Here is a 288,358-nt window from a genome sequence, read left to right as displayed (position 1 = left end):
CTGTTCGAGGGCCAGAATGAGGAACATGATATATTAGTTTATGGTGACAAGTGGGGAACATAATTTCTTTAGGGTCCAATTAGGGACATTATTACTACTCTAATATAATTTACTTTTTAGGAAATGGTTTTCCATGTAGAGAACAAAAGGGATGCCCTGTTACTGTGAAGGGCGGTACTATGTCGCTTTTCTTCTTCATCTGACCTAGTGTAGAAGTCAGGGAAAAGTGGGGAACGTGCTCTGGAAGTAATCAGCTATTGATGACTGTGTTATTTTTTGCAGAGACGAGTCCTGGCTGGAAGAAGTGATGGCGGTCTGTGCTGGTTGAAGAAGAAAAGCGAAGATGAAGGATTTTAACTACAGACGTCACTGGTGAGTCAATGTATTACATGTACACGCACACTATACACTGTGTGCAGAGCTCCTGTGTATAATGTCACTGGTAATCACTCTACTACCTGTACACTGACACTATATACAGAGCTCCTGTGTATAATGTCACTAGTGATCACTGTATTATCTTGTACACTGACACTATATACAGAGCTCTTGTGTTTAGTCACCTGTGATCACTGTATTACCTGTACACTGACACTATATACAAAGATCCTGTGTATAATGTCACTGGTGATCACTGTATTACCTGTGCATTTACATTATATACAGAGCTCCTGTGTATAATGTCACTGGTGATAATAACAGTGTTGTTAGTATTGTGGTTTGTATTCATAATCAGTATTGTAGTATTCGGTCAGTATGTGGTGGTAATTTGTGTTCAGGTCACGGTGTGGCAGTATTTCTCCTTGTTTGTGGTATTACTTGGTCCCTATATGCTAGTAATATGTCATATTATTCGGTCACTATGTGGTGGTAATATGTGGTCTGGTGATGGTGTGGCAGTATTTTTCCTTGTAAGTAGTATTATTCGGTCACTATGTGGTCTGGTCATGGTGTGGCGGTATATGTCCCTTGTGTGTAGTATTATTCGGTCACTATGTGGTCTGGTCATGGTGTGGCAGTATTTGTACCTTGTGTGTAGTATTATTCGGTCACTATGTGGTCTGGTCATGGTGTGGTGGTATTTATCCCCTGTATGTGGTGGTATTGGTCTTGGTATAGGGGATTGTGTTGTGTATGGCAGTGTTCGCTCTGATATCAATTAGGAGAAGATTCTTTATTTCCATTAGACATTAAATACTTTGTACACAGCAGCAGAGATGCAATTACAGGGGGTTTCCTGTGGAAAAAAGTAATCACCTCTCTACAGGATAAGTGATAACGTATTGTTAGGCGTCGGGTTCCTGTTGATGCACAGCAGGAATCCCGAGTCTTGCATTTGGCAGTCTCCCATTCCTCTCTGGCTGCTCAGCAGACTCGTTGATCCCGGCGCTCTGCTCAGACCAGCTCTGTGGGTTTGGTTGCTGCTGCCACCTCTGGTCCAGCTATAGCAAGGCATGTTGGTCAGCAGTGAGCTACTCCAGGGACTAAGTCCTCCTTTCGGTCCACTGAGGATGCCCGTGGGATGATCTCTCATTGGAGATTGGAGGTCACATGCTCAGGTCCTTCTCCAGCTCGGATTGGACCATCAGGAAGGTCCCAGAAGGACGCTGTAATAAAAGGTTTGCATGGCCGCTCGGCCATGCGCTAGTATAGACTGCATTACCAGACTATGAGGAGTGAGTGTTGTATGCATGTATGAATGTCTCTGGTGAATGACTCATTAAGAAACCCCTACCCTTGGTACACATATGTTGTGCAGCCTAGCCTGTTAAGCGCCTAGGCTTAGGTGTAGGTAGAGGCGGAGTCTGAGACTGGCATCAGTGTCCACCGGTGGCTCCGCACGCCACGGTGCACGTGCTCGACACTCCACCATAGTCAGCGTCTATAGTGGCGTCCGCAGGTGCGATGCCGCGTGCTCAGAAGGTCTAGAGGGACTCTGACCCCGTGTGCTTGGGGCAGAGTTCTGTGACTGCATTCTGTGTGCTCCATTGCTGAGCTCTGTGAGCTAAACAGGCTCCGGCATTTATGTTCTGCGGTAGTGTGGCTCTGTGAGATAACAGAGTTCGCCCTGTTCACACTGGGTGACGTTAACCCACGTGTGACCTTTTGTATACCGCTTTATACTTCCGTCATTACTAAGCAGCAGTTTACCACCCCTGCACGGTGGACCCCGGGCTACGAACGCACCTTACTATTATTTTATTATTTGGTGCATTCCGCCAGCCCTAACATTATACTAGCACCAGGGTCTGGCTAGTAATGGCTAGTCTCAGCTGTGGATGCTACCGCAGTCGCTGTTCAGGCAGCCACAGAGGCTGTCTTCCGTGTGTCCTCTGCCATCCCTGCCCCGACTTTGTCCCGCCTCATATTGCCCGAGAAGTTCTCGGGCGATTGTGCTTTTTGTAGGGGTTTCATGAGCCAGTGTACCATACAGCTGGAGCTGCTGGCTGCACGATTCCCCTCTGAGCAGGCTAAAATGGGACTTGTCGGGCAGGGCTCTGGAGTGGGCCACACCGCTGTGGGAGCGTGGTGATCATGTGGTGCAGAGTGCCTCGCGATTCTTGGGCACTCTGAAGCAGGTCTTTTTGGGACCGTGAGTCACCCATGATACCGCGCTCCAGCTGCTGGCATTATCGCAGGGCTCGTCTCTGGTCAGCCATTATGCCATCCAGTTCCGGACGCTGGCTTCAGACCTAGAGTGGTCAGATAAGACCCTCATTCCAGTGTTCTGGAGAGATCTGGCTGGCCATATAAAGGACGCCCTGGCCACCAGGGAGATTCCAGCCACACTGGAGGAGCTCATCACCATCTCCACCCGCATAGACCTTCGTTTTTCGGAGCGAAGGTTGAAGCGGTCCCAGTGTAGGGAGAGGTTTAGGTTGGCACCCAGTTTTACTAAAACTCCGGAACCTCCCAATCGGGCGTCTGAGCTCCAAGAGGCCATGGGGAATTCTTGCGCGAGACCCAGGTCCTGGTCCGCGCGAGCACCTGTAGTCTGTCATATTTGCCGGCAGTCTGGTCACCCAGCCAACAGGTGCCCACAGCGGCCATGAAAACGCTCGCATCTAGTGGCTGTTGGAGGATGCCTACTAGATAATGCAATGTTTTCCTCCAAGCTGTCCTTTGAGGGGACGCTTGAGTTTGGCTCTTCTACTCTGACGGTGGAGGTTTGCGTGGATTCCGGGGCGGAAGGCAATTTCATGTCGTCTGCCTTCGCCCAACGGCACGCAATTCCTCTGGTTTTACTACCTCAGCCATTCACCATCAGAGAGGTGAATCGAGCGTCACTACCCTCTCAGATCACCCACCAGACCACCCCGCTGATACTCTCGCTGTCTCCTTCCCATCAGGAGATGCTATCTCTCCTTGTCATGCCCGAGGGTATCGACCAGGCCCTCTTACGGGTCCCCTGGTTGCATCATCACTCTCCCCATATAGAGTGCTCCTCAGGGAGAATTCTCGGGTGGAGTAAATCCTGTGAGGGTAGATGTTAGAGGGAGTGCATTCAGGTTGCCTCCACTGAAGTTCCCGCAGATCTTAACTCTCTCCCCAAATGCTATTGACAGTATGCAGACGTATTCCCCAAGAAGGTGGCGGAGACTCTTCCGCCTCACCGCCCCTACGACTGTCCTATTGACCTCTTGCCTGGTGCTGAGCCTCCCCGGGGTCGAGTCTATCCCCTATCTCTCCCGGAGACAGAGGCCATGTCTCAGTATACCAGGAAGAATCTGGCAAGAGGATTCATTAGGAAGTCGGTGTCACCAGCGGGGGCGGGATTTTTCTTCGTCCAGAAGAAGAATGGAGAATTACGTCCCTGCATCGATTACAGGGGTCTTAACGCCATCACCGTTAAGAATAAGTATCCTCTTCCCCTGATATTGGAACTGTTCCATAGGATACGGGGAGCAAGAGTGTTTACTAAGCTTGATCTGCAGGGGGCTTACAACCTGATTCGCAACCGTGAGGGGGACAAATGGAAGACAGCTTTTAACACCAGGGATGGGCACTATGAATACCTGGTGATGCCCTTCGGGCTCTGTAATGCTCCAGCTGTCTCCCAAGACTTTGTAAACAACATCTTCCAGGGTATGCTCACCACCTCAGTTGTAGTCTATCTGGATGATATCCTCATCTACTCTCCAGATATTGACTCTCACCGGAGAGATGTTTGCAAAGTTTTTGACCTCCTACGGGAAAATTCCCTCTACGCCAAGTTGGAGAAGTGTGTGTTTGAGCAGGAGTCATTGCCTTTCCTGAGCTATATCATCTCCGCCCAGGGATTGGCCATGGATCCTGCCAAGCTACAGGCGGTGATGGATTGGCAGGAGCCCCATTCTCTCAAAGCGGTGCAGCGCTTTATGGGGTTCATAAATTATTACCGTCAATTTCATTCCTCACTTTTCGACGTTGGTAGCCCCCTTGGTGGCCCTCATTAAGAAGGGTGCAAATCCTAAGTTGTGGTTGGAACCTGTCTCCAAGGCCTTCTCCTCCATTAAGTCCCATTTCGCTAGCGCTCCCATTCTACATCGCCCTGATGTAGATAAACCCTTCATTCTGGAGGTGGATGCCTCTTCCATCGGTGCTGGAGCGGTCCTGTTTCAGAAGGACACACAAGGTCGGAAGCACCTATACTTCTTTTTCTCCAAGACCTTCACACTGGCGGAGAGGAATTATTCCATCGGGAACAGGGAGTTGCTAGCGATGAAGTTGGCCTTGTCGGAGTGGAGACACCTCCTGGAGGGGGCTCGCCACCCTTTCCAGGTGTTCACCGACCATGAGAACTTGGTGTATTTGCAAACAGCCCAGCGGCTAAATTCTCACCAGGCCAGATGGTCCTTGTTCTTCTCCCGGTTCCACTTCACCCTCTATTTTCTCTCCGGGGAGAAGAACGTCCGGGCCAATGCTCTCTCTCGCTCCGTGGTGTCATCGGAGGAAGAGGAGGAGGAGCCTCGGCTGATCGTCCCATCCGAGAGCCTGAGGACTGTGGCTCTGGTCGCCCTTGAGTCAGTACCTCCGGGCAAAACATTTGTCCCTGCCCGTCTGCGACCGGAGGTCCTCTCTTGGGCTCATTCGTCCCGGGTGGGTGGACATTTCGGGACAAAACGGACATCTGAGCTTCTGGCGAGGAAGTACTGGTGGCCGCATATGGCCCATGATGTCAGGCACTATATTCAGGCGTGCGTCTCTTGCGCCCAGAATAGGTCCTCTCGGCAGCGGCCCGCTGGGTTACTTTACCCCCTGCCGGTAGCGGACAGGCCCTGGGAGATGGTCGGTATGGACTTTTTGGTGGGGCTGCCCAAGTCCAGTGGCAGCACGGTCATTTGGGTTGTCACCGACCATTTCTCAAAGATGGTGCACCTGGTACCTATCTCCCGGTTACCTTCTGCACGGGGCCTGGCAGCGCTGTTTATTAACCACGTTTTCCGCCTGCACGGCATGCCGGACAAGATTGTCAGCGACTGGGGTCCCCAGTTTGCATCTCAGTTCTGGAGAGAGTTCTGTAGCCTGCTCAGCATTGAGCTAAATCTCTCCTCAGCCTATCATCCCGAGACGAACGGATTGGTAGAGAGAGCCAACCAGACCCTGGTCACATATCTACATTTTGTCTCGGCCAGGCAGGATCACTGGGCATCCTTGCTGCCGTGGGCAGAGTTCATTTGAACAACTCTGTGGCTGACTCCACCGGCCAGACCCCATTCCTCCTAAATTACGGCCAGCATCCGCGCGTCCCTGTGCCCATGCCCATGTCGTCCACAGATTCCAGGGTGGCAGACTGGGCGGTGGAGGCACGTGACATTTGGGATCATACTCAGGATGCTATCCGGGCCTCCAAGGAGAGAATGAGGGCCACCGCCGACACGCACCGGAGCCCCACTCCGACCTTTGCTCCTGGTGACTTGGTGTGGTTCTCCGCCCGTAACATCAGGCTGCAAGTCAAGTCCACAAAATTCACACCTCGCTACATTGGCCCCTTCAAGGTCCTTGAGCAGATCAACCCTGTGGTCTACAGTCTGGCCCTTCCACCACATTTGGCTATCTCTGACACCTTCCACGTGTCCCTCCTTAAACCTGTCCTCATGTCCCGGTTCTCCGAGTCATCTGCCGGGACATCAGACCTGTCCTCGGACGAGTTTGAGGTTAATGTGATCGTGGGATGCAGGGTGGTGCGTGGTAAAAAGTTTTATTTGGTGGACTGGAAGGGTCATGGTTCAGAGGCTCGGACCTGGGAGCCAGTGGAGAACATCCGCGCTCCACTTCTCATTGCGGCATTTGAGTGTAGAGGGGAGGGGGCCCTAGGAGGGGGTGTAATGTTCGGTGTCGGGTTCCTGTCGCTGCACAGCAGGAATCCCAAGCCTTGCAGTCGGCAGTCTCCCATTCCTCTCCGGCCGCAGAGGAGGCTGCTCAGCAAACTCGTCGATTCTGGCGCATTGCTCGAACCAGCTCTGTGGGTTTGGTTGCTGCTGCCACCTCTGGTCCAGCTATAGCAAGGCATGCTGGTCAGCAGCGAAATACTCCAGCGATTAAGTCCTCCTTTCAGTCCAATGAGCATGCCTGTGGGACGATCTCTCATTGGAGATCGGAGGTCACATGCTCAGGTCCTTCTCCAGCTCGGATTGGACCATCAGGAAGGTCCCAGAAGGACACCTGCTATAAAAGGTTCGCATGGCCGCTCGGCCATGCGCTAGTATAGACTGCATTACCAGACTATGAGGAGTGAGTGTTGTATGCTTGTATGAATGTCTCTGGTGAATGACTCATTAAGAAACCCCTACCCTTGGTACGCATGTGTTGTGCAGCCTAGCCTGTTAAGCGCCCAGGCTTAGGTGTAGGTAGAGGCAGAGTCTGAGACTGGCATCAGTGTCCACCGGCGGCTCTGCATGCCACGGTGCACGTGCTTGACACTCCACCATAGTCAACGTCTATAGTGGCGTCTGCAGGTGCGACGCCGTGTGCTCAGAGGGTCTAGAGGGACTCTGACCCCGTGTCCTTGGGGCAGAGTTCTGTGACCGCATTCTGTGTGCTCTGTTGCTGAGCTCTGTGAGCTAAACAGGCTCCGGCATTTATGTTCTGCAGTAGTGCGGCTCTGTGAGGTAACAGAGTTCGGCCTGTTCACACTGGGTGACGATAACCCACGTGTGACCTTTTGTATACCGCTTTATACTTCCGTCATTACTAAGCAGCAGTTTACCACCCCTGCACCGTGGACCCCGGGCTGCGAACGTACCTTACTATTATTTTATTATTTGGTGCGTTCCGCCAGCCCTAACACGTATTGATTGGTGGGGGTCTGACTGCTGGGACCCATTCAGCAAAATGTGGAACTTTTTATCCACATTAGACTGGAGTGGCATGTCTGACTTGACCACTGATCCATTCTTTCGCTCAGTGGCTGCACTTGCTTTTTTCTAGAAGTCCCAAAGAGAATGAATGGAGCTACGGTCAGACATCCCACCTGCCGCTCCATCTTAAAATGGGGATAAGTGTCCTATCAACAATAAAACTTCGCCATTCTTCCAGTCGGTGCAGTTTCTAATGGTCAGACCTATGCGATCACCTATCCTGTGGATCCCAAGGATCAGTGATAACTTGTTTCAACCAAAGAACCCCATTAATGTAAACTACCATAATTATACATCTCAGCTATGGGGGCATACAGTAGATGTGCAGGAGTCGCCTGTGTTTTACAGCCGATGCTTCTCTATAATGGGGATAACGACTGACAGATATTTGCATATAGCTGTAGGGTGGGCCCCTTGAGTCCATTACCCTGGTGGGCTCCAGACACCCCAGTCCGACCCTGCTTGTATATACACTGGAAGCTGCTACTGCGAAGTCACAGTAACCCCTTCACCCAGAAGCCTGTTTTCACCTTCCTGACTAGGCCAATTTTTACAATTCTGACCACTGTCACTTTATGAGGTCATAACTTTGTAACTCTGTTTTCTCATGACATATTGTACTTCATGATAGTGGTAAAATTTCTCTGATATGACTTGCGTTTATTTAAAAAAAAGCAAAACGGAAATTTGGCGAAAATTTTGAAGATGTTGCAATTTTCAAACTTTTAATTTTTATGCCCTTAAATCAGAGAGTCATATCGCACAAAATAGTTAATAAATAACATTACCCACATGTCTACTTTACGTCAGCATAATTTTGAAAACTTTTTTTTTGTTAGGACGTTATAAGGGTTAAAAGTTGACCAGCGATTTCTCATTTTTACAACAAAATTTGGAAAACCATTTTTTTTAGGGACCACATCACATTTAAAGTGACTTTGAGGGACAGAAAATATCCAAAAATGACACCATTCTAAAAATTGCAACCTTCAAGGTGCGCAAAACCACATTCAAGAAGTTTATTAACCATTCAGGTGCTTCACTCGAATTTTTGGAATGTGGAAGGAAAAAAAATAGGCACTAGACCTACCAGTAAATATGTTTCCAAGAGTCCATCCTGAAAGCACCAGGGAGGACGTCCTTCGCCTCCTTGCAGGGACAGGAAGAGCACACAAGAGGTTAAAAGTTTTCCCCACCCACATTCCCTCAGTGGTTTTCCAAGTTGCTGTGGATGATGCAGCTTAACACATTTATTTACAGTATCATATTACAACATATGACATAACAATCGAGGAGGGAACTATCCGTGCTGTCAGGATGGACTCCTGGAAACATAATTACCGGTAGATCTAATGCCTATATTCCAGGACGTTCCTCTTGACAGCACCAGGGAGAATACCAAAGTACTTCCATCTATCGGGTGGGATGACTGCCTGGAGAACCATTCTCCCAAAAGCAGTCTGTTGGCTGGACAATACATCCAGTTTGTAGTGTTTACAGAATGTGTCCAACGTGGACCACGTTGCGGCCCTACAGATCTGGTTTACCAATGTCCCTGCCCTTTCTGCCCAAGAAGTTGATAATGCTCCAGTTGAGTGGGCTTTTAAACCTTCGGGGGGGGGGTGACACCCTGAGGGATATAGGCTAAATTGATTAGGAGGATTTTGAAGCCTTCTTCCCTGTATGTTTTCCCCCGAATAGGATAAATAGGTTATGGTCGTGCCTCCAATTGTGAGCGGCTTTGATGTAATCAATGATGGCCTGTCGTACGTCTATCTCATGCAGGGCCCGTTCCTTATCATTTGAGGGTGTGATAAAACACTCCGGGATCGCCTTTGCTGGGGTCAAAGGTCACGTGCATTCAGCATGAAACTCAGGCGCAGAGCTGGGATTCGGGTGTAACTGACCCTGGGTCAGGTTTATTAACGGTGAAAGCAATGCAAAAGGAAATAAAACATAAAACAAATCCTTGCCTGTCCGGCACTAACTAAACAATGGACAACCTAACTACCAACTGGCGGGCTTCTCCCGTCCAGCCAAACCAGAGTTGCAGTGGGCACTGCTTCCACTCACGTGTGTCTCTCACACAGACAGGCTCTCTGTGTTCACAGGCTGAGACACTCACACAACCACCTTGCATCCTTTTATATCCACCTCCCATTATCCATTAGTAAGCAGGTGCGATACTGACCAGACTAGGCCACATAGGAAAGGAATCTGGGCGAGATATACCTGCCCTCATCCACTATTCCCACATGATTCTCACATATCCCCCCCTTCTGCTCAGACCACTCCGGTCGAGCAATGACACCCGCCAAACAGTGCACTCGGGACAGGGCATCTGCATTTCCCATCTGTACCCCTGGGCGGTGCTCCACCGTAAAAGTGTAGGCCTGCAGGGCAAGGAACCACGGGGTCACCCGGCTATTCCGTTCCTTGTTCAAGTGCATCCACTTGAGAGGGGCATGGTCAGTGATCAGCCTGAACTTTCGGCCCACCAGGTAATATTTGAGGGCCTCTAGAGCCCACTTAATGGCGAGGCACTCTTTTTCTACGACTGCATACCTTTGCTCGTGTTTATTCAGCTTCCTGCTGAGATAGAGGACTGGGTGTTCCACTCCGTCCCTCACTTGTGAGAGTACAGCCCCGATACCGGTATCAGAGGCATTCGCTTGTACCACAAACTCACTGCGGAAGTCCGGAGTCACCAGTACGGGCTGAGAGCAAAGTGCCCGTTTTAGGCTATGGAAGGCTTCTTCAGCTGCTAAGCTCCATTTAATCATGACGGAGTCTTTCCCTTTTGTAAGATCCGTCAGGGGGGTAGCGATGGCTGCAAAATTGGGTATGAACCGGCGATAATAACCAGCGATCCCCAGGAAGGCTTGCACCTGCTTCTTGTTGACAGGTTGTGGCCAGTCCTGAACCGCCTGAATCTTATCAACCTGGGGTTTAACAACACCCCTCCCAATTACATACCCCAAATACCGGGCTTCTTCTAGCCCGATGTGACATTTCTTGGGGTTCGCGGTTAGACCTGCCTCCCACAGGTCGTCAATCACAGCTTGTACTTTCTGGAGATGAGTCTCCCAGTCCAAGCTGTAAATGACAATGTCATCCAAATAGGCCGAAGCATACCGCCTATGTGGCCTCAAGACTCGATCCATCAGTCTCTGGAAGGTCGCCGGTGCCCCGTGCAGTCCAAACGGCATATACACATACTGAAATAAACCTTCCGGCGTAGCAAATGCCGTCTTTTCTCTGGCAGCCTCCACCAGAGGGATCTGCCAATACCCCTTTGTTAGGTCTAGGGTCGTAATATACCGGGCTTTTCCTAACCGATCTATTAACTCGTCGACCCGGGGCATGGGGTAGGCATCAAATTTTGAGACCGCATTCAGTTTCCTGAAGTCATTGCAGAACCGGATGGTGCCGTCCGGTTTAGGAATTAGCACAATCGGGCTGGACCACGCACTGTGCGATTCCTCAATGACTCCTAACTCTAACATTGCCTTCACTTCTCGGGAAACGGCTTCACGGCGCGCTTCCGGGATTCGGTAGGGCTTTACGTGAACTGTGACACCAGGTTCCGTTACGATGTCATGTTTCATTAGCATAGTCTGCCCGGGTTTTTCTGAGAAAAACTTTTGGTTGTGAAGTAGAAACTGCCTGACTTCCGTCTTTTGCCGCTCCGAGAGAGTCTCTGCAACCCGTACCTCCGGTACGGTATGCGAGCAGACAGGACGGGCCAGCTCCGCTGACAAGGCAGACCGATCCTTCCAGGGCTTTATCAGATTTACATGATAAATCTGTTCAGGTTTCCGTTTACCTGCCTGGTATACTTTGTAGTTTACTTCACCAACTCTTTCCTTGATCTCAAAGGGGCCCTGCCACTTTGCCAGGAACTTACTGTCCACCGTGGGTACCAGGATCAACACCCTATCTCCGGGTGCAAACGTACGGATCTTGGCGCCCCTATCATAGATTCTTTTTTGGGCTCCTTGAGCCTGTATCATGTGTTGACGATAGGCATAACAGCCGCAATACGGTCCTGCATTTGTGTGACGTGATCTGTCACTGTTTTAAATGGAGTGACCTGACCCTCCCAGGTTTCTTTTGCAACGTCTAACAGTCCGCGAGGACGTCGGGCGTACAATAACTCGAAAGGCAAAAAGCAAATACGGAAGTAAATAGTCCCAGTTCTTCCCATCCTTGTCTATCACCTTTCTCAGCATCTGCTTCAGAGTTTTATTGAACCGTTCGACCAACCCGTCTGTTTGAGGGTGATACACGGATGTGCGTAACGGTTCGATTTGTAACAATCGGCAGAGCTCCTTCATTATCCTGGACATAAAGGGGGTCCCCTGGTCGGTGAGTATCTGTTTTGGTATACCGACCCGACTAAACACATGCACCAGCTCCTTGGCAATCGTCTTGGTGGCCGTGTTACGCAAAGGGATGGCCTCCGGGTAACGAGTGGCATAATCCAAGATGACCAGGATATGTTGGTGTCCACGTGCAGACCGTGGAAGGGGCCCAACTAAATCCATCCCAATCCTCTCAAATGGGACTTCAATAATAGGTAGGGGTACCAAAGGGCTACAGAACCGGGGCTTAGGTGCAGAGGCTTGGCAGTCAGGACAAGACTCGCAATATACACGAATATCATGATGCATGCCTGGCCAAACAAAACAGTGTAATATCCTTTCGGTGGTTTTCTGGACTCCCAGGTGACCTCCCATCACATGTCCGTGGGCCAGGTCCAGCACCTGCCGCCGGTAGGGTTTTGGCACGACTAATAGTTGCACCGTATCTTCCCCCCTTTTTTCTATCTGATAGAGTAAATCATTCTCCAGAACCATGTAAGGATATGCCAGCCTAGAGCCAGGTTCTACGGGTACCCCATTTATCACTTTTACATTTGTCCTAGCCTGAGAAAGGGTAGGATCCTTTATTTGCTCGCTTTGGAAGTCATCTTTCTGAACTTCTAAATCCGGCAAACGGGGAGGTGGACGGCTGTCGGCCTCCTCCTCTTCCCCGGTCTCCTCCGTATCACCCGCCATGACTGAAAACGGGAACTGCAGGTCATTTCCTGCAGACTCTTCCCCCGAATCTTCCGGGGAGACCTCTTCCAGGGGTTCGGGACCCCCACGCGCCCTGGGAGAAGAATCATGTACACGATTACCCAAGGGCATCAACTGATTCTCCCACAATTGCCAGAAGTGGGGAAAATCCCGGCCCAGGATAACATCATGCAATAACGCCGGGACGAGTCCCACTTTATGTTGCACAGACCCATAGGAAGTAGTAATGCATATGACCGTGGTGAGGTACGAACAGGTGTCTCCATGCACACACGTTACAGAAAATTTGTCTGATGGTCCAGTCGGGGCTGACACCAGACTGGCCTTCACCAGAGTCATCACACTTCCCGAGTCTAACAATGCCACCACATTTTTGCCATCAACAGTTAAATCACACAAGTGTTTTTCCGCACACTCACTACCCGTGCAACCATAGACATGCGGTTTTTAGAGTCTGTGACGTCGCACTGCATGGGTTCAGTAGTGACCGGACAGTTCGCAGCAATATGTCCCATCTCTTGGCAGCGGAAACACCTAACGGGCCCCTTGCTTAGACCATAGTTCGTTACTCTCGGCCTCGCAGTGCGGGCAGTCCCATTTTCCTCCCCCACTGTCTTAGGGATTTTTCCATCTACCCTACTCCCTGGAACAGTCTTACCGGTTCCACGTGGAGATGATGAAGAACGAGGTGGGGTAACATCGTCTCGGAGTCCTTCCGCCACGGAGTAACGTTCAACCAGATCAACCAGTTGATCTGCCGTCGTAGGATTTCCATGGCTTACCCACTTCCTCAGGGCTGGCGGTAGAGCTCTCAGATACTTGTCCATGACGACTCTCTGGATTATCTCTGGCGCTGTCAGCACCTCGGGTTGTAGCCACTTCTTCATCACGTGGATCAGGTCGAACATCTGTGACCGCGGTGGTTTATCCGGCTGATAAGTCCATTGATGCACTCTCTGTGCACGGACAGCGGTCGTCACTCCCAGCCGGGCCAAGATCTCGGCTTTCAGTTTGTCAAAGTCCTGCGCAGCTTCAGGCTCTAAGTCATAATAAGCCTTTTGGGCCTCACCGGAAAGAAACGGGGCAATCAGGCCGGCCCATCGTGCCTTCCGCCATTTTTCTCTCACCGCCGTCCGTCAAACGTGGTCAGGTATGCCTCGACGTCATCTTCGGTCGTCATTTTCTGCCAGTACCGACTCACGTGAATCACTCTCGACTCGGCTTCCAGGTTAAGCTCAGGTAAGCTTGCCAAGCGCTGCGCCACCTGCTGGAGAAGCGAACGATCGGTAACTGTCATGTCCACCAACTCCTTCAGCTAGGCCATCATCACCCGATTAGCTTCTTGCTGGACGGCGGTGGACTGTACCAGCGCTTTCACCACGTCCTCCATGCTCATGCTTGCAACGTGATGCCCGCGTTCTCCACCACAATGTGATAAAACACTCCGGGATCGCCTTTGCTGGGGTCAAAGGTCACGTGCATTCAGCATGAAACTCAGGCGCAGAGCTGGGATTCGGGTGTAACTGACCCTGGGTCAGGTTTATTAACGGTGAAAGCAATGCAAAAGGAAATAAAACATAAAACAAATCCTTGCCTGTCCGGCACTAACTAAACAATGGACAACCTAACTACCAACTGGCGGGCTTCTCCCGTCCAGCCAAACCAGAGTTGCAGTGGGCACTGCTTCCACTCACGTGTGTCTCTCACACAGACAGGCTCTCTGTTTTCCCAGGCTGAGACACTCACACAACCACCTTGCATCCTTTTATATCCACCTCCCATTATCCATTAGTAAGCAGGTGCGATACTGACCAGACTAGGCCACATAGGAAAGGAATCTAGGCGAGATATACCAGCCCTCATCCACTATTCCCACATGATTCTCACAAGGGGTTCTCGCAAAATGAGGGCAGGACGATCTCCTGGTTTAGGTTGTTTACTGACACAATTTTGGGCAAAAAGGTGGGGTCTAGTTTCATGACTATATGGTCCTCCCAAATTCGGAGATATGGGTCTCGGATGGATAAAGCCTGTATTTTACTTATATGCTTTGCCGTGGTGATGGCTACTAGGAATGTTGACCTCCTGATTGTAGGATGTAGACACTGAGTTGCCCTGATAAATCTTATTACCCAGGGGTGGGATGCCAGGGGGTAGTCGAGGAAGGAGCTTAAAGACAAGATCTGGACTTTAGCATGCTAGGCCTACGCCCTTTATTAAAGCCTGCTTGAAGGAAATCTAAGATTTTTGGGATGTCTGGTTTTCCTTCTGCTAGGTTGGACCTGCCATGTTAGGAACGGCGGAACGCACTAAATAAAAATAAATAATAAAGTGCGTTCACTGCTTGGGGTCTACCGTGCTTCTAGGTAATGACAGACGAGCAATATGGCGGTATAATGCGCACGGGTTAGACTTCACCCGAAGTGCGCAAAGCGGGCAAACATACGAAAACGCTGAGCCTGTCAGTGTCACAGACCACAAGGAAATGCACACACGGTATCTGGTCACAGGAGCAGGACCCAAGGCAGAGGAGCTGCATCCGTCTAGACCTACCGTGTGTGCGGCATCGCTACTGCGGACGCCAAGGAGGGCTGCAACTGCAGCGCGGCGTAGGGCATGGCCGCTAGTCGACAAAGCTAAGAAGCAGGCGCAATGTCGAACGCTAGAGTAGAGGTGCGGTGTGCACAGTGGCCTAAGGCTTGCCACTGACTGGCGCTGACTGCTGCACTAATTCCCTATCCACATGCGTAATATCAGAGGGAAGGGGTTTCAAATGAGTCAGTCACCAGAGTCATACATCCATCACCATTCACACATTAGCTTGAAAAGTCTATACTAGCGCATGGCCGAACGGTCATGCGCGCTTTTTATAGCCGTGCGGGACCTTCCAGATCTCCGAGATGGACCAATGAGATCTGGAGCAAGACCTGGGCACATGACTCCCGATCTCCAAAGGGAGATCGCCTCGTGAGCATGCCCAGTAGGAGTACAGAGGAACTTAGTCTCTGGAGCGGTCTGCTGCAAAGTAATCTTCTCTGCAGTAGATAGACAGCAGGAGACCGCAGAATGTGTAGAGCAGATGCAGAACCCAGCCGTCTAACATGCCACACTCCAGACTGAATCTTTTCCAAATCTTATGATATATTGCAGAAGTGATGGGCTTTCTGCTGGCCTGAATTGTGGATATGACCTGGTCTGACAGACCTCGAGCTCTCAGGATGTCCCGTTCAGGATCCAGGCCGACAGGTGAAGCCTTTCCGGGTCCAGATGATAGACTGACCCCTGGTGAATGATGTCTTCCCTCTGTGGGAGCAGAACTGGCTGATCTTCCGCCATAATTCCCAGAAGTGGAAACCAGCTCCTTTTCGGCCAATAAGGTGCAATCAGTAGAACTCTTGCCTGATCCTCCAGTATCTTCCTGAGGACGGCTGGGATGAGAGCTATTGGTGGAAATGCGTAGGAGAGAGATTGACCCCACTCCTGGCTCAGAGCGTCCATACCTTCTGGATTGTCCAATGGATTTAGAGAGAAGAATCTGTCCGTCTTGGTATTTTTCCTGGTTGCGAAAAGATCTATCTGAGGTCTGCCCCAGCGATGGCATAGGCTCTGGAATATTTCTGTTGGCCAGATCTTTCGCCTGCTTAGATAGTCCGCCACATTGTTCTGGGACCCTTTGAGATGGACTGTTGTTATTGATAGGACTTTTTTCTGCCCAGGAAAAACTCTTCCTCGAAAGCTCCTGAAGTCTTCGATATTTTGTCCCCCCCTGATGCCACAGAAAGGATACCGCCGTCACATTGTCCGATAGAATCTTGACATGCTGTTCTTTCAGTCGGGCTCGATTCTGCCTTAGGGCTTCCCATGTGGCGTAGAGCTCTTTGTAGTTGAAGGAGCTGGACCGCATGTTTGCAGGCCATTCTTCCTGAAGAATTCTTCCTTCCAGATGCGCCCCCCAACCCCACCTGCTGGCGTCTGTGGTAATTACGATGCATGGGGAGGTGATCCAGGGGACGCCTTTCCTTATGTTCTCCAGCTGCATCCACCACTCCAGGGACCTTCTTGCTGCTGGAGACAAGGATATTTTCTTGTCGAGGGAGGATTGGCGACGATCCCAGACGACCAGAACTTCTTTCTGCAGGGTCCTTGAGTGGAAGTGAGCCCAATGGACACAAAGGATGCAGAATGTCATGAGCCCCAGACCTCGCATTGCCGCTCTGATGGAAATGCGGCCTTTCTGGAGCTCCTTCATACTGTCTCGTATCATTCTCCATTTTTCTGATGTAGGAAGGATGTTCTGCTGCTGAAATCCAGTAGTACTCCCCAAAAAAACCTTTCTTTTTTCTGGCACCAAATCCGATTTCTCCTTGTTTATGTTCCAGCCCAGGGATTCTAAAACAGCTATTGTCTTCTCCTTGTGCCGCTGCAGCTCTTCTGTTGATCTTGCCACCAGGAGAAAGTCGTCCAGATATGGGATATTGATTATTCCCTGATTTCTTAGGAAGGCTACCACCTCTGAGATTAGTTTGGTAAAGACTCGAGGTGCCGAAGTCAGGCCAAACGGAAGACACTGGAACTGAAAGTGGCAGGTCCGATCCTGAAGTTTTACTGCAAACCTCAGAAATTTTTGTGATGTTGGGTGGACCGCCACCTGATAGTAAGCACTTTTCAGGTCTAGCGTGCACATCAGGGAATCTTTGTCTATCAGATGGACTGTGGATCTGATTGACTCCATCCAAAAATTTTTTTACGCGACCCAACCATTTAAGGGTTTTAAATTTATAATGGTGCGGGATTTTCCGGATGGTGTTGTGATGAAGAATAGGGACGAATAGTGACCTGAGTCTATTTCTGCCCGGGGAACCCGGAATTATCACGGCTGAGTTTGCCAGGTCCATTACGTCTGCTCACATCTGAGAGTAAGCTTCTACCATAAGGGGGAAATAGATCTCTCGGGGGAGGAGAGGAAAACTCTATTTGGTAACCCTCTGATATGGTCTTTAATACCCACTGACTTTTTATGATCTGAGACCAATGGGCACTGAATTTCCTGAGCTGACACCCTATATAGGCATAGTCATGTCCTTCTGGATCTCGTACGTGATCCAAAAAGGGCTCTAGCTTTTTCGATTCTAGAGTGGGTACTACCGAAGGGACCCCTCTGAGACCTCCCTTGGTTTCTGTAGTCCTGCTGTCTCCTAGGGCCACTAGGTATACGAAAGGACTGATCCCTCAACTTTTTTCCTCTGGGAACCCTTTCTTTTTATCGGACGCTTTTTCCAATATATCATCTAGTGCCGGTCTAAAGACCTTTAACCCGGAGAAGGGAAGAGAACAGATCTTGTTTTTGGAAGCAAGCATCGTCCCCCGACCAGGTCTTTAACCAAATAGCTCTGCGAGCCGAATTGGACAGCGGGCTATTTCGGGCCGAGAATCTTACGGATTCTGCCGATGCATTGGCTAGAAAGGCCGTAGCTGACTTCATAAGTGGCAAGGAAGCTAAAATTTCTTCCCTTGGGGTTTTATTAGCCAGGTGTCCCTCTAACTGCCCCATCCATAAAAACATAGATCTTGCTACCGAAGTAGCTGCTACGTTTGTTTTAATTACGACCGCTGATGTCTCCCAGGCCCGTTTTAGTAAATTATCCGCTTTTCTGTTCATGGGGTCTTTCAGGCTAGTTGAGTCCTCAAAGGGGATAGATGTTTTATCTGGTGACTTTAGCCACTGGAACATCAATTTTGGGAACTTCTTCCCAGACCTTCATTTCCTCTGGGTCAAAGGGGAGATGTCTTTTAAAGTCCTGGGATATCACAAGGCGCTTCTCCGCCTCCTCCCGCTCTTCCAGGACCATAGCCCGCACGTGGTCGTTCACTGACAACACCCACTGCCTTTGCGCCCTAAGGCCGCCAAACATCATGTCCTGTCTGGACTGTGGTTTCTGGACCTCCTCTATCTTCCTCGCGTCCCAGACCGCCTGAATCAGTGCATACGTATCGTCCGAAGAGAAAAGGTATCTACTGCCATGCTTCGGTTCGTTTGAGCACACCTCGCCCTCTTTCTGATACGACCCCTGGAAGTAGGAATCCTCCTCCGAACTTAGCTCCATCTCCCACCTGGCCCACTTTGCGCTGGGACCTGGACTGGTGGGCTGCGGCTGGAAAAAGGTGGCCATAGAAGCTTGGACATCTTCCCAAATGATCTCATCTCGGATAGGAGGGACGACTGTTCCTCCTTCATTACTTTGGCCATGTCGCAAAGCATCTTTTTGTGTTTGCTAGGGAGTTTTGAGGTGCATATGGGGCACCTATTTGACTTCCCCAAGGCTTTTCCTGTCTGCTTGGTCATAGGAAGGGGCGTTGTTGGGGGTCCCTTTTCCTGCATAGCGCAAGAGGGACAATCAGGGCTCCGGGTGGTCGGTTGTGCACAGCGCACTTACCCCGTCCGGCTCAACTCTGCTAGGGTCCTCCATGGTTGGTCGCTCTGCCGTGAGTCCCTGCAAGGTCAGGAAGGTAGCTGCGGCCTGTACTTCCGGCGCTCTGACGTCACCGGAAGTGCGCCGCGACCCCTCTCGTGACTTACGGTCCTCACTCTGTGGCCGGCGTCGGAGCCGAGAGCCTCCACTGCGGGAGGAAGCGGCTCTACCCAGGGGCCTCGTCCCACCCCTGGTCTCTGCGGCTGAGGGACCCCCACCCAGGAGGGTTTCAGCACCGGGGCTACTTGACAGGGGGAAGGTTTGGATGGGCCGCCCGATCCCCCTGGGCCCCTCCGGTAAGGTGAATACTCTTGTGCGTCCCTCCTTGCAGGGACAGGAAGAAACACTGAGGGAATGTGGGTGGGGAAAGCTTTTAACCTCTTGTGTGCTCTTCGTGTCCCTGCAAAGATGCGAAGGATGTCCTCCCTGGTGCTGTCAGGAGGGACATCCTGGAAAAAAACATTTACTTTTCTTTCAGAAAAATTTTCCTTTAGACCTATTTTTTTTTCTTTTCCAAGGTTAATAGGAGAAAATGGATCATAAAGTTTGTTGTGCAATTTCTCCTGAGCATGCCGATACCCCATATATGGGGGAAATCTACTGTTTGGACACACGGCAGGGCTCGGAAGGGAAGGAGCTCTATTTCTCTTCTTGAATGTAAAATTTGCTGGCATAATTAGCAAACGTCATGTTTGAAGAGCCCCCGATGAGCCTAAACAGTGGAAACCCCCAACAAGTGACACCATTTTGGAAATTAAACCCCTTAAGGAACTTATCCAGGTGTGTGTTGAGCACCTTGAACCCCCAGGTGCTTCACAGAAGTTTATAATGTTAAGCCGTGAAAATAAAAAATAAAACAAAATCACATTTTTCTCACAAAAATCTTTTTAGCTACAAATTTTGTATTTTCACAAGGGCAAAAGGAGAAAGTGGACCCCAAAGTTTGCTGTGCAATTTCTCCTGAGCTCACCGATACCCAATATGTGGTCCAAAAACTACTTTTGAGGCACAGTGCAAAGCTCAGAAGGGAAGTAGCGCCATATTACAGTGCAGATTTTGCTGCACTTGTTTGAGGGTACCATGTTACACTGGTAGGGCCCCTGAGGTGCCAGAACAGCAGAACCCCCCATAAGTGACCCCATTTTACCAATTAAACCTCTCAATGAATTCATCTAGGGGTACAGTGATTATATTGACACCACAGGTGTGTCACAGACTATAATACCATTAAGCAGTGAAGAAAAATTAATTTACATTTTTAATCACAAGATTGTGTGTTAGCCCCAAGTTTTACATTTTCACACTGGGAAATGGGTAAAAATGACATCACAATTTGTCCCACAATTTCTGCTGAATGTGGCTGTACAGTACTACTTTGCCATACTGAGAGACTCGGTAGGGACGGAGCGCTATTTGCCTCCTGGAGCACAGATTTTCCTAGACTAGTTTGCGGATTCCATATAAAGCGCCCCTAAGTGCTAGAAAAGCAGAATCCCCCCTCAAGTGACCCCCCCCCCCATTTGTAAATTATAACCCTTTGGGAATTTATCTACAGATGTAGTGACAATTTTGACTCCATGGGTGTTTTCCAGAAACAGGCAGCAGTGGATGTTGCTGAGTGAAAATTGCAAACTGTCGTTGTAGTGACCAGTGCATTATGCCCAGCTCATGCTTCTGGAGACATTCACCTGTAAATTAGGCAGGCTATCACTACAGAAATGCCCAAGATGTGGGCACTAAATGTTGTTTAGGCACACTGGGGCTCAGAAGGGAGGGAGGGCATTTGGATTTGGGAGCCGAGAATTTTCTGAATTTCTTTTGGCGGTGAGGAGCCATTTTGTTTTTCCAGAGCCTTTGTGCTACCAGTAACGTGGAAGCCCCCTATATTTCCATTAACAGATAACAGACCTGAGTGAAGACTTGCTTTTTTTGTGGATTGAGTTGAAGCTTTTATTGGGAACATTTTACATAACGTTTGTGATCACATTTATCCGGCGCTGTACGCTGAGCACTTACTTTGGGGTTTCCATCCAAATCTCCAAGTGACGTGACAGATGAAAGCCCTGAGGAATACATTCACTAGAATGAGGCAGTAGAGTTACTCTGGACTCCTTTTGGCTTCTGTTCAGCGGTGTCCTTTTCAGAAGTGCACAAAACTGTGGCCGACAGCACTTCTATACAATCGACGGACACCGCCGGATCACAGGTCAGCCGGCGTCCACAGTGCCTCCCATCTGCCTCATTATAGGGAATTTTCCGCTATGGGTTCCGTCTGAATCACGTATTTCAGAGATTTGCACAGAAACCCCGGTGTAAGAGCTCAACGCAAAGCGCATGATACATGTGTGCCGAACCTTACTGTGATCTTTGAAAGGCTGAATTAAAAAATCAACATCATGTGAAGGATTGGTTTTATTTTTTACGCCGTTCCTCGTGCGGTATAAGTGATAAAGGCGACTTTATTCTTCGGGTCGGTGCGACTACAGCGATAGCAGATTTATATTGGGTTTTTATGTTTGGCTGCTGTCACACACTAAAAGACGCTTTTTATTGTGAAAACGTTTTTGTGTCACCACATTTTGAGAGCTATAATTTTTTCATATTTCATGTGAGGTCTTGTTTTGTGCGAAATGAGCTGATGTTTTTATTGGTACCATTTTATTGCTTTCTATCCTCATTTTTGGGAGCTAGAATGAACAAAAACCAGCCATTCAGGAATTGTCTTTTTTTTTTTTTTTTTTTACACCGTCCCGTGTGTGGTAAAATTGGTAAGACCGCTTTATTCTTCGGGTCAGTACGTTTACAGCGATACCTCCTTTATTTTTTTTTTTTTTTTATGTTTTGGCACTTTTACACAATAAAACTATTTTATAGAAAAAATAATTATTTTTGCATCACTTTATTCTGAGAGCTATAACTTTTTTTTATTTTTGCTCTGATGGAGCTGTATGGCGGCTTATGTTTTACGGGACAAGATGACGTTTTCAGCGGTACCATTTTTATTTACATCCTTCTTTTTGATTGCGTATTATTGCACTTTTTGTTCGGTGGTATGATGATAAAGCATTGTTTGTTGTCTCGTTTTTTCATTTATTTTTTTACAGCGTTTACTGAAGGGGTTAACTAGTGCGACAGTTTTATAGAGCGGGTCGCTACGGATGTGGCGATATCAAATATGTGTACTTTTATTGTTTTTTTTTTCCATAAATATTTTTCCAATACATTTATTTTTTTTCTTTATTTAGGAATTTAAAAAAAATATATTTTTACACTTTGCAATTTTTTTTAAACTTTTTTTTTTACATTGTCCTAGGATGGGACATTACTATATTGCATCAGATCACTGATCTGACATTTGCACTGCAGAATATCACATCAGGCTCTGACAGGCAGGGAAGGAGGCATGCCGACACCTGCTCCCAGCAGGCACTCACAAGCAACCTTCCCTCCAGGAACCGGAAGGACCCCGCAGCCATCTTGGTGCCCGGGGCCTCCATGGAGACCAGCAGGACAATGCGATCGCATTGTGTTGTCCTGATGGAAGCGCGCAGAGAGCCCCCTCACTGCGCAAAGCCCCTCTATGTCGCTGTCACTACTGACAGCAGCATCGGAGGGGTTAAATGCCCACAATCGGTGCTAGCATTGAACGTGGGCGTTGCTGCGAGGTGTCAGCTGTCACTCACATTAATTCTATACACAGTACATACGCGATTATGCTGCAGGCAGGTGCCGTATGTACATATATTCATTATGCAAACTAGGGGGGCAGGTCAGTGAGGAATCAGTGACCTGTCAGCAGGCTGCATTATGAACACCTAATCAGTGCACCATATGAAGCCCCCCCCTCACAGGCCGCCCCGGCGCACAAGAATATCATTAACTCAAAGCTGAAAATAAAGATTAAACAACAACCACAAGACGGATTTCATCACCAGGTATCATTGTAATCAGTATAATGGCGCCGACCTGACAGTGTCTGTGGGCTACTATGCACAATCCTGCTGACAGGTTCCCTTTAACTAGTCTGTGCATCGTAGGCCTTTCCAAGACTCAGTGTGTCCGTCTGTGACTGCAGGTATGAGAAAGCATGGAATGAATTGAACAAGACCAAGATTCTCCAGGATGCCTTGGACCGTGCCGGCCGGAAGGACCTGGCTGACAGGCTGCGCTGCCTACACTGGGGTCACCAGAAGCTAAGCAGCAGGGTGGAGCTTCCTTCCGCCTTCCCCTTCCTCATCACGGTGCATAAAACAATTAACAACAAAGAAGGTCTGAAGAAAATTAACCAACTGAGTCGTAAATATGTTTAATGAGCACCCTGACAATTCTACACCACTGATATATTAGTGAATATTTGATTTTACATGTACATCACTTTCTTTCCATGTGTACCTATATGCAACCCCTCACTTATTGGTATCAGAATTAAATGTTTAAGAAAAGCTTCTATGATCAAGGGTCATTTCATTCTTTGTAGAGAACATGAATTATTGTAGCAGGATTAGGCAAATCTGGATGTCCAAACTTCAAGGCAATTGTTGTCCAGATGCGATACAGTGATATTCATGTTATCAAACATATCTAACTCCAAAGAGCCCCAGAGAGTCTCCCACCATCACCTGTTCGGACAGAGAAGGGTCAGGCAATTTAAAGGGTTATTTCCAATATTTTAAAAGATCCCCAAGCCAGAGGACAGGTGATAAATTTCAGATTAGCGGGACTTGAAATTTCCCTGTTGGAGTGGAGCGGTGGCATTATATGTGCACCACTGCTCTACTCATTCTCCATGAGACTGTTGGAGATGGGTGAAGTGCTGCTCATAGACATCTCCACCCCTCCACGCATGCAAGACCACTGCTCTACTCAGACCTACATTTGTAGTATTTGTAGGGGTCTGAACAGTTGAACCTCCACCAATCTGCAACATATGAAGGAATAGACATTTAATGTAATGTGAACAAAACTTTACAGGGCTCCATGTAAAATAAAAAACACTATATAAACCCAGCATTTTTGGCTTGTTTTTCATCTTTTTGGCTGAAATATCAATTGAAGCTTTTGTTCCGTACAGTCACTTGCTTCATTAGCACTGGTCAAGTGATGTAATGTGTGAGTTGCCCGATGCTCGCATGACATGTGAGTGTTGAAGCTTATCGGCAGTCGCTGCTGGACTTCGACTCTTACTTTTCATTTTCCATGGAATGCCATTGCACGTAAAGTGGTTGTCCACTACTCGGACAACCACCTTCTTAAATACTGTACTCTCCAGTGTAAAATAACAGATTCTCACCGCACATTGCTGGAGCAGTGCCAGGTCTCGATTAACATTATGTCAGATGAGCATTACAACCAGTCAGCGGCCACTAACGGGCTGCTTCACTCACACATCCTAAATGAATCCCGGATGGCCGCGGATTGTTGTGCTACGGTCAATGTCATGAGCTGGAATGGAGCCTTGTGTGGATTGTCTTTATTTTACACAGGAAAATACAGTGTTTAAGAAGGGGTTACTCAAGGCACCCTTCAAATATCAGGGCCCTGGAGCAGTTTGCCAAAGAAGAATGGTCTAAAATTCCAGCAGAGCATTGTAAGAAACTCATTGATGGTTACCGGAAGCGGTTGGTCGCAGTTATTTTGGCTAAAGGTTGTGCAACCAAGTATTAGGCTGAGGGTGCCAATACTTTTGTCTGGACCATTTTTGGAGTTTTGTGTGAAATGATCAATGTTTTGCTTCATTCCCTTTTGTGTTTTTTCATTTAAGACAAATTAAATGAAGATAATACCAAAGAATTTGTGATTTCAATCATTTTCAGGAAGAAACTGAGTATTATCTGACAGAATTGCAGGGGTGTCAATACTTTTGGCCACAACTGTATTAGTGGAGCAGTACAGTGGTTAGCACCACTGGGTTCCAATCTCACCAAGGACAACATCTGCATGGAGTTTGAATGTTCTCCCCTTGTCTGTGTGAGTTTCCTCTGGGTTCTCCAGTTTTCTCCCACAATATATATGTATATAGGTGGGCACCACGGAAAATATGACATGAATATGATAACTGGGTGCAACACTGTGCCAAGAAGATTAAATAAAATAAAGGGAGAAAAGAGACACAGGAAAACATGCACACAACAGCAGAATGTCCATGTGAAAAAAGGTTTTTATTGACATACAATAGCTAGAGAGATCCAAGTGTACAATAAAAACAATTAAAAACCACAAATGGAACAAAAGTGGGCAGGTGGAGAACACATGCAATATACAAAAGAAGAAATGTTTATATCAATAAGTGTTTCAAAATATGCATTCACAACAATGCCCCCTATCACCATATAATATGCATAAAATGTTAGGTATAAGCATATGGACAATTTGCAGCAGTAAAGTCTGATCAGTCTAAAGCCGTTACACACTGCGATATCGCTAGCAATATCGCTGTAAAGTCACCGATTTTGTGACGTTACAGCGATATCACTGCATGTGATACTTACCTCCGACCGGCTCCCCCGCTGGTTATCGCTGATCGCGCGAGAAGCTCCTGGATCATTTCCCGTCGGCCACTTCCTGCTGGGCTTCCTGTGGCGCCGACGAGTGACGCGTGCGGGAGGACGTCAGGATCGCCGCGTCTGACAGGTAAGTAGCGACCCCCGCGATGTCGCTGGTGAGATCTGCCTGTGTGGCAGCTCACTAGCGACCACTTAGCGATGCACCAGCGATCCTGACCGCGTCATATCGCTGGTCGGGATCGCTGGTGCATCGCTAGGTGTAACGGTACCCTAATAGTCACTTAGATAACAAAAAAATAACATACACAAATAGTGACAAATGGTAGGTGTGTACAGTCATGGCCAAAAGTTTTGAGAATGACACAAATATTAATTTTTACAAAGTCTACTGCTTCATTTTTTCTAATGGTAATTTGCATATACTCCAGAATGTTATAAAGAGTGATCAGCTTAACAGCAATTACTTGCAAAGTCAATATTTGCCTAGAAAATGAACTTTATCCCCCAAAACACATTTCAACATCGTTGCAGCCCTGCCTTAAAAGGACCAGCTAACATCGTTTCAGTGATTGCTCCATTAACACAGGTGTGGGTGTTGATGAGGACAGGGCTGGAGATCAATCTGTCATGATTAAGTAAGGATGACACCACTGGACACTTTAAAAGGAGGCTGGTGCTTGGCATCATTGTTTCTCTTCTGTTAACCATGGTTATCTCTAAAGAAACACGTGCAGTCATCATTGCACTGCACAAAAATGGCCTAACAGGGAAGAGTATCGTAGCTAGAAAGATTGCACCTCAGTCAACAATCTATCGCATCATCAAGAACGTCAAGGAGGTTCCCTTGTTGCCAAAAAGGCTCCAGGGCGCCCAAAAAGACCAGCAAGCGCCAGGACCGTCTCTTAAAAGTGTTTCAGCTGCGGGATCAGCCACCAGCAGTGCAGAGCTTGCTCAGGAATGTCAGCAGGCAGGTGTGAGTGCATGTGCACACACTGTGAGGCGGAGACTTTTGGAGCAAGGCCTGGTCTCAAGGAGGGCAGCAAAGAAGCCACTTCTCTCCAGGAAAAACATCATGGACAGACTGATATTCTGCAAGAGGTACAGGGAGTGGACTGCTGAGGACTGGGGTAAAGTCATTTTCTCTGATGAATCCCCTTTTCGATTGTTTGGGACATCTGGAAAACGACTTATTCGGAGACCAGGTGAGCGCTACCACCAGTCTTGTCTCATGCCAACTGTCAAGCATCCTGAAACCATTCATGTGTGGGGTTGCTTCTCAGCCAAGGGAATGGGCTCTCTCTCAGTCTTGCCTAAAAACACAGCCATGAATAAAGAATGGTACCAGAATGTCCTCCAAGAGCAACTTCTCCCAACCGTCCAAGAGCAGTTTGGCGATCAACAATGCCTTTTTCAACATGATGGAGCACCTTGCCATAAAGCAAAGGTGATAACTAAATGGCTCAGGGAACAAAACAGAGATTTTGGGACCATGGCCTGGAAACTCCCCAGATCTTAATCCCATTGAGAACTTGTGGTCAATCAGCAAGAGATGGGTGGACAAATAAAAACCTTCAAATTCAGACAAAATAAAAGCATTGATTTTGCAAGAATGGACTGCTATCAGTCAGTATTTGATCCAGAAGTTGATTGAGAGCATGCCAGGGAGAATTGCTGAGGTTCTGAAGAAGGGTCAACACTGCAAATATTGACTTGCTGCATTAACTCATTCTGTCAATATAACCTTTTGCTAGTCATAATATGATTGCAATTATATTTCTGTATGTGATAAAAACATCTGACAAACACATAAAAACCAGAGGCCAGCAGATCATATGAAAATATAATATTTGTGTCATTCTCAAAACTTTTGGCCATGACTGTAGACTTCCCGATGATGCTGCAGGCTAGCAGCGACACGCGTTGGGTTCTGTGGGCAGTGTGAGTATGCTTAGGTAATTTTCATGTGATCCAGCAATTGCCTTCCCTCATCTATGGACTTGCATGGTAATCATTTGGATTGGTTACACACCTACTATTTGTCACTATTTGTGTAGATTATATATATTTTTTTGTATTTAAGTGACTTAATCTGATCAGATTTTACTGCTGCAAATTTTCCATATGTTTATACCAAACATTTTATGCATATTATATGGTGATAGGGGGCATTGTTGTGAATGCATATTTTGAAACACTTATTAATATAAACATTTCTTCTTTTGTATACTGCATGTGTTCTCCACCTGCCCACTTTTGTTCCATTTGTGGTTTTTAATTGTTTTTATTGTACACTTGGATCTCTCTAGCTATTGTATGTCAATAAAAGCCTTTTTTCACATGGACATTCTGCTGTTGTGTGCATGTTTTCCGGTGTCTCTTTTCTCCCTTTTTTTTTTTAATTCACAGACATACTGATAGGGAATTTTGATTGTGAGCCCCAATGTAGACAACAATGATGATGGTGCATAATAAATAATAGTGGACAGCTCTTTAAGAAAAGTACATCCTAGTAGTATAATCTCTTTAAAAAGACCAGAAAGAAGAGTATGTATTATAATAAACTCACTTAAAAATAGTTGCTGGTCTCACTTTCCCGGCACGCATGATATTCTGACTACCATTAGATGACATCTGCAGCGAGTTACTGACTGTACTACTATCACTAGTGAGGACAGTAGATGGCTGCAGTGGTTACCTGATGGTAGTCTGAATGTTATCACTACATGACAACCGACACATAGTTATGCTTGAAGATTTACCAGGTTAGCACAAGTTATTCTAAGGCTGGGTTCACACGTAACGGAACTCGCATGGAAATTAACGGGAGAATTCCAGAATGCCATTCCGCGGGAAAATCGTATTTTAAATTCCCGCGATTTTCCCGCGGAAAAACTAGCATTTTGCAAGCGTAATTAGCTTGCAGAATTGCTAGCGTTTTCCAAGCCATCTGGAGCATCGCTTGGAGAACTGATTGACAGGTTGGTCACACTCGTCAAACAGTGTTTGATGAGTGTGACCAACTTTTTACTATTGAGGCCGCCTATGCGGCATCAATAGTAAAAGAGAGGATTAAAAAAAAAAAATTAAAAAAAAAAAAATGTTATTCTCACCTTCCGACGTCCCGCTCTGCCTTTCTGCCTCTCTCCACGCTCCCGGTCCCAGTAGTCCTTTGCGCGAATTACCGCGATGACGTCCGTTCTCGTGGGATCGCGACGTCTCGCGGTCATTCACGATGACGTCGCGCGAATGACCGCGAGACTTCGCGATCCTGTGAGAATGGACGTCATCACTCGCTAAGGATTACTGGGATCGGGAGCGTGGAGAGAGGCGGGAAGGCTGCGCGGGACGTCGGAAGGTGAGAATAACAATATTTTTTATTTTAAATTCTATTTTTTACAGGGATATGGTACCAAGAGCCCGGAGGACAGTCTCCTCTCCTCCGGACCGTGGGTACTATCCGCAAATGTTCTGCTTACTTTTCGCATGGTGTGCACAGCCACATGCGGAAAGTAAGCAGAACAATGCATTCCTATGGGTGCGGGATCGCCGCGATTCCGCTAAATTAATGAGCATGCTGCGTTTTTTTACCGCAAAGCGATTCCGCCGCGGTAAAAACTGCAGCATTAGCACAGCATTGCGGAATCGCATGGGATGCTTATTTTTCGCGGCAAAATCGTGCGGTTAAATCCGCCGCGGAAACGCGAAAGAAAACACCACATGTGAACTCAGCCTAAAGCTTTCTGGTCATTTTTTAATATTGCATATCTCTTTATTGTTAAAGCAGCTACTATAATACTGCACCCTACCCTCCTCATCACTCAATGTAAATTTCATATATCCATCTAGAGTGCCCACATCCCCAGTACAATTACACAGATCTTTAAAAACACGGCTCTCCTCCACATACAATAATTTACACATAGAGATGCCGCCAATACACATTGTGCCACAATCTAGTCTACACTGTCACTGTTCAGTATACTCACATCCAATAGCTCCCACCCAAACAGTGCAAGTCACATCTATAAGCCGAATAACCCACAACCTCATCGTATCTAGCTGCGAGGCACCTGTATCCATCAGCAATATAATTCCACAATATATAGGACATTCTCCTATCTACATAAAATCAGATATCTGCAGTTCCCCATAGGGGTCAAATTGCAGCATCTAAAGTCATTTATGGTACAGTAACAGTATGACCAATATTTCTTTAGTATTATGTACACAAGCCATCAGTCATCTTCCAGGAAAAGCATAGTCCAAACTAGAGGAGCTGAGCATTGGGAATGTGCATTCATTAGAAACATCATTCACAGATTACGGGCTTACAGTGGGGAAAAAAAGGATTTAGTCAGCCACCAATTCTGCAAGTTCTGCCACTTAAAAGATGAGAGAGGCCTATAATTGACATCATAGGTAGACCACAACTATGAGAGTCAAAATGAGAAAACAAATCCAGAAAATCACCGTCTGATTTGTCAAGATTTATTTTGCCAATTATGGTGGAAAATTAGTATATATAAACATACCTGCAATCAGTCCAACAAAAAAAATGCTCGTCGGGCAATTGGATTCTTCATACAGGCATTAAAATCATCATCAGCATATCATCCTGTCTAATCTCGACAAAGTGCTGCCAAATTGATATTGCACGCATGCAGAACAATTATACTATGCATAGAATTCTTATTGGCCTGTGTAAACGTGCCATAAATTGACCTCCAATCATTTAACAGGTAAGGTCTGCAGACTACACTACAGCCTAGGACAGTGATGAGGAACCTTTCTGAGACCGAGTGCCCAAACTGCAACCTAAAAACCAATTATTTATGACGAAGTGTCAACATGTGCCAAATGCCCCATCATGATCCCCTTCATGTAGAAATATGCCCCATCATGATCCTCTTCATGTAGAAATATGTCCATTTCACCATCTCCATCATTTGCTCCTCCCCATCACTCCCATTGGCCCTCTCCCCATCACTGGCCATCTCCACATCGTTGACAAACACACACACCACAGCGGCCACACTCACCTCTCTGCATGCCAGCAGCTTCCTCGGCTCTCAATTCCTCTCACACATTGAGAGACGCAGCCGCAGCTGGATGACATCATTCAGCGCCGCGGCCGCGCCACTCAGTGTGTGAGAAGCAGGAAGCTGCAGCTCCCGAAAAGTGAGGCGAGGCCGCGTGCCCTCTCTAGCACGTGTGCCATAGGTTCACCATCACTGGCCTAGGATATAGTGTTGTGCCCAGGTGCGGACATACCTTCGGGCAGCCACATAGGGGCGCAAGAGCTAAGGGCAGCCACTTCTCCAAATCAGGGTGGAAGTGCGCATTATCAAAATCTATTACACTGCAAAGGGCTGGCCATACCAGGATTTATTAATTATCTCAAATCCAATACATACAATATCAAGTTTACGTATAAAGAAGAAAGAATTTTATACGCAGCTGGAACCATTTGCCTCTTCAGTATTGCTATTCCCACGTTTGTCCATTCGGGGTTCCGAGGATCTGCGCAGGTGGCATACTTTTACAGTGTCCATTATTTCTTTTGTGCAGGTTATGGGTAATATTTACACCATTACTCCTGAATATATTCCAGCTTGTCACACTGATAGAAGAGGAGTATGTGATTTCTGCAAACAATCAGAACTGCACAAGCATACCAAGTATTCTCCAAATAGTTTCTGCAACCACACTCTCCCACCTGGCCAGTATACTTGCCTAAAAACTTGCCACATTGCATAAGTTATCACACAGCCATGTCTGTGTCTGGCAAAATAAAAACTCTAATATAGATACGCATTGGTCTAAACAGACATAGCTATGTAAACGATGCTATTGATTGTGAGTCGTCAGGGGCAGACGTATCTGGGAGGGGGGGGAGCCAGGGCATATGCCCTGGGCACAGCTGGCAGGGGGGCACAGTCGGGGCGCCTAATGCAGCGGTCCTAAGGGTCTCCTCCCGCGGCTGTATTCTGCCACCCCCGGACTGGGACTCAGCAGTTCTGTGTCAGCTATCAAGCCGACAGCAAAACTGCAGCGAGCCGGCTCCCAGTGTTCAATAGTACTTGCAGCTAACAGACGCAAGTACAACTGTAGGTCTGACCACCTGGTGAGAGCAATGCCAGCAGCTGACGTCACTTGCCAGCGCTGCAGAGGCGCAGATGTGTGGTAAGTGATCCACCTTAGTGGAGCTGAAGACACCAAAGATGGGGGGTATTTACTGGGTGGTTTGTATTTAATGTGTATGTGGGGTAATTACTGTATTTACTGTGTTGGGAGATTTAAACTGATGGGGGTTTATAGTGCAACGGGGCTGGGTGAGATTGTGTGTAACGGGGGTATGATTTGAGGGCACATATGGGGAGCAAGGAAATGACAGGTGCAGACAAAAGCGGGAGTGAGAGAAATTTGAAGACAATATGAGGAAGGTATGAGGGGGACAGGTGCAGACACTATGGTGAGTAGTGGCATGGGTGCAAACAGTATGAGGAGCGAGGGGAAAATATATGAGGACATAGTATGGATGCGGATGCAGTATGGGGAGTCGGAGGGATGTGTGTGGAGTAAGTATGGAAAGTGAAAGGGTAAATGTATAACAAGGGAGGGAGAAACGTGTGAGAAGACAGTATGGGGGGGAAAAAAAAAAACGTGTAGCGGGCACAGAATAGAGTAGTGTGGGGGGTGTAACATGGGGCAACAGTGTAGAGGCACAGCCAAGAGGTGACAGTATAACAAAGGGGGGGGGGGGGTGATGAGGGGGGGCACAGTTTAGAGCCTGTACCCTATAGGGGGCCTCAGTGTGAGAGAACAGTGTGAAGAGGGGTTCCAGTATGGAAAGGAGAGCAGTGTGGAGAGCGTGAACCATAAGGAGGACAGCGAGGGGGCATATTTTGTACAGGGAATATAGTGAGAGGTAATTATTTAGTCAGGGGCTCAGCGTAGGGCAAATATTTTTATACGGGAACATTATAGACAGTGCTCTCTTTAAGGGCGTCGTGTGGGGATGTGCTGCAAAAGACCGGAGAAGATCGAAGTCTGCAGAAACGGCTGTGGATATGAAAACTCATGGAGTCTGGACAAGATGAAGAAAAGAAAGAACGACTCCAGAGACAATGTCATCTATCAAGTACTTGGATGTAAAAAATTTTTGTGATACTAATTCTCATTTTTGTTAGGAGCATTAAAGGGGTTGTCCAAATTCGTTACGAGTCTGCATCTTATGTGATTGCAGACGTCTGAATTCTCACAGTGCGCACTGCACGCGGTCAGGATTCTCTGGTGGTAATTTGCGTATATGTGGACACGTGCCGACTAGACATGCGTAGCCTCACTCACTGAAAACAAACCGAGCGAGGCCAAGCACGGCTAGTCGGAATGTGGCCAGAAGTATCCAAATCACATACTTGTGCAAAGGGAGAATCCTAAGTGTACAGAGCAAGCAAAGAGAACTCAGAAGTCTGCAGCCACCTATAGTGACTGCAGATTTTCATCTCAAACCTAGACGCATACTAATTATAAAATGAAGCCCTGCAGCAAATCCTAATATCGTATAGTATACTCACTGACACGATTCAGCTCTGCTTGCTGGTTCCAGCAGTCATCATATGGCCTACTCGTTCATATTCAATGTTCATACTAACGCTGTTACATGACGAGTTTCTCTCAGTTTTTCACTAAACACTGAATTAGGGAGAGCAGCTCTTATTGGCACGTGACTAAGTGTGCAAATGACATATGTGATTCGGGGGGGTGTTTGGCAAATCTAAAAATTCTTGCCCCCCCGATGCCAGAAAACCTAGATACACCTCTGGTCAGGGGACACACATTGATGTTGGGTGCAGGAAAAACCCTTTTTAAATAAAACCTTAAAACATCTAGGTGAAAATTTGTTTTTATTGTGGTTACCACCAATCTCCTATCCTGAAGTTTCACTTTCTGCAGCTCACCTGCTGTAGATATCCCTTATCACACAGGGAGCAGGGCTTAGGGTGGTTTCACATTAGCGCTTTTTAAGCGCACGCACGGCCGGGGGTAGCTCCGCCCCCGAGCCGGCTCTCTGCCCGGCGTACCCGCCCCTTGCTTGTAGCACCGCCTCCTAGCGCACAGCAGCGCCTGCGATCGGCGCACCCTATCTTTAGCATAGGGTGCGCAGGCCGTGCGCTAGTTGCGCTTTGACCTGCGCTGCCCATTTTGACGGTGCACCGTGCGCGCCAAAATCAAACTTTTCGGATTTTGGCGCGCACGGCGCACCGTCAAAAGTGCGCAGGTCAAAGCGCAACTAGCGTACGGCCTGCGCACGATCTGCGCACCCTATGCTAAAGATAGGGTGCGCCGATCGCAGGCGCCGCTGTGCGCTAGGAGGCGGCGCTACAAGCAAGGGGCGGGCACGCCGGGCAGAGCCGGCTCGGGGGCGGAGCTACCCCCGGCCGTGCGTGCGCTTAAAAAGCGCTAATGTGAAACCACCCTTAGGCCCGACAGTCCTGTTCCTTTATTTCTGAGTTGGGAAAAGACTTTATACAGCACTGGACCTCTGAGTAGTAAAGACTAGGGAAGCAACACACAGCAAAACATAAAATAGGCAACAGCAAAATAAGCAACTCTTTCGGACTACACAGTTCGTTAGTTCAAAGGGATTACGATGTAAAATTAAACACCACGATATCATTTCTATTGATCAAATTACTTTTTTTGGCAGCTGTACAAACTTCCAATGTTGTATAAAACTTGAGAATCCATCAAAAATGATTCCTAAAATAAATAAAATTTGACAGATTTCCTTTAATTGAGCATCAGGAAAAAAAAAAAAAATCTTAAGTCTATTTAACAGTCAAATCTAGGACTTCAACCCAACGATAACTTTCCAGCCCCAAACACCGTGAGCCTAACAAATGAGAATTATTCTATTCTCCTGCCTCCCATGCAGCGTTCCACTTTCCTACAAGACTCTACATTATCAGGCACTTTGTCAAGGGAGTTTTACATGTGATAGACACTTAAACCAGGGTAGTACAATTTGGATTATACTCAGCCTCCTCTATAACCAGAGTGGTAGGTCAAATTCAGACATTTGTCATATCCACCGGATGGATCTGCAATAAATGGTTCAGACCCAAAAGTGGGACCCACATCCACCTTGAGAACAGGGACTACTGCCATGTGCCGCTGTTAATGGAGAAGAGTCCACGCAGATATTTTTTAGAACTTTCTGAATTTACTTTTATGGGAAATGTACATGACCAACCCTCCAATTACAGCAGCAACAGATGGGGCTGGGGTCCAGAGGTGGGATCAGCAGCTATCAGACATTTATAGCATATCCTGTGGTTGTGAAAATGTTAGAGCTTACTGTTTGGTAGCACTTAACAAGAGATTGTCAACACAGAATGACTGTTCAAACCAAGTACAGGCGCTCAGTGCACCCTTAGCTTGGCCAGTCCTTTATATACCCTTTCCCACCTATCTCCAACCTTCTCTGGATATATAAAGCCAGAGCAGTCAACGAAAGAAGAGAGGGGGTGAAGATAGAGAGGAAAACAAGTAGGTGGGAAGGTGCACTTAAAAGTTTGGCCACATCCTGATGTCCGTGTGCTTGTACTTGGGTTTGAACAGTCATTCGGTGCTGACCGAGTCCATTTAGGATATTATGAATGGAGCAAGGATTGACAAAGCAGCCTTTAAAGAGATCTGTCACCAAACCTGACTTGTGTTTTATTAAATACTTGAATCTAACATGAAATAATTCTAGAGAATGAATTCTTAAATAAAAAAAAAAAAAAAATTAATTTCCCTATTGTTTCTCTTAAAAACGATCATTATCTTTGCTAAATGGGCATATCCCTCCGCAGCTATACCCGGCGGTCTCATTTTTGAGACCTCTCTTTGTAAAGATGATTCTGAAATGTTATTTCATGAGGAATATAAGTATTTACTAAATGAGACAAGTCTGGACGGGCAACTGGAACGACACGGGCTCAGTAATGCCACTTTTGCAGTCCATAGGAGTAAACTGTGTACATGCAACTGTTGCAGTACAAATACACAAAGAAAAAAAAGTTGCATGTAAATCACACAAACATACGCCATCACACCTGTAACGTACAAATTGTACGACTGATTGCATAAACAGGTTACAAGAAACCTGCATGTCATCCCAGACTAAGGACAAAGCAGCCTTGCTTAAAGGGGCTCCTACAACAGCCGGTGTATACAATAAGTCTAAGGAACCTGCCATTTACAGACAGTGGTAAAACATCATGCCCATACATCCAAAATCTTTCAAATCTGATCACAACTTGACAGAATGTAACCCAAACTTTTCCAGTATTTTAATTTTAAGTTAAATCCCTTTAAATCATGTAAAATTCCCAGTTCCATTTGCAGAGTAAGGAACAAAATGGTATACCTAAAAACAAACTGGAAGTTGTTCATCCTTATAAGCAACATTAAAAAAAAAAAAAAAAAAAAAAAAAAATCTGAAAATACAAACATTGTCTTCTTGTGCCCCAAAAACAAAATGCTTTCTCTGCCTGACCAATGCAACGGTTGCTATTACAAAACACAAATTCCTAGCCTAAAGAAACAATAAGGTAGTTATCTGCACAACAAAGTGAGACTATGTACAGAAGGAAACAGCTCAGGGCTAGATTTGTGACAAATGGCTGAAGAGGCGATGCTCCAGGAGACAAGGTTTCAAGTAGTGAGGCGTATCAGTTTTAGAGGCAGGTGGTTTGGCTGAAAGGGAAATACAAATAACGTTCTGTAGGTTAGAAAGAGCCTTCAAGATATATCCGTGGTATTGCCGCAGATACCCTTGGCCACTCGTCCTCTGAAAACGAGCTTAGACTATCGGACTCAGAGTCCAGCTCACTAAAGCCATCCATCCAGTCCGTACTAGACTCGCTCCGTACATCATCCTCCTCTGTGATATAGCTCTGCCCAGATTCCAAGCAGGATGGGTACACTCGGGCAGACAGGCACATGAATCCACAGTCATAATGCAGCAGGCCCAACATGGTGCCAATATTAAGCCAGCGGTCATTAGTCACATCGTACTCGTGAACAGTCACACGGTTCTTCTTCCACTGTACAATGGTGCAGGAGATGAGAAGGAGTTTGGACCCATATAGCACAATCTGGTAGTTGTTCGTATTGACCTCAGAGGGTATCGGACTGATTCGCCGCCATTCTCCTCTGGCAGGATTGTAGACTTTCACTATAGGAATGTCGCATATACAGTAGATTTCGTCGTTGTATACACAGGCTTCATGGAAGTCACAGCGCTTCATAGAGGCACAGTTGAGCCACTGGTTGCAGGCCGGGTCATAACACAGCATCCTTTTATTACTGATGGCATAGAGACGGTCATTTACTGTGACCAACTCAAAGGAGTACAAGGAGTGGGGCAACGGGGCCACCAGCGTCCACTGATTCCTCTGCACACTATAGCACTCCACGTCTTTGATCTTGGCACCAGAAGAAGGGTCATGGCCGCCTACAATGTACACGTAACCGTTCAGGTAAGCTACGTCCATGCCCTCGCGACACAACAACCTTTCAGCTAGGAGCTGCCAGCTGTTTTGCACCGGACTATACACCCATAGTTGTTTCAGAGGTTGGGTAGCCAAATACAAGTCATTCTCTGGAGAGACACATACGGCCGAGGAGGTCACCGCCTTGCCATGGGCGAGGTTACTGAGAGGGGACGGCATGGTGTAGATGTCCCCAGAATAAGGGTCATAGCACAAGAACGGCTCTTTGCGGTGACCAAAGAAGATGACCATTTCCTTGGCGAGCATGCCAATCCTGCGCATGGGGCTCGTCTCCTGTACGGCGACACTAGACTTCCCATCCTTGTCCTGCAGCACAGCGTCCAGGTACGGTAAGCAATGCCTGCGCACCCACGGCCTGGCACGGAGGCTCTCCACGTAGGCCTGGTCCTTGTCGGTGAAGTGCTGCCATCGCACACAGCTCAGCACCTCCTGGCACATGTCCGCCCTGTCCTTGTGGTTGGCCTCCAGCCAGCGCAGCGCGGCACCGCACACCATCCGCTCGCTGCCCACGTCCAGGTTGTCCATGCTCAGCACCATCCTCAGCTGGGCCAGGCTCATCTCACTGAACTCCTCACTGGCCACAAACTGCTCGAAGTGGCGCGCCATGAAGGCCAGAGCGCGGCTCCGCAGCTCGCAGTGATCGAACGTGTCGGCGAAGCGCAGGATGGCGGCGCAGTTGTGCAGGTCCAGCCTCCGGGCCAGGTACCCGGCGCAGGCCTGGCGCACGTAGTCCAGCTGCAACATGTCGGCCGCCGCATACAGACGCTGCACATTGGCCTCGGTCACCGTCACCTTCCCCGTGTAGCAGTACTCGATGATGAGCGCCATGGACTCCGGGCTCATGTCGTGCAGCGTCACCTGCTGCTGCTTGCTCTCGTACAGGCCGCCGGTGAACATGCTCCGGAAGTACGGGCAGGCGGCGGACAGCACGTTGCGGTTACACTGGAAGCTGCGGCTGTTGTCCGGGTCCAGCGCGCCGCCCGGCTCCTCAGGGCTCCCGCCCAGGACGCGGATGGTGACGTCACACAGGAGACTCGAGTCGTAAAATGACTTTAGTTGGGCCAGTAAGGCGGAGGCGTGAGCCGGGTCCTCCAGCAGCTCCGGCCCTGAGAAAAAGCTGGACACCCCGTAACCAGACATGACGGGACGCGTCACTACAGATAACCGCCTTGCCGAGAGTACTGCTTCCGCTTCCCGGAAGTCAAGAAGACCTGACCGAGCGCGCTCACTTCCCGACCTTCTAGGGAGGAGCCTTACAGTGAGTCACGTGATCTCCATCAGCGCCCTTTATATGGGTGAGAGGCGAGCGTCCGAGTCAGGACTCAGGAGTCGTGGTCACGTCACACGTGGTGTGCGGCTCTCCGAAACCATTGAGATTACTCCAGAAAGCGGCTAATTGTGTTATTCTGGAAATCAGAAAGAGAAACATCTCATTTATTCAGAATGAAGCATAAGCACCACGAGGCGAAATCCCTGCACTTCCACATTATTGTTATAGCGCTATTTATTCCATGACGCTTTACATATGAGGAGGGGTGTACATATGTGCCGGCTCAGTGAGGACGAGCTCAGTGTGCACAGGCTGAGTAATGACTGGCTCAATATATGCGGGCTCGGTGTGCAGGCTCAGTGAGGACGAGCTCAGTGTGCACAGGCTGAGTAATGACTGGCTCAGTGAGGACGAGCTCATTATGTGACGTCTCGGTGTGTGGGCTCAGTGAGGACAAACTCGTGTGCCATCTCAGTGAGAAGCTCATTGTGTGCCATCTCAGTGAGGAGAAGCTCATTGTGTGCCATCTCAGTGAGGAGAAGCTCATTGTGTGCCATCTCAGTGAGGAGAAGCTCATTGTGTGCCATCTCAGTGAGGACGAGCTCATTATGTGACGTCTCGGTGTGTGGGCTCAGTGAGGACAAACTCGTGTGCCATCTCAGTGAGAAGCTCATTGTGTGCCATCTCAGTGAGGACGAGTTCGTTGTGTGCGGTCTCAGTGAGGAGAAGCTCATTGTGTGCCATCTCAGTGAGGACAAACTCATTGTGTGCGATCTCAGTGAGAAGCTCATTGTGTGCCATCTCAGTGAGGAGAAGCTCATTGTGTGCCATCTCAGTGAGGAGAAGCTCATTGTGTGCCATCTCAGTGAGGAGAAGCTCATTGTGTGCCATCTCAGTGAGGAGAAGCTCATTGTGTGCGGGCTCAGTGAGGAGAAGCTCATTGTGTGCCATCTCAGTGAGAAGCTCATTGTGTGCCATCTCAGTGAGGAGAAGCTCATTGTGTGCCGGCTCAGTGAGAAGCTCATTGTGTGCGGGCTCAGTGAGGAGAAGCTCATTGTGTGCGGTCTCAGTGAGAAGCTCGTTGTGTGCCATCTCGGTGAGGAGAAGCTCATTGTGTGCGATCTCAGTGAGGAGAAGCTCATTGTGTGCCATCTCAGTGAGGAGAAGCTCATTGTGTGCCATCTCAGTGAGGAGAAGCTCATTGTGTGCCATCTCAGTGAGGAGAAGCTCATTGTGTGCCATCTCAGTGAGGAGAAGCTCATTGTGTGCCATCTCAGTGAGGAGAAGCTCATTGTGTGCGGTCTCAGTGAGAAGCTCGTTGTGTGCGGTCTCAGTGAGAAGCTCGTTGTGTGCCATCTCAATGAGGAGAAGCTCATTGTGTGCCATCTCAGTGAGGAGAAGCTCATTGTGTGCGATCTCAGTGAGAAGCTCATTGTGTGCCATCTCAGTGAGGAGAAGCTCATTGTGTGCCATCTCAGTGAGGAGAAGCTCATTGTGTGCGGGCTCAGTGAGGAGAAGCTCATTGTGTGCCATCTCAGTGAGGAGAAGCTCATTGTGTGCCATCTCAGTGAGGAGAAGCTCATTGTGTGCCATCTCAGTGAGGAGAAGCTCATTGTGTGCCATCTCAGTGAGGAGAAGCTCATTGTGTGCCATCTCAGTGAGGAGAAGCTCATTGTGTGCCATCTCAGTGAGGAGAAGCTCATTGTGTGCCATCTCAGTGAGGAGAAGCTCATTGTGTGCGATCTCAGTGAGGAGAAGCTCATTGTGTGCGGGCTCAGTGAGGAGAAGCTCATTGTGTGCCATCTCAGTGAGGAGAAGCTCATTGTGTGCCATCTCAGTGAGGAGAAGCTCATTGTGTGCGATCTCAGTGAGGAGAAGCTCATTGTGTGCGGGCTCAGTGAGGAGAAGCTCATTGTGTGCCATCTCAGTGAGGACGAGTTCATTGTGTGACGTCTCGTGTGCAGTCTACGGGCTCAGTGTGCATGGGCTGAGCAAGGACTGGCTCAGTATATGCGGGCTCAGTGAGGACGAGCTCATTGTGTGCCATCTCGGTGTGCAGGCTCAGTGAGGACAAGCTCATTGTGTGCCATCTCGGTGTGCAGGCTCAGTGAGGACGAGCTCATTGTGTGCCATCTCGGTGTGCAGGCTCAGTGAGGACGAGCTCATTGTGTGTCATCTCGGTGTGCAGGCTCAGTGAGGACGAGCTCAGTGTGCCATCTCGGTGTGCGGGCTCAGTGAGGACGAGCGCATTGTGTGCCATCTCGGTGTGCGGGCTCAGTGAGGACGAGCTCATTGTGTGCCATCTCGGTGTGCGGGCTCAGTGAGGACGAGCTCATTGTGTGCCATCTCGGTGTGCAGGCTCAGTGAGGACGAGCTCATTGTGTGCCATCTCGGTGTGCGGGCTCAGTGAGGACGAGCTCATTGTGTGCCATCTCGGTGTGCGGGCTTAGTGAGGACGAGCTCTTTGCGTGCCGTCTCGGTGAGGATGGTCTCGTGTGCAGTCTGCGGGCTCAGTGTGCACGGGCTGAGCAAGGACTGGCTCAGTATATGCGGGCTCAGTGAGGACAGATACAGAGTCAGTCACAGTTTCCTTGTCATTCAGCACCTGCTTGTGAAGCTTTTTCGTCAAAAACTCAGCATTTCTTTTGCTGCTGTCATACTATCAGTATCTGGTCAGTATTTTACATATTTGAAAGTCAAACCCAGGAGTGGAGCAATCAGAGGAAAAGTAGAATAGAGACACGTCACCACTGCTGGACTTATCACCCACTCCTGGTTTTGGCTTACAGATACTGAGGTAAAATAATGACCAAATACTGAGCGTGGCCTTTATCTGAGAAGCAGCCCCATGCAACTTAGGGCTCATACTCACTTGCGAGTCTCTCGCGTGAAGGCCTGGCACTGCCGCCGGCACTGGGACCGGAGCGTGTGGCTACATGTATTTCTATGCAGCCGCACGCTCCGGTCCAAGTGCCGATGATAGTGCCAGGCCTTCATGCGAGAGACTCGCAAGTGAGTATGAGCCCCCCTAACACTAAATATCTCTAAAGAGAAAATCCCGTTATTTCTACTGTTCAGCTCTCCTGAACCATTGAGATTACTCCAGAAAGCAGCTAACTGTGTAATTCTGTAAATCACAGGATGGATAAAAAGAAAGAGAAACATTTCCAAAACATCTGTTTATTCAGAATGGAGGATAAGCGCCACGAGCCGAAATCCCTGCACTTCCACATTATCATTATAGTGCTATTTATTCCATGGCACGTTACATGTGAGGAGGGGTGTACATAATAAAAACAAGTACAATAATTGTGAACAATACAAATATGAAAATATGTTCCTAGGTCATTTTGGAGAAATTCCAGGTTCCACAACTGAATCAATGTAAGGCTATGTTCACACATTGCATCTTTGCTGCGTTTTTTTAATGCAAATTTTAAGCTGCGTTTGCCAGTTTCAGCAAAAGTTATGAAATTTCAGAAATCTCATACACACATTGCTTTTTTTTCCCCTGACCAAATTGGAAAACTGCAGCAAGTCACTTCAGGCCATGTGCACACGGTGCGCATTCTGCTGCGGATCCGCAGCATTTCTGCTGCGTTGTACAGTACCATTGTTTCCACTGGTAAAACCAAAACCGCTGTGCACATGCTGCGGATTTTTCCGCAGGTTACAATCCACAGCATGTCAATTGTTTGTGCGGAATCACATCTCCTCCATTATAGAGGTGTGAAACCGCAGCCTAAACCGCAGGTCTTTTTGACCTGCGGTTTTTCCAAAATCCGCACCACCGAAAACTACGTGTGCACATAGCCTCAGCGTTTTTTTCACCCATAGAAAGCAATGAGTAACAGCAAAACCGCAGCAAAAAAAAAAAAAATGCAGGTATCCAATTTTGCTGTGTTTTTGGTACAGAAAACTTGGGAAGTTGCACCATGATTTTTGCAGGGGCACAAAACTATCAGCATGCACGGGAGACAATTGTACCAGAAAAATAACTCGGCAAAACCTGCTTTTTGTCAGCAGCTTTTTTTATTGACGAGAGCAGGTTTTGGCTGCAGAAAAAAAAAGGCAAAAAACACAATGTGTGAACACAGCCTAATACTGTGCAGTTAGGGCACCTGTTAGGTCCATCTATTGTACACTATACCACCCCACACCATAATGCTGGGAGTGGGATCGATGTAATGTTCTCTCATGAAGGCCTCAGACTACTGCTCTTAATGGCTATCGTGGCACAGAGCAAGGCTGGTATAGAGGGCCATCCTCTTCAGTGAGGAGTCCTGCTTTTGTCTTGAACACAATGGAAGCTGGAGATTGGTCTGGAGACCACGTAGTCAATGAAGAAACATCCTAGTGGTCCTCCTACGATTATGGTGTGGGGTGGTATAATGTACAGTAGCCAGACCCCTCTAGTCTGCACTCCAGGTACACTAACAGCTTGTATATTTATAAGGCTGTGCATGATCTTGTGGCTTATTGTCGAGTCCTCTATAGTTTACGTGTATAATATATAGTTGCAATGACATACATAAAACGGTACTGAATGTTTGTGTAGTAGTTTCTCTCTGCACAGGTTCAGCAGCGCACACTAATATCCAGACTGTACTGTTCTGACAGAGGACAAGGCTGGAGGGGGATGCTCAGGACACATTATCCTTAAAAAGAAGGTGGATACTATCTGCAATTTACACCCTAAATTGCCCACTTTCTACTTGATCCCTAAATTGCACAAAAATCCTCTAGATCCTCCTGGCAGGCCGATTGTGGTAGGAAATGGAGGCCTTAATGAAACAATTTGCAACTTTATTGACTGGTATTTAGAACCTCTGGTGGCATCACTTTCATCCTTTATACAAGACATCACTGCCGCTCTGCAGAGATTAAACCATCTCTATTTAGAAGACCACATGATCATGGTCATGGCGGATGTTGAAGTCCTCTATTACTGCTATCCGACATCAAGATGGTCTTAGGGCAACTTCCTGGTTTTTGAGGACCATCAATCTTACACTGGCCCTAATTGATCTGCTTATCCTCCTGGACTATGTCCTGACTCATAACATCTTTACTTTTAACAAACACACCTACCTTCAATTACAAGGCACTGCAATGGAGGCCTCCTGTGCCCCATCATACGAAAAAATATTTTTGGTGGCATGGGAGAGGGACTTTTTCCAGGAGGATGTGATTCCAGAAATTGGTAAGCTACAAGGGTGGATGTGGTATATTGACAACATTTGGTTTGTGGGGGAGGGAAAAACAGACAAGCTCAAAATCCTAATGGACAAACTAATTAATAACTTCCTAAACATCAAACTCACTTATAAATATGGGAGAGATCTTGAGTTACTTGATCTCAAGATAGAAGTATCGGAGAAAGGAACAGTCATGACTGACCTCTATAGAAAACCTCCTGCCACCAATTCCCTCTTATACGGCACGTCATCGCATCCCCTGGCCACCATCAGGGGTATTCCCGTTGGCCAATTTCTTCAGGCCCGAAGAATCTGTTCTGAGGATGACACCTTTGAAAGCCAAGCAGTAGATGTGGCACAGAGATTTATTAGCAGAGGCTATAGGTAAAAATTTATCAGAGGGGGATACAGAAGAGCGAGAAAAATCATCAGAGAAAGTCTCATATACCCAGCTCAAAACAAAGACCGTACAAATACAGAGGGACAGGTACGATTTATTTCCACCTACAACAATCAATGGAATGACCTGAGGACCATACTGAATAAACACTAGAAAATCCTTATGACTGATGCAGTCCTATGCAAAGTAATTCCACTGGTACATCATTAGTTGCTAGATGAAGCCAAAATATAAAAGATCTACTGTTCCACAGCCACTATGATCCATCACGGAAGCCCAGGAAAGCACCAACATAACAGGGTTTTTTTCCTTATGGTTTCCTGAAAGCCTGCCTCAACTTACACAAAGCACTCACCTTTGAAAACTGGAATGGATCTAAAAAGTTTGAGATTAGGATTAGGAAACACCTTACTTGTACTTCCCGGGGGGGGGTGGCGGAATATGTTAGCGGTATACAAATGTAAATATTATTATATACTACGCCAAATGAGCATGTAACCAGATCTACATTGGTCTCACCACTCGTTACTTTAAGCTAAGGAAACATGTTAGGGACATAGAAAAAGTGCAGACGGTTGAGAATTGGTCCCTCCTCAAAACCTTACTGCACCACTTCAAAACAAGCCACAATTGTAACCCTAGAGGTCTCACTGTTTGGAGCATTGATCAAGTGGACTTGGGTATAAGAGGTGGGGATATTAGCAAGGCCTTGGCACAATATCAGAGCAGGTGGATATTTCCAGATTGTACTGTTCTGACTGAGGACAAGGCTGGAGGGAGGGAGATGTTCAGCTCGCAGGGTCACAGGGTGCTCATGGGAAATAACTTTAAATCATATGCTCCTTGCTGCAGGACCACCCATATATGCTTTTTAAAAGATTAACACACCAAATTCCCAAAACATATTCTGGACAGCTTAGATCTCATTTGCCAGTCCAAGAAAGAAAAAATGCACCAGCTCAAAGTATGCCAAAACCACAAGAGGAAAAAAAGGGCCAAAGGTGTCTTAAAGATAAAAGTCAAATTTTTATTATACAAATAGTCATAGTATAAGTTTTTATAACAATGCACAGATCCCAGTGAAAAAGCAGAAAAGGAAGACACCTTTGGCTCTTTTTTTCCTCTTGTGGTTTTATGCTTTTTAAAAGGCCCATGTTACTGAGAAAGGAAAACCAGAACTGGTAGCAAGGAGACTCTGGTTCAGCGAGTGCACAGATGCTGCGCATATACAATCAAGTTATAATTCGTGATAAAATATAGGGAATAACTAAAGTGGTAACACTTTTCTTACAGGCAAGTGCAGACGAGAGCTGAACTTTATGAACCAGTCACTTTTGCAAATTGTGGACATCACTGGCTCCACGTACAGCTCCTTCTGCAGGTTTGCCTAGTGGACGGTGCAGGCGTTCCCAGGTGCATGCGCTATTCTGCGCTATAATTCAGGCAAGACTAGCACATGTTGAAGTCCATGTATAAAATTGCACATGTGCACGAGTGTCGGTGCTTGTGCACATGGACTGAAAACATGCTTGTCTAGACATACCCTTAGGGCTCGCTCACAGGAGCGAATACATTGGAGAGCAATCCGATAAAAAAAAAAATTGGATTGCACTCGCCCCAGTGTTATTCTATGGGGCAGCTTACATCTACGATTATTTTATAATGCGGATTCGGCATGCAAGAACAATCGCAGCATGCAACGAATGGCTGTATCGGATCGCACTCACCCATACAAGTCTATGGGTACGTGTGAAACATCGCACTGTACTCGGATGTAATCTATTGCCATCTATGGAACTGGTACATGTCAGTATATTTTTTTCTTTGCTGTATAGTGTCATATTGGGGTACAATGCTGATCATAGGATCACATATCACGGGATCGGTGAAGCAGAAAATTGGTTGTAACTGTCCAGTGACTGGAACAGCGAATCATCCAAGTGACATCCAATGTCACACTGTCCCAGAAAACCAATACTGCTATACCATTACTGATGTAAACAGGACCCTCTATTTTACCAAGTTTTAAGCACATCTAACCATTCCCAATTTATAGCCGACCAGCCAAAAGGAGAACTCTGCAATCATGGAACATGTGTTTTTCAAATACAGCCCATTAAATTTTATGGGTTATAAAATGGTACATATGGAACATGTCACATACTGGAAAAAAACCACAAACATGCATGGTAAAAGAATGGAAAGTAAATGGAAGCATGACTGTATGACCATGACCAACATTTTTCAATAAAAAATGGAATTAAAGGGGTTGTCCACTACTCAGGCAACCCTTTCTCAATCCCTACGTTTCTCTCTTGTAATATAATAACGCCTATACTCATATCCAGTGCCAGCACTGGCTCTCCTGGGGATCGTTATTTCACGTGATCCCTTTGGCCAATGAAGGCAGGTTCCACTCTCCTCTCCTTTGGACGTATCACACACATCTGGAGTAGTGAGGAGTGAACGTGCTCTGATAACGTGTTATCAGAGTGTCTTGGGCGTGTTCTAACAATATGTTCGAGTCCGCACGGCTGTATGTTTCGCCACTGTAAAGATGCAGGGATTGTCTCACAGTCGCAACACTGGCGGGGATTCCCCAACAGACGCAAAACATACAGCTGCGCAGGGACTTGAACATATTATTATAGCACGCCCAAGATACTTGGATAACACGTTATCGGAGCACGTTCACTCATCACTGGAGGAAATGATATCTGCTGCTCTCACTTCTATGGTATGTATACAATACGTCCGAAGGCGAAGAGTGAAGCCAGCACTGATTTCCCGTAGGTATCGTATGACAATTTCATGTGATCCCTGGGAGAGCCAGTGCTGATACCACCGGAACGGCACTGGAGGAGGGTATTAGGCTATGTGCACACGTTGAGTATTTGCTTGCAGAAATTTCTGCAAGGTTTCTGCATCTCTTGGCAGCAAGATCATGCGTTTTGCTGCAATTTTTGGTGCATTTTGTATGCGGTTTTTGTACAGCAATGAAGTTTTTTTTTTAGCTAAATAAAGATTTAAAAAAAGTGTGATGTAATTTCTTGGTTCAACACCTTTTTCATTCTGATGCAGTAGCATCAGGGTAATGAGATTAGGGCTTGGCGTCAGCAGCTGTCATTGACACCAAGCCCTAGGTTTAATAATGAAAAGGTGTCAGCCAGACAACCTCATTACTAAGGCGGTAAACAATCACAAACACACATAGTCACCAGCCTATGTAGGAGCATTAACAGAATGGTTACAGCCTACGTAGGTTCAAACAGCAACTCTTAATTTAAAAAAAAAATTGCTTGGGCTCCAACGTAATTTTCATAACCAGCAGATGGAAAGTTGACAACTGATGTTAATATTCTGGGAAAGGAGCCAATAGCTATAAAGGTTCCCAGGTTATTAATATCAGCTCACAGTTGTTTGCTTAGCATTTACTGGTTAGTTTACTGGGTGACCCCAGAAAAAAATTGACATAGGGTCCCCCTATAAAATGTAACCAGCAAAGGCTAAGCAGACAGCTGTGAGATAATATTAATAGCCAACGAAGGGGCCCTGGATATTGGCCCCCTTCCAGACTAAAACATCAGCTCTCAACTGCCCCATAAAAGGCGCATTTATAAGATGCGCCAAATATGGCACTTAGCCTCACTTTCCACTTGCCCTGTAGTGGTGGCAAGTGGGGTGATAGTTGGGGGGGGGGGGGGGGGGTTGATGTCACCTTTGTATTGTCATGGTGACATCAAGCCCACAGGTTAGTAATGGAGAGGCGTCTATAAGACGCCCTCATTACTATCCCAATAGTGATATTACAAGAAACACACACACCCAGAATAAAGTTCTTTATCTGATGTGACTGCTCTCAAAAACAGCCAGCGATACACTGCGGGAGCGATTACCTCCTGTCAGTGTATCACTGAGCTGCGGTGAGAGAGTTCACCGGAGTTAATCAGCTTCTGTGATCTCCCTTACAGCACCACTGCTGCATGAGAAAGTTCTCACGCAGCGGTGGTACCGTGAGATACCCACTGTTTACCCTGGATACCAGCGGGCTCACTGGTGAGTCTGCCTATGTGACAGCACACCAGCGATCAGATAACTATGTCCCAGCGATCCCATCCACGTTGGATCGTTGGTAGGATCGCTGGGACATTGAAGCGTGTTACGGGGCCTTAACACACAGGACAGGATTAGATAAATCTGGCCCATCCTGCCCAATATTTGCGAACTCGCACTATTTTTCAAACAGATCTTGACACTTTTGATTAACACACCTATGTATATATTTGGAAGGCCAACAAAGCAATTTTTTTGAGAGTTTTGATGTCAAAAGCCCATTTTTAACTTTGCACCAAATTAACTGCTGTGCCATTTTGATGAGTTTGATGTCAAAAATGCCAACTAATACCACAAGACAAAAAAAGGAAAGTGACGTAAAACTGCAAATGATGAATAGGGACCAATGAAAAGTCCCTGGCGACAGATCCTAAGGTAAGGATCATCATGATTGAGTCTCACTCCTCATTCCCCTCTAAAAGAACTAACGTTTATGGATCAGTCCAGATGAGATAGTTGCTGGCCCAGTTAGCGAATGACTCATCACATGCCTAGATGTTGGTATCTAAAGACTACTAGACTTTCATTACTGAGATTGAAATTCTCCATTTATGTAGCTGAAGATCTAGGGGTGAATTGCTATAAATTATGACAAGATAAGATCTTTAAATAAAAAATACAGCATTTTAATAGTGAACCGCACAGGATACGATAATTATGCAAGTGGAGATTCACTTTTACCAAAGAAAAAAAGTCAAAGAAAAAAGTGATCTTGTGACTTGATTTTAGCTTTATTGCCTCCTACTAAGCAATCATTGTTCAAACAAGTGGCACCCTTGAAGATTGTCTTTTTATGAGCTCAAGTAAAGACTCGGCATCAGCAGCATTGTGTATTTTATCCATTAGATCATCCAATAGTTCTTCTCCATTAAGGAATTCCTGGAATAATAAGTAGAATACACATGACGTGCAAAACCTAAGAAAGTATGCAAAATGAGGGCAAATTACCAAGATCAAACAACAATATTAATACAATCCAAAATTATATGTATACTAGACACAAATTCAGTATCACATGCCAAATGTTATTATAATGTCTGCTTTTTAGCCCTATGTAAATGGATTAGGAAAAGAGAGACATAGCTAAGAGTAGTCATAACATTTCTTACAAAGAGTCCAGAACAGTGGCAATCACCATAAAAAGTGAGAAAGGGGAGAGAGATTTCAGTGGGGTTCAGGTACCTGAACCCAAACGTCCACACGTATGCTCATCTCTAATGGTGAGCGCTACTGTTCATATATACACGTATGACAGCCATAGGGTGATTTAAAGAAAAAAAAAAAGAAGAAATGTTCCAAACATGACTATCCGTTGTGCCAAATTTATTAATTAACAAATTATGTAGCACTATGGCATGTAAACGTTAAATATATGAAATTTGAATTGCATTACTGCTCTAGAAGACAGGAAAAAACTAAGATACATAGCAAATAATTAGGCCAATTCATGTAACACACATATATATATATATATATATATATATATATATATATATATATATATATATATATATATATATATGTGTATGTAGAAAAATATTCAGAATTGAGAGTCCTCAGTGGTTGATACCTTTTAATGGCTGAAAAGATGGTAACACATTGCAAGCTTTCGAGACTACTCAGGTCTCTTCATCAGGCATAGACTAATACAAAATCTGAAAAATTACATTTATACACAACAGAGCACAGAAAAAAATGCAATAGATAAGACAAGTGACGCGAAGCAGAACTATCATTATGGGAGAGGGAGAAACATAAATATTAGACCAGTTCATAGATAAGGAGTCTGGATGTTTTATTGTCTTCTGATTGGGGTCTCCTAATGTATGTATGTGTGTGTCAGCCATGCCCACTCCACATAGCAACCAATCACTAAGCATCTTTCATTTCACCAGAGCTGTTTAAAAGATGAAAGCTGAGCTGTGACTGGTTGCCATGAGCAACAGTTTTCCTTGTAGACAGTTGTGGTAACTGAGGCCTATTATTCTTACCATTTCTATGGTGTTATCTTTCTGTAGAGCTGGAAATAATTTATTACTGTGCCGACACAGACCACCCTCTGACACAGACTGCAGGGGGAACCCAGGATCACACAGGATAGGATTAGATACACGGCTCAGCAGACAGTATCACACAGGATAGGATTACATACACAGCTCAGCAGACAGCAACACACAGGATAGGATTAGATACACAGCTCAGCAGACAGTATCCCACAGGATAGGATGAAATACCCAGCTCAGCAGTCAGTATTATACAGGATAGGATGAGATACACAGCTCAGCAGACAGTATCACACAGGATAGGATGAGATACACAGCTCTGCAGACAGTAATACACATGATAGGATGAGATACACAGCTCAGCAGACAGTATCACACAGGATAGGATTACATATACAGCTCAGCAGACTATCATACACAGGATAGGATTAGATATACGGCTCAGCAGTCAGTATGACACAGGATAGGATTAGATACACAGCTCAGCAGTCAGTATTACTCAGGATAGGATTAGATACACGGCTCAGAAGACAGTATCACACAGGACAGGATGAGCTACACAGCTCAGCAGACAGTATCACAGGATAGGATGAGCTACACAGCTCAGCAGACAGTAATACACAGGATAGGATTAGATACACAGCTCTGCAGACTGTCACTCAGGAGAGGACTAGATACATGGCTCAGCAGTCAGTATTACACAGGATAGGATTAGATACACGGCTCAGCACACAGTATCACACAGGATAGGATTAGCTACACGGTTCAGCAGACAGTCACACAGGATAGGATTAGATACACAGCTCAGCAGACAGTAACACAGGATAGGATTAGATACAAGGCTCAGCAGACAGTATCACAGGATAAGATGAGTTACTCAGCTCAGCAGACAGTGTCACACAGGATAGGATTAGATACACAGCTCAGGAGACAGTATCCCACAGGATAGGGTTAGGTACACAGCTCAGGAGACAGTATCCCACAGGATAGGGTTAGATACACAGCTCAGCAGATGGTATCACACAGGATAGGATTAGATACATGGCTCGGCAGACAGTAACACACAGGACAGGACTAGATAAATCTGGCCCATCCTGCCCAATATTTGCTAACTTGCACTATTTTTCAAACAGATCTTGACACTTTTGATTAACACAACCATGTATATATTCACTATCGGAGTACGAACACCAAAAGCAGAAATATAAGCACTTACGTGCCATTAATGGTTCTCTAAGGAATGTTCTGCTACACCGAATGCACTTGGGCCTGAAAATCAGTAATATCCATTGATGGCAGCTCCCTATGAAATTTCAGACCACTAATGTCCCAGATTTGCTCGATGGGAGACAAACCTGCAAACAGTAGAAAGAGCAACACGTGACCTGTCATGATTGTGTTGAAAAATAGCTCCTGGGACATTATGGAGAAATGGCTCTACCACTCATTCTACAACCAGATAAATCTAATGCAGAGTCATTAGTGTGCCTAAAATGAAAATAAGTGAGGCCCAAGCATCATATATTATTCTACCCTACATAGTAATCACAGAAGGACCGGGCGACGTTCACTTGTGAAGGCCTCTTTATGACGTTGACCATGTGGTCTCCAGACCAATCTCCAGCTATCACTGCATCCAAGAAAAAAAGCAGGACTCGATGCTGAAGAGAATAGGCCTCCATACCAGCCTACAATGCCATCTTTGTGTGCAGAGAGCCTTTAATAATGTTTGGTGAGGCCAAGGAAACACCTGTAACTGAATGTCTGTCTCGTAGTCGTGTAAATGCATCCTCATGACACGGTTTGGCACCTTAAGCTTGGTATGTGACACTCAGTTTTAAGTTAAACTACAGAATGAAACAATCATGGTACCAGCAGTATGGCCATTTTACCAAAGTGTCCCAGGAGCCATTTTTCAACAAGACAAGGCGAGGCCGCATATTAATCATGCTACTGTGAGAAATCTGTATGGACTAAATCAGAAAATTTTAAAAAATTTAACTATTATGCCCCGCATCAAAGTTCTGTCAACAATGGCGATCAGACCAGAGCAGTGTTCGCTTCTCTGTCGGTATCCTGGATGCCTCTGCTAGGCTTTCATGACTTCTGAGCAACAAGCCATGACTTCCTAGGGGCATAGTGAGCAGCAGAAGTGCACAGGATGTAGGGCAGAGGATTGTAGTGAACACTGACCTGGCTTGGCTGCCATGGTGGACCAATCTAGTCAATGGAACAGGGTAGTTCAAATGTTTTTGCTGATGTGTAATGTACGCATGTATACATATGTTTCTGGTAAGCCTCAATTGTAAATATTGGTAGGTTCTGTTTGTAGGTGACACCTGTCACCACTGATGATAAACAATATACAGTATTACTATACACAATAACATAATCATGTATATTTTCGATCATTAGAAAAAATATAGTATATACCCTTAAGTTACGAATCTCATACGATATCCGGTGGTCTGTTAGTCTGTCTTGAGTAAAGTTGTAAGTGCGAATCCGGTCAGACTGATCTCTTGTTCCAACCTGTGCAGGACGTAAGGTGGTAACTTTAGAAATGGTCGTGACTGCCTGCAAGTGCTCAACTTGTTCTTGTGCAAGGTTTGAAAACAGTATATTCAGATATGCCATATATTAGAAAATAAAATTCATGGCGAATCTGAAACATACAGATTTTCACAATTATGTCCGAGAACTTTGAAAAAAGTCCCATTCATTTGCATTGTAATGTAAAATGTTGCAGATTTTCAGTGCAGTATCCACCTAGAAAATCTGCAGCACCTGAACATATCTTGTCCACGTGAACAGGAACTGCTAGGAGGCCTTTTATAAACGGATTTCTGGGTGGAAAATCAATACTGGCATGCAAATAGTGCTAGACATGGCAGAGGGGTTTGGTAACTAAGTGAAAGGATGTGGATCTGCTGGTACAGTTAGTCCTGCTGATACTTGCTGAATTGGTGCAGGTTTCCAATGCAAATCCACTACATGTGAACACACACATTGGGGGAGATTTAGTGCGCGCTGCGCTTAGTTACCCGCTGTTTACCTTGGATACCAGCTCCCAGCGTCTGCTAACAGCGCTGGGAGCTCGCTGATCGATGGTCTCCCGCTGCCACATGCAGCGATGCGTGCTGGCCAGCTGGAGACCAACGATCAAAAAAAGGCCCAGGACATTCCTGCACTATCAGCGATACCCGGCAGGGGGGCCGGTCGCTGATAGCAGTCACACACAGTGAGATCGCTGCTGAGGTCGCTGTTGCGTCACAAAACTTGTGACTCAGCAGCAATCTCGCTTAGTGTGACGGGGCTTTAGTCTATTGTTAAATTAAAGATCTTTTGTGAAGGTCAGTCTCAGACAATGCATCAAAGAAGTACCAACACGGTGGCTTTAAGTAGACCCCCAGGTGCTGTGACACTACCGTTGACACCCTGTGACTGTGTAACAAGGGGTGGTGATGGGTGAATTACTACATCTGTCACCTGTAGCGTTTTGCCTGCTCCATACACCAGCACATGTGATGTCAGGTTGGGAAAGCTGAAAAATACTAGGACAGTAGGCAATGTCTGGTCCATATGTCTCCCCCATAGCTGTGTGTAGCTCTGCACCTGCAATTTCCTGGAACTTTGTCTCTGGGACACTTCGTCCTTTACATTATTTTCATGTACTTTGGCTCGCAGTATCTTCATGGCTCTATCTTTGTTCAGAATTTGAGAGCGCTCTTGCTGGCACTCCACTGTTATTCCTAGAGTACAGAGTACAATAGTTGTGAATGACTTGAAGGCAATGCCCACAACTTTAAAAACTACAGTAGCTACAAAAATGTTAGAATATGCAAAAAAAAAAAAAAAAAAAATATTAAACTTGTTATATTCCCCGATGCCCCAGCACCATTGCTCAGGTGGTCCCTGAGTGATGACACGCTGCACATTCACATTCCTGTTGCAGCCAATCACTGGCCTCAGCAGTGACGCCTGCGTGTACACTGCTGCCTGTCATGTTAGGAGTATGTGGGATTAAAATTCCGTACTGCACATATATATACACACACACTATGAAACATGGATATTTGTGATAACTCACCATAAAATCCTTTTCTCCGAGACGCTCATAGGGGGACACAGATACTGTGGGTGTATGCTTCTGCCGCTAGGAGGCTGACACTAAGTGAAAAAAAAGGTTAGCTCCTCCTCCGTCATATACTCTCGCCCCTATTGCAGGCGGAACTCAGTTTGGTGCCAAAGCAGTAGGAGGACAACAAAATCAGCCTTAATACAGGTACAACATGTCCAGCAAAGGACCACCCTTATATCACATAAATAAATGCGTATTAACTAAACAAAAACAGAGCCAACTGGCTAATAGGGTGGGTGCTGCGTCCCCCAATGAGCGTCTCGGAGAAAAGGATTTTACGGTGAGTTATCACAAAAATCCATGTTTCTCCTTTGCCTCATTGGGGGACACAGATACTGTGGGACGTCCTAAAGCAGTCCCTGGGTGGGAGATTGACTTACCGATCCAAGCTACATGCACCTCTTGTTTAAAAAGTGGGCCACCGCTGCTTGGAGAATCCTTCTACCCAGGCTCGCATCCGCCGAGGCCTGAGCATGGATATTATAATGTTTGGCAAATGTGTGCAGGCTGGACCAGGTTGCTGCCTTGCAAACCTGTTCCGTCGAAGCCTGGTGCCGAAGCGCCCAAAAGGCGCCCACTGCCCGGGTAGAGTGTGCTCTGATCCCTGCTGGAATCGGCGTGCCTCTAATGCGACAGGAGTCACAGGACTCCTGAATAGTCAAACGAATCCATCTGGCTATGGTCGATTTTGAGGCAGCGAGTCCCTTCCTGCGCCCTTCGGGGAGCACAAACAGCGGGTCCGTCTGACGAAAGGGTGCCGTCCGCGACACATACCTCCGGAGGGCTCTTACCAGTTATAACGTGTGAAGAGCCTTTTCCACACGGTGCACCGGTGCTGGACAAAATGAAGGCAAAATAACATCTTCATTAATGTGACAAGAGGACATGACTTTCGGCAGAAAAGGAGGGGCTGGTCTGAGCACCACCTTATCTTTATGGAAAGTGAGGAACGGAGCTCGATAGGATAGGGCCACCAGCTCTGAAGCCCGCCTGATGGAAGTGATGGCCTCTAGGAACACCACTTTCCAGGAAAGGTACCTCAAAGAGATATCCTGAAGCGGTTCAAATGGAGCTTCCTGCAGAACACTTAGGACCATGTTAAGGTCCCAGGCGTCCATAGGGAGGTACCAAGTGGGAGACTCCCTGAATAAAAAAGTCTTCACCTGCAAATTGGTAGCAATTCTGCGCTGGAACAGGACGGATAAGGCCGATATCTGTCTCCTGAGGGGACTTGGAGCAAAGCCCAAGTCTAATGCTCTATTGACTGAGCTATTCGGGCTCTCCAAGCCCGACTGGAGAAAAGCCAAGATGTTGGGGATCGAGAATCTCAGCGGAGAAACAACGCGGCCTCGATACCAAGCAACGAACACCTTCCAGGTGTGGTGGTAAATTCGTGCTGAAGCAGGCTTCCGGGCGCTAATCATTGAGCGACCACCTCGCTCCCGAACCCTGCCTGGGTTAGAATCCAAGATTCAACGGCTATGCCGTCAAACACAGGGTCCCTGAGTTCGGGTGGCAAATCGGCCCTTGAGACAGTAGATCTGGGCGCTCTGGCAGGCGCCAAGGAACGTCGGCGGCAGCTGCATTAGGTCTGCATCCCACGCTCGACGGGGCCAGTCTGGGGCCAGCAGAATCGCCGGCACCCCTTCCGTCTTGATCTTTTTGATGACTCTCGGAAGTAGTGGCAGTGGGGGAAATAGATATGGGAGGCAAAACTGGTTCCATGGCAGAACCAACGCTTCCACCGCGAATGCTTGCGGGTCCCTGGCCTGAGCGACATATGCGGGCACCTTGGCATTCACTCTGGAAGCCATCAGGTCCACATCCGGAGTTCCCCACAGTTGACAAATCTGCTGAAAAACTTTGGGATGTAGAGACCACTCTCCGGATGCAAGACCCTGCCGGCTGAGAAAGTCTGCCGCCCAATTTTTTACGCCCCGGAATGTGGACAGCCGAAATCACCGAGTGGTTTGCTCTGGCCCACTGAAGAACGAGCCCCACCTCGTGCATGCTTGCTCTGCTGCGGGTGCCCCCTTGATGATTTATGTAAGCCACCGCCGTGGCGTTGTCCGATTGAATCCGGACGGGGCGGCCTGCTAGAAAGTGATGAGACTTCTGCAGAGCCAGCCGAGTAGCTCGTATCCCCAATAAGTTGATTGGGAGGCGTGCCTCCTGTGGCGACCACCGTTCCTGGGTTGTGTGGTGGCGAAACACCGCTCCCGCACCGAGGAGACTGGCGTCGGTTGTCATTATTACCAACCCTCGGCAAGTGTCAAAGATCATTCCTAGGAAGGGGATCCTCTGAGCTGGCACAAGGAATGACTTCTTTGCATTGCCAACCATCCTAAGCGGGCAAGAGTATCTAGCGTGATGTTGAGCTTTTCCTTGCATGCCCGTATTGACGGGCCCTTGACCAAGAGGTCATCCAGATAAGGCAAGACGACTATGCCTCAAGAACGCAGTGTGGCCATGACAACTGCCAAAACCTTTGTGAACACCCTGGGAACCGTGGCTAGCCCGAAGGGTAGCGCTACGAAACGTTGATCGCCGATGGTGAAGCGTAGAAACCTCTGATGAGGAGAAAAAATGGGAATATGCAGATATGCGTCCTGGATGTCTATTGAGGCCAAGTATTCTCACTGCTCCATGGCCGATATGACTGCACGGAGAGACTCCATCCGGAAATGTCTGATCCTGATGAATTTGTTCAGAAGCTTCAGGTCCAAAACAGGCCTGACAGACCCGTCCTTTTTGGGAACCGCAAAAAAGGTTGGAATAGAACCCCTGAGCTCTTTCATGTTCCGGCACTGGAGCAATGACTCTGTTGTGCTGGAGCGATTTGATGGCTCCCAATAGAGCCCTTGCCTGGGCATCCACCCTGGGAATCCGGGAAAGAAAAAACCGTCTTGGAGGGTATCTTGTAACCTCAGGCCAGCAATTCTTTTCCCCATACGTCGTGAGCGACATTGACCCCAACGTGGTGAAACCAGAGTAGGCGGCCGCCCACCTTGCCGGTGTCGTCTGGCAAAGGCCTCGAGTCACTTGGCCGACGATCTTTGGGATCTGGATCCCCTCGATCTGGGCTGCTGAGTATGCATTCTCCCCAATGGGTTGGCTCTATATGAGACCTGCCGCACCCTATCGTGGTTGGGGCGGCCTGTGGCGGCGGAATTGGCCGCTGTAGACCACCCGGGGTTGCAAAAAGGCCCGAAACGTGCCTAAAAACGGGTGACGAAAAAGCGTTATGACCTTTTGTTGAGGGAGAAAACACGCTCTTCCCACCTGTGGAGACAGAGATAAGTTGATCCAACTTCTCCCCAAATAGGTGGCCACACTGATAAGGCAGGGAAGTCAAGGACTTCTGTTATGAATGAGTCATCGAGGAGGAAAAACAAAAAGCAAGCTAAGCCCAGAAAACCGGAGAGGTTGGTAACTAGCGGATTGCAGACCCCTGATCCTATCCACAACAACTAGCAGTAGCCGTGGAGCGTGCCTACGGTGGTCCTAGACGCTTCGTCACAGTCGGAGAACTAAATAAGCCTAAAGAAAGGGAAAATCTAAACTGCCCCAGAGCAGACCCCAAAGCAATAGACAGCCCCCAATATGTATTGTCGGTGAAACAAGATGAAAACAAAGACACAGATAGAAAGATAGGCTGAGCAAACGATGGGGCCCTCACTAACTAGAAAGGACAGGAAAGAAAAGCTGCTGTCTGCAATCACGCAAAAAACCCTGCCAAAAAAAAGTCCAACACGTCTGATAGAAAAAGGCCCTGAAAATCACTATATCAGCACAAGTATATTCTGAAGACAGAGCAAAAGAGATCAACTGATCAGAGACAAAATGGGGATTCAGCCCAGTCCCAGCCAGGGCTGGCTGAACACAAAAACTAAGTAAACCAGACAAAACTCATATGAACAATAGCAGAGAAAACTTAGCTTTAGGAAGGCAGGAACCAAACTGGAAACCAGAAGCCACAGTCAGGAAAAATCACCAGCAAGAAACTAGGGAGTCAGCTGCCTTAAATCCAATCAGAAACTCCTGATGTCCAATCGCAGTCCTCTTCCTCAGGTGGCCGGTCTCTGCCATTTAGATCAGCTTCATTACCTCCCTTCACCAACAGAGGGAGTCCAGATAGAGAACTCACTACTCCTCTGTCAGAACAGCCAGCTCCATAACCCTCACCAGAAGCCAGAGGCAAACCCGAAAATGAGTTCGCAACAGACTTGTTAGAAGTAGAATCGGCTCGCCATGTCCTTCACCATAGGGCTCTTCTGATAGAAATTGCATTAGGGGCAGCAAGTGCCGAGCAATTGTCCGCATCCAAAGACGCATTGATTACATAGTCTCCGGCCATCGCCATCTGACCTGCGACCTCCGAAATCTCTGCAGGTAGATCCTACTCCTGCGCGACCTTGTTTAATGTTTCTGCCCATGATATCATAGCCTTAGCTACAGTTGCTGTGAATGAGGGAGCGAGCGCTGACCCTGACGCCTCATATACTGAGCGAGCTAATCTCTCCATAAGGCGATCCGTGGGATCCTTAATTGAGGAAACACTAGGGACGGATAGCAGGGTCTTAGTGAGTGGCTAGGCGCGAAACCGGAGGATACACCATCGGGGATTCCATCCATTTTTTACAGAGGTTCGGAGCAAACGGATACCCTGTTTCGAGTGACGCTGGAATATCCAGGTCAAGGGGCTCGTCTGAGTCGCAATCTGAGGTCTGCTCGCTATCAACCATTGGTGACGGGGAGCGAGAAGCAGAACTTATGGATGCCAAGGCACCGGATGGACTGGGCTACACCATGTGGATTTGTTTCCCTTGGGTCTGCCTGGAGTGAGAGGGGCACCTGCAGGCCGGAGGCTCTTGTGAGGTGGAGGTCCCCTCTAAGGCCGGCGAGCCACTGTCCCTGCCCCCACCTGAGGCCTGAAGGGACTCAATTGCATGAACTGAGACAGTGATAAGGCCCACTCTGGGGGGCTTGGCACATTGGTCGCGGTTGCAGTGGAGGAGGACACTGAGGCTCTGTTAGGCGTCGGGTTCCGGATGCTGCACAGCGGGAATCCCAAGCCTTGTCCTCTGCGGTCCGCCCACACCAGCATTGTGGGTTCGGTCGCAGGGGAGGGCTCTTGGGCGCGTTCGGAGTCACAGATTTCACATAATTTTTAACTCTGCGCTCGTGGAAAAACTGGCCCCACAGGAAATGCATGCGGCATATTGCTGCCAGGCTCAATAACCCCCTCTGTTTTCTATAAGAGGGTTGAGAGAAGGGAGGAGCAGGAAACAAACTTCCTTTTATCGCACGTAGCGCGGCTCCAGGGTTGGGGTCGCACTTACTCTGATCCTGTGTCCCCACGTGCTCCTGCCGCTGCCTCTGCGCTCTCCTGCGCTCCTTTCTCCCCTGAGTAGGTCGAGACGTCCTCTCCCGGTCGCGGCCTACCCTGTAATGAGACCGGGGGCTCAATTTGTTCGCGTCCGCCCTAGCCACGGGGGCAGCGCCAGAAATGACATCACGCTGGGGGCGGAACTTCCACCCGCGGCCTAGTCACGGCTGCTGAAGCCGAGGGCTAAATTTCTACCCCAGCCCACCCGCCTGCGCGCTGGCGGCCCCGCAACCATGGCGATCCCGCCGGCCCTTCTCTGAGCCGCTCCATGGACCGACATCTGCACTGGCGGCTCCCGCCTGGGGGGTAGGAGGGAGGAAAGGAAATGTTGGACCAGGTGAGCACAACCTTCTGCCTGGAGCCTTCTCAATGGAGCTTCCGCAACGCTGCCGCAGGGCCCTCCTCAGTCCTTCATACCTGTGATAACCTCCGCTACAGATCCAGCGCACCAGGTAGAGGGGATGGGGTAATTTTCTGGACGGTGCAGGCACCCTAGCTCCGTCCCCCCTGCAGGGGCGAGGAGAGGGACCGTCCGCCGCCATGCAGCACCGCCGTCTAGCGTTGGTGGAGCAGTGGGAGCCGCACAGACTAGTCTTGTGCCTCTGTGCAAGCCCATGGTTTCAATCTAGGGGTGGACAGGGCTAAGTCCGGCATTATGTCCCACGTCGCGGGAGAGGATACCTGGAGGGACACTTGCACGTGCTCGCCCGTTGATGGTTTGGGGAAATCGGATCCTTTCAATAGGATGCATTGCCCCGTCTTATCTTCATAAAATAAAAAAGAAAAATAGAAGTTTGGGGAAAAAGACCCAGATATGTCCCACGGTGCGGGAAAGGATACGCGGAGACGATACTCAACGCGTGCTCGCCCGTTGATGGTTTGGGGAGATCGGACCCTTTCAATAGGATCCATCGCCCCTGTCTCATCTTCATGGGAAGAGGAAAAAAAAAAAATAGTCTGGAGACATCCAGACGTGTGTGCCTCCAAAAGCAAAAAACTGAGTTCCTCCCGCAATAGGGGCGAGGGTGTATACGACGGAGGAGGAGATAACCTCTTATTTTCCCACTTAGTGTCAGCCTCCAAGCGGCAGAAGCATACACACACAGTATCTGTGTCCCCCAATGAGGCGAAGGAGAAAAATACACACTTAAACCCCTGCCATAAAATAAAAAAGTGTATTTAAAATTCAGTTTTGATGCTGCAATCACCAAAAAATTATTGGAAACCCTTCACCCTCCATGACGTATATATCCTTCATGCAAAGACAATATGTGTAAAAGCACAGTGAAAAATCATAGCGCTATGTAAGTAAGCATAATAAATAAAATAAATGAGTTGTGGTGTGTGTCATACAGCTGGCACCTGCCTATAACAGCAGCAATCAGAGCCAGCCCCTTGTGCTGTTGTGGATTACTAAAATAGCACTGTCAATTAAAGAAAAAGGGCATTTAAGTCACAGCACCCCAGTGGCACACCTATTTGGATGCCCATCAGTATCCCTATGATCACAACGAGCAACCTTTGGTATTTCTGTGTAGTCACAGGCTGGGTTTCATAGGAGACCATGATTTGTACTATACACCGTGTGCAGAATTATTAGGCAAGTTGTATTTGAGAGGATTCTTTTTATTATTGAACAACAACTATGTTCTCAATCAACCCAAAAGACTCATAGATATCAAAGCTTAATATTTTTGGAAGTTGGAGTGGGTTTTTTTTAGATTTGGCTATCTTAGGAGGATATCTGTTTGTGCAGGTAACTATTACAGTGCAGAATTATTAAACAACTTAATAAAAACCAAATATATACCCATTTCACTTTGTTTATTTTCACCAGGTAAACCAACAGAGCAACACAAAATTTAGAAATAAACATTTCTGACATTGAAAAACAAAACAAAAAGGGGCGTGGCTATGGCAGCGACGGAGTGAGGACGCGCTCTGCGAAGCTCCTGCTATCCTGACTAAATCCTATCAGCAGATCCGTGCTTTGGGGGCATACTTACTGGCTTTCTGACTCCCCTGAACTCGGGGTCGCTCCTGGACCCCTGCTGGAGAGCGTGGCTGGACTCTGCTGTGCCTGCGGCTCTGAGGACTTGGGCGGCCAGCGGGGCCTGCACGGGGCAGCGGCCATACTGAAGGCGCGCGCTCTGTCTGTGTGAGACGCGACGCCAGGCTCCATCCTGCAGCACTGAAGAAGCAAGGGATGGTGAGCAGAAAACGGGATCTTTTGTGACGGACAAGCGGTGTGTGCCCTGAAAAATTGGGCCCCGCGTCCCCCTATTCACCATATTGCCTGCCCTGCCAGCGCCATACCTAGTGGGACTTGGATCCCTCCCTGGCTGTGATCCCTGCGGGGCCTTGGGGGTTGTTTCCTGGGCTGAAGGGGCCCCTGCCTGCCGCCTGGGGCTAGATATTGCCCCCTTGTGAGACACTGAGGGTCTGTGTTGCATCTGGGACCCTGCAATCACTATCTGCTTGTCATACTCTGTCTGTCATCCTGATCAGAGACCCCGGGAGTGCACGGTTCCTGCTCCCTAGCTTTGTCCTATTGCTTCTAAAAATGAGTCCTTCCCAAGGGGTCTGGAACAGCGGCTGAAAAGCTAAAAGAATATGCCAGAATAGACCATGCTGAGAGCTCAAAATCCACAAAAAATAACCCCTCACAAACTTAGCGTAAGAACCGCCCCTCTGAAGGTGGGGAGGAGTGTGAGCAGAGGGAACTAACCCTTAAACACGCGTCTGAGCAACTCATGCAGGCCATCTCCTTGACCAGGACGTCTCGGTCTGGGAAGATAGAGGACGTATACACCGAGGTGGGACGCCTCCGACAAGATATGCAATCCATGAAGGGCCGCATTACGGAGGTGGAGACGCGGGTATCCCAGGTGGAAGACATCATTACACCTATGGAAGCTAAGCTAACAAAAGTGGCGGGCTCTATGAATGCAAAAGGTTGATGACCTGCAAAACAGGATGCGTCGGAACAATATCCGAATTATTGGCCTGCCGGAGCGATCGGAGGGACAACATCCGGAGCAATTCCTAGAAGATTGGCTCAAAACCACCTTGGGCGATGAATTCTCAAGTTTTGCGGTGGAAAGGGATCACAGAGTCCCTGCTAGGCCTCTTCCTCCGGGAGCCCCGCCTAGACCCTTCTTGGCGCGCATTCTCAATTACAGGGATAGAGACGTGGCTCTACGATTGGCGCGGCAAAAGAGTCCGATCAAGTTCAATAACGGCACGATCTCGATTTTCCCGGATTTCTCTGCGGAACTCCAGAATGATGGTCAGATGGTTTTTTTTGTTATAAAAACCCTATGTAGATGAAGACAGTGAGGAAATCTGTATTTTGCATGCCCTTCCTACAGTTATGATGGCCCTGATAGGCCCAGATCCACCCCCAATATTGCCTGAGGATCAATGACTCACCCCATACCTCTCAGAGATACTATCTAAACTCTGGTCAAAAGGGACAAATGATATAGGGAAAATGCCTGTAGAACCAGTAAAAGTGTTTCTCAAACCTGGTGCCTAATCCTCATACTCTTTTGTCCCAAATACCCCAGGATGCTGCTTGGTTTACAGTTATTGATCTTACCAATGCCTTCTTTAGCATTCCGTTACACCCAGACTGCCAGCTTCTATTTGCATTCACTTATTAGGGACGACAGTTAATATGGACAGTTATGTCATAAGGGGCCCAAAACAGTCCCAACCAGTTTGAAAAAATATGAGCAGGTGTCTTTTGCCATTTCTGCCATTGTTAGCCTCCTTAAGTATCTGGCAGCACTGAACTGTCGGGTTTCGGACTCGAAACTTCAGTTCTGCCTTGGTCAAGTGATGTTCTTGGGTCACTGTCCTTCAGGGTGCCAGACACCTCGCAGAAGAAAGAAAAATAGCTGTCAGCTTCCTTCCTTTCCCAAAAGATGAAACTGAACTCCAGCGTTTTCTTATGCATGCACTTATTGTTGTCAGTGGATACCGGATGCATCCCGCATAATGCAACCCCTTTACAACGCCTTGAAAGACGGTATAATGAACTATAAGGGAAGATGGCAGTGATGAGGATTACCTCCAACATGATTGTTCCCAACTTCTGACGGAAGAAACAGCTACGCCACCAAATGTCAGTGAGAATCCACTCCCAAATCCTGATCTGGTGTTATACACGGATGGTTCAAGATATGCTGATGAGTTTGGTAGATTCACACGGGATATGTTGTTACCACAGAGGACACTGTAGAGCACATAGCTGCGCTCCCACCCTCACAGTCAGCACAAGAAGCAGAACTCCAGGCTCTGTCTAGTGCATGTACTTTGGCCAAGAACAGACGGGCTAATATATACACGGACTCACGGTATGCATTTGGTATTGCTCACGATTTTGGGGCTCTATGGGCCAATCGAGGGTTTATTACTACTGCCGGAACTCCATTGAAAAATGCTGAAGCTGTTAAAACCCTCATGGACTCGATCAAATTACCTACTCAGGTGGCCATTATCAAAGTTAAGGTGCATGGTCCTAGGAACAGTCCACAGACTGTTGGCAACACATTTGCGGATATGCAAGCAAAAGCCGCCGCTCTCTTACCCGTTAAACCAACCATACCCAACTATGGTGACCACACGCTCTCAGCGTAAACAGTTACAAGAAGCACTGACCCAACAAGAACCTGATGATCTACAACAGACTGAAGTTTTCTGTGAAAGCCTGAGAGACCGCTTAATGACGATGCAGAGAAGGTCTCCAAAGGAAGAGGTGAAGCAATGGAAGACTGATGGGGCATGTATGGATAATGGTCTCTGGAAAAGGACCGACTTGTGTGTCTCCCTAAAGCGGATGTACCCTGCTATTGCCACATGGACCTACACATCGAGGAAAGAATCAGGCCCTCGCACTGGTGCAAAAATCCTACTGGGCCCCGGTTCTCCAGTTGGCCGGAAGTATTCCCTGTTACCAACATGACTGCAAAAACTACAGCGAAGAAACTGGTGATGGAAGTTATATGCAGATATGGGGTTCTAGAAGTTGTTGAAAGTGATCAAGGCCCGGCCTTTTCTTCTCATATGTACTAAGAAGTTCTGACAATGCTTGGATCCACTGTAGCCCTCCATACTCTGCATACTCCGTACCACGCACAATCCAGTGGGGAAGTTGAGAGGTTGAATGGCACACTGAAGGGACAATTGACCAAAATGATGCAGGAGACTACGGCCCCATGGCCAGAGCTCCTACCCATTGTACTATACCACATTCGTACTACCCCTATTGCAAAACATGGCCTGCCCCCATATGAGATATTGTTTGGTACTAGGCCCCCAGTTGCAAATTTCCAGCCTCAGCAGTTATCAGAAGAGACTGACCGTGCTGTTCAATGTGTTATTCAGCTTAGTAAAAATCTTGCTAACACCTATGTTCTAGTTTCCTTTTCTTTTCCAGACTCAGCAGAAACCGACACCTGTCATAACCTGAAGCCTGGTGATTTGGTAGTCGTGAAGAAGCATGTCAGGAAGCAGACTAGAACCCTTGTATAACGGTCCCTATCAAGTTCTTCTCATCACCCAACAAGCCAATAGCAAATGAAGAGACATAATGTTTTGGTTTTTCGCATTTTCCATATTATTATTGGTAGAAGTTAAAAGTTAAAGTTAGAAGATACTCAATGACTCAGATCAATATGATAAAGATAATGATCGTACTAAGGACAGTTGGTGGTCAGATATCTTCTCCTTTCTCAATCCAGCCAATTGATTTAAGGGAATTGGGGGCTGGATAGCTGGGATCTTACAAAGCTTGTTGCACATTGCTGCCTGTATCCTTGTTGTTTATGTGATACTAAAACTTGTTCTTTGGTGTATTTCTGTATTTATTAGGAAATTCTGCACTAAGACAGCTAATGATGATACCAAAGGCGTCGTTGCCCCTGCTCTTCTCTGCACCGATCTCAAAAGGCTACTTGATGAAGATGTTGAAGCCAAGCACATGGCTACCTACAAAAGTTCCCCATCACCGTCATCAAAAATTGTTATTCGTGAACTGCAGTATACAGGGGGGATGGGTGCGCCGCGACAGCCATGACTGGTAACACGGCATCAGTCATGTAAAGACCAGTACCCCTCAAGCTGTTAGCTTGGGATAGCACCTCTGATGCTGCATATGTGTTTAAAAAATTTATCTAGGGGGGAATGTGAAGGGTTAGTACTGAAATCAGAGCTTAAGTTTCACTTCTCCATTCCTCTGTAGGTTTAGTTTCTTAATTTTTGTTGTTGTAAGATAAATTTTTGTAATTGGCATGGGCTGTCATGAAACCAGACTGTTCCCATCTGTATAAGATAAGGGAGGCGGGGGTGTAAAACTCTGAAGAATATGCCATTATACTACTTTCTACGCTATCTAGGTATGGACATATATGTAGTTTCCGGTTTTCTTGCAATATTATTGGCTTACAAAGTGAAATGATGCTATTGGTACTTGAGAACCTTGCATAATTAAGCAAAAGATTATAAAAGATGTGACTAAAATAAAGGGGCTTAGTGATCTGCCTTGATCCTCCCGTACAGAGACCCCAGTCTCAGTGTGGTCATTTGAGTTGCTAGCAACACTGGAATAACTTGGAAATCACTGGCTCAACCGTGAAGGGTTAATTTATCCCTCCCAAAATAGCTACCTCGACAGGAGGTGGGGTGGCGTTGCCAGATTTTTTTCCTGTACTACTTAGCTGGGCAGGCTAAAGCTTTAAATAAATGAATGCCAGGTAATTGCCTCCCTAATTCTGAAAGTCACCTGCTTCACGCTGCACAGGCAGATTGCCCATTAGGTTTCCTTGAGTTGGAAAGGACTAATGTTCCACGTCTGCTGCCCCTGCTCCGGCTGGCACGATTAATATGGAGACAAATCAAGAAGGTAATAGACTTGTATGACCAAGGGACCTTAAAGTCTTTTGAACAATTGCAAACCACACACGACATTCCGAGATCCCAATTTTTTCGCTATCTGCAGCTGAGATCGGCTCTTCAGTCACATATGAGGGATGAGGGTGTGGACCATACTATTTCATCTTTACCCCTGATAGGAATTCTTAACTCGCAGGGTCCCCAGGGTCTCATACCCTCCTTGTGCACATATATGGCAGTAGGGGCAGATTCGGCCATGGGCTCTATTAAGATGAGGTGGGAATGACTCATCCCTGATACGCAAGGAGAGGAGTGGGAGAAGATTCTGGAATCTCCGATCTATTAATAACAGAATGATACAACTGTATATAATAAATCATATTTAACTCCTTTGCGACTTTTTAGGATGGGTCGACTTCAATCATCAGAATGTATGTGATGTCATTTGCCAGATGCTGATTTTATTCATATGGTGTGGCAATGTCCTATTATTTTACACTATTGGAAAGAGGTGACTACACTACTGACGTCCCTGGTGCGGACCCCTGTCCCTCTAGAACCATTGGTTTGCTTATTTGGGGTATGGGAGGAGGAGATCTGGGATTGCTACACTGGGGTTTTCTTGCGTGAGACGTTGTTTATGGCACAAAAGGTGCTGGCACTGAAGTGGATGGGGGGGTTCGGATCCTTCCCTTAGATTTTGGATTAAATTGGTGAATTCAATTGTTCCATATGAGCGTACGCTATACCAAAATAGGGGATGCCCGGGTAAGTTTGAAAAGGTTTGGGAGAGGTGGATTCCTCTCACCTTACTTTGCAAGACTGAACATCACATGTGACATAATATGGTATAGGAAACTAGGCTGCGGAAATAGTGGGTATTAGTTGATGTAGTGGTAGTTGTAGTTTAGGAGTATTAGTTAGTTCTTACTGTCGCATGACATGACAAGGTTGTGAAATTAGAATGATATACACATGGAGAAATATATAAACAGTCATTTTCTTTTGCATATGCTTGGACAGAAATGTACACATTACCTTGTTCATTTATAAGAGTGTGCAATATCTTTGTACTATATTTTATTATAGACGGAGGCATGTTTGCTTGTAGAGTGCCTGTTATCATGAGTCATTGTGTATGTTGTGCATTCTTTGTACCCTGATGTTTAATAAACGAATTAACAAAACAAAAAAATCAGTGACCAATATAGCCACCTTTCTTTACGATGACACTCAAAAGCCTTCCATCCATAGATTCTCTCAGTTGCTTGATCTGTTTACGATCAACATTGCGTGCCGCAGCCACCACAGCCTCCCAGACACTGTTCGGAGAGGTGTACTGTTTTCCTTCCCTGTAGATCTCACATTTTATGAAGGACCACAGATTCTCTATGGGGTTCAGATCAGGTGAACAAGGGGGCCATGTCATTATTTTTTCTTCTTTTAGACCTTTACTGGCCAGCCACGCTGTGGAATATTTGGATGCATGTGATGGAGCATTGTCCAGCATGAAAATCATGTTTTTCTTGAACGATACCGACTTCTTCCTGTACCACTGCTTGAAGAAGGTGTATTCCAGAAACTGGCAGTAGGTCTGGGAGTTGAGCTTCACTCCATCCTCAACCCGAAAAGGTCCCACAAGTTCATCTTTGATGAAACCAGCCCATATCAGTACCCCACCTCCACCTTGCTGGCGTCTGAGTCGGAGTGGAGCTCTCTGCCCTTTACTGATCCAGCCTTGGGCCCATCCATCTGGCCAATCAAGAGTCACTCTCATTTCATCAGTCCATAAAACCTTAGAAAAATCAGTCTTAAGATATTTCTTGGCCCAGTCTTGACGTTTTATCTTATGTTTCTTGTTCAAAGATGGTCATTTTTCAGCCTTCCTTACCTTGGTCATGTCCCCGAGTATGGCACACCTTGAGCTTTTTGATACTCCAGTAACGTTGCAGCTCTGAAATATGGCAAAACTGGTGGCAAATAGCATCTTGGCAGCTTCACGCTTGATTTTCCTCAATTCATGGGCAGTTATTTTGCGCCTTTTTTTTATCAACACGCTTCTTGCGACCCTGTTGGATATTTGCCATGAAACGCTTGATTGTTCAGTGATCACTAGTGTTGAGCATTCCGATACCGCAAGTATCGGGTATCGGCCGATATTAGCGGTATCGGAAATCCGATACTGACTTCCGATACTTTTGTCATATCGGATACCGGAATCGGAAGTTCCCATCATGCTATGAGCCTGCTTGCTTTGATTAAGCCAATGGGAATCCTCCGAAGTGTGGGCACATCCTGTTAGGCATGTAGGCATGTTAACTATTGGCATGGCTGTGATTGGCTGCCGAAATGATGTCATGATGCACTATAAAAGCCACCGCAGCCGCCATTTCTGGTTCACTCTGCTGTGAATTCAGTTAGGGACAGGCTGCTGTAGAAGACTGTGAGGGACAGTTAGAAATAGCGATTCCACCAAACATCTAGTGCTTTACCCAGGCTACATAAACCACCACTGTAGCCTTCTTTGCCCTAGCAGCAGTGTTCACAGCTGTCTGCAAGGGCTGTGTGAGTGCAGCTCACGCTGTGGAGTGGGTCCTGCAGCCACGTCTGGTTGTAGGCTGCCCAGCGTGCCTCACTGCTGCCTCATACATCTTTTAATTTTTGAGCTGCATTTTTTACATAATTTCAATCTAGTGTGCTTCCATCCGTATCCATATACGTTGGTTGCAAACACTAGTAGTAGACAGCGGAGCCTTTCTGCAGCCTTTCAGTGCTAGTGTCCACTTTGCTGCACTGTTCACGGCAGTCTGAGAGGTCTCTGACTGTGTGTGAGTGCAGCTCACGCTGAGTAGTGTGTCCTGCAGCTACGTCTGGTTGTAGGACGCTCAGCATGCGTCAGTGCCTCACACATTTTTATTTGAGTGCCGCTCATTTTTTCTTCTATTAGTGTGCATCCATCCGTCTCCATCTACGGTGGTTGCAAACACTATATAGAAGTACACAGCGGAGCCTTTCTGCAGCCTGTCAGTGCCAGTGCCCACTTAGCTGCACTGTTCACGGCTGTCTGAGAGGTCTCTTGACTGTGTGTGAGTGCAGCTCACGCTGAGTAGAGTGTCCTGCAGCTACGTCTGGTTGTAGGACGCTCAACGTGCGTCACCGCCTCACACATATTTGTCTTTGAGTGCAGCTCATTTTTTCTTCTCCTATTAGTGTGCATCCATCCGTATCCATCAACATTGGTTGGTTGCAAACACTATATAGGAGTAGATAGAGGAGCCTTTTTTTCTGGCTTGTGCCCTGCCGGCGCAGCCAGATTAGTATTACCCAATTTTTTTGGAGCCTCATCTTTTGCATTGTAGGTTACCTGCCTGCATTGTAATAGCTCCAAAAAGTTGGTGATACTATCAGTTTCAATTCTTTGTTCACATACTTTGAGTTCGTTTCCAACAAAGAAACCACAAAAAAAGTTCACCAAACACTACATTTGGAACTTGTGTAGGCCACATCAGCTCCTATTAAAGTCTAGTCCACACACACACCCTTCATAAAATTAGTGTTTCTTGTACCTGTAACCAGCTGTTCAGGAATAAGCACACTAAGGCCCCCCTTTGTACTTTTCTGCCTATCTTAAGCAGTCTGGCAAGATGAAGAAGGCAGGGAGTAAGGCGCGTGGGCGTGGAGTTTCAGCAGGGAGAGGACGTGGGGATTCTGCAGGGAGAGGACGTGGGGATTCTGCAGGTAGAGGACGTGGGGATTCTGGGCCTGCTGCGGGCACCAGTGGATCAGCATCCCCCAGTTTTAGCAGGCAACAGTCCTTTATGTGCAGCTTTGTAGGACCTCAACGTACCCCACTGCTGCGGGAGGAACAAATTGAAGCCGTTGTCGGATGGATGGCAGCTAACGCATCGACTTCAATTACTTCCACAGCCTCTCACGACCAGAGCACCGAAGAGCAAAAAATCTGTCTCTTCACCACCTGCCAAAGTGCCCAGGCAGTCAGAGAGACATGGACAGGAGCCATCACAGTCTCTACTTCTGTTCTCGGAATCTGTTGGCTTGGAAAGAGGGGGCCAGCCAAGCAGCATTCCTGAATGTGAAGAAGAGGGAGTATGCAGTGATGCGCAACTTCTTTGTCCCTCTGAATCTGAAGAGGCGAGTGGGCCAGTGCCTATGGTCAGCACACCTCAGTACACATCAGATGATGACGAGACTCAGTTGCCACTTTCTGGTGCGTACGGTCCTGGCGAGACAACCCCGGAGAAGCAGCTGTTTGAAGAGGGGAGGGAAGATGATGAGGTCCTTGACCCATCATGGCGTGAGGAACAGGAAGGTGGTGGGAGCAGCTCGGAGGAAGAGATTCCCCTACCGGCCAAAACAGGAGGCAGAGGGAGGGGGAAGACTTGGTTGCCTGTACCCTCCACTTCGGCACCCGTTAGGAGCATTCCTCATTCCAAAGGCAAAACGGGCGCTCCCAAGACTTGCAGTGCGTGGTCCTTTTTTGACACAGTTGCAGATGACATTTGCTTTGTCAAATGCAAGCTGTGTCATCAGAAAGTCAAAAGAGGGAGAAATGTCAGCAACCTCAATACCACAAATATGTGGAAACATGTGCGCACCAAGCACGAGTTGGAGTTGCAGAGACACCCTGAAGACGTAGGCCAACGTACAGCACCACCTACCACCTCTTCAGTTCGTGTTGGGACCTCTTCCTCCAGCTCACACACTGCTGGTTCGGCTTCCTCACAGGATCGCCAAGGAAGAACCTCTGCCACTGTTGTCCGGAGACCCTGTTAGATTCCACCCATAGCAGCACGTTCCCATCCATCACAGCCATCGGTAGCACAGGCATGGGATAAAAGGCGCCCTTACTCGGCAAACCATCCCCGAGCACAGTCTCTGAATGCTGGCATTGCCAAACTTCTGGCAGTTGAAATGCTGTCATTCAGGCTGGTGGACACTGACACCTTCCGGGACTTAATGGCATTGGCAGTCCCCCAATACAACGTGCCCAGCCGCTTTTATTTCAGCAGGCGAGCCGTCCCTGCCCTGCAGAAACAAGTTGAGGGCAAAATAAAACATGCGCTACTAAACGCCGTTAGTAGCAAGGTCCACCTGACCACCGATGCGTGGACCAGTAACCATGGACAGGGACGATACCTTTCCCTCACTGCCCACTGGGTCAATGTTGTGGAGCCGGGTACAGATCTGGAGAGTGGCGCTGTACGTGTTCTTCCAACGCCACGGATTGCAGGACTCCAGTCTGTACACATAGACTCCTCCTCCTACTCAAGTTCCTCAGAAACAGCAGAGCAGGAGCCTGTTACGACTGATATGAGCACAGCCGTGGCCAAACGTCAACAGGCTGTACTCAAATTAATTTCTTTGGGGAATCGAAGCCACACAGCGCAGGAGCTCTGGAATGCTATCAAGCAGGAGAGCGATGTGTGGTTTGGGCCAGCGAATCTCCAGCCGGGCTTGGTAGTGTGTGACAATGGCCGAAATCTGGTGGCAGCTCTTGGCCTAGGCAACCTCACACACACCCCATGTCTGGCACATGTGCTTAACTTGGTCGTGCAGAGCTTTCTGAGGGACTATCCGGATCTTGATGCACTGTTGCACAAGGTCCGCATAGAGTGCGCTCACTTGCGGCGTTCCAGCACGGCAAGATCGCGCCTCGCTGCTCTGCAGCGACGATTTGGCCTTCCGGAACATCGCATCATATGTGACCTACCCACCCGGTGGAATTCAACGTTACATATGTTGGAGCGGTTGTGTGAGCAGCAGGCAGCAGTCATGGAGTACCAGCTGCATCAGGCGCAAACAAGTCGCACTGTGCGCCGTTCACACTTCAGCACCATTGAGTGGGCCTCTATGAAGGACATCTGCCTCGTTTTGCGTGCCTTCGATGAATCCACGCGGATGGCGAGTGCAGATGATGCACTAGTCAGCATGACTGTCCCCCTTATCTGCCTGCTTCAACAAACACTGCAAGCACTAAGGGATGAGGTTTCGGAAGAGGTGGAGGATGAGGAGTCCCAAATGCCATCTGCTTCTGGACAGTCTGCGCTACGTGTTTCCTCACAAAGGCCTAGGCAGGGGACACTTTGTGAGGAGGATGAGGAGGAGTCGATGGAGGAGGAAGACATCTCTCCAGAGGAGGGTGGTACACAAACCTCTACTCAGTATGTACAGCGAGGGTGGGGTGATGCAGAGCAGGCCGAGGTCACGCCTCAAACAGGGGACAGCGGTTCTTTGGCAGTTGGGAGTCTGCAGCACATGGTTGATTTCATGCTGCAGTGCCTGAGAAACGACCGCCGCATCGCCCACATTCTCGTCTCGGCTGATTATTGGGTGTACACCCTCCTAGATCCTCGCTACCGGGACAGCGTACAAAGGCTCATACCAACTTTGAACCGGGAGCGTAAACTGCGGGAGTACGAAGAGTCACTGGTGCAGTCCATAATGTTTTCCATTCCACCCGACAGCATTGTTGCTAGTGCTTTACAAAGCAGCTCTGTGCGTCGAGGCAGTGGAGGAAACTCTGCACAAAGAGGGAGCAGAGGCAGCGCCGCAGCACAAGGCAAGACCACTATGGCCCAAATGTGGCAAAGTTTTGTGTGTCCACCACAATTGTCTACACCATCAGCGACGCCTCGAGTCAGCAGGAGGCAACGCTTCCGTCAGATGGTGTCAGACTACATGTCTTGCCCTGTCACTGTACTCCCAGATGGCTCTTCCCCCTTCAAGTTTTGGGTCTCTAAGCTGGATACATGGCCAGAGCTTAGCCAGTATGCATTGGAGGTGCTGGCTTGCCCTGCTGCCAGTGTATTATCGGAACGCGTCTTTAGTGCCGCAGGTGGTGTACTAACAGACCGTCGCACGCGACTATCTTCCAATAATGTTGACCGGCTGACTTTTCTGAAAATAAACAAGGCCTGGATCTCCAAAGACTTTGCCATTCCTCTTACAGACTAAATTAGTGGTTGGCAACTGTATCCAGGTCTGCTGGTGTGTTCATTTTTCTACCACCTGAACTATAATCCCTGTGCTTCAACACAGCCAGTTGTCGCTCAGATGTGTCGTCTGCACAGAGAAACACACTAGCTCCTATGTTAGTGGGGTTCAGTAACGCCAGCTGATCCCCTGCTGTGTGGACGGCAAAGTCACCAGCTCCATCAACATTCAAACCACTACTGATTTTTAACCGTGCCCAACTTAGGTCTCTGGCTCCACTGTCTCTACTATTTCCCCTGGCCTCCAACTCCGCCATCTACATCTCTGAAGTGGCGTCAGCACAATCTACACTTGTTCCTGTGTTCCTGTGGCTCAGTCCCATCAGTTTATCCCCTGATGTGTGTCCGGCAAGGTCTCCTGCTCTGTCCACATTCCCATAACCAGTAGTGGGAATGAGGACAGAGCTGGCGAACTTGCCGGACAAACATCAGGGGATCAACTGACGGGACTGAGCACCAGTAACACAGGAACAAGTGTAGATTGTGCTGACGCCACTTCAGAGATGTAGCTGGCGGGGTTGGAGGCCAGGGTAAATAGTAGAGACAGTGGAGCCAGAGGCCTAAGTGGAGCATGGTTAGAATCAGTAGTAGTCAACAACCTCCATAAAAACCGCTGCCCATTGGCCTCTGCATGCGGCATGCGTAATCCTGTGCTCCAACAGCGTCAGTTGGTGTTCAGAAGTGTCGTCTCCACAGAGCCAAACACATTCGTTCAAGTGTTAGTGGGGTTCAGCACTGCCAGCTGTTCCCCTGCTGTGGAGATGGCAAGTCTCCTGCTGCCTACACCTGCCAAAATCCAGTAGGCCCCAGCCTGCTCCTCGCCTGATCCTGGGCTCCAACAGCATCAGTTGGTGTTCAGAAGTGTCGTCTCCACAGAGCCAAACACATTCGTTCAAGTGTTAGTGGGGTTCAGCACTGCCAGCTGTTCCCCTGCTGTGGAGATGGCAAGTCTCCTGCTGCCTTCACCTGCCAAAAGCAACAGGCCCCAGCCTGCTCCTCGCCTAATCCTGGGCTCCAACAGCGTCAGTTGGTGTTCAGAAGTGTCGTCTCCACAGAGCCAAACACATTCGTTCAAGTGTTAGTGGGGTTCAGCACTGCCAGCTGTTCCCCTGCTGTGGAGATGGCAAGTCTCCTGCTGCCTTCACCTGCCAAAAGCAACAGGCCCCAGCCTGCTCCTCGCCTAATCCTGGGCTCCAACAGCGTCAGTTGGTGTTCAGAAGTGTCGTCTCCACAGAGCCAAACACATTCGTTCAAGTATTAGTGGGGTTCAGCAATGCCAGCTGTTCCCCTGCTGTGGAGATGGCAAGTCTCCTGCTGCCTACACCTGCCAAAATCCAGTAGGCCCCAGCCTGCTCCTCGCCTGATCCTGGGCTCCAACAGCGTCAGTTGGTGTTCAGAAGTGTCGTCTCCACAGAGCCAAACACATTCGTTCAAGTGTTAGTGGGGTTCAGCACTGCCAGCTGTTCCCCTGCTGTGGAGATGGCAAGTCTCCTGCTGCCTACACCTGCCAAAATCCAGTAGGCCCCAGCCTGCTCCTCGCCTGATCCTGGGCTCCAACAGCGTCAGTTGGTGTTCAGAAGTGTCGTCTCCACAGAGCCAAACACATTCGTTCAAGTGTTAGTGGGGTTCAGCACTGCCAGCTGTTCCCCTGCTGTGGAGATGGCAAGTCTCCTGCTGCTTACACCTGCCAAAATCCAGTAGGCCCCAACCTGCTCCTCGCCTGATCCTGGGCTCCAACAGCGTCAGTTGGTGTTCAGAAGTGTCGTCTCCACAGAGCCAAACAAATTCGTTCAAGTGTTAGTGGGGTTCAGCAATGCCAGCTGTTCCCCTGCTGTGGAGATGGCAAGTCTCCTGCTGCCTACACCTGCCAAAATCCAGTAGGCCCCAGCCTGCTCCTCGCCTGATCCTGGGCTCCAACAGCGTCAGTTGGTGTTCAGAAGTGTCGTCTCCACAGAGCCAAACACATTCGTTCAAGTGTTAGTGGGGTTCAGCACTGCCAGCTGTTCCCCTGCTGTGGAGATGGCAAGTCTCCTGCTGCCTACACCTGCCAAAATCCAGTAGGCCCCAACCTGCTCCTCGCCTGATCCTGGGCTCCAACAGCGTCAGTTGGTGTTCAGAAGTGTCGTCTCCACAGAGCCAAACACATTCGTTCAAGTGTTAGTGGGGTTCAGCAATGCCAGCTGTTCCCCTGCTGTGGAGATGGCAAGTCTCCTGCTGCCTACACCTGCCAAAATCCAGTAGGCCCCAGCCTGCTCCTCGCCTGATCCTGGGCTCCAACAGCGTCAGTTGGTGTTCAGAAGTGTCGTCTCCACAGAGCCAAACACATTCGTTCAAGTGTTAGTGGGGTTCAGCAATGCCAGCTGTTCCCCTGCTGTGGAGATGGCAGTCTCTCCTGCTGTCTCCGCATTCCAAAGACAGTAGGCCTCTGCCTACACCCTCCTATTTCCTGGGCTTCAACACAGCCAGTTGTAGCTCGGAAGTGCCGTCCACACGGAAAGAGACACTTGCTCCCGTGTCTCAGTGGGGTTCAGTAACGCCAGCTGTTCCCCTGCTGTGTGGATGGCAGTCTCTCCTGCTGTCTCCGCATTCCAAAGACAGTAGGCCTCTGCCTACACCCTCCAATTTCCTGGGCTTCAACACAGCCAGTTGTAGCTCGGAAGTGCCGTCCACACGGAAAGAGACACTTGCTGCCGTGTCTCAGTGGGGTTCAGTAACGTCAGCTGTTCCCCTGCTGTGTGGATGGCAGTCTCTCCTGCTGTCTCCGCATTCCAAAGACAGTAGGCCTCTGCCTACACCCTCCTATTTCCTGGGCTTCAACACAGCCAGTTGTAGCTCGGAAGTGCCGTCCACACGGAAAGAGACACTTGCTCCCGTGTCTCAGTGGGGTTCAGTAACGCCAGCTGTTCCCCTGCTGTGGAGATGGCAGTCTCTCCTGCTGTCTCCGCATTCCAAAGACAGTATACCTCTGCCTACACCCTCCTATTTCCTGGGCTTCAACACAGCCAGTTGTAGCTCGGAAGTGCCGTCCACACGGAAAGAGACACTTGCTCCCGTGTCTCAGTGGGGTTCAGTAACGCCAGCTGTTCCCCTGCTGTGTGGATGGCAGTCTCTCCTGCTGTCTCCGCATTCCAAAGACAGTAGGCCTCTGCCTACACCCTCCTATTTCCTGGGCTTCAACACAGCCAGTTGTAGCTCGGAAGTGCCGTCCACACGGAAAGAGACACTTGCTCCCGTGTCTCAGTGGGGTTCAGTAACGCCAGCTGTTCCCCTGCTGTGTGGATGGCAGTCTCTCCTGCTGTCTCCGCATTCCAAAGACAGTAGGCCTCTGCCTACACCCTCCAATTTCCTGGGCTTCAACACAGCCAGTTGTAGCTCGGAAGTGCTGTCCACACGGAAAGAGACACTTGCTGCCGTGTCTCAGTGGGGTTCAGTAACGTCAGCTGTTCCCTTGCGGTGTGGATGGCAGTCTCTCCTGCTGTCTCCGCATTCCAAAGACAGTAGGCCTCAACCTACACCCAGATTTTGCCTGGGCTTCAACACAGCCAGTTGTAGCTCGGAAGTGCCGTCCACACGGAAAGAGACACTTGCTGCCGTGTCTCAGTGGGGTTCAGTAACGTCAGCTGTTCCCCTGCTGTGTGGATGGCAGTCTCTCCTGCTGTCTCCGCATTCCAAAGACAGTAGGCCTCTGCCTACACCCTCCTATTTCCTGGGCTTCAACACAGCCAGTTGTAGCTCGGAAGTGCCGTCCACACGGAAAGAGACACTTGCTCCCGTGTCTCAGTGGGGTTCAGTAACGCCAGCTGTTCCCCTGCTGTGTGGATGGCAGTCTCTCCTGCTGTCTCCGCATTCCAAAGACAGTAGGCCTCTGCCTACACCCTTCTATTTCCTGGGCTTCAACACAGCCAGTTGTAGCTCGGAAGTGCCGTCCACACGGAAAGAGACACTTGCTGCCGTGTCTCAGTGGGGTTCAGTAACGTCAGCTGTTCCCCTGCTGTGTGGATGGCAGTCTCTCCTGCTGTCTCCGCATTCCAAAGACAGTAGGCCTCAGCCTACACCCAGATTTTGCCTGGGCTTCAACACAGCCAGTTGTAGCTCGGAAGTGCCGTCCACACGGAAAGAGACACTTGCTGCCGTGTCTCAGTGGGTGTGACAATTCTGGTCTAATACGTCCAAGAGTGGACCCTCTGGGTCGTGGATCAGGAGCCCCTGGGCCGAGCACACCTGGTGAAGACCGACCCCTGTACAGGGATCGTTAGGGGCAGGACCGCAGGGGGCAGAACCGCGACAGCCGGTACCAGGAGGGACGGCTCGATGGACAGGCAGGCAGAACAAGGATAGCAGGACGGGATAGCGGAAAATACTGGGCAGGAGTCCACAGGAGGAGGATCGGAGAGGGGGAAACAGGGCAGAGACAGACAGACGGAAGTGGAGCAGGGCACAGAGCACACAGGGGAAAACAGCAGAAGGACAGGCAGGATTCACTAGAGTAGATATGGGGCCGATGAGTGCAGGGAAGTCACACAATCACCAGGCGCCCTCAGAATAGAGCGGACGCCTGATATATCCAGAACCCGGAAGTACGTCCTACAGACCCGCCCCTCAGCGACGCCCCCTACTAGCAGAAGAGAGCGGGGGAACGCGCGTGCGCGGCCTAAGGCCGGCGCGGTTACCCGCAGCAGAGCGGAGACCAGAGCGGAAGTGCGCGTGGACAGGAGTGCGCAGGTGAGGGGACGCTGTGGCGGGCACCGCCGCTGAAGGGGCATCGGCGGGCACGGCCGCCGATGTCACAGTACCCCCCACATATGTCCTCCCCTTCTGAGGTTGGTCAGAAATCTTTTCATGATAAGGGGGGCATCGACATTCTCTCGGGCCTCCCAGGACCTCTCCTCTGGACCAAAACCCTTCCAGTCGATAAGAAAAAGAGTTTTACCCTTGACCCTTTTCATGGCCAAAATGTCCTTTACTTCAAAGACATCGTCCGAACAAATTGGCGAAGGAGGGGACATGGAGGTTGGTTGGAACCGATTCAGAACTACAGGTTTAAGGAGCGAGACATGGAAGGCGTTAGGGACCCGGAGCGATGCCGGCAACCTCAATTTGTAGGCTACTTCGTTAATGCGCCCAAGTACTTCAAAAGGCCCGATGTATCGAGGACTTAACTTGTAAGCAGGGACTTTTAGGCGGATATGTTTGGTAGAAAGCCAGACTTTGTCCCCGGGATGGTATGGGGGTAGATCCCTTCGTCTCTTGTCTGCGTGTTTCTTAATTCGGATGCTGGCTACCTCGAGCGCCTCCCTGGTCTCCCTCCAAATTTGCGAAAATTCCTTGGCGAGAGTATCTGCTGCAGGAACTCCAGACGATGCGGAAAAGGGCAACGGAACCCCAGGATTTAGCCCAGTTACCACAAAGAACGGCGTCTTGGACGTTGATTCGCTGGGATGATTATTATGAGCGAATTCTGCCCAAGGTAGGAGTGAGACCCAATTATCCTGATGGGCGTTAGAAAAGTGGCGTAAGTAGGTAGTCAAAATTTGATTAATCCGTTCCACTTGGCCATTGGTTTGCGGATGATACGCTGAGAAGTCGAGAGACGTGCCCAGGAGCCGACAGAGAGCCCTCCAGAATCGGGAGGTAAACTGGACCCCTCGATCGGTCACGATTCGTAGAGGAAGACCATGCAGCCTGAAAACCTGGTGGATAAAGATCTCGGCCAACTTCGGAGCAGATGGCAGTCCGGACAAGAGAATGAAGTGGGCCATCTTGGAGAAGCGGTCTGCGACGACTAAGATGGTAGTACATCCAGCAGAGCGAGGCAGATCAGTCACGAAATCCATTGCGATTTGCTGCCAAGGGGCCTCTGGCACAGGCAACGGATGAAGGAGACCGGAGGGTAGAGTCCTTGGAACCTTGTTCTGAGCACAGGTCCTGCAGGAGGCTACAAAGTCCTTTGCGTCCTGGTGGAGAGAGGGCCACCAGTAATACCGGGAGAGAAGCAAAAGGGTCTTCTTAATCCCAACGTGCCCAGCAACCTTGGAGGAATGCCCCCAGCGCAGCACTTCCAGACGTTTGTTCAAAGGAACGAAGGTCTTGCCAGGCGGAAGAGTAGAGAATCTCACAGGAGCCACGGAGATAACTTTAGCCGGCTCGATAATATATGATGGATCCTCCTCCTTTTCAGGTGGCTGCAAGGACCTGGAAAGTGCATCAGCTTTGATGTTCTTACTGCCGGGCCGGAAGTGGAGCTTAAACTCAAAACGGGAAAAATACAGGGCCCACCTGGCTTGTCTGGAGTTGAGTCTCTGGGCAGATTGAAGGTAGGCCAAGTTCTTGTGGTCCGTGAAGATAGTAAAGGGATGCACTGCCCCTTCGAGCAGATATCGCCATTCCTCCAGCGCCATCTTAATGGCCAACAATTCCCGGTCCCCAGTGGAGTAGTTGCACTCCGCAGGGGAAAAGGATTTGGAGAAGAACCCGCAGGGGACTAGACGTCCGGATGGAGCCTGTTGGGAAAGGACCGCCCCAGCTCCAGTAGAGGAGGCATCAACTTCCAGGATGAAGGGCCTACTGGCCACTGGGCGGTGTAGGATCGGAGCAGAGGCAAAAGAGCGTTTCAGGGCAAGGAAGGCGTCCTCTGCTTCGGAAGACCAGCCGTTAGACTTCGTCCCCTTACGGGTCAGGACCGTGATGGGCTTGGTGACTGTAGAAAAGTGGGGTACAAACTGTCGGTAATAGTTAGCGAAGCCGAGGAAACGCTGGATGGCCTTTATGCCAACTGGACGAGGCCACTGGAGTACCGCGGACAGCTTCTCCGGATCCATCTTTAGGCCGGAATCCGTGATGATATATCCCAAGAAAGGTAACGCTGTTTGCTCGAAGAGGCACTTCTCAATCTTGGCGTAAAGACGATTTTCTCGAAGGCGCTGCAGGACCATGCGTACACTTCTCCGATGGGAGGAGAGATCGGCCGAGAAAACGAGGATATCATCCAAATACACCACCACGCAGGAATAGAGTAGGTCCCGGAATACCTCGTTTACGAATTCCTGAAACACCGCCGGAGCATTGCAGAGACCGAACGGCATGACCAAGTATTCATAATGGCCGTCCCGAGTATTGAAGGCCGTCTTCCACTCGTCCCCCGCTCGGATTCGGATTAAGTTGTAAGCTCCCCGCAGATCCAACTTCGTGAAGATCCTGGCCCCCCTCAGCCGGTCGAAGAGTTCTGGAATCAGCGGGAGCGGGTACCGGTTTTTAACAGTGATGTTGTTCAGGCCCCGGTAATCAATACAGGGTCGCAGGGACCCATCTTTCTTCCGAACAAAGAAGAAACCTGCGCCCGCAGGGGACGAGGATTTCCGGATGAACCCCTTGGCCAGATTCTCCTGTATGTATTCCGTCATAGCCGTGGTCTCTGCTGGGGATAGAGGATAAGTTCTCCCTCTGGGAGGGGTGGCTCCGGGGACCAGGTCGATAGGGCAGTCATAGGAGCGATGAGGTGGTAAAGGAGTCCGCCTCCTTTTTGCTGAACACATCAGCATACGTGTGATAGGGTGCGGGAAGGCCCGGAAGGTCGGCAGGCTTCGACCATGGACGGGGACGAGTGAGAGCCCGTAGGCAGTGCTCCTGGCAGGAGTGCCCCCAACGGAGAACTTCCCCAGAGCGCCAGTCAATCAACGGCTCGTGCCGTCTGAGCCAGGGTAGCCCTAGAAGAACAGCATGGGCTAGTTGTGGCAGGACATAAAAGGCTATTCTCTCGAGGTGGAGTGCTCCGATTTGAAGGTCTACTTCGACGGTAACCGTGGTGATGAGTCCGGGTAAAGGTTTACCATCAACAGAGGAAATAGCACGAGGGTTCCTCAATACATTCACCGGGATCCGGAGATTATCAACCTCCTCCTGGCGGATGAAATTACCAGCAGCACCCGAGTCCACATACGCCTCCACAGATCCACGCTCCCGACCTGCAATTATCAAAGCTGAAAGGGTAAGGGGGAGAGAGGAATTTTGATCACCTAGGGGGTCCTCTCTTACCTGACCTAGGTGGAGGCATTTCCCAACTAGTTATGGGAATGTGGACAGAGCAGGCGACATTGCCGGACACACATCAGGGGATTAACTGACCGGACTGAACACCTGTAACACAGGAACAAGTGTGGATTGTGCAGACGCCACTTCGGAGCTGTAACTGGCGGGGTTGGAGGACAGGGGAAATACGAAAATCAGTGAAGCCACAGGCCTAAGTGGAGCTTGGTTAAAATTAGTAGAAGTCTACAACCGATCTTAAAATTTCTTCAATGCAGCCTCAGCCTGCTCCGTGCTTGTCCCTGGGCTTCAACACAGCCAGTTGTTGCTCGGAAGTGCCGTCTTCACAGAGTAAAACACTAGCTCCTGTGTTTGTGGGGTTCAGTAACGTCAGCTGTTCCCCTGCTGTTTTGATGGCAATCTGTCCTGCTGCCTCCCAATTGACAGCACATCAGGCCTCAGCCTGCTAAGTGCTTGTCCCTGGGCTCCAACATCGCCAGTTGCTGCTCATAACTGACTTTGGCACGGGTACTCCCTCCTGCCCAGCTTGGTTCCAGCCCTGCCTGCTGTTTCCGGGAAGTGTCAATGTCAGTTTGCCACCCCAAGTTGCCATGTCGTGTTGCGGTTGGGTTAGCCGAGGCTAGGGTGCCAGCAGTTTAGGTGCTTCCTATGTGGACTGCGGGTTCTGGTAAGAAAGGCTTGTTCCGTAGTGCCAGTAGGACAAGCACCCCCTGTAGGACTGTGTGATTCGGTAACTGCGGCCAGCTTGCGGCATGCCAACTTTGCTTTTCAGGGGTAACTTCAGCTGCCCCTCAGGGTTCCAGCACCGTCAGCTGGTTCTCGGCAGAGCCTTTGGCCTAGGTGCCTCCATCTCGGTATCCGAGTTCCGGCAACGTCTGCTGGTCCTTGGTAGTGCTTTGTAGCACAGGTACCTCCTGCTTAGTAACCGGGTTCCAGCACCATCAGCTGGTCCTCGGTTGTGCCATTGGCTCTTATTCCTTCTGCTGCCCCTCCGGGTGCCAGCACTGTCAGCTAGTCCTCTCTATTTCCATTTGCTCTTGCAGCTTATGCTACCCATCCGGGTTCCAGCACCGTCAGCTGGTTCTCGGCAGAGACTTTGGCCTAGGTGCCTCCATCTCGGTATCCGAGTTCTGGCAACGTCTGCTGGTCCTTGGTAATGCTTTGTAGCACAGGTACCTCCTGCTTACTAACCGGGTTCCAGCACCATCAGCTGGTCCTCGGTTGTGCCATTGGCTCTTATTCCTTCTGCTGCCCCTCCGGGTGCCAGCACTGTCAGCTGGTCCTCGCTATTTCCATTTGCTCTTGCAGCTTATGCTACCCATCCGGGTTCCAGCACCGTCAGCTGGTTCTCGGCAGAGCCTTTGGCCTAGGTGCCTCCATCTCGGTATCCGAGTTCCAGCAACGTCTGCTGGCCCTTGGTAGTGCTTTGTAGCACAGGTACCTCCTGCTTAGTAACCGGGTTCCAGCACCGTCAGCTGGTCCTCGGTAGTGCCATTGGCTCTTGTTCCTTCTGCTGCCCCTCCGGGTGCCAGTACCGTCAGCTGGTTCAAGAGGACAAAGAACAGGAAGACAACCACCAAGATGCAGAACAACGAGAGAGAGAAGACAAAGAAGCATAAAAAAACAAAGCAGAAGAACATTAAGCATAAGACTAATACTCTGAGCAAATGATATTATCTTATTTATAAGCAGAAGAAGACTAAGCAGTGTATGGGGGTGAGCCCGTTCCTCCTCGTGGTGCCCCTGGAAAAGGCCTGCTGCTGCAGGCCAAACTGAACGCGGACAAATCCTGTTGTAAATCTTTTGTGACAGGCAGAACGGAAGGTGTAAACTTCTAACTTTTCTAGATAACAACTACAGGAATGCCTGACACAAATAAGAATATGATGAAGAAGAATAGGAAGAAGTTGAATATGTAGAATAATAATTGTTGAATAAGAAGAATATGAAGAATGTAAGAAAAGGAAGAAGAAGAAGAATGTAAAAAAAGGAAGTAGAAGAATTTAAAAAAAGGAAGAAGAAGAATGTAAAAAAAGGAATAAGAAGAAGAATGTAAAAAAAGGAAGTAGAAGAATGTAAAAAAAGGAAGAAGAAGAAGAATGTAAAAAAAGGAATAAGAAGAAGAAGAAGAAGGTAAAAAAAGGAAGAAGAATAAGAAAGAAGAAGAAAGAAGAAGACATACATGTCTGGCAAAATATAAATGAGGCTAACATAGTCAATATCTTTGTAACTCCTAACGTCTTTAAAAAAAAAGTTTAATTCCTGCTATTCCATTTGATTGGGCTAAACCTCTATGGCTTTAATGTCTCCTCCACCTCCCACAATACATTCTACATTATTCTTAGTTGTTTTTCTTCATGTAGAATTAACCTACAAGGAAAGAAAGGTTTTTTTTTAATTCCGATATTTTGGCCCCATTGACTTGCATTGGTTCCTGGTATCGGAATCGGCGATCCATTCCGATCCGATATTTTCAAGTATCGGCTGGTATCGCTCAACTCTAGTGATCACGCTTCAAAAGTTTGGCAATTTCAAGACTGCTGCATCCCTCTGCAAGCATCTCACAATTTTTGACTTTTCAGAGTCCGTCAAATCTTTCTTCTTTTCTTCATTTTGCCAAAGGAAAGGAAGTTGCCTAATAATTAAGAACACCTTATATAGGGTGTTGATGTCATTAGACCACACCCCTCCTCATTACAGAGATGCAAATCACCTGATTTACATAATTGGCAGTTGGCTTTCAAGCCTATACAGCTTGTGAACACTGCCACATGCGGATTATTTCTTCTGCACTGGTGTACCACACGGCCAATCCCTGATTGTAGGCTGGCTGTTTCATTTGGTATTTATGCACCTGTGCAGCTGCCATTTTACTTGGGTCCGCTGCACCCTGTATTAGTGCAGATGCATTTAGGCCTGTCTGGTTTGTATCTGAATTTTTTGGAGGATTTTTTCCTCTTTCTGGTTTGTATCTGAATTTTTTGGAGGATTTTTTCCTCTTTTTGAGGTTTTCACTATACAGCTTGGAGTAGGACAACATTTATAAAAGGTTGATGTGATCAAAATACTCATTTGCCTAATAATTCTGCACCCAGTGTATAATGCTATACTGAAGTACTGCAGTATACTGTACAAGCAATCAAAACATCATAAGTTCAATACTTGCATGGGGATATAAAACAGGATTTTTAGTTGCTTACCGTAAAATCTGTTTCTCTGAGCCTTCATTGGGGGGACACAGAAACCATGGTTGCATGCTGCTGCCACTAGGAGGCTGACACTATGCAGAAAAAAAGTTAGCTCCTCCTCCGCAGTGTACACCCCACCGACAGGAAGTAGGATGTTCAGTTAGTGAGAAAGCAGTAGGAGAAGCTATCTATAAACGAGGTAAAAACCCCAGAAAACACAAATCCATACTGTAACAATGTTATACATTAAACCGTGCTGTTCAACTTGGGAGGGTGCTGTGTCCCCAATGAAGGCTCAGAGAAACAGATTTTACGGTAAGCAACTAAAAACCCTGTTTTCTCTATCGCTTCAATGGGGGACACAGAAACCATGGGACATCCCAAAGCCGTCCCCAAGGGGAGGGAACAGCAAACAACTCCAATCGGGACGAGGAAGTCAAACTCGTCACCTGCAAGGTCACCTGCGAGGTCTTTTCACCACAACCGGCACTTGCCGAAGTTAGGCATGGGCTCTGAAAAACCTCATGGACCTGTGGAAGACATATGATCGCACTGCAGAGGTGCCAGAAGAAGGCCCAAAGAGTACCAGCAGCAGGAGGACACACACTGCCCAGGCAGTGTGCGTCGTACTGAAAGGAACACAGTCCTTCCTGAGCCGGCAACCCTACTAATGTCGACCAGATTCCTTGAGCAGACGCTGACCTGGAGGCCAGAGGACCTCTATACTTCAAGCCCGAGCTTGATAAGTACCGTTGCAGTGGCCAGGTAGCCTGATGAGAGAGCGCCACGAAGGAAAAGTTCGAGGCGGACGAAAGAAAGGGAATTTAGAGTGATGTAGGGTGGACCACAGCTGCTATAGAGTCTGTGAGGCCCTAGGAGTGGTGGAGAGCCTGAAAGGGAAGGCTACCAACTGAAAAGGAAAATGAACCCGTCCGTTGCAAAAGCAGATATCGGCAAAGCCCTGAAGAAATCAGGACCTGGATAAGAGCTCCATGGAAAAATCATGCGATTCACAGGAGGCAAGTGCTGAACGAAGAAAATTTTCTTCCTGAGAAAAAGGATGGACTCAATCCTAGATCCCGAAAAGGCACGCTGAGGAAAATGCGCTGAAGAACGACGAGGTTCAGCCTGAGGAAGGAGAGCGCTTGTCCTTCCGGTGACCTCCAATAATTTAGCGTATTGGAGCCACACGGAAGGAACGGGAAGCAGAAAACCAAATGAACCCCTAGATGGGAACGATGAGGCGAAAACTCATGTTTCCTGCAAGAGAAAATTTTTGGACAGTGAGGACGGTCAAATCTTCCGACCGGTCCCCAGCAAGAATGCTCTGATGAGCAAGCTAGGCCACGTGTCTATAGAACTTTGTAGCACGGGTGGAGACTAAGGCAGGACACGATATAGCGGCGGATGGTTTCAAGGTTGACCTTGCCAACTACTGTGTGAATTTGCCGTTGAAATCTCTGAGGGATGCACCTCTGGGAGAGGAAGCACCGTAGAAGTGGGAGACTTGGAACCGGAGGGTTCGTAGTTGCAGACGAAGTCTAATTTGCGAAGGGCTCGGGAGGAAAGAGATATGCTAAGGCGCCCTCTTGTTTGGAAACGGCTGAAGGCCGTTCTGTGAGAAAATGACAAGACCTGAGAACAGGCCACTGAGAACCTGCAAAAGAGCCGAACACTGAAAACGTACTGAATGGAACCAGGGGATAATCTGGATCTCATCGCCGCGATGTAGGCTCAGGATAGCTATGAAAAGACAACTGATTGCTCGACTAAGGAGGTAGAACGAAGACTACTGGATGACTTTGAGATCAAAAGGAAGATAAACCCAGCATACCGGGATGAGGGTGGATATGGAAAAAAAAATAGTCTAGCTGGACTTAGAAAAGTGATTAGTCGAGCAAGGAAAGTCAATGCAAAACATGGATTATGTCAACTGTAAGGAACGTTGGCTCTAGGTAGATCAAATAGACACTAGAAGACAACTAGGCTTACGAAAGGCAGGTCTATCTGTATGACGATGTAAACGACCGAATCCATCCTGGACCCTCTGGAGCAGGAGGGGATTACAGTGTGTAGACCCGCTAGTCTAAGTCTAAGACAACACGCGCCCGAGGATAACAGTGAAAAGATACAATACTAGCCGAAGGAAGAAACGCGTTATCACCAGACTCATCCTTGGATCCAAGACTGGAACAGCTTTCTACCCCGGTCGATGCTTGCGCAGAGTTAGATACCACTCCTATCTGAGGTGGGATACTTTTCCCGGTCACGGTCAGAAGTCACATGTCTGAGCTGCTGGAGGCTTTACTCGGCGTCTGTAAGAATAGGTAAGTTCCAACAGATAAGGAGCTTAGGTATTGTGGTAGCTAGAAGGCCCTTAGGGCAGGCTAGAACTTATAAACTACTGTTTGCCAAACATTAAAGATAGGCGGAACACACCGGCAGTAAAGATAGCTTCTGGACAGTACAGTAAACTGATGAGAAGATGGCAAAAACTCCTGTGGAGCAACTCACACTTAGGGTACAGAGCATGCCGCAGTAAAACCGCGACCATCCGTACCTGACACGAGAGTGTCTGACCCACCTGAAGGTGGAGTATCCAGTTATGTTGCTACCAAGATCCGCTCTGTGGGACAGAGATCCGTTCTGTTTGGACATGGTAGTGCATATGTTTAACTGTTAACAAACCACAGATGTTATTGACAATGAAATATGTAGCTGAGAGGTGTCTTTGACTCACCTGAAAGCGACTTGTAACCGCAGCTGTAGCCCGCTATGAGCAATAAATGCCGAGACCTCACCTCGAGTGGCGATTAGACGGGAGCTTAGGTAAAGGCTACAAAAGACCGTGAGGGACGTGAGAGAGGACGCTCCTGACTCACCTGAAATGGGACAGTATAGCCAGATCGGTGTAGTTGATGGCCTCGGGTACGTTTGGGTTACCAGAAAGACGGCATGTATTGGCTTAACATGTCTGGTAGAGGACTATTCAAGTGTTCGATAAGGGATAGAGTACTGCTGCAATAGAACGCGAGGGACCTGAAGGCTAGAGCGTCTGACTCACCTGAATACGGTACAGAATACCAGAACCACTGAAACAGTAAACCCCAGACACGTCTCCACAGTAATACCACAGTAATACGGCCGTTTGAACTACTGTACCTGGTAGGTGCTGCTTCTGAAGCCAGGATGGCGGATATAGCCCAGCTGCCACCGGCTCTAAGTATCCTGTGTACAAATCAGCGGAGAGAACCCGGAGAAGGGTATATGAGACCGCCATTTCTGAGTTGCGGAGCGATCTAGCCCTGGATACCTGACGACATTAGGCAGAATAACGGCTTGTGTGTTGCGGTTTAGGTCTGGGTACCTGACGGCATTAGGCAGAATAACGGCTTGTGTGTTGCGGTCTAGGTCTGAATACCTGACGGCATTAGGCAGAATAACGGCTTCTGTGTTGCGGTCTAGGTCTGGATACCTGACGACATCAGGTAGAATAATGGCTTCACGAGTAGTAAGCCGTGCCACGAAGTCTGTAGTAAGGTAGATTCTGACCAGTCAATTCTTCTGACGGTAGAACAGTAGGCCTGGGATCAGAAAGAGACTAAACACTACTCTCTGTTGTGCGCCAGGGTTCCAACTTCTGGACCTGCGAGTTGTGGTCAGCTTCTTTATCCGCTGAGCCACAGCAGACAATTGCCAAGTAACACGGACTTCTATCTAGCTAGAAGTCCGGCCCAACACTGGTGACGTGAAGAGATAGAAGCAGCTCCTTATTCTGCTTATTGCAGTATTAATCCAGCGTCCGGAGGGGGCTGCAGAAAAATGAAGGGCGAATGTCTGTGAGCCGTAGACATGGGAGCAGTTGCTATGCCAGGACCCCAACGTCTTTATGTGAAGCAATGGTTGAGACTTGCTCTGCTGAAAATCAAGGCACCTATCTGTAATGGCCGAAAACACAACAATCGTGTGACAAAATCAGATCTCCGCCAGACATACTGATGCACTAGAGACTGCGCGGCAGATGATTACAATTACGCCAGTAAAATACACGACTCTAGAGTAGAAAAAAGAGGGGGAGAAGCCAGCGCTGCTTGTGGTCAGAACGTAATACAAGAAGTGTGAAAACACACATAGGTTTCAATCTGTATTCAAAAATGAGACATTTAGCAAAAAATTGATCAATTGTTTGAGCTACCCCGCCACGTCAAGGCAGTCTCGTATGGGGAGTCCTACTCTACGTTTTTTATATTCGCTGTGCCATTACGGCCTCCTAAATGTATAAAAGCAAGACCTCATTACATGCACACTGTACCTCAAGCATTTCAGAATCGCTCCTATGGCACCAGAGAGGACAAGCGCAGGTAAAGATTAGCCAGGTCCATGCAGACATTTCAGGTCCAACCTCCACACTGCCTGTCCAGCACCACATGATAAAGGACGATCCAGGCCCAGATACAGGTGCGTAATCAAATAAAGCCTAGGGCAGGGCAGGGCTGCCGTTTAATGTGAACAGCAGCCTAGATCAATCACTGAGAAAACAGAAAGAATGGCGTACATGACCCAGCGCGCACGGCTACAGTGGTGGTCAGCCACAAAACCAATATCAAGAAAAAAGAGGGGGAGAAGCCAGCGCTGCTTGTGGTCAGAACGTAATACAAGAAGTGTGAAAACACACATAGGTTTCAATCTGTATTCAAAAATGAGACATTTAGCAAAAAATTGATCAATTGTTTGAGCTACCCCGCCACGTCAAGGCAGTCTCGTATGGGGAGTCCTACTCTAGGTTTTGTGGCTGACCACCACTGTTGCCGTGCACGCTGGGTCATGTTCGCCATCTTTTCTGTGTTTATTGTGATTGATCTAGGCTGCTGTGCACACTCACGGCAGCCCCGCCCTGCCCCAGGCTTTATTTATTTTTGCATCCATGTCTGAGCCTGCATTGCCCTTCATCTGTGTTTGCTGGTTGGGCAGTGTGTGGAGGTCAAACCTGAGATGTCTGTGTTCAGACCTGGTTGGCCTTTATCTGCACCTGCTCCATCTGGCTGCACGGGAGTGATGCAGATATGCTTCAGGTATGGATTGCATTTGATATGGTCTTGCTTTTAAAACATTTAGGAGGCCGCAATGGCACAGTGAATAAATTAAAATGTAGAGTAGGACCCCCCATATGAGATTGCCTTGGCGTGGCGGGGTGGCTCAATATATTGATCAATATTTTGCTAAATGTCTCATTTTGAATGCAGTAAGATATTGTATGTGCATATGCACCTCATGTTATGCGTTCTGACCACTGGCAGTGCTGGCTCTTCTCTTTTTTTATTGGAAATTGGTTTTGTGGCTGACCACCACTGTTGCCGTGCACGCTGGGTCATGTTCGCCATCTTTTCTGTGTTTATTGTGATTGATCTAGGCTGCTGTGCACACTCACGGCAGCCCCGCCCTGCCCCAGGCTTTATTTATTTTTGCATCCATGTCTGAGCCTGCATTGCCCTTCATCTGTGTTTGCTGGTTGGGCAGTGTGTGGAGGTCAAACCTGAGATGTCTGTGTTCAGACCTGGTTGGCCTTTATCTGCACCTGCTCCATCTGGCTGCACGGGAGTGATGCAGATATGCTTCAGGTATGGATTGCATTTGATATGGTCTTGCTTTTAAAACATTTAGGAGGCCGCAATGGCACAGTGAATAAATTAAAATGTAGAGTAGGACCCCCCATATGAGATTGCCTTGGCGTGGCGGGGTGGCTCAATATATTGATCTATATTTTGCTAAATGTCTCATTTTGAATGCAGTAAGATATGTGCATATGCACCTCATGTTATGCGTTCTGACCACTGGCAGTGCTGGCTCTTCTCTTTTTTTATTGCAAATTGGTTTTGTGGCTGACCACCACTGTTGCCGTGCACGCTGGGTCATGTTCGCCATCTTTTCTGTGTTTATTGTGATTGATCTAGGCTGCTGTGCACACTCACGGCAGCCCCGCCCTGCCCCAGGCTTTATTTATTTTTGCATCCATGTCTGAGCCTGCATTGCCCTTCATCTGTGTTTGCTGGTTGGGCAGTGTGTGGAGGTCAAACCTGAGATGTCTGTGTTCAGACCTGGTTGGCCTTTATCTGCACCTGCTCCATCTGGCTGCACGGGAGTGATGCAGATATGCTTCAGGTATGGATTGCATTTGATATGGTCTTGCTTTTAAAACATTTAGGAGGCCGCAATGGCACAGTGAATAAATTAAAATGTAGAGTAGGACCCCCCATATGAGATTGCCTTGGCGTGGCGGGGTGGCTCAATATATTGATCTATATTTTGCTAAATGTCTCATTTTGAATGCAGTAAGATATGTGCATATGCACCTCATGTTATGCGTTCTGACCACTGGCAGTGCTGGCTCTTCTCTTTTTTTATTGCAAATTGGTTTTGTGGCTGACCACCACTGTTGCCGTGCACGCTGGGTCATGTTCGCCATCTTTTCTGTGTTTATTGTGATTGATCTAGGCTGCTGTGCACACTCACGGCAGCCCCGCCCTGCCCCAGGCTTTATTTATTTTTGCATCCATGTCTGAGCCTGCATTGCCCTTCATCTGTGTTTGCTGGTTGGGCAGTGTGTGGAGGTCAAACCTGAGATGTCTGTGTTCAGACCTGGTTGGCCTTTATCTGCACCTGCTCCATCTGGCTGCACGGGAGTGATGCAGATATGCTTCAGGTATGGATTGCATTTGATATGGTCTTGCTTTTAAAACATTTAGGAGGCCGCAATGGCACAGTGAATAAATTAAAATGTAGAGTAGGACCCCCCATATGAGATTGCCTTGGCGTGGCGGGGTGGCTCAATATATTGATCAATATTTTGCTAAATGTCTCATTTTGAATGCAGTAAGATATGTGCATATGCACCTCATGTTATGCGTTCTGACCACTGGCAGTGCTGGCTCTTCTCTTTTTTTATTGCAAATTGGTTTTGTGGCTGACCACCACTGTTGCCGTGCACGCTGGGTCATGTTCGCCATCTTTTCTGTGTTTATTGTGATTGATCTAGGCTGCTGTGCACACTCACGGCAGCCCCGCCCTGCCCCAGGCTTTATTTATTTTTGCATCCATGTCTGAGCCTGCATTGCCCTTCATCTGTGTTTGCTGGTTGGGCAGTGTGTGGAGGTCAAACCTGAGATGTCTGTGTTCAGACCTGGTTGGCCTTTATCTGCACCTGCTCCATCTGGCTGCACGGGAGTGATGCAGATATGCTTCAGGTATGGATTGCATTTGATATGGTCTTGCTTTTAAAACATTTAGGAGGCCGCAATGGCACAGTGAATAAATTAAAATGTAGAGTAGGACCCCCCATATGAGATTGCCTTGGCGTGGCGGGGTGGCTCAATATATTGATCAATATTTTGCTAAATGTCTCATTTTGAATGCAGTAAGATATGTGCATATGCACCTCATGTTATGCGTTCTGACCACTGGCAGTGCTGGCTCTTCTCTTTTTTTATTACGACTCTAGAGTACTATTACGTCAGTGACTGTACAGCTCTAGAGTACAATTACTTCAGATACCGTACGGCTCTAGAAAAACCATTACGTTAGTGACTGTACGGCTCCAGAAACTGTACGACTGGGTCAACTGGGAGCTCCTGGACGGTGGGAGAGGACCACAGTGGAGGAAGAGGAGGAGAACGAAGTGGCTTAGAATTAGACATGAGAACAATCCCATTAAGTGCAGCCAGAAGGTTAGGGGACAGGAGAGCAGAGGAGGGAATCAGTCTGCAGTGCAGCTACTTACGGCAGATGTCCTGTAGGAGACATCCTAGCTGTAGAGAGAGACAGGCAGGTCCCATAGATGGATGCGGCTCCTCTGCACACCAGCTGGAAGATGGCATCTGTCAGAAGACGCAGGGTAGAACGCGCGCGCTGTGAGGGCGGCCAGAAACCGGGAAGCCCGCTCTCAGCTAAACACGGGGCCCGGAGGAGCAATATGGCGGTGGCTCCAGCCCACAGTGGAGGCTGAGAGTAGTGGGCGGAGCCTGCCGCCACACGGGAAGAGGAGAAAGACACAGGCGGGAAAAAGCCCACCCGGAGCCGAGGAAGGGGGGCGGAGTCAGCGTTGTAACTAGGGCCAAGATGAAACCGGGACCCAGATTACAGTTGGTGGCCGCCAGAGCGGGAGGGGGGCCCGCGGAGGTCATAAAATAGCGCCAAACGGGTCCCCACAGTGGCGCCAGGGTGCTAAAAGTGGCGCAAACAAAGCGCCATGATGCCGCTTAGACAGGCTGCAAGGGGGCACAAAGAATAGGAAGCCTCTGTGTGCCAAAACCCCTCTCTTACCCAAAGGATCTGCAAGGCAGTGCTGAGGCTCCCGAAACCAGCCGGAAGGTATGAACTGCGCTAGCCGCCCAAACCACCCTCTCTTTGAATAAAAGGTTTTTTTTTTCTCTTCTTCTTCTTTTCTCGTTTTCTTCTCCTCTTCAGCACCTGGGGGGAAAAGAAGGAAAGTACCTCCTCATTCACGAAAATCGGACATCCGGAATCCATGTTGCGGGACGTCGGTGTCTCCTCGACCGACAGGCTCTGGTGGGCGAGTGGGTGGGAGAAGTAGGCAGCACCAGGTCTTCTTTCTCTTGCGGATCACCTAAACACGCGTCTGTGTTAGGGATTTTGGGGTTCTGCCGTCCAGACATATGAGGATACGGGGTGGCAGTACACTCCGTACTCATAGTCTCTGTGTGGGAGTACAGTAGTGACCATTCACACTGTATCCCTCCATAAAACCTGAAAAGAAACGACGCACATTGAGGTAGATAAGGGTCTGGTGAAAGACCCGTGTCCACTTCCTACTGACACTAAGCTAAACTGAACATCCTACTTCCTGTCAGTGTGGTGTACACTGCGGAGGAGGAGCTAACTTTTTCTGCATAGTGTCAGCCCACTAGTGGCAGCAGCATACACCCATGGTTTCTGTGTCCCCCAATGAAGCGACAGAAAAATAAGTGTAATGCGCAACAAAAAAAAATAAAATTACTGTAAATCCCTCACTTTCCCCCAGTTCAGCACAATAAAAGATAAGAACATTTCATACTGCAACGTTTGTAAAAGTCCGATCATTGAGCATATAAAATGATTTAATTCAAACCACAAACGCTGTAAAGAAAAAAAAGCAGCAACATTGTTTTGTGGGTTTTTTTGTCTCCTTTAGGGCGACAAAAACGCCCTATAGTTTAAAACATTGTTTCACCACGATAAAAAAAAAGTTATGGGTCTTAGAAAATGAGGACACAGGTAAATTTTTCTTCTTTTTTTAAGCTACTGAAATAATAACATTATACAAGTTTGATATCACCATAATTGTACAGAACTGGAGAATCGTGTTATCAGGTCATTTTTACCACCCAATGAACGCCATAAAAACAAAACCCAAAGAACAAAAGCGGAATTACATTGTTTTTTTCCACCATTTCACACAACATTATATTATAACGTGAACGGCATCTTTAAAAACTACAACTCATCCTCCAAACAAGCCCTCGTACGACTATGCTGAGGGGAGGAAAAAAAAAAAGTTACTGGAAGAAAAAGGAGGGAAAAATGAAAATGCTAAATAAATAAATGTGTTGCGTCTGTAGGAGCAGGGAATGCACAGAATTTCATGGATTAAATCTGATACTTTATAGATCAGATGACTACACCTGTAGGAATATGAACGATCCTCACTGCGCTGTCCGTGGTATTGACATGTTGTCCTCCAGCCCCTTTGGCTCTGAATGTATCGATTCTCAATTCTTTGGAGTCAATTTTAATATCTACCTGCAAAGGAAAAATATGTATTAAAACCTACCTTAACTGTAGGACTACGATATAAAAAGAAAGACCAGTCCTGCCACTTATATTACCTCATCAGGCTGTGGGAGAACGATTACACTCATGGTTCCTGTGTGAATCCTCTGCATCCTAGAGGACAAGCCCACCTCAGGAATCCGCTGAACCCTATGAATCCCACCTTCATATTTTAAGCGCTTGTACGCACCCTCGCCTATAATGCGAGCAGCCGCATGGTGTAACCCGCCTGCAATGTGGACAGTATGTTTTAGGAAAACACAAACAATTTCCAATCCTAATCAGCCATACAATCATACAATAAGAATAATCAGTCCAAGTGTACAGTGAGCTCTAATACTGGAGGACATATGGCTCTGATAGTGGACATATGGCTCTGATAGTGCACAAACACCCATGAAAAAAAGGAGTTGGGGGAATAACCCAATATATACATAAGGTAAAAGCTGACTCAACTTACATATTTCATAGAAATGGGCTGTAAATCTTAATGTATATGGGGCCTCCCAACTCCGGCTATCACAAGATATCAAGGGAATAAGCCTTCTCTTGAGGGATTCAGTAGTAGTTTCTCTCCCTACACATAAACATGCACACTTGGATGTTATTTCAAGTGTATGTTCAGCTTTAGACAAACTCTTAGGGCATGTGCACACGTAGTGGAAGCTGCTGTGGATTTTTCTGCGCGGATTTGGAAAAATCCGCAGGTTAAAAGACCTGCGGTTTACCTGCGGATTAGTCTGCGGTTTGACACCTGGACAATGGAGCAGGTGTAAAACCGCTGCGTATTGCGCACAAAGAATTGACATGCTGCAAATCTGAAACCGCAGCAAATCCGTGTGGAAACATCCGCAGCATGTGCACTGCGTTTTTTAATTTCCATTGAATACAATGGTACTGTACAATGCAGCAAAATTTGCTGCCGTTCTGCAAGGCCCAAAATCATGTGCATCTGCAGCAGAATCTGCAACGTGTGCACATGGCCTTATAATTTTTCAGATGCCCCAAAAGTACAGGGTGGGCCATTAATATGGATACACCTAAATAAAATGGGAATGGTTTGTGACCCAGATCGGCGCGCTGAATTTGCAGAATGGGCAAAACAAAAATTGGAACAGGACCCTCAGTTTACACAGAACATTATGTTCAGTGATGAGGGAAATTTTTTTGGGTGGGTCATTTATATGGATACACCTAAATAAAATGGGAATGGAGACAGTTTTCTTGTGGAGGATGCCTTGCATTGAAATCTGCTGCAATGACCCGGGTACTGCGTTCACCAGACATTAACACAATTTCGATCCGCTCCTCACGTGTTAACCTCTAAGACATGTCAATGGCTGTAAACAAATAGAAACATGTAAATAACTCATGAAAGAATAAAAGGTACATTAAAACCAAGCACACCATTGTTTTTCTTGTGAAATTCTCAATAAGTTTGATGTGTCACATGACCCTCTTCCCATTGAAAAAAATTAAGTTGGATCCCAAATGGCTGACTTCAAAATGGCCACCATGTCACCAGCCATCTTGAAAAGTTTTCCCCCTCCCATATACTAATGTGCCACAAACAGGAAGTTGATATCACCAACCATTCCCATTTTATTTAGGTGTATCCATATAAATGGCCCACCCTGTACATTGCGAGTCAGAAGTTCTCACATAAAGATCATTTCTCTATGAGCCAAAATGCTCATACTGTCACTACTATGCAACGATATCTGTTGGGGGCCCCCAGGATTACTGTATTGAAGCACTGCGATCAGTCAGCGATCAGTGACGGTCCAGTCTGATTCTAACTTTCTGATGCAGGGTTTTTTTTTTTATGCGAAAGACAGGAGAGGAAGAATCAGTCTTTGTTTCATAGGTTTTCATAACATTGCATGTGTGACTCCATTACTTCCTAAAGACTATGTGGACAATCGTTTAGTCATAAAAGGACAAAATAATGCAACAAATACATTACCATAGTCATTTGGGGTATAATTCAGAATCTCAAATGACCACGCCTTATAATAAGCATAATTTCTGTACATGTCAAAAACTTCACCAGTAAATTGTTGGCAAATGTCACCTGAAAAGAAACGTAGGTTCATAAGTGAAAGATTGTGTAAAGGCCCCCATGCATGGAAGATAGCGGTCTGCGATCTCCCGACTCCTCCATACACAGGAACACTTGTCCGAGCGTCCTCGGGTTTTCTGTGAGAGTACCTGCTGGACTCCCCTGACAGCGGTTTATCTCCCGAGACTAAAAGGATCCTTCTCTTCCTTGACATAATTTGTCAAAGAGTCAGGAGGCCCCCATACACATTAGACTGTCAGCTGATCCTGCCAATATTGATGGGTTCTCCCAACTTCACTCAAATTTGCATACGGGCAAGGTAATGATTTCCAAACTTCTCTATAGTCAGACAAACTTAATCGCCCATGATACGGCTGTGACAAGCGAAACACTGTAGAGTTTCACACGTAAAGGGGTAGTCAAGACTTGGTTATTGATGGCCTCCCCTTTGCATAAGTCAATGTAAGACTGGTGAGGATCTGACATCCAGAACCCCCACGATCATTTGTTAGAAGGTCTTCAGGTCCCGTGTATGAGCTGGAATAGCACAGCTCCGTACACTGTGTAGTGGCCGTTCTTGGGTACTGCAGATCAGCTCCTATTGATGTCCAGGTCACAGATGATCAAGGATGTCGGACCAATGAGATATTGATTACCTATTCTGACTAGACAATATAAAAGCCCTGGACCATGCCTTTGAGCGCAAAGAACCGTTCCTTCTCTTTTTACTATTATTCCACCTTCACAATCATCTGGCTATTTTTAGCCAAATTACAAATAAAAATCTATAAAATTTAGGGATTAATTAAGCGGAAATGGGGTCTGTGAGTGGAGAGAAGAAAAGTAATACACATTTATTCAAGTTCTGTGATTTGTTTTGCTCAGTTTCTGAAGACGGATTTAGTTTCAACAACAAAGGACATATAACTTGCTACAGTAAATATGTTACAACCCTTTAAATAAAATAAGGGGGCTGACCTCCAGTAGTTCTTCCCGACACAACCTCTAAAATGGCATCATTCAGGTCGTATTTTTCCGGAGGCACAAGAAAATGTAGCAACTAAAGAGAAAGTCAAAAATACTTTAAAAGGTTTGACAAGAAAAAAACATTATGTTATATCTATGTTAATGATAAACCTGAAATGCAGATTGCAGCCTGCTATTTGCACACCTTTCTCATGTGGAAAGGCTTCTCCCATGAGCACATGCTGGATATGAGGTCTTAAAGAAACACGCCAATCAAAGTGTATCATATTATATTGCAGTCATCATGTTATATAGCACTGTGTACTTACAATTGCTTATTTTTCTTATTAATTAAAATTAAGGGGCCATTTAGTTTCTAACTGCAAAGTCAACATTAAAAAGCTTTGTTGTCCAATGGAGGGCTGCAAAATATCCCAGCATAGAGCATACAATAGAAAAATCGTCCATTCAGCCCTCTCCCCAACTCACTTAAAGTGTATCCAAGAGAGACAACATAGTATGAACTAAAATCGTGACCATCATGGTCCCGTTCCCCCGGTTTGCTTGGATTTATTGTCATACATGAGTAGTACAGCACTCAGCTACAGTAAATTGAGCTGTATTGAGCCAAACCCGCTAATTTGGGAAGGAGCAGCCAACCATCTAATGTGCAACGCTTTGACTCTGCAAGCAAATAGGCTGCTGTCAGGTGATTTTGGCTGCAGTTTATTCCACTCTCCCAACAAAGGACCCCTGAACGCTTGTGTTTATGATGGGGAGTTGGGAGGGATAGCTGATGTCTGATGAGTGTTCATCCAACAGTTATCTAAGGTGTATTGGCACCTTAAATCTCCTCATTAGGAGACTGTGTGTGATCTTCCCCTTCTTTGTATAAAATGTTGTGGGGACAATACTACCCACCCTGCTGCATCCCACTGACTTTAACCCCTTTCCGACATTGGGCAAGATAGTACGCCCATATCGGACTCCCCTTGTCTGCGCCGGAGCCCGCACCTTTCTGGGCACTTGACAGCTGGTCTATACAGCAGACATGTGTCAGCAACAGCCATGGGTGGAATCGCGATCAACCCGTGGCTGTTAACTAGATACTGTTGTCAATCTCTGACAGCGACATTTAACTCGCGCTTAACGGAAGCATGTTGCAAATCCCACTCATGGGTGACCCAACCACATGATCGCAGGTCACCGATGGGTTGCCATGACAACCAGAAGTCTGCAGTAGACCTCTATGGTTGCCATTGCCAGATTGCTACGAATGCCGTCCTGTGGTCGGAGCTCATAGCAAGTGAGCATTTCTGCTACACACTGGCGATCTGATCATCGCCTGTGGGTAGCAGACGCGATAAAAGTAGTGCAGCTTCTATCGGGCGATCAAAAGTTCGTATCTACACCAAAATGGTATCATTAAAAACTTCAGCTTGACGCACAAAAAATAAGCCCTTACCCAACCTGATTTCACAAAAAATGGAGATGCTACGGGTATCGAAAGAGAAATGGACGCAATTTTTTTTTTTAAACAAATTTTGGAATTTTTTTTTCATCACTCAAATAAAAATGAACCTACACATGTTTGATGTCCGTGAACTCATAATGACCTGGAGAATCATAATGGCAGGTCAGTTTTAGCATTTAGTCAACATGGTAAAAAAAACAACAACTTTGGAATTGCACTTTTTTTGCAATTTGACCACACTTGGGATATTTTTACCCGTTTTCCAGTACAATATATGTTAAAACCAATAGTGTTGTTCAAAAGGCCATCCTGACTGTAAAATAAAAAAGTTATGCCTCTGGGAAGAAGGGGAGCAAAAAACAGAAAACTTAAATACCCCTAGTCATTAAGGGGTTAAAGTGCATTTATTCTGCAAGATAATCCTAAACGAACATTGTCTAGTGTAAGTTATTCTTGAACTGCTGAGAACAGAGGCAGCATACATATAATGAGTGATCTAGTACAGATCTCTCTGTGCACAGTCGCGTACCGCCATTGGCGACAGGCCACGCGGCTGCCAGTGCCAGCAGCGGACCCAGCCCCGCCCGTCATCGCAAGGTCAACTTTATCGGCAGCTTGGACGCTCATATTGTTGAAAGCAATGATGAAAGAGGGAGCGTCAGCGGACACTTCCTCCTCTATCATTCTTCCTCAGTGTCTGATGTCTCAACACAGCGGACTCAATAACATCTCTAAATGGCACCCACTGCCCTTCAGAATGCTTGCTGCAGAGACCAGAGCGGTGGGAGAATAAAGAGGAGAGGTGAGTATTGTTTGTCTTTTTAATCAGTGAGTACATTGCAGTGGCTGTAAAGCCCCCGTTACACACTGCGATATCGCTAGCAATATCGCTGTAAAGTCACCGATTTTGTGACGTTACAGCGATATTGCTAGCGATATCGCTGCATGTGATACTTACCTCCGACCGGCTCCCCCGCTGGTTATCGCTGATCACGCGAGAAGCTGCTGGACCATTCCTCGTCGGCCACTTCCTGCGGCGCTTCCTGCTGTGACGACGAGTGACGCGTGGAGGCGGGCGGGAGGACGCAGGATCGCCGTGTCTGACAGGTAAGTAGCGACCCCCATCCCCAGCGATGTCGCTGGTGAGATCTGCCTGTGTGGCAGCTCACTAGCGACCACTTACCGATGTACCAGCGATCCTGACCGCGTCATATCGCTAGTCGGGATCGCTGGTGCATCGCTAGGTGTAACGGTACCCTAATACTTTATAGAGGACTACGGGGAGCGCAGGACACTACATGGAGGACTACGGGGAGCGCAGTATCCTACATGCAGGACTACGGGGAGCGCAGTATCCTACATGCAGGACTACGGGGAGCGCAGTATCCTACATGGAGGACTACGGGGAGCGCAGTATCCTACATGGAGGACTACGGGGAGCGCAGTATCCTACATGGAGGACTACGGGGAGCGCAGTATACTACATGGAGGACTACGGGGAGCGCAGTATACTACATGGAGGACTACGGGGAGCGCAGTATGCAGGACTACGGGGAGCGCATTATGCTGTATGGAGGACTACGGGGAGCGCATTATGCTGTATGGAGGACTACGGGGAGCGCATTATGCTGTATGGAGGACTACGGGGAGCGCATTATGCTGTATGGAGGACTACGGGGAGCGCATTATGCTGTATGGAGGACTACGGGGAGCGCATTATGCTGTATGGAGGACTACGGGGAGCGCATTATGCTGTATGGAGGACTACGGGGAGCGCATTATGCTGTATGGAGGACTACGGGGAGCGCATTATGCTGTATGGAGGACTACGGGGAGCGCATTATGCTGTATGGAGGACTACGGGGAGTGCATTATACTATATGGAGGACTATGGGGAGTGCATTATACTATATGGCTTTGTGCAGTGGATGATTTTGCAAACTCCCCTCTCCCGCTCTCTGAACACAACCTTCTTTCATTCTCTATCAAGAACTGCCAGGCTTCACAGGTCACCCCTACTGTTCATATTTATAGAAACATACAGGCCATTAACACCCAGAAACTTATGAAGAACTTGCAGTCTTCATTGGCCCCTATCTCCTCCCTCTCATGTCCTGATTCTGCATTGAAGCATTACAATGAAACACTTCAAAGTGCCCTGGATGAATTTGCACCTCCTATACATAGAACACCACAACACAGATGGTGACAACCCTGGCACACCCTGCAAACACGTTTCCTGCAGCGGTGCTCCAGGTGTGCCGAACGTCTGTGGAGAAAATCCAACCTACCTGAAGATTTCATCCATTATAAGTTTATGCTTCGAACATACAACACTGCCCTTCACTTCTCAAAACAAACCTATTTCAACACCCTCATCACCTCACTGTCCTATAACCCGAAACGTCTCTTTGACACTTTTCATTCTCTACTCAACCCAAGAGTACAGGACCCAACCACGGAGCTTCGAGCTGACAATCTGGCCAATTACTTCAAAGAAAAAATTGACCAGATCAGACAGGAAATTATCTCCCAATCACCTCATACCTTGCACTGGCCTCCCTCCCTCACTGCATCTAGCTCACTCTCTGATTTTGAACCAGTCACAGAAGAAGTAAGCAGGCTCCTTGCATCTTCTCGCCCAACTACTTGCACCAGTGACCCATTTCCGTCACATCTACTCCAGCCCCTTTCCCCTGCTGTCACCCCTCACCTAACTAAAATATTTAACCTCTCTCTCTCTTCTGGTATCTTCCCTCCTCATTTAAGCATGCCGTCATACATCCACTACTTAAACCATCCCTCGACCGAAACTGTGCTGCTAACTATAGACCTGTCTCTAATCATCCCTTCATCTCTAAACTCCTGGAACGCCTGGTCCACTCCAGTCTTATCCGCTATCTCTTTGATAACTCTCTTCTCGACCCTCTCCAATCCGGTTTCCGCTCTTTACACTCTACTGAAACTGTCCTCACTAATGTCTCTAATGATCTACTAACAGCTAAATCAAATGGTCATTACTCCATGCTAATTCTCTTGGATCTCTCTGCAGCATTCGACACTGTGGATCATCAGCTCCTCCTCACTATGCTCCGTTCCATTGGCCTCAAGGACACTGTTCACTCCTGGTTCTCCTCCTATCTCTCTGATCGCTCCTTTACTGTATCTTTTGCTGGCTCCTCCTCCTCCTCTCATCTTCCCCTTACTGTTGGAGTTCCTCAAGGATCAGTCCTAGGCCCCCTCCTCTTCGTAACCTAATTATATGCTTCTTCTCCTGACATCACGCCTGCCTTTCTAGAAAACACTAGCGATTGTCTAAACGCTGTGTCTAACATCATGTCCTCACTATATCTGAAACTGAACCTGTCAAAGACTGAACTCCTTGTGTTTCCTCCCGCTACTAATGTACCTATACCCGACATTGCCATTTCTGTGTGTGGTTCCACTATTACTCCCCAGCAACATGCCTGCTGTCTTGGGGTCATGCTTGACTCCGAGCTTTCCTTTGTCCCCCACATACGATCACTAGCTCGCTCTTTTTATCTGCACCTCAAAAACATTTCTAGAATTCGACCTTTTCTTACTTTTGACTCCGCAAAAACTCTTACTGTTTATCTTATTCATTCTCGTCTCGACTATTGTAACTCTCTTCTAATCGGTCTCCCTCTTACCAAACTCTCCCCCCTCCAATCTGTCTTGAATGCTGCTGCCAGGATCATATTCCTCGACAATCGTTACACCGATGCCTCTACCTTGTGCCAGTCATTACACTGGCTACCCGTCCACTCCAGCATCCAGTACAAACTTATTACCCTCATCCACAAAGCTCTTCATGGCTCAGCACCACCCTACATCTCCTCCCTTGTTTCAGTATACCATTGTACCCACGCCCTCCATTCTGCTGATGACCTGAGGTTAGCATCCTCAATAATCAGAACCTCCCACTCCCGTCTCCAAGACTATACCTTTGCTGCGCCAATTCTTTGGAATGCACTTCCCAGGTCAATACGATTAGTCCCCAATCCCCACAATTTTAAGCGTATCCTGAAAACTCATTTATTCAGACTGGCCTACCGCCTCAACACATTAACCTAATCTATCCCTATGTGGCACAGCCAAGAGTTTTTACCATAACCAGATTCCCCGCATCATGTTCCCACATGCTTTATGCATCCATTAGCCCTCTGCATCTGTACTGTTACACACTTAACAGTATGGCTGGTCCATACAATCAGGGCAACTGTTACCACCCACCTTTCGTGTCTCCCTTTTTTTCCCTCATAGATTGTAAGCTTGTGAGCAGGGCCCACATTCCTCTTGGTATCTGTTATGATCTATGTGATTATTGTTATGCTGTAATGTCTATTGTCTGTACAAGTCCCCTCTGAAATGTAAAGTGCTGCGGAATGTCGGCGCTATAGAAATAAAATTTATTATTATTATTATGGAGGACTATGGGGAGTGCATTATACTATATGAGGGACTATGGGGAGTGCATTATACTATATGGGGGACTATGGGGAGTGCATTATACTATATGGAGGACTATGGGGCTCATTATACTATATGGAAGTCTATGTGGGGGCCATTACAATATTTGGAGGACTATGTGAAAGCCTAGTGTGGGTTTCATCATACTGTGTGAAGTACTGTGAGGAGGGCCTTTATACAGTAATGAGGTATAGGGTCATTATACTGTATGTAGGCCCATAATACTGCATGACAGGCTGTGTGTCACAGTTGGGGGATCATACTTTGCCAGGGGAGTTGAGGTGGGGTACATTAGGGTCATAATGTGGGTGTGGGGGGATACTCTGGAGGAATTCACTGTGTGGGTATTATACAGTGCTTGTGGGGCACATTTGTTGGAATCAAACTTTATGAGTGCAAATGAAAAGGGAATCTAAGGGCTTCTGTAGGAGGAAAATTACTTTGCAAAAGCTCTGTGAGGTTACGTCCACACGGTCAGTAACCGGCAGTGCTTTGGACGCAGCACATGTCTGCTCCATCCAAAGCGCTGACGGCTTTTGAACGCAGGTAATTCCGCATGTATTCATTGAACTGTGTGGAAACAACGCATCCAATACATTGTATGGGTGACATTTATCTTTTGGAGACTGTGTGTCTCCACAAGATAAATCTAATAGAAAACAGCTATCCCTTGTTTCTTATTTTCAGCGCAAAATTGTGGACACAAACACCAATTATTGGCAATACCAGGATACTTTGGGTTACAAATCCCGGATTCAAGTATCTCCTGTTCATATGGGTAGTCCATTTCTCTTTTCCATAACCTGAATCACACAGCCTAATTTCCAAAAATATGCATTCAAATATTTTCATCTCATTTATCGTCCCTAGTTCTCTTCATTACTCGCTGCCCTGCAGACGTCTGACTCCTCCACAATAGTATTCCAATATTTTCAGGTATTAACTGATTGTTCTGGGCTCATCCCTTTTCTCCTCACTATTCACATCTTATTTGTTCATATGACTATGTGCCATCAACAATCACTGACTTAACTTATGTTTTTTTTCAGCACAGAATAGTGCCTACTCATGACAGCTGTCTCTTTAATAATATATGTAATTTTCCATTACAGCTCCTTTCAGGTATCTATTTTGGCACGCAGTCCATCCGGCTATCACCTACTGTTTGTGGTGTCTATGTACCATTTAGTCCAGCCGACCACGAATCTCTCAGTATCCTTCTTTCAGTAGTCTCACGTATATATTTTGTTATTTTGTTGAACGTCTTATGGCACGTAGATTTTATGTTCCTTAGTAACCATCACCGCAGGGACTCTCTACCACCGCCCACGGAACCTGTGGAGTTTCACTAAGCTCACTTGATACCCTCTCTCAGGATTCGCAATTCCAGTATTCATTTATTTCATCAACGTTTTTGTTAAAAATTGTATCACACTATGTATTTTTCTGAGGCATCCTGTCGTGTACTAATTGTAATATTTTGTCTTTCTTGTAAACTCGTTCTAGTTGAAGGGAATCTGTCACCCCTTTTTTGAGATATCATATAATGATATCATTCAATTGTGTGTCACATAAGGATTTTCTTAGTACTTTTGCTTCCCCCTGACCCCGCACCTGCATAAATACCTTTTTCATATCGGTTCAGATGTATGTAAACTGCTGCTGTCCGGTCCGCTGGGCGGGGCTTATTCAACTGCTCCACCCGTCTTGCTCTACGCATTTCTTTTTGTGTAGAGCAAGACAGGGGGGGCAGATGAATAAGCCCCGCCCAGCGGACCGGACAGGGGCAGTTTACATACATCTGAACCGATATGAAAAAGGTATTTCTGCATGAAAGGTGCGGGGTCAGGGGGAAGCAAAAGTACTAAGAGAATCCTTATGTGACCCACAATTGAATGATATCATTATATGATATCTCAAAAAAAGGGTGACAGATTCCCTTTAAATCAGCTGTGAAATTCTTTTCCTGATGAAGGTCAATTGTATGACCGAAAACGTTCAAGAAGTGTGTTGAACTGGATGCTTTTTCCAATAAAGGAACTGTCAAATCACTTTTCTTTTTGAGTGCCAAGTTTTTTTTTACTACATCCGCAAGATAAATACACATGCTGCGGTCTGGAAAGACATGAAGCATGTCCATCTCCGCGGGTGACTGTGCACGCATAGTGGGCATGGAATTTCATGAAATCCCATCCATTATGCTGTAACATCTGGTCGCTGAGGATGTACGCAGCATTTATTGACTGTGGGAACATAGCAAGAGAAGTCCTCATCTCTGACCCCGCCAAATGTTTTTTTGTCTTTGGGTGCTGGGGGGGCAATTAGAACTTCTGCTATGGGGCCCCATGACTTCTATGCACTCTTCTGTCTGTGTACATAGTTTATTGTTGTCTGCCTGACAAGGCATTTAAACAGCTGATCAGTGAAAATTTACCGTCATTTTCAGATGTGACTGGCTCTGTGCTTGTCTGTATAGAGGATAGGTGGAGAAACTACCTGCTCTATACATGCACTAGCTCGGTCCGTAAAACAGATCTGACTATTGCAAGCTGCAATTTTTTTTCACATGGACTATTGTTCCATATTTGCTTGTGTGCTCTGGCACAGGTAAGTTTTTGATCAGCACAAAGACCGAATATATGCTCAACTGTACAAGAGGTAAAGTTTGTTTTCACAGTAATTCTATCTCCGTGGCCTAAAAAATACATTTCAGAATGAGCTTATTTCTGCTAACTGGAAGTTTGGGTTTATAAGCAAAAAGCACCTTTTACATCCCAGAAAACTCATTCAATAATTGTTTACAAATTAGTAAGGCTTTTCCACACCTCTTCCTGCAAATTATTAATGTTTCGGATCATGGAATCCTTTTCTTCCTGCAGTAACTCTCTCTCCTCCCTAGAGTTTAGGTCTGTAAGAAAAAAAAGGATATTGTTTTATTAACGTAGGAATAATGAAAAAAAGAAAAAAAACTAACAGAGCTAAAATACTTACACTAAAGGTACTGTCAGACTTAGCGATGTAACAGCGATCCCGACCAGCGATATGACGTGGTCAGGATCGCTGGTACATCGCTAAGTGGTCGCTAGTGAGCTGCCACACAGGCAGATCTCACCAGCGACATCGCAGGGGTCGGGGGTCGCTACTTACCTGTCACACCAGGCGATCCTGCGTCCTCCCGCCCGGCTCCACACTCGTCGCTCGTCTCTCCACAGGAAGCTCAGCAGGAAGCTGACGACGAGAAACAGTCCTGGATGTTCTCGCGCGATCAGCGATAACCAGCGGGGGAGCGGGTTGTAAGTAAGTATCACAAAACTCAAGATAAAAAGCGGACAGCACCACTGTTACCGTGTGACTTCAAATGATGTGCGGCATACAGAAGCCCAGCAGCTGGGAATCTCGGGTGCCAGACCTGGAAACAGTCAATCCTGGGAATCCATGCAAAGAGAAAAGGTCGCACTCATCGAGATGGAAGTTTCACTGATTTATTGACATATCATAAACATGTCAAGTCGGGGGAGTGACATAAGGAGTGCAAGAAAGGCTGACAACGGCCGTTTCGCGCTGCTCGAGCGCTTCAACGGGTCCCGTTGAAGCGCTCGAGCAGCGCGAAACGGCCGTTGTCAGCCTTTCTTGCACTCCTTATGTCACTCTCCCGACTTGACATATTTATGATATGTCAATAAATCAGTGAAACTTCCATCTCGATGAGTGCGACCTTTTCTCTTTGCATGGATTCGTAAGTATCAGACACAGCGATGTCGCTAGCAATATCGCTATAACGTCACAAGTTATAGCGATATTGCTAGCGATATCGCTTAGTGTGACAGTACCTTAAGATTAGATAATTGCTACCTCCTTGGCAGACAGACACTTCCCCTAGCAAGTCATTGTATGTGGCCCGTGAGGTCAGGACACACTTCAACACTGATCTGACCAGCTCTCCATACAGGAAAAGTGGAGAACTGGGCCGGAGCAGTGTTGAAGTGTGTGCCGGAAATCAAAATCAAAGATGGCAGCTGCCCCCTGTGCTGGCATCACCTTCTCTAAGTACTGGCCACATTCTAAGTCAACACAGTGCTTAGCAGAAGGGCAAAGTCAGCACAGGGAGCTGATGCCATCTTTGTATCTGAGCAGATGCAACCAATAGAGGGGCCGGTGTCATCTTCATGAGTGAACAGTGCCCGTCGTGAACACAGTCAGCACAAACGGTAAATTAAGTTATTGCAGTCAGCCTCCACAAACGGTGAACGCTGTGAAAGCGATCAGTCAGCGCTTTTGTGTGGTTTTATCTTTAAATTAGAGCAGATGCAGTCAGTACTTAGCATAGGGACCAGTCCATTTTGGACTCTGAGGTCTAGCACAGCTCTCTTAGGCTATGTGTGCACGTTGAGTATTTGCTTGCAGAAATTTCTGCAAGTTTTCTGCATCTCTTGGCAGGTAAAATGCTGCGGCAAAAACACGCGTTCATGCATTTTTGTGGTTTTCTACAGTAATGAAGGTTATTTTGAGCTAAAGATATTTTAAAAAAGTTTTATGATGTTATTTTTTGGTTTAACACCATCTTTTTCATGCTGATGCAGTCGCATCAGGGTAATGGGATTATGGATTGGTAATGAATTGGTGTCAACCCAACACCCTCATTACTAAGCCGATAAGTAATCACAAAGACACACACTGTCACCAGCCTATGTAGGAGTGTTAACAAAGCAAACATACATAGGATGCAACCAAACAGCAAATGTTAATTTTAAAGGAAAAAAAAATTGTGTGGGCTCCCGCACAATTTTAATAACCAGCACAGGGAAAGCTAAGAGCTAATGTTAATATTCTGGGAAAGGAGAAAATAGCCATAAAGGTTACCATTTTATTAATATCAGCTCACAGCTGTTTGCCTAGCCTTTACTGGCTAGTTTACAGGGGACCACTAATTGGCTTAGGGTCCCCCTATAAAATCTAACCAGCAAAGGCTAGGCAGACAGCTGGGGGCTGATATTAATAGCCTAGGAAGGGGCCATGGATATTGGTGCCTACCAGACTAAAAACCATCAGCTCTCATCCGCCCCAGAAAAGGTGCATCTGTAAGATGCACCAAATCTGGCACTTAGCCTCGCTCTTCCCCTGTAGCGTTGGCAAGTGGGGTTCATATTTGTAGGGTTGATGTCACCTTTATATTGTCAGGTAACATCAAACCCACAAGTTAGTGATGGAGAGGCATCTATAAGACACCTAACCATTACTAACCTTATAGTGATATGAATAAAAATACAGACACCAAGAATAAAGTCCTTTATTTGAAATAATGACACAGACTTTTTTTTAATGAATCTTAATTAAACCATACTCACCAAAATGCCTAATCCAAAGCCAACGTCTTCTGCAACAAAAATAAAATAAACCAGAATATTCCTCACCTGTCCGCAGAGAAGATAATCCATAATGTCCCACAACGATCCTGATCACTTTAAGAGTAGTCACTGATGTGATTGCTCTCAAAGACAGCCAGTGCAATTACCTCCTGTCAGTCTATCACTAAGCTGCCATGAGAGAGGTCACCCGAGTTCATCAGCTAATCAGCTTCGGTGATCTCCTTTACGGCACCGCTGCTGCGTAAATGGGTGATAAACCAAGAAATCTAGTTTTTACTTTTTAACCATACATTTAAATGTTTTTTTTTATATATTATATCATGTATATTTTTTATTGCATGTATGTTATATATTTTTATTGTGTACATGTTTTTGGTTGTACTTTGATATATACATCTATGTGGCGTTCTGTATTGCAATGTACGCATCGTTAGAGATGGACCTCACAATTAGTCACTTATATTTAGTGGCTGGAACAATAGGATCCGTGCATATATATATATATATCTTTTATATGTAAGCCCCTACATTATTGTTTTGCCCTATTGAAATTTTCTCTTTGTGTACTGGCCTTATGGTATCCGGCCGTGCGCATCGCTCTCAGTGCTCCGCGGTCCCGCTCTGCGCTCGGCATCTTTATGTGTGGTGCACACATTCCCGGGGTTTCTCCTGGTTTTGTGTGCGCTGACACATGATGCTTGTGGCGCTCTGCGGGGCTTGCGGTGACTGGGGCGCATGCGCCGATTGTGCCTTTACCATTGGCCCACTGAAGATCATGTGACTGAGGTCAGGGGCTACTCTAAGGTCCTTTTTTGGACTTTGCATCACTGCGGGCGCATGCGCTGGTTGCGCTCTTTCTATTGGCCAGTTTTTGTCACATGACCAAGGTCAGGGGCTATATCAAGGTCCTGGCTGGATCTCTTACCATAATCCCTCTTGAAAAAGCGGCTTGATACGCTGCGAAACGCGCGTCGGGGGTGGTACAGCCCTTCCCCCCCTCCTCCACTCCTGGTAAGTGCCCCTTGGGTTCTGCTTTCCCCCCCTTTTTTCGCCGCTTGTCCATTGCGGTTTTGCTTTATTACAATGATGCCCCTTGAATAATGTCTAGTCTGACATATATATAGGCCACTGGGCTTGGGGGCTATAATATATTTATAACAATAAAAAAATCTCCTTGTATTATACTGTGGGAATTTTTGCACTTCCCTGGGACATGGCCCGGGAATTTTTTCCATCTATTTGGAGGTTGGGGGTACCGTATGTGGATATTATCTGCTTTTGTCCATAATTGCACATTACCATATTTATATGTTTTTTGTAGTACTTTACTTGAATAAAACTGAATATAAATTTTTATATTGCATGCTCTGTGTTTTCTCCTGGTATCCATTTAAATGGATGTGCTTACATTTTGTTTAGGGTGTGTGCACACGCTGCGGATTTGGTCCTGCGGATCCGCAGCAGTTTCTGCTGCGGTGTACAGTACCATTATGATAAATTGAAAATGAAATCCGCAGTGCACACGGTGCGGAATTTTCCGTGCGGTTTTGCTATGGTTTCAAATCTGCAGCATGTCAATTCTTTGTGCGGATTCTGCTGCAGTTTGGCACCTGCTCCATGGCAGGTGTCAAACCACAGTGGAAACCCGCAGGCTAAACCGCAGAAAATCTTCAGATAAACTGCAAGTCTTTTGTCCTGCGGATTTACCCAACTCCACAGCGTGTGCACACACCCTTAGTGTTTGTTGATTGTATTTTCAGAACATGATCAAGAGATGTGTTATAGTGTCAGGTTATTTAACAATATGGTAAAGAGTAGTTACATTTCAACATTCTTATTGCTCATGCAGGATTCATGCAACATGGCCCAAACAGGGACCGCAATGCACGGACTGGCCGCAGGTCTCTCAAGCTTGACAGCCTCATAGAAACATATGACGCTACAACCACGGCCAATCCGTGCACCATGCCTGCACCGTATTTCACAGATGTCTTACAAGCGACCCTTTGAAGGCAACCATAATGCTGATGTGGCCCTAGGTGAAAATGAGTTTGACTACCCTGCCCTACAGAGGGCAGGACAGCTGCCAGGAGAGAAGCATAAGGGTATGTGCACACTCTGCAGATTCTGCTGCGGATCCACAGCAGTTTTTGCTGCGGTGTACAGTACCATTATATTCCATGGAAAACAAAAACCGCAGTGCACACGGTGCGGATTTGCTACGGTTTCAAAACCGCAGCATGTCACATCTTTGTGCGGAATCCGCATCGGTTTTACACCTGCTCCTGCTTGTAGAGGTGTCAAACCGCATGCTAATCCGCTTTTGACCTGTGGATTTTGTCAAAATCCACGCTGAAAAATCCGCTGCAGAATCCTCAGCGTGTGCACACAGCCTAATACTTTGTGGAAAGATAGTAGTCCTTTTAATAGTGCTTAAAGGGGTTGTCTCATTAAAGGGAATCTGTCAGCAGGCTTTTGCTACATAATCTGAGAGAAGCATGATGTAGGGCAAGAAAACCCAATTCCAGTGATATGTCACTTAGGCTACTTTCACACTTGCGTTCCTTGGAGCTGCGTCGGGCTGCGCATAGCCACCGCTAAGCTCCGCCCACGGCCGTGCCTCCTCCGGTCAGCTCTGCCTATGGGCGCATGACGCTGCATGAGACCTGCGTACCCTATCTTTAGCATTGGGTACGCAGGCCGTGCGCAGGTATGCGCTTGCCGGCGCATGCGTCCTTTTGACTGTGCGCCGACCTGCGCCAAACGCACCGCGTTGCATTTTGGTGCGCTCAGCGCACCGTCAAAAGGACGCATGCGCTGTCAAACGCATACCTGCGCACGGCCTGCGTATCCAATGCTAAAGATAGGGTACGGAGGTCGCATGCAGCGTCATGCGCCCATAGGCGGAGCTGACCGGAGGAAGCGTGTGGGCGGAGCTTAGAGGCGGCCGTGCGCAGCTCCAAGGAACGCAAGTGTGAAAGTAGCCTTACTGGGTTGCTTGGTTCAGTTTTGATAGAATCCTTGCTGGTCTGATGCAAATGAACATCGAAAACAACTATGTGTACTAATTAGTGATGAGCGCACGTGCTCAGATAAGGTGTTATCCAGCACGCTCGTGTTGTGAAGGGTTATAACTAAAATCAGAGCTGAAGTTTCATTTTCTCCATTCTCTGAAGGTTTCGTTTCTCCATTTTTGTTGCTGTAAGATAAATTTGTGTAATTGGAATGAAAAGTTCAGGCTGTCATGAAACCAGACTGTTCCTCATCAGGTGCAAGATAAGGGACCTGGGGGTGTAATACTCTGAAGAATATGCCATGATACTACTAAAATACTACTAAAGTGACTAAAATAAAATAAAAAATAAAATAAAGGGGACTGGTGATCTGTCTTGATCCTCCCGTACAGAGACCCCAGTCTCCGTGTGGTCATTCCCAGTTGCTAGCAAGGCCCTTTGGATTAATTTGGAAATCACTGGATCAACCGTGAAGGCTTAATTTAACCCTCTCCCTATCAGCGTGCCAACACAGTGTCTTTGGCGTGCTCAAAAAATTTGTTCGAATACCCGTGGCTGTGTGTCTTGAGGCTGTTAGACAATCCCTGCATGTGATGCTGCTGTCAAACAGCCACGAGACACGCAGCCGCGGGGACTCGAACAAATTTTTTGAGCAAGCTGAAGGCACTGTTAGCAACCAAGCGTGATGGCTAACACCTTATCAGAGAGCATTTGCTCATCACTAGTACTAATACTTTATAAGGACAAGCCCAGTACTACCCCACTGCTGCAATCTTAGGGAAAATAAATTTACCAGAATCTAATGTACCAAGTGCTATATAGAATACAGGACAAAGGTAAATGGATGTACCCTGTTTATGTCTACATCAACTTACCAGCAAAAATGGCTTCCAGTTCTCTGACTTCACTTTCTGCTTCCTGTATCCTGTGAAGGAGGACACTGATGGATGACAGTTCAGTATGCCGCTGTATCAAAGTCTTGCGCGCCTCTTCTTTTAAGGTAAGATTTAGTGTCTGACTTAGCTCCCTGTGCTCTGCGACTAATGACTGCAGGTAATTTTGTAACGTTGTGTTTTTCCATAATGCACCAAAGCCTTGAGAACAGGATCGTCTCGACTGAAGTCCATAAGGGTTTAAAAACGGAGGGGTATTTCTATTGGAGGGTGATCCTGCAGAAAGCGGCATACACAGGCCTGGCAATGCATAATTAGGGGTCCGTGTATGGAGAGCAGACACGCAGCCCCTCCAGAAGGCAGTGACGGACAGACGCTTCATTGTGGCATTTTGTGGCTACTGTACAGGTCAGACAAAAAAAAACAAACAAAAAAAAACACTTTTTTACATCAACAACATTTTTTAATTGAGCAATAACATCAGGCACCTTTCTGTATAAGAGGAGATCTGCCATGTTCCCACACACCGCCAGGGACCACCGAGAAGCCCCTATAAAAGAGTCACGCTGACGGGTCATTATTACCGGATAATGGGGGTCCTAATAAAACCTCAAGGGCTTGCAGAATTGGGTTCTTTTTCACAGCACTTGGAATTTTTTTCTGGATTCCAGTAAATTGTGTAATAAAATGGTGTCATTCTAAACTACAACTCCCCCTGGAAAATACAAGACATTCTGCGCTCATGTCCAGGGGAGAACGACCAGGGCTGTGGAGTCGGAGTCGTTGCTCATTTTGGTGGAGTCGGAGTTGGAGTCGGTATAAAATGGACCGACCCCGACTCCTAAAATATATAATAAATTGGGTACAGTAGTTCAATGCAGAATGTGAATATTTTTTCATAGGAATTTGTGAAAGTTATTAAATGTCCTATAAATGGCTGTTCTGTTCCTGATCTAAGGCTACATTCACACACAGCGCTTTTCCTGCGTTTTTTGAGGATACGTTTTTCAGTTGCAAAAGCAGATCAGCTTTTTAAAAAACCGCATCACCTGAAAGGTTTTTGAGCTCATAGATAATGTTTTCAATCGCAAAAGCAGATTAGAAATCTGCTCTATATATCCATTTATCCATATCTGTCTATCCATATCATATCTGTACCAAAAAGACTAACACTCCTTTTTTTTAGCACCAGTCAGGTACACCTCATAGCTGCCCAAAAGGACGCCCAGGACAGGCATTGCTCGTCTTCAGTAACATCAACTGATAATTGGAATAAATAGACTGCATTCATCACCACATCTTCTTAAGGTGCAGGCTTTATTTTCAAATGTAGGGGTGTGAAGTATGAGGTTCTGCAGCAGCTGAGGTGTGCAGTATGAAATTCTGCGGAACAGTATTAGCTTCTGCCCCCCCCAGGTTCGATCCTGGCTACGCCCATAGTGTGAATGTATCCTGAGGATCTAGGCTTTATCTTAGCCGAGATAAGTCATAGAGAGTGTGAGTGTGTGTGTATATATACACACTCACTGGCCACTTTATTAGGTACACCATGCTAGTAAGGGGTTGGACCCCCTTTTGCCTTCAGAACTGCCTCAATTCTTCGTGGCAGAGATTCAACAAGGTGCTGGAAGCATTCCTCAGAGATTTTGGACCATATTGACATGATGGCATCACACAGTTGGCGCAGATTTGTCGGCTGCACATCCCTGATGCGAATCTCCCGTTCCACCACATCCCAAAGATGCTCTATTGGATTGAGATCTGGTGACTGAGGAGGCCATTTGAGTACAGTAAACTCATTGTCATGTTCAAGAAACCAATCTGAGATGATTCGAGCTTTATGACATGGCGCATTATCCTGCTGAAAGTAGCCATCAGATGTTGGGTACATTGTGGTCATAAAGGGATGGACATGGTCAGCAACAATAGTCAGGTAGGCTGTGGCGTTGCAACGATGCTCAATTGGTACCAAGGGGCCCAAAGAGTGCCCAGAAAAAATTCCCCACACCATGACACCACCACCACCAGCCTGAACCGTTGATACAAGGCAGGATGGATCCATGCTTTCATGTTGTTTACGCCAAATTCTGACCCTACCATCCGAATGTCGCAGCAGAAATCGAGACTCATCAGACCAGGCAACGTTTTTCCAATCTTCTACTGTCCAATTTCGATGAGCTTGTGCAAATTGTAGCCTCAGTTTCCTGTTCTTAGCTGAGAGGAGTGGTACCCAGTGTGGTCTTCTGCTGCTGTAGCCCATCTGCCTCAAAGTTCGACGCACTGTGCGTTCAGAGATGCTCTTCTGCCTACCTTGGTTGTAACGGGTGGCAATTTGAGTCACTGTTGCCTTTCTATCAGCTCGAACCAGTCTGCCCATTCTCCTCTGACCTCTGGCATCAACATGGCATTTCCGGCCACAGAACTGCCGCTCACTGGATTTTTTTTCTTTTTCGGACCATTCTCTGTAAACCCTAGAGATGGTTGTGCGTGAAAATCCCAGTAGATCAGCAGTTTCTGAAATTCTCAGACCAGCCCTTCTGGCACCAACAATCATGCCACGTTCAAAGGCACTCAAATCACCTTTCTTCCCCATACTGATGCTCGGTTTGAACTGCAGGAGATTGTCTTGACCATGTCTACATGCCTAAATGCACTGAGTTGCCGCCATGTGATTGGCTGATTAGAAATTAAGTCTTAACACACAGTTGGACAGGTGTACCTAATAAAGTGGCCAGTGAGTGTATATACACACACAGTACAGACCAAAAGTTTGGACACACCTTCTCAATCAAAGCGTTTTCTTTATTTTCATGACTATGCAAATTGTAGATTCACTCTGAAGGCATCAAAACTCTGAATTAACACATGTGGAATTATATAATTAATAAAAAAGTGTGAAACAACTGAAAATACTGTATGTCTTATATTCTAGGTTCTGCAAAGTAGCCACCTTTTGCTTTGCACACTCTTGGCATTCTCTTGATGAGCTTCAAGAGATAGTCACCGGAAATAGTTTTCACTTCACAGGTGTGCCCGGTCAGGTTTAATAAGTGGGATTTCTTGCCTTATAAATGAGGTAGGGACCATCAGTTGTGTTGTGCAGAAGTCTGGTGGATACACAGCTGATAGTCCTACTGAATAGACTGTTAGAATTTGTATTATGGCAAGAAAAAAAGCAGCTAAGTAAAGAAAAACGAGTGGCCATCATTACTATAAGAAATGAAGGTCAGTCAGTCCGAAAAATTGGGAAAATTTTGAAAGTGTCCCCAAGTGCATTGGCAAAAACCATCAAGCGCTACAAAGAAACTGGCTCACATGAGGACTGCCCCAGGAAAGGAAGACCAAGAGTCACCTCTGCTGCGGAGGATAAGTTCATCCGAGTCACCAGCATCAGAAATTGCAGGTTAACAGCAGCTCAGAATAGAGACCAGGTCAATGCCACACAGCGTTCTAGCAGCAGACACATCTCTACAACAACTGTAAAGAGGAGACTTTGTGCAGCAGGCCTTCATGGTAAAATAGCTGCTAGGAAACCACTGCTAAGGACAGGCAACAAGCAGAAGAGCCTTGTTTGGGCTAAAGAACACAAGGAATGGACATTAGACCAGTGGAAATCTGTGCTTTGGTCTGATGAGTCCAAATTTGAGATCTTTGGTTCCAACCACCATGTCTTTGTGCGACGCAGAAAAGATGAACGGATGGACTCTACATGCCTGGTTCCCACCGTGAAGTATGGAGGAGGAGGAGGAGGTGTGATGGTGCTTTACTGGTGACACTGTTGGGGGATTTATTCAAAATTGAAGGCATACAGAACCAGCATGGCTACCACAGCATCTTGCAGCGGCATGCTATTCCATCCGGTTTGTGTTTAGTTGGACCATCATTTATATTTCAACAGGACAATGACCCCAAACACACCTCCAGGCTGTGTAAGGGCTATTTGACCAAGAAGGAGAGTGATGGGGTGCTACACCAGATGACCTGGTCTCCACAGTCACCAGACCTGAACCCAATCGAGATGGTTTGGGTTGAGCTGGACCTCAGAGTGAAGGCAAAAGGGCCAACAAGTGCTAAGCATCTCTGGGAACTCCTTCAAGACTGTTGGAAGACCATTTCCGGTGACTATCTCTTGAAGCTCATCAAGAGAATGCCAAGAGTGTGCAAAGCAGTAATCAAAGCAAAAGGTGGCTACTTTGAAGAACCTAGAATATAAGACATATTTTCAGCTGTTACACACTTTTTTGTTAATTATATAATTCCACATGTGTTAATTCATAGTTTTGATGCCTTCAGAGTGAATCTACAATTGTCATAGTCATGAAAATAAAGAAACCTATTTGAATGAGGTGTGTCCAAACTTTTGGTCTGTACTGTATACATGTACATAGTGTATTACATATTTACAATTTATTACAGTTTTTTGTGTTCTAAAGTTGTATTCCAATAAATATATATTATGTTCTATCTAAATGTCTTGATTATTGGATCATAGAAATGATTAAATGTCTGATGTTCACATTGTACTACAATACATTTTTCACGTAAATATAAGCAATATATGTCGGAGTCGGTGTAAGGGAAATTGAGGAGTCGGAGTCGCAGGTTTGGCTTAAGGACTCCACAGCCCTGAGAACGACTCCGTGAGGAAGTGAAAAAAAAGAAGGTCACAGTGGGAACAGTAAAAAAAAAAAAAAAAAAAAAAAGGGATAAACCTTGTCAGAAAGTCACCATGTGACAAGGGGCTGAGCTACTCCAGGTGCAGGAGGGCTGAGACTGCTGTCAGTGAGAAGCCACTGTCTGTATGTAGCAGAGCTCCGCACACCGAGTCGCCTGATGCCACTCACAGCACGTGTCCTCACCTGTGCTGCCGCCTCACATCGCCAACCGGCCACCGGCAAGTTTCTGAGGTCACGGTACAAAAGACTACAACTCCCAGAATACATAGCGACGAAACCTTCCGCTACGGAAGCCAAGAAGTGTCAATGACCAACGCATACACTAATACACTTCACTCTATGCCCGACCCAGAGCTGCCTATGCATAGGCGCACACGGACGCTTCGCTTTACAGGCCGTAGCTTGGACAAATGTCATGTTACAGCCAGACCACAGCACGTGGTGAGGGAGAGCGAACGGAATACGTCACTAGTGTGCGCCCAGAATCATCGCCAGTTGCAGGGGCGCATGCGCTTTGTAGTCGACTTGTAGTGCGGCCTCGGACTGAGGGGGATTCTTCCTGGAGACCCCCGAGAGGGGCGGGCTGAGCTCGGAGCCATCATGCCGGTGGTTACCCTTCCCCCCAAAGAGAACAACGTCTTTAAGAGAATCCTGGTGAGAGGCCAACCCCTCTAATGCCTTGTAGCAGCACCACATGTCCCAGCGTGCAGCCTTCCTGAGCGCAGTCACCTGTGTCATCTGCTGCGTCACTGACCCATCACACCATGACAGCAGATGTGCCGCCATTACCGCTCCTTACCTGTCATGTGTGAATGGGGGCATGGCAGGGGTCAGGATGGCTCAGACTGCTGAGTGAGAGGGGTCTGAGCGGCGAGGGGGGGCACTGCGACTCGCTGTCATACTGTGATTTTAGGGCTGTGGTTTTGTCATAACCTCTAAATGGCGGCTGAGCCACAGTCGCGTGCTACTTCTGTCCATCTACGGCAAGTCGTATGTGACCGTCACTGGGAAACCTCTGTGTCGCTAGGAGGTATCCTATAGCGCCACATTACAATGGGAGACTCCAATCTCCGTGTCACACAACACGTCCGAGACCTGAGCCTGTGATAGAATACCCCGGTAAATGCTCCGGGACACACAAGATTGCCAGAACTCCACGCCGGTGTTTTATTTTCAGCACTGGAGTGGCGCTCTAAATGTAAGTGTCCGCCCCTGGCGTCTTCACCGGTTTTCAGCACCGATCCTTCAGCACCATCTTGTAGGCGCAGCTTCTTACTAGCTGGAAGTCAGCGTCACAAGCTCTTAATGCGAGGTTCTCATAAACTTGTATTGAAAAGTGACCTCCGCAGCTCCAAGAAACAGTAGAGCTGCAGGCAGATCACTTTTCGGTGGTGGCGGCGGCGGCAAATACAGATGAAAACATCTGAAGGTGAGTGTCAGACAGGGGGCTTACATTTAAAGCGCCTCTCCAGCGGTGCAATAAAAAAAACACCGGAGTGGTGCGTTAATAAACTATATGGCAGGACTGCCGTAAGTAGGATCTGCTTGTCTTTAATGGGGTTTTTCACTACTATATTATTGATAACCTAGTCTTCAAATAGGGGCATCAATATCAGATCAGTAGGGGGTGCTCCTCCAACACTCTGCTGTTAACGGTTCTAAGCAGAGCTGAATGTAAACCGTATACGGAGCAGAACAGCAGAGATCCATCACATGGAAGCCACAGATCAGATCCGCACATATTCAGCGAGTGCAGCCACCACCTAAAGACCAGTCGTCAGCCTCCTTAGAGGATTCATGCCTGTTACTGGTGTGCGGTGGTGTCACTAAACATAAAGAGGTTATCTCATGAAGATGACTCCACTACCAGAGTGGCAGTCCCAGCCTGTTCATGTGTCACTTGGATTCCTGGTTATATGACTGCTCTCCATGTAATGCTCCATTGCCTGGCTGCAGCTTATTAGCGGGCCACTGGGGTTTTTTTTAAACTGAATTCCAAATGTATCATTGTACAGTGAAAAGATTTTTAGTTTTCTATTATAGTTTTTGTTTCAGTTCCTCATTTTTCTATCCTTTGGGGCTCTTTTTGCTGTCAGTGAGTGGTATTCTTGGTTTTATTCAGCAACTGGCACTGTATAGCCCTATTCTTTCCCACCCCAGTATTTTGGATGCCAATATATCCAGACTAGGCAACAATCTTTATCCCAGATACATCCACATCTCTATACTGTTATAATAGCCTGCTACAGTATCTCGCAATAGATCGACATAGAAAATGCATTAGCCTGGAGTTCAGGCTGCCCGGCCCATAGGATTGCAGACCAGATAAACTGCTGAGAAGTCTTAAGGTACTGTCACACTTAGCGATGTACCAGCGATCCCGACCAGCGATATGACGCGGTCAGGATCGCTGGTACATCGCTAAGTGGTCGCTAGTGAGCTGCCACACAGGCAGATCTCACCAGCGACATCGCTGGGGTCGCTACTTACCTGTCACACCAGGCGATCCTGACGTCCTCCCGCCCGGCTCCACGCGTCGCTCGTCTCTCCACAGGAAGCGCCACAGGAAGCTGACGACGAGAAACAGTCCAGGACGTTCTCGCGCGATCAGCGATAACCAGCGGGGGAGCGAGTCGTAGGTAAGTATCAGACATAGCGATATCGCTTATAACGTCACAAGTTATAGCGATATTGCTAGCGATATCGCTTAGTGTGACAGGCCCTTTAGGCTATAGTTACACAAAGTACTTTTTTTGATACCCAAAACCTGCTCTCCTGGCAGTAAATATCATGTTCTCATAACACAAGTTTTGATGCATTTTTTTTTTTTTTGCAGTTGATTGCGTGTGTGATTTGTCTACAGTATTTGTTTAATACAGTTAGTTTTTGTCACCAATAACAGCAAAAAATGCTTGTAAAACACAACAAACGTTTTCTGTATTTTTTTGCAGCATTTTTTCACTTTCTCATTGCTTTTCATGGGTGCAAAAAATGCTGCAGAAACGCTGAAAGAATTAACACTCTGCAGATTTAAGAAAAAACAAAAAACACTGCAGTTCTCAAATTCAGCCAGAAAAAAAGGCACAAGCGTGTTCATGAGATTTCTGATATGTCATAGCTTCTGCTGGTGCTGAAAAAGCAGCTTGTGTTCTGCAGAAAAAAATGCAGCAATATAAAAAAGCTGCAAAAACACCAAGTGGACATGGCCTTAAGTCTGTGAAGGATTTTTGGTTCATGGTTGTAAATAGGGCTCTTCCCATTTACTGACACTTAAGGCTCCGTTCCCACAATGATGCATCAAAAACGCATCATCTTACAGTTCCATCAAAGTGGATGGGATCTATAGAAATCTCCTGCCCACTGTGCTTCTATTCTACTCAGCTCTCACAATTAATTTCTATTGGAGTTCCAAAAATTGTAGTACCTTGATGTATCTGAATTGTTTATGTATTTAGAAAACATGTGATTTGTATGAATAACCTAAAATATTCCTCATCTAACTCTATTTTATTTTGCAGAAATGCTATGAACAAAAACAATATAAAAATGGGCTGAAATTTTGTAAGATGATCCTCTCAAATCCCCGCTTTGCTGAACATGGAGGTGAGATGCGGATACCCTGACATGTATTTGTAAGGCATAAAATATCACAGGAATGAGGTCATGTGTCGGCTTACCACAAAGAATGAAGCCGGCTGCTACAAGAGACCTTCCCATACAGCTCGCAAGTCTCACACAAGAAGAATATAAATATATATAAACTTGGCACACACCAAAGGTTTCTGATGCAGAAAGGTGATTTTTAATTATACAACAGTACATACATACACAGACGTTTCGGTCTAGGACCTTCATCAATGTACGATATATTGTACTGTGAGATTCTTAGTGACTGGGCTTTGTGAGATAGACCAATCCTGTGAGGAGGCACATGAAGCCGTCCCACTGTGTGGTGATTTGTGGAGTGTGGACGCAGTATCCACCACTTGGGATTCGCGGTGGATACTGCGTCCACACTCCACAAATCACCACGCAGTGGGACGGCTTCATGTGCCTCCTCACAGGATTGGTCTATCTCACAAAGCCCAGTCACTAAGAATCTCACAGTACAATATATCGTACATTGATGAAGGTCCTAGACCGAAACGTCTGTGTATGTATGTACTGTTGTATAATTAAAAATCACCTTTCTGCATCAGAAACCTTTGGTGTGTGCCAAGTTTATATATATTTAGTTCACGGATTGGGATCCTACTTGGGCACCACCTACAATTCTCAGGGTTGTGCCAACGGTTTTGTTCTTTCACACAAGAAGAAGGCAGTCATACTAGAGTCAGTTCATGACCTTCCTATGGTGGGCAATGATGAAGGTTGTAGGGGTTGTCCTGTGAAATAACTTACCGCCTTTCCAAGGTATTGGTGATAACTTATTGATCGTGGGAGTCTGACCATTGGGACCCCCCAACAATCAGCATATTGGGGAATTTTTATCCCCATTACAAAATGGAGAGGTAGGTCGGATGCCAGACCACCACTTTGTTTATTCTTTATGAGGTTCTCAGAAAAGCCAAGCGCAGCATTAGACAGCTCCATAGAGAATGAATGGAACAGTGTTTGAACAGAAATAGAAGTGCTCTGTTCTGATTGATGCGGGTTCCAGCAGGCGCACCTCCATCGATCTATAGGCTATCGCCCATCTTAAGGATAGCTGATAACTTGTTTTCACCGGACAACACCTTTAAGAGACGGTCTGCTTTTTAGCCTCCTCACTCTGCACTTTCTGGCATCTCTGTAGCCTCCTCACACTGCTCTTTCTGGCATCTCTGTAGCCTCCTCACACTGCTCTTTCTGGCATCTCTGTAGCCTCCTCACACTGCACTTTCTGGCATCTCTGTAGCCTCCTCACACTGCACTTTCTGGCATCTCGGTAGCCTCCTCACACTGCACTTTCTGGTATCTCGGTAGCCTCCTCACACTGCACTTTCTGGCATCTCGGTAGCCTCCTCACACTGCACTTTCTGGCATCTCGGTAGCCTCCTCACACTGCACTTTCTGGCATCTCGGTAGCCTCCTCACACTGCACTTTCTGGCATCTCGGTAGCCTCCTCACACTGCACTTTCTGGCATCTCGGTAGCCTCCTCACACTGCACTTTCTGGCATCTCGGTAGCCTCCTCACACTGCACTTTCTGGCATCTCGGTAGCCTCCTCACACTGCACTTTCTGGCATCTCGGTAGCCTCCTCACACTGCACTTTCTGGCATCTCGGTAGCCTCCTCACACTGCACTTTCTGGCATCTCGGTAGCCTCCTCACACTGCACTTTCTGGCATCTCGGTAGCCTCCTCACACTGCACTTTCTGGCATCTCGGTAGCCTCCTCACACTGCACTTTCTGGCATCTCGGTAGCCTCCTCACACTGCACTTTCTGGCATCTCGGTAGCCTCCTCACACTGCACTTTCTGGCATCTCGGTAGCCTCCTCACACTGCACTTTCTGGCATCTCGGTAGCCTCCTCACACTGCACTTTCTGGCATCTCGGTAGCCTCCTCACACTGCACTTTCAGTAATTAATTGCAAACATCAATTAATGGGGTCCCATAGCGGTCAGGACAGAACAGGATTGATAGTGTCCTATCCGTCGGACACCTGACCTGCAGCCAATAAGATGGCTGATGGGTGCGATTTAATCATTTCCTGTTCCTGTGGACACCACTGAGGGTCCAGCTTTGAGTAAGGGTCCTGTTTCACATAGCGACACACCAGCGATCGCGACAACGATACGACCTGGTAGGGATCGCTGGTACGTTGCTACATGGTCGCTAGTAAGCTGCCAAACAGGCAGATCTCTTCAACGAAGCACCAGCGATCCCGACAACGATACGACCTGGTAAGGATCGCTGGTACCTTGTCACATAGCAGCTATTCTGACGACTCCCGCCTGCATCCCTGAGTTCTGCGTCGCCAACGAGGTCGCTCGTCGGCGTCAGACATAGCGATGTATGCTGGCCAGCGGGACGCCGATGATGAAAAAATGTCCCAGGACATTCGAGCATGATCAGTGATATCCAGCGGGGGGGGGGGGACGGTCACCGCTATATGTCACATGTAGCGAGATTGCTGGCGAGATCGCTGTTGCGTCACAAAATCGGTGACACATCAGCGATCTCGCTATGTGATACGGGGCCTTAACACGTCTTCCCTTATTTTATTACAATCCCTGTGTAAGAAAACAAAGCCGAAATAAGGTATAACAAACTTCTTTCTCTTTTTTGATTATTCTGTTTAGTGATTGATCTGTTGCCATTTTTATGTTCTTCAGAAACACTGGCAATGAAGGGCTTGACTTTGAATTGTCTAGGAAAGAAAGAAGAAGCTTATGAGTTTGTGCGCAAAGGTCTACGGAATGATGTTAAGAGTCACGTCTGTATCCTTTTGAATAATTTTTTACACATTTGGTTTGTTAAGGCTCGCTCACGCGGCCGTCGATTCTCTCATGCGAGAGAATCGGGGCTGATTATGCAAATGACACTCGGCTCAAACTCTATCATAGTTTGATCCAAGTGTCATCTTGCTGTGATCCGATCCTCTCGGATGAGAGAATCGCAGCACAGGTGCGGAGGAGACTGAGAAAGTAATTTCTCCATTGCCAGCGTCTGCGGTAATCAAACTGCACTTGAATGACATCCGAGTACAGCCAAAGGTTTCACACTCACCCGTAGACTCATATGGTTGCTCGTGATCTGTATATTGGAGCCACTCACACCATACTGCGATTAATTTCTCAGTCTGAATCAGCATGAGAAATTATTCATTGCTCTGCACTGCCCCATAGTGTAACATTGGGCTGAGTGCTGTCTGATAAAACATCATATAGCACTCAGCCGTGTTATACGCCAGTGTGAGTGAGCCCTTAGGCTGAAGCAACATTATTATTGACTTAGACTGTGAATTTTTTTTGGAATTTTATATACAAAACACAGGATACATCATTAACCTCACAGGGATCTTCTGATTACAGGAAACCCCTCTCTACAGGCGCAGTTTGTTTGTAAGAATAGTCTGTGCTTTATTCCCCCTCTCAGGTCCAGCATTGAGTCACTACCTCTGCTCCCCATTACTTGTGGCATATGTACATTTAGTGTAGTGAGTATACTCAGCATACAGCTATATACTCCTGTATTAGGCATTCCTCATCAGGGAGTCATTTGACAAAAGTCTAAGTAAATGATTTTCGGTTTGTTTGGAACAAGATGATTAGTGACTCCCTTATATATAAAGATTTCTAACCCTTTGACAGGTACTGCCTATCAGTACATTGGTGCAATATACCCATTACTTTAGCCAGATGCTTCATGCTACTGTTTTTTGTGACCTGGGAGGGTAAGTATTAAGGTTATAGGGTTATTGTAGGACACTAATCAGTATGACCTGCCTTGTGGGATCGGTACTGAGCTGTAACTAATGCACGAACATGGATTATGTTGGATTTCCTGACTATCAGACAGGTTGGCATGTCTATGGTCTTCTTCAGAGGTCCGATAAGAAGTATGAGGAAGCCATCAAGTGTTATAGGAATGCTCTAAAACTGGACAAAGAGAATCTGCAGATACTGCGGGACCTTTCATTATTACAGATACAGATGAGGGACTTGGAAGGATATCGAGTAAGTGTGAGAGCGCACCAGTCAATAAAGCCTTATGATCTTTACATAGGGTGATCATCGTCCAACCACTTCTCATAAGAACTTTTACTCCCAATCATTGGCTCTTGTAAATACGGCACCGATCAGATGATGAACAAATAAAACACTGATCATAATGTTTCTGTGTCCGCAGCACATATCTCCATAAAACACGCAATGTGCTGCGGACAATATGGGGACCAAATAGTCATATTAATAATTTCCTTATGTCCCCCACTGTTTGCAAGTGCAATTAAGTGAGCCCCCCGTTCGTGTAAGTCTGCCCTTATTTTTCAAGAATGTGTTCAGGCTTCAGAAGTTATACCATCATGTATACAATTGTGCTAAATGTGGTCTCTTTATAACAGGAAACCAGATATCAGCTTCTACAACTGCGCCCGATGCAACGGGCATCATGGATCGGCTATGCCATAGCATACCATTTATTGAAAGACTATGAAATGGCCTTAAAACTGCTTGAGGAGTTCAGGAAGACTCAGCAGGTAAAGTAAGATAAGTATTGAAGTCTTCCAGGAGTGGTTTATGTCTGGAAGCCAATGTTGGGTTTTTCTTCAGAGCTTCAATGATGCAGAGTAATAAATCCAGCCCTAGGTTCACCTATTGCCGCTAAACTTACAATAGGATGCTGCACCGATATCTCATTATTAGTAATGAGCGAGTGTTCTCGGATAAGAAGTTATAGGATAAGGTGTTATGTGAGCACGCTCGGGTGCTAACAGAATGTCTTCGGCGTGTCGAATAATATGTCCTAGTCCCTGCGGCTGCATGTCTCCCGGCTGTTAGACAGGTGCAACACAAGCGGGGATTGCCTGTGTTGCAATTGTTGAACAGACGTGAGACATGCAGCTGCGGGGACTAGGACTTATTTTTCAAGCATGTTGAAGTCTCTCAGCACATGAGCGTGCTCGCAAGTTAGAGGGGCTAAAATAACCCTCACGGTTGACCAGGTGATTTCCAAATAAACAGAAGTGTGATGCTGGCAAACACAGGACGAACCAGAAGGAGACTCGGCTCTGTTTGGGAGGATCAAAGGAGATCGCTAACCCCGTTTATTATGTCACCTCTTTTATAGTATTCTGCTTAGTTATACAAAGTACGCAGCTACCAATAGCATCGTAATACATTTACTTTATAAGCCAATAGTATTGCAAGAAAATTGGAATATGTCCCTAGCTACGTGACATGGAAAAATGTTACAGAACTTCATGAGCAAAGGCCACTGCACAACAACCCCCTTTGTTCATACTGGTGTGAACTAGTCATAACAGCTAACAGAATTTATCTCGTAAACAGCAAGATAGGGTTACAAGCACAAAAAATGAAGCCTTCAGCTTTGATTTATTTTAGTTTTACCCTTCACAATCCCTCCTAGATAAATTTTGTTAACACATAGCAGACATAGCAGAGGTACTATCCCAAGCTATAAGCTCGAGGGGTACTGGTCTTCACATGGCTGATGCCGTGTTATCAGTCATGGCTTTTGTGGTGCACCCATCCCCCTGTATTCTGCAATTTACGAATAACAATTTTTGATAACAGTGGTGGAGATCTTTTGAAGGTAGCCATGCGCTTGGCTTCAACATCTTCATCAAGTAACCTTTTGACTTTTGAGATCATTGTAGAGAAGAGCAGGGGTGACGACGCCTTTGGTATCATCGTTAGCTGTCCTAGTGCAGAATTTCCTAATACATACAGAAATACACCAAAAAACAAGTTTTAGTATCGCATATACAACAAGGATACAGGCAGCAATATGTAACAAGCTTTGTAAGATCCCAGCTATCCAGCCCCCAATTCCCTTAAACCAATTGGCTGGATTGAGAAAGGAGAAGGTGTCTGACCACCAACTGTCCTTATTACAATCATTGTCTTTATCATATTGATCTCTGAGTCTTTGAATGAATTCTAACTTTAACTTCATAGTACTGTTAGGATCTATATAATGACAGCAAGCAGGTCCAATGACCTGACACATACCACCTTGTGCTGCTGTTAAGTAATCCAGCACTATAGTATGTTGATTAATGACTATGATAAGTTGATTTTGGACAGCAACAGTAGTATTAAGTATATCGCAAATTTGATCCACTAGATAGTCTGTGGCCCTAACCAATTTATCCCACATTTGTGTAATCATAGGGTAAATGAAAATAGAACTGACAACTTTATTGGCCACACTCATCTGTACTATATGTGGTCTCCCTGAAGGGCGAGGTGAATTGTCCGCAGCTCTCTTATATAATGTACAGTTAGGTCCATATATATTTGGACAGAGACATTTTTCTAATTTTGGTTCTAGACATTACCACAATGAATTTTAAACAAAACAATTCAGATGCAGTTGAAGTTCAGACTTTCAGCTTTCATTTGAGGGTATCCACATTAAAATCGGATGAAGGGTTTAGGAGTTTCAGCTCCTTAACATGTGCCACTCTGTTTTTAAAGGGGCCAAAAGTAATTGGACAGATTAAATAATTGTAAATAAAATGTTCATTTCTAGTACTTGGTTGAAAACCCTTTGTTGGCAATGACTGCCTGAAGTCTTGAACTCATGGACATCACCAGACGCTGTGTTTCCTCCTTTATGATGCTCTGCCAGGCCTTCACTACGGTGGTTTTCTGTTGCTGTTTGTTTGTGGGCCTTTCTCTCTGAAGTTTAGTCTTTAACAAGTGAAATGCATGCTCACTTGGGTTAAGATCAGGTGACTGACTTGGCCATTCAAGACTATACCACTTCTTTGCTTTAATAAACTCCTGGGTTGCTTTGTTTTTATGTTGTGGGTCATTGGTCGTCATTTCATACTACAGATGGACAATCAGTTTGGCTGCATTTGGCTGGATCTGAGCACACAGTATGGCTCTGAATACTTCAGAATTCATTCGGCTGCTTCTGTCCTGTGTCACAACATCTATAAACACTAGTGACCCAGTGCCATTGGCAGCAATGCATGCCCAAGCCATCACACTGCCTCCGCCGTGTATTACAGATGATGTGGTATGCTTTGGATCATGAGCTGTACCACGCCTTCGCCATACTTTTCTCTTTCCATCATTCTGGTAGAGGTTGATCTTGGTTTCATCTGTCCAAAGAATGTTCTTCCAGAACTGTGCTGGCTTTTTTAGATGTTTTTTTAGCAAAGTCCTGTCTAGCCTTTTGATTCTTGATGCTTATGAGTGGCTTGCACCATGCAGTGAACCCTCTGTATTTACTTTCATGCAGTCTTCTCTTTATGGTAGATTTGGATATTGATACGCCTACCTCCTGGAGAGTGTTGTTCACTTGGTTGGCTGTTGTGAAGGGGTTTCTCTTCACCATGGAGATTATTCTGCGAGCATCCACCACTCTTGTCTTCTGTGGGCGCCTAGATCTTTTTGCATTGATGAGTTCACCAGTGCTTTCTTTCTTTCTCAGGATGTACCAAACTGTAGATTTTACCCTTCGCCACGACAGCACCCACTGGAGGTATTGGATCCGCCCCATTTGGAACAGGAAACCCTACAGGAAAGATAAAAGGGGCGGTCCGCCTTTCCTCCTCAGTTTTGGTTTCCTGTTCCAAACGGAGCCACGTTCCTTCAGGAAAGCATACCTGGGCCATGCATGCCGCCTGTGCGGTCTCCACGCGAACGGCAGGGGCTGCGGTCCGGAGGCAGCGTCGGGGGAGACTCCGTTAGACGGCTCCCCCCTCGTCTGGTGTATGGAGGGTGATGGCCGGGTCCGGGGTGGACCGCCCGGTCTCACCCAGGAGCGCGTCGGTGGCACCAAGATGCGCAGACTGCCGCTGCTAGGAGCGGTAAGTGCGCCAGTGGCGCGAAGAGGAAAAAAAAAAAAAGGAAAACCGGCGGTGGCATGGAGAGCGTGGGCCGCATACAGAAGCGGGGGCGCGGTAGCCGGCCGGCGCAGAGGCTCCTGACCCCCGGAAGTAATGATTGAACTTCCGGGGCAGGGTGGCTGAGAGCGCGACGGCACATGCGCAGTGATCCCGGGGAGGAGGAGCGACTTCCGGGAGCAGAGGAAAAAAAAAAAAAAAAGACGAGCAATCTATTTAAACAGCGCCGCAGCTGTGCGGTGGTGAGCCATGTCATCCCCAACGGAAGCGCACGCTCCAGCAGGAGACTCTGCGGGGAGCAACTCCACCAGGGACCGCAACGCTAGGACAGACACCGGCCGCAGGAGCGAGACAGGAGAGTCAAGACCTAGGATGGGATCTCAGCCATCCGATCCGGTAATATAATGCTTCACTGGGTGAGTGTGCAAAGTATATACTCTACCTATTGAGCTGACCTCTTCCTACCCCCCCCCCCTCCTTTCGGCTCCACTTTCCAGACAAAGAAAAAAGAAAAATCTAAGCATAAGGTATGCGCATTATGCTCTGAACCTCTCCCTGACTCCTACCCCAAAAAGCTCTGCAAGCAGTGCACCAGAGAGACTAGGCAGGGGTCCGCAGTGTCGTCAAAAGACATTCAAGCCATAATCAGGGAGGAAATACAGGCTATCAACCGTGCCAGTACTCCCTCACCCTCAGAAACTATAAGCAAAAAACAGGTGACCCTCAGCTCAGAGTCAGAGGAAGAACAGGGGTTAATCTCCGATTCCTCACTCACATCCTCGTCATCATCATCAGACATGGAGGGACGGTCATGTTTTCCCCTGGATAGTGTGGATAACCTGGTCAAATCTGTGAGGAGCACTATGGGGTGTGAGGAACCAAGGGGTGCCCCGCGCAAGAAATAATGTTTGCGGGGTTGGCGGAAAAGAAAAGGAGAGCGTTCCCAGTGATACCGGCAGTTAAGGCCCTAATAAAAAGAGAATGGGAAAAACATGATCAAAGAAGTTTTCTCCCATCGGCCTCAAAGAGGAAATATCCTTTTAGCGATGACGAGCTATTAAAATGGACCAAGGTGCCAAAGGTTGATGCCGTTGTAGCCTCTACCTCAAAACAATCTACTATTCCGGTAGAGGACGCAGGCTTATTGGCAGACCCGCTAGACCGTAAGGCAGAGTCATCATTGAAAAGGTCTTGGGAATCTGCCACGGGTATTTTTAAGCCAGCAGTAGCCAGCACGTGCACTGCCAGATCTATGCTCGTATGGTTGGACCAATTGGATCAACAAATCGAGCAGAAGGTGTCTAGAGAAAAGCTACGGGCCGCTATTCCGTTAATCAGAGGGGCAGCTGCCTTTATGGCTGATGCTTCGGCGGACCCTCTGCGGCTGGCAGCAAGATCGGCAGCTCTTGAGAACAACGCCAGGCGGGCACTGTGGATGAAGAGCTGGAAGGGGGACGCGCAATCAAAATCTAAGATTTGTGCAACCCCGTGTGAGGGTGAGTTTCTCTTCGGGAAAGCCCTAGACGACATACTTGCCAAAGCAAAGGAGAGGAAGAAGGCGTTCCCTGACTCTTCTATCCCTTTCTATAGGAGAACCTTTAAAAGACGACCGTTTGGAAGAAGGAGGCAAACGGATAGATCAAATAGATGGCCCGCAAAGGAAGAAAAACAAAAGGGTAGCATGTTCAGGGGTTCAATATTCCGGAGGGAAAATAAAAATTAAAAAATCAGACCCACCAGTAGGGGGTAGATTAAAAATTTTTTTTTCAAAATGGCAAAAAATAACTTCGAGCCCATGGATCTTAGGTATAATTAAAGAGGGAATGAAAATAGAATTCCTTCAAACCCCTTATGATTTCTTTATCATAACCCACCTTAACTCTTTAGTTCAACAAAAGGCCCTCGAAGAAGAAATTCTGAGCCTACTATCCAAGGGGGTTTTAGTGGAGGTCCCAGTGGGACAGGAAGGTAGAGGATTCTACTCTCCTTTATTTTTAATTTCCAAACCAGATGGTACGTTTAGAACAATTATTAATTTAAGGAAGCTTAATACGTTTATAAGAAATTATAAGTTTAAGATGGAATCAATCAGATCCACCATAAAGCTTCTCTTTCCAAACTGTGTAATGGCAGGAATTGACTTAAAAGATGCTTACTATCATCTTCCTATCCATGATAGATACCAAAAATACCTAAGGGTCGCAGTGGTGTTCGAAGACAAGATCCGTCATTTTCAGTATACAGCCATGCCTTTCGGCCTCTCTACAGCGCCAAGAATCTTCACCAAGGTGATGGCAGAGGTGATGGCCTATCTTCGCCAAAAAGACACTCTAATCGTACCTTACCTAGACGACTTCCTAATAATCGGGAACTCGGTCACCCAATGTACCAAACGTGTGGCTGGCGCAATCTCATCTTTGCAGGATCTAGGTTGGATCATCAATATACAGAAGTCCAGACTCGTTCCGCAATCCCTCCAGATGTTTTTAAGGTTCCAGTTAGACTCCACAACCCAGAGATGTCTACTTCCTCAGGTAAAGATTGCAATCACAATAGAGAAAGTAGAGGCAGCCATAGATAGACCACGCATGTCTCTGAGAGGGGCAATGTCGCTATTGGGGTCGCTAAATTCCTGTGCCCCAGCAGTCCGGTGGGCCCATTATCATGTCCGCACACTTCAGCATCAGATCCTCCAAGAGGACAGGCGACGTGGTCACCTCGAGAGTAAGATAACCTTAACTCAGGAGGTCTTGACTTCTCTAAAGTGGTGGCTAGATGATGACCATCTATCCTCAGGAGTCCCATGGGTCATAGTACCATCCTGCATCCTAACCACCGATGCTAGCCCCCATGGCTGGGGAGCCCATATGAGGAATAGCTTTTGTCAAGGAAGGTGGAATAGAGAGGAAGAGGAATACTCGTCTAATTTAAAAGAGCTGACAGCGGTATACTATGCTCTACACCATTTCCTTCCACAGCTCCAACAGAAACATGTCAGGATCCTATCGGACAACACCACTACAGTGGCCTACATAAACAGACAGGGAGGTACTCGATCAGAGACTCTGATGTCTTCTGCGGCAAGAATCTTAAGCTTAGCCGAAAGCTGTTTGTTGTCCCTCTCGGCTCTTCATATCAGGGGAGAGAACAACCAAGAGGCGGACTTCTTAAGCCGACACACACTTTGGCAAGGGGAGTGGTGCCTCAACCGCCGAATCTTCAAGGATATAGTAACTTTATGGTGACAACCTCAGGTGGACCTCTTTGCCACGAGGGAGAACAGACAGATAAAGACGTTTGCTTACCTGTCTCCATCAGATCACCCAGACATAGTGGATGCCCTCCAAGCCTCATGGAAGTTCAAGCTGGCATATGCCTTCCCTCCGTTGATTCTCCTGCCACAAGTGATTCGGAAGATCAGAGAGGACAGGGCGAGAGTAATCCTGATAGCACCATTCTGGCCCAAGAGGCCGTGGTTCTCGTGGCTACGAATTATGTCAGTGACAGATCCTTGGGTCCTCCCTTAGATTCCCAACCTACTCTCCCAAGGCCCTTTCATCCACCCCCAAGTGGACAGCTTACACTTGACGGCGTGGAATTTGAAAGGCAGCTACTAAGATCAAGAGGGTTTTCTGAAACACTGATTGCTATGCTCCTACAGAGCAGGAAGGAGTCCACGACCCAGATTTATACAAGAATATGGAAAAAATTCCTACAGTTTCATATAGCACCCCATACAGCAGAAGTCCCGATAGTTCCTATCTTAGAATTTCTACAGAGAGGGAAGGACTTGGGCCTGGCAGTAATCACACTGAAAGTACAGGTGTCCACGTTAGGGGCACTGTACGGCCATAATATAGCAGGAAATAAGTGGATATCACGATTCATCACAGCCTGCGAACGAACAACTCCAGTCCACATACAATCCACATACAATCCCCGCATGGGACTTAAATCTGGTCTTAGACGCCCTGACGGAGGAACCCTTTGAGCCGATAGACACGATATCCCTCAAATACTTGTCACTCAAGACTGCCCTCTTGGTAGCGCTGACATCTGCTAGGAGAGTGGTTGATATCCAGGCCCTGTCCATAGATCCACCCTTTTTTCAAGTATACCAAGATAGATTAATATTAAAGCCAGACCCCTCGTACCTGCCTAAGGTATCAACAAAATACCATAGATCTCAAGAGATACTCCTCTCAACCTTCTTTGAAGATCCCTCCACTCCAGAGGAGCAGAAATTCCACACTTTGGACGTCAGAAGAACTGTCCTAAAGTATATTGAGAGGTCTAGAAGCTGGAGGCAGTGTAGGGCTCTGTTAGTTTCTTTTAAGGGCTTTAAAAAAGGGTACGGAGTCACGAAGAGCAACATTTCCAGATGGATCCGGGATGCCATTCGTTTAGCCTACTCCGCAAAAAATGAAAATCCTCCGGAAGGCATCAGAGCGCATTCCACTAGAGCAATGGCGACCTCCTGGGCCGAGAGGGGAGACGTTCCAATTGAAACCATATGTAAGGTGGCAATTTGGTCATCCCCTTCCACCTTCTATAATCACTATAGACTTGACCTTTCACCAACTTCTGACCTAAGCTTTGGCAAGACGGTCCTTGGCACGGTGGTCCCACCCAGGTGATGGTCTCTGGAATCTCTCCAGTGGGTGCTGTCGTGGCGAAGGGTAAAAAGCTGGATTACTTAGCGGTAATGCTCTTTTAATGAGTCCACGACAGCACCCGCTCACTTCCCTCCCTGCTAAAGATATTGATTAATAACGTATATCTGCTAAAGATGGATAAGTAAAATTTTGATATACAAAAACATTGCCTAATCCTTGGCGGTCCTCCTGGTACTCTGAAATGCAAAACTGAGGAGGAAAGGCGGACCGCCCCTTTTATCTTTCCTGTAGGGTTTCCTGTTCCAAATGGGGCGGATCCGATACTTCCAGTGGGTGCTGTCGTGGACTCATTAAAAGAGCATTACCGGTAAGTAATCCGGCTTTTTGCCACTCCTAATGTTGTAGCAATTTCTCGGATGGGTTTTTTCTGTTTTTGCAGCTTAAGGATGGCTTGTTTCACCTGCATAGAGAGCTCCTTTGACCGCATGTTTCCTTCACAGCAAAACCTTACAAATGTAAGCACCACACCTCAAATCAACTCCAGGCCTTTTATCTGCTTAATTGAGAATGACAAGGAAGGGATTGCCCACACCTGTCCATGTAATAGCCTTGGAGTCAATTGTCCAATTACTTTTGGTCCCTTTAAAAACAGGGTGGCACATGTTAAGGAGGTGAAACTCCTAAACCCTTCATCCAATTTTAATGTGGATACCCTCAAATGAAAGCTGAAAGTCTGAACTTCAACTGCATCTGAATTGTTTTGTTTAAAATTAATTGTGGTAATGTTTAGAACCAAAATTAGAAAAATGTTGTCTCTGTCCAAATATATATGGACCTAACTGTATGTTTGGGTATAGCCTGTGTATCCAACTGTTTGTTAGGTATGACAAAGGTGGCCGGGGTCAAGCGACCCAGAGTACAAGTACCTCTTACCCCTACTGGCAACCATTTATAAGCATTGTCTCCACATACCCAGAACATATCATTAGGTAAATCCCATAGGGCTGAATGTTGCAGTACCAATCTATGAACTAAGTCTATGAACGCAGATGCATTCTGAAGCATGCACCAAGTTGGAGATTGTCCTAAAGTACTACAATAACCTACATCAGGATTTCCACAAGTGGGGGTTCCTGGCACATATTCAGAGGACTCATTACAAGATATATTTGTCATGATCACGTGTGTCAGGTCGCAGATGATACCGCAAGGCGGACCCGTAACACACGTGACCCTGGATACACCGCCTCCAGTGGGGCGCATTTAAATAATAACACGTGCAGGTGGATACGCCGCCTCCACCTGGCGAATTTAGGTATTACACGTTATAAATATATTTCTGGAAACACCGCCTCCAGTAAGGCGCATTTAAATAATAAAGGGGGGAACCTGGGACACATTAACAATGGTGGGCCCTGCGATAGGGAATGGGGAAAAGGAGACCTCCTGCACTCCCCTGAGCCAGTGTCCCTACACTCCTAACATTCCCTAAACAGGCTCCGCACCTGTCGCCGCACGCATACCTTAACGCCCTTGCTCGCCCTGAGCCTAAACCCTCACTAGGGAATGGGTCGGTGCGGAGACTAATCCCACCACTGCACTAATAACACACATGAGGAAAGAGACAATACAGGGGAAACACCACTTATCTTTGCTCTGTTGCGTGCGCTCCTAGCAACAGAGCCCACCACCTGCGTGCATCTTCCCCTCCACCTGGATCCATCACCATAACTGGATCCGTCACCATCGTGCAGCCTGGGAGCAGAGTCCATCACCACTTGCAGCAGTCCAGTACACAGAGTCCCAAGATGAGTCCAGCCTCTGCCAAGAATCCAAGCATGCTCGAGTCCAGTTCTCAGCAACCAAGTAGTGCATGCTGAGTGCAACTCTCTTCCAAGTCGCCACTCCTCCAAGCCATGCCCGCACTTCCCGCCGACACCACAAACTGCGACTCCACCAAGCCATGCCAGTCCTTCCTGCAGACACCATTAGCTGGCACTCATCCTCTCTGGCTGACTGCGCAGGACTCCTATCCCGCTCCATCCTTCCACCAGGCTCTCCAACAACTCAGAAAGAAATATCACCAGCCGTGAGTGAACCCCCTAAGCACACCTTTATAGGGAGTCACACCTGATCCCTAATTAAGTGAACATTAACCTAAACCTATGGTGCGATACCGCTAACCACCACCGGGGACAGTCAAAACACCTTTGAACTCAACCAAAGTAAAAAAAGTTCACTTTGTGCTTTTAATACCGCCAGATCCAACACTGGATCATGACCGTACCCCCTCCTTAATGAGGGGCCTCTGGACCCTCAAGACCACCCCTCATTAGGGAAACACCTACAGCGGGGACGCCCAGATCCTGAGTTCACCCCACCATTACCTGACACTTCAGGTTCATGACAAACACCGCTGGTATTGGCAATACATGTTCATTTTGGAGGCACCACTCATCTCCACAGCGCCGACCTGGGGAACGAGTTTATGTATGTGTATGTTTGTTTGTTATGAGCTGATCAGACTCCACAACTCATTTCCAAGATGTTTTTTGGTGGCACACATACACGCTCGTTCACACACAGGTCCGGACCTGAACGTTTATTACACACATTCGTTTGTCATTTTTTGGTGAACTCACTCTGGACTTGACAACAGAGACGTCCCCCTGTGTCACCACACTCACACCCCCACTATTCACCAAGGGACACCACCCTCCAACCCTTTCACCATGAGGACTGCGCCTCCTAGGGTTGGTTAATGGAGAGGGTAGAGATTTGTCCCTACTCCCCCGCAGCACACCTGCTGCACACACCAGGAGGAGAAGGGGACCGGGAAATGGAGGAAATATACTCTCGCTGGTCGCCTCCACACGACCAGGAGGGCGGCTTCTTCGATGGCATAGAAGATATGGCGTAAACCCCGCGGACTATCACACCAGTCAGCTCACCACAGGGGCGTACCCCTTCACCTCGGGGAATACCAGGCAGCTCCGTGGGGCACCATTCCTCCCACCTGCCTGGGTGCGCCCGCATGCATGAACCAGTCCCGCTCCCCAGCAGCGACTCTAGGGGGTTTTAGTACCATAGCCGCAGGAATATGGAGGAAAATATATATATACTCGCTGGTCGCCTCCACACGACCAGGAGGGGCGGCATCGAAGATTTGGCATGAGCCCCGCGGACTATACACCAATCTGCTCCCTACAGGGACGTACCCCTTCACCTCGGGGAATGCCAGGCAGCTCCGTGGGGCACCATTCCTCCCACCTGCCTGGGTGCGTCCCCTGTAAGAGCAAGTCCCGCTCCCCAGCAGCGACTACACACCTAGTCTGCTCACCACAGGGATGTACCCCTTCACCTCGGGGAATACCAGGCAGCTCCGTGGGGCACCATTCCTCCCACCTGCCTGGGTACCTCCCCGTGCAAGAGCAAGTCCCGCTCCCCAGCAGCGACTCTAGGGGCTTTTGCCAGACCGCAGCCGCCATTTTTGTTTCTCTGGTTATCTGAGCAGAGGCCCCAGACCCTGATAACTGCTGCTGCAGCGGCTTAAACACACCTTGCCGCTCCCCACTGCACCTCAGTGAGGACCGGCAGCAATTACCAAAGGTCTCCACATGGCCAAAGCTCACCAGAAAAAAAAAGTAAGGGCTGGTGATAATGTCATGATCACGTGTGTCAGGTCGCAGATGATACCGCAAGGCGGACCCGTAACACACGTGACCCTGGATACACCGCCTCCAGTGGGGCACATTTAAATAATAACACGTGCAGGTGGATACGCCGCCTCCACCTGGCGAATTTAGGTATTACACGTTATAAATATATTTCTGGAAACACCGCCTCCAGTAAGGCGCATTTAAATAATAAAGGGGGGAACCTGGGACACATTAACAATGGTGGGCCCTGCGATAGGGAATGGGGAAAAGGAGACCTCCTGCACTCCCCTGAGCCAGTGTCCCTACACTCCTAACATTCCCTAAACAGGCTCCGCACCTGTCGCCGCACGCGTACCTTAACGCCCTTGCTCGCCCTGAGCCTAAACCCTCACTAGGGAATGGGTCGGTGCGGAGACTAATCCCACCACTGCACTAATAACACACATGAGGAAAGAGACAATACAGGGGAAACACCACTTATCTTTGCTCTGTTGCGTGCGCTCCTAGCAACAGAGCCCACCACCTGCGTGCATCTTCCCCTCCACCTGGATCCATCACCATAACTGGATCCGTCACCATCGTGCAGCCTGGGAGCAGAGTCCATCACCACTTGCAGCAGTCCAGTACACAGAGTCCCAAGATGAGTCCAGCCTCTGCCAAGAATCCAAGCATGCTCGAGTCCAGTTCTCAGCAACCAAGTAGTGCATGCTGAGTGCAACTCTCTTCCAAGTCGCCACTCCTCCAAGCCATGCCCGCACTTCCCGCCGACACCACAAACTGCGACTCCACCAAGCCATGCCAGTCCTTCCTGCAGACACCATTAGCTGGCACTCATCCTCTCTGGCTGACTGCGCAGGACTCCTATCCCGCTCCATCCTTCCACCAGGCTCTCCAACAACTCAGAAAGAAATATCACCAGCCGTGAGTGAACCCCCTAAGCACACCTTTATAGGGAGTCACACCTGATCCCTAATTAAGTGAACATTAACCTAAACCTATGGTGCGATACCGCTAACCACCACCGTGGACAGTCAAAACACCTTTGAACTTAACCAAAGTAAAAAAAAGTTCACTTTGTGCTTTTAATACCGCCAGATCCAACACTGGATCATGACAATATTACTAGGAATACTGGCACAGGTTTTATTAGAACCCTGTGGAAACAAATTAGAAAATTTCCATGACATATTATGTAACCTTCTTTCTAACAACTTTGTTTTGAAGGCATCAGTACACTGTGAAGTTACATTGAAAGTGACTTGTAAACCATACGTTGGAACTTGCCCTAGATTGGTTAGACTAGTCTTATTCTTAGGTACCCAAGCCCCTCCTTTATAGGCCAAATATTGAAGGTGTGTACTGCTTCCTGAAAGGTTACCTTGTCACCAGGGGTATCCCACCCATCCCACAATAGGTATACCAACAGTAATATTCCATAACGTAGCATTATCTGTGGCATTATTAGCGAATGTGTCAGAACAGTTAGTCCAAGCAAATAACTCCTCAGGTGGAACAGGGATAGCCAAAAAGGGGATGCTCGTGGCTGACACTGGTGAATACGTGCAGATCCATCAGTTTGCCAGAGACTGGAAATTGTCCAACAAATCTCTCAGTAATTTTTCATGATGCTGTATAAACTTGTTATTCAAGGACATTGGGGAATTTAGGCTGTCCCATACGGTTACCAATAATAATATGGAAAATGCGAAAAACCAAAACATTATGCCCCCTTTATTTGCTATTGGCTTGTTTAACCAGCTTGCAGTGCGATGTGTGGATCCAAGTCGGTCTTCCTTCTAGTTTCACTGATATAGGGGTGATGAGGAGGACTTGATGGGGACCGTCATAAAACGGTTATAGTCCGTGCTTTCTGACATGTCTTTTCACGACTACAAAATCACCAGGCTTCAGGTTATGACAGGTGTCGGTTTCTGCTGAATCTGTAAGAGAAGAAACTAGAGCATGGGTGTTCTGAATAACATATTGAACAGCACGGTAAGTGTCTTCTGATAACTGCTGAGGCTGGAAATTTGCAACTGGGGGCCTGGCACCAAACCATATCATATGGGGACAAGCCATGTTTTGCAATAGGGGTAGTACGAATATGGTATAGTACAATGGGTAGGAGCTCTGGCCATGGAGCTGTAGTCTCCTGCATCATTTTGGTCAATTGTCCCTTCAGTGTGCCATTCAGCCTCTCAACTTTCCCACTGGATTGTGGATGGTACAGAGTATGGAGGGCTACAGTGGATCCAAGCATTGTCAGAACTTCTTGGAACACATGAGAAGAAAAGGCCGGACCTTGATCACTTTCAACAACTTCTGGAACCCCATATCTGCATATGACTTCCATCACCAGTTTCTTCGCTGTGGTTTTTGCAGTCATTTTGGCAACAGGGAATGCTTCCGGCCAACTGGAGAACATGTCAACAACCAAACAGTATTCATACCTTCCAGACTTAGGTAACGTGATATGGTCCACCTGGAGCCTTTGGAAAGGATAGTTGGGCTTAGCAAGGTGCTTTGGGGGTTCACGTTGAAGTTGACCAGGATTGCAGGTCTGACAGATATTACAGGCACGGTTGAGCGCTGTCAAAACTGGAAATTCCCGGGGCCCAGTAGAATTTTTGCACCAGTGCGAGGGCCTGATTCTTTCCTCGATGTGTGTGCCCATGTGGCAATAGCATGGAACATCCGCTTAGGGAGACACACGAGTTGGTCCTTTTTCCAGAGACCACTATCCATACGTGCCCCATCAGTCTTCCATTGCTTCATCTCTTCCTTTGGAGACATTCTCTGCATCGTCATTAAGCAGTCTCGCGGGGTCCGACAGAAAACATCAGTCTGTCGTAGATTATCAGGTTCTTGTAGAGTCAGTACTTCTTGTAACTTTACGCTGAGAGCGTGTGGTCACCATAGTTGGTATGGTTGGTTCAACGGGTAAAAGAGCGGCGGCTTTTGCTTGCATATCTGCAAATGTGTTACCAACAGTCTGTGGACTGTTCATAGGACCGTGCGCCTTAACTTTGATAATGGCCACCTGAGTAGGTAATTTGATCGAATCCATGAGGGTTTTAACAGCTTCAGCATTTTTCACTGGGGTTCCGGCAGTAGTAATAATCCCTCGATTGGCCCATAGAGCCCCATAATCGTGAGCAATACCAAATGCATACCGTGAGTCCGTGTATATATTAGCCCGCCTGTTCTTTGCCAAAATACATGCAGTAGATAGAACCTGCAAAAGACAAATTGAGCAAAAACCCTGAACAGAGTTACCTTGTCGTGGTGGGATGGCTTTCATGCTACTTTTGATCAAAAACAGTATTACTAAAAACTCTGTATTATTTAGATGCACTTTTGCTTTTACTTTTGCTTTTACTTATTTAGTTACAGCAGGGTTTTTGCTCATTTTGTCTTTTGCAGGTTTTATGTTTTATGGCCAATGTCAACATGCATTTATACGCTGCATGTGTATCATCTCAAACCAAGCTCAATTTTTTTTTTTTTTTTTTATGCAGTAGATAGAGCCTGAAGTTCTGCTTCTTGTGCTGACTGTGAGGGTGGGATCGCAGCTGCGTGCACTACAGTGTCCTCTGTGGTAACAGCATATCCCATGTGGAATCTACCAAACTCATCAGCATATCTTGAACCATCCGTGTATAACACCAGATCGGGATTTGAAAGTGGATTCTCACTGACATTTGGCGGAGTAGCTGTTTCTTCAGTCAGAAGTTGGGAACAATCATGTTGGAGATAATCCTCATCACTGCTATCTTTCTTGGGGACCGGCAGTAAAGTAGCGGGGTTGATTGTAGTACAGCGATGTAACTTGACATAGTCAGGCAAAAGAAGTGAACACTGCAGCCGTAATGTCGTTGCACAGTCAAATGTCTTGGCTGTTGGAGTGTTAGTATTGCTGCAATGTCATGCGGGGTAAAAATGTGCGTTTCATGTCCAAGTATTATGTCTGCAGTCTTGTCAAGCAACGAGTGCGTGACGTGAACTGCTCTCATGCAACTTGGTGATGCTCGGGCCACAGGGTTGAGGCGGGCCGAATAATAGCCCACTGGCGTTACCTATTGCCATGTGATTGTGTAAGTACCCCTGCTGTGTGTCCTTCATTCTCATTCACATACAAATGGAACTGTCGAGTATAGTCCGGGATGCCTAAGGCAGGGGCGGAAGCAATGAGCCGCTTTAATTCAGAGAAGGCATGATAAAGGCTTTCCATACAAACCGGTGATCTTTCCTTATAGCTCATTATGCCGTCTTTCAAGGCATTGTAAAGGGGTTGCATTATGCGGGATGCATCCGGTATCCACTGACGACAATAAGTACATAGTCCAAGAAAACGCTGGAGTTCAGTTTCATCTTTTGGGAAAGGAAGGGAGCTGACAGCTATTTTTCTTTCTTCTGTGAGGAGGCTGAAACCCGACAGTTCAGATCTGCCAGATACTTGAGGAGACTTAGGCTGAGTTCACACGTTGCATTTTTTTCGCGTTTCCGCGGCGTTTTTAACCGCGCCATTTTGCCGCGAAAAATAAGCTTCCCATGCATGGAAGTTAAGAATAACACCATTTTAAATTTTTTTTTTTTTTTTTACATTTTATCTTTTACTACAGATGCTGCATAGGCGGCCTCAGTAGTAAAAAGTTGGTCACACTTGTCAAACACTATGTTTGACGAGTGTGACCAACCTGTCAATCACGCTTGCAAAATGCTAGTTTTTCCGTGGGAAAATCGCGGGAATTTAAAATACGATTTTCCCGCGGAATGGAATTCCGGAATTCTCGCGGTAATTTCCGCGAGAGTTCCGGTACGTATGAACTTAGCCTAACAGTGGCAGCAATGGCTTCCTGCTCCGTTCGTGCACACAACAAAAGATCATCCACATACTGAAGCAGCGTGACCTGGGGGTGATCTAACTGCCAGGGCAAAAGACACTCGCTCATGTTTTTTGCAAACTGGTTGGGACTGTTTTGGGCCCCTTGTGGCATAACTGTCCATGTTAACTGTCGTCCCTGATAAGTGAATGCAAAAAGAAACTGGCAATCTTGGTGTAACAGAATGCTAAAGAAGGCATTGGCAAGGTCGATGACTGTAAACCAAGGAGCATCCTGGGGTATTTGGGACAAAACAGTATGTGGATTAGGCACCACTGGAGTTTCCAGAACAGTAGCTGCATTAACTGCCTGAAGATCTTGTACCAGCCGGTACATAGGGGGCTGGACAGGCGGGGTCTTTTTCTTAACGGGAAACAAGGGCGTATTACATGGATAAACACAGAGTACCAGAGCACCATTATCAAGTAACGTTTGTATTTGTTCCTGGAGGCCCCGCTACTGATCATGTTTCAAAGGGTATTGATAGACTTTTGGGAAAGGGGCACCAGGTTTGAGAAACACTTTTACTGGTTCTACAGGCATTTTCCCTATATCATTTGGCCCTTTTGACCAAAGTTTAGATGGTATCTCTGAGAGGTATGGGGTGAGTCGTCGATCCTCAGGCAATATTGGGGGTGGATCTGGGCCTATCAGGGCCATCATAACTGTGGAAAGGGCATGCAGAATACAAATTTCCTCACTGTCTTCATCTGCATAAGGGTTATGCAACGTAAGAACCATCTGACCATCATCTTGGAATTGTATTCTGGAGTGGAACTGTGATAATAAATCTGCCCCTAGTAAATTTACTGGACACGTGGGAGAGATTACGAACTGAGCAGTAACCTCGGGGAAGGGTCGCACAGGGATGGGTTTTGTAAGAGAATGTTTATTGGGTCTGCCATCTACTCCAATTAAAACAAGCTCTTGATCTGAGAATTGAATAGGGATATCTGTAGGTACATCTGATGACTTGATTATAGAATTGGCGGCCCCAGTGTCTACCATGAACTTAACAAGGGTGTCCCCTACATGGAGCATGACAGATGAGCATGCCCCAGGTTTGGTGGAGGACATTGTGATGGCAGACCCTGGTTGGCCACCCCTTCAGTGTGGACAATTATCAGGACTTTGGGGCTGTCCGTAACTGAGGTATCCTCTAGGGTTCCCAGTATTTAGGTTACGGTTGGAAGGGGGAACTTGAGGATAGCATCTATCAGCGGGGGTGTGACAATCTCTCTGGAAGTGACCGAGTCGGCCACAGCGCCAGCATTGCAAACGAGAATTGGCACGGCGAATCTGTGGAGTAAGTTTCCCAGTCATAGGATTGGAAGAGATATTGGTTTAGGGAGTTGAGTTTGTTTATGGTTGGAGGGCGGGAGCTGGAGTTTGCTATGTGGGCCACTGATAAGGAACAAGCTGTGTGCTTGCAGCTGGGGTGTGGGTTGGAATTGGAGCAGGAGCTGGAACTGCTACAGCTGCTGGTTTTTTTTTTTGCTTTTTTTTTTCCTGCTGATGCAGAGCGGGTTAAATTCTTCTGAAAACTTTTTATTACTTTCAGTGCATCGCCCGTAGTGGAATTCTCGACGTCAGGTCTAACTGACATTATCACCTCTTTCAATTCGGGTTTAAGGCCGGACATCAAAGCTGCCACAAAAGTGTGTATGAGCTTTATTATACAATAAGAATCCCAGATCTTTAAATACCACCATAAGACGCCAAAAGAACTTCTCGGCAGTCTCCCCCTTGTCCTATGTGACATCTGTGAGAGAGGTAGCTTGATCCGCTAGTCTATCTTGTGCCCAAACCTTTAAAGCATTGCAGAAATCGACACCACTCTCATGAGTTCCCCCATCCAGGTTCACATTATGCCACCCTCAGTAATTGGAAAATATCCCTCCCCAGCTTTTACTCGAAGTATGTGTAATAGATCTCTTCGGGGAGTGGAATAAATCTCTCGATTTGCTGCCATTTGCCTGTAGAAGGCCATGGGGGAAGTCTCTGGATCGGGTAATTGGTTGCAAAGGGTGTCTGTTTGGGATGGGGTAAAGGGGCTATACTTTGGCCTGTCAGGTGTAGTTTCCACATCATCCTCTTCAAATTCTGATATTACTGACTCGGGGGCGGGAGGAGGTCGGTAGCACAAGAGGCATCTGCTGCGGAAGCGGGGCAGGAGGCTCTGTTACAGTTAGAGATTGTATTGCCTGATGGGCCGTTAGGCGGTTGTGGAGGACAAATCGGATCTCCTCCAATTTTATGGAGTTTTCCTGTATACACTGATTCTTCGAATCTAGGATTCTGGCGATGCCAACCTCATGAAATTAATTTATGTTTTAGTGGAAAAAAATCAAATCAGGACTTTAAACAAAAAACAAATTAAAAACCACCCAAAATAAATTTCTAGCGCAGTTTTTTGAGACCTGTAAATTTTTCATTTTTCCATCCTTACATTTCCTTTTCCAGCTTACATTTTTATTGATACCATTTGGGTGTACATAAGACATTTTGATCTCTTTTTGTTGCACTTTTGTGGGAAGTGTAGCAACCGGAAAAAAAAAAGCAGTTCTTGTGTTATGACTCTTAATTGCACACATACAGCGCTCCACCACAATGTCAGCCACATTACCAGCCATATCTCCTCACACTTGCCATGGAGCAAAGCTGTGGAGAGGCAAGACTCTCGTGCTACATTATACTTGAATACGCTGACGCCATGATGGGACCTGGCAGACTCCATATCTATGAAGCCATTATGTTGTTCATTGTGTGACACTGCATGACTCAAGTAATCAGATCGCTTATGGAGGTGAATTTGCTCGCTGCCGCATCCTTATTATAAAGCTTGTGATGTTCCTATTCATAGCAGGGGGGACACAAGTGGAATTTCTTTGTGGGACAATAGCTACATAGATTTACTATGCTGTCTGTATGATCTGCTGAATGGCCAGGTTGTCCTGAATTCAGTGTCGATGATCAGCCTGTTCTGTGGGCTGATAACATCAGCTGATGTATATGCTGCATACATAACAGTGCTGCCAGAACCTTGGATACAGTGTACCCCGTCTGCATCCACTGGCAGCTGAGTGCAGCTAGACCCAGTACATTGGTTACACATCAGAAAATTTCTGCAAAGTTTTTAGCAAAATTTGTGTCTTTTAAAGGGAAACTGTCACTAGGTTTTTGCTATTTTAGCTGAGGAGAGACTCCAATTCCAGCGAGTCACTTACTGGTCTGCTGAGTGTAATTTTTATAGAATCACAGTTTTATCAGCAGGAGATTATCACTAGAGGACTATTAAGCCTGCTGCCATGTAGTCCAACCCCATCCACACCTCTGATTGGCAGATTTCTGCCTATGAACCCGGTACACACAAAACTGCCAATCGGTGGTGTGGGTAGGGGTTATACAGAGCTCAGCATTTAGAGAACTGTTAGATCTGCCACAGAGAGAACAATTTTAATCAATACTGTAGCAAGCAGCTTAGTAAGAGACACTTCATTGGAATCAGAGTCTCTGCCCATACATCATTCTGCTCTCAGATGGGGGGAGCAAAAACTTAGGGATGCATACCTTTTAATAGCCCTAATAATATGGCAAGTAAGAGAGTTGATGTTTTACAACCCAAACAACCAGGAAACACCTTTCTGTATAACAAGTGATCACAATTCTAAGTCTTTGAGCCAGTTTTGCCCGTGTCTTTAACATACTGACGCTGTTTCTTTAGTGGTCATGGTAAAAAAAATCTTCATAACACAAGACCTAAAGCGTCAGTATATAGCATCCTTTTGAAATGGATGTTCTTTGTTTTATTTTAAGGTACCCCCAAATAAAATTGACTATGAATATAGTGAATTAATCCTGTACCAGAACCAGGTGATGAGAGAAGCGTATCTTTTCCAAGAGGCCTTGGATCACATTGAGGCTTATGAGAAACAAATCTGTGACAAACTTCAGGTGGAAGAAATCAAAGGTAAGTACTAGTGACTTCACAATGCATGGCCAAAGGTTTTATGGGCTCTCCATACATTCTGCTTGGGTAGGGGTCCCTTAGTGCGGCTGCTGTGAGAGCCTCAACAATGAAATTTAGTGTCCACATTCATTTCAAGTTTGTTGACAATGTTAAAATTATTAAATAATTAAAACCTACGTGATCAGAGCCTCATATGCTGACTTTGACATATTGATGTTCCTCTAGTGATAACACAAGGGGTGCAGGCATCCATGCTGGCAGGCTGTATACACAGGCTCGGTTCTCATATATCAGTTGGATCTCACCAGTTGGTATACACCGGGCACAAGACAAGCAATGGCAAAACTGTGCACTTATTACACCTATCTTGCCTCCGTACCTGGGCAGAAAACCACTGCATGACACATTTTTTTGATCCATATACTGGATCAGTTCAGGGCAACAGCTAATGCATCAGATGCGAGGCATTATTATCATGTGTCTGTACCATACCAGAGCGGTCACATATATGTCAGCGTAAATCTCGCCATAGATAATCTCATATAAATAACATGCACACATGCAGCTATAAAGAATGCCTCTCGCTCTCCTTGGGTAACTTGGGCCATCCATGTGTTTCTAGAACAGCCTGTGTAATTTTTCATTTCACCTGTGGTGGCGCTACAGGAATAAAGGACATTTCCTTCAGACTGCAGCAGTTCCCAGCAGTGAATGCCTAGCAATCCTCTCATCACTATTAACTGTTCTACCTTTCTAACACTTGGTAAAAAGTATCTCTTTCTTTATGGAGGACTTGTTGCCGGGTCTAAAGGGGACAATTTTAAATTTGTTTATTGAACTTCAGGACATAAAACATGTACAACATACAATTGGCCCATGTTAATAAACATTTTCCACAGAGCATACATGTTTCCATCCATTATTAGAATATACAGTAAAGCCAAATAATTATACACTATTTTTTTTTTTCTTAAAAGAACACAGTAGTATTATACATAACCTTCCCAGTATGCGCAAAGGACAGTTGGTTATATATCATAAAACATGTATATCGAACAAATCACATAAGCCTTTTAACATATTATTCGGATGAGGAAATCTAATCAGAAATTCCTAAACTACAACCACTACATCAACCTATATCTACTATTTCGCAGCCTAGCATCCTGCAGCATATTATCTTGTATGTGATGTCTCAACCTTGCAGGGTAAGATGAGAGGAGTTCCACCTCCCCCAAATCTTTTCAAATTTACCCGGGCATCCCCTGTTTTGGTATAACGTGCGCTCGTATGGAATAATCGATTTCACCAAGTCAACCCAAATTCTAAGAGAGGGGGACAAAGTTCCCATCCACCGTAATGCCAGTACCTTCCGTGCCATAAATAACGTCTCATGCAGGAAGACCCCATCATATCAACCCCAAATCTCCTCATCCCATACCCCAAACAAGCAGACCAGTGGCTCCAGAGGGACCGGGGCCTGTATTAGGGATGACAGTAATGATGTCACCTCTCCCCAGTAATGCAGGACAGTGGGACACTGCCATACCATATGAATAAAATCTGCGTCTGGAGCATGACACCTTAAACATTCTGATGACTGGTAACGGCCCATCCTCAAAAGTCTTGTCGGAGTCAAGTACGACTGGTTGATTATATATAATTGTATCATTCTGTTGTTATTAGATGGTGATACTCCAATTGGAGATTCCAAAATCTCCTCCCACTCCTCGTCCTGCGTATTAGGGATGAGCCGTTCCCACTTTCTCCTGACAGAACTTATGGCAGATTCTGCTCCCGCTGACAGCATGTTTGTGTATAGAGAGGAGATGAGACCCTGAGGGCCCTGCGATTTGAGGATTCCTATCAGAGGCAGAGATGAAATTGTCAGGAACACCGCACTGCACTTGCTCACCGTGCCAGTGCGGGTGTCCTGAGTACAAAGACAGTACTCACAGATACCTGTGGAGCAGGGCAGCAGCGGTGACGATGCGTGCTTCAGAGTATCAGGACCTGAAGCACATGACTGCTGGGGGCGTGGCCTAAGCTCCACAGATCTAGGAGCTGCAGGGAAACTCCTAGAAAGGTAACTACGGGGCAATGTTACCAAGGGGCATAGACAGAGACAGAAACCAGACGAAGCCAGGGTCAAAGCACCAGATAGCAATACAGTACCACGGGGTTTAGACAGAAAGGATAGTCAGGACGTAGCAATAGGTCAGAAAACCAGAACGGGCAATAGACGGTACAATAGGGACAAACTGTAACGGAGTAACGATAGCCAAGCCAGGAGGTCAGAACCGGAGAAGACAGTAGTACCAAAGCGAGAGACTGAGTACAGAGTGAGGGAACAGGCCAGGTCATACACGGGAATCAAACAAGCAACGCAGCATACACGCACACCAGGGGTCAGACACACCAGAACAACAGTATAGCTGACAGAGAACCCTGGTATAAAGAGTGAGTATAAATACCCCTCCCAGATCCAGAAAGAGGCAACGAACACTTAACCCTGTGAGTGCAGGGCAAGAACCCTGTTCAAACCATGACAGAAATAGTACAGCCCGCACCCCTACCTCTTACATGCGACTGAAGAGCTGATCTCAGTTGTATATAGCGGAAGAATTGGGATATCATGCGCGACCTGTAATTGCTCAAAAGACTTCAAGGTCCCCTGATCATATAAGTCTCCCATCGAAGAGACGTCATGTTGAATCCAAAATTCAGTGGACGGGTGGTTTAGCAATTCTGGAAAATAATCATCATTCCACAGGGGCATTTCGGCTATAAAATCTTTAAACCCAGACACTTTCTTGATTTGCCTCCATGTTACTCGTGCCAATCGGAACAGGGGTAGCAAACGAAGGGCACCAGTTTTTTCTACCTCAAGAAAACCCAGTGGGCAATCGGTCTGTGCAGCATGAAGCAGGTGACTTTCAGAGTTGGGAATGTAGCTACCTGGCATCCAGCTACTTAAAGCTTTAGCTTGCCCAGCCAAATAATACAGGAAAAAATTTGGTAGCGCTGCTCCACCTTCCTTTTTTGGTCTCTGTAAGGTAGCCAATTTTAAGTTTGGGCCTAGTTTTCCCCCATATAAAAGACGTGATCGGGGAGTTAAGACTCACAAAGAAATATCTGGGCACCATCACAGCACTGTGCTGAAGGGAGTAGCTAAGCTTGGGAAGCAATATCATTTTAATCAAGTTAATGTGTCCGGCTACAGACAACGGAAGTTTGCTCTAGGATGTAAATTTAATTTCTTTATCGCCTTATTGGGGGACACAGAATACCATGGGTGTATGCTGCTGCTGCTAGGAGGCTGACACTATGCAAAACAAGAACATTAGCTCCTCCCCGGCAGTATACACCCACCGACAGGCACTAGGCACCTCAGTTTGTGCTTAGTGTCTGTAGGAGGCGGACCGGGATCTTCCCAGATCCGCAATTAACCTTTTCTTTCTTTAGGTGTTCTAGTGTGAACTTTTTAACTTCTTTTGTCTTTTATTTTGCAGATTCAAGTCGGGAAACAGGGTGAAAATTCACTCTGCTTTCCCATATCAGGCGGCTGAGCGAGCAGTGTGGTGATCCCACATCGCATCTCTCAGTGCGCTGGCAGGACTTTGTCCCATATCACCTCCGGGTGCTATGGGATGCGGACAGGTGGCTGGTCCTTGCCAAAAATCCCCCTCCTCACCCCTCTCTCGGGACAGGGCTGAGAGGAAGACGGCGATCTCAAGATTCCCCTCGCCATCAAGAGGTTAATGCCGTCTTCTACAGAAAGTGGGTACAGAGGACAGCGACCACTACCCTAGTGAGAGGCCCCTGTGGTCATCCTCTTCAGGGACTTCAGGTAGGTGCCTGAACGATCCCTCCAGCCCGCAGCATCCCCAAAAGGCACATTGGTGGGTAACTGGACATCACCAGGATTTGAATTTCCCGCCCCTCTCCCTGCCTGTCGGGCGCCGCTCTCATCAGCTGCGCGCCTCTCCACTCATATTACAAGGCTGAATAAAGGGGTTTTTCTCTCCCTGTTGTCGTAGCTGGCCATGTTTCCCACAGCTCTCCTGCGCGCCAGTACCTCCATTACAGGGACTTTCTCTTCTCCTCCTGGGCGTTTTAATCACGGGGCTGCGGCGCTGGTTTTTATTTTCACTTTCACTTTGTTGCCCGCTCTCAGAGCGCCTCCTCCTCTTTCTGAGCGCGCTTTCCTCGCGCCTTTTTTAGCCCATCACAGGGCTCCTCCTCCCCTTCCTTCATCTCTGCTCCAATTACGGCTCAGCCGCTAAGCTCCGCCCACCGCTCACCTCATCAGGCATTTCCTGTTTCTTCGGTCCTGCCTTTCTGCGCTGCTTGGGGGACACTTGAGCGTTTCTGCTGCTCACCGGAACTAGGTAGGCTCTGCTCTATGCAGAGATATTAGCCCTCCTCCGCAGTTCTTTCGGACATTCAGCGCAGTTTTCCTTATGCCCAACCCTGCAGGGGAGCTCTGTTTCAGGCCCACCGCTACTCATTACGCCTGTGCGCGCTGTAAAATGAAGTGGGCTTCAGGTCAGCCATCTCCTTTCTGCCTGTCCTGCTGTCCTTCAGCTATGTCGGCCTCTCAGGAGCACACAGATCCCCGTGATGGGGGCACTTCTCCTCTCCCAGAATGGGCCGTAGCCATGTCTCAGTCGGTATCCGATCTGACCAAAGTCTCTCAGTCCCTGGTCCAGGTCCTAGAACGTTTGCCTCAGCTATCTTCAGCCACCGCTGCTCCGACCGCCTCTCAGGGTGAGTCGTCCGCTCCTGACCGCGACCTTCAGAGGGACAGGCTGAATAGGATGTCCAGGAAGCGTCTCCTATCAGGCTCGTCTTCCAGTTCGCTAGGCCCGTCTGCTTCACCCAGGGGTCCGTCTCCTTCAGTGGACGACCTTGGGTCAGACGACGATCCACAATCAGGATCTAGTTCAGAAGCAGATGACATGTCTAAAACACGAAGTATGGTCGATAGTCTTCTTTCAGCTATTTTCCAAACCCTGGAGATTAAGCAGGACAAGCCCCTTCCTCAGGAATGTTCTGTCCCATTTAAACGGTCAAAACCTCCATCTAAAACTTTTCCAAACCACTACGAGTTTGATACTACTCTAGCCAAACATTGGGAGCACCCTGAGCAACGTTTTTCGGGCCGCAGGTACTTGGATGTTTTGTACCCATTTGAGGCTGATTTGCTTTCTAAATGGACCAAAGCCCCTGAAGTGGACCCTCCCGTTTCTCGCATAGCCTCCAAGACAGTTCTGTCCCTTCCAGACGGTGCATCGCTTAAGGATCCGACGGACAGGCAGTTAGAATCTTTGGCGAAGTCTATCTTTGAGGCCTCCGGTGCCTCCCTCTGCCCTATTTTCGCCTCCTCCTGGGTAGCTAAAGTCATTTCGGCTTGGGCAAAAATTCTTCGCAGGGGCAACTTAGCGGCAGCTCCCCAGGACGAGCTGGCAGATCAAATTAATCACGCGGGTAAATACCTTTAAGCCGCCTCCTTAGATGCGGCCGGTTGTGTAGCTAGGGCTAACAGCAATATAGTAGCTGTACGCCGAGTTCTTTGGCTAAAGTCATGGAATGCGGATACCACCTCAAAAAAGTCGCTCACCAATCTGACCTTCCATGGTTCTAGGCTCTTTGGGGCCAAACTGGATCAAATAATTTCTGATGCCACTGGGGGTAAAAGTACTTCTCTCCCCCAGTCTCGACCAAGACGCTTCTTTAATAGAAAGGGTTTTCGGCCCTTTAGGCCCTTTCGTCCGTTCTCATCCACAGAGAGATCTGTCCAGCAAGAACGTCCTTCCGCTTCTAGGGAGCGAGAGCAGAAGAAACCTTCTTACAAGCCCGCTCCCCGCTGGAGATCTAGAGGACAATACTCCAGGTCCTCAGGTGCCCGTTCCGGTAGGTTTGCCTCCAAGTGACGGGGCACCCCCACCTGGAAATTTTTCCAGGGTGGGAGGCAGACTTTCCTTTTTCGTGGACGCTTGGCTGTCGGTTGTCGACGACGCTTGGGTCAGAGAAATCATCGCATCCGGTTACAAGATCGAATTTTCTTCCCCGCCAGACAGGCGTTTTTTCCTTTCTCGTCCTCCAAGACAACGGTCCCACACTCCAGGTTTCTTTCAGGCCGTCTCCTCCCTTTTTTCTGCCGGAGTGATTGTTCCCGTTCCCTCAGACGAACGGTTTTCAGGGTTCTACTCAAACCTCTTCGTAGTCCCGAAGAAAGACGGTTCCCTGCGGCCAATCCTGGACCTCAAATTGCTCAATCGCCACGTGAAGATTTTTCACTTCAAAATGGAGTCTCTTCGATCGGTGATAGCCTCAATGGAACCCGGAGAATTCCTCTGCTCTGTGGACATACGGGATGCCTATCTTCACATCCCTGTTTGCTTGCAACATCAGAAGTATCTCAGATTTGCGATTCAGGACGATCATTACCAGTTCACGGCTCTCCCTTTCGGCCTAGCCTCCGCTCCCCGTGTTTTAACGAAAGTGATGGCGACGGTCATGGCCATCCTTCGATCCAGAGGGATTCTCATCATTCCTTATCTGGACGATCTCTTAATCAAAGGCTCGTCCCGTCAAGACTGTCTCCTAAGTCTTCAGATAACTCTGGATACTCTCGACCGTCTCGGATGGTTAGTCAACAAAGAAAAGTCCGTCCTCAGCCCCACTCAGCGTCTGACCTTTTTAGGCATGGAGTTCGACACGAACCTGGCCCGGGTGTTTCTTCCGAGGGAGACATTTGCGGCTCTGTTCAAAGGGATTCGAGCCCTCAAACGACCAACGCCCATTCCCCTTCGATTCTGCATGAAAATTCTGGGGAAGATGGTAGCTTCCTTGGAAGCAGTGCCCTTTGCACAGTTCCACCTTCGTCCTCTTCAGCTGTCCCTCCTTTCAGCCTGGGACAAGACGACGAGGTCCTTAGACCGGCCAATCCTTCTCCCCCTCAAAGTGAGGCAATCCCTCATTTGGTGGACGATGTCTACATCAGTCCTACAAGGGAGGTCCTTCCTCCCGCTTCGGTGGCAAGTCATCACCACCGACGCCAGCCTCCTGGGTTGGGGAGCGGTTTTTCATCAGAGGACGGCTCAAGGACACTGGAACCCTCAGGAAGCTCTTCTTCCTATCAATCTGCTCGAGATCAGAGCAATCTTTCTGGCCCTTCTTCGCTGGCAACCCCTTCTCGTCGGCAAGCCGATCCGCATTCAGTCGGACAACGCCACGGCTGTGGCGTACATAAACCATCAGGGCGGCACGCGCAGCCACCAAGTCATGTCAGAAGTGGCCAGGATTCTGCGCTGGGCGGAACGGTTCGTCCCAGCAATCTCCGCCGTCCACATTCCAGGGGTGGAAAACTGGGCAGCCGACTTTCTGAGTCGTCAAGGCCTAGCGTCAGGCGAATGGTCTCTCCATCCCTCAGTCTTCGATCAGATATGCAAGCGCTGGGGTTCTCCGGACGTCGACCTCATGGCTTCTCGGATGAACCACAAAGTTCCGCGCTTCGTAGCCAGGTCCAAGGATCCTCTAGCCGTCGCTTGCGATGCCCTAGTAATTCCGTGGTCCCAGTTCCAACTCCCTTATCTTTTTCCACCTCTTGCCTTGATCCCAAGAGTGGTCAAGAAGATAAAATCGGAAGGCGTTCCAGTAATTCTTGTGGCTCCAGACGGGCCGAGACGGCCTTGGTATGCGGAACTGGTGAACATGCTCGCGGACGTTCCCTGGAGACTTCCAGTCCGTCCGGATCTTCTCTCGCAAGGCCCCCTTTACCACGAGAATTCTCGGTCTCTGAATTTAACGGCATGGCCGTTGAGGCCGCAATTCTAAGAGAATCAGGTTTTTCCAGTCAGGTGATTCAGACGATGATCAAAGCCAGGAAGCCAGCCTCTTCCCGCATTTACCACAGGTGTTGGAAGGCTTTTTTCCGTTGGTGCGACGATAAAAAAGTTTTTCCAATGGCTTTTTCCATCCCGTCCATACTGGGTTTCCTCCAGTCTGGCTTAGATTCGGGTCTGTCTCTCAGTACCCTGAAAGGCCAGGTTTCTGCCTTGTCTATCCTCTTTCAAAGAGAGCTCGCTTCCTTACCGCAGGTTAAGACGTTCCTCCAAGGAGTCGCTCATGTGGCTCCTCATCATTCACCAATAGAACCGTGGGATCTCAATCTCGTTCTTGGCGCTCTTCAAAAGGCGCCGTTTGAGCCCATCCAGGACATTCCTTTGTCGCTTTTGTCATGGAAGGTGACCTTTTTGATCGCCATTACATCCGTCAGAAGAGTTTCTGGGTTAGCGGCCTTGTCGTGCCGTTCTCCTTATCTGGTGCTCCATCAGGATAAAGTCGTCCTCAGGCCCGTTCCTTCCTTCCTGCCAAAGGTGGTTTCCTCCTTTCACATCAACGAGGATATCGTTCTTCCTTCGTTTTGTCCGGCTCCTTCTCACCCTCTTGAGAGGTCACTCCACAAGCTGGATGTTGTTAGAGCCTTGCGTGTCTACCTCGCTAGGACCGCTTCACTTCGTCAATCCGATTCATTGCTGGTCATCTCTGAAGGTCACAGGAAAGGGCTTCCGGCATCCAAATCCACGATTGCTCGCTGGATTCGTTCTACCATTCAGGAAGCATACCGACTTCAGGAAAAACGGCCCCCTCCGGGAGTGAGAGCTCACTCCACCCGGGCTGTGGCAGCTTCGTGGGCCGTTCGACACCAGGCTTCGGCTCTGCAACTTTGCAGGGCCGCGACCTGGTCGTCCTTGCACACATTTGCGAGGTTTTACAGGGTTCATACCCAGGCCTCGTCTGATGCGGTTGTTGGTAGGAAGGTTCTGCAGGCGGCGGTGGCGTACCGGCCGACCTAAGCCTTTCCTGTTCTTTCGTTCCTTATTGCTGTTCCCGCCCTTGAGACTGCTTTGGAACGTCCCATGGTATTCTGTGTCCCCCAATAAGGCGATAAAGAAAGATGGATTTTTGGTTCTTACCGTAAAATCTTTCTTGGAGCCTTCATTGGGGGACACAGCACCCTCCCTGTTTAAATGGTACCGTGTTGGGTCTTTGAGTCCCCTGTTGGGTTGGTACATATGTTTAGAGAGTTTCCGTTGCTTCTCCTACTGCTTTTGCACCAACTGAGGTGCCTAGTGCCTGTCGGTGGGTGTATACTGCCGGGGAGGAGCTAATGTTCTTGTTTTGCATAGTGTCAGCCTCCTAGCAGCAGCAGCATACACCCATGGTATTCTGTGTCCCCCAATGAAGGCTCCAAGAAAGAGATTTTACGGTAAGAACCAAAAATCCATCTTTTAACTAGTTCCAGCAGTGGGTGGACATTAAGTTGTAAATCAAACGCACTATCACGGGATATATAGATACCCAGATATTTAAAATTGGATACAATAGACAGTGAGGAGAGAGCCTCCAGCTGCGGCATCGGGACATGAGAAAGGGGTAACAGAGCCGACTTCTCCCAATTTATATATAAGCCTGAGTATTTACTAAATCTGTCTATTAGGGCTATCACTTGCGGCAAAGTTTCTTCGACTTCATCCATGAAAACCACCATATCATCAGCATATAAACCTATTGTGTCCACTCGACCCGCTACACCGATTCCCTTAATGCCAGGGGAAGACCGTATACGAATTGTCAGTGCCTCAATTGCAAGAGCGAAGAGGGCGGGGAGAGGGGGCAGCCTTGACGAGTCCCCCTATGTAATGGAAAAGACTCAGATATAGAGTTATTTACTATGATACGGGCCTTGGGTTTCAAATATAGTATTTTGATCCACTTTATAAATTTATCACCAAATCCATATCTTTGCAAGCATGCGGAGAGGAAGGGCCACTCGAGAGTCAAAAGCCTTGGCGGCATCTAACGACGCCAATGCCCATTTGTTGTCGGTTATTAGGGCGCTATATTGGACTATTGACTGAACCCGTCTGATATTAATGGAAGTGCTCTTACCAGGCATGAAACCCGTTTGATCAGGATGTACAAGGTTCAATATAATTGAGTTCAGCCTGGTAGCTAGGATCTTAGTAAAGATTTTATAGTCCACATTCACTAATGAAATAGGACGGTAAGATCCACATTCCAAGGGGTCCTTTCCTTCCTTCATAAGCATTATAATATTGGCCTCGTAAAAAGTATCAGGCATAGACTTCCCTTCCCAAATTCCTCGAAATACCTTCACCAGAAGTGGCACCAGTATATCTCGGTATTTCCTATACAATTCTATGGGGAACCCATCTGGTCCAGTGGCCTTTCCAGAAGCCATGCCCATTATGGCATTTTCTATCTCTTCCACAGTGAATGCAGCGTCCATAAGCGCTCGTTGTTCAGGGTCTAGTGTAGGGAATGTCACATCTGATAAGTAGTCCAGGCGCCCCAAATTAGCAAAGTCACTTTTAGATTCATATAGTAATCTGTAGTAATCGTAAAAACAGCCAAGTATCTCCTCTGTCGAAGACACCAGTAAACCATCCGCCCTACGAATCTGCAGTATTTTATTGGAGGTATTATGTTGGCGTACCAAATAGGCCAAAAACTTACTTGCCTGGTTTCCCAATTCAAAATAAGATTGACGGGTGAAAAATAGTTTACGTTTAGATTTAGTGTCTATGTGCTGGGCGTGCAACCTCTGGGCAGCCAACCACTCAATCCTATTGCCACTAGTTTGATTAGATATATATGTAGCCTCTTTCAATCGTCGCTCCCTTTCCTCATCCTCCCTTGAGGTTACCCGCTTAATATAAGAGATTATGGAGGATAGGCAACCTCTCAAGTATGCCTTAAGGGCATCCCAAAATAAATTAACATCTTGAGGTTCCGGATGAGACTCTATGAAACAATGCAATTGACTAATCGTTCTGTCGGGGGGATACTATTAACTTCAACCAGAAACGATTCAACTTCCAAACTATCCCCTTGTTTAATTGTCCATATTTAAGCTTAAGGATGATCGGGCTATGATCTGAGATCCCCCTAGTGCCATGCTCTGCTATCCACCCACATCGCCAGACCGCTGGAACCAAATATGTAATCTATGCGCGATAGAGAGCGTTTAGTGGAAGAGTGACAGATATACTCTCTTAATTCAGGGTAACGCATCCTCCACAGATCCAGCCACCCGCCCTCCCTCATAAACAGTGACAGCAAAGTTGTAGTCTGCGAAAAGGCCCCCCGCCCCCAGTCATTCCATCATCCAGTCTCAATTTATCAAGGCAGTTATTCATAACCATATTGAAATCCCACATACAGATAACATCCGCATCTGGGTAAACCAGGGCAAAACTCATTGCCCTCTGAAGAAGAGACATACTAGCTGGAGGGGGGTTATAGACACATAGGATTACATATTCCCTGGCATTTATCAGTGCATGCACAAAAACAAAACGACCCTCAGGATCCCTTCGAGTCTCCCTGGCCTCCCATCCAATGTCTCTATGTACCAACAATGAAACCCCTCTCGAGTAGCTAGTGTGGAATGTGTGAACAGACCATTGTACCCAAGCCTTTTGCACACACCGAACAGTATCCCTGGTCAGGTGCGTCTCCACCAAGGCCACTATGTGAGGGTGGTAATGTCTGACCTGCGAAAAAACCTTAATCTTTTTTCGAGGGGTTTTTATACCCCTCACAATCCATGTCATACAGATCAACTCAGACCCCATGTGTTACTCCGCTGAATATGTGGCACATCATTACCCACGTAAAATTTAGAGACATCTCGTAAAAATAAAAAGTGTCGTTGGCTGCGAATCTTACCTAAAAAACATATAAAATCACAACAAAGAAAAAACTAAATAAACAACAAACAGTATGGGAGCAACGTCCTGCACTCCCGTCATGAAGCAAACCAGGGGATACCATCACTGAGCACAGTGTCCGGTATGGTTGGTAATTGGACGCCGGCGGATAGAGCTCCAATCAGGCCATTGAAGCAAAGGTATTGACCAGCAATATATACATTAGGATTCCTCTGCAGCAGACCCCCCGTGGGATCGCAGCCATTCAGCCGCCCCCGCCGGATCCGTGAAAAACTGAGTGGAACCCTCATAAACCACTCGAAGCCGGGCCGGATAAATCATTGAGTACATAACATTCCTCGCCCGGAGGCTCTTTTTGACCTCCATGAACTGTGCTCTGTAGTTTCTGAAGTTCCATGGAGAAGTCTGGGAAAATCGAGACCGTGGCGTTGTTGAACTTGATGGGGCTTTTCTGCCGTGCCAAACGCAGAGCCACATCCCTGTCCCTGCAGTTAAGGAGACGTGCCAGAAGAGGTCTAGGTGGGGCTCCAGGAGGAAGAGGCCTAGTGGGGACTCTGTGGGCCCTCTCCACCGCAGATGTCGAAGAAAATTCGTCTCCCAAAGTAGTTTTGAGCCAATCTTCCAGAAACTGCTCCGGGTGTTGACCCTCCAAACGTTCCGGGAGCCCAATAATTCGGATATTATTCCGACGCATTCTGTTCTCCAGGTCGTCCGCTTTCTGCCTCCATGCATTCATAGAGCCTGCCACCTTCGTTAACTTGGCTTCCATAGGTGTGATGGTGTTTTCTACCTTTGATACCCGTTTCTCCACCTCCGTAATGCGGCCCCTCATGGCTTGCATATCTTGTCGGAGGCGTCCCACCTCAGTGCACGTCCTCGATCTTCCCAGTTAGAGATGTCCTGGTCAAGGCGATGGCCTGCATTGTTGTTCAGACGCCTGTTTGAGGGATAACTCCTCTTGCTCACTCTCCTCCTTGCCTCCAGGAGGGCGGCTTTTACGCTGAGCCTGTGAAGGGTTGGTTTTAAGGGGTTTTGCGACGTCAGAATGGTCTATTCTAGCATATTCTTTCAGCCTCTCGGCCGCTCCCGTTCCCTTAGAGCGGCTCATTTTAACAGCAATATGGTTATGGTTATGAAGAACAGTACACTGGAGACCTCTATTATAGGCGTAGCAGGGCTCTCGTATAGTGACTGCAGAGCCAATGTCCGGCTCCAAGCAGCAGACGAGGGCCCTTATGACCCGGGGGGGGGGGGGAGACCACAGCGCCCCACAAGACAGCAGCCAGGAAGGGACCCAAGCCCTTAAGGTAATAGCACCAACAGGCTAAGCGATATAGCGAAAAGGAGAAAAGCGGGGCCCAATCTTTCAGGGCACTCACCGCTTGCCCTCCACAGTCCTTGTAGGATATGTGCTCACCCATCCGTTAGCGCTGCAGCAATGGGGACCAGCACCGCGTCTCACCAGCACCGCGTGTGCTGCAAAGATGGCTGCCGTCCCTGCAGGCCCGCCGGCCGTCCCAGCCTCCAACCACCGCCAGCACACGGGAGTCCAGCAGCACTCTCCCAAGGGGGGGCCCAGGAGCGCCCGGCACAAACACCAGGGAGGGTTGTCAAGACGCCAGTGAGGGGGCGAGGGGGTCATGCTCCAAAGCTCCCACCGCGTCTCCCCCTCCTGTACCTCCCGGATAAAGACGTGCCGCTCCACGGGGCTAGAAGCGGTAAGTCCGTGCCTCCGTCCTGTCGGAGCGCACAGTTAAGATGGCCGCCGTCTCCCCCAGGTCCCTCCTCCCCGCCGGCTTTTCCAGCGCTCGGCTCACTGAGGCTGACGATCCTGTCTCCCCGGGCATCGGAAGACTCCCGGGAACCAGCCGAGCAAGTTGGCCGCAGCTAAGTGCCGGTGAGATTGCTTGATAGGCAGGATAATTACAGGATAGCAGGAGCTCCGTCTCAGCGCGTCCTCCTGGCTTACTACATCGCCGCGCCCCCCTAAAGGGGACAATTTTAGCTCTTATTTTATTCCCACTTCCCCTTGAGTATTGTGGTGTTTTTTGTTTTTTTTGTTTGTTTTTTTTCAGTCTAGGTCCATAGGCATGGGCCTCTTAATTAAATGCAAATTTTTCATGATATTTGTTAGAGAGTGGTCTAGTGGTCACTGAGAGTGGTCAGTGGTTAGCGCTGCAGCCTTGCAGCGCTGGGGTCCTGGGTTCGAATCCCACCAAGGACAACATCTGCAAGGAGTTTGTATGTTCTCCCCGTGTTTGCGTGGGTTTCCTCCGGGTACTCCGGTTTCCTCCCACACTCCAAAGACATACTGATAGGGAATTTAGATTGTGAGCCTCATCGGGGACAGTGATGATAATGTGTGCAAACTGTAAAGCGCTGCGGAATATGTTAGCGCTATATAAAAATAAAGATTTATTTATTTATTATTTTAGAGAGGCATTGCTCACACGGTAATAATGCAGAGTAGCCTAGAGCCATACCACCTTAGAAAGATCATAAAAGTTAGCACTAAATTAAAAGGCTCATATTTCTGGATCCATAAAGGGGATTAAAAAAAACAGAGTATGCACGGGAGCATGTTGTCTTATTCAGATCACATCTATATACTATACTGATCTTTTGGCCAGATGGCGGGCATTAGTGCCGTAGGTGTATACACTCCATAACAGCAGTTATTGTATAGGTGTGTTCACGCATCTTTTATTTGATTTTTCCTACTTAACTTCAGTACTTGTAGTCTTAGTGCGTATCACCTCCGTCTTCACTTCAGCAGTTTGTGAGTTGTTCTTTATTTTTTGTGTTATTTTTATTTTTTCGGAAGCATAGTAGTTATGGCCTCCAATGGTTTGCACAATTTGTTATATCCTGATTGCCTAATTCTTTGAACCTCTGTGTTTTTGCATTTGAAGGTGACGTTTACTTAAATCTCGGAAGATGGAAAGAAGCTACTGTAGTATTTAGACACCTTATTAACCGCAATCCTGAAAACTGGAAATACTACGAAAATCTGGAGAAAGCCTTGCATCCTGGTAAATGTGTCCCAGCTTATTATTTCTGATCTTTCCATTTTGACTACATGTGATAAGGAATCAGTAGTTCTCCAATTATTAGACACCTTTTGAGAGGGATAAAGAAGCTGTCATGGGACGGTCAGAAGTTGGAGCTGAAACCCATGTATTTTAAATTAATGTTAAATCTTCTTCTCCTAGCTACCACTGAAGAACGACTTGAGATCTATGATGAATTCTGTGAACGGCATCTGAGAGCAGTTTCCCCAAGAAGATTGATCTTAAACTTTGTTACAGGTAAAGGCCTATAATATTGTGCATAGACCAATGACAAGGTGATTTTACTATCACATAGAAATCACATAGAAACTGCTGGATTTCATAGAAGGTAAAATTTAAATTAGGTGTAAGCTAGAGTTGCTCGCACAGCTTCCTGTGTAATGATCTCAGTTTCTCTATCCTTCATTGGAGGACACAGGAAACCATGGGTGTATGCTGCTGCTACTAGGAGGTTGACACTAGGCAAAAAAAAGTTATCTGCTGCTCAGCAAGTTGTACCTACTGGCACAAAGGTAATCAGTTTTAGCTTGGTGTCAGTAGGAGGCAGACACGTCTGCGCCCAGACTCCATTTCCACTGTTGGGGTTTGTTGTTTTATTAATCTTCCATCATGGGAAGAAGTAGTCGGGACCACAACTGGACAGGTACTGTACTCCTTCCTTCCCAGACTATCTGACCCTTTTAGGGCATCTATCTTCTGACTTCTGGGTTCAACTCCTTATTGCACTAGCAGCTGGTTCACCAGCCAATAAGCATGTGGGGCTCATTGTTCTCTGTGCTGGCAGTTCCCCTGGGCTGAGGTCATGGCATTTGCTCCATGCCTACAATTCAAATCCAGGCTCCCAGCTTTTCCGGGACCAAGTTCCCTTTGGTCACGCCCCTCCATCTACTCAGTCTATTCCCATGGATTCTTTGCTCTCTCTCTCCAGCCCCTATCAGTAACCAATTATCTACCATCTCGTGGACCAGGTAGGCTCTGTCGTCTGGGAACACAGGCTCCAGCAATCCTCAGCAGTACTCCACTGGTACCACCTTTATGTCTATCTATAGAGAGACTTGCTCCCGCCCATCCTCACCACTATTATTCACTTTTGCCTGTGTCTCCTGCTAGAAAAAATTGCCCTCAGTTTAGCAATCTGCTCTTTGCCCCATCTGCTGCTCTCTCGTAATACTAACTTCTGAGAAGCCCTCCACTGCCCGGGAAGAGAGTGCACCCCCTCTTCGTCAAGTGGGCTGCCACATTATCAAAAGTCTGTTGCTAACATAACCTAACCAAGGTTTCCCAAACCCTGGTCTCGGTCATTGAGCGTCTGCCTAACATGGCAGCAAACGCTGGTACTCCAAACGTTCCCCGTGATGGACTGGAATCGCCCTCTTATTCACTCAGTAATCGCAGATAGTACTAGAGATCCAAAAAGTCATCTCATTCCACCTCCTCTTGGTCTACCTCACCCCCCATATTCTCAAGGATGGCCTCCGTCTCCCTCTACTCCTCCCCTGGGCCCCATACAGCCCCGGTGTCCGACCTCAACTCCGAGTCAGATTCGAATGCTTGATAGGATTTAAAGTTGCAGGACCGTCTGATTCTCACCATCAATCAGATCCTCGACGTTCCCTACCTTGGAGCCGACTGTATCCTTCAAGAAAGTTAAGCGCCCTCTGCTGGTATTTTTCAAACCATATAATAATCTTTATTTCTATATAGCGCTAACATATTAAGCAGCGCTTAACATTATTGGCACTGTCCCTGATGGGGCTCACAATCTAAATTCTCTATCAGTATGTCTTTGGAAAGTGGGAGGAAACCGGAGTACCTGGAGGAAATCCACGCAAACACGGGGAGAACATAAAAACTCCTTGCAGATGTACCCAGGACTCAAGCGCTGCAAGGCTGCAGTGCTAACCACTGAGCCACCGTGCTGTCCATATGGAGTTTGATGAGATTTTCTCCCAGTGGGAGGACCCGAAAATTTTTTTTCAAAAAAGATGTATGAGTATCTTGTATCCCTTTCCTCCCGACCTGCTCAAACCTTGGAATGAATCTCCTATTTTCCACCCTCCAGTTTCCCAGCTGACCCCAAAATCAATCATTCGCCTTTCGGATGGTGCCTCTCTTGAGGACCCTACCGACAGACAAATTGAATCGCTGGCCAAGACTCCAATCGCTGCCTTCAAACCGTTGGAGCATTGCTCTGTCTTGTCATCGCTTCTACCCGAGTCTCTAAATCAGGTAGCGATTTAGGGCTAACCTCCTTCATCAAGGCATCCTTTCTGGGATTCCACCCCGAGGAACTGACAGGTTGTCCGTGCTGGTAAATAACTCCTTACAACATCTATTCACATTGCTCGGCATTAGCGTCTAGCAACATTGTTGCCATTCTCAGATTCCTATGGCTTAAGGCCTGGAATGCAGGTCCAGCCTCCAAAAGTCACCCCTTCCAAGGTCTACGCCTGTTCGAAACCAAACTGGACCAAATAATCTCAAACGCTACCAGAGTACCTCTCTTCCCTAGCAGAGACCCAGGTGTTCCCCAGACAGAAAACCCACCCTGAATTTTTGCTCCTTTTGCCAATTTTTGCTTCTGGGGTATCCGACCGTCGACACTGTTCCCCTACAGACCAGGGGAAGAGGAGACCCTCTAAATTGGCTCCTTCCTGGTGGTCATGTGGCCATCAAAACAAGCCCTTCCGATCCAGGTCAAACAGATTTTCCTCCACATGAGGAGTCGTTCCAACCTGGGGACTCTCCCAGGGTGGGCGGCTGTCTTCTCCTATTCAGGGACGAGTGGCTCTCCATAGTAGACGACGGCTTGGTTTAGAGAGGTCATCTGCATCGGTTACAAAAAAGTTTTTATCGTTTTTTTTCAGTCAGTTATCTCCCTCCTTCAGTCAGGCATCATTGTTCCTGTTTCCCCTCAGGAATGCTTCTTAGGTTTCTACTCAAACCTTTTTGTGGTCTCAAAAAAGGATGGTTCTCATCTGCCTATCCTGAACTTCACATTTGTGAACAAGCGAGTGCGGATCCGCCACATCAGGATGGTTTCCCTCCGGTAATTGCCGCCATGGAACCCACAGAATTCCTCTGTATAGTTGAAATCCAGGGAGCCTACCTCCACATCCCAATCTGCACGTCACATGAAAGGTTCCTCTGCTTTGCAGTTCAGGACTCGTTTCCAAGTCATGGTTATTCCCTTAGGTCTAGCACCTGCCCCCAGGGTCTTCACAAAGGTCATGGCAGACATCATGGCCTTCCTTCATCCCAGGGAAATTCTAGTCGTTTCCTACTTAGGATGGAGCTTTTAGGAGATCATCTATCAATAATGCTGCAAGAGTTTTCAGTTGACTCTAGACACTGGCTCATCAACTCTGCAAAGTCATCTCTAATCCTGGTCCAGTGCATAGTATTCCTCCTAGGCATGCTTTTTCATACCGCATGTGCAGAGTTTTACTTAAGAAAAGGTCTCCTCTCTTCTTCTGTATTTGCTCTCTTAGACGCCTATCACCCTGTCTGCTTCAGATCTGCATAAACGTACTGGGCAAGATAGAAACCGATATGGAAGCGGTCTCCTTCACACGGTTTCACACTTGTCCCCTTCAGCTGGCTCTTCTATCATCTTGGGACAAGATAATCTCTTCCCTGGACTGTCCAATCCTCTATCCTCCGCAAGTAAGACAGTTGCTGGCCTGGCGGCATCTCGCTCCTCTCGTTTGCTAGATCATTTCTCGTGCTATGCTGGCAGATCGTGGCGACAGAAGCAGCCTGCTTTGCTGTAGAACAGTTTTTTCCAAATTCACAGTTCATGGTCATTAGAAGTTTCAGGAGTTCTCTAACCCCATCAAAATCTCTGAACTACCTTTAGGCATAGGGTGTGGAGAGACACTGCCACTCGCTGGGTAAGACCGTTCCCAGCAAATACCCATCTGGTATTGTGATCATACATGCATCAGCGTCTCATCTGCCAGATATCGGTGTATTGAGGATGTACACTGGACTAAACAGTGTAACTTTAGTGACACGCTCAATGAGGTTGGGTTAATTAATATGTGTAGCTCTGCGAATAATATAGCCATGAACATGATGCACATCAGCCTGTACTAGCTTATAAATAAAAAAGGAGAATGTTTCAGCTGACATGTCTACCTATATGAGTCCACCTGTGGCCTGTGCAATGAACATAGAGTACATGAACTATGATTTATTTTCCTTTTTCTAGGCAGCAAGTTAAGAGAACGAATGGATAACTTCTTACGATTGAACTTTAGCAAGGGTTGCCCGCCATTGTTTACAACATTGAAATCACTGTACACCTCTGCAGAGAAGGTAAATACGGGATTTATTTCTGCAGTAATGAGGATGGTTCTGTTAAAATACTGTATCATAATCTGTTAGAGGCATACTATAGCATGTGCCAAGCTAAATATTATGTATGGAAAAGCTGTATATTATAGAAGCACAATTCCAAAAAAGTTTGGATGCTGTGTACCATGTTAAGAATACAGGAATGCATTGATTAAGAAATCTCTTACTGCCGTATTTTGTTCACAACAGGACATAGAACACAGATCATAAGGTGAAAATTACACATTTTTCAATTTTCTCCTATGCCTCATTGGGGGACACAAAGACAGTGGGTGTTATGCTGCTGGCCACTAGGAGGACACTAAGTAAACCAGAAAAAAAGTTAACTCCTCCCCTGCAATATACACCCTCTCGCTGGCTGAGATTACCCCAGTTCTTGCTTAGTGTCTTTAGGAGGCTCTTGGGTCTGGTTTCAGACCCCACCGTTTTTATTTGATTTTTGATTTTTCTGTAAATTTTTATTTTTTAATTAACGGAGTGAAGGGGGCGACTGTTCCTTTCGACGGCCCGCTCTCCCCCGAACGAACAACAGGCAAGCACGCGGAGTATACCTCCCCGTACACTTTCCTGCGACGATTGGGTCTGATTCCTATGGCGATGATCTTTACGGTCCCGGTAATCCACGGATACGAGGGCAAGATGGAGAAGACTGGAACAGCGCTTCCGAATGCCCTGAATCAGCCCCATAGCTCTCCATCCACCTGCCATAGGGAGGATCGATTGAGCATACCCCTTTAAGAACTCCTCCAGCTCTGCGTCGGCAGCCCAGGAGGATGAGAAGACCTGCATGGATGGCACGGACAGCTACGGCAGGCCCTGAGCACTGGAGTAAAGGTATGGGGTCGGGTCCTGGCCCCCGGGAGAAGCTCTGACTTGGCGTCAGCGGCGGTGCACCGGCGCACCATCGCGCCCCCCCCTTCCGCTCGCGTAGGCCAAAAATTTAGTCCCCGGCTTTCCCGGCCTACTAGGCCGCAATTTGAATGGCGCTGCCCACTAGTGCCGTCCCCGCCCCCGGCGCCTACCGAGGGTAGGCCAAAAATTTAGTCCACGGCTTTTCCGGCCTACTAGGCTGCAATTTGAATAGCGCCGTCCGCGCTAACGTTGCCGCCCCCTCCTCTTGGTGCCTCTCATTACTTACGAGACACGCAATTCTAATCTCGGGGGGCCATGTCTTTTACCTCAGCTGCCGTTAACCCCTTCAGGAGCGCTATGCCTGCTCTGGACAGCCGGATACCGGGTGACGCCACAAGGCTACCGCTTTCCTCCCGGGGGACGCAGCACAGGACCGTGGGTAAGCTGCATCAGATTAAAGCTTAAACCCTTCCCGGCACATTCCCTACAGCTGCAGACAGACTCTGCCGTTAACCCTTTCAGGAGCGTTATATCTCAATCTAAGGAGGCTAAATAGGCTGCTAAGAAGCACACTGCATTTTTTACTGTGTGTACCACTTGCACAGACTAATCCGTTATGCACGGACTGTGACCCGGCCTGTGCCCCGACTTGCGCTCAAGCGCCCCTCGCCGCCGCTGCTGAGGGGCCTCCTGCGTTTAGTACCCCTGAGTGTGCTGCATCCCTGTCACGGTCGATGGAGTCTCTGACTCGGGCTATATTCTCCCTCCGGGAGGACTTTTTAATTCAGAGAGCGTCCTTATCTCCCGAGGAGGGCTCTGGCGTCGACCGGGAACCGTCCACCCGCAGGGGCCGTACTCGTTCAAGGGATAGTCAGGTCTCTAGAAAGCGGACCCTAGTCACGTTCGCGCTTAGGTTCACAGCGAGCACGACTCTGAATTCGAATCTGACACGTCAGCCCCTCAGAATCCACCAACTGATCAAGAGTCGCTTGATTCTCTTATAGAATCAGTCAACAGGATTGTGAAGTTGGATGAGGAAAATATTCCCGCTACAGCACATCCTATCTCATTTAAGAAAACCAAGCGTGTGCGCAGGTTATTTACCAGCTATCTGGACTTTAAGGAAATTGTCCAGAAACATAAGCGGTTCACAGGGCAAAAGTCTACTCAGGCTAAATACCCTTTTGATCCAGACCTAATGAAGGATTGGTTACAGTCCCCTCCGGTGGACCCTCCTGTAACACAGTAACATAGTTATTAAGGTTGAAGGAAGACTTTAAGTCCATCTAGTTCAACCCATATCCTATCCTAACTTGCCCTAACATGTTGATGCAGAGGAAGGCAAAAAAACCCATGTGGCAAACAGTAGGCTTCACATTGGGGAAAAAATTCCTTCCCGACTCCACATACGGCAATCAGACTAGCTCCCTGGATCAACGCAATATTAAGGAAACTAGTGTATATACCCTCTAATATTATACTTTTCAAGAAAGGCATCCCGTCCCTTCTTAAATTTTAGTAGGGAATCACTCATTACAACATCATATGGCAGAGAGTTCCATAGTCTCACTGCTCTTACAGTAAAGAATCCGCATCTGTGAGTATGCTTAAACCTTCTTTCCTCCAGACGTAGAGGATGCCCCCTTGTCCCCGTCACAGGTCTAAGAGTAAAAAGACCATTAGAAAGGTCTTGGTATTGTCCCCGCATATATTTATACATTGTAAGAAGATCACCCCTAAGCCTTCGAATCTCCAAACTAAATAACCCCAAGTGTAATAACCTGTCTTGGTATTGCAGACCCCCTAGTTCCCTAATAACCTTGGTCGCTCTTCTCTGCACCCGCTCCAGTTCAGCTGTGTCTTTCTTATACACCGGAGACCAGAACTGTACACAGTATTCCAAGTGTGGTCGCACTAGTGACTTACATAGAGGTAAAATTATGTTCTCATGAGCATCTAAGCCTCTTTTAATGCATCCCATTATTTTATTTGCCTTTGCAGCAGCCGCTTGACACTGGCCACTAAATGTGAATTTGTCATCCACCCATACACCCAGGTCTTTTTCAGTGACTGTTTTGCCCAGTGTTTTACAATTAAGCACATAAATATACATCTTGTTCGTTCTACCCAAGTGCATGACCTTACATTTATCCCCATTAAAGCTCATTTGCCATTTATCAGCTCAAGCTTCTAGTTTACATAAATCCTCCTGTAATATAAAATTGTCCTCCTCTGTATTGATTACCCTGCAGAGTTTAGTGTCATCTGCAGATATTGAAATTCTACTCTCTATGCCCCCTACAAGGTCATTAATATGTTAAAAAGAAGCGGGCCCAAAACTGACCCCTGTGGTACCCCACTGCTAACCGTGACCCAGTCCGAGTGTGCTCCATTAATAACCACCCTTTGTTTCCTATCCCTGAGCCAGCTCTTAACCCACTTACACACATTTTCCCCTATCCCCATTGTTCTCATTTTATGTATCAACTTTTGTGTGGCACCGTATCAAAAGCTTTTGAAAAGTCCATGTACACCACGTCCACTGCATTCCCTTGGTCCAGTCCAGAACTTAACTCTTCATAAAAGCTTATCAGATTAGTCTGACAGGAACGGTCCCTTGTAAACCCATGTTGATATTGTGTCATGAGGTTATTCTTCTCCAGATACTCCAGTATAGTGTCTCTTAGAAAACCCTTCAGGATTTTACCCACAGTTGAGGTTAAACTTACTGGCCTATAATTTCCAAGCGCTGTTTTTGTCCCCTTTTTGAATATTGGCACCACATTTACTATACGCCAGTCCTCTGGTACAGACCCTGTTAATATGGAATCTTTAAAGATTAAAAATAATGGTCTATCTATGACTGTGCTTAATTCCTGCAGTACTCGGGGGTGTAGGGGGTGTATCCCATCCGGGCCCGGGGATTTGTCAATTTTAGTGATTTTTAGACGCCGCCGTACTTCCTGCTGGGTTAAGCAGGTGACATTTAATGGAGAATTTTTTTTATCACTGATCACATTATCCGTCAAGGGATTTTCTTGTGTAAATACTGTTGAAAAAAAGTTATTTAGCATATTGGCTTTTTCCTCATCCACCATTTCACCCAGACTATTTTTAAGGGGGGCAACACTATCATTTTTTAGCTTCTTACTATTTATGTAGTTAAAGAATATTTTGGGATTATTTTTACTTTTTATGGCAATGAGTCTCTCTGTCTCAATCTTTGCTATTTTGATTTGCTTTTTACAGAATTTAATTTTCTGTATTTATTTAATGCCTCATCACTACCTACTTGCTTTAATTCTCTAAATGCTTTACATTATTTGTGTCCCTTATTGCGCCCCTTACAGCTCTATTTAGCCATAGTGGTTTCCTCCTATTTCTAGCATGTTTATTCCCATACGGGATATATTGTGCACAGGTCCTATTCAGGATGCTAATAAACGTCTCCCATTTTCTTTGTGTATTTTTATGTCTCGGGATATCGTCCCAGTTAATTGCACCAAGATCATCCCTCATCTGTTGGAAATTTGCCTTCCAGAAGTTTAGTGTCCTTGTTACCCCTCTACTACACATCTTATTAAAGGATACATGAAAACTTATTAATTTGTGATCACTATTACACAAGTGACCCTCAACCCTTATATTTGATATGCGGTCTGGCCTGTTGGTTAATATTAGGTCTAGTAGTGCCCCCCTCTTGTTGGGTCCTGAACCAGTTGTGAAAGGTAATTGTTTCTCATAGTTGTCAAAAACCTAATACCTTTGCTGGAACTGCAGGTTTCGGTTCCCCAATGTATTTCAGGGTAGTTGAAGTCCCCCATAATAATGACTTCTCCTTGAGTCGCCGCTTCATCTATTTGCCTTATGAGGATATATTCTCTATTGCTTCCATTATTTTTGGAGACTTATAACAAACCCCTATCAGTAATTTATTATTTTTTCCCCCCTCCCCTTATCTCTACCCACAGGAACTCTACATTTTCATTAGATTCATATATATTATCACGAAGGATGGGTTTTAATGATGATTTTACATATAAACACACACCTTCCCCTCGCTTATTTGTACTGTCATTTCTGAACAGACTGTAGCCCTGTAAATTAACCGCCCAGTCATGGCTCTCATCCATCCTTGTCTCATATCCCCACCATGTCATAATTATGTTCCAACAACATTAACTCCAATTCCTCCATCTTATTGGTGAGGCTTCTGGCATTAGTATACATGCACATTATGTATCTGTGTACCTCTATTCTTTCTGAAATTATTAACTGTTCTAACCCCACCCCCCCATGCCACCCCCACCCCCAATTTCATTATTTGGGCCCAGGTCTCTATCTGCACTGTCTTCCCCTCCTATAAAAGGAATACCCTCCCCCCATCCCTAGTTTAAACACTCCTCCAACCTTGTAGCCATTTTCTCCCCCAGCACAGCTGCACCTTCCCCATTGAGGTGCAGCCCGTCCCTAGCGTAGAACCTGTAGCCAACTGAGAAGTCGGCCCAGTTCTCCAGGAACCCAAACCCCTCCTTCCTACACCAATTCCTGAGCCACTTATTAACCTCCGTAATCTCCCATTGCCTCTCTGGCGTGGCACGTGGTGCTGGAAGTATTTCCGAAAATACCACCTTGGAGCCTAATTCCCTGAAATAATCTTTAAGGACCTTCCACCTACCTCTAACTTTGTCATTTGTGCCAATGTGCACCATGACCGCTGGATCCTCACCAGCCCCTCCCAGTAATCTGTCAACCCGATCAGCGATGTGTCGGACTCGAACGCCAGGTAGGCAGCACACCGTTCGACGATCCCTGTCTTTGTGACAGATTGCCCTATCTGTTCCCCTAATAATTGAGTCTCCCACTACCAGAACCTGTCTGGCCTGCCCTGCTCTCCTATTTCCCCCCTTACTGGAGCAGACACTCCTCCGGCTTTCAGAGGACATGCCTTGCTGCAGCAGTGCTACTCCTGCACTAACACTCCCCTCATCTGCCAACTTAGCAAACTTATTGGGGTGTGCCAGATCAGGACTAGCCTCCCTGGTGCTCTTCCCTCTACCCCGCCTTTTAACTGTCACCCAGCTAGCAGCTTCATTGTCCTGCAGCTCCAACCTAGTATCCCCCCTTCATCTATCCCATTGAGCGTCTGCTCAGTGTGCAGAAGACTCCTTTCCATATTGTCTATGGATCTTAGTGTTGCCAGCTGCACATTTAGATCCAGTATCTGGGCTTCCAAATGCACAATGTGCTCACATCTCGCACAGCAGTATGCACCCTCGACCGGCTGTTCAAGGATTTCATACATGCGGCAAGACGTGCACTGGATGGCATTGGCAATAGTGGAGCACATCCTAATGGGGATTGCACCAGACAGAAAAGATAAGCAAAAATAAATAAAAAGTATTAATAAAATATAACAGCAATTCAGTAATACCTCCCTTGGAAACTACCGGAGTCCAAGGTCACTGAATCACAAGTCACACACTTACTACAGTTCGCACTTACGCTCAGGTCACACTCGCTCAGGCAGAAGATTTAAAAGAGATTTTTTTTTTTTCCCTTTTATCAGCACACCACCCTGCTGCTCAATGCTCTTCCAAAAGGAGTTTAGCCCCAACCAGCTGCCCCTTATAAACCCATAATTATGAACTCCCACCCTTAAGTCCTTGTGAGTATGATTACACCTCAAGATTTAAATGCAATATAGTTAACCCTTAAAAACACAGTAAAATAAGAGATTAACCCTGTAGAGAGAAAAAATAGGTTCAACAAGCCCCTCAAAAATTGAACAGGTAGAAAGCACTGAGCAACCCACAATTCAGCAACTCACACAGGTATTTGTTACAGGTTTTCCAAATACCTCTTCACTGAATCACAAGTCACACACTTACCACAGTTCGCACTTACGCACAGGTCACACTCAGCTTGTTCACACTCGCTCAGGCAGAAGATTTAAGAGATTTTTTTTTTTTCCCTTTTACCAACACACCACCCTGCTGCTCAATGCACTTCCAGAAAAGTATGGCGTCTTGCTTATAAAACGCTCCTATCCGTTTCTGAGGGTTCCTCAATCAGAAACCCCTCCAATCGTCAAATTGACTACCTTGCCCGTTCAGTTTTTGGAGCTTCAGGAGCTGCTCTTTTTCCATCTTTCGCGGCAATTTGGGTCACTAAGGCAATGGCCGCTTGGGCAGAAGTCTTGATTACTTCTTTCCAGGGCACCAATCTTACTCCGGAGGCAACCACTGTCGCCACGCAGATAATTCACGCAGCGGACTTTGTAGTAGACGCTTCTTTTGAGGCCGCCAATTTCGCTGCTCAAACTGCCGCTAATGCGATCTCCATTAGTAGAGCCCTATGGCTCCACGACTGGCGGGCGGATGCCATATCTAAAAGATCGTTAACTTCTCTCCCCTTTCAAACAGGTCGTCTTTTTGGAGAGAAACTGGATCAGCTCATTTCTGATACTACCGGGGGAAAAAAGTAAATTCCTTCCTCAACAAAAGGCTGTTCGGCCGTTTCGCAACCAACAGCCGACGCGTTTCCATCTTTTTGCAACAATTCCGGTTGGTCCTCCACTACCTTCTCTTCCGGATCAGGTCGGTCCCCGCGCGGAGACAGAGGCTCCCAGGTCTAACCGCTCTTGGAAACCCAGGCCTAGGGCTTCTGGATCTAGGGGAGACAGATCTCATAGATCTACCCAATGACTTGTTGCGGTATCCAGCGGACACCAACAATGTAGGCGGTCGCCTACTTTCCTTCAGCCACACCTGGCTCGCGGTCGTCCACGACAAGTGGGTCAGGGAGCTGGTGTCCTCACGATACAAGATAGAATTTTCGTGTCCCCCTCCGACATGTTTTTTCCAGTCCTCACCCCCCATGAAAAAGACAAGAGCCTTCCTTCAGGCTGTTCAGGCTCTGCTACGGGACAGAGTCATCATTCCGGTCCCTCATCACGAAAGGTTCAGGGGTTTTTATTCAAACCTTTTTGTGGTTCCAAAGAAGGATGGGACGAGGCGACCCATTCTGGATCTCAAACTGGTAAATTAGTTTGTCAGGGTACGGCAATTACGAATGGAATCTGTCCGATCAGTTGTCGCTTCCATGGAAAAAGGAGAGTTCCTAGCATTCATCGACATCAAGGACGCTTGCCTTCACATTCCGATCTGCCCGTCCCACCAGCAGTTCCTGTGTTTTGCAATTCACGAGGAACACTTCCAGTTCGTTGCCTTGCCCTTCGGGCTCGCCACCGCCCCCAGGGTCTAAGGTCATGGCGGCTGTCATGGCCATTCTACACTCTCAGGGAGTAGTGGTGTTACTATATCTGGACATCCTGCTCATCAAGGGTCTGTCCCTTCCAGCCTGCAAGGAATCCGTGGATACAACAGTAAATACACTTTCGCGCCTGGGGTGGAAGATAAACCTCAAAGTCTTTCCCGAAACCGGCTCAGCAGATTTCCTTTTTAGGAATGATCTTGGACACTGCCCGCGGGTTGGACATTCTCCCTCCAGAAAAGACCCAAGCCTTACAACAAGCAGTTTCTCACTCCATTCGTTTCAGCACGAGAGTTCTTGGAAAGATGGTGGCTGCGATGGAAGCAGTTCCATTTGCACAGTTCCATCTCCGTCCCTTACAACAGGTGTTGCTGTTAGCTTGGGACGAGAACCCGTTCTCCCTGGACCATCGGATCCTTCTGTCCATGCGGGTCAGGCAAGCCCACAGGTGGTGGACACTAAGGTCCTCCCTGAATCAAGGGAGGTCTTTTCTCCCAGTAAGATGTTTGGTAGTAACCACCGACGCAAGTCTTCTCAGCTGGGGTGCGGTCTTTCGTCACCACACGGCACAGGGTCGTTGGTCTACCCGAGAGTCACGTCTCCCCATCAACATTTTGGAGATACGAACGATCAGATTAGCTCTACGGACTTTCCACCATCTCCTCGCAGGTCACTCCATCATGGTCCAATCCGACAACGCCATGGCTGTAGCGTATATCAACCACCAGGGAGGTACCCAGAGCAGGATGGCCATGCACGAAGTGAGTCACATCCTCCTTTGGGCCGAGACCAACTATTCGGCCATCTCAGCAATCCACATACCGAGCGTAGAAAATTGGGTGGCAGATTTTTTCAGTCGCCAAGGCATTGCCTCGGGAGAGTGGTCTCTTCATTCGGAAGTCTTTCAGCAGATTTGTCATCGTTGGGGGACTCTGGATGTGGATTCATGGCCTCAAGACTAAACAACAAGGTTCCTCGATTTATTGCCCGATTGCGCGATCCATGCGCCATCGGTGCTGACGCCCTAGTTCTGTCGTGGCACCGGTTCCGGCTCCCGTACATCCCCCCCCCCCTTCCCTTGCTTCCGAGGGTAATCAAGAAGATCAGAACAGAGGGAGTGCCAGTGATCCTAGTCGTGCCAGGTTGGCCGCGCCGAGCATGGTACGCAGAACTGATACAACTGATCACCGACGTCCCTTGGCGACTTCCGGATCGCATGGATCTACTCTCACTGGGCCCGATTTACCACCAGAACTCCAGAGCCCTGTCTTCGACAGCGTGGCCGTTGAATCCTGGATTTTAGCACAGGCTGGGTTCTCTCACGACGTGATTTCCACCATGATTAGTGCTAGGAAGCCTGTGTCCATGCGCATTTATCACCGCACCTGGAAAACCTTCTTTTTGTGGTGTAAGGATCATTGTCGATCCCCTCTGGTGTTTTCCATTCTGGCCATATTGGAATTCCTTCAATCCGGATTAAAGTCAGGCCTCGCGCTTAGCTCGCTCAAGGGCCAAATTTCGGCCTTGTCAGTGCTATTCCAACACAAAATTGCCACCAAACTGGTCAAGACGTTCATTCAGGGAGTCTCCCATGTGGCGCCTCCTTATAGAAGGCCATTGGAATCATGGGACCTTAATCTGGTTCTCGGGGCCTTGCATGAGGCTCCTTTCGAACCGCTGCAGGACGTGCCACTGACAGTTCTCTCTTGGAAGGTGGTCTTTCTAATGGCAATTACGTCAGTCAGACTAGTTTCGGAATTGGCGGCCCTGTCCTGCCGTTCTCCGTTCCTGAATTTTCATAAGGACAAGGCAGTTCTCAGGACGTCCCCGTCCTTCCTGCCCAAAGTCGTCTCTTTCCATATCAATGAGGAAATTGTTTTGCCTTCCTTTTTGTCCGGCACCAGTCCATCGCATTGAGAAGGCCCTCCACACCCTGGATATGGTTAGGGCTCTGAGACTGTACATGTCGCGGACGGCTACCTTCCGCAAGTCAGATGCCCTGTTAATACTTCCAGAGGGGCATAGGAAGGGTCTAGCCGCTTCAAAAACCACGCTAGCCAGGTGGATTCGCTTGGCGATTCAGGAATCCTACCGTGTCAGGAACGCATCTGTCCTAGCAGGGATTAAGGCACACTCTACCCGCTCAGTTGGCGCTTCTTGGGCCATTTGGCACCAGGCCTCGGCAGAACAGGTCTGCAAAGCTGCGACTTGGTCCAGTCTGCATACTTTTACAAAACATTACCAAATTCATTCTCAGGCCTCTGCGGATGCAGCTCTCGGCACACTCATCCTGCAATCGGCAGTACCACAGTGTTGAGTCAGTGGTACATGGGGTATTAGCAGATGTATGCTCCCCACCCAGGGACTTCTTTAGGACGTCCCACTGTCTGTGTCCCCCAATGAGGCGTAGGAGAAATAGGGATTTTTGTGTACTCACCGTAAAATCCTTTTCTCCAAGCCAGTCATTGGGGGACACAGCTCCCACCCTGTTTAGCCTATTGGCTCACTGTAGCATTCTTAGGTTTTGATATAGTTATTGTTGACTGTTTATGCTCCTACTGCTTTTTTCACCGAACTGGAGAAATCTCAGCCAGTGAGAGGGTGTATACTGCAGGGGAGGAGTTAACTTTTATTTTTCTGGTTTTCTTAGTGTCCTCCTAGTGGCAAGCAGCATCAATGATTGGCTCGGAGAAAAGGATTTTACGGTGAGTACACAAAAATCCTCTTTTTTTTTTTTATTTACTCGTTTAGATGGCAGCAACACATCTTAAAAAAGTTGGCAGGGTTAACAAAAAGCTGCAACAGTATGTGGTACCAATGAAAAACAATGTTGAACTAAGTCACATGACTATATAAAAAAGAGCATGATAAAGAGGCAGAGTCTCTCAGAGGCAAAGATAGTCAGAGGGTCACCAAACTGTTTAAAAATTTGTGGTTTAATTTCAGAAGAAATTTCCACAACCTAAAATTACAAATATTTTGAAAATTACCCTATCTACCATACTTAAAAATCATCAAAAGAATCAGAGATTTTTGATTCACTGCAAATCATTTTATGGGCTCGTGAATACTTCCAGAAGTCATTATCTGTAAACATAGTTTGCTGTGCAATCCACAAATGCAAGGTAAAGCTCAATCATGCAGAGAGGAAGCCATATAACACAATCCAGAAGCGCTGTCTATTCTCCGAGTCAAAACTCACTTGAAATGGATGGAGGCAAAATGGAAAACTGTTCTGTGGTCTGGGAAATTGTTCATGGAAACCACAGACCCTGTGTGTCCTGCAGAGTCCAGAGAAGAGGGACCATCCAGCTTGTCATCAGTACACAGTTCTAAAGCCTACATCTCTGATATGGGGATGATTAGTTCCTATGGTATGGGCAGCTTATATATCATGAAAGGCCCCTTCAATGCTGAACATTATATGGAGGGTTTAGAAGAACATATATTCCCATCCAGACAATGTCTTCCAGAAAAGGGCTTGCATATTTCAACAAGACAATGCTAAACTACCATATTTTTCAGATTATAAGATGCATTTTTTTCCCCCCCAATGCGTCAAATAATCCTAAAATGGGGGTGCATCTTATAATGCGGATATACCTTACCGGCCGCGGTGGAGCAGGGCCCCAGGGTTGCTGCTGGAGGAGGCAAGAGTGGAGAGTTGCCACAGACTGTGATGAGGGGGTGTTCGGATGTGCGTGAGATCTCATCTACTGAGATCTTAGTGCCGAGATCTTCATCTGCGCATGCACCGCCCCCGGCAGTTATTTTCCCGGAGTCCACCGCATAGGAAACCATGAAACTGTGGGGGACTCTGGCCTTTCACAAAAAGTCGGCAGACCCCCGCAGCATCGAAGACACCCGCCGCAGCATTGGAGACCCGCAGTGGCGCGCCGCACATCCTAACCCCCTCATCCCGGCCTGTAGCGACGCAACACTCTTTGCCTCCTCCAGCAGTGACCCTAGGACCCTGCTTCACTGCAGCCACCACCCCCGGTAAGCAATAAGGCGCATGGATTATAAGCACCACCATTTATTAAAAAGAAGAAAATTTTTTTTTTTCTCCTATTTTTCACCTCAAAATATGGGGTGCGTCTTATAATCCGCAAAATACGGTACATACTGCATCCATCACAACAGTACGGCTTCGCAGAAGAAGAGTTTGGGTGATGAACCGGCCGCCTGCAGTCCAGACCTTTCACCAATAGAATGGGACAACGTTCCGGTATTGATGCAAGAGACTTGCGCCAGTTTCTTCCATCACACTTGCAAGTGTGACCCTGGCCTAACTTTCACCCTCTGATCTGTGTCCTATGTTGTGCGGTGAATAACATATCGCTATAAGATATTTGCAAATCATTGCATTTTTCTTTCCATTTTACAGTGTCCAAACATTTGAGGAATTATTGTACTATGTTGTACTTATGTTGATACATGTTACCTTGGACGTGCATTTTGTTTTCCAGGTGCTAGTAATACAGGAACTTGTTATTGGTTTTGAAAACTCCCTGAAAACATGTGGCTTGTTTAGCTCTGACGGTAAGATTTCTCACCTTTCAGTTACCTTTGCTCCAGTTATTTCACTATAATCATGTACTGGATGTGTACTTTAGTACAGTCATGGCCAAAAGTTTTGAGAATGACACAAATATTATATTTTCACATGATCTGCTGGCCTCTGGTTTTTATGTGTGTTTGTGAGATGTTTTTATCACATACAGAAATATAATTGCAATCATATTATGAGTAGCAAAAGGTTATATTGACAGTTAGAATGAGTTAATGCAGCAAGTCAATATTTGCAGTGTTGACCCTTCTTCTTCAGGACCTCAGCAATTCTCCCTGGCATGCTCTCAATCAACTTCTGGATCAAATCCTGACTGATAGCAGTCCATTCTTGCAAAATCAATGCTTTTATTTTGTCTGAATTTGAAGGTTTTTGTTTGTCCACCCGTCTCTTGATGATTGACCACAAATTCTCAATGGGATAAAGATCTGGGGAGTTTCCAGGCCATGGTCCCAAAATCTCTGTTTTGTTCCCTGAGCCATTTAGTTATCACCTTTGCTTTATGGCAAGGTGCTCCATCATGTTGAAAAAGGCATTGTTGATCGCCAAACTGCTCTTGGACGGTTGGGAGAAGTTGCTCTTGGAGGACATTCTGGTACCATTCTTTATTCATGGCTGTGTTTTTAGGCAAGACTGAGAGAGAGCCCATTCCCTTGGCTGAGAAGCAACCCCACACATGAATGGTTTCAGGATGCTTGACAGTTGGCATGAGACAAGACTGGTGGTAGCGCTCACCTGGTCTTCTCCGAATAAGCCGTTTTCCAGATGTCCCAAACAATCGAAAAGGGGATTCATCAGAGAAAATGACTGTACCCCAGTCCTCAGCAGTCCACTCCCTGTACCTCTTGCTGAATATCAGTCTGTCCATGATGTTTTTCCTGGAGAGAAGTGGCTTCTTTGCTGCCCTCCTTGAGACCAGGCCTTGCTCCAAGAGTCTCCGCCTCACAGTGCGTGCAGATGCACTCACACCTGCCTGCTGCCATTCCTGAGCAAGCTCTGCACTGCTGGTAGCCCGATCCCGCAGCTGAAACACTTTTAAGAGACGGTCCTGGTGATTGCTGGTCTTTCTTGGGTGCCCTGAAGCCTTTTTGGCAACAAGGGAACCTTGAAGTTCTTGATGATGCGATAGATTGTTGACTGAGGTGCAATCTTTCTAGATGCGATACTCTTCCCTGTTAGGCCATTTTTGTGCAGTGCAATGATGACTGCACGTGTTTCTTTAGAGATAACCATGGTTAACAGAAGAGAAACAATGATGCCAAGCACCAGCCTCCTTTTAAAGTGTCCAGTGGTGTCATCCTTACTTAATCATGACAGATTGATCTCCAGCCCTGTCCTCATCAACACCCACACCTGTGTTAATGGAGCAATCACTGAAACAATGTTAGCTGGTCCTTTTAAGGCAGGGCTGCAATGATGTTGAAATGTGTTTTGGGGGATAAAGTTCATTTTCTAGGCAAATATTGACTTTGCAAGTAATTGCTGTTAAGCTGATCACTCTTTATAACATTCTGGAGTATATGCAAATTGCCATTAGAAAAAATGAAGCAGTAGACTTTGTAAAAATTAATTTCTCCTTCGTCTCATTGGGGGACACAGAGACTGTGGGTGTGTGCTTCTGCCGTCTGGAGGCCGACACTAAGTGTACAAAAAAAGAGTTAGCTCCTCCTCCGCCGCATACACCCTCGCCCCTAGGCCGGGCGTAACTCAGTTTTTGCTTAGTGTCTGATGGAGGCACACGCAGTCTGGAGTTCCAGACTAGATTTTTTTTTTTTTTTTTCCTCCCTTTTTTCTATGAAGATAAGATAGGGGCGACGGATCCTATAGAGAGGATCCGATCTCCCCAAATCACCAACGGGCGACCACGTGTGAGTAACCCTCCACGTGTCCTCTCCCGCACCGAGGGACACATCTGGGACTTTTTTCCAGACATCTATTTTTTAACGAAAGAGGGGCAACGCGTCCTGATTAGAGGACTCGGTTTCCCCACAACTTCATCAGGAGCACGTGTGAGCAGAACCAGGGGTCAGCCTCCGCGCTGCTACTCTCCTACAACAGCAGTGTATGGAGGACCCGTCCACCCCTTGGTAGTGAGTCCAGGGGGTTGAATCGGAGGCGCAGGTGAGAGCGTACAGGGGGAAGAGGCCGCGAGTAAGACCGACAGAGCCCCCCCCCCCCCCCCCCCCCCCCCGCGCGCCTGCACGGCGGATGGCCCTGCTCACCTGTTTTAGTATATGGGGGATCCGCTCCTGGAGCGCACCGCAAGTTGGCGCTGGTGGGTAGCGGTAGCCAGGGCGTTGCACCCGGGCTCCGCACGCCGCGTGTATCGCGGCCGGAAGCCCGCCGGCGGCCGCGGCCCCACTGCAGGAGGGCGCGAGTATCGCGCGAGGCCGCGCGCCGACTTCCGGTGGTAGCCGGAAGTCCCGCCCGCTGACTTCCGGTGGTAGCCGGAAGTCCCGCCCGCTGACGCGGCGGTGACAGCGGCGATGGTGGAGACGCGCGATATAGGGCAGGAGGTCAGAGGCGCAGATCCCGGAGAGACTTCCGCCCTAACACATCGCATCCACGCAAGGAGCCGGTGGGTGAGTGTATCTCCGTTTGGAGAACCACGCTGCTTGTCAGAGGTTACCCTCCTCCTCCTTCTACTCTGCCTTCAGCCTGTGCAAGTATGTCTGCAAAAGGAAAAGCTCACTCTTTCCTTTACGCGGTTTGCGTGTCCTGTGGGGTCAGGCTGCCAAAGGCACAGGCGGGTAAATATTGTGAAGCCTGTGAGTCGGAGCGCGCCCAGGAGCCCCCCACTGTTTCTGAACCAAGGGGTCAGGACCCCCCGGAATGGGCGGTGTCCTTATCGCAGTCTATGCTGTCCCTTACAAGGGCAATTGAATCCCTTCAGGGCCCGGGCGGGAGCAGGGAGGGGGGTCTGCCAGCGGAAGAGAGCTCGTCCTCGTCTCAGGACCCTCCAACCATTAGAGGTCGCTCCAGTACCAGGCAAGCTCATATCAAGAGGGTTCGTTCCCCGTCGGCCGGACCCTCCGGGGCTTCGGCGGCGGGTATTAGGGCATCCCGTTCCCCGTCACTGAGCTCTGGGAGCGATCAGGATGAAGGAGAGGAGGAAGGAGCCTGGAATCTAGAAAGTCTGGGGTTCCAGGATTCGGTGGACAGTCTCATTGAGGCAGTCAACCAGACATTAGAGATCGAGGACGATGTGCCCACAGCCTCAGGTCACAAGGTCTCTTTTAAGAAATCCAGGCGACCACATAGAAGATTTGCCACGCATCCGGAGTTTGAGGAGCTAGTCCAGAAACATAGAGATCACCCGGATAAGCGCTTTGCAATGCAAAAAGCGCTACAGGCAAAGTATCCGTTTCCTCCTGAGCTCCATAAGGCTTGGGTAGAGTCGCCAGTAGTGGACCCTCCCGTGTCACGTTTAGCATCTAGGTCGCTATTGTCAATACCCAGTGTTTCCTCTATTAAGGACCCAACTGATCGCCTCATGGACGGGCTTGCCCGCTCGGTATATGAGGCAGCAGGGTCGGCTCTGGCCCCCTCCTTTGCGGCGACTTGGGTGGCTAAAGCCATGGTTTCGTGGGGGGAAGCTCTGTATAAGGCCCTCCAGGACAGGGATCTGCCCGCGGAGGTCTTAGAGGTGGCAAATCAGATGTCAGGGGCAAGTGATTATCTTGTCAGCGCCTCACTGGACGCGGCCGAGTGTTCGGCGGTGGCAGCGGCGAATGCGATCGCCATTAGGCGTGCATTATGGCTGAGGCTGTGGAAAGCGGATTCTATCTCTAAAAAATCCTTGACCTCATTGCCTTTTCAGGGCAATCGATTGTTCGGTGAGAAGCTGGATAGGCTTATCTCAGAAGCCACAGGGGGGAAGAGTAGTTTCCTTCCGCAGCAGAGAAGTTGCCCGGCATTCAGGCAAACGCAAAGGCGTTTTCGACCCTTTCGTAGCCCCTGGGGGGGGACTCCGGCCAGGACATACTCCTCCGCAAACGATGGCCAGAGTAGGGAAAAACAAGTCTCTTACAGGGCCAATCCGCTGGGTAGAGGCCGAGGCCATTTACCCAGAGCGAAGGGGGCCAAGCCCCAAAAGCCTCCAGCTAAATGACTGGAGGCGCTCCGTACCTACGGACGACAGGGTGGGCGGACGCCTACTAAGGTTCAGCCACGTTTGGGTCGCAGTGACACGCGACACTTGGGTGGCAGAACTTGTATCGTCCGGGTACAAGATAGAGTTTGTCGGACGGCCACCACAGCGATTCTTCCGTTCGCGACTTTCCAAGACAGATTCGCAGGCGGAGAGTTTGTTACAGGCTGTAACGACGCTAGAGCACAAAGGGGTTATCGCCCCAGTGCCGCAGGGCGAAGAGTCGCAGGGGTTTTACTCCAATCTTTTTTCGGTCCCCAAAAAGGACGGGACTGTGAGGCCGGTTCTGGATCTAAAGATCCTAAACAGATTCATCAGGGTCAGGCGATTCCGGATGGAATCCCTCCGCTCGGTCATTGCAGCCATGGATCCAGGGGAATTCCTGGCCTCAATCGATGTGCAGGATGCATATCTGCATATTCCGATATTCCCCCCACACCAGAGGTTCCTGCGATTTGCGATCGGAGGACGTCACTTCCAATTCGTGGCTCTGCCCTTTGGTCTGGCCACTGCCCCCAGAGTCTTTACAAAGATAATGGCGGTGGTTATGGCCATCCTGCATGCACGGGGCATAACGGTGTTACCTTACCTGGACGACCTTTTGGTAAAGGGGCCGTCGTTTCAGGAGTGCCAGGACAATGTCAATATTACTCTGGATACCCTGGCCCGTCTGGGCTGGCTGATCAATTGGAGCAAGTCGTCCTTGATTCCAGCCCAAAAAATCGTGTTCCTGGGCATGATTTTCGACACCTCCCGGGGGCTGGTGATCCTCCCTCAGGACAAGGCGCAAAAAATCAAGCAAGGGATACGGAACCTTCTACAGCCGGGCTCCAGATCCATCCGGTATGGCATGAGTGTGTTGGGCAGAATGGTGGCGGCGATAGAAGCAATCCCGTTTGCCCAGTTCCATCTCCGTCCGCTTCAGCATGCGCTCTTGACAGCATGGGACCGGAGGCTGCTGTCTCTCAGTCATCGGTGCAAATTGTCTCCGCTAGTACGGGGTTCACTCCGGTGGTGGACTCGCGACTCGTCTCTGGTCCAGGGGAAGCCCTTTCCCCCGGAACAATGGTTGGTGGTGACGACCGATGCAAGCCTGCAGGGTTGGGGAGCAGTTTTCCAGAGTCACATAGCCCAGGGGCGATGGTCGGTTCAGGAGGTAATTCTCCCGATCAACATTCTGGAGATACGGGCAATACGATTGGCCCTACGACATTTCCAGTGTTTCCTGAGACACCGGCCGGTGCGCATCCAGACGGACAATGCTACAGCAGTAGCATATGTCAACCATCAAGGGGGCACGCACAGCCAGGCAGCCATGCGCGAGGTCGGACTGGTACTACGTTGGGCGGAGAAGAACCGCGTGGTAATTTCAGCGGTGCACATTCCAGGAGTCGAAAACTGGGCGGCAGATTTTCTCAGCCGACAGGGGGTTGCGGCAGGGGAATGGTCCCTGCACCCCGAGATCTTTCAGCAGATCTGCCAACGGTGGGGGACACCAGACGTGGACCTTATGGCATCCAGAGAGAATGCCAAGGTACTAAGGTTTGTCGCTCGATCCCTCGATCCGCAGGCAATCGCAGCAGACGCACTGGTGCTCCCGTGGAGCCAGTTTCGTCTCCCGTACTTGTTCCCCCCGCTGCCGCTGCTTCCAAGAGTTATCAGGAAAATAAGGAGAGAGAAGGTTCCAGCAATTCTGCTGGCCCCAGACTGGCCCCGGCGGGCCTGGTACGCAGATCTGGTCCAACTAGTGGTGGACGTACCCTGGCGTCTTCCAGATCGGCCGAACTTAATGTCCCAAGGGCCGATCTGCCATCCGAACTTAGGGGCCCTGTGTTTGACGGCGTGGCCATTGAATCTTGGCTGTTAACACAGGCAGGATTCAGACGCGATGTGGCGGCCACGATGGTGAGTGCCCGAAAGCCTTCCTCGGCGAGGGTGTATCATCGGACTTGGGAAGTATTCTTCCGTTGGTGTAGGGATCGTGAAGTGGCTCCTCTGGTTTTTTCGATCCCCAACGTACTGGCTTTTCTACAGGCAGGGCTGGACGCAGGGTTGGCCCCGAGTTCCCTCAGAACGCAAATCTCGGCCCTGTCGGTACTTTTCCAACGAAAAGTCGCTTCCGTCTGGCAGGTTAGGACGTTTATGCAGGGGGTCGCACATTTAGTACCCCCCTATAAGGCGCCGACGGAATCATGGGACCTGAATTTGGTGCTCAGAGCCCTTCAGGAGGCCCCTTTCGAACCATTGCAAGAGGTCTCCTTACCTTACCTGTCCAGAAAGGTCGTTTTTCTAGTAGCCATAAAGTCTATTAGGCGGGTTTCGGAATTGGCGGCCTTATCTTGTAAACCACCGTTCCTAACCTTTTATAAGGATAAGGTAGTTTTAAGGCCAGCTCCCCCCTTCTTGCCGAAGGTTGTGTCTGCATTTCATATCAACGAAGACATCGTCTTACCCTCGTTTTGCCCGGCACCGGTGCACAGGGTAGAGAAGGCTTTGCACACTCTGGATCTGGTAAGAGCTCTTAGGAGGTATGTGGCGAGGACGGCGCCATTCCGCCAGACAGACTCTCTATTCGTGGTTCCAGAGGGACGGCGGAAGGGGCTCGCTGCGTCCAGAGCGACTTTGGCCAGATGGGTTCGCCTGACGGTCCAAGAAGCTTATCAAATCAGTGGCACGCCAGTTCCGGCAGGGATCAAGGCTCACTCGGCACGGGCAGTGGGTGCCTCATGGGCACTACGACACCAGGCTTCAGCGGAGCAGGTATGCAAAGCAGCTACCTGGTCCAGTTTACATACGTTTGTCAAGCATTATAACGTACATACCCAGGCATCCTCGGATGCAAGCCTGGGAAGAAAGATCCTCCAGGCAGCAGTTGCGCACCTCTAATCAGGGGCGCAAATTAGCATGGATTGGGTGAGTTAAGATCCCGCCCAGAGGACTGCTTTAGGACGTCCCACAGTCTCTGTGTCCCCCAATGAGACGAAGGAGAAACATGGATTTTTGTGAGTACTCACCGTAAAATCCTTTTCTCCGAGACGCTCATTGGGGGACACAGCACCCACCCTATCAGCCAGTTGGCTTTTACTTATTTTGAGTTTTACAAATCCTTGTACAAGGTTTAGGGTGGCCCCTTTTTCAGACATATAGTTTCTTGCCTGAGTTTAAGGCGCGTTCTCCTACTGCTTATGCACTAAACTGAGTTACGCCCGGCCTAGGGGCGAGGGTGTATGCGGCGGAGGAGGAGCTAACTCTTTTTTTGTACACTTAGTGTCGGCCTCCAGACGGCAGAAGCACACACCCACAGTCTCTGTGTCCCCCAATGAGCGTCTCGGAGAAAAGGATTTTACGGTGAGTACTCACAAAAATCCATGTATTTGTGTCATTCTCAAAACTTTTGGCCATGACTGTATATGATAAAAGCCTGTGCTGTGGTGACATTAATGAGGTACAGTAAATAGTAACACGTTCACAGAGGGTCATTGCTTTCTTTTTTTCCGCATTTTGGGGACACTAGTCTTATAAGAAAAAATTGTCATTCGTTGCAGCTAGCAGAAATATGAAAACTGTATTTTTTGTTTTTTTTATTATATTTAAAGCAATAAAGTAAACTAATATATTTTATGTGGAAATCTACAATAAGGTTGGTGTTACTTCCGAACTATTCTGAAATAGGAGCTGTTGTCATTTTCTGTTTAATTTTGACTCTCTAAATTTTGATAGCCACTACCTTGAATTTTAAATCCATCATGTGTTTGTTGTAATTCCTTCTTTAGCCTTTTTTTTTTTTTTTTTTTTTTTTTTGATGGTTTGGTAACCCCTCCGGCTGTAGTTTTTGGTTATTTTTTCTTTAATAATAAAAATAAAAAAATCACCAGCACTTTACTCACCCCCCTTAGTCCTGTACTGAGATTTTGCTGCTGCTCCCAGTGTCTGTTATTGACTGGAGCTTCAGTGCCAACATCACATCATCAGCTTTGCTGGACCCACAGTAGGTGAGTAAGGCTCTTTTTTTTTTTTTTTTTTTTTCCCCACAGATCATACTGCATTTGGAATCTGGTGTTTTCTGAAAACCCCTTTAATAAAGAATAAGGTGCATAAAATCCCATTTTGTTTTTTTACTCTTGCAGACAATGAGGAGCGGGAACCACCCACGACCCTTTTGTGGGTGCGTTATTTCTTAGCACAGCATTTTCATAAACTTGGCCAGTGGTCTGTGGCATTAGACTACATCAATGCAGCCATTGCCAGCACCCCGACATTAATAGAACTCTTCTATATGAAAGCTAAAATCTACAAGGTATCGTTATGAAGCATGTCATTACTGTAATTCATCTACAGTAATTTGTAATTGTTCGTCAGCTTTAGGATGGGGTCACACGTCATTTTGTGTCAGGTAATAAAGTGGATCACAATTATTGCCGCTTGGGTGGAGGACCTGAAAATGGACCTATAGCAACCTGTATTGAAAAATTCCACTGTGTTCTAATATAATTTGAGTATCTCTTTTTCAACCTGTAAGTCATATAGAAAGGGTGCGTGCACACGTGTACATCCACACAGGTTTTTATTAGGAAGTTCTGGAGCAGAAAAGCTCCAAATCTTCCTTAAAAACTTGGGATTTTCTACAAAATTATATAAATATATTGCAGAAACTCCCAAGTTTTTGAGGAAGATTTGGTGCTTTTCTGCTCCAGAACTTCATCAAAAGACCCTGTGTGGAAATACCCTTTCATAAGTTGAAAAAAGGCACCGGTCCATCAAGTTTAACCTTGCTCCACCAGTTATACCTTTTCTATCTAACCCACAATGCCATTTGTTGTGAGAAAAGCATCCAGCCCTTTTATAAATGGTGTTCTAATGCCTGCCATTGCTACCTCTTACCATAGGGTATTCACCAGTCTCTGTACTCTAACTGTAGAGAATCCTTTCCTTCTTGACTGACAGAATTGCCTTTCTTCCACATGCAAAAAAGTCCCTTGGTCCTTTGTAAAATCTTTGGCAGGAATAAATCATGTGCCAGTCCTTTGTACGTACCATACATGTATTTCTACATATAAATGAGATCACCCTTTTTTCTAAGCTAAACAATCCCAACTTTTCCAGCCTCTCATCATAGGGCGGGCCTTCCATCCCATGTAATAATCTAGTTGCAGCCTTTGAACTGACTCTATAACTTCCCAATAAACTCGCTGCCACACTCTTATCTACCTCTATGGACTGTAAACCATACAGACCTGGTCCTGTTCTCACAAGGTTATTTACTACAAAGTATACAGTCCTAATAACCCCAAAATATGAGCGCATAAAGAAAAGCCCTAACAAAACAGTATCTTGTGCCCGACAAGATTTTACTCAGTATTATAAAATTGATAGGTATGGCTAGTATAATTAATTATAGCAAAGTGCTGCATAATTCACATGGATACACATAGGAGTTACTCCACTGTATTAAGGGTGTTATCAAACTGGCACAAATTGCAAGACCTTGCGATACAGTAAAATAGGAATGTGCTGGGTTTCCCATATAGAGTGCTAGTACTATTCATATTTTACTATATCTCTTAGGCTGTGTGCACACGCTGCGGATTCCGCTGTTTTAGCTGCGGTGTACAGTACCATTCATTTGAATGGGAAAAAAAAACGCTGTGCCGACGCTGCGGAAAAAAACGCGCGGATTTGCTGCGGTTTTGAATCCGCAGAAAGAATTGCATGTCAATTCTTTCTGCGGAAACCGCTGCGGGTTCCTATCTCCACCATTGTGGAGATAGTGAATCCGCAGGACCAAACCGCAGGCAAAACCGCAGATAATCCGCAGGTCTTTGGACCTGCGGATTATCTGCGGTTTTTGCAAAATCCGTGCGGATTAATCCGCAGCGGATTCCGCAGCGTGTGCACACACCCTTACTTTTGTATTATTAAATAAACTATTTATAGGCACAATATCCTCTTTTGTTTTACTTTATGCCGTAATGTTTTTGGAGTTTTTGTTACTTTTGCAGTTTTAGTCCTGGTTACTCATAAAGTGCATCTAAGTTGAGAAGTTATATTGTGTTTAAAGCACCGCTCCGTTTTTTTTTTTTATAGCAGCGCTGGAGTGGTGCCGCTAATCTAAGTTTCCTGCTCTTAGTACTATACTCGCCAGCCGCCGTCTTCTTTTGTTCTCCGTGCTGCTCCTGTCGGTCTCCTGAAGTTTGTGGCCTGAGGATAACTCCAGTGTTTGCTGGGTGAGCCAGGAGTCACAACTCGATGCAAGTCTGTGAGAAGAACAAGGCTCCCTTAGACTTACACTGAGAGCTTGTGACCATTACCTCTGACTTCTGGTCAGTCAGACTTTGTGAATCACAAGATGATGGTGCAGGACCGGAGGGGAGCTGGGAACCGCTGAAGACGGCTGCTTGTGAGTATAAGACTAGGGTCAGGGAAGTTAGATTAGTAGCACCACGCCAATGCTGGAGTGGTGCTTTAAAGTATACAGTCCTGGCAAACCTCTGTGTTTTTTTGTTTTTTTTTCCTTTTACATAGGCAATTCACATCTTGACATCCCTACAGTCCAGATGTTATGCAAATGTGAATTATAAAACCTTTGTACACATATTGTTATTGAAAACATTTTTTAAAATAATAGTCTTCCCATTCTGTTGTATTTTTGTGCCCTTTAAAAAAGATACAATGAAACACATGAAATATACTTTATCCCGTAGGAGATGTTCTGGGAGCATCTTCAAAAATCATGCCTTTAGTTATGTTTTTTCATTAGTTTCCCATTTTGTTACAGCACCTTCACTAAACCGCAGTTCTCACCATAATTCACCCTGTGCTGTTGTTCGCTACGCTCGGTCAGCTTTACATGTACAAAAGGTCTTGGCATAAACGTCATCTGAATTCTGGTGCATTGAGCATGGTAAATGTCCCCCACTGTTTACAAACGTAAAATGTTCTCATTCACTGACAACAAAATTTTCTAAATTAAAAGTAAATTATATAATAAAATGTTATAACTTCTCTATTCAGTGAATGCGCTTTCTTTACGTGAAACCAGTCCCAGTTTTAGAACAGATTGCAATTCTGTCAGTGATCCATTGTGTTGTAATGAAGCTGAATTTAAGGTTCTTCTAATTCTGAAATTCGCTTGTACTTTATGTACCTTGCAGTGCAAAGTTAGAAAACATTTAGGAGATAATTACCACCATTTGTCTATCGCCAGCATATAGGAAACCTTAAAGAAGCTGCAAAGTGGATGGATGAAGCTCAGTCTCTGGACACCGCGGACCGATTTATTAACTCCAAATGTGCAAAGTACATGCTGCGGGCCGATATGATTCAGGAGGCAGAAGAGATGTGCTCCAAGTTTACAAGGGTACACACTGATCATACAGTAAAAAGTAACTTTTGTGGCTATGGTTGAATAGAATATGTATCTCAATCCTCTATCTCTAAAAAAACAAAAGAACGTATGTATGCATGCACTGGATGAAAGTGTGAACTTGCCAATGTTCCGCGTGAACCGTCAACCATCTGATGTGTATGGGGACCTCTCGAATGTCCCAGGACATATGATGTCAGGAGATGCTAGGATCAAGCAGTTGGAATTTCAGTGCCTGTTCCTTGTTTTTAAGACAGATAATCCACAGCCAAAGACCCCTTTCTGAGTCACACTTTTCCCTTGTTTGAACGCTTGGCCACGTCGAGCATGAGTGTGTTAGAAACGGGAAAGATAGCTTTGAGCCTAACGAACATTATCTCATGTGTAAAGTGATCCATTGGTACAAAATCCCTTCTGTAACTTGCTTCTTTCAGGAAGGCACCCCGGCAATGGACAATTTGAATGAGATGCAATGCATGTGGTTTCAGACTGAGTGTGCCGCTGCTTACCAGCGACTAGGAAAGTTTGGGGAAGCATTAAAGAAATGCCATGAGATTGAAAGGGTAAGTTTGTACTTAAAGCTTATAGACACTTCAAAATAAACTACTAACATATAATAGACTAGTATCATTGTACAGTCATAATTGACTATCTATCCTCCTCTTCTTCTGGTCTAGTAGGGGCTGAAAAGGAATATCTGAATTTCGGGATTGGATATTGATTTAATCAAATGTTACTAAATATTTGTCATTATAGTCCCCTGAATAGAAAACCCTGGTCATCCACAATTAGAATGAATCTGTATAATGAGCATTATTTCCTTGTTTTTACTAGATGTTCTTCTCTTTTTTTTAGCATTTTTTTGAAATCACGGATGACCAGTTTGACTTCCACACATATTGTATGAGGAAAATGACATTGCGGGCCTATGTAGATCTGCTACGGTTGGAAGATGTATTGCGAAAGCATGCGTTTTATTTCAAAGCAGCACAGATTGCCATAGGAATCTACCTAAAGCTGCACGAAAGTCCCTTAATGAATGAGAGCAAAGAGCAGGAAGTTAACTCGGGTATGTGCAGTGATTGAATTAGTGACCGAGAGGGTATACTTATTGGCAAGCTGTGAAATGGCAAAACATGCAAAAATAGAAAAAAGTCCTCTTTAAAAAGAACATTTCACAAGTTTGAGTATGTTAAACTGGCCACATTATGGAATTGCAGCTGCAGAGTGGAGTAAAATTAGTTGTTGTTTTTTTCATTTCTCCTCAGTGGTGCAGAGATATTAGCTTGTAAAGTTTAGATTTAAGTTATATTATATTTTAACTGGACATTACCATAGATTTGTCTCTGGGGGTGTGTACTTCTCCTACATAATGTTGACCAATCATATGCAGTGGGGAAAAGAACACGCCCTCCTCTCGGATCTCTGCAGCTACTTTGTACGTGAGTCAGCTCTTCATATCATTACAAACGTTTCCAGATCTCATCTCACGGCAGGTAGTATGGGAGAAGGGTGAGTGCTGACAACACTGGAAATTGGGAACTGGAAGTGCTTGTAATGAAAAATCACTCCGCTCTGTTGTATCTCTACACAATAGCTGCATACATCTGTGCGGAGAGGAGGCTGCATTCTTTTCTCCGACGCCTCATTGAGGGACACAGACAGTGGGTGTTATGCTGCTTGCCACTAGGAGGACACTAAGTAAACCAGAAAAAATTAAAAAGTTAACTCCTCCCCTGCAGTATACACCCTCTCGCTGGATGAGATATCTCCAGTTCTTGCTTAGTGTCTGTAGGAGGCACTTGGGTTTGGTTTCACACCCCACCGTTTTTATTTTATTTTTGAATTTTCTGGAAATTTTTATTTTTTAATTAACGGAGTGAAGGGGGCGACGGTTCCTTTCTACGGCCCGCTCTCCCCCCGAACCAACAACAGGCAAGCACGCGGAGTATACCTCCCCGTACACTTTCCTGCGACGAACGGGGCCGATTCCTCTGACGATGATTCCTTACGGTGGACGGATATGAGGGCAAGCGCAGCATGGAGACCGGCGGAGGACCTTACCTACAGCGCTCCCGAATGCCTTGAATCAGCCCCATAGCTCTCCATCCCCCTACCTATAGGGTGGATCGATTGAGCATACCCCTTTAGGAACTCTTCCAGCTCTGCTACATCAGCTCAGGAGGATGAGAAGACCTGCATGGATGGCACGGACCGCGACGGCAGGCCTGAGCACTGGAATAGAGGTATGGGGTCGGGTCCTGGTCCCCAGGAGAGGCGCTGACTTTGTCTCAGCAGCAGGGGTTCCAGGGCGCCACATCGCGGCCAAAACCAACCCCCCCCAAGCTCTTGGCGCTTACCGTGGGTAGGCCAAAAATTTAGTCCCCAGCTTTTCCGGCCTACTAGGCCGCAATTTGAATAGCGGCGCCCACGCTAGTGCTGCCACCCCCCTTCCTTGGCACCTCTCGTCTCTTACGAGAGGCGCAATCCTAGTCTCGGGGGGCCATGAAATTTACCTCAGCCTGCTCTGGAAATAGGCTGTGAGGCGCACACTCTGCCGGATACCGGGTGACACCACAGGGCCACCGTAATTCTCCCCGGGGACACAGCACAAGATCGGGGTAAGCTGCATCTGCCCTCAGAACAAAGCTTAACCCCTTCCCAGCACATTCCCTGCAGCTGCAGACCAGAATCTGCCTTTAACCCTTTCAGGATCGCTATGTCTCAATCTAAGGAGGCTAAACGGGCTGCTAAGAAGCACACTGTGTTTTTTACCGTGTGTACCACTTGCAAGACTGCCTTACCGAGTGCCCAGACTAATCCGTTATGCACGGACTGTGGCCCGGCCTGGGCTCAAAACGCCCCTCGCCACCGCTGCTGCGGGGCTTCCTGCGTTTAGACCCCCTGAGTGAGCTGCGTCCCTGTCACGGTTGGTGGAGTCACTGACCTAGGCCATAAACTTCCTCCGGGAAGCCTCTTTAAGTCAGAAAGCATCTTTACCGCCCAAGCAGGGCTCTGGCGACGGTGGGGAACCGTCCACCAGCAGGGGCCGTACTCGCTCAAGGGATGGTCAGGCGAGAAAGCGGACCCATGATGCGTCCCCTAGTCACACTTGCGCTTCAGTACCGGCGAGTTCTGTCTCTTCTCTCGCTCTCCCTCTCCTATTGTTCGCAGCGAGCATGACTCTGAATTCGATTCTGACGCGTCAGCCCCTCAGAATCCTCCAACTGACCAAGAGTCGCTTGATTCTCTTATAGAATCAGTCAACAGGATTCTGGAGTTGGATGAAGAAAATATTCCTGCTCCAGCACACGCTATCTCATTTAAGAGGACCAAACGTGTACGCAGGTTATTTGCAAGCCATCCGGAGTTTAAGGACATTGTCCAGAAACATAGGGATCGGCCACATAAGCGGTTCACAGGGCAAAAGTCTACTGAGACTAAATACCCTTTTGCTCCAGACCTAATGAAGAATTGGTTACAGTCCCCTTCGGTGGACCCTCCAGTATCGCGTCTTGCTTCTAAAACTCTTCTATCCGTCTCTGAGGGCTCCTCAGTCAGAAACCCCTCCGATCGTCAAATTGACTACCTTGCCCGCTCAATTTTTGAAGCTTCAGGAGCGGTGCTTTTTTCATCTTTCGCGGCGACTTGGGTCACTAAGGCAATGGCCGCTTGGGCAGAAGTCTTAATTACTGCCTTCCAGGGTACCAATCTTCCTCAGAAGGCAACCAGGGTCGCCAGGCAGATAATTCACGCAGCGGACTTTGTAGTGGACGCTTCTTTAGATGCCGCCAATTGTGCTGCTCAAACTGCCGCTAATGCGATCTCCATTAGAAAAGCCCTATGGCTCCGCGACTGGCGGGCGGATGCCAAATCTAAAAGATCGTTGACTTCCCTGCCCAGACTGGTCGTCTTTTTTGGAGAGAAACTGGACCAGCTCATTTCTGATACTACCGGGGTAAAGAGTAAATTCCTTCCTCAACAAGAGGCTGTTCGGCCGTTTCGGAGCCAACAGCCGACGAGTTTTCGACCTTTTTGCAACAATTCCGGTTGGTCCTCCACTACCTTCTCTCCCGGATCAAGTCGCGGAGACAGAGGCTCCCAGGTCTCATACAGACCTCACCGCTCTTGGAAGCCCAGGGCATATGGATCTAGAGGAGCCAGACCCCATAGATCTTCTACACAATGACTTGTTGCGTTATCCGGCGGACTCCGTTAATGTAGGCGGTCGTCTACTTTCCTTCAGTGACACCTGCTTCGCGGTCATCCACGACAAGTGGGTCAGGGAGCTGGTGTCCTCCGGATACAAGATAGAATTCTCGTCGTCCTCACGCCCCCAAGAAAAAGACGAGCCTTCCTTCGGGCTGTTCAGGCTCTGCAAAGGGACGAAGTCATCATTCCGGTCCCTCATCACGAAAGGTTCAGGGGTTTTTATTCAAACCTTTTTGTGGTTCCAAAGAAGGACGGGACGATGCGGCCCATACTAGATCTCAAACTGTTAAATCAGTTTGTCAAGGTACGCGATTCCGAATGGAATCTCTCGATCACTTGTCGCTTCCATGTAAAAAGGAGAGTTCCTAGCATCCATCAACATCAAGGACGCTTACCTTCACATTCCGATCTGCTCGTCCCACCAGCAGTTCCTGCAGTTTGCAATTGGCGAGGAACACTTCCAGTTTGTTGCCTTGCCCTTCGGACTCGCCACCGCCCCCAGGGTCTTTACCAAGGTCATGGCGGCTGTCATGGCCATTCTCCACTCTCGGACGACCTGCTCATCAAGGGTCCGTCCCTTCCAGCCTGCGAGGAATCCGTGGATATAACAGTAAATTCTTTCTCGCCTTGACTGGAAATAAACTTCGAAAAGTCTTTCCCGAAACCGGCCCAGCAGATTTCCTTTTTAGGAATGATCTTGGACACTTCCCGCAAGGTTGGTCATTCTCCCTCCAGAAAAGACCCAAGCCTTACAACAGGCAGCGCGGACTCTTTCCCGACCGGTTTCTCACTCCATTCGTTTCAGCATGAGAGTTCTCGGAAAGATGGTGGCAGTATTGGAAGCAGTTCCATTCACACTGTTCCATCTCCGTCCCTTACAACACGCATTGCTTTTAGCTTGGGACAAGAACCCATTCTCCCTGGACCGTCGGTTCCTTCTGTCCCTGCGGGTCAGACAAGCCCTCAAGTGGTGGACACTGAAGTCCTCCCTGAGTCAAGAGAGGTCTTTTCTCGCAGTAAGATGGTTGGTAGTAACCACCGACGCAAGTCTTCTGGGCTGGGGTGTGGTCTTTCGTCACCACACGGCACAGGGTCGTTGATCAACTCGAGAGTCACGTCTCACCATCAACATCTTGGAGATACGTGCGATCAGACTAGCTCTACGGAGTTTCCACCATCTCCTCTCAGGTCACCCCATCAGGATCCAGTCCGACAACGCTACGGCTGTAGCGTATATCAACCGCCAGGGAGGTACTCGCAGCAGGATGGCCATGCACGAAGTGAGTCACATCCTCCATTGGGCCGAGACCAACCATTCGCCCATCTCCGCAATCCACATCCCGGGCGTAGAGAACTGGGCAGCATATTTTCTCAGTCGCCAGGGCCTTGCCTCGGGAGAGTGGTCTCTTCATTCGGAAGTCTTTCAGCAGATTTGTCATCGTTGGGGGACTACGGATGTGGATCTCATGGCCTCAAGACTAAGCAACAAGGTTCCTCGATTCATTGCCCGATTGCGCGATCCATGCGTCATGTGAGCGGACGCCCTAGTTCTGTCGTGGCACCGGTTCCGGCTCCCGTACATCTTTCCCCCTCTTCCCTTGCTTCCAAGGGTCATCAAGAAGATCAGAACAGAGGGAGTACCAGTGATCCTTGTCGCGCCAGATTGGCCGCGCCGGGCATAGTATGCAGAACTGATACAACTGATCGCCGACGTCCCCTGGCGACTTCCAGATTGCATGGATCTACTCTCTCAGGGCCTGATTTACCACCAGAACTCCGGGGCCCTGTCTTCGATGGCGTGGCCGTTGAATCCTGGATTTTAGCACAGGCTGGGTTCTCTCACGACGTGATTTCCACCATGATTAGTGCTAGGAAGCCTGTGTCCATGCGCATCTATCACCGCACCTGGAAAACCTTCTTTTCATGGTGCAAGGATCATGGTTGATCCCCTCTGGTGTTTTCCATTCCGGCCATATTGGAATTCCTTCAATCCGGATTAAAGTCAGGCCTCGCGCTTAGCTCGCTCAAGGGCCAGATTTCGGCCTTGTCAGTGCTATTCCAACGCAAAATTGCCACCAAACTTCAGGTTAAAACGTTCATTCAGGGAGTCTCCCATGTGGCGCCTCCTAATAGAAGGCCTTTGGAGTCATGGGACCTTAACCTGGTTCTTGGGGCCTTACATGAGGCTCATTTTGAACCGCTGCAGGACGTGCCACTGACCATACTCTCTTGGAAGGTGGTCTTTCTAGTGGCAATTACGTCAATCAGACGAGTTTCGGAATTGGCGGCCCTGTCCTGCTGCCCTACGTTCCTGAACTTTCATCAGCACAAGGCAGTTCTCAGGATGTCCCCGTCCTTCCTGCTCAAAGTCGTATCCTCTTTCCGTCTCAATGAGGAAATTGTTTTGCCTTCCTTTTGTCCGGCACCAGTCCATTGCATTGAGAAGGCCCTCCACACCCTGGATGTGGTTAGGGCTTTGAGACGGTACATCTCGCAGACGGCTCCCTTCCACAAGTCAGATGCCCTGTTCATACTTCCAGAGGTGCATGGGAAGGGTCTAGGCGCTTCAAAAGCCACGCTAGCCAGGTGGATTCGCTTGGCAATTCAGGAATCCTACCGTGTCAGGAACGCGCCTGTCCCATTAGGGATTAAAGTGCACTCTACCCGCTCAGTGGGCGCCTTTTGGGCCAATTGGCACCAGGCCTCGGCAGAACAGGTCTGCAAGGCTGCGACTTGGTCCAGTCTGCATACTTTTACAAAACATTACCAAATTCATTCTCAGGCCACCTCTGCGGATGCAGCTCTCGGCAGACGCATCCTGCAATCAGCAGTACCACAGTGTTGAGTCAGTAGTACATGGGGTATTAGCAGATGTATGCTCCCCACCCAGGGACTTCTTTAGGATGTCCCGCTGTCTGTGTCCCCCAATGAGGCGTAGGAGAAATAGGGATTTTTGTGTGCTCACTGTAAAATCCTTTTCTCCTAGCCAGTCATTGGGGGACACCGCACCCACCCTGTTTAGCCTAATGGCTCACTGTAGCATTTTTAGGTTTTGACATAGTTATGGTTATTGTTGACTGTTTATGCTCCCACTGCTTTTTTCACCGAACTGGAGAAATCTCATCCAGCGATAAGGTGTATAACACCCACTGTCTGTGTCCCCCAATGATTGGCTCGGAGAAAAGGATTTTACGGTGAGTACACAAAAATCCCTATTTTTTTCATCTGCATGATGCCGATTGCTCATGATTTTTCAGCCTCAGGAAGAGAAAGACGTACCTTCCCGAGAGACAAATCTTTGGTAACAACCAGTTGAACTATAATCTAAATTAAAACCTAAACGTTGCAAGCTAATATCTCCTCAACAGAGAGAAGAAATTACAAAAAGGATCAAAACTATGTTTTACTCAGCTCTTCAACCAGAATTTCATCATATCACCAGTATAATATGCTCCAGCCAGTGATGGGTCAACTTTAAATAAACATATACCCGGTAATATAATTCCTCTTCCTTTTAGTATTCTTAATTTGTATTCGGCCATTTCATGTCTAGCAGATGCTTGCTGAACAGCTCTTATGGCAGTCATTAGAGTGCCAATAAGGGCTGTTACCCAGCTTACCACTGACCCTGAATGGTAAGTTTACCTTATAGATTTTGTCTGTGGATAATAATTGTGTGTGTGTGATATACATCATAAGTTTAATGTATATATTTGTGTAAAACAGTGCAGTGACAAAATTGAATCATTGATAAATCAACGCTGTAGTGGGAGAAGATAAACTCAGTTTTACAGTGAATCTCCACTGTTAACACAAAATTATTTTAGGTCCAAAATTCTGTTCTTCTATTGGTATCAGTTTTGTTTTTCTGATGCAGAGTTTATAATCCTCTGTATAGATGCAGATTGAGAATGTAGTACACTGGCCGCCTTCAGTCACCACTAGAGGACGCAGTCTTAATTCTGAGTTAAGAATCTGTAAGCCCCCAGTTCTCTGCTATGCAGGGGATTTGGAGCAGTGTATCAAAAGAATGAAGCACAAATTGCTATGTAGATATATCTAGATATAATATAAATATAATTGACTTATTTATGGCTATGTTGAGATGCGTTCTTCATGTCGTCAGCAATAAAAAACCTAAATTGATTTTGTATTTAGAAAACCTCTCTGCAAAAGAGCTTAAGAAGGTGCTAAGTAAGCAAAGGAGAGCTCAAAAGAAAGCCAAACTGGAAGAAGAGAGGAAACACGCTGAGAGAGAACGCCAGCAAAAGAATCAGAAGAAGAAGAGGGATGAAGAGGAAGAAGATACTAGTAGGCCTAAAGAGGAGCTAGTCCCTGAGAAACTGGAAAGGGTAGGCTGGCCTGTATTACTAAAGTTCTATGATTCCTAAATATTTAGATGGTTAGGGAAGTAAAGAGTATAACTCCAGTATTAATTATGTTTATGACACTTTTGCTACCGGCATTTGGATTTTCTTACCTGAGGCTCACAGTGTCTTCTTAGGTTGCCATCTGAGGTTAATTGCATTTAACATCCCTACAAAAATCATTACATATTAATCTGATCTTATTAGTTACCAATACCAAAAATACTTGGTTGTTCGAACCGTGGAGAGAGCATAACATGCTCAATCCTTTCTCTTCTACCTGTTTCTTGGAGTGGAGTGGTCTGCACATGATTGCAACCAATGTTTGGATTCAGCGTGTTACTGCCTCCCAAATCTTTACCATAGCCCGGACATCCCCTTTAAAAGTGTGTTCCCGGCTCATGTGTTAGACCACGGTATATGCCATACATGTATTGTTGATACAGGTCCCACCAATGAGCGCCATTCTCAAGATAGATGAATGTCCCATTGGCGAGCCCAGCATAAACTATACATGTATTTAAAGTCCTGTGGATACACCATCAATGTGCGAATTTTTGATGCTTTCTGCAGTTGTGATGAGCATCTCACTTTCAATGACATTTAGCATTAATTGTTACTGAAAAGAAACACTTTGACCATTGAGCTAATACTTAGGAGCTAAAAGCCAAGCTGCCCATTTGCAATTTTCCTTTGGTGATCAAGAATCACCAGGTGATGTTATGGAGATGTTCCTGCTTACAAGAGAACATATTTTCTCAGTGTAAGCATTATATAATAAGTATTGCAGTCTTGTTTTGCTTCTTTCTTGCTACAAGCCTCACTAATAAGTTATCATAATTGAGATCCTGTTCCTGACCATAGAAATTAATGTCTTCAATATTTTTTGTAAATCTGTTATTGGTCATAATGCATTCACGATCACAAGAACCTGCCTGGATATGGTAAGAAGATATCACAATGATGCAACGTGACAAATGTAAATTTCACACTTCTTTTTGTATTTCAAAACAGACAGAATACCCACTAGAAGAAGCAATCAAATTCCTTACACCATTGAAAACTCTTGCATCTAACAATATCCAAACACATTTATTGGCATTTGAGATCTATTTAAAAAAAGGTAAAGAAATAACCAGCAATGTTTTATATAGTTACACAATTTGTAGCCTGGTTGATAACGTGGTACAGGCTGTTGTAGTAGTCTTTTTTTTTTTTTTTTTCTAGAATTGGGCTCTGTTCACATTAGCATCATGGGTTCTGTGTAGAATGGAAGCCATTTTCTGTTAATGGATTCATTTTAACGAACACATCTAAGCAAACAGTGATAGACCCCATTAACTTTGAGGCTGTTTCCAATATTTTTGACAAATGGATTCAGTCTTGCTATAAAGATTAATAGATATAGATGTATCGAGCGCCAAACTAATGTCTGATTTCACACTAGCAAACATTGTTTATGTGGTTTGACAAACTTTACCACTTATTAACTTTGTATTTTAGCTGCCACTCGTTTGGCAGAACGAGTGTATATTTGCTACTCGTTATATCTGCTGTGTGAAGAAACACTCATGAAGCCCAGATGTGAACAGATAAGAACTGCAAGTTGATACAATTTTATTGGTTTACGTTTAAAGTTATGAGACGAAAATAATATATTTATTATTATAGCGTCACTTATTCTATGGCACTTTACATGTGAGGAGGGGTGTGCATAATAAAAATAATTACAATAATCGTGAACAGTACAAATCACCAACTGGTACAGGAGGAGAGGACCTTGCCCGCGAGGGCTCACACTCTGCAATATGTCCCTTTGTCCTCAAAGGGTTAAGCTCTGTTTTTTTATGTATTTATATTGTAATAGTGTTTTTATTATTGCTATTACTTTTAATTGAACTTTGTCATTTCTTTAACCATAGGAAAATTCCTCTTGATGTTGCAGTCTGTCAAAAGAGCATTTTCTATCGATAGAAATAACCCATGGTTGCATGAGTCTTTAATACGCTTCTCAAAATCAGGTAATCCTGGCAATCTGGGCCACCACTATATTTTTAGTTTATGGAGTTCTCCTCTTCGTGCCCTGCTGCTTTCACGATACTGATAGTTTTCCATGCCTCCAGTTTCAGATCACAGTAATCTGCCCGACATAGTGATTAAAGTACTATTACATGAAATGAAGATCATCTTTACCAACAAGAATCTGGAAAGCTTCAATGAAGAGTTTCTCAAAAACAATCCTACCTCCATTCAGCATTTACTTTCAGGTACAATGTAGAGTTGATGAATTCTTTCTCTTTTATCAAAAAGAAATGAGGAAAAGGCATGAAATAGTTTTGTCAACCCAGATCTCCAGCTGTGATATCCACATATTCTTTTAGGACATCTGGATAGGAGGTAAAAATGCACCTAAATGGTCCTTGGTGAATACACGTATTGTTATAGAAGCAGACCTCCTCAGCACAGACAGGGCAAAGAGTGCATGATTCTAGAAAAACGACAAAAATAGGAATAATCTTTTATTATTTCCTACAGGTGCAAGAATGATGTATCATTTGGACAAGTCAAGACAAGAGAAGGCGATTGCCATAGCAACAAGACTTGATGATACTCTAATTGACAGGAATGTACAGGTAAGCCATGTAACACAGCCGCTTTTCTAAGGCTTTGTGCACACGTAGATTTTGGTCCTGCGGATCTCTAAAAATCCACAGGTAAAATCTCATGTCAAAAGACCTGCGGTTTAGCCCTGCAATTTGACACCTCTACAATGGAGAAGGTGTGAAACCACTGCGGAATCCGCATAAAGAATTGACATGCTGCGGTTTTGAACCCGCAGCAAATCCGCGCGGAAAAATCCGCAGCATGTGCACAGCGGTTTTCATTTTACCATTGAAAACAATGGTACTGTACAATGCAGCTATATCTGCTGCGGACCCGCAGCAGAATCCGCGCCGTGTGCACATAGCCTTATAGTCGTCACCTATTGACAGCTTTGACTGCGCTCTTACAAGCAAGGATGTCAATTACTTGACCTTCAATTTAATGAATTGTGAGTTATACTGAATATTTTCTTAGTGTGCTTTCACATTGTGTTTAGGAAACCGTTCTTGCCCCATCGGGGCTTGGGTCCGATTTCCCCCCCCCCCCCTTCAAAATTGGATTCGGGCGTATGCGCCGACGAGGTCATAGATTATAATGGTGTCGACTGAGTGAATATGCGGACATCCAGATGCAATCTACTACACTACTTCTGGGTGTCCGCCACCAGTAAGTGTGTATGCTCAAAAATGATGCCTGACAGAGCATACATTCACTCTGTCAACACCATCATAGTCTGTGGCCCCGTTAGCGCATACTACTGAATCCCATTTTGTAGGGGGTTCGGACCCAAGCCCCGATGGGGACAACGAACGGTTTCCTAAACGTAATGTGAAAGCACCCTAAGAAAATATTTTGTATAACTTGTACTACACGGAGCATAGGGGATCGTTATTTGTAGTATGTACTTGAGTATTGCTGTATATAGTACAAACGAATGCAGGTTCAAATCAGAAGGGTGAACTAACTCATAAAGTGTAAAATGATTAAAAGAAAAAGTATAAAACAACAAAAAAAAATAATTCCCCACTTTTTTCCCCAACCCCCCCCCCCCAAAAAAAAAAAAAAAAGTCCAATCCATAAAAATACAAAATTAACCCCTAATGTAAATGACATAAGAAAAAAAAATTGCAATACAAAGCAATCAAAATGTCTTGTACAGTACCCCAAATTGATACAGTTTTTATGTGCAAAAAAACATGTTCTCATACAGCTTTCTCAAAGTTCTGGGTTCTGGAAAACTGTGACACCAACCTTATTTCTTTATCGCCTTATTGGGAGACACAGAATATCATGGGTGTATGCTGCTGCTGCTGCTAGGAGGCTGAGACTATGCAAAACAAGAAAAATTAGCTCCTCCCCGGCAGTATACACCCACCGACAGGCACCAAGCACCTCAGTTTGTGCTTAGTGTCTGTAGGAGGCGGACCGGGATCTTCCCAGATCCGCAATTAACCTTTCTTTCCTTTAGGTGTTCTAGTGGAACTTTTTAATTTGTTGTCTTTTGTCTTGCAGATTCAAGTCGGGAAACAGGGTGGAAGTTTCACCCTGCTTTCCCATATCAGGCGGCTGAGCGAGCAGTGTGGCTGATCCCACATCGCAACTCTCAGTACGCTGGCAGGTCTTTTTCCATATCACCTTCTGGTGCTATGGGATCTGGACAGGTGGCTGGTCCTTGCCAAATTCCCCTCCTCACCCCTCTCTCGGGACAGGGCTGAGAGGAAGTCGGCGATCGCAAGATTCTCCTCACCAACAAGAGGTTAATGCCGTCTTCTGCAGAATGCGGGTATAGAGGACAGTTGCCAGCGGCTTGCCACTACCCTTGTGAGGCCCCTGTGATCATCCTCTTGAGGGACGTCAGGTAAGTGCCTGTACGATCCCTCCAGCCCACAGCATTACCAGAAGAACCACCGTTAACATCATCAGGCTGTTTGAATCTCCCGCCCCTCTCCCTGCATGACGGGCGCCGCTCTCATCAGCCGCGCGCCTCTCCACATATATTCAAGAGGGCTAAATACAGGGTTTTCTCTCCCCCGTTGTCAGAGCTGGGCAGGGGTTTCAAAAGTTTTTCTGCGCGCACAGTACCTCCTTACAGGCCTTCTCTTCTCCTTCCTGAGTGATTCCATCACGGGGCTGCTGTGCCGGCTCTTTCACTTTCGCTTTCATTTCAGCTCCTGCTCTCAGAGCGCCTCCTCCTTCTTCTGAGCGTGCTGTCCTCGCGCCTTTTTTAGCCCATCACAGGGCTCCTTTTCTCTTTTTGTATGTCAGATCCAATCGCGGCTCAGCCGCTAAGCTCCGCCCACCGCTCACCTCATCAGGCATTTCCTGCTTTTTCTGTCCTGGCTTTCTGTGCTGCTTGGGGGACACTTCAGCGGTTCTGCTGCTTGCCGGACCTAGGTAGGCTCTGCTCTAGGCAGAAATATTAGCTCTCTTCCGCAGTTCTTCCCCAATTCCCGCGGCCATTCAGCACAGTTTTCTTATGCCCAAGTCTGCAAGGGAGCTCTGTTTCAGGCCCACCACTACTCATTACGCCTGTGCGCGCTGTAAAAAGAAGTGGGCTTCGAGTCAGCCATCTCCTTTCTTCCCGTCCTGCAGTCCTTCAGCTATGTCGGCCTCTCAGGAGCACACAGATTCCCGTGATGAGGGCACTTCCCCTCTCCCAGAATGGGCCGTTGTTATGTCTCAGTCGGTCTCCGATCTGACCAAAGTCTCTCAGTCCCTGGTCCAGGTCCTAGAACGTTTGCCTCAGCTATCCACAGCCACCTCTGCACCGACCGCCTCTCAAGGTGAGTCGTCCGCACCTGACCGCGACCTTCAGAGGGACAGGCCGAATAGGATGTCTAGGAAGCGTGTCCTATCGGGCTCGTCTTCCAGTTCGCTAGGCCCGTCTGCTTCACCCAGGTGTCCGTCTCCTTCAGAGGACGACCTTAGGTCAGACGACGATCCACAATCAGGATATAGTTCAGAAGCAGATGACATGTCTAAAACATGAAATATGGTCGATAGTCTCCTTTCAGCTATCTTCCAAACTCTGAAGATTAAGCAGGACAAGCCCCTTCCTCAGGAATGTTCTGTTCCATTTAAACGATCAAGGCCTCCATCCCAAACTTTTCCAAACCACAAGGAGTTCAATACTACTCTAGCCAAACATTGGGAGCACCCTGAGCAACGTTTTTCGGGCCGCAGGTATTTAGATGTTCTGTACTCCTTTGAGGCTGAATTGCTTTCAAAATGGACCAAAGCCCCTGAAGTGGACCCTCCCGTTTCTCGCATAGCCTCTAAGATGGTTCTGTCCCTTCCAGACGGGGCATCGCTTAAGGATCCAACAGATAGACTTCGCCAGAGATTCTGCCTATCTTTGAGGCCTCCGGCGCCTCCCTCTGCCCTATTTTCGCCTCCTCCTGGGTGGCTAAAGTCATTTCGGCTTGGGCAAAAACTCTTTGCAGAGGCATCTTAGCGGCAGCTCCACAGGACGAGCTGGCAGATCTAGCAGATCAAATTAATCATGCGGGTAAATACCTTTTAGCCGCCTCCTTAGATGCGGCCGGTTGCGTAGCAAGGGCTAACAGCAATATAGTGGCTGTACGCCGAGTTCTTTGGTTAAAGTCATGGAATGCGGATACCACCTCTAAAAAGTCGCTCACCAATCTGCCTTTCCATGGTTCTAGGCTCTTTGGGGCCAAGCTGGATCAAATAATTTCCAATGCCACTGGGGGTAAAAGCACTTCCCTCCCCCAGTCTCGACCAAAACGCCTTTTTAACAGAAAGGGTTTTCGGCCCTTTAGGCCCTTTCGTCCGTTCTCATCCACAGAGAGATCTGTCCAGCAAGAGCGTCCTTCCGCATCTAGGGAGCGAGAGCAGAAGAAACCATCTTACAAACCTGCTCCCCGCTGGAGATCTAGAGGACAATACTCCAGGTCCTCAGGTGCCCGTTCCGGTAGGTTTGCCTCCAAGTGACGGGGCACCCCCACCTGGAAGTTTTTCCAGGGTGGGAGGCAGACTTTCCTTTTTCGTGGACGCTTGGCTGTCGGTTGTCGACGATGCTTGGGTCAGGGAAATCATCGCATCCGGTTACAGGATCGAATTTTCTTCCCCGCCAGACAGACGTTTTTTCCTGTCTCGACCTCCAAGACAACGGTCCCACATTCCAGGATTCTTTCAGGCCGTCTCCTCCCTTCTTTCTGCCGGAGTGATTATTCCTGTTCCCTCAGACGAACGGTTTTCAGGGTTCTACTCAAATCTCTTCGTAGTCCCGAAGAAAGACAGCTCCCTGCGGCCAATCCTGGACCTCAAATTGCTCAATCGCCACGTGAAGATTCTTCACTTCAAAATGGAGTCTCTTCGATTGGTGATAGCCCCAATGGAGCCCAGAGAATTTCTCTGCTCTGTGGACATACGGGATGCCTATCTTCACATCCCTGTTTGCTTGCAGCATCAGAAATATCTCAGGTTTGCGATTCAGGAAAGTCATTACCAGTTCACGGCTCTTCCCTTCGGCCTAGCCTCCGCCCCCCCCTTGTTTTCGCGAAAGTGATGGCGACTGTCATGGCCATCCTTCGATCCAGAGGGATTCTCATCATTCCTTATCTGGACGATCTCTTAATCAAGGGCTCGTCCCGTCAAGACTGTCTCCTAAGTCTTCAGATAACCCTGGATACTCTCAGCCGTTTCGGATGGTTAGTCAACAAAGAAAAGTCCATTCTCAGCCCCACTCAGTGTCTGACCTTTTTAGGCATGGAATTTGACACGAATCTGGCCCGGGTGTTTCTTCCGAGGGAAAAATTTGCATCTCTGTTCAAAGGGATTTGAGCCCTCAAACGGCCAACGCCCATTCCCCTTTGATTCTGCATGAAAGTTCTGGGGAAGATGGTGGCTTCCTTGGAAGCAGTGCCCTTTGCACAGTTTCACCTTCGCCCTCATCAGCTGTCCCTCCTTTCAGCCTGGGACAAGACAACGTTGTCCTTAGACCGGCCCATTCTCCTCCCTCTCAAAGTGAGGCAATCCCTCACTTGGTGGACAATGTCTATGTCAGTCCTCCAAGGGAGGTCCTTCCTTCCGCTTTAGTGGCAAGTCATCACCACCGATGCCAGCCTCCTGGGTTGGGGAGCGGTTTTCCATCAGAGGACGGCCCAAGGACACTGGAACCCACAGGAAGCTCTTCTCCCTATCAATCTGCTCGAGATCAGAGCAATCTTTCTGGCCCTTCTTCGCTGGCAACCCCTTCTCGTCGGCAAGCCGATCCGCATTCAGTCGGACAACGCCACGGCTGTGGCGTACATAAACCATCAGGGCGGCACGCGCAGCCACCAAGTCATGTCAGAAGTGGCCAGGATTCTGTGCTGGGCGGAACGTTACGTCCCAGCAATCTCCGCCGTTCACATTCCAGGGGTGGAAAACTGGGCAGCCGACTTTGAGTCATCAAGGCCTAGCATCAGGTGAATGGTCTCTCCATCCCTCACTCTTCGATCAGATATGCCAGCGCTGGGGTTATCCGGATGTCGACCTCATGGCATCTCGGATGAACCACAAAGTTTCGCGCTTCGTAGCCAGGTCCAGGGACCCTCTAGCCGTCGCTTGCGACACCCTAGTAATTCCGTGGTCCCAGTTCCAACTCCCTTATCTTTTTCAACCTCTTGCCTTGATCCCAAGAGTGGTCAAGAAGATAAAATTGGAAGGCATTCCAGTAATTCTTGTGGCTCCAGACTGGCCAAGAAGGCCTTGGTATGCGGAACTGGTGAACATGCTCGCGGACGTTCCCTGGAGGCTTCCAGACCGTCCGGATCTTCTCTCGCAAGGCCGCCTTTACCACGAGAATTCTCGGTCCCTGAATTTAACGGCATGGCCGTTGAGGCCGCAATCCTGAGAGAATCAGGTTTTTCCAACCAGGTGATTCAGATGATCAAAGCCAGGAAGCCAGCCTCCTCCCGCATTTACCATAGGCATTGGAAGGCTTTTTTCCGTTGGTGCGACGAAAAAAAAAAAGGTTTTTCCAATGTCCTTTTCCATTCCGTCCATACTGGGTTTTCTCCAGTCTGGCTTAGGTTCGGGTCTGTCTCTCAGTACCCTCAAGGGCCAGGTTTCCGCCTTGTCTATCCTCTTTCAAAGAGAGCTCTCTTCCTTACCGCAGGTTAAGACATTCCTCCAAGGAGTTGCTCATGTGGCTCCTCCTCATCATTCACCGATAGAACCGTGGGATCTCAATCTCGTTCTTAGCGCTCTCCAAAAGGCGCCGTTTGAGCCCATCCAGGACATTCCTTTATCACTTCTGTCATGGAAGGTAACCTTTTTGATCACCATTATATCCATCAGAAGCGTTTCTGAGTTAGCGGCCTTGTCATGTCGTTCTCCTTATCTGGTGCTCCATCACGATAAAGTCGTCCTCAGGCCCGTTCCTTCCTTTCTTCCAAAGGTGGTTTCCTCCTTTCACATCAACGAGGATATCGTTCTTCCATCGTTTTGTCCTCCTTCTCACCCTCTTGAGAAGTCGCTCCACAAACTGGATGTTGTTAGAGCCTTCCGTGTCTACCTCGCTAGGACCGCTTCACTTCGTCAATCCGATTCATTGCTGGTCATCTCTGAAGGTCACCGGAAAGGGCTTCCGGCATCCAAATCCACGATCGCTCGCTGGATTCGTTCTACCATTCAGCAAGCATACCGACTTCAGGAAAAACGGCCCCCTCCGGGAGTGAGAGCTCACTCCACCCGGGCTGTAGCAGCTTCGTGGGCCGTTCGACACCAGGCTTCGGCTCTGCAAATTTGCAGGGCCGTGACCTGGTCGTCCTTGCACACATTTGCGAGGTTCTACAGGGTTCGTACCCAGGCCTCTTCTGATGCAGTTGTTGGTAGGAAGGTTCTGCAGGCGGCGGTGGCGCACCGCCGACCTAAGCCCTTCCTATTCTTTCGTTCCTTATTGCTGTTCCCGCCCTTGGGACTGCTTTGGAACGTCCCATGGTATTCTGTGTCCCCCAATAAGGCGATAAAGAAAGATGGATTTTTGGTTCTTACCGTAAAATCTCTTTCTTGGAGCCTTCATTGGGGGACACAGCACCCTCCCTGTTTAAATTGTACCGTGTTGGGTCTTTGAGTCCCTTGTTGAGTTGATACATATGTTTAGAGTTACATGATTTTTCCTACTGCTTTTTCACCAACTGAGGTGCTTGGTGCCTGTCGGTGGGTGTATACTGCCGGGGAGGAGCTAATTTTTCTTGTTTTGCATAGTGTCGGCCTCCTAGCAGCAGCATATACCCATGGTATTGTGTCCCCCAATGAAGGCTCCAAGAAAGAGATTTTACAGTAAGAATCAAAAAGCCATCTTTTTTTACAAAGTTCAATATTATAATATAAGTTTGGTATCACTATAATCTTGTGGCCAGAAACACCATATTACTACCGTATGTATAAACAAAAAACAGGACGGATTTGCATATTTTTTTTTCACTTTGAAAATTTTTTTACCCCATTTTTCTGTACATTGTATGGTAAAATGGAAAATCAAAAATTGCCTGCGGAGTATATTACTCTTCTCATTATCAGAAGTGTTCAAGCAGTGAATTCTACCAGCAGAACAATTGTACAAATGTACTGCAATTACAATGCTCCAATGGGGGGAACATTTATCATCGTAAAGGCCTGACTCAGATAGGGAAAAAAGGTAAAAAAAAAAAAAAAAAAAAAAAAAAAAAGGGTCACTTTCCGCCAGGGTGCAGCAGTGTTTGGGCACTGTGTCCTTTACTTACCATCAATGATTTTCTTTTATGTAACAATATGTAAAGCAAAGCTTCTCCTACCCATGACAGTGTTAAAAAAAACAGATTACACATAGATGGCAGCTTTGTACTGTCCGTGATTTTCGTGGACATTTAGACTTGTATGGGTGATTTGGGTGATCTGTGTTCAAAAATAGACATGTCTCCATGATGTCTGGGTGGACACGGTTTTCTACAAGCCACAAACATGTAAACTGCCCCAAAGACTATAATGGGTAGCTGATCTATCCATGAAAAACTAGGCTAGAACACATGTTAAAACCAGATGTCTGAATGCGGCCTTATAGAATTTGTGCCTCGTGTTGTGGTTAAATTGTCTGTCCTTCTGGGAAGGAGTAGTTGCAAATATTAACAGTATATTCAGTCGATGTAGAATTGTCCCCCTTCATATGCTTACTGGGATATGTCCAGGATTTGAATACTGATGAATATGGCAAGATGGCATGCTATAGTGGCAAGGAAATGAATAACCCAGAACTGGATGTCTGATCAGGCGCCTTCGGTATCAGAATTTATAGGCAAAATTAATTGGCTGTTAAGTATAGAGAAGGATATTTATCCAAAAAGAGGTGATCTCTAAATTTGATAAACTGTGGAATCCGTGGAGTGATAGTCCTGGATTAGTGGCAAAGATTTGGTTTAGGTCTGTTCTGATTATTGCGCTTAATCATTCCTCTGATATGCTATCCATGATCCCTCACACTGGGATTCTTTACCTATTATTATCCTGTAATGCAAAAGCCTAAGATTTCTGATGTTACCGTAATTTGATTTAGGGTGGTTTCACATTAGCGCTTTTTAAGCGCACGCACGGCCGGGGGTAGCTCCGCCCCCGAGCCGGCTCTCTGCCCGGCGTGCCCGCCCCTCGCTTGTAGCGCCGCCTCCTAGCGCACAGCGGCGCCTGCGATCGGCGCACCCTATCTTTAGCATAGGGTGCGCAGATCGTGCACAGGCCGTGCGCTAGTTGCGCTTTGACCTGCGCTGCGCACTTTTGACGGTGCGCCGTGCGCGCCAAAATCAAACTTTTCGGATTTTGGCGCGCACGGCGCACCGTCAAAAGTGCGCAGCGCAGGTCAAAGCGCAACTAGCGCACGGCCTGCGCACGATCTGCGCACCCTATGCTAAAGATAGGGTGCGCCGATCGCAGGGGCCGCTGTGCGCTAGGAGGCGGCGCTACAAGCAAGGGGCGGGCACGCCGGGCAGAGAGCCGGCTCGGGGGCGGAGCTACCCCCGGCCGTGCGTGCTCTTAAAAAGCGCTAATGTGAAACCAGCCTTAGCATGTATCTGCTTACCCATAGAACACTCTTTCGCTGTGCAGAACCAGGGAGCATTACATGCGTTTTATACTTTCCAAGGGTCTTTTATGTTGGGGGTGGGGTTGGAGACTATGTTCTTTAAGTGCTTGTAATATTGTTTGTTGAAAAATTGTCCAAACCAAAGAAAAACATTTGATTAAAAAAGGCCAAAATGCCATTGATTAGGTGAGTGAGCTGTGAATGTGTAGTTCAGGCGTCTTGATCTTGTCCTGTGGTTCTCTCTCCTGCACAGAGCCTGACACGGGTTTTGGAAGCACTCCTTGATGGAAGCTTTGGAAGCTGTAATACTCGGTACGAGGAGTACCGGGCGGCCTGCCATAGACTTTTCCCCTTTACCCCAGCCTTTCTGCTTTCTGAGAATGAAGAGGACTGTAACAGCGTGCAGATAAACCATACAGCTCTTAACCACGATGTTTTCTTCAACGAAATGTAGCACAATGACCAGACTTCTTCAGGAAACACATCTTCAGGGTTCACATGCATCGGGATGCATGGCACATAAGAATGTGGTTCGCTTTTTGACCATGGCCTTTCATCCTTTCTCTCTGAGCCTCCCAAAGAAAGGCCAAAATATGACTTTAGATCAATATCTCTCACATGTACAACAGTAGAGTTTTCAGCCTTTTCTGTGGATTCTGGAAGGAGTCGCTCTTTTGCTTCTTCCTCCGCAATATGGACATTACAACAGGGCGGATTGCTTTCCTAGAATGTTGCATCTCTAGATCTATACTGACAACATTTGTTCACATGTAGCACTTCTTGTTCAGAAAAAAAAAATGCTCTTAGCTTGAAGGTTTTTACATTTTGGGGGTTTGATTTTAAACAGTTGTAATTTTTCTATGACTTCTATAAGTGAAGCATTACGTGTCATTGATCCAGACAGGCAGCACTGCTATACTGTGCTGCCTGATGGTATATGTGTTTGCCAACCATAGACGTTAACCAACCAACTTGTTTCATGTTAGAAGAAAAAGCAACGAACCATGGAAGCAATATCAAACCGGAGTGGCTGTATTTTCTTGTATCTCGTGTGTGTTGTGAAGAGTTTCACGAATGCGTTTTCAATCGGTTGTGTCGGCCGCAGTCACTGAGTGCTGACTGCTGCTTTCCTTCTTCAGAATCACAGTTTTTGCTGTGTTAGGAATGGATTGAAAATGTAAAAGAGTTGAGCCATTGTATAAGACTGATGGTAAAATGTCAAGAATGTATTGTCCACCTGCCCGAGAATCATAAATTCTTATCAGCCAGATTTGTCCATGCTCCTCTCAGAGATAATCCGGCAAAGCTGAACCCCACTGTTTTATGCCGATTTTATTGTAAATAGGTGCAGTCCTCTACATGTTAATTTGTCTTAAAGGGTTGTTCAATCTCCAAAAGTTGTTTGTGTGTTTTACATGCTAATTTATAAAATGTACTAATGTACTTTTATTCTGAGCCTGGTGTCCTATTTTCAGCGCCAATGTTGCAGAACCTCGTAGCTCGTTCAGACAAAATAGGGAACGTTCGCCTCCTTTCAGTGACTAGTAATGTGGAAGGATTGGGCTATTTGACTTAAAGAAGGGGTGAACTTAATTTAATGAGCAGTCATTGCTAATGCAGAGAAGGTGGATTGGTTTAGCTATTGATCGGAGCCTGAAAATTACATCATTAGACATGTGCCCACACAGAGGGCTGCGTTTCTATACCAGAAGTACAGCAGAACCAGCCGTAAAATCAGGACACGTGATATTTTCTTTTTATAAATTAGCATTTTAATCAAATTTATACAAGTTTTTATCTGGATGAACAACCCATTAAGTATTTTAAGAGCTCTGTCTTCTTGATATATGGCTCCAAATACCCTGTATAGCTATATAACCTGCTGTCTGCCTGCACCACCTAGAAGGAGATTGGGGGCATACAGCGAGTTACCTATGGAGCTCAATAATAAACCAGTGTGCAGTAATCTGCATTGCACCCCACAGTGAAGGCGGCAGGCATATTCTCTGCAATGCTGCATCAGTAAAACAGCACAACCATTGCAAACGTTTATTAAGAAATTATTCAGCATGGCATTTTGGTCCTAAAAACAACATGGTGTTAAAAAGTGGACGTTTCCCTCAAGCTTGTAACATTGTCCCAGGACAATACATCTATAGCCTGGAACCACTCTGTTAAATTAGAGGATCTATGATCATTAATATGCACTGATAGCTTGCATTCATTGCTGCTCCTTTGGAAGACTTAACCTTGTTTAGGGCTTTTTCACACATCCTAATATTTCTGGTATTGGTAAAACCCGTACCGGAGATACCCGTGTTTGTGTGTTAAATACGTGTGGCAACCGTGTTCCGCATCAGTATCACGTGTACCGGCGCCTGGGAATCAGCGGTACTGTTCACGCTGTTCCCCGGCGCCGGGTGCTGAAGACAGCTCACATAATGGTCCCCTGCTCACGCTGCAATAAACGCTAGCAGGGGACAATGGTGAGAGTTGTATTCCGCTTATAACAGTGAGAGCAGGCGGCGGCTGATGGGAGTGTTCATCAATCGCCACCTGCTTTATCAGTAAATAAATAATTTAAAAAATTGACGGGAGATTCCCCTGTATTTTTGATAACCAGCAAGGCAAAACTGACAGCTGCTGGCTGCAACCCTCCGCTTTAGCAAGGCTGGTTATCAAGAATAGAGGACTCCCCACGCCATATTTTTTAATTATTTAAATAAATAATAAAAATGGCATGCAGTCCTCCCTATTTTTGACAACCAGCCAAGCTAAAGTAGACAGCTGGGGACTGGTATTCTCAGGCTGGTAAGGGGTCATGGATCCCCCAAAGCAGCTTGCAGCCACCCAGGAAGAGCGTGTCTACTAGATGCGCTAATTATGCTTTGCCTTGCTCTTCCCACTTGCCCAGTGGCAAGTGGGGTTCATATTTGTGGGGTTGATGTCACCTTTGTATTGTCCAGTGACATCTAGACCACGGGTTAGTAATGGAGCGGCATGTATAAGACACCTATCATTTACTAATCCTATAGTTGAATTGTAAGTGAACACACCACAAGTGCAAATTCCTTTGTTTGAAATAAAAACAACACTTTTCCTTTTTAATTTAAAAATAACACAGTTATACTCACCTAACACCCATTCCATTGAAGACCTCATCTCCTGTAATAAAACAAAGATAAAAAACAACCATATCCCTCTCCTTTTCGTCATTATGTCCCACACCATAATCCATGTCTCGGGATAAAACGTTTTCAACCTGGACGGTGCCAAGATGCAACCATCCAGGCTGAGCACCACTGGAGAATGAGTTGCTGCGAGCACGGCATCAGTGAGCAGCGGTGACCTCATTGAGTCTGTGTTCCAAGCTGGGCTGAACTGCGCTGACCTGAGCACTGTGAGAAAGTCTGACTTCACTGCAGATCACCTTGACAAATGCATCAGCCGCCTGCTCTCGCTGATGTCAGTTGATTACAGCTCTGAATAAGCATCTGTCATGATCTGAAGTGATCTGACAGTTTTAAAAGCACAGAGTAAACTTTTTTTTTCCTTTTGGCAAGTTGCCAAGGTGACTTGACTGTCCCCGGTGGTGGTTAGTGGTATCGCACCTTAGGTTTTCAGTTTAAAGTTCTCTGTAATTATGATTCAGGTGTGGGGCTCTATAAATGAGTCTCAGGGTGTGCAATCACGGCTGGTGATATTCATTCTTTCATGGATTCTGAGTTGGTGAGAGCCTGGTGGAAGGATGGAGCTGAGGAGGAGTCCTGCGCAGCTTAGCCAGGGGGGAAGTGTGTCAGCTATGGTGTCTGGACGAAGGGCTGGCATGGCGTGGTGGGGTCGCAGTGATGGTGTCAGCGGGAAGTGTCTGCATGGACTGGTGGAGTGGCGACTGGAGAGTGGCACTCACCATGTGGGACTTGGCTGCTGAGCTGGACTCAAGCATGCTTGACTTCGTGTCAGAAGCTGAACTCATCTTTGGGACTCTGTTACTAAGCAGCAGCAACTGGTGGTGGACTCTGCTCCAAGGCTGCACTATGGTGAAGGATCCTGTTATGGTGATGGATCCGGGTGGAGGAGAAGACGCACGCAGGTGGAGGGCTCTGTTGCAGGAGCATAAGCACAGAGCATAAAGCTAAGTGGTGTCCCCCTGTATTGTCTCTTTCCCTCATGTGTGTTGTTAGTGCAGTGGTGGGATTAGTTTCCGCACCAACCAATTCCCTAGTGAGGGTTTAGGGTCAGGGCGAGCAAGGGCGTTGAGGTACGCGTGCGGCGCCCGGTGCGGAACCGGCATAGGGAACGTTAGGAGTGCAGGGACACTGGCTCAGGGGAGCTCAGGAGGTCTCCACTTCCCTATTCCCTATCGCAGGGCCCACCATTGTTAATGTTTCCCAGGTCCCCCTTATTATTTAAATTCGCCGTACTGGAGGCGGGGTTTCCAGAATTTATATTAACGTGTAATACCTAAATTCGCCAGGTGGAGGCGGTGTATCCATCTGCACGTTTTATTATTTAAATTCGCCCCACTGGAGGCGCTGTATCCAGGGTCACGTGTGTTATGGGTTCGCCTTGCGGAAACATCTGCGTCAGACACTCGTGACCATGACAGCATCACAGCGTGAGCAGGGAAGAATGATGAGAGTGGTCTTCAACACCCGACGCCGGGGAACAGTGCCGCTGATCCCCAGGCGCCAGTACGTGTCACACTAATGACCCGCTGATGTAGTCTGTGTTATCAGTGTGCGAGATGGTTTGCTGCCAGTGCTGCTGTTAAAAAACAGGCATGTCAGTGTGTTTTGCCCATGGACCCGGTCTGTGGAAACACACTGACATGTGCACAGGCCCATTCACTGATGTCTGAAAGAGCCCTTAGAGGTGCAGTCTGCTGAAGGCTAGAGTTGAGCGAATTTGTTCGGATTCGGTTCTGAATACATTCGTCATCAAATATTGTTTTTGCAATATTCGTCAAACACAACTGAACGTCATTAGAGTCAATGGGAGTAGAAATTACCAAATATGTTCTGAACCGATCTTCAAACATACATTCGGCACTAATAGTGTTCAAATATGGCACAAATATGTCAAAAACTGATTCGGAGAAAAAATCAGAACATATTCGCTCATCTCTACTGAAGGCATCTCATGTAGATGACTTTTTTTGTGAATAATTTCTCATGCAGAAAGGAGGCGCTGTTTTAAAGTCTAGGATCTTATAGGTAACATTTCTCATTGTGGAGAGTGACAAGCCAGGCCTGGCATGTCAAGAGTTACGAACTTATAAGCCATGCATGCTTCACTGAGAAATTAAATACGCAAATTGCCTCTTTAGAGAGGAAGAGTGCTAGAATTCTAGTGCCACTTATTGGAAGTAGTAATACTGAAAGTCAATATTGACCCTTTATCGAGCCTTGCCATATGACTTCTGATAAAAGCCAAGCCAGAATCTGAATTTGCAGATACGGTTTTTTGGGGTTTTGTCACTCATCATTGCAAAGTGTGAGGTGACACTAGGTTTCTAGTCCACTTCCTCTCTGAGGAGAAAAGAGGAGCACATGTTGCATATAAGTCTCCGCAAGCCTGGCTTGTCACTCTCTACAAGGAGAAACGTTACCCCTTAGATCCCACCCACTGTTAAGCCTCTTACCTAGCCAAATCAGATATCATATTTTGCAGTAATGAGGGGCAATACCCTGAAACACCATGTCTGCAAATTGAGATTCTGAATTGGCTTTTATTCAAAGTCGTATTGCAAGAATCATAGAATGGTAGAGTTGGAAGGGACCTCCTGGGTCATCTGGTCCAACCCCCTGCTCAAAGCAGGATTCACTAAATCATCCCAGACAGATGTCTGTCCAGCCTCTGTTTGAAGACTTCCATGGAAGGAGAAACCACCTCTCATGGCAGCCTGTTCCACTCATTGATCACCCTAACTGTCAAAAAGTTTTTTCTAATATCTAATCTGTGTGTCCTCCCATTCTGTTTCATCCCATTGCTTCTAGTCTTTCCTTGTGCAGGTGAGAATAAAGACGATCCTTCCACAATGTGACAGCCCTTGAGATATTTGTAGACAACTATTAAGTCTCCTTTGACACCGTATTCCAGATGAGGTCTGACCAAAGACGAGTAGAGGGCAATAATGACTTCATGTGATCTAGACTATGCTTCTGTTAATACATCCCAGAATTGCAGTTGCGTTTTTTTGCTGCTGCACCACATTGTTGACTCATGTTCAGTTTGTGATCTATTAGTATACCCAAGTCTTTACACATGTGCTGTTGCTTAGCCCTATTCCTCCCATTCTGTATATGCCTTTTTCATTGCCCAGATGTAGTACTTTGCATTTTTCCCTGTTAAAAACAATTCTGTTAGTTGCTGCCCTCTGCTCCAGTTTATTTATATCTTTTTGAATCCTCTCTCTCTTCTCTAGTATTAGCTATCCCTCCTAGCTTTGTGTCATCAGCAAATTTAATCAGTGTACCCTCAATTTCTTCATCTAAATCATTGATAAAGATGTTGAACAATACAGGGCCCAGGACAGAACCCTGTGGTACACCATTTGAGACATTCTGCCAATTGGATGTGCAGCCATTTACGATCACTCTTTGTATCCGATCACTAAGCCAGTTATGAATCCACCTAATAGTTGCCTTGTCCATTCCATACTTATTTTTTCAATAAGGATGGTATGAGATACTTTGTCATGCTTTGCTGAAGTCAGGATATATCTACAGCATTTACCTAACCCACCCAGTCAGTGATTCTGTCATAGAAGGAAATTAAGTTAGTCTGACATGACTTATTACTTACAAACCCATGCTGACTCTGGCTAATCACTTCATTCTTATCCAGGTACTTACATACATGTTGTTTAATAATTTATTCAAAGGTCTTTCCTGGTATAGAAGTCACTCACTGGCCTATAGTTCCCTGGCTCCACCTGCTTCCCCTTTTTGAAGATAGGGACAACATTTGCTCTTCTCCAGTCTTCTGGGACTTCTCCTGTTCACCAAGAATTTTCAAAGATTATGTAGAGTGGTTCAAAACTTTCTTCTGCTATCTCCTTCAGTACTTTGGGGTGTAATTCATCTGGACCTGGAGACTTGAATTCATTTATGTTAGCTAAGTGTTTCCTCACTATCTTTCCGTTTATAGATATCCTGGATTCTTCTAGTTCATTGTCAGATTTAGATAATCTAATTTGTGCCCTGCAGGTTCTGCAGCCAGCATTATATTCTTCTTTAGATCTGCCTCCCTCTTTGCATTTGATAAACATTTCTTTCTTCCTTTTTAGCATGTGTTTAAGTTCTGTGTTCATCCATCCTTGTTTCCTTAAATGCTTCATATTCTTCCCTCTTTTTGGAATTGTTAACGATTGTGCATTGAGAATCTCGTTTTTCAAGGGTCAATATTGACTTCTAAGATTGCTACTTCCAATAGGTGGCGCTAGGGTTCTAGTCCTCTTCCTCTCTGAAGAGGCCATTTGCAAGATTATAGTATATTGACACCATTCTGGGGCTTTTTGTTTTTTTAAATACAAATATTTTATTGCCAAAAGAATTGTATAATTTAGGATTGCTTTTCCTACAGCCTCTATGTATCACAGTACATAGCAGAATTAATTAAAGACTTTAGTATTGATACTTAGGTTAGGTCATCAATATTCGATTGGTCAGGGTCTGACACAAGGCACCTCTGCTGATTGGCTGTTGGCGCCGGCTGGAAATACTTGCAAAGCTGGTCGTCTTCTTATACTGGCCACCAGAGGGTACTACCCATCCGTCTCCTATTATTTTGAGTTGGAGGCAAAGGTGCAGTACTAAGCCTAAACCACTATCAGAAGACAGAACAGCTACACAAGTGAGTATTTCCTGCAGCCGACAACGATAAGAGCTGAGCTGCAGGGGTGCTGACCTGACTGATCAGATGTTGGTAACATCAATTCTAAAGTAGTGGACAATCTCTTTAACAGTGAAATCTGTCTTGAAGTTTGTCTGATAGCTAAAGGCTGTAGCCTTTATGGGTTCTCCCTTGAATGAGGTTTATGATGATTTGTGACCAAATCAAAGTTCAACTTTGGGCAAAATTCCGCTTAGAAGATAGTTTAGGAGCAGCACAAATAAATGTTAGAGACTCTGCCATTAGAATGAGCTGTCTGAGACTCCAGTACCCTGCTTTGTACTGTACATAGAGGCTGTAGAAGTAAACAATGTATGTTAGAGACTATCTGAATGTGCAGCTCTCTAAAGGATAGAGTGGCTCCTAACCAGTGCACCGAAATGTGGGATACAGAGGGCTTTGTCTTGACCTCCACACTGTGCCCTTACTGCCTTTTGAGCTCCATTTTAGTTTTGGTTTTTTTCAACTTTTTTTTTTTTTTTTTCCTCTTGTGGTTTTTGCCATTGTCCAGGCACAAATACACATGAAAATGACTGTCTGCTGCTGATCTACTGTCATGCCCCATTGACATCCACAGTGATAGATACAGTATATGGTATACTACAATGAAAAGACACGATTGAATATTAAAATATGCACATTAAATATGAACAGTTAGATTGACAAATTCTTATGAGTTCAGTATTCAGAACCTTCCAAGTGGAGAACTGATGTGTACACAGCATAGGCACAGGAGAAAGCGGCCTTAAAGGTGGTTTTGTGGCCTTACAATCTTAATGACCTATAGGACATATAATGCACCCAATCCTAGTTTACATCCTCACCTGTGCTCAGTAAATGATCGGTTAATTAGTGAGTGTGTATAAAAAGAAACCCAGCACCTTAGACCTTCATTTAAGCTGCAACTTGAGCTCTGACAACATGCTAAAAATCCACCCTGCAACCAAAGCCTGGATTATCAAGAGGCTGAAGACCAGATCCACTGCAGAGGTGGCTGGCACCTTTAATGGGTCTCAGCGTCAAGTACAAAGAATTAAAGATTCGAAGAGACGAGATGTTTGACAAGCTCAGGTCCGGCAGACCCCGCAAGACAACTGCTCAGGAGGAACGTTTGTTGGTTAGAAAATCCAAGGCAAGCCCCTCTTCCACTGCAGCAGAGCTCCAACAGGCCTGGTCACCTCAAGTCCCTGTGTCAACTAGAACAGTTTGTAGGATTCTGTCTCGAAATGGCCTCCATGGTCGAATCAGTGCCCAGAAGCCAACACTAAACAAAAGGCAAATCAAAAACCGTGTGGCATTTGCAAAGTCCCACAGCCTGCTAAACAGATGGATGCTGGAAAAGTGGCAGAAGGTGGATTTTTCTGATGAATCTTCAGTAGAATAACACCACAGCCGCCGCAAATACTGCAGGAGACCTACTGGAGCATGTATGGATCCAAAATACACCCAAAAAACAGTTATATTTGGTGGTGGAAAGATCATGGTCTGGGCTTACATTCAGTATGGGGGTGTGCGAAACATTTGCAAGGTGGAAGGCAATATCAATAGCCTAAAATATCAAGAAGTATTAACTACCTCTTATATTCCAAATCATAAAAGGGGTCAAATTCTGCAGCAGGATGATGCTCCATCTCATACATCCATCTCTACAACAAAGTTCCTCCAGGCAAAAAAGATCAAGGTGCTCAAGGACTGGCCAGCCCAGTCACCAGACATGAACATCATTGAGCATGTTTAAGGTAGGATGAAAGAGGAAGCTTGGAAGACAAAAACAAAATCTAGATGAACTCTGGGAGGCATGTAAGACTGCATTCTTTGCTATTGCTGATGACTTCATTAATAAATTGTATGAATCATTGTTGAACCCGCATGGATGCAGTCCTTCAAGCTCATGGAAGTCACACAAAATATTAAATATGACTCACCACAATAGCACCACAACTTAATTCACCAATGTTATGCAACATATATTTGAATTTTAAGTTAATTATTTGTTTGAATATCACATTACTTTCTGTGGGGGACAAAACTTTTGTCTTGCCAAAAACTGACCTTTCTGTGTCCATTAAATGATCAATATTTCTGCATTGATGCCAATTTATTTTCTTAACCTAAACCACATTTCGGGGGGTTTCAGCTTTCAAAAGAATAATTTATACAACCAATGGATGAATTTAACGTCCGGTTAAAAGCTTTTATTTACATAACATGGATAAGCGACACAACTTCTGTCAGGGAGTGTATATATTGCAGGTCAATAATATTGCGAAAACAAAAAAGCTTTAGATCATGACACCATTTATTCTTCAGGATTGCAGCACAAATCACATAGAATATATTGGTTCAGGCCATGGTGTATAGCGGAAACATATTGTTCAATGCCAGCTATAAGACCTTTTACAGTAAAGTGATGTCTTCCCATGTCACTGTTTGATGTGTTTGTTTAGAGAGGTGACTAAGGTTGGCCATGTATACTAAGAATGTGGGACAATAATCTGAAGTAACTTGATATAGGCTTATTCCCATTTGTCAATGTGATCAGCCACCAATGCTTTCTATCAGCAGTGACTGAACGTATGTGTAGGAAGGTGGACTGGGCTGATGGTACCTCTCTTGTGCCGGTTCAGAAACTGTATGGGCTGTCACCATTGTTGCCGGGGGAAAGCTTTCTGACCCGGACTGACCTTTGCACTGGACTGTAGGGGGTGTGTCAGGGATAAAAGGGACGGCGTGTGGGAAAGCAGCAGACTTGTCGGGAAGACAGAGTGCGCAGCAGAAGTTTGGTTCACTCCTATCAGCGACTCGATACCCCAGTCCCGAGCTACATTTCCCCGGCCTATGTGCACACTGACTGAGAGCAGCAAGAAGCTGTGGTTCTGCTCACCCTTGACACCGATAATCCTCTCACCATACTGCTGGTTGTTGCGGGCTTGTGGCCTTAGACTGACCTGGTGCTTCACACAGAGCCGGGAAGTTTCACCCACACTTTCACTGATGTACTGTGCCATGCTTCGGGGATCTCACAGACTGTGACACCTCACGTTCGTCAACCCAGGAACGCAGGACCGTGCTTAGGAGAGCCAGAATATTCCGCCTTCGTTGTAAGCCAGTTCCTCGACTATCTGCAGGATCACACCAGAGACTTCACGTGTCACTTACGTGGACACCACTGTGGGATTACAAGCCTTCACAGCCAGGATACCAGCAGAATGATAAGTTTTCCTGTTTCATTCTTATTCAGACATAATATCCATGTTTACTCTCTATTAACCCAATACCTCCCTACGTGGAGTATTCCCTGTAATAAACCCGTTAACTCTTGTTCTGCCTCCTGCTCGTCACTGCATACTCCGTTTCCTGCTATCTCACACTTGGCGTAGTTGTAGGAAGGTGGACCAGGCCGATGGTACCTCTCTTGCGCCGGTTCCAGAACTGTTGGGGCTGTCACCATTGTTGCTGGCGGGAAAGCTTTCTGACCCGGACCGACCTTTGCACTGGACTGTAGGGGGCGTGTCAGGGATAAAAGAGATGGCGCAAGGGAAAGCAGCAGACTTGGTGGGAAGACAGTGCGCAGCAGGAGAAAGTTGGTTCACTCTCCTGTCAGCGACGCGATACTCCAGTCCCGAGCTGCATTACCCTGGCTTATGCGCGCACTGACTGTGAGCAGCCAGAAGCTGTGGTTCTGCTCACCCCTGACACCGAAAATCCTCCTCTCACCGTCCCGCTGATTGTCGCGGGCTTGCGGCCTAAGTCTGACCTGGTGCTTCACACAGAGCTGAGCAGATTCACACCCGCTGCCACCGATGTACTGTGCCACGCTTCGGTGATCTCACAGACTGTGACACCTCATGTTCATCAACCCGGGAACGCAGGATCATGCTTAGGAGAGCCAGGATTCGCCTTCGTAGTGAAGCCAGTTCCTCGACTATCTGCAGGATCACGCCATGCGTGGACGGCACAGTGAGATTACAAGGCTTCACAGCCAAGGATGCCAGCAGACTGATAAGTTTACCTGTTTCATGAATCATTGTTCTTATTCAAACATAATATCCACGTTTGATCGCTATTAACCCAATACCTCCCAGCATGGAGTATTCTCTCTAATAAACCCGTTAACTCTTGTTCTGCCTCCTGCTCGTCACTGCATCCTCCGTTTCCTTCTATCTCACATAGGCAGTACTTACAAGCTCTTTTTTTGCTCCGCTCGTAAGTGCTGCACTGAAGCTACAGAGCCAAAGCTGCCACGATCATCAGAAGCACATTTTGGCCAGCAGCGGAAAATGCTGCTGAACTTCACTGTCATGGAGAAGAGAACATTTACCCCCAGCAATTAGGGGGATGGGGAGTGCTGCACCAGGAATAAGATTAGCATTACAATTACCCTTTAATGGGAAATACAAAAGCTTTTAGCTCTCACAAGTATTACCACAGCCACCTTTTGTTATCTTCCTGCATTTTCCATTGGTGTCCTCAAATATCAAAATGACATTGTAATTGGGACTACTCAGGGAATATTTGTGGACTGCCTCATTCACAAGGCCAAATTGCTGCTGTGGTTTTTATAGGTGGATGGGGTGTATTCTGTGCCTCCGGATGGAGGTGTATATCTCAGTACTTAGGGCTCCCATCAGAGGACTGCGCAGCAGCACAAAGTCCAGTACTGTGTGCATGATGCCCTAGTGTATCAGAGCTTTCTGTACTGATATGTACATTGGGCCAGTTCTCATCTTTCATGTAAATAGGATTGCAGCTATACACAGCTGTGAACTAGATGCCACCGACTACCCAAAAACTGCAGGAGAAAACTTAATCTGCTGCAATCTGACTTTTTTTTTTAAATTGACAATCTTAATCTGATGTTCAGGATGCACATCATCATGTGATCACACATTATAAGGTTAGGGCCAGACAGAGCGGTGGGATAGTGGGGGAGAAGCTCTGTCCCCCCCGCAGTGTGCTAACAGCTACATGACTGTTAGTGATGATGGAACGTGCTCGAATGAGGTGTTATCCAAGAATACTCGGGTGCTAACCGAATGTCTTCGGCATGTTTGAATAAATTGTTCTAGTCCCCGTGGCTGCATGTCTCACAGCTGTCGGACATGCAGGGATTGCCTAAGAAACAGGAAATCCCTGCATGTTAATGCCTTATCCAAGCACATTCACTCATCATTAATGACTATAAGGGTGTGTGCACACGTTGCGGATTGTGCTGCGGATTTGGTAAAATCCGCAGGTCAAAGGGTTGTAATATTGAATCAATCCATCGGCCTACGTGTTCAAGATAGTTGCCCCGACCTGAAACTATTGGTCTTCCTGGTGGGCATTGTATATCCTTATGGATTTTGGGAAGCAAATAAAAAGTCGATATTGTAGGCTCATTAACCACTAGAGCAGATCCCAATTCCCTCGTGATAATTTCTGCCTCAATAGCTCTAGAAATGATCCCCCTGAGTTTGGCATCAAATGCGGACAAGGGGTTAAACGTAAGTTTTTTGTAGCAGGTGTTATTTAATAACTGGCGAAACGCCTCCTTTTCATACATTGAATTCGGCCATATAACTATGTTACCCCCCTTGTTCGCAGGTTTGATCACAATATCGGGGAGGTCGCGCAGATATTTAAGTCTAGCACGCTCTTCCCTATTCAAATTGTCATTACGAATAAGCCGTGGAATCGCCGATAATTCATTCGACACAACTTTAACAAATAAGTCTATTGGACCACAATTGGACAATGGAGGAAAACGTCTAGACCGCGGCCTAATCGAAGGAGGTATCTTACCTCCTTCAATAGAAGAGTGCTCTTCAGATAGTTCCTCCAAAATTCTTAACGCGGTCTGTTCGTCTTCTGTAGGGAAGAGTTTATGTGTGTCATTATTGAAGAAAAAACGTTTAAATAACAGGGAACGCGCAAAGACATGTAAGTCTTTCACTATAGAAAAAACATCCGGACCAGAGGATGGAGAGAATGATAAGCCCTTATATAATAATGAACAATCAAAATCCGAAAGTATGTGTTGACTTAAATTAATTACCTTATTCGTGTCACGATCATTCTCATGGAACCGAGTCCTATACCTCTTATAGGGATGGTAATCATGGTTCCTAGCCCGTTTGTTGGTACTTCCTTAACGGGTAATCATAGAAGAACCTGATGTGTCGGATTGAGTGCTCAATGAGGATACGGATTGCTTCGAAGCAGCCCGTTGTATCTGCCGCCCATTCACAGCCACCTTTCTCCAATGATATACATTATTGGACTGGTAGTCCTTTATGTCTCTATTGATTTTGGAAGTCTGTGAATCACTAATTTTTTTGACTGCATTATCAATCATCTTCTCCAATTCAGTCTCAAATACCTTAATACGTTCTTCAGACCCATTTCCACGTAGTTCCAACAGTGTAGAATCAATATTCTTGTCCAACTCATTAATCAACCTTGTATTCAGCCCAATCAGTAACTGCATCAAACTCCCAGAACAAGTGTTGCATGCCTCCTCCCACTCGCTGATGAATGTCTGATCCTCAACCACAAAGGTAGGTGTTACTCTTATCCTGAGACCTCTAGGGATCATTTTACGTGCAATATATTTCTGTAAAAAAGCACGACTCCACCAGATCCTGGTACGTCGTAATAGTAGGGTCTGTATTGAATCACAAAGATTTTCAAATCCGAGATCACCAACCGGCTGACTGCAAACACCATCATTGCCAAAGACCTGGTCTACCTGCCCTAGCCAGGTTTTCTCTCTGGCTTTGTAGTCCATCCTTTTACGAGTTTCACCTGTGCAAAACACAGAACAGTATACATAAAATAGAGTACTCATAAACACAATCAGACTAGGAGGACATATTCCTGGCATAATAAATTACACCTAGATGCCTCCTCTGTTGTGTAAGACCTAAATGTAGATCCGTCGCTAGAGACAACTATAAAGAAGGGGGGGGAGTGGAAAACCACTAATGAACGACTATAGATCCGATGTAAAAATATATATATCTTTATTAGGACACATAAACAGATCCCAGACAAAACTGCTCGATAGTGCATTAAAATGATCCACGCACCATGGGAAACATAGCAGACCTCCCTAAGAGACTTAAATAATATAGTCCAAAAGGACACTGAAATCTCCTCACATAGATAGGCATACAAGATTAACATATCATAACATCTTGAATGTTCATTTACAGACCTACCAGCCCTACTCACATTATTGCTCTCCCCTAAGACTAATAGTCAGAGAACCGCTAAAATAATAAAGGGAAGATGTCACTATATATCTGCACCACCAAATGGTTAGACAAATGCCTCAGTGGTTGGTGCACACTAACAAGCAGAAACGCATATAGCGGAAAAGCGGTAATAATTACCAGCACCGGGCGGTAGAGAGGAGTCCCAGGGGGGTCTGCGCGTGTGCCCCATGTTTACACCACAATGTCTGAACGAGCCATAATAACTTGTATGTTCTCATGATCATCGAGCATTCTATCACTCGCTGTTCGGCCACTATAAGGCTAGTTTCACACTAGCGTTTATTCGACGCAGCGCACGGTGCCGCTAAGCCCCGCCCCCTGCCGGCTCCCTGCCCGCCCCATCCGGTCATCGCCGCCTACTATTGCACATGGACGCCTGCGATCTGCGCACCCTATCTTTAGCATAGGGTGCACAGATCGTGCGCTGGCCATGCGCTAGTAGGATTTTGGCGTGCGCTGCAAACTTTTGAAGGTGTGCCGAAATGCAACATGCTGCGTTCGTCGCGCACGGGCACACCTTCAAAAGTGCGCAGCGCACGCCAAAATCCTACTAACGCACGGCGAGCGCACGATCTACGCACCCTATGCTAAAGATAGGGTGCGCAGATCGCAAGCGTCCATGTGCGATAGTAGGCGGCGATGACCGGATGGGGGGGCAGGGGGCGGGGCTTAGCGGCGCCGTGCGCTGCGTCGAATAAACGCTAGTGTGAAACTAGCCTAAGTGATTCGTTCACTCTTTAGACTTCAGATCTGATTATCTGCTCACATAAATGGATTTTTTTACAGACTTTGTTGCATACATTTGGCTGTACTTCAGTGCTGCCTACTTTTGCATTGCTGGACAACGTTTCTATTTATTTCATGTGATCATGGATTTAGAAATAAATTCTTTATAAGAGCCGCAGCTCAGCTGCATTCATCGCTATCCTTTATGAAGCTAAAAGTCCATAACCAAATAAAGTCCCAAACGGACACAGATTTTTATTGATCTGAGTAAATCCTGCAATGGTTTTGCTTACAGTGTTTTCTCACTCCTTTATGCTCAGAAAATACTTTGCTCAGAGAATTATTACATTTTACACAATATCTTTAGCTTCTAAAAATATGTAAAGTCAGGGTCAGAAGACCTCCACCTTGCTGGCGTCTGAGACGAAGTGGAGGTCTGTGCGCGTTGCTGATCCAGCCATGAGCCCATCCATCTGGTCAGGAGTCTCTCTCACCATGCAGCCCTCCAAAGAAGTGCCACACCACACCATTACTGACCCACTGCCAAATTGGTCATGCTGAAGGATGTTTCAGGCAGCAGATCGCTGTCCACGGCTTCTCCATACTCTGTCTTGTCTGTGACATGTGCTCAGTGTGAACCTGCTTTCATCTGTGAAGAGCACAGGGTGCCAGTGGCGAATTTGCCAATCCTGGTGTTCTGTGGCAAATGCCAAGCGTCCTGCATGGCATTGGGCTGTGAGCACACCCCCCATCTGTGGACGTCGGGTACTCAGACCATCCTCATGGAGTCGGTTTCTAACCGTTTGTGCAGACGAATGCACATTTGTGGCCTGCTGGATGTCATTTTGCAGGGCTCTGGAAGTGCTTCTCCTGTTCCTTCTTGCACAAAGGTGGAGGTAGTGGTCCTGCTGCTGGGTTGCTGCCCTCCTACGGCCCCCTCCATGTCTCCTGGTGTACTGGCCTGTCTCCTGGTAGCGCCTCCAGCCTCTGGACACTACGCTGACAGACAAAGCAAACCTTCTTGCCACAGCTCGCAATGATGTGCCATCCTGGATGAGCTGCACTATCTGAGCCACTTGTGTGGGTTGTAGAGTCCATCTCATGCTACCATGAGTGTGAAAGCACAAACAACATTCAAAAGTGACCAAAACATCAGCCAGAAAGCATTGGTACTGAGATGTGGCCTGTGGTCCCCACCAGCAGAACCACTCCTTTATTGATGGAGTCTTGATAATTGCCAATAATTTCCATCTGTTGTCTATTCCATTTGCACAACAGCATGTGAAATTGATTGTCAATCAGTGTTGCTTCTTAAGTGAACAGTTTGATTTTTACAGAAGTTTGATTTACTTGGAGTTATATTCTGTTGTTTAAGTGTTCCCTTTATCTTTTTGATCAGTGTATATATATATATATATATATATATATATATAAGTGCAAGTGCCAAGAAACGTTATTATGAAGTACAGAGTACAGCCTATTCAATATTTAGACATGTACAGATCTATCCAAAATCAATGATAGAAAAAGTGACCACTGCAGTAAGGTTATACAGCCAAAAAGTATGTATGTCTATAAAGGAAATTCAATACTTTAATAATCAAAGAAATAGGCAGATGGATGTATAATTGATGCTAATTCCAATGTAGAGTCACTGCACACGCGGATTTTTGCAAAAGTGAAATATTTTTATTTGACGGTGAAGAAGAGACAACTTTTTTTGACGTTTTGGCCTCACAACGGCCTTAATCATATAGTCGCTGCAAAAATAAAATATATACAGTCAAAATTGAAGACATATACAATAAAAACAAGACATAAAAACAGATTGTGGAATAAGTATCTCATAGAAGTACATAATTAGAGTTACATGCCGAATGATCCGTTGAAGAATATGGAGACATATATAAGACAAGAGTTTAGGAGAAGGAAGGCATGGCGGTAGATAAAAAATGACTATATAGAAGAAATATTGTAATCATACCCCTTTTAGAGTAGAGCGGTTGTAGTCACCGGGTGAATAGTTTCACTGTTAGGAAATGTTTTAAGAGTCAATGGATTATCCTGTAGGTGGAAGTTGAATGGAGATATAGTTAGATGGGCACAAAAAGTATGGTATACTGGTTATGATGTCAAAAACATATATGTAATCTCAATATCAGAATAAATAGAATATTATCAAAACCGAAAACACAGTGTGGTGTGATTAATATAATATATCTTATAGTCATGGGGATAGTGAAGTATGGTCTGTGGTAAGAGTTGAAATAACTCTAGGGTCAGAGATATTAGTTCAGAAATATAATAAATAGGGCAATGAGAATATGGAGGTGGCTGGTTATATATGGGGAAGTAGGATACCTTTATAATAGTTCTGATTCTTGAAGATCCACATTAATGGTAATGTGCCCAGAGAGAGTTGCCTTGAAGGAAATCATTTATATATAAATATATCAAAAAGGATGATTACATTAGAAATGCATGACTAAATATAAAAACTGAAATATGAGAAATCAGAAAAAAAAATTTTGATACCTTTATGGCAAGTGATTCCAGAGGATCCACAGTTAAGTAAGTGAGCCCAAAATAAATTGCCTTTAGAGAGAAAAAAATTCTTTTTTTATTTTTTTAAAAAAAGGGGCATTCAAAAGGAAATATATTGGTGGTGCAGCGGTAGTTACATGGCGGTTCATGCTGTGTTACTTACAAGCATTGGTGGCAGTGGTGGATGCAGGCACCGCCGTGCCTGTGCAGTGAATGAGCGCTATGTCTATGTCAGCGCTCTTATCAATGCCTGGCCGGTCAGACGCCGGCGTCTGCGCTGTTGGATGAAGTGTTTGTCGCCCCATGTGGGGAAACCACCAAAAAAATGGCGCTGGAGGATTACACATGCGCAGTAGCGCTTGTGGGAGGATTTTTCAACAGAAAAGAATGCTGAGGGGCAGGGATAATGTGGTGTTAGTATCGCTATATGCAGATATAGCAGAAGAAGATGAAGGCTCCATATCTAAATACTTTTTAAGAAACACATCATAATAAAGCATGGAAAATAGAACAATAACAGTGACAGCGATCCATTGTATATTGTACATGATTAATAAAGGTGACATTTCTCTATTGTAGGAGTCCAAATTGAAAGGGAAAAAAGGAAAAGGAGAAAACAGATGATATTTTATTTTGAGAGAAAAAAAAGGGAAAAGGGGGAAGAAAGAGGGAGACAAAGGAGAAAAAAAAGGAGAAAACAGAAAAAAAGGAAAAGGAAAAAAAAAGGGGGGGGGAAGGAATGGAATGTAGTTTGACCTGTTTGAAATAGAGATTATGGTAAACTCAAAAATTGGGAAAAAAATAAATGTAAACGTGTATTCACAAAGAAGAAAAAAAAAAAATAAGTTGTAGAAAATAGGGAAAAATTGAAAAATGAAAAATAAAAAACAGAAGATAATAGAATAATAAATAATAAAATAAAAATAAAAAAAAATTTGAAAAAATATTGAAAACAGAGGAAAAATGTATAGGAAATAGAGAAAAAGAAAAATTGCCAAAAGGGGGGGGGGGAATTGAAAAAAATAAAATAAAAATAAAGTTATTTTTCTATATGTCTTTCCGCCATGAAAGATGTCAAAAGAGACTCATGAAGGCGAACGATCAATGGGTCTACAAGAAAAAAAGGTTATTAGATTAACCAATCTATTTCGCGATTGAGGCCTTTTGGATGTAAAGTATCAAGAGTATAAATCCAGTAGGTTTCGTGTTGTTTTAGTATGTGAACATGGTTGCCGCCCTCTTGGATCTAGTTACTCTTTCTAAGATTTGGTATCTCAGCTGGGATACATTATGTCGTGCTTCCTTGAAGTGGGCAGGGAGTGGAAGCCATGTTTTTTTGCACCTGATGGTCGACTTATGGCTAGAAATTCGATCCCTGATTGCTTGGGTGGTTTTACCCACGTACAGTAAACCACAAGGGCACTTGATGATGTACACTAAAAAATTGGATTCGCAGGTGAAATATTCCCTGATGGGGTAGGATTTCCCTGTGCATGGGTGAATAACCTCATTGCCCTTTATAATATTAGAACAACTCATACAATTAAGACACGGGAACGTCCCAGTCCTCTTATGCCCTGTTAATGTGCGTTGGGTGGTCTGATTCAAAGGTCCTATGTCTGCCCTGACCAATTTGTCTCTAATGTTTTGAGGCCTTCTTAGACACATTAAAGGTGGGGATTTGAAAATCTCAATTCTTGGATAAGCTTTAGTGAGTAGGGGCCAATGTTTATGGATTAAATTGTGGACTCTCTGCATAGAAGGGCTATGGTTGTGGACAAATGGTAGTCTCGGTGGTTTTTGGTATGGTATGAGTAGTACTGTTAGGATCCATGAGTGCTTTAGTCATCTCAGAAGACAGAAGTGTGGAGGGATAGTGTCTTGTTTCAAATTTCTTAGACATCTCCTGCAGTCTTAGATCTCTAGTGGAGGGATTTGACACAATTCTAGTGACTCTCTTAAACTGTGACCGAGGGAGACTGTACCGCGTGGATTTAGGGTGACAACTGTCATATAGAAGACGATTATTACAATCAGTAGGTTTGGTGTAGATATCAGAGGTAAGTTTGCCCTTTGAATCTTTGTGGATTGTGGTGTCCAGGAAGTTAATGGATTCTAAACTGTGTGAGATTGTGAATGTTAATTCCTGTCTGATGTTATTGATTGTGTTATGGAATGTGGATAGGCTGGTAGAGTCGCCTTGCCAGATGCAAAAAATGTCGTCGATATAACGATACCAGACTGCAAATTGTTGAAATAATGGATCAGGATATATGTAATCCTGTTCAAATTTGTCCATATAGAGATTTGTGTACGTGGGTGCTACGTTTGAACCCATAGCGGTCCCGCATACTTGGACAAAATAGTCATTCTCGAACTGAAAAAAGTTTTCGCGTAAAACTAGATTCAATAGGTCCAAACATAATTCCTGTATACCTGGGTCAATCCCTGCTTGGTTTAATGTCAATGAAACTGCATCAATGCCTTTGTCGTGTACAATCGATGTATATAGGCTGTTGACGTCAAACGTGCAGAGGATACTGTTCGGGGAAATACAATCGATGATACGAATTTTATTTAAAAAATCGCCTGTATCCAAAATTAAGGATTTGGTAATGTGAGTATATGGAGTTAATAATTTTTCTAAGAAAATGGATAAGGGAGTAAGAATTGAGTCTGTTGAAGCGACAATGGGGCGTCCAGGTGGATTATGTAAATCCTTGTGGATTTTTGGAAGAATGTACAAAACTGGGGTTACTGGGTGAGAATTGGTTAAAAATGTTTTGGTTTTGTATCAATGGTCCTGAGTTCTATATGTTTATTGAGGATACAGTCGATTTTTTCCGTATATAATAGGTAGGATCACTTTGAATTATTTTGTAAGTGTTGGTGTCTGAGAGCTGTCTCCTAATCTCAGTCACGTATTGATTTTTGTTCATGACAACAATAGTGCCCCCTTTGTCTGCTGGTTTAATGATAATGTTGGGATTTTCTTTTAGGGATGTTATTGCTTGTTTTTCTGCTGATGGTAAATTATGGCGGACAGGAAGTAGGCCTAACGTTGTTCATGTATGGTTCGTTTGATATCTCTATCAAGTAAGTTCACGAAGGTCTCAACAGCATGGTTAGTTCTAGGTGGCATGAAACTACTTGGATTTCGTAATCCTAAGGAATCTATGGAAATGGAAGGGTTAATATCACGACTCGGGGCTATACCTGCGATGTTGGTCGTTCGTGGTGGTGCGTCCTCAAAATGTACCTTAAGTCTAATGTTCCGATAAAACTGTTGTAGGTCTTTTTCTAACTGAAAGGCGTCCCATCTGTGTGTTGGGCAAAATGAAAGGCCTAGATTGAGTACTTTGAGTTCTAGGGGAGAAAGAGAATAGTCAGAAATGTTAACGACTAGATTTGGACTTCTACCTGTTGTGATCGGAGTATCATCTGACGATTCTGTTCTCCTCCTCCTCCTCGACCGCCTTGTTGGCCTGTTCTTTGTCCTAAAAAAGGAACTCTTGGAAGGGATGTTCCACCAGCATCGCTCCCGGAGCCCGGTGAAGAACCTCCAACAGGAGAGGATCCCCCGGAGGCTGTGTATCCCCCCCGGTTGGCGACGGTTTCTCGACCGGAAGCGTCTTGGTGCTGTAGCTTCCCATCTATAGACCCTGTTGTTCAGCTAGTCTTCAGTATCACGTTGGAACTTAGACCTTTTTCTTTCCGCTAAGGTTTTCTGGTGTATAAGTAGAGCAGCGTCCACTTTATTTTTTAAAGTATTGAATTCAGTGCTGTTAAGCATTGAGGATAATTGAGTCTCTATGGTAGTTATTTTGTCCTCAGTTTCCTTGATAGCTTCTTGAAGATATTCGATTGTGAGTAGTATTATATCGAAAGAGCATTTATTCAGAATTTTCTGAAAAGTGGCACAATACTTCGAGTTATCTGCAAAAAGGGTGGGTTTCAGATGACTACGGAGACCACGGGGTATTTTCCCTTGTCTATGATATTCACCCAACGTTGCACAATGTAGATCGTAAGCTATGAGTCTCTTTCTTTCCTTTTCCCAGTCTCTTGTCTTGATATCTCTGCTGGGAATATGGAGAAAATCTGTACCAGATCTGATTTTGGATAAAATCGTTGATCCTAGGGCATAATCGTACATATAGGTTTCAGACGTCATGGATACTGGGCCGGTGCTGATAACCAAAAATCAAATATAACGGATAATAGAGATGTTTAGCACTCGACCCAATGATGTGGATATACGGTGCTAGTGAAAAGGGAACCAGTGGTCCCACTATCATAAGTCCAATGTAGAGTCACTGCACACGTGGATTTTTGCAAAAGTGAAATATTTTTATTTTTATTTGACGGTGAAGAAGCGACAACTTTTTACTCTGTCGCCTTATTGGGGGACACAGAACCGTGGGTGTTATGCTGCTGTCCACTAGGAGGCGACACTATGCATAATCTGAAAAAGATTAACTTTGGCTCCTCCTCTGCAGTATACACCCCTGGACGGCGTCAGCCTTCTCCAGTTTTTGCTTAGTGTCGCAAGGAGGCACACCTTTTTTCTTTTTTTCCTTTCGTCGGAACAGATGAAGAAAAGTGGGTCTCCAGCGAGACTCCCGGCATGGCTCCTTCCTTGGCCCCCTTTTTAAGGGTGCCCAGTTGAAGTGGAGATGGCGGTTCCCCATGTCGCTCCTTCCCCAGTCCCTCGGGTACTGGTCCGAAGTTGAGACCCCCCCTCCTTCCCCAACCCCCTTCAGGGTCTGGGTTGAGGTTGAGGCAAGGATGAAGACCCCCTGACGGTGACAGACGCACCCTCCCTAATCCCCCGCAGGGGGCTTTAGGTTGAGACGCTGCAGGTAGGGTCGGAGTACAGACAGCATTCTGCACCAGGGACCCCAGACCAGCTGTGGGATCCTGCTGGGGCCGGGGGAGGGTGCAGGCAGACGTGGCACAGCAGAGACAGGGTTTTTTGCGCCCCTGCCTCTGCAGCAACAGTGGCTCCATGGCGCTCCAGGGACCCCCCACACAGGAACCGCTAGCCCTGCTGCCCCCACCGCTAGCCAGTCGCCCATTCCGGGGGGGTCCGGTGCAAATCCGACCCCCTCCCGGACTACCGCGCCGCTCTGGAGCCCTCCTGGGCATCAGGCCTCTAATTTAGACCGCGGATCGAGGCAGGAAGGGCGCGCTTTTACATGGCCCAGCGCGCCCTTTTCCAGCTCTCCGCCCCCTTCCCTCTCCACCTCAGAATCCGGTGGCCATCTTGCTGCACCTAGAGGAAGGCAGCACAGAGTCTCCGGGGGGCACAGGACGTGGGGCTTATCAGCGCTGGACCTAAGGGGAGCACCGGTGGGGTAAGATCGCAGCTGGGTCCTTGGTACTCAGCTGTGAATTCCTATACCATATAGCGCTCTCCTACTCCTTTTTCCTCTGCGTAGATACCCCTGTAGGGCCTCTATTAATCAGCCTAGGTACTATGTCGGGCTCAAAGAAAAGAACCAGGCAAGACTGCTTTTATGCAGTCTGCACAGCCTGCAAGGTCACTCTCCCCAGCGGCAGCACGTATCCGCACTGCTGGGACTGTACCCAAAAAACCGGAGCAGAACCCCAAGAAGTCCCTACCAACGCTTCTGCGACCGCTACTGCGCCGGAATGGGCAACTCAGATGTCGCAGTCTATGACACAGTCTATAGATAACCTGACCTCCACATTACTGCAGGCTCTGCAGGGTCATGTCTCGGCTATGAACGTTACCCAGCAAAGGGACGTCCGGTCTCATGATCAGGGCGCTTCCGACAGTTCGGGGCGTAAGCGGACCCACAGGTCGCGTTCAGCTGCGTCCTCACATAGCAATAGGTCTTCCCCCTCCAGGGAAAGACACAGTGGCCTCAGGTCACAGAGGCCGTCCCCTGATAGAGAAGGACAATGCGGATCTCCACAACGATCCCAGACCACGGGAATCCTCCGCTCTAGTTCGCCCGCTAGGGAGCTCCTTAGCGATGTGCAGGACTCAGAGGGCATATGTGACTCCAATTCAGATAACGAAACAGAGAACGCTTTGCTCCCTTGTCCCCCTAGCAATACTGCGATAGTTGAGGATATCGTCTCTTCCATCCTTCGGGTGCTGGACATTTCAGATCCAACCCCGGAAGCACCAGAACACAAGATTTCCTTTGAAAGTGTTCAGAAACCATCGAAGGTCTTTCCTAATCACCCGGAATTTAAAAAAATCCTTTCTAAGCATTTTTCGCAGCCTGAGAAAAAATTCGCCAATCGCAAGTATTTGGAAGCAAAATACCCCTTTCCACAGAAAGACACCAAGGATTGGACAGATCCGCCTGAAGTGGACCCTCCAGTCTCTAGGCTGGCAGCACAAACGCTTCTCTCGCTGCCGGACAGTTCAACCCTCAAGGACACAGCAGACAGACAAGTCGAACGCATGGCTCGTTCAATCTTTGAAGCGGCAGGTGCCTCTTTGGCTCCCGCATTTGCTTCAGTTTGGGCAGCCAAGGCCATCATGGCTTGGGCTGCTCTATTGCAAAAGGGCCTTCAAGCTTAAAATCCTCAGCTGGCGGACCAGGCGGTGCAAATTGCAGTGGTGGCAGATTACATGGTCCTTGCAGCGTTGGACTCTGCAAGAGGAATAGCGGGAATAGCATCAAACGCCATTACAATCCGGCGTATTCTCTGGCTAAGAGAATGGAAAGCGGATGCGGCCTCAAAAAAGTCCCTAACAAATCTCCCGTACTTCAGTGGCCGTCTTTTCGGTGAAAAGCTGGATACAATGATATCCAATGCTACCGGGGGCAAAAGTACTTCCCTCCCTCAACTAAGACCAAAACGCACGTTTAAAAGGCGTAATCAATCTCGTTTCCGATCCTTCGGAATTCTTCGGGCTGGTCCGTCTCACGCCCAGCACAAAACCGTAATCGTTCCCCCCGCAGGGACAACACACGTGCGGCACAGAGGCCGGACAGGAACTGGCAATCAAAGGCAAGCCAGGCAAAACCTAAAGGAGGAAAACCTCAGACTTTTCCCTCGTCCTGACTCATGCCCTCTGGAAGACACCCCACTTGTAGGCGGACGACTGCTACTCTTTCAGCAGGTCTGGCTGCCTATTACAGAAGACAAGTGGGTCAAGGAAATAGTGTCTTCAGGATACAAAATCGAGTTTACTACCAGCCCACCGCACAGGGTTTTCCCTCTGTCCCTCCAAAATCCCCGCTCAAAGCTCAGGCCTTCCGTCAAGCGGTTTCTTCCCTCCTGCGAGCAGGAGTCATAGTGCCAGTCCCAGCAAAAGAGCGCTTCCGAGGGTTCTACTCCAACCTGTTCGTGGTGCCCAAGAAGGGAGGCAGCGTCCGACCCATACTAGACTTCAAGCAACTCAACAAGTGCGTTCGAGTTCGTCACTTCCGCATGGAATCCCTCCGGTCAATCGTTGCGTCTATGGAAAAAGGAGAATATTTTGCCACCATAGACATACAGGACGCATACCTGCATATACCGATTGCTCCCGCCCATCAGAGGTTTCTCAGATTCGCAATCAACCAAGACCATTACCAGTTTGTGGCCCTCCCGTTCGGTCTGGCCACGGCCCCCAGAACATTTACAAAGGTCATGGCAGCTACCATGGATGTTCTGCACTCCAGAGGCATAGTAGTCGTTCCATACCTGGACGACCTTCTCATCAAGGCCCCCACCCTCAAGGACTGCGAGGTCAACGTCTCGATCACGATCGACACTCTGACGCGCCTGGGATGGTTAGTCAACTTACGGAAGTCCTCGACTACCCCGAGTCAGTCTCTGACCTTCCTGGGGATGCTATTCGACACCTCCAAGGGTCTGGTGATCCTCCCCAGGGACAAGGCACTGGCTCTCCGTCTGGGAGTTCACACACTCCTCCGCAAGTCCCCCAGATCTCTCCGGTATGCCATGAGAGTACTTGGCAGGATGGCAGCAGCAATGGAGGCGGTACCATTTGCCCAGTTTCACCTCAGACCCCTTCAACTGGCCATCCTCAAGTCCTGGGACAGGAATCCGTTCTCCCTCGACAGGGAGTTCCGGTTATCAGCAAACACCAGGAGGTCCCTGCACTGGTGGCTCAAGCCAACCTCGCTTGCAAGGGGAAAATCCTTTCTCTCCGGTCAATGGAAGGTTTTGACCACCGACGCAAGCCTTATGGGTTGGGGCGCGGTGCACCTACATCACAGAGCGCAAGGCAGGTGGTCACCAAGGGAATAGACCATGCCCATCAACATCCTGGAAATCCGGGCCATCTTCCTGGCGTTGCAAGCCTTCCATCACTTGCTGGCAGACTCTCATATCAGAGTACAGTCGGACAATGCCACGGCAGTGGCATACGTGAACCATCAAGGCGGCACCCGCAGCATCCACGCGATGACCGAAGTAACGCGTATCCTACAATGGGCGGAGGATGCAAGGTCGGTACTCTCCGCGGTCCACATTCCGGGTGTGGACAACTGGGAAGCCGACTATCTCAGCCGACAAGGAATGGACTCGGGGGAATGGTCTCTCCATCCCAAAGTCTTCGGTCAGATCTGTCATCGTTGGGGGACCCCGGACGTGGATCTGATGGCATCCCATCTCAATGCCAAGGTTCCCAATTTCATGGCCAGGACGCGCGATTCGCGATCGCTCGGAGCAGATGCCCTGGTTCAGGACTGGACCCAGTTCCAGCTTCTGTACATTTTTCCACCCCTCCCCCTGATCTCCAGAGTCCTGAGGAAGATCAAACAAGAGGGTGTTCCCACCATTCTGATCGCTCCAGACTGGCCCAGGCGTACATGGTACGCCGACATTGTGCAACTCACAGCAGACGCTCCCTGGCGTCTCCCCACACGTCCCGACCTCCTGTCACAAGGCCCGTTCTTCCACCAGAACTCAGGGGCTCTCAATTTGAAGGCGTGGCCATTGAGACCTGGGTTTTGACCCAAGCAGGTTTTTCACCGGACGTTGTTGAAACCATGATCAGGGCTCGAAAGCCAACTTCAGCCAGGATTTACTATCGTACCTGGAAGGTTTTCTTCACATGGTGCGACTCTCGTGGGCAGATTCCACTTCCCTATTCTCTTCCAAAGGTCCTCGGGTTCCTTCAGTCAGGCCTGGACGCCGGGCTATCCCTGGGCTCGCTGAAGAGCCAGGTGTCAGCGCTTTCAGTGCTCTTTCAGAGGCGTATTGCTAACAAGCCGCAAGTGAAGACTTTTCTCCAAGGGGTTTCCCGATTGGTTCCCCCCTACAAACGTCCATTGGAGACGTGGGACCTCAACCTGGTCTTGACAACACTACAGTCACCTCCTTTTGAACCCCTTAGGGTGGTCTCACTCTGCTTTCTATCACAGAAAGTGGTTTTCCTGGTGGAAATCACCTCGCTACGCAGGGTGTCTGAACTTTCAGCTCTTTCCTGCAGACAACCCTTCCTGGTTTTTTCATCAGGACAAGGTGGTTCTCCGTACAGTACCATCCTTCCTTCCGAAGGTCGTGTCCAGCTTCCACCTCAATGAGGAAATATCACTACCGTCTCTTTGCCCGGCTCCCTTTCATAGGGTAGAGAAGGCTCTGCATACGCTTGACCTTGTCAGGGCATTGCGTATTTATGTGTCTAGGACTGCTCCCTTCCGGAAGTCTGATTCATTTTTCCTTCTTCCAGAAGGCGTTCGCAAGGGCCTACCGGCTTCCAAGGCCACCCTTGCTAGGTGGATCAAGTCCACCATTCAAGAGGTTTACCGCCTCAACAATTCTGCCCTTCCGGCCGGTATCACGGCACACTCTATGCGGGCGGTAGGGGCCTCTTGGGCCATTCGGCATCAAGCCTCAGCACATCAAGTGTGTAAGGCAGCCACTGGGACTAGCCTGCACACATTTACAAAACACTACAGAGTGCATACCCAGTCCTCAGCGGATGCGAGCCTGGGTAGATGGGTCCTGCAGGCGGCAGTACCCAAGTTTAGGGGACTGTCAGCACAATATTCGTCCACTGCTTCCCACCCAGGGACTGCTTTAGGACGTCCCACGGTTCTGTGTCCCCCAATAAGGCGACAGAGTAAAGGAGATTTTTGTGTACTCACAGTAAAATCTCTTTCTCTTAGCCTTTAATTGGGGGACACAGCTCCCACCCTGTAGCCCTTGCGGGCCGTTGTTACGGTTGGGTTCTCATATTGTTGTTTGAGCCTGTTTATAGTAGCCTTTTTTTACAGGCATGGTTATGTTTCTGGTATATTCCTCCTAATGCTTTTGCACAAAACTGGAGAAGGCTGACGCCGTCCAGGGGTGTATACTGCAGAGGAGGAGCCAAAGTTAATCTTTTTCAGATTATGCATAGTGTCGCCTCCTAGTGGACAGCAGCATAACACCCACGGTTCTGTGTCCCCCAATTAAAGGCTAAGAGAAAGAGATTTTACGGTGAGTACACAAAAATCTCCTTTTGACGTTTCGGCCTCACAACGGCCTTAATCATATAGTCGCTGCAAAAATAAAATATATACAAAACTCTTGGATTATATATGTCTCCATATTCTTTAACAGATCATTCGGCATGTAACTCTAATTATGTACTTCTATGAGATACTTATTCCACAATCTGCTTTTATGTCTTGTTTTTCTTGTTTATATGTCTTCAATTTTGACTGTATATATTTTATTTTTGCAGCGCTTGTCGCTTCACCGTCAAATAAAAATAAAAATATTTCACTTTTGCAAAAATCCACGTGTGCAGTGACTCTACATTGGACTTATGATAGTGGGACCACTGGTTCCCTTTTCACTAGCACCGTATATCCACATCATTTGGTCGAGTGCTAACCATCTCTATTATCCGTTATAATTGATGCTAATGATTCCAAGATAGTAAAGTGGCAAATGACCTGAGGGTAAGGGGGGCGCCGAAGAGCTGCAAGTTCCAAAGTGGAACTGAAAAGTGGGATATACATATATCCCGACAGCTTGTAACATACTGTGGCAGTGGTGGGATAACTAAAATAAACCCCCCCCTGCGGTAAATTGTTAGGGCAAGACTAGATTGCTGTTTTTTATCACATGGTGCCAGCGGTGGGATAACTAAGATAAGCCCCCCTGTGCCTGTGATAGCCGTGTGCGGCCAAAGGTCACGTCCCCGGTCCGTGACATATTGGTGTCAGCGGTGGGATCGTGACATATTGGAATTTGGAATGCATCAGTAGAACATAATAACAAAGCTCCAATATGTACAGAGTGTTCCCAGAGGATACCTACAGGGTTCAGATATAAACAGCTTCAGAAATTTAAACAGCATTGCTTATCCATCTAGGTGAGAGAGGGGAGGATCGTTTACCCGTGCCCTGACGCACATTTTGCCTGCTGCTTTTACAAGGGTACTCAGTGGTGGTCGGATTTTAACCTCCTTACCTTGGCCATGCCTCTGAGCATTAAACACCTTGTACTTCTGGGCAGGGCCGGTTTTAGATAAAGTGAGGCCCTGGGTAAAAGTTTAAAGTGGGGTCCCAAATGCTCACATATTGCACCATCACAAAGAAACATTTCGGTTGCATTTACATGTGCTGAGTTCAGGCCGTTAAATGAGCGTGATCGACAATATTGAAGTCGTTCAACACTTGTTCTTGAGTTTCTTTACACCGGCTGAGGAAGAAGGGTGGGTACAGTTAGTCCTCAATGCAGTATAATGCCGGTCTCATATAGTACACATAGTATAATGCACTCTCCATGGTCCTTGATAGAGTATACTGCAGCAACCCTTAGAGTATACTGCAGCCCTTCTATAGAGTATACTGTAGCCCCCCTTATAGAGTATAATGCAACCCCACACACACAGTATAATGTAGCTCCCTCACAGAATATAATGCAGCCTCCTCAGGGTATAATGCATCCCCCTCAGGGTACAATGCAACCTCCTCCAAACACACACCGTATAATAAAGCCCCCTCAGAGTATACTGCATACCCCCTCAGAGTATACTGCAACCTCTCTGAGTGTACTGCATCCCCTATAGAGTATAATTGAGCCCACTCATTGAGTATAATGCAGCCCTACACACAGTAAATGTAGCCCCCTCATAGAATGTAATGCAGCCCCCTCAGAGTATAATGCAGCCCCCCCACACACACAGTGTAATGCCGCCCCTAGGAATATAATGCAACCCCCATACACACACAGTATAATGCAGCTCCTTCAGAGTATAATGCAGTCCCCCCAGAGTATAATGCAAGCCCACACACACAGTATAATACAGCCCCCTCAGAGTATAATGCAGCTCCACACACACACACACAGTATAATACAGCCCCCCCAGAGTGTGGCGCCAGGCTCCTCTTACGGGCCTCAGAGCATCCGCATGGTGTGCCGCTATTAGCTGCACATCACTGGCTGGGGGCCCCTGGAGGAGCGGGGGCCCTAGGCAGCTGCCTGGTCTGCCTTCCCCTAATGCCAGCCTCGCTTCTGGGCTCTACAGGGAGGTTGCACTTATGGAATATGACAGCACTTGAGGATAATGGGTTCCTGGTCGCTTAATGTACTATTCTTCTCAAACCTTGATAAAGGGTGATCTGTCCATAGGCCATAGCCTCCCTCATTACACAAACACATAGCTTAATGTCATCTGCAAAAATAGAAGCAACACTAATAACACCATATTCTACATCATAACCCCTTCACGACCTTGGGGTTTTCCATTTCTATGTTTCTGTTTTTTGCTACCTCTTCCCAGAGCTATAACTTTTGTATTTTTTTTTATCAATATGGCCGTGTGAGGGCTTGTTTTTTGCAGGACGAGTTGGACTTTTGAACAACACCTTTGGTTTTTCCATATCGTGCACTGGAAAGTGAGAAAAAACTTCAAAGTGCGGAGAAATTGCAAAAAAAGTACAATTCCACAATTTTCTTTTTTTACCATGTTCACTAAATGCCAAAACTGACCTGCGATTATGATTCTGCAAGTCATTATGCGTTCACAGATACCAAATATCTATCTAAGTTCTGTGTTATTTAAGTGGTGAAAAAAAATCCCCCCAAAAATGGTGCCATGTATTGAGACCCATAATGTTTCTATTTTTCAGTATCTGGGGCTGGTCGTGTTTCTTATTTTTTGCACGCTGAGCTGACATTTTTATTGATACCATTTTGGGGTAGATATAATGTTTTGATCGCCTGTTATTCCATTTTATTGCAATATTGCAGCGACTAAAAAACGTAATTCTGGCATTTTGATTTTTTTTTCATTACGCCATTTACCGATTGGACTAATTCTTTTTATATCTTGATAGATTGGGCGTTTCTCAACACGGCGATGCTAAATATGTGGATTTTTTATTTCTTTATTGTTTTATTTTGAATGGGGCGAATGGGAGTGATTTGAATATATTTATATATATATAATGTATATATACACATATAAGGTATATATACAGCTCTTGCAAAAATTAAGAGATGACTTTCAAATGTTCAGTTTGTCTGATTTCTCACTTTATAGGTATATTTTTGAGTAAAATGTAAATTGTTCTTTTAGTCTATAAACTTCTGACAACATGTCTCCGAATTTCCAAGCAATAAATTTTGTATTTTTTTTTTTTACAAAGAAAAATGGTCAAAATTTAAAAAAAATACTTCTAAGGCTAGTTTCACACTAGCGTTTTTGAGCGCAGCGACGGCCTGCGCACGGCCGCCGCTAAGCCCCACCCCCTGCCGCGCCTCCGCCGGTAGCTCCGCCTACCGGCGCATGACGCTGCATGCGCCCTGCGTCCCCTATCTTTATCACTGGGGGCGCAGGCCGTGCGCACTATGCGTTTGGCGGCGCATGTGCCTTTTTGACGGTGTGCCGGTGCAACCAAACTGCACAGGTTGGGTTTGGCGCAGGTCGGCGCACCGTCAAAAGGACGCATGCGCCGCCAAACGCATACTGCGCACGGCCTGCGCCCCCAGTGATAAAGATAGGGGACGCAGGGCGCATGCAGCGTCATGCACCGGTAGGCGGAGCTACCGGCGGAGGCGCGGCAGGGGGCGGGGCTTAGCGGCGGCCGTGCGCAGGCCGTCGCTGCGCTCAAAAACGCTAGTGTGAAACTAGCCTTAGCGAAGATTTTGTGATTTTGTAGTCAAGGATACCGTATGACCTTGAGTGCCTTTTTTTTCTATGTATTTCCCCCTGCGAGGGGATCCTTGTACTTTAATATGAATGTATCTCTTGTTAAATGATGCTTTCATTTCAATAAAACTATTAAAACTAAAAAAAAAATACAGTGCTTTCAGACCTGAAATAATGCTAATAAAACAAGTTCATAATCATTTAGAAGCAACAATACTAATGGTTTAACTCAGGAAGAGTTCTGAAATCAATATTTTGTGGAATAACCAAGATTTTTAAAACAGCTTTCATTCGTCTTGGCATGCTTGCCACCAGCCTTTCACTCTGCTTCTGGCGCAAAAATTTAAGCAGTTCTTCTTTGATGGCTTGTGACTATCCATCATCCTCTTGATTACATTCCAGAGGTTTACAGTGGGGTTCAGGTCTGGAGAATGGGCTGCCCATGACAGGGTTTTGATGTGGTGGTCTCTTAATTTTTGCCAGAGCTGTATATACTGTGTATATATATATATATATATATATATATATTTTTTTTTAAAACATATTTTTTTACCTTTTCACTTGTTTCAATACTTTCCATGGCAGACTAGAAGCAGTGTTCAGGGCGGCTCTCATAGCAAACCGGCAATGACAACCACAGGGGTTTCCTGCAGACCCTGGGTTGTCATGCCAACCCATCGGCCACCCGCGGTTATGTGACAAGGGCATGTACGGTGTATGTCGTGAAGGGGTTAACATCAGCCCACTGCTGTGGGATTTCTCTCTGCTGGTTATAAAAATTGTGGGACTCCCACACCAGTGCGGGGACATGGCCTATGACGTTTCTATTCGTCATAGGTCATGAAGAGGTTAGCCAAAAAGTTGAACAATAGCAGATCCATCACTAAATCCTGGGATATGTAACTTACAACCAAAGATTCTTCATAGCTTGGCCGGGGTCACACTTGCGAGAAACTCACACGAGTCTTGCATCTCAATACCTGGCACTGCCGCCAGCACTTGAACTGGAGCGCTCAGCTGCATAGAAATACATGCAGCCGCACACTTCGGTGTCGAGTGCCGGCGGCAGTGCCAGATATTGAGACACGAGACTCGTGCGAGTTTTTTGCAAGTGTGACCACGGCCTAACAGTCATTCCCCACAACTCCCTGGATGCTGTCTTTGAGCAAGTTTTCAATCCAATTACAAATGTTACTTTCTAAGTCTATAGACCTTAATTTACCCATTAGGCACCTTTGTGAGGCAGCATCAATTGCATTTGCAAAGCCCAAAAACACTGTACCCACAGCTACCCCTCTGTTCAGGTTTCTACGTACCACATCATAAAAACTAATCTGGTAAGTTTGACAACTTCTGTCCTTAGTAAAACCATGCTAGCTATCACTAATAATGCTATTTTCTGCTACATACGCCTATATATAGTCCCTTGCAAGCCGCGCAAAGATTTTATCCACAATGGATGTGTAAGGACTAGTAAATTATTACCAGGGAAAGACTTGGAGCGCTTTTTTGAAATGGGCACCACATAAGCTTTGCTCCAGTGGCCCAGCACAGTGCCAGCTACTATAGTCTTTAATGGAACCTGTCATGTAAAATAAAACTATTAGCCTACAGATATGAGGTTAATCTGCAGGTTAATCGCATTCTGACACAGTGCGGTGCTGGGCTGAACTACTCCCATTAGCCTATACCTGCTGCTGCTAGAAAGAGGGAGAGCCGGCAGCACCTCCGCTATAAATAAATTTAAAAAAAAATAAAAAATTGTTGTGGGTTCCCCTGTATTTTTGATAACCAGCTGCAGCTGTCAGCTTTCGTAATGCTGGTCATCAAGAATAGAGGGGTCCCCATACTTTTTTTTTTTCAATTACTTAAATAATTAATTAAAAAAAAATGGTATGGGGTTCCCCCAATTTTGCCAAGGATATTGGCCCCCAACAGACTAAAAATAGCAGCCTGAAGCTGCCCAAGAAAAGGTGCATCTATTAGATTATTTAAAAAAAATGGGAATCCATGATTAAGACTCTTTTGAGTTGAAACGCATTGGATTTTTTACCATCCACTGGTGTATCCACTACCTGTAACATGTTCTTTTAACGAAAAGAAATAAAGGAATATTTTTTATAATTACCTTCCTGCCTGAGATCGCTGGAGATTACTGTGTGTTTGGATTTCTATTAGATTATTGGGGTTAATGTCACCTTTACATTGTCCAGTGACATCAAGCCCACTGTGTTTGTTACTATTTAAAAGTATCAAACACAGTTATACTCAACTAACGCCCATTCCATTGAAGCCATGGTCTCCTGTAATAAAACAAAAATAAAAACAACCATATCTCTCACTTGTCCGACGTCCATTCCCATGCCAAGAAAACATGTCTGGAGATAAACCGTTTTCAACCTGGATGGTGCCAAGATGCGACCGTCCAGGCTGAGAACAGCTAAGGAATGAGCTGCTGTTAGAGCAGCATCAGTGATCAGTGGTGAAGTCTCTGAGGCTGCATTCCCAGCATCAACCCTTTAACAAGCTTTGCCACATGGCTTGTTAAAGGGTCGATATTGACTTTTAGGATTGCTACTTCCAGTAGGTGGCACAAGAGTTCTAGTCCTCTTCCTCTCTGAAGAGACAAGTTGCTTATTTAATTTCCCAGAGGAACATTGCATGGCTTAAAAGTCTTCTCACCTTGGCATGGCAAGCTTGATATGTCACTTTCCACCAGGAGAAATGTTACCCCTTGGATCTATGTCAGGTTGTAATATTGACCAAATTACTCCAGAAAAAGATTAAATGGTAAACCTCATATTAGGAGTTGCAAACAGGATAACCAGTTTGCTTCCTCCTCATCAATTAATATGTAATATAATAAAGTAATATGGCTGTGATTAAAGCATTATTCCAGAATTGTTGTTGTTTCCAAACTCTCACGTTCCCTCTTTAGTATTCAAAATGTATAAAATACTGTCCTGTGACACTTATTAAGTAGTTTCTTTCTATACTTTTGGTGTCCAGTTGCTCTCTTCCACTCTCTGCATGTACACAGTTTAATGGATGATGTCAATGCTATTGATCAGTATAAGAAACCACATTCCCACCTTGATCATGTTGGAATTGCTGTTTGATAATCTTAAGTTCTTAACGTTAGTATTGTTTTTACACAACTCTCGTGGATGTGCATTGTTTGCCAATGACATTGATTTTCTCAATGCTGGCAGTAATAATAGTAGGGGATACTAAGATAGCACTTTACGAGTACACTTTACAGGACCCTATTATGATTCTTGCCAGTAATATTATGATTCTTTTTTATGCAATAGGCATAAAAAAAACCTTTAGTACAAAAATATTATTCCAGTATATTATATATGGGATATGAAAAAAAAAAACTTTCATACAAAAATATTGTAGCTTAATATATAGCGATCAAGCATAATCAAGTTCCTAGTGAGGCTAAAATAAATGTGGAGATGTGAAAACAGAAGATATAAAATATCAAAAATTTATATAAAAAATATATTGTGTCAACCCTTGATACTAAAATCTCAGCTTTCAGTTCATTCTCTTAAACAACTTTAATTCACAGAATTGATGAATAAAAAGTCCCGCAACCATACTCCTGTTAGACTTCTTGGTGTCACTTCCTCTTTTCTCTGTAATATACAAGAAGCTTCTGATTTATGTTATCATGTATTATTCTTCATAAATGTGGGATTTTCTTGAGAAATGAGGTCCCATCATATTGTCCATTATTCACACTGCTGCTGCTCTGGTCATCCAATTGCTTTTCCACATTCATACATAAACCCAGGACAATTTCATAGTTGGCCAAATACTCGAAAATATTATGAGGACTTAAGGGGGTTTTACACATAGCGATATCGCTAACAATATCGCTAAAGCATCACCGATTTGGTGACGCAGCAGCGATATTGCTAGCGATATCGCTATGTGTGATGCTTACCTCCGACCAGCTCCCCCGCTGTCCATTGCTGATCGCGCAGCTCCATTTCTCGTCGGCCGCTTCATGCTGGGCTTCCTGTGCCGCGACGCGTGGACGTGGGCGGGAGGACGTCAGGATTGCCGCGTCTGAAAGGTAAGTAACGACCGCTAGATAGCTGCTGCATCGCTGTGAGATCTGCCTGTGTGGCAGCTCACTAGCAACCATTTAGCGATGCACCAGCGATCCTGAACGGGTCGTATCGTTGTCAGGATCGCTGGTGCATCGCTAAATGTAAAGGGGCCTTTAGATGTGGGAAAACATGTAAAAGAACTTAAAATCACCAGTGCTGTAAGCTGAACCAACAAAGTAGCAAGAAATAATCTTGGCACGAGCCACACCCTGGTAGATCCGTTGCAGATAATGACGTACATGTGATCTGTTTGAATAAGGGAAATTTTTGAAAAACACAACAAAGCTGTTGCTTAGTTTCCCATAAAGGCGGTTACCTGAAAGAGGAACTTGAGTTTTCGCTTTGAGTTTTTAATAGAATTGATTTCATAGCACAAAGTTAGGAAACTTTCCAGTATAATCATATGATGTGAGGTCTTAAATAGAATTACATGGACTTTCATTCTTGAAAATTGTACAGTTTAGGTGCACAGTTGAACACTTAGTTATAATTGTACAGTTAGTTGACAGTTAACACCTACAATATGAACATGTCTGATTGCAGGGGGCTGCACCACTTGAATTCACTATTCACAATTCACTAGAACAGGGGTCGCAAGCCTCCAACTCATCAACTTATTCTCAATGCATGGTCACAGGTAGAAGGAGATTTATTGGCGCCTCAGCTATATTGAAACTCAGTCTCGCTGCAATTGTGCAGAGGAGCAACAAGGGTCTCGGGTCTCAAGTTCTAAGAAACAGTGGGAGCCCTATTGCTGGAGATCCATCATTTTATAGATATGTAATAAAATTGAATTTGGGAAAACCCTAAGTCTAATGTCTGCTATGAATCTCGCTTTGATGGTCTTCGGTAAGGAGTAGTCTTGAAGGTAGAGAGGTCTGAGTCTCCTTACTGTGCTCCTGTTATTTCATGATCTGTCCTCTTCAACACCCCATGAGACTTGTGACAAAAATACAAGGTAAACAAAACACAAACACAAAACAGCAAAAACAGAAAGCAGCAAACATACAAACACCAAAGGTAAAGAGGTACAGTGGTGTGAAAAAGTGTTTTCCCCATTCCTGATTTCCTATTCTTTTGCATATTTGTCACACTTAAATGTTTCATATCACCAAAAAAATTTAAATATTAGACAAAGGTAACACAAGTAACGAAAAAATGGAGTTTTTAAAAACAGAGGTCTTTTTTATTAAGGGAAAAAGAAATCCAAATCTACAGGGCCCTGTGTGAAAAAGTGATTGCCCGTTAAAACTAAAAACTGGTTGGGCCACCCTTAGCAGCAACAATTGCAATTGAGCGTTTGCAATAACTGGCATTGAGTCTTTTACTACGCTCTGGAGGATTTTTGACCCACACATCATTGCAGAATTGGACCACCTTTTTAAGGTTATGCCACAGCATCTCAATCAGATTAAGGTCAGGACTTTGACTAGGCCACTGTAAAGTCTTAATTTTGTTTTACTTAAGCCATTCACAGGTGGACTTGCTGGTGTTTTGAATCATTGTCCTGCTGCATAACCCAAGTGCGCTTCAGCTTGAGGTCATGAACAGATGGCCAGTCATTCTCCGTCAGGCTTTTTTGGTAGACAGCAGAATTCATGAACTTACTGAAAATGGTGATCATGCCGCAGCTTCTGTATGTTCTTCACAACTCCCCAGTCTGGCTCCCTCAAAATAGGTTTTACAAAATTAATGCGATATTTAGAGAACTTATTTGGTTAAAAAAGGGTGCAAGGATCAAATTGGAACATTTACAAAAATCTAAAGAGATGGGGGGGCTGGCGCTGCCCAATCCATGGCTCTACTTTCTTTCCTATCAATGTCAGCACATGGCGGGGGGAATGGAGGGTTTCCCAGCGGAGACAGCGGGGGGCCAGTTGATTTTCCGGTTTCTTGTGGGTCAGGGGTCGCTGTTATCCAACTTAGAGGCGGGCAGATTTAGACCTTGGGCGTCTAGATATCCTACGGTCCTTCTCATGATTAAAGTGTGGGATAAAATTAAACAGTTAAGAGGAATCACGGGTTTCAAAAAATACTCCCCTATTTGGGATAACCTGTATTTGCTGCAAATGAGGTCGCTTAACCCCTTCACTACCAAGGGTGGTTTGCACGTTAACTCCCGGGCCAATTTTTACAATTCTGACCACTGTACCTTTATGAGGTCATAACTCTGGAACTCTTTAATGGATCCTGGTGATTCTGACATTGTTTTCTCGTAACATATTGTACTTCATGGTAGTGGTAAAATTGCATTCAAATAACTTGCGTTTATTTGTGAAAAAAACGGAAATTTGGCGAAAATTTTGAAAATTTCGCAATTTTCCAACTTTGAATTTTTATGCCCTTAAATCACAGCGATACGGCACACAAAAAACTTAATACATAACATTTCCCACATGTTTACTTTACATCAGCACAATTTTGGAACCAAAATTTTTTTTTGTTAGGAAGTTATAAGGGTTAAAAATTGACCAGCGATTTCTCATTTTTGCAACACCATTTTATTTTTAGGGACCACTTCACATTTGAAGCCACTTTGAGGGGTCTATATGATAGAAAATACCCAAAAGTGACACCATTCTAAAAACTGCACCCCTTAAGGTGCTTAAAACCACATTCAAGAAGTTTATTAACCCTTTAGGTGCGTCACAGGAATTTTTTGAATATTAAAAAAAAATGAACATTTAACTTTTTTTCACAAAAAAAATACTTCAGGTTCAATTTTCTTTATTTTACCAAGGGTAACAGGAGAAATTGGACTGCAAAAGTTATTGTGCAATTTGTCCTGAGTACGCTGATACCTGATATGTGGGGGGGAACCACTGTTTCGGCGCATGGCAGACCTCAGTAGGGAAGGAGCGCTGTTTGACTTTTTCAATGCAAAATTGGCTGGAATTCAGATCGGACGCCATGTCGCGTTTGGAGAGCCCCTGATGTACCTAAACAGTGGAAACCCCCCAAGTGACCCCATTTTGGAAACTAGACCCCCCAAGGAACTTATCTAGATATGTGGTGAGAACTTTGAACCCACAAGGGCTTCACAGAAGTTTATAACGTACAGCGGTACAATTAAAAAATCATATTTTTTCCACAAAAATGATCTTTTCACCCCCAATTTTTATTTTTCCAAGGGTAACAGGACCCTAAAAGTTATTGTGCAATTTGTCCTGAGTACGCTGATACCCCATATGTGGGTTTAAATGACTATTTGGGCGCATAGGAGAGCTCGGAAGGGAAGCAGTGCCATTTGACGTTTTTGGCTAGAATTGAGATCGGACACCATGTCGCGATTGGAAAACCCCTGATGTACCAAAACAGTGGAAACCCCCCACAAATGACACCATTTTGGAATCTAGACCCCCCAAGGAACTTATCTAGATGTGTGGTGAGAACTTTGAACCCCCAAGGGCTTCACAGAAGTTTATAACCTACAGCAGTACAATTAAAAAATCATATTTTTTCCAAAAAAATGATCTTTTCACCCTCAATTCTTATTTTTCCAAAAGTAACAGGACCCTAAAAGATATTGTGCAATTTATCCTGAGTACGCTGATACCCCACATGTGGGTGTAAACCACTATTTGGGCGCATGGCAGAGCTCGGAAGGGAAGCAGCGCCATTTGACGTTTTTGGCTGGAATTGAGATCAGACACCATGTCGCGTTAGGAAAGCCCCTGATGTACCAAAACAGTAGAAACCCCCCACAAATGACACCATTTTGGAAACTAGACCCCCCAAGGAACTTATCTAGATGTGTGGTGAGCACTTTGAACCCCCCAGTGCTTCACTGAAGTTTATAACGTCCGGGCGTGAAAATAAAAAAATCGTATTTTTTCCACAAACATGATCTTTTAGTCCCCATTTTTTTATTTTCCCAAGGGTAACAGGAGAAATTGGACCACAAAAGTTGTAGTCCAATTTGTCCTGAGTACGCTGATACCTCATATGTGGGAGAAAACTACTGTATGGGCACACGTCGGGGCTCGGAAGGGAAGTAGTGACGTTTTGGAATGCAGACTTTGATGGATTGGTCTGCGGGTGTCATGTGCGTTTGGAGAGCCCCTGATGTACCTAAACAGTGGAAACGCCCCACAAGTGACCCCATTTTGGAAACTAGACCCCCCACGGAGCTTATCTAGATGTGTGGAGAGCACTTTGAACCCCCAAGTGCTTCACAGAAGTTTATAATGCCTGGGCGTGAAAATAAAAAAAACATTTTTTTCCGCAAAATTATATTTTTGCCCCCAATTTTTTATTTTCCTAAGGGTAACAGGAGAAATTGGACCCCAAAAGTTGTTTTGTAATTTGTCCTGAGTAGGCTGATACCCTACATGTGGGGGTAAAACACTCTTTGGGCACATGGCAGAGCTTGGAAGGGAAGGAGCACCATTTGACTTTTTCAACGCAGAATTGGCTGGAATTGAGATCAGACGCCATGTTGCCTTTGGAGAGCACCTGATGTGCCCAAACAGTGGAAACCCCCAATTATAACTCCAACCCTAACCTCAACACACCCCTAACCCTAATCTGAGCCCTAGCCCTAACCCTAGCCCTAGCCCTAACCCTAACCCTAGCCCTAACCCTAGCCCTACCCTAACCCTAACCCTAGCGGGAAAATGGAAATAAATACATTTTCTTTTAGTTTTATTATTTTTCCCTAACTAAGGGGGTGATAACGGGGGGTTTGATTTACGATTTATGGCGGTTTTTATGTTTGGCGGCTGTCGCACGCTAAAAGACGCTTTTTATTGTAAAAATAGTTTTTGCATCACCACATATTGTGAGCTATAATTTTTCCGTATTTTGACCCACCGAGTCATGTGAGGTCTTATTTTTTGCGGGACGAGTTGACGTTTTTATTGGTACCATTTTCGGGCACGTGACATTTTTTGATCGCTTTTTATTCCGATTTTTGGGGCGCAGAATGAACAAAAACCAGCGTTTCATGAATTTCTTTTGGGGGGGTGCGTTTACACCGTTCCGCGTGTGGTAAAATTGATAACGCGTTTTTATTCTTCGGGTCAGTACGGTTACAGCGATACCTCATTTAGGTCGTTTTTTTATGTTTTGTCGGTTTTTTGCAATGAAAACAATTTTATATAAAAAATAATTATTTTTGTATCGCTTTATTCTGCGAGCTATAACTTTTTTATTTTTTTGCGGATGATGCTGTATGGCAGCTCGTTTTTTGCGGGACAAGATGACGTTTTCAGCGGTACCATGCATACTTATATGCGTCTTTTTGATCGCGCGTTATTGAACTTTTTGTTCGGTGGTATGATAATAAATCATTATTTTTTGCTTCGTTTTTTATTTTTATTTTTTAAGGGGTTCGCTAAAGGGGTTAACTAATGGGACAGTTTTATAGGGCAGGTCATTACGGACGCGGCGATACCAAATATGTGTACTTTTATTGTTTTTGTTTTTTTTTATTTTGAAAAAATGGATTTATTGGGGAATATTTTTTTTTTTTTTTACTAATTTATTTAGCGATTTTTTTTAATTATTTTTAACACTTTTTTTTTTTTATTTTTTACTTTATTACCTTGTCCCAGGTGGGACATCACTGTCCTGTGACAGATCGCTGATCTGTCACATCACAGATCACTGTGACAGATCAGCGATCTGACACAGGCACTGCTAAAGGCTTCCTCATGCCTGCGCTTTGCAGGCACTGAGGAAGCCAGCTTCCTCAGGCCCCCGAAGGCCCCCGTCGCCATCTTGGATTCGGGGGCCTGGAGGAAAGGAGCCCCCCGCAGCAGCGCTGCACATTGCGCTGCCGTGGGGGGCTCAGGGAAGCACGGAGGGAGCCCCCTCCCTGCCGATGCTTCCCTTTAACCCCCGGTACACCGCGATCGCGTTTGATCGCGGTGTGCAAGGGGTTAACGTGTTGGGGGCGGTCCGTGACCGCCCCTGACACATTGTGCCGGGTGTCAGCTATGATAATTAGCTGACACTCGGCCGCGATCAGTGGCGCTCACCACGTGGGCGCCGCTGATCGCGATGACGTAATATTCCGTCCATGGTAATTAGGTCCATGGTCACATGGATGGAATATTACGTCAATTGTAGGTAAGGGGTTAAAGGTTTTGCGCAGTGGAGGCGAATAGGTATCTGGTGGCTGTCACAATTAGTGGAGGATGGGGTTTTTAAGTCCTTTGACACACTGAGATGGGATTTTCCACTCCAACACTCTATGTTCTTCCAGTATCTGCAGTTGCGGCATGCCTACACAGTGCAGGACCAAATGAATAGCATATCTATACACCAGGATGCTATTGTCAGCAGGCTCGGGCTGCAGGCATCCACTAGGGGTTTAATCTCATTTGTGTACGGTGGACTTCTTTCAATGGTTTTGGTGAAGCATCCGATAGGAGCGCTGGCGAAGTGGGAGCAACAGTTGGGCGCCATTTCAGGGGATCAATGGGAATCTATTCTGCAGATGGTCCCCAGGCTGTCTCTTAGTGAACCCAATCATTTGTCCCAATTGTATATTCTTTATAGAGTTTATAGAACCCCTAAATGGTTATTTGATATAGGGATGAGGAGGGATTCGCAGTGCCCTAAATGTACGCTCGAGAATGCTGATATCTTGCATATGTTGTGGACGTGCCCCTGCCTGCAGGTATTTTGGATTCTGGTCCTTAATTTGATCCATGTGACTACAGGACAGGATATCCCGAGAGATCCCGTTGTCTGTGTCTTGGGTTATGTGGAGGATGTGGGGGGAGATGAATACCTTCAAACCGCAGTTGCCAGAATGCTTTATGCTGCTAGGAAGCTGATAGCATACCATTGGATTTCAGATAAGGTGCCATCTCGGACAGAATACATCAATAAATTAAACTATATACTCTATAGAGAAAAAGCCATATACCTTAAGAGGGGACGACCGAATACTTTTGAGCAAATTTGGGCTGGTTGGCTGGACACCCCGGGTCTGCCAGCAGCGAACCTATTCGTCTAATAGCTGATTTTGGTCGACATTGTTATCCACTGTGTCTATGTGCATGTATTTTATATTTTCATAAGATTTGTGCTTTTTGTGTATAATTTTCTTATTTCTTTTGTGGACCGGGCGGGGGTGTGGGGTGTTGGGGGGGGGGGGGGGGGGGATGGATGGTGATACAGTTGCTTTTCACTTGTTAGTTTTTATTCACATTTTCATTATAACAATCTGATTAAAAAAAAAGACAGCAGAATTCATGGTTACATTTACCACAGAAGGTAAAGCAGCAAAACAGCCCCACACCATCACAAAATCAATACCATTTTTTACTGTTCGCATGATGTTGCTTTTCTGAAATGCTGTGCTACTTCTATGCCTGATGTAAGGAGACATACACCTTACAAAAAGTTCAACTTTTGTCTTGTCAGTCCGCAGCATATTCTCCAAAAAGTCTTGGGGATCATCAAGATATTTTCTGGCAAAACTGAGATGAGCGTTTATGTTCTTATTGCTCAGCAGTGGTTTTCCTCTCGGAACTTCGCCATGTAGGCCATTTTTGCCCAGTTTCTTTCTTATAGCGGAGCTATGAACACTGACCTTAACTGAGGCAAGTGAGGCCAGCAGTAATTTGGATGTTGTTGTGAATTTTTTGTGACCTCTTGGATGAGTTGTCGCTGCGCTCTTGGAGTAATTTTGGTCGGCCGGTTACTCTTGGTTAGTTTCACCGCTGTTCCATATTTTTGCCATTTTTGGATATTTGCTCTCACTGTGGTTTGCTATAGTCCCAAAGCTTTATAAATGGCTTTATAACCTTTTCCAGACTGATTGATACCAAATATTTTGTTTCTCATTTGTTCTAGAATTTCTTTGGATCACGGTATGATGTCTAGCTTTTGAGGATCTTTTGGTCTACTTCATTTTGTCAGGCAGGTCATATTTAAGTGTTTTCCTGTTTGAGAATGGGTGTGACAGTAATCAGGCCAGGATGTGGCTAGGGAAATTGAACTCAGCTTCCCAAAATTGTAATTAACCACAGTTAATTTATCTTTAAGGTGGGGTGGGGCAATCACTTTTTCACACTGGACCTTGTAGATTGGATTTCTTTTTCCCTTAATAATAAAGACCTTCATTTAAAAACTGCATTTTGTGTTTGCTTGTGTTATCTTTGTCTAATACTTAAACTTGTTTTGGTTATCTGAAACATTTAAGTGTGACAAACATGCAACAAAAATGGAAATATTGAAGGGGGCAAACACTTTTTCACACCACTGTATATAGAGAACGATATGAATGTACCAACCAAAAGGAAATTGGGACTGTGACAATACATTTTGTCTTAATTAACCAGCCAGATTTCTATTTTCAGCACACCAGGAGAAATAGACCGTTAGCTACATGTAGACTTTTGAATTTATGTGTTTCTTTCTGGTTGGTCAAGAAAATACAGACTTTTATTCATATAAGCCTGTAATATTGACTTGTAAGTTGACAATTTGTTGTAACATATTGTGCTTTTATCCTGGATGACTAGTGATACAGGGTAATTGACCAATGATGTTTGCTGATATGTTGATTACACATTGTCCAGGCCAGCCAGTTTCTTGACTTGCAAAATAGAGGATGAAAAACTATGCAAATAGTTTAAACAATTAAAGAATGCAAGATCATCTCATCACCATTTTTCCCCTTAACCTTTGGATGCTTGCTTGAAGGACAGTTGTTAACTATTAAAAGAGGATATATGCGCCTCTATAAGCTATACCTCCAGATACAGACATATATCCGGACATCCAAACACCCAAAGAACCAGAGACTCGCTAGAGGACAGCAGCCAAGACATCATGGCTCCAGCATGAGGGGCACAGTTTTGTAACTCTACAAGATGTCAGCTTAGGGGACCATGGCCCCAGCTGAAAGAGTACAGTTCTGCTCCATAGCTGAACCCAGGGATACATTTGGGGTAGTCAGGATTTTGACCCCCGGTCACCTGAGCCCCATGGATACGTTTGTATCAGGAATGGGACCCACCACTCACCTGGCTCTATTGTGATATTTGGAGAAGCCTGGTTGTTACCCTCCGGTCAACTGACCTTGTACATCAATGGACTGTCATCTTTCTAAGCTTGTCGTTACCTCCTCGCTGTGCCTGCCAGAGGTGGGGTAGTCTGCCCTGGAAGCTTCAGTTGCTTTATCCTGGCGAGTCAGTGGAAGGGTGAGACTCTGTAATTTGCACCATCTTGGGTAATTTGCTGGGACTGTTCTATGCGTTATTTGCCTCTTTGGTGGTTCAATAAAGTATTTCCACACTGTTTAACCCTCACCCTGTGTTGTCTGAGTAGTATTATGTCCATGATAAAAGGAGAGCAGCCGTTCGGTGAGATGGTCCCTGAGCCATGTGGTTTTGGCTAGAGGACCAGGGCACCTGCCGACCCCCCCATGTCTCTATAGGGACCAGGAGATAAACACACACATACTACAGAAAACTAAAGATCTCTACTACAACAACTCCACTCAGCCACTTAGTTTTAGCACTCAGCACAGGAAAATGAATGTTGACTAGCAATAACAAACTCCTATTCAGCACAGCGTCTCTAAGGAGCTAGGAAGCAAAGCTTTCACTGGCAAGGCAGAGAGGGACTGGCCAGGTATTATAGGGAGAAGTAAAGACCAGATCAGAAGCAACTAAAAATGGAGCTGCAAGTTTCTGACCAACATAGAAAGGGTTGTTTTCCTCTTCAGCACCAAAGGAAACCAAATCCATTTGATATGAGACACAAACATACAGGCTAAATGGAAAATCTGCGATTCACAATACGCAGTGATCTTCTACCCCCAAAGGACGTGACACACTCGTGACATCATGGTAATAATAATATGAAAAACTCTGCACTCCAAGGTATGCGGGTACAAATGACATAGGATGATTTGTGCAATTCTTTCAGTTCAAAATCCGGACCTTTATCAGAATGGTGGTGAATAGATGGAAAAGAGGAGAGTAGAATAACAGCGCTCTGAGGTATGTGACACACATCGCTGATGGCTACTACCCATTACCTGCAAGAAGTTTACTTCATTTCATCTCTTCCCTTCTACTGTGGCAATCTGTCTGTTGAAGGTCTGAGGCAGGGCAGACAGTGGCAGGCAGACCAGGCAGCTGCCTAGGGCCTCCACTCCTCCAGGGTCCCCCAGCTAGTGGCACATCACGCAGCCGCTACAGGGCCCATGAGGCAGGGGAGCCCGCCTACCGCCAGTGCCGACTCATCCCACCGCTGCATTGAACTATACCGGCATCATAGACGCCGGTACAGTTCAAAGCAATGATGGAGGAGAGAGCGTCAGCTGATGTTCCCTCTTCCATCATTCCCCGCTCTGCCTCTGACACTGACTGCGGGTGCGCGATGATGTCATTGCACACTCACTGTGTGCCAGCAGTGCAGCCGCTGAGACAGGAGGCGGGAGCAGTGCAGGCACAAGCAGAGATAAGGATTGTGGTGTTTTTAATATATCAGTGTGAGTACTGGACTGTGGGGCCATTCTGGGGGGGTTATATGCTAAGTGGTGCTGTGCTATATACATGCGGTGCTGTGCTATATACCATGTGGTGATGTGCTATATACCATGTGGCTGTGTTATATACTTTGTGGGCTGTGTTATATACTATGTGAGCTCTGCTATATACTATACGGCTGTGCTTTATACTATGCGGCTGCGTTATATATTATGCGGCTGTGTTATATACTATGCGGCTGTGTTAGATACTATGCGGCTGTGTTAGATACTATGTGGCTGTGCTATATACTATGTGGCTGTGCTATATACTATGTGACTGTGTTATATACCATGGGGGGTACATTATACATTATATTCTATGGGGGAGACTGTGTTATATAATATGGGGGGCTATATTATATGGTGAGGTGGGCTGTATTATATTCTATTTGGGGCTACATTATATTCTATGGGGGGGCTGTATTATATTATATTCTATGGGGGTAATTGCATCATACTCTATGAGGGGGCTACATTTTACTATATGAGGAGGCTGTATTCTATGGGGGGCTGCATTATATTCTATGGGGGGCTAGATTATATTGTATGGGGGCTTCATTATACTTTATGAGGGGGCTACATTATATTATATGGGGGCTGCATTATACTATATGAGTAGGGTTACATTGTATTCTATGGAGGGGCTACATTATACTATATAAGGGGCTGCATTATACTCTATGAGGGGGCTGCCATATATTCTATCGAGGGGCTGCATTATACTATATGAGGGGGCTGCATTATATTCTATGGGGGGGTTACATTATATCCTGGTTTCTCACTTTTCACACGCCCCCTGACAAAGGACGAGCATCCAAAACACGCGTCGGGACAGACGCGCTGGTCCCGTCAGCCTGAACCCTGCCACTCACTTGAGGTAATTTGAGACGTTATGACATATCTAATATCATGACACTGTTTTGCATTTGGGTAATGAGGACCATGGTTTTTCATGTGGACTACGTCCATGGGAGTTAGAAAGAGATGTTTATGGTGGCCATTAACCCTTTGTGGTTAGATAATAACATTTTCATTATGACGTTGTATTTCAGCATACTCTCCATATTTTTAGACCTCATTGACCATGGTCCTCTGTCTTTCTATGTCTTTTTATGGTCTTAGGCACTATGTTTAGGCTATCTGGGTCAGAGTGTCCCTTTCCCCGCAGCTGCGCGGCTATGTCCAAGCCTGCATCTATCTAGCCACTGTTGTTGTCTTTAACAAATATATTCTTTGAATAAATGTATTTTTTGTAAGAAAGATTTATATTTTCATATATTTTGGCTCTGTGGTCGTTTTCGGTGGTTTTACCACTCCCTTTGTTTCTGCATAATTACGATAGATCCACATTAGTGTCCTCACAGCAGTAGTACGTAGGCACTCCAGACGGCATACAGCATGTCAGGGAGTTGCCTTATTATGCTGCTGTGGTTCATAAGCTATTTATATGTTTATGATGCTTGCCAGTAAACTGATAGGCAATAGGCATAAGATAAAACCTTTAGTACAAAAATATTGTTGTGCTGTATTATGCACGGGATAAGAAAAAAGAAACTCACATACAAAAATATTGTAGAGTAATATACAGTATAGCGATCAAGCATAATCAAGTTCCTAGTGGGGCTAAAAAAAATATGGAGAAAGTGAAATAGAATATATAAAATACTAGCTGAAGAGCCCGGCGCTGCCCGGGCATAGTAACTAACTGTGGTTAGTTATAACAAATTATAATTATCCTCCATCCCATAGTCCCGTGCCCATATACCCAACATACCTATCCTCTATCCCATAGTCGAGTGCCCATATACCCATCACACCTCCTCCATCCCATAGTCCCATGCCCATATACCCATCATACATATTCTCCATCCCATAGTCCCATGTCCTTATACCCATCATACATATTCGCCATCCCATAGTCGAGTGCCCATATACCCTTCACACATCCTTCAACTCATAGTCCCATGCCCATATACCCATCGTACATATCCTCCATCCCATAGTCCCGTGCCCATATACCCATCATACATATCCACGATCCCATAGGCCCGTGCCCATATGCCCATCATACATATCCTCCATCCCATAGTCAAGTGCCCATATACCCATCACACATGCTCCATTCCATAGTCCCATGCCCATATACCCATCATACATATTCTCCATCCCATAGTCCCATGCCCATATACCCATCATACATATTCGCCATCCCATAGTCGAGTGCCCATATACCCATCACACATCCTTCATCTCATAGTCCCATGCCCATATACCCATCATACATATCCTCCATCCCATAGTCCCGTGCCCATATACCCATCATACATCTCGTCCATCCCATAGTCCCGTGCCCATATACCCGTCATACATATCCTCCATCCCATAGTCCAGTGCCCATATACCCATCACACATCCTCCATCCCATAGTCAACCATTATTACATCATAATGAGTGACGGGGCTTGCAACCTATGATGACATCAGGGTACCCATGGCAACCATTATGACATCATAATGAGGGGCGGGGCTTGATACACACACACTTTTTCCCCATTATGTAGATAGGGGCAAAATTGTTTGGTGAATTCGAACGCGCGGGGTTAAAATTTCGCCTCACAACATAGCCTAGGACACTCTCGGGGTCCAGACGTGTGACTGTGCCAAATTTTGTGGCTGTAGCTGCGACGGTGCGGATACCAATCCCGGACATACATACATACATACATACATACATACATACACACACTTGAGCTTTATATATTAGATGATGAACGCAGTTTCTGCCCATATATATGGGGATAGTAACTAACTGTGGATAGTTATAACAAATTATAATTATCCTCCATCCCATAGTCCCGTGCCCATATACCCAACATACCTATCCTCCATCCCATAGTCGAGTGCCAATATACCCATCACACATCCTCCATCCCATAGTCCCATGCCCATATACCCATCATACATATTCGCCATCCCATAGTCGAGTGCCCATATACCCATCACACATCCTTCATCTCATAGTCCCATGCCCATATACCCATCATACATATCCTCCATCCCATAGTCCCGTGCCCATATACCCATCATACGTATCCGCCATCCCATAGTCCCGTGCCCATATACCCGTCACACATCCTCCATCCCATAGTCCAGTGCCCATATACCCATCACACATCCTCCATCCCATAGTCAACCATTATGACATCATAATGAGCGGCAGGGCTTGCAACCTATGATGACATCAGCGTCACCATGGCAACCATTATGACATCATAATGAGGGGCGGGGCTTGATACACACTCACTTTTTCCCCATTATGTAGATAGGGGCAAAATTGTTTGGTGAATTGGAACGCGCGGGGTTAAAATTTCGCCTCACAACATAGCCTAGGACGCTCTCAGGGTCCAGACGTGTGACTGTGCCAAATTTTGTGACTGTAGCTGCGACGGTGCGGATGCCAATCCCGGACATACATACATACATACACACACTTGAGCATTATATATTAAAAAAAATTGACCTTGTGTCAACGCTTGATACTAAACTCAGCTGTAAGTGCATTCTCTTAAGCAACTGTAATTCACAGAATTCATGAGTAAAAAGTCCTGCAGCCCTACTCCTGTTAGGCTATGTGCCCACGTTGCAGAAATGCTGCGGAAATGTCCGCATTTCCGCAACTCCCTGCCGCTGGTAAAATGCATGCAGAATTCGCATGCATTTTCCTGCAAAACAGAAGCGTTTTTAGCTTGCAGAATGTTGCGCTTTCCAAGCGATTTGAAGCATCGCTTGGAAAGGTGATTGACAGGTTGGTCACACTTGTCAAGCATAGTGCTTGACAAGTGTGACCACCTTTTTACTATTGCTGCTGCCTATGCGGCATCAATAGTAAAAGATAGAATGTAAGAAATAAAAATAAAAAATATGGCTATTCTCACCTTCCGACGGCCCCCGATCTCCTCCGCGGCGCTCCCGGTATGTTCCGTTCCCAGGGATGCTTTGCGCGAAGGACCTGAGATCATGTCATGCTCGCAAGACCGCGATGTCATCTCAGGTGATTCGCGCAATGCATCCCTGGGAACGGAAGATGCCGTGCAATCATGTAATCCCTTTAAAAATATGAAACTTTAATAAAGGGCTATTGTAGGTTATTATTGTATAGAGTTTGTTAATTGTGTTATTGCACTAGGGGGGTGTTTTTTACCTCAATTTATTAAAGTTTCATATTTTTAAAGGGATTATACCATATGATTGCTCTTTTGATATTTCTTCCCTGGTCCTATGGACATTTTTTTGATTATCGGAAGATGCCGGCAGCGTGGCTGAGAGGCGGGAGCACTCCGGGGGTCATCAGAAGGTGAGTATATGCCAATTTTTTATTTTAATTATATTTCTTACAGGAGTATGGTACCCAGGGCATGGAGGACAGTCTCCTCTCCTCCAGACCCTGGGTACCATCTGCACATGAAGCGCTCACTTTACACATGGTGGGCATAGCCACATGCGTAAAGTGAGCATTTCAATGCATTCCTATGGCGGCGGAATCACCGCGATTCCGCAGAAATAATGAACATGCTGCGGATTTTACCGCTATACGATTCCGCAGTCGTAAAATCCGCAGCATGGACACTGCAACTGCGGAATCCCATACGAATGCATGGGGATGCATTTTTTAAGCATTTCCATTGCGGGAAAAATGCGGCGGAAACGCTTAAAAAACTCAACGTGGGCACACAGCCTTAGGCTTGTTGCTGTCATCATGTATTATTCTTCAAAAATCTTGGACTTTGAGAAATGAGGAGTGGTACCCTATTAATCCCTTACTGACCACTGACAGGATGGTATGTCAGTGTTCAGTATCCCCTGCTTTGAGGTGGGCTGCGGCAGTGAGCCCACCTCAAAGCCGCAACATTTCAGCTGTTTTCAACAGCTGACATGTGCCCGCTTTAGTCGCGATCCGCCCGTGCCTATTAACTAGTTAAATCCCACTGTCAAACGTTGACAGCGGGCATTTAACTAGAACTTCCGGTGCCCAGCCGGAAATGAGAGCATCGCAGACCCCCGTCATGTGATCGGGGTCAGCAACGCATTGCCATGACAACCAGAGGTCGTTTTTGCTCCCCTTCTTCCCAGAGCCATAACTTTTTTATTTTTTCGCCAATATGGCCAAGTGAGGGCTTATTTTTTGTGGGACGAGTTGTACTTTTGAATGACACCATTGGTTTTACCATATCTTGTACTTGAATACAGGAAAAAATTCCAAGTGCGGTGAAATTGCAAAAAAGTGCAATTCCACAATTGCTTTTTTTTTACCATGTTCACTAAATGCTAAAACTGACCTGCCATTATGATTCACCAGGTCAAAATAAGTTTGTAGGTACCAGACATGTATAAGTTCTTTTTCATTTAAGTGGCAAAAAAAATTCCAGTATTTATAAAAAAAAAAATTGGTGCCATTTTCTGAGTGAATGTTTATTTTTTGAGCACCGACCTGATGTTTTTATTGATACCATTTGGGGTTAAATACGATGTTTTGATCGCCCGTTATTGCAATGTTGTGGCGATCAAAAAAACGTACAGTTGTGCTCAAAAGTTTACATACCCCGGCAGAATTTTTGCTTTATTGGCCTTTTTTCAGAGAATACAAATGATAACACCATAACTTTTTCTCCACTCATGGTTAGTGGTTGGGTGAAGCCATGTATCGTCAAATTACTGTGCTTTCTCTTTTTAAATCATAATGACAATCCAAAACATTCAAATGACCCTGATCAGAAGTTCACATACCCTGGTGATTTTGGCTGATAACATGCACAGAAGTTGACACAAATGGATTTGAATGGCTACTAAACGTAACATTCTCATCTGTGACCTGTTTGATTGTAATCAGTGTGTGTGCATAAAAGCTGAGTGAGTTTCTGGGATCCAGACAGACTCTTGCATCTTTCATCCAGCTACTGATGGTTCTGGATTGTGAGCCATGGGGAAAGCAAAAGAATTGTCAATGGATCTACGGGAAACGGTAGTTGAATTGTATGAAACAAGAAAGGGATACAAAAAGATATCCAAGAAATTGATAATGCCAGTAAGCAGCGTTCAAACTGTGATTAACAAATGGAAAATCAAGGGCTCTGTAAAAGCAAATCTACGGTCAGGTAGACCAACAAGGATTTTGTCCACAATTGCCAGGAAAATTGTTCTGGATGCAAAGAAAAATCAACAAATAACATCAGCTGAAATACTGGACTCTCTGAAAACTAGCGGTGTGGCTGTTTCAAGATGCACAATAAGGAGGCACTTAAAGAAAAATGCATGGTCGAGTTACCAGAAGAAAGCCATTACTGCACAAATGCCACAAAGTATCTCACCTACAATACGCAAAACAGCACAGAGACAAGCCTCAAAACTTCTGGAACAAGGTAATTTGGAGTGATGAGACCAAAATTGAACTTTTTGGCCACAACCATAAATGTTACATTTGGAGAGAGGTCAATAAGGCCTTTGATGAAAGGAATACCATTCCTACTGTGAAGCACAGAGGTGGATCCCTGATGCTTTGGGGATGTGTGAGCTGCAAAGGCACAGGAAACTTGGTCAAAGTTGAAGGAAAGATGAATGCAGCATGTTATCAGCAAATACTGGAGGCAAATTTGCAATCATCAGCCAGGAAGCAGAAAAAAATTCCAGAGACCCATTAAATGAGCTTAGTTATATATATATATATATATATATATATATATAACTATATATATATATTTTAATGTAATGATATATTATTTTAAAATACCTAATAAACATTTATTTTCTATCCATGTGTGGCAATTTCTTTGTAGGATATATTGTGTAAAGTAAGCGGAGTGTTTTACTTTATATTTTTTGGCTGGAATATGAGATATAAGAAGCTACTGTACTATTGAGTGTCAGCGCGTCCTCCCAGATTTGCCAGCGGACATTACAGGGCTTTGGCAGTGTATCCATTGTACCAGTTTTATAAAGGCCAGGCTGGATATTGAGAATACCGCTTTCAGCTTAATTAGGAGGCGCTCGAACTGCACGTCTGATGGGACGGAAATTCCCATGATCTCATCAGCAATTAGTCCGTGTCCACTAGTCCATGTCTTTGATGGTTACCAGTTTGCATATTGCATATTGTGATCTGCTCTTTACTTTACCAGTCCCTGTGTGACTCACTGTCTGTCACTGTCAGTGGTTTCTCCTATAACTCCATGTACACATGTCCAAACATCATTTCCACAAGGAATTCTATCCTGAAAGTTTTTGAAAGAGCGATACTTCTAATATCATGGATTCAATAGTCAGAATCCTATCAGATAGTATGACTTGTGAATGTAATGAAAACCTATACAATTTCCTAATATTGAAGCTTCAAGTAAATAATGAAGGATTTACATCAGGACATGAGAAGAGATGGCAATGGTGTAATTACATTAATGGAAGCGTTGTCATTTTTAATTCCCCAATACCAAAACATAGTTTTTAAGGCTTCACTTTCCTACAGGGAGACTAGGAGCACAGCTGTCAGGTTTCCCCCTGTCCTACATACTGTATATGACTGCATTGGACACAACTTTCACCGGTGATCTGTCTCCTGCTGGGAATAAAAACCATGAATGCAATATAAATATGTTTATTTTATGTCTGGCATTCTGTACATGAACCAGGAAGCTCAGGTTGCACATTGTACTGTGTACATGCAGAAGTGTCAATTTATTTTTCATTTGGAATATTTCATTAATATTTCATTGGGTGGGATGCATAGCATTGCTCATCCTGGACTTTCTGATTCATGAACAGAATGGTAGAACTGAAGAGAAATGACACACATATATTGCTATGTATCAGCGTAAATTTATATTCCATTCATAGTCTATGGGTACAGCAATGAATCTAATTGTGCAGTGTATCATCAGCTTTCCTGATTTGGATCTGTAGCTTCGCTCAGGATGAACTTGCTGGTTCATTAACTGAATGCCAGACGTATAGTAAAGACTGACAAGCATGTTAACTATGTATCAGAGCAAATTTATGTATATACGGTACATATTTTGTATTACTATCTCATTGAGTGGGATGTATACAGTGCCATTGCACATCCCGGGCCCCCTGGTTCATGTATAGAATGCCAGATAAAGTGGACTAACACACATGTATCGCTATGTATCAGGGTAAATATATAGTTCCTTTCATTGTATATGGGGACGAACATGAATTTCATTGTGTAGTGAATCATCTGCTGACCTGGTTGGGGTCTATGGTATTGAGCATACTGAAGTAGTGAGGGGGGAGGGCAGTACAGCAGAGCTGACAGTGATGGGCGAGCACTAAAATGCTCGGGTGCTCGTTGCTCGGTTTGACCAAATTGGAATACTCGGGTACTCGGACAGAACAACGAGCCCAATGTAAGTCTATGGGAGACCCGAGCACTTTTACCACGATCCCCCCGGGGGTCCTTTTAAGGTCTAAAAACGTCTAAAAATGATGGAAACACTGCTCAAATGACACGGGGACATCATGGGATCACCCCTGGAAGCATTTCTGACACCTAGTTCACAGCTTTAAACAATGTTGTCAGAGTTTCATGCCATTTTTACCGCTGCACCAAAAAACATACCAAAACGGATTTTGCTGGGAAATATGTAAAAATACATCCTTTCCAGGTTAATGACTTGTATATAAGGCAAAATAATTAACCCCAGACCAAAATGTTTCTCCCCTACTTGGGCTATGTTCAGATGCAGCATTTTTGAAGCATTTTTCAACTTTAACATTTCTTTCAACTAATGCAAATGCATTTACTTGGAAATATCATTGTAACATCTAACAAGCTTAGCTGGCCATGTGGTGTGTGACATATAAGCAGACACATCTTGTTTCATTTATGAATGAGGGACTCAAATTCACAGAGCCTATTTTTACCGGGGCATCAGGCGGCATTAATCTTCTTAAAGAGCCATTATTAAACAGTGGGTTTCCTAAACTGTTATAGCCTATGCAGTGAGTGGATGGGCTGCCAAGAATTACGACGCACCCCAATACCCCTTTCACGAGATGTCCAGGAGGCCTGCCCTGCTACCAAGTCATAAGCACCCCAATATGCCTTTGAACCCAGGTCCTGGATGGGCCCAGGAAAATCCACTTCACATTATTAATTTTAATAACAAGTATTTTAGGCCCATCAAACCACCCACCCTTGTTTGGAATTCGACACTGGCTGTAGCAGCACGGAACACGTTAACGCTGGTGATCTAGTGGCGGCGGATGATGCGACGTGGAGGAAGGCCTGATTTAAAACTATGCCCAATTTAAAGGAGCTGGTCTCCTAGACTTGGAATGCCCATACACTAATTTGTTATGAATGAGTCACCGGAGGAGGAGAAAACAAAAATGCAAGCTAAGTCCAGAAAACCGGAGAGGTTGGTAGCTATCGGATTGCAGACCCCTGATCCTATACACCACAACTAACAGTAGCCGTGGGGGGTTTCTACGGTGCCCTAGACCCCTCGTCACAGCCGGAGAACTACATAAGCCTAAAGAAGGAAAGGGGAAAACTAAACTGCCCCAGAGCAGACCCCAAAGCAATAGACAGCCCCCAACATGTGTTGTCGGTGAAAAACAGATGAAAACACAAACACAGACAGAAAGACAGGCTGAGCAAACGATGGGGCCCAACTAACTAGATAGGACAGGACAGAAAAGATGCTGGCTGCAATCCGCAAAAAACCCTACCAAAAATGTCCCAACCGTCTGATAGGGAAAAAGGCCCTGAAGTCGCCAGACTTCAAAATCACTATATCAGCACTCAGGTGTATTCTGAAAACAGAGCAAAGAGATCAACTGATCAGAGCCAAAAATGGAATTCAGCCAGTCCCAACCAGGACTGGCTGAATACAAACACTAAGGAAACCAGACAAAATCTCATGGAATATTAGCAGGGCAAAAACTTAGCTTTTAGTAGACAGGAACTAAGCTGGATGCAAGAGCTCAGAGCAGAAAGGATCACCAGCAGCCCTGCAGGGCGTCGGCTGCCTTATATCCACTCAGAAATTCCAGATGTCCAATCACACTCCGCCTGTTCAGATGACAGGTTCTTCCCATCCCAATCAATTTCACTACCTCTCTTCACCAGCAGAGGGAGTTCATCAGACATCAAAGGTGAAGGGGAGAATGAACTCACAACACTAATTGTATTGAGCTGGCAAACATTTCCCCTGTGGAGTACACCTCAACCGTTTTCGGAACAAGTATTTTACGCACAGCATAACCACCCACCCTTGTTAATAATTCGACACTGGCTGTAGCTGCACGGAACACGTAAACCCTTTTGATCTAGTGGCGGTGGATGATGAGACATGGAGGAAGGCCTGATTAAAAACTATGGCTAATTTAAAGGAGCGGGTCTCCTAGATTTGGAATGCCCATACACTTAGTGTATGGACTGTCAAACATTTTCCCCTGTGGGGTACACCTCAACCGTTTTCGGAACAAGTATTTTACGCACAGCATAACCACCCACCCTTGTTAATAATTCGACACTGGCTGTAGCTGCACGGAACACGTAAACCCTTTTGATCTAGTGGCGGTGGATGATGAGACATGGAGGAAGGCCTGATTAAAATCTATGCCCAATTTAAAGGAGCGTGTCTCCTAGAATTGGAATGCCCATACACTAAGTGTATAGCCTGGCAAACATTTCCCCCTGGGGGTAGATATCAACATAGTGTGTACATTTTTTTTAGAGGCATCATAAACACCTTGTAAAACTGTAGCGTGGTTTCCTACACAGTTGCTGCTGGGAAGGTGCATGTTTTTAGTAACAATATGGCAAATCGTTGGATGAAGTGATTTGGAAAAGGGGCATGGTGATGACAGGAATGGGAAAGTACATGATTAATAACAGCAGTGGCTATGGGAGGTATGAGATCCAGGATACAGCCAACAATGATTCGTTGTTTAGCCACCATCAATTACAAGAATCGGTTTCATGCCCGTTTGAAGATTGGTTTAACAGATGCGCACGTGAGACTTGGCCTAAGAAATGCCGGTCCAAAATATGTTGCCAAAGACGCAAATGTCTGTATAAAGGGCAAAGTGCAACATGTCCGTGAGATGCTGAATTAGAGAAAGCAGGTCAGTGTCAGTGCACCATCCGTAACTATAAACACACCCGTGGCACAAGCTTCTTCATCTTCACCCATACATATTACCAATAATATCCTAATGTTCCAGTCTAAAATTAATTGTCCTAGTGTAACTGTTAAAGGAATGGCACAAAACGTACATAACCACGACGCTTGGAAACACCTGATTTCCTCTTTACAACATATGGACAATGATGGTATTGATGACGACTTAGAAATTTACCACATCAAAACCAATAAGATGAAGATCACAGCTGCAAAAAATGTGCAAAAAAGGCAGTGAATGTCTGGAAAATCATTTTCTCTAGGGCTAAGTTTACCTCTTACTAAAGTGGTACCAAATGAGGCATACACAGCTCTCAGGTGTACTCAGCGTGAGATGCTTGAAAGATGATGTATTCTGATTTGTCAATGTCCACTTTTTGAAAGCGAGCAGAAAAGAAGGATGATATAACGGGAAGATGTGTGATTTTGGTCAGTAAGGAGGTGATGTCAGGTACAGATAGGTAGATCTGCATGTTATTGGCGTAGTGTTTATATTGCAAACTGTGCCATTACATCAGCAGTACCAGGCCGAAGGTGTAGATGGAGAAGAGTAGGGGTCCTAGAACAGAGCCTTGGGGAACACCGAAAGACAGGTGTCGAGGTGAGGAGGTGGTGTGGGAGAGGGAGACAATGAATGTCCTCCTACCAGTCTTGTTGTTTTTTAAAGACTCTGCCGATAACCCCAAAAAGAACATTTGCAACACCGGCCATGGCCGCATCAGCAGGGGTAGTAAAACTACCAGCCTTACCACCACCAGCATGATCAGGCACATGGCAGCAAAGCACCCAACTCTGTTGGTTGAACACTAAGCTCCATGAACAGTGTCTGCGGGTGATACCATTGCTTCTTCCGCTGTTGTGCATGCAAGCCAATCCCCTGTCCACGGTGCCAAGTCTGTGATGCCAAGAGATGAGAGAATCTGTAGCAGGAGGGAATGGTCTACGGTGTCGAAGGCAGAGGACAGAGTATTGTCGCTTGCTCTTTGCTGTTAGTAAGTCGTTAGTGACTTTAGTTAGGGCAGTTTCAGTTGAGTGATGTGGTCGGAAGCCAGATTGTAACCGGTCAAAGAGGGAACAGGAGGAGAGGTGGGAGGACAGTTCAAGATATACATGCTGTTCCAGTAGTTTTGAGGCATAAGGGAGAAGAGATATTGAGCGATAGTTAGACACAGAGGATGGGTCAAGGGAGGGCTTTTTGAGGATGGGTGTGATTGAGGCATGTTTGAAGGATGAGGGAAAGACACCATTTGTAAGTGAAAGGTTGAAAAGGTGTGTTAGAGATGGAATGAGGACTGTGGCCAAGTTAGGGATGAGGTGGGTCGAGGGCACAAGTGGTGAGGTGTGATCTTGACAGAAGGGTGGAGAGCTCATCTTCTGTCATGGTGGAGAAGCTGGCTTTTGCAGAACAGGGCTGAGCAGCTAAGAGGGGCATTGGGGGCTGCGGGCCAAAGTTTTGTCTGATCGTGTCGATCTTCTGTTTAAAGAAGGAGGCAAAGTCTTCAGCAGAGATGAGGAGGGGGAGGAGGTGCTGTGGGACGGAGTAGAGAATTGAAAGTGTTGAAGAGCTGTTTAGGGTTATGAGACAGGGAGGATATGAGAGATGCGAAGTAAGTTTGTTTTGCGGCAGAGAGCGTGGACTTAAAGCTGGCAAGGGACTGCTTGTATGCATTGAAGTACTCAGTAGAATGGGTTATCTTCCATCTCCGCTCAGCGGCCCTAGAAACCCGTCGCAGTTCTTTGGTCAGGCTGGTCAGCCAGGGCTGCCTGTTGATTGTTCGAGTTTTGCTCTGCATGAGGGGGGCGGCCGAATCAAGTGTTGCTGTTATTGTGGTGTTATAAAAAGTGGCAGCAGCATCTGTGTTAGGAAGGGAAGCTATGTCTGTAAAAGGGAGAAGGGATTCAGAGAGTGAATGTAAATTGAGGTGTTTGAGATTCCTGCGAGGGTGAGCGAGATTATGGAGTGGGGGTTGCGCAGTAGGAGAGGAGAGGGAAGAGAATGTCAGTAGGTTGTGGTCAGACAGGGGGAGGGGTGAGTTATTGAGATTAGTGAGGGAACAGAGACGGGTGAAGATAAGGTCCAGCGTGTGACCATCTTTGTGAGTGGCCGCAGAGGACCATTGAGTGAGGCCGAGGGAAGCCGTGAGTGATAGAAGTTTAGAGGCAGTCGGGGTGGGAGCGTCAATGGGGATGTTGAAGTCGCCCATGATGATGGTGGGGTTGTCAGGAGAAAGGAAATGGAGTAGCCAGGTGGTGAAGTGGTCAAGAAGGGTGGAGATGGCTAGTTCTGGGGGGCCGTAGATGACAGCCAGTTGGAGGTTGGAGGGGGAATGGATGCGGACAGAGTGCACCTCGAACGAGGGAAGAGTAGCGGAGGGTGGCAGAGGAATTGGGGTAAAGGAGCAAGTATCAGGCAGGAGCAAGCCAACTCCTCCACCACGTTTATTGCTGGGGAGAGGGGTGTGAGAGAGATGGAGTCCGCCATAGGAGAGTGCAGCTGGAGAGGCTGTGTCTGAGGGAGTGAGCCAGGTTTCAGTGATGGCAAGGAAGGAGAGTTTGTTGGTGATAAAGAGGTCATGGATAAATGACTGCTTGTTGCAGACAGAGCGTGCGTTCCATAGGGCTCCAGGTAAGGGGGTTGGGGGAGCGGGGGCTGGATGAATAGGTATGACGTTGTCATGGTTGCAAAGACGTGTAGAGGATCGTGGCAGGGTGGTAGAAGTGAGAGTAGGGATGTGTTGAGGGGGGCCAGGATTTGGGGATATGTCGCCTGCAATGAGGAGTAGTAGACAGAGCATTAGAAGGTGGGAGGAGGATAGGACATGATGTGGCCGTGCATGTCTGGAGAAAAAGGATTGTATGGGGAGGAACAGTTGTGAGGAGAAGGTTAGGTGGCTGGGGAGAATGGAGGGCGAGATGAATAGTTCCTTACTAGGAGGGGGGATTGCAGGAGTTAGGGAGAAATAGAGTAGTATGGGGTGATAGTAAAAAGAAGGCGAAACATTGTTGTGGTGTTATAGTCCGTTACCTTCCAGTCAATTCCAGTCGAATTCTAGTCTAATTTAACAGTACTTAGAAATAGTACTTTGAAATAGGATTTTGAAATTGATGGAGCCGACTACGTCTGGTGCAGACCCATGGTGCTGAATATATGTGCTGCTAAGCACAATCAGGTGTGAGTGAAAGTGGGGTGTGACTGCCAGGCCAAATGCACAGAGTTAAGCAGAGGTCATAAAAGGGGGAAGGGGTTATACAGACCACTTAGATGTGTGGTAAAGATAACAAGATGGACTACAATTATGGATACTAGAAGATGGGTAAGCTATGCATACCATATAAAATACAATGCAGTTCACATGGGGCATTCAGGAGCATAGGAAAGTGGTGGACATTCCGGAAAGCATACCTGTGGGAACAGAAGAACATCTCGGTCAGATGGTGATGATGACAATACTGTAGGAGTCATGAGTGGCCAAATGCATTCTAGAATTCTAGTCTAATTCAACAGTACTTAGAAATAGTACTTTGAAATAGGATTTTGAAATTGATGGAGCCGACTATGTCTGGAGCAGACCCATGGTGCTGAATATATGTGCTGCTAAGCACAATCAGGTGTGAGTGAAAGTGGGGTGTGACTGCCAGGCCAAATGCACAGAGTTAAGCAGAGGTCATAAAAGGGGGAAGGGGTTATACAGACCACTTAGATGTGTGGTAAAGATAACAAGATGGACTACAATTATGGATACTAGAAGATGGGTAAGCTATGCATACCATATAAAATACAATGCAGTTCGCATGGGGCATTCAGGAGCATGGGAAAGTGGTGGACATTCAGCAATGCATACCATATAAAATACAATGCAGTTTGCATGGGGCATTCAGGAGCATGGGAAAGTGGTGGACATTCAGCAATGCATACCTGTGGGAACAGAACATCTCGGTCAGATGGTGATGATGACAATACTGTAGGAGTCATGAGTGGCCAAATGCATTCTAGAATTCTAGTCTAATTCAACAGTACTTAGAAATAGTACTTTGAAATAGGATTTTGAAATTGATGGAGCCGACTACGTCTGGAGCTGAATATATGTGCGGCTAAGCACAATCAGGTGTGAGTGAAAGTGGGGTGTGACTGCCAGGCCAAATGCACAGAGTTAAGCAGAGGTCATAAAAGGGGGAAGGGGTTATACAGACCACTTAGATGTGTGGTAAAGATAACAAGATGGACTACAATTATGGATACTAGAAGATGGGTAAGCTATGCATACCATATAAAATACAATGCAGTTCGCATGGGGCATTCAGGAGCACGGGAAAGTGGTGGACATTCAGCAATGCATACCATATAAAATACAATGCAGTTTGCATGGGGCATTCAGGAGCATGGGAAAGTGGTGGACATTCAGCAATGCATACCTGTGGGAACAGAAGAACATCTCGGTCAGATGGTGATGATGACAATACTGTAGGAGTCATGAGTGGCCAAATGCATTCTAGAATTCTAGTCTAATTCAACAGTACTTAGAAATAGTACTTTGAAATAGGATTTTGAAATTGATGGAGCCGACTACGTCTGGAGCAGACCCATGGTGCTGAATATATGTGCTGCTAAGCACAATCAGGTGTGAATCACAATCAGGTGCTAAGCACAATCAGGAACATCAACTCGTGCACACATGAACTGGTCTGGCAGGTGGTAGTCCCGAAGAGGGATGCGCCAATGTTCTTGGAGGCGTACCACAATGGAGCAGGACACTTCGGTTGGAAGAAGTTGGAGGTCCTACTTCGTGAAAGATTCTACTGGGTTGGCATGAGGAGTTCCATTGAGAAGTGGTGCCGAGAATGTGGCCCATGCAACCTGCGCAGAAAAGACTGTAACAGCCAGCAAGCCCCATTACAACCGATCATCACAAAACAGCCGCTTGAACTGGTAGCCTTGGGTTATGTGAAGTTAACTCCGAGTAGGAATGGCTACACCTATGCATTGACCATCGTTGACCATTACTCAAGGTTCTTGGTAGTCGTACCTGTTAAAGACCAAACAGCGAAGACAGCAGCCAAGGCATTTCAGCAACACTTTTGTCAACCGCACGGATACCCTGAACAAGTGCTCACCGACCAAGGTCCAGCCTTTGAAGCAGAAGTATTTCAGGAGTTCTGTAACATGTATGGTTGCAAGAAAATCAGAACGACGCCGTACCATCCACAGACAAATGGCATGTGTGAGAAGATGAACCAGGTGGTAATTGACTTATTGAAGACTTTACCTCTGGAAGAATGAATCCAGTGGCCAGAGAAGTTTCCAGATCTGGTAGATCTATATAATCATATACCGATAAACTCCACAAATTTCACTCCGGCCTACTTGATGAGAGCAAGACCTGGCAAGTTACCCATTGATTTGGACATGGGAGTCTTAACACCTGAGACAACATCACCAGATGCAGACTGGGATACAGAGCGGCAGCAACAATACCGCAAAGTACAAGAATGTGTGGAGAAAAGTTTGTCCCAAGCAAGACAGAAGCAGGAAAGAAATTACAATCAAAACACCCCTACAGTTCCCTTGACACCAGGAGAACAAGTACTCAAAAGAAAGAGACGTGTACACAAACTAGATGACCAGTGGGAGGCAAAGCCATACACCGTTATACCTTCAGACTTTAATAACACCAAGGTATGCCTCATCAGCAAAGATGGAGGAGAAACCGTAGAAGCAGTCTCAAGAGATCATCTAAAGGTGTGCCCTGATCAGTTGAAGGACAAGAATGAAGTCCAAGACACTCCACAGCCCATAGTAGAGGTGGAAGAACAGATCCAAACTATCCTTGGAGAATTTTCTCAGATGTGGACACAAGTAAATCAGGCAATAGTAGTACCAGTCCTAACCTTTCATCAGCCTACTGCACCAGATGAAGCAGAGACTCTAAATGAAATGGCTCCAGTAACAGATACCACATCTGCAGTGGAATGCGGAAATTTGTCCCCTGATAACAGTGAATCTGACAATGTCATGTTGAGTCTAGGAGTCAAGAGAAGGCAGTCTAGAATACCAATCTTACACAAGTCTACTTATAGCGTAGTGACTAGTGCACCCATAGTAGACATCAGAGAACAGGTCAGGTCATCAGAAATACCTATACTGCGTAGATCCACTCATAGTACTAGAGGTCAGATCCATGCCCGTTATAGAGATTACATAATGTAAATAAAGTAATAGCAATGTATAGTTGTAACCATTAAGCATGAGAGCCTACAGAGACTTACTGTATGAACCTTTTTAAGCATTCGTAGTAACCAGTTAAAGGACAATTGGGCCACAGGACTATGTGTGGTCAGAACTTTTATTTGTAAATAGTTACTCCAAAAAGGCCTTGAAAATAAGCCGCCGGTGTGGCCGAAAAACAGGCCCATCTACAGAGTGCCCTGTAGCCACGCCCAGGGACGACACACAAAGTGGGTTAAGGCGGTTCCCACCAACCAAACTCCAGGTACAAGCACAAAGACAATTCCTGGATAGCAGCGTCAGGACTGGTCGCTGCAGTAACTGTGCTATTGTTTCTTTTTCTTGTCTGGTTTTTGATAATTTTTACATTTTTAAGACTTTGTAGATTTTCATTGATTGTTGTTGTTAACCATTCTTGTTATGTTTTCCTCAGTCCAGGGGTACTGAACTTAACTGGGGGGAATGTGACACCCCAGAGTCCGGTTGTCACAGTGACATTGCCTCCCTCTAAGAGGTGAAGTCATGCTTGGAGGCAGAAAGGGGACCCCCATGCCAGGTAACATAGATTAAATCACAATTCCTGCTGCAGGTCACAAAAGGGAGCTGCCTTATAAATTCTGGCCAGCAGAGGGGGTTGGTGAGTCAGCTAGAAGAGAGCTGAGGGAGTTGTCATGGAAACGAGAGCAGCTGTGAGCAAATGACAAGACAGTTAAACGTGAGGTAAAAAGATCTTTCTGGAAGATCCAGTCAGTTCAAGACAGGGAGCTGATCTGTGAGGAGCTGGTGAGGGGAAGCTGATCTGTGAAGAGGGAAAGGACAAGAGCAGAGACAGAGAGGCTCTGGGGAAGCTAAAAACTGCGTATAGCAGACCCCAGAGCGAAGCGCTAATAGAGAGAAAGGGACGTCAGAGTCCTGGGTGGGCAGGAGCTGTATGTCCTGCCGCCGAATCTGGAAGTACAGGGGATTGTAAACTCCTGAGCGACATTGAACACCTGAGGGTACGGCAGCAGATAAGGAGTCCGGGGCTGACGGTGAAAAGGATGGTACCCGTGGAATAGGCTCAAACTGACAGCCGTACAGGTTAGAGAAATCATCACAAATAGAGGGTCTCAGCTTAATTATAAGCAGCAGAGACCCGCACCCAAAGTGCATAAGGAAGGTCCCACCTGGCAGGGTGGATCCCCTGAATGCCTACAGGCGAGCCGGACTCAAGCCATCACCTGTATGTGATACACCGGATTGCGACCAATTGCCAGTAAAAGGTAAAGAAACTGCACCTCTCTGTGTCCTTCTCTCATTTCTTAAATATTAATCTAACATCTTTGCCCTGAGACTATTGCTCTACCTGTGGAGAGCTATTTTCACCTCAGCTGCGACACACCAACAGTCTCAGGGGAACAACACCGCAGCGCTGGTCGCCTCTGACCAGAATACCACAGGTGGCGTCACATATTTAATCATCTATAAACTTTAATCTTCTTTTTTACCACATCTAACAACATCACAAACAACTTTTCCCCCTATCCTATTTATTATTTAATGGACGCCCCAGGGCCACGGACTGGGTCACCGCTGCCGTGACACCGTCCCCCATTGAAATCGACAGGCCCGGTACCGAGTACCCCACGGCCCTGTGCCGCTCTCCAACAAGAACAACCACTACGCCTACTCGCAGTTTGTGGCCGAAAGAAACAGTCACTGCACCTGCGTGGGGATTAACTCAGGCAGCAGTAAATCCTGACAGCCGCACATATACACCGTTTTTAAAAAAGTAGCCACTGCGTCTGTGTGGGGATTACCTTAGATCCGTTTTTTTGGTCCTCCTTAACTGCACTATTGCACCTTATATTCGTTATTTTTTTTTTTGAGAGATATTTGCTTACTCACATGTGTGTATATATATATATATATATATATATATATATATATATATACACACTTTATGTAGGTCCTTTTTGACCACATTCACTATTTACACACATATATTTAGATATGCTGTATGTATATATATACTCTGTATTGCACCTTATATCTGATTGGTATTTTTTCTCTTATATTGGTGTTTCATGCATGGTTTATTAATATTTGAATTATTGTCATGGTCATATATGATATACTGTATATGGATTTCCCATGGATTTCCCATGGTGGGACGATTAAAGGACTATCTTAACTAACTAATTTATTCCGACCCGGTTTCAGTTTGGCATTCAGGTGTCGCTAATTCCCTTATTTATAACTGTTGTACTACATACTAATTTTACTTCTCATTTGAAAAAATAATAAAATTTATATTTTTTTCTATTGCTCCTTGGTCCTATTTCTTTTGGGTTTCTGTTGTAATATTATGGATGAGCCATTGTTTATTTAGCCTTTTTTTGCGATTAAAGGGTACAATAGGGTCCCAATGTAAGAAAGTGAGAAGAAATGAAGGAAATATACCGTCCTTGCACACATTAATATAGAATTGCTTACATTTCACTTTCTGAAGTTTTTTCGGATACAGCATGATTCCTCGAGGCTGGCATTTCCCCTCTCACCAATATATTACATCTGTTACATAGCGAAAGTCTGTATCTATATTGTAGAGATGAATATAATCCTCACCACACATTTGTTACGAAGTACATAGCCTTGATTATTCAGGCGTTATCTTTGCTGCTGCTATATATAGGTATATACTGTATATTGTAGTGTCTATCTATTATACCAGAGGGAAGACCCTGAGAACATGAAACATAATCTGTGAGAAAATGGGCGGAAGAAAAGATAAAGAGCTTCTTGTTGTCTTTTATTGAGACCTCAAAGTTTAGGGCTGGCTTTCACAATGTTTGTATCTATATTACCATTTAATGTGCCACATTTCACACTTTACTTGAGCGCTCAATGCCAGTGTGGCAATGAGAAAGCAGATGTATTAACTTAGGAAAGTGTTTCCAGCTGCACATTGGTGTTTTTTAGAATAACAATCATGCTGTAACTCCTCGCCAGAGTTCTCTCTTCTGACTCATTATTGGAGCATTCTTCAGGCTATGAGTGCTATTCCCATCCAGATCTTCGCACCTTTGTGTTTTCACATATGTGTTTCTAATTCTTAAGGCCAATTCCCATTAACAAGGTACATTACTTTATCTCCATGTTGTGAATTCTGTGAATTCTCCGGCATTAAATGTAAATCAAGTTGTAATCTTTCTGTTCCCATAACATAAAATGTATCACAATATACTGATTGTGGTTGGGTTTGTCTATTTTTGAGTGTACTTTAAGTCCTTGTTCACACTCTGAGGTCTAAGGGGCAAGGTTTCTCCTTGTGGAGAGTGACATACCAGCTCTGACTTGTCAAGGTAAGGAGGCTTATTCGCCGTGCAATGCTCCTCTGGGAAATTTTATATGCAAATTGCCTCTTCAGAAAGAAAGAGGACTTTTACTCTACAGCGCCACCTATTGGTAGTGGCAATCCTACAAGTCACAATCAACCGTTTAACTAGTCTTGTAATATGACTTAGGATAACAGTCAAACCAGAATCTCAATTTGCAGACACAGTGTTTCTTTTTTTTTTTTAAACCATTCAGGTTAGTTATAAAAAAACTCAATATAAGCTCATCAACTTAAACGTCGTTGTTTCAACTCTCATCATCATGGTTCATATTTATTTTAGTATAGCAAACCAAGGGTATACACAAAAAACATCCTAAAATCAATAAGCATCACTATAATTCACTGATATTTGATCAGGTGCTGCCATTTTTTAAATTTCCAGACACCCTTTGCATCTCCCTTCGCTGTCTAATTTATAAATCAAGTATAATCTAGAAAGGATCAGCCCGACACACTTATTCACAGATACATGCTTCTCTTGGAAAATTCCTAAATTCCTCACATCCCACAAACTATGCATCACACAAGTCATAATTAACCATAGGATTCTATTTTTCACATGACCACATGCACCAATTCCAAACATTGCAACACGCCAGTCAATAAAACTCACACCCGCTAAATCCTTACACAACCCACCTACACACTTCCACACACTGCACGCGTAATCACAGTCCCACATAGTATTCCACACAGTCTCACATCCACCACATCCTTCCCTCGGGCACACATCAGTTCTGGTCAGACCTCGTCTCTTCTGAACCTGCCGCACAGGCAAAATATTGTGCAAGGACAGCCATACAATATCCCTTTGTCTATTAGTCATTCCGTGCGTTCCCAAACTCTTCCATGCAACCGAAACTTCATTCCCTCTCAACCCCACAATATTACATTCCACATCATTCTTACGTATTATTTTCATCACATTCTTAGCCATTCTAAAATCATTCATCGGCACACTCAGTAAATCATGCTTCCTCACAAACTTCTCAATCACCTCATACCAGACCGGACACTTGAAAGCAACAGGCACTCTAGCATCCCTCTTTCTCCAACATAAGCCATATAACATCCAACCAGCAGAATAACTTGCCATATACGCTCCCTTATTTCCTTTATTCAGCAAAATAACAACAGTTTTGATATACTGAAGCCCCAGAAAAATCTCAATGTTTGGAAAGGCTATGTCACCATGGTGACACGCCTTAAAAAGACTTTCTCTCAAGTTTCTCTATTTTACTGCTCCAGAAAAAAAGTAAAAACTAACTTTTCCACTCTTTTAATTTCCCTACACGACGGTGGAAAAACTGTTGCAATAAAAAGCAAAATCGGAAGAATCACCGCTTTTATGACCAAAATCTTACCACTCAAGGTCAAGTCTCTCAGTCGCCAAAAATTTAACTTACGCTCTATGTGCAAACCACACTCCTCCCAGCTCTCCTAACCATCCAAGTCTTTATTAAATAATACTCCCAACACTTTGATAGCATCCTCCTCACACTTTACCTCCTCCATTTTAACCCTGTCATCCCCAAAACATTTAAAACTACATTTATTCCAATTCACTCTAAAGCCAGATGCACCACAGAAAAACTCCAGAAGCAACTTAACCCTACTCATAGACGCAACACTTTCACTCGCTGCCACAACATCATCCATATATCCAAGAACTTTCACATACTTTCCACCACTCCCAGGTACCAACAAACCTCGCATCATTTTATCACGTCTCACCAAGCACAACAAAGGTTCAATCATACATACAAACAAGACAGGGGACATGGGACACCCCTGCCTTACACCAGATTTAATATTCACTTTCTCACTCAACTACCCATTAACAAGAAACTCACGTGACACACAATCATATAAAGACATTATCCCATTCACAAATTTTTGAGAAATCCCATTCTCTCCAGAACTTTAAACAAAAACACATGTGAGACCCTATCAAACGCTTTCTCAAAATCAATTGACAGAACCATACACTTCCGTTTGCTTCCCATGCAGTCTCCAATCAAATCCCTTAATAACAATAAGTTATCACTCATACTTCTTCCAGGCACAGCACACACTTGATCCTCATCCACAACATTACCAATCACCTCACGCATACGTTTCGCCAACAATTTGCTATAGATTTTGTAATCTGCATTCAGCAATGTTATAGGTCTCCAATTCTCTAAACACTTTCTCTCACCTTTCTTATGCACAAGCACAACCACTCCCTCTTTCATTGATTCACACAATTTACCACTCTCCCACATATACTTATATATCTCCGTCAAATCAGCACCCAGACAATCCCACGCCTTCACATTGAATTCTACCGGCAATCCGTCTTTACCTGGTGTCTTATTCTTTTTAGCACTCTTCATCACGTTTTCTTCTTCTTCCATAATTACGCCTCATTCAAAATATCACATTCTCCACTATCCAATTTGTTCTCTAACCCATTCAGCACTTCTGGAACAAGACCAGAATCAATCATTTTTTATCATATAACTTGCTATAGAACCTATTCACCTCCTTTATCACATTCTCACCTGACACACACAAACCGTTCCTATCCAGGATTTTATCCATATCAACCTTTCTCAAATTCATTTTCTTAAAAAAGAACCTTGTACACTTTTCATCTTTCTCAAAATGTTCTATTTTGGTGCGATGGATGATTTCTTTCCCTTTTTCATCCATAACACGCTTTAATTCACTCTTTGTCTCAGCCAGCAGATCAGACACATCCATCCCACTTTCTCCACACTTCCTTAACCAGTCTAAACGCCTGTTTAAATCATTAAATCTACTCCAATAAATAGCAGCTTTTTTATAGCCCCATTTTTTGAAGAATTTTTTGCAACACACCTTAACCCAGTCCCACCATTCCGCACACACGCAAAATCCCTCTTACATACTCTCCACTCTTTATACTTTATTTTTAATTCATTCATCACATCCTCATCTTCTAACAATCTTACATCTAGCTTCCAAACCCCACCCCCATACACACGGTCATCAATCGCACTAAACACACCTCTCAAACACTCATGATCAGAAAAAGGTACAGCATTTTGTTCAAAATTCATACACAACATATTTTTGGAAAACAACATTTTATCTATCCTGGATGCAATACCACCCCTATCAGCATGGTACGTTGGTGGTGGTGGGATGCCAAATTTCAGAGCAGCAGCACCTAGAAGGGAAAAATCAGAAATAAGATTGGATAACTTTTTACCAGTTATGTCACAATTCCCTTCTGTGATGCAATTAAAGTCTCCAACTAAAATTGTAGGCATTTTGCCCGGAAGAAACAAACTTAATTTTTCCAAAAGAGCCAGACGCTCCTTTTTCCTGTCGTGTCCTGATGGACAATACACATTAATAATTCTAGCCCGCCACCCCCTATAGCTGACATGTGCAATTATACATCTACCCACCTCTACCACCGTGTAGCTATCTAAACTAATCTCCCTGTTACCCATTAATATCCCTACACCATTGTTCCTATTAACACATGAGCCAGACTATACATGCTGTCCGTAAGGCCAGTCCTTATCGCTTGGAGAGTCCACAATCCCACATTCGTGAAGACAAAAGATGTGAGCATTCATCTGTTTAATATAATCTAGAACAATTGCCCTCCTGAATTTGGATCTAATTTGCCTGACATTCAGGGACGCAATGCCCCAACCAGCTTGGGGAGCCATAACATGTGTAACGGTCAACGTGTGACTGGACACAGCGCCTCCAGCAGGGCGAATTTAGGACACACGTGACCCTGGATACAGCGCCTCCAGCAGGGCGAATTTAAATAAAACTGGGACATGCAGCCGGATACACCGCCTCCAGCTGGCGAATTTAAAGTACACGTAAAACTGGATACCCGCCTCCAGCTGGCGAATTTAAACAATAAGGGGAAACACAGGAACAATTACAGTGGTGGGCCCTGTAATAGGGAATAGGGACATGGAGACCTCCTGAGCTCCCCTGAGGCAGCGTCCCTGCACTCCTTACATTCCCTATACAGGCTCCGAACCTGTCGCCGCACGCGAACCTTATGCCCTGACTCGCCCTGAACCTAGTCCCTCGCTAGGGCATTGGCCGGTGCGGAAACTAATCCCACCACTGCACTAGATCACACATAAGGAAAGTCACAAACAGGGGAAATAGAAAACTTAGCTCTCTCTGTGCAAATGCTCCAGCACAGAGTCCAGCAACCGACTGCAACCTTCCTCCTGAATAGCTGCCACCAAGTTCAGTCAGCGCTGCAAAGAACTCCCTTCTGTGACTCCTTACACACCAGGACTCAGATTGAGCTGAGCAATCTCTCCAGCACCTTCCACCACCAAGGTTGGTTGCAAATGAACAACTATCACCAACAATGATTGCATACCCTGAGACTCATTTATAGAGTCTAACACCTGATTTATAATTACAAATTAAACCTAACACTAAGGTGCGATACCACTCCCCACCACCGGGCAACTTAGAATGAAAGACACCACGTGTGATAATTCTAATGGCCACCGGGGGCAATCACGTCACACTTTGCACTTGACAAAGTAAAAAAAATTCACTTTGTCAAGTTTAAAACTGTCAGATCATGACAACATGACTGTGTTATTTACATGACGACAAACACGCCACTTCTTCAGCCGTTTTCATCTTCCATCTGGATCTGCAACTCCCTGAATCTGTTTACGTCTTCGGGAATGCCTAAAAAAGCATTGTTGTCAGGAGAGAAGACATTCTGAGGGTAACTACAGTCACTCACCGGACTTAAACCAACTTCACCGGGGTCTGCCCAATCCATTCTGGGCTTCTTACAGGAAGTTCCAGGCTCCTCATCCTCAGAGGACCTCGCAAGAGTGAAGTCACCTTGATCTCCATAACTGGCCAACTCCTCCTCAGTAGCAAACCAAGATACATTGGGGGTATTGCCAAGGTCACTCTCCAGCTCCCCCTCCCCACAGACATCAGACTGATGAGGGAGCTCACATTCAGCATCAGCAACTTCCAAAACTGCCACCTCTGGGCTGGGAGACTCCGTTTGGGGCAGGGCCTCCTCATGTGCATCCATGATTTCAGGTTCCTCAATAAGATCCGGGTCTGAAACCTGTGGAATGTCAACAACAGCAGCAGGGGGCGCAGCTGCCCCTCCTGAGACCTCAGCATAAGACCTAGGATTGATCCTGGCCTTACAGTCCCGATACTTATGGCCCTCCACACCGCAAGCATTACACATAACAGAATTTGTGCAGTCTTTTGCCATATGGCCAGAAGCAATGCAATTCCTGCAAGTTGGCATCTCCTTGCAACTATCCTGGGTATGCCTGAAATTTTTACACCTCCTGCAATACATCGGGGCATCTGTAAAGAACAAAAAAAACACTATTTTTCCCAATTGAAAAATTAAGAGGGGGGTAATGGATGGCTCCTGGGCCTTGGGGATCCATCCCAAATCTCACAAAAAATTTGTACTTCCCAGTCCAGAGCCCTTCTCCATTCAGGACCCTGTGGGAGTACTGAACATAAATGCAATGTCTTTTCAAAAATAAAGCAATGTCTTCCATGGAAACAAAAGGGTTGTGCATGAAAACTACAAGTGGGATATCTCCCTTAGAGTACAACACAGTAAAGGTAAGACCTTCCAGCAAAGAATTTGCAACTCCATTTTTTAGGGCAGTAAACAAATTCTGGCAAGCCACCATAGAAGACAGCACCAGTACATACTTGGCTTCCCTGCTAAACTCCTGCAGCCATATTATATCAGACTTCCGAATCTTCAGGATGTCATAAAACACCATGTTTACCAAATATCCCAAGGAAAAATGCAACTTCTTATCTTCAGCGATGTCAATCCTGAATCCATTTTTGACCCGGCTTTCACCGGTCCCAGAGAATTGAAGTCAGACTCCCAGCGTTCACAACTCCAAGGACCTCCTCCCCAAAACCTCCTGGCTATCTCCCACAAGCAGCGACCGGCTTAAGCCACCGAAGTGGCAATGCTGGACGGCAAAGAGTCAGCACTCAAGGTTTTCAGGAAACTCTGATTTGCCTAGGTGAGAGGCTCTGGACTGAGGGGCAAGGTTTCTCCTTGTGGAGAGTGACATACCAGCAGGGGCGGGCTGGGCCGGGTGGCAGGGAGGCATATGCCCCCTGGGCCGCTCCCCCAGGCACACACGTGGGCCGACAGCTTTCTCTGAGCTGTGCATAGCTGTCTTACCTTGACAGCTGCGCAGCTCCGACTCGCTCCCTCCGCCCTCCCTGAACTTCTGGTCATGTGACATGGCTGTAGCTAGAATGTAGGAGCTCCTTGCAGGTCCTGGCTACAGCCCATACATTCTAGCTGATTCACTGCTGAAAATGATACAATGTATGGGCTCCTTCCAGGTACAGCGTCTGCCATGACAAGAGGAGCTGCAGCTGTGCCTGCTGGGGATCACTGATGAGGTAAGTATGAAAAATGTTTTTTTTTTCTTTAACAAATGAATTAAATGGGTGAGGGGGCTACAAATGATGAAAGGGGGGCTGCAAATGATGGAGGTGGGCTGCCAATGGTGGAGGGGGCTGCAAATGAAGAAAGGGGGGCTGCCAATGGTGGAGGGGGGCTGCAAATGATGGAGGAGGCTGCAAATAATGGAGGGGGGCTGCAAATGATGGAGGAGGTGCTGGAAATGTTGGAGGGGGTGCTGGAAATCATGGAGGGGGCTGCAAATGATGCAGGGGGCTGCAAATGATGGAGGGGTGCTGGAAATAATGGAGGGGGCTGCAAATGATGGAGGGGTGCTGGAAATGATGGAGTGGGGCTGTAAATGATGGAGGGGGTGCTGGAAATGATGGAGCGAGGCTGTAAATGATGGAGGGGGTGCTGGAAATGATGGAGGGGCCTGCAAGTGATGCAGGAGGTGCTGAAAATGTTGGAGGGGGTGCTGGAAATGATGGAGGGGGCTGCAAATGATGCAGGGGGCTGCAAATGATGGAGGAGTGCTGGAAATAATGGAGGGGGCTGCAAATGATGGAGGGGTGCTGTAAATGATGGAGCGAGGCTGTAAATGATGGAGGGGGTGCTGGAAATGATGGAGCGAGGCTGTAAATGATGGAGGGGGTGCTGGAAATGATGGAGGGGCCTGCAAATGATGGATGGCATGCTTGAAATAATGGAGGGCTGCAAATGATGCAGGGGGCTGCAAATGATGGAGGGGGCTGCCAATGATGGAGGGGGCTGCAAATGATGGAGCAGGCCTGCAAATGATGGAGGAGGTGCTGCAAATGATGGAGGGGGCTGCAAATGATGGAGGAGGTGCTGCAAATGATGGAGGGGGCTGCAAATGATGGAGGGGTTAATAGCATGCTAATGACAAATTGTCATCCCATCAAACATAGTGAAACAATATACAGGGAAGACAAATGAGGATAATACGACCTATCGCATACTGAGACGAAGAAAAACATGAGCGAAGCTCCAAAAAAACACGATAGAAGGTCCACACATAATATCATAAAATATAAATTTATTAATATACTTCATTACATAACAACAAGTAAATAATAAGGACAGATAGGGATACAGGGCCGTGTAGTGTCACAACCATACCAAATGGGCACAGCAGCAAAGGGGCTGGAAAGTGGAAAGCCGAGCAAAGGTGGTAAACTAATGGTATCTCAGTATATACAAATCACCAAGGCCCTCAATTAAATATAATTGGCAAATATGGCACACATTCCCATAATTGTACAAATATACCATGAATGGCACCACAACAATAATAAAGATCCAATTTAAATATACCTGAGGACAACACCCAGCGGCTTCCAGAGTCCAAGCACCCACCCCGACGCGCGTTTCGGATGGTTAATCCTTCATCAGGGGGTATGATGGAGGGGTGCTGGAAATGATGGAACGGGCCTGCAAATGATGGAGGAGGTGCTGGAAATGATGGAGGGGGCTGCAAATGATGGAGGGGCTGCAAATGATGGAGGGGGTGCTGGAAATGATAAAGTGGGGCTGCAAATGAAGGAGAGGGCTGCCAATGATGGAGGGGGCTGCAAATGATGGAGCAGGCCTGCAAATGATGGAGGAGGTGCTGCAAATGATGGAGGGGGCTGCAAATGATGGAGGGGGCTGCAAATGATGGAGGGGGATGCAAATGATGGAGGGGGTGCTGGAAATGATGGAACGGGCCTGCAAATGATAGAGGAGGTGCTGGAAATGATGGAGGGGGCTGCAAATGATGGAGGGGCTGCAAATGATGGAGGGGGTACTGGAAATGATGGAGCAGGCCAGCAAATGATGGAGGGGGTGCTAGAAATGATGGAGGGGAGCTGGAAATGATAGTGGGGCTGCAAATGATAGAGGGGGCTGCCAATGATGGAGGGGGCTGCAGTGCAAATGATGGAGGGGGGCTGCCAATTATGGAGAGAGGTGCTGCCAACGATGCAGGGGCGTGCTGCAAATGATGGAGGGGGTGCTGCAGTGCAAATGATGGAGGGGGTGCTGCCAATGATGACAGCGGGGCTGCCAATGATGAAGGGGGGCTACAAATGATGGAGGGGGTGCTGAAAATGATGAAAGGGGGATGCAAATGATGGAGGGGGGTGCTGCAATTTGCAAATTATGGAATGGGGCCTGCAAATGTTGGAAGGGGCTGCAAGTGACGGAGCGGGGCTGCATATGATGATGTGAGAGAGAGGATAGGGGACTGCACATGAACAAAAGGGGACTGCACATGAAATGGGGGGAGAATGGGGGACTGCAAATGATGAAGTGAGGGGGTAAGGGGGACTGCAAATTATGAAGAGAGAGGGGAAGGGGGACAGCGAATGATGAAGTGAGGGGGACTGCAAATGATGAAATGAGGGACGGGGACAGCAATTGAATTGAAAGTGGGGGATGGGGAGAACAAATGAGGACCGGGGGGAGCAAATAATGAATTTTCAGGGTGATGGGAGTAAATGATGTATTGAATGTGGGGTAGAGCAGTTGATAATGAATAGAGGGTGGGAGAGAAAGACATGACAATGAATTGGGGCGGAAGGGGCATATAAATATAATGAATTGGGGGGAGCGGGAGGCACATATTGGGGGACATTGAGGATGCAGTGACTGGTAATGAATTGGAGGAAGAGTACAGGGGCTAATTAATGTATATACAGTATTTATTAGGTGGGGAAATTGCTATTTATTGTTGGTGGGGGTGGGTGGTGAATTATAATTTATATTTGGAATGGTGGATTATTATATATTAATGGTGGGTGCACGTCTGTATTTAGATGTGTAGTGTAGAAGAAAGGGGCAAAATGGGGAATGTGCTCTGGAAGCCGTGCTCAAGGTAACTTTGTGTTATTTTATGCAGAGACAAGTCCTGGCTGAAAGAAATGATGGCGGTCTGCCCTGCATAAAAAAAGAAAAGCAAAGATGAGGGACATCAGCCGGAGACGTCACTGATGAGTCAGTGTGCTACCTGTACACTGACACTATACACTATAACCTGTTCACTGTGCACTATATACAGAGCTTCTGTGTATATTGTCACAGGTAATCACTGTATTACCTGGACACTGTGCACTATATACAGAGCTTCTGTGCATAATGGCACCGGTGATCACTGTATTACCTGTACACTGACACTGTATACAGAGCTCCTGTGTATAATGACACTGATGAGCTCTGTATTACCTGTACACTATATACAAAGCTCCTGTGTTTAATGGCATTAGTGTTGTGTATTTTTTTATTAATGATCTGTATTGTAGTATTCGGTCACTATATGGTGGTAGCATGTGATCTGGTTATGGTGTGGCGGTATTTCTCCCTGTATGTGGTATTATTTGGCACTATGTGATGGTAATATGTGGCCTGGTCATGGTATGGAGGTATTTGTTCCTTATATATGATATTATTCGGTCGCTATGTGGTGGTAATATATGGTCTGGTCATGGTGTGACAGTTTTTGTCCCTTGTATGTGGTATTAATGGTCATTCTAAAAAATATATGCGACTCATTCCCTTAAAGAAAAATAAATAAAAATAAACCTAAAAAGAGTATTGGATATTTTAGGAAATGTTTAATAAGTAAGAGTAGAATATGGCCCGGCCAAAAGAGTCTACCTTGTTGTGGTGGTGGCTTAAAAATTCTTTTGGCCAAAACAAATGCTGCTGGTTATGTATGTGATCTGGTGTTTGCTGGGAAATGTTAATAGATTGGTGAAGACGTGGTGTAGAAGATGAGTTTTTCCAAGAGCGGGCAGTGGGACTGTGGCAGGCTCGAGGTGTGGAGGCAGAACTGGGGTGGAGCCTGGGTGGAGTCTCAAGGGGTCCCAAAAATTTTGCCAGTATGGGGCCCCGAAATTCCTAGTGGCAGCCCTGACTGTAATCATTTATGTGTTCTGCAGGACTGGTATCTACCAATATATGGTTCCTGTAAGGTGGGACTATTTCTCTTTTTAGTAGCTTTTGTTTTTTTTATTTATTTAGTAACAGCTTAATGTGTTTCAGTCATTATGTAGTAGAAGGTGTATGGTTGTGTCATTGGTCTGATTAGAGTGTTTTGTTAAATAGAGGTAATGGTCATATTATATTATGTATTTGCGGTGTGGTGGTGATGGTAGTGGGCATTGTGCAGATGTATTGTTTTGGCCTTTTATAGTAGTAATATTGATCATATTGGTCTTTGCATTGTGTGTTTTTGGGTAGCAACAGTGGTATACTGTAATTATATATACATGCTATT

At 46.4% G+C, this 288,358-nt stretch overlaps 3 protein-coding genes across 9 annotated transcripts; 1 reads left to right on the top strand and 2 right to left on the bottom strand.

Moving 5' to 3' along the window:
- Positions 1-35,712: 35,712 nt before the first annotated feature.
- On the bottom strand, positions 35,713-38,187 carry KBTBD7 (kelch repeat and BTB domain containing 7). Its single transcript, XM_073580328.1, has one exon. The coding sequence runs from the start codon at positions 38,096-38,098 to the stop codon at positions 36,173-36,175; it is 1,926 nt and encodes a 641-aa protein (XP_073436429.1). The 5' UTR covers positions 38,099-38,187; the 3' UTR covers positions 35,713-36,172.
- Positions 38,188-48,543: 10,356 nt separating this feature from the next.
- Positions 48,544-117,709, bottom strand: MTRF1 (mitochondrial translation release factor 1). 6 transcript variants are annotated; one of them, XM_073580323.1, is made up of 10 exons: positions 117,561-117,709; positions 112,684-113,101; positions 106,254-106,336; positions 97,476-97,557; positions 96,402-96,509; positions 94,492-94,664; positions 94,288-94,405; positions 53,432-53,694; positions 52,376-52,474; positions 48,544-48,855 (listed from the first exon to the last, which is right to left on the bottom strand). In XM_073580323.1, the coding sequence occupies exons 2-10, from the start codon at positions 113,081-113,083 to the stop codon at positions 48,808-48,810; spliced, it is 1,374 nt and encodes a 457-aa protein (XP_073436424.1). In that variant the 5' UTR covers positions 113,084-113,101; positions 117,561-117,709; the 3' UTR covers positions 48,544-48,807. The 6 variants fall into 6 exon arrangements, with proteins under 6 accessions (XP_073436424.1, XP_073436423.1, XP_073436427.1 ...); XM_073580322.1 differs by having other exon boundaries at positions 48,544-48,818; XM_073580326.1 differs by having other exon boundaries at positions 53,558-53,694.
- Positions 117,710-117,716: 7 nt separating this feature from the next.
- NAA16 (N-alpha-acetyltransferase 16, NatA auxiliary subunit) lies at positions 117,717-211,130 on the top strand. Of its 2 annotated transcripts, none has more exons than XM_073580320.1 (20): positions 117,717-117,818; positions 120,896-120,980; positions 123,698-123,802; positions 124,884-125,041; positions 125,428-125,562; positions 145,882-146,035; positions 160,713-160,832; positions 161,013-161,108; positions 165,085-165,191; positions 177,827-177,899; positions 186,205-186,374; positions 189,282-189,434; positions 189,875-190,003; positions 190,296-190,509; positions 197,811-198,004; positions 199,034-199,142; positions 199,942-200,040; positions 200,143-200,286; positions 200,555-200,652; positions 209,935-211,130. In XM_073580320.1, the coding sequence occupies exons 1-20, from the start codon at positions 117,717-117,719 to the stop codon at positions 210,133-210,135; spliced, it is 2,646 nt and encodes an 881-aa protein (XP_073436421.1). In that variant the 3' UTR covers positions 210,136-211,130. The 2 variants fall into 2 exon arrangements, with proteins under 2 accessions (XP_073436421.1, XP_073436422.1); XM_073580321.1 differs by lacking the exon at positions 117,717-117,818 and adding an exon at positions 117,825-118,031.
- Positions 211,131-288,358: the final 77,228 nt, after the last annotated feature.

This window comes from Dendrobates tinctorius, unplaced genomic scaffold, assembly GCF_039654945.1.
Source record: "Dendrobates tinctorius isolate UK_male_01 unplaced genomic scaffold, ASM3965494v1 ptg000064l, whole genome shotgun sequence".
In the NCBI taxonomy this organism is placed as follows: domain Eukaryota; kingdom Metazoa; phylum Chordata; class Amphibia; order Anura; family Dendrobatidae; genus Dendrobates; species Dendrobates tinctorius.
The sequence above is the reverse complement of the archived record's forward strand: the minus strand, read 5'-3'. Positions and strand labels throughout refer to the sequence as shown.

Excerpts from the sequence above, each read along its gene's own strand:
- KBTBD7 (XM_073580328.1), bottom strand. The coding sequence starts at position 38,098 with ATGTCTGGTTACGGGGTGTCCAGCTTTTTCTCAGGGCCGGAGCTGCTG.
- MTRF1 (XM_073580322.1), bottom strand. The coding sequence starts at position 113,083 with ATGAAGCGTCTGTCCGTCACTGCCTTCTGGAGGGGCTGCGTGTCTGCT. Across the intron at positions 97,558-106,253 it reads TTAATAATTTGCAGGAAGAG|TTGCTACATTTTCTTGTGCC; the intron begins GTGTGGAAAAGC and ends CTTTCTCTTTAG. Across the intron at positions 94,665-96,401 it reads TTATACCCCAAATGACTATG|GCGGGTTACACCATGCGGCT; the intron begins GTAATGTATTTG and ends TCCACATTGCAG.
- NAA16 (XM_073580320.1), top strand. The coding sequence starts at position 117,717 with ATGCCCGACCCAGAGCTGCCTATGCATAGGCGCACACGGACGCTTCGC. Across the intron at positions 125,563-145,881 it reads AGTTCAGGAAGACTCAGCAG|GTACCCCCAAATAAAATTGA; the intron begins GTAAAGTAAGAT and ends TTTTATTTTAAG. Across the intron at positions 190,510-197,810 it reads AGAGCAGGAAGTTAACTCGG|AAAACCTCTCTGCAAAAGAG; the intron begins GTATGTGCAGTG and ends TTTTGTATTTAG.